The sequence below is a fragment of the Diabrotica virgifera genome, chromosome 5, assembly GCF_917563875.1.
Source record: "Diabrotica virgifera virgifera chromosome 5, PGI_DIABVI_V3a".
NCBI lineage: Eukaryota > Metazoa > Arthropoda > Insecta > Coleoptera > Chrysomelidae > Diabrotica > Diabrotica virgifera.
In genome coordinates, this window is record NC_065447.1 from 173,522,245 (window position 1) to 173,810,602 (window position 288,358).

Here is a 288,358-nt window from a genome sequence, read left to right on the forward strand (position 1 = left end):
CAAATTTTTAAGATACTCAACTGAATTTTTTTAATTCTAAACGCGGCCTACTGCGAATTCAAAAACACGATAAATTACCGATATTTTGCTTTGAGTTAGAGATATCGGAAAAAGTTATTTGAGCAAGTTGTTCCAAATATTATTATAAACCCACATACCAAATTTCATAACAAAATTCGCACTTTTAGATTTTTCATTATATTTAGTCAGGACCCTAAAATTCGTTGTCCCGAGACGCACCCAACCACCCAACGGAGCTGAGAAGCTACACTGCCTCCCTTGGTATATCTCCGGGCAACGTGTGATGGCGCCGTAGATGCCACTGTTAGGAGACCGGGTCTCCTTAAACGCCTGCTGCGCTGCACGGAGCATTAGCAACGGAGAAAGCTGGGCTTCTCGGCTCCGTTCGTGCATCTCGGGATAACCCAGGGTCCTGCCTACAATAATATGTAATAAAACTGAGACGCGATCATGCGTTCTAATGCTAATGCTCCGTACGTATGGATAATTAGTGATAATATGGAATTTACACGTTGTATAATAGTCAGAGTAATTGTTGTTTTCGCGATTCATGATAAACAAAACAGTACAGAGTGTGTAAAAAATTTATGGGGAGGCTGAGCCTCCCTTGCCTCCTCTGACGAGCCGCCACTGTTGTTTAACCTGATCATAGATGAAACAATAAAAAAATTAAGAACTAAAAAAAATCCACAAGGAGTAAGTTTTCCTGTAGTTGGCTGTATATCATATAATACAAAAAACTACGAAAATCCTTTATAAAAGGTATATATTTAGTATATAAGGTATACATGTAGGTATATGTGTAGGATTATGGAGGTGGGTTGTATATAGAAGAAAATTTAGATAATGTGGATGTGTGTGGATGATGATATCAGTAATTTATATGTATGTTATGGATAGATGAAAGTGGTTTGATGTATGAAGATGAAAAGAAGATTATTGTGGATTGTACCAAATCAATTATAAGTGTGAATGTGAGCATGTGAAGAAAGCAGTAAAAGGGGTGGAAAGTGATATTATAAATGTGTTAAGAAACAGTTGTGGGTGGAGTGGTTGGAAGTCCCGATTGAACGAAAGTGACCCCTACTGTGACCTCTTTTAAAACTTACACAAATTCCAACAGCTACCAATAAGTTAAATAAATTCGATAACTTTAAATCAATACAAAATTGCTTTTCTAAAACCTGGGTCTATTGACAATAGGGTTTGATATTATTGATTTTAGTTTTCGATTAATTTTTGTGTAATGTTGTTTGCCTACCACCTCCATCGACAACATACGTGAATACATTTTATAACTACAACCAGTGGCGGCTCGTCAGAGGGGGCAAGAGAGGCTTAGCCTCCCCATAAATTTTTTACATACGCTACACTGTTTTGTTTATCATGAATCGCGAAAACAACAAGCACTCTCACTATTATACAACGTGTAAATTCCATATTATCACTAAATATCCATACGCACGGAGCATTAGCATTAGAACGAATGGTCGCGTCTCAGTTTTATTATTATTATAGGCAGGACCCTGGGTTATCCCGAGATGCATGAACGGAGCCGAGAAGCGGAGCAGCCTCCGTAGCTGATGTACCGCGCAGCGCATTTAAGGAGACCCACGGTGCCATCACACGCTTCCCAAAGATATACCAAGGGAGGCAAAGTAGCTTCTCGGCTCCGTTGCGTGGTTGCGTGCATCTCGGGACAAGGAATTTTAGGACCCTGACTAAAAATAATGAAAAATCTAGAAGTGCGAATTTTGTTATGAAATTTGGTATGTGGGTTAGAATAATATTTGGAACAATTTGTTCAAATAACTTTTTCCGACATCTGTAACTCAAAGCAAAATATCGGTAATTTTTCGTGTTTTTGAATTCGCAGAAGGCCGCGTTTAGAATTAAAAAAATTCAGTTGAGTATCTTAAAAAATGTGAAGCTTCATCCTGTATGGACTGCAAAACTTCAAATCTGTGTTTATTTTGATATGCATAGGTATCTATTTACAAATAGATGGAATTGTTAACAAATAAACGACACAAAGTTTGGTATTAAACTTTTACAATTAGACTAACTATTTTTAAAATGATATGATATCATGAAATTATGAATTATGATGATATTATGGAATGTAAATAAAAAATGGTAAAAAAATGGGGCCTTAAATTACATTTTTTGGCGCATTTTTTTGCTAGTGCAAATTTGTCTAGATATTTTACAATTAGGTAGGTATAGCCTCCCCTATTGTAAAAATCACGAGCCGCCACTGACTACAACATCTAGTTTATTTTATTTTAATTGATTATTTATCACAGTGGAGTGATTGTTGTTTCTTTTCTTAATTTAACAAGCTTTACATCATAGTCTTCAAAACTGAAAGGTTAATTTTTCAACTTCCTGTGGAACTGTCACTTCTGTCATGTCGTCGTTCAAGAGTCGCCATATCATCGTCACTTGCCACCATACAGTCAACATGTGAACAAGTCGATTTAGAGCATAGATGGTACCTAGAGTATATTACATGGAATATTTTGAACATCCACTTTGATCCATTCACATATTTCATCTATGTTTCCTTGACGGATCACTTTGAAAGGATTTTTACCCATATATTTGTATAATATTGTATTTTGGTGGTTAGCATGTTAGATCACGTGAGTATAAACTACAACTTTTCTTAAAACCGTAGTCAAAATTTTAAAAACGTTGCATTATATTCATTTATTGTTATAGGTTATAGTTATAGGTATATAGGTATAGTTATAGTTATAGGTTATATTCATTTTAGGTCAGCACTGATGATGGTTAGTTATCCAATAGAAAACTAGTTCTGTGATATAGCCCTTTTTAGTGATTTTTAAATATGTTCCTTTTATAAAGGATTTTAGTTGTTTTATAACTAAAGAAACCAAATGGGAGAAAAACAACTTAAAATAATCTGCTATGCGGACGATGCAATACTAATTTCTCAAAGCGAAGATGATTTACAACATATAGGCATGGTTATAACAGCAAATCCAATTAGATGTAAATTATAACCGGAGGTTCAGATAATAGAACAAGTGATAGGGTTTAATATCTAGTAACCACATCATCGAGCAAATGCAGTTCGTGAGTTACATTACTGAAAACTCTTAAAATTAGAAAAATTTCATAGCTAGGGCTTGTTCTTAGAGCAAGCAAAACATTCGCGATTTGACAGGAATACACAATGCCGAACAGCTATTCAGATTACTTGAAGACCGTGAACAACTTGCCAGTGTAATTGCTAACGTAAGGGGGACCTAATATGGCACCGAAAGAATATATTATATATATTTTCTTATAGCACAGAAATGAATGGATATTTTCTAACAGATATTCGTCATTGCCTCAAATCGACTTAATGGATGTAGAAATTTCTAAAAATGAATAGGCGAAAGAATAAAGTATATTGTAAAAAGCACAAAACCTCCCAAATTTGTTCAGGTGGATGCATCTCAATAAAACTTATTCCATTTGATTCGCAAGAGCCTTAGGAAACTTAGTGAATTAAAGTGATGTTGAAATAAAAGAGAACGGCCTCCACAGTTGGTAACAGTTGATTAGGCTACCTACGCAGCTGTGCTCCGAATTTGTAAATAAAATAAATTATTTGTGGACTGTATTTCTTTGTTATAACTAACACGTCTGTACTGGTCGAAATCAACAAATATACTGATTAACAAATCGAATTGCCGCTAATAAAACCATGTTTGCACTTAGGCAGAGCTATCTTAGCGAATTGCAAAAATATTTTGCAGCGAACATGCCGCCCCTCTTGAAAGCACAGTCTTTTAAAATAACTAAGTTCCTATTATGCAATAACAATACAATGCAACAGTGTAACCTAAAACCAAATGATATTCTAAAACAAAAGATAAGTTCGCTTTAAAACTATGTCTAATTATCCATAAGTAACACACAAATTTTTGCCACCGCACGTTTTATAAAGTGACCCCAACTTGTTTTGAGAGTTACTACTCGCCCAATACTTTCTTTTCCAGGATTTCTAAAGGTCATTTGAAGGGTGGTACACCATTTTGCTCTAAAATTACGATTCGTCCGGTTTAATCTGGTCAGCTGAAGAACGCCATTTATTTCTTTCTTGCAAATTAGCCAGATAACCTTGTAAAAGGATTCTAGACAGCAAGAAGAAGTAACTCATCACTTCAAAATGCATTTTGGAACATGTAGTTTTATTGGCAATTTTCATGTCGTCATGACTTTTTAGTTCAAAAAGATTCCTAAGGCTCTTACGAATCGAATGCAACAAGTTTTATTGAGACGCATCGAATTGCAAAAATTTGATAAGTTTTTTGCTTCATTGCTTCTCCTGTGACTAATCAGAACGTTACAATTGTTATATGCGTTGGGCAAAAAAGTTGCAAAATATTTTTTCCGAACACCGTATAGTGCGCTATAATTGTATCGGAGTATTTCTAAACCAGAAGCGACGAACGCCAAACAAACGACGTCGAACGCCAAACAAGAGAATGGCGCCATTCTCCGGGGTGTCATCTCGATGCCGTCTTGATGGCCGCACAACAAAGCACCACGACGTATATACAAACCCGCCTCTATAAGTCTTTCAATGAAGTACCTCTACGAACTAGAATGTTGTGACCAGTGAAGGTTTTTCCGATTCTGGTATCATTTTATATTGGTGAATCTACAGAAATATGTAGTTGAATTTTTCATAAGATGACAATTTCTGAATTTCTATTGAATCTTCTTTAGATATACGATATACGATATACTGACTAGGCAAAAGTAAGAAAAAAGGAAAACTATATTTTACTGAATAAAGATAGTCATTTTCATTGACAATGTATAGTTAAAATTTACTGAGGGGACCGTCATTTTATCGCAAATGTACAAAAGGCTAGACGCAGCTAAGAGTATGAGAATAGAATCCCCAGAAAATTGCTAAATGCAAGAATGCAGGGAAAAAGACCTGTTGAAAGACCTAAAAAGAGATGGAAAGACGAAGTCGATGAGGATGCCAGGAAATTCCTGGGAACGCGTTCATGGAAAAGAACAGCGGTAAATCGAAATGATTGGAGAAGCTTGTTGAAGAAGGCCAAGGCTCGATTTGGGCTGTAGTGCCATTGGATGGATGGATGGAGCTAAGAGTAAGGTTGGCTGGGTGCTACGTTTTCTCGACTCTGTTTTATGGAATGGAAGCTGGGACCTTGAATGCGGCATCAATGAAAAAACTGGAATAATTCGTGCTGTGGGTGTGCAGAAGAATTCTGAAAATATTGTTGATAAAACACGTCACATACAAGTTCTGAGAAATATGAATAAAGAAATGGAAATCTTAAATACCATCAAAACAAGAAAACTAGAATATCTCGGACATATTACGGTTTGCAGTAAAATAAACAGTACTGAAATGTGTATGGTTCAAATTTGTATATGTCATGCGCGGAAACGTACTTAGTGGTAGTGATGAGCAAAACAAGAACAAGACCAAGACCAGGCTAGTCTTGGTCTTGGTCTTGTTCTTGCAAGCTTGGTCTTGGTCTTGTTCTTGCAAGCTTGGTCTTGGTCTTGGTCTTGCAGCTAAACGGCAGTCTTGGTCTTGGTCTTGGTCTTGCACTAGCCGGTCTTGTTCTTGGTCTTGGTCTTGCTGCAAGAGTCTTGCTGTTCTTGCTTTTTTGGTAGTAATAATTTGAACCAAACAATTTCGAATAAAATGTACATTGAAATAAATAAAGATGTGAAGAATGAAACTATATTTTTTGCTTTAAAATTTTAACAGAATGTAGAATGTAGTTTCAAACGGATACCAATTTTAACATTATACATTCACCTAATGACCTAATTATTTCTCTCTATATAAAGAGATTAGAGTATATTTTTATAATGGTAATGTTTATCAGTAGGAAAAACCTGCATTTACAAGCCTTGTTGCAATTGCCGGCCTTCAGTTGTGTCACGTTGTGTTTTGCATGCTGTCGATACCTGCCGCCTGCCTTCAGACCACGTCTTGAGTCTGGATTATTGTTTATTGCCCCTGTATTTTAATAAAATGTTAAAGAAAAAGAGCTTCTTAAAGGTGCCACAAGTGGTCAGGGACCTTCAATTCACGGATTTTACGAAAAGGGATAAACGGTTTATAGTTGTTAACAGAAAATCATCTACTCCTTTCATTCGAACACTGTAGTATTTATCCTACGAGGGTCAAATTTAAGAACATAAATTAATTTTTTTAAGAGAACACAAAAATCACTCTATTTAATCATTATTTAATATAATTAACTTTTTTTATAAACTAACTAAAACATACTTTTTAGTAAATACGTACATATTTACCATACCTATTTATAGACTTAATACTATAACATAATAACTAAACCTAATGGGAAGTTATAAACGCTTAATTCTGTAATTTGTTATCTTGCAGTTCTTTAATTTTATTTAAACTACATTGCTCTCGTAACACGAGTTATTCGCACTTTTTATTTTCACATATTTTTGGATTGAATACCCATTATGACATTTAAAAAGTTGAAAATATTCGGATGTGGGTAGTAAAAACTAGACTTTAAAACACACTGAAATGATGCGCATGCATTTCAAGTGCGGCACAAACTATTTGTAGTGCTGGCCCTTTCTGGGGAAAACCTAGATTCTTCCAAATAGTTTTCAACTATGAAATCAGTAAAATTCTTTACACGTTTGTCATCCGGGATTTTCACAAATAATTCAACTTCCAACTTTCGTTGATTGTAAAAAATTAATCCAAAAAATAATTTTAAAAATTTCCCAGTACCTATCGGATTTTTTGTCATTATATTCAGAAACTGAACCTAAGCTTTGGATTTTGCGATACCAAGCTTGATACATTACAATCGACAACCAGTTATTTTTTATTCTGGCCATAATGCTTTCACAGCATTGTGAATCCCTTTTCAAAATCTATTATGATATTTTTTGTATTCATTTTCAATTTAACGACCTACATTTTTCCTCGATTATGCGAAAAGAATTGAAATAATATCAGTATTTTTATTAGACAAAAAAGCGAAAACTACTGGTACATAAAAACCGTTTTTAATTGCATTTTTTTTAACTGGATTACCCTATCTATAATTACATTTTTTTGTCTTAAAAGTAATTTCAATTGTCCTTGAACTGTCGCCGTTTGAAAACTTGCGTTCTGGACACTTTGAAGGTTGAGAAAATGCAAACCGTTTGACTTAATCAAAACGACTTAAAAATATAACCAAAATATTATGTATTTTAAAAATTCGATATAGTTTAAGGTTTCTTACAATGTCAGTATATATTATTGAACTAAAAAAATAAAGTTAAATAATAAAAACCAATTTTTCTCAAAAAAGTGCAAGAGTCTTGCAGGTTGGTCTTGGTCTTGCGTGGTCTTGCAAGGTTTGGTCTTGGTCTTGGTCTTGTTCTTGCAAGCTTATTCTTGGTCTTTATCTTGCAACCAAAAGGCGGTCTTGGTCTTGGTCTTGGTCTTGCTGCAAGACCAAGACCAAGACCAGTCTCGCTCATCACTACTTAGTGGTTTCCTAACGTAGTTATAACAAAAATCTGAACGTCGTGTTACTGTAACGCCGCGTCCGCATTGGTCAATTTTTCGTGCGTATCAACTGTTCGTCGCAAATATTTGCGTGCTCGAAGTAAATTGTGCTAGTGTGGACGTGTTCGTCGCATAAATCAGACGCAAGAATTTTCGACGCACACAACGCACACGCTCCATCGGTTATCAAGATCAAATGATTTGAACACCGCGTCCTCACTGGTAAAAATTTGCGACGCAAATTCTTGTGAAAAAATGTTTATCGTGGAGTACTATTTTCGGTCATAAGGAAATGGTCGTGAAAATGATTCAAGCTTAAAATCAGTTGCCGATGCATTTAGGCTTAATAAGCAGACAACACGGTTTCTTGGATTCGAACACCCCGACGTAATCGTCGAGCAACCCCTTTACAGTGACATTGTTACTATTTGGTGTGCTGTTTCGGCACATGGCATATTTGGCCCGAATTTCATTGAAGCAAACGATGCAACGCCGTTAACTGCAAATCAGGAGTGTTCAGAGAACGGAATAACACGCCGTTTCTACATGATGTTCAGCGATTTTGTCCTGCGACTCCTGTGAGAAACCTACCACTTAATCAACCATGGTTTCAGTAGGACGGGACAATATGTCACACGATGAGGGAGTCTCTTCAAATGCTGCGCAATCATTTTGGGGATTGCCTTATTTCGCGTGACGGTGATTCTCCATGCCCATCGCATTCAGCAGACCTAACGTCACGTGATGCTTACATATTCCAGAATTACCGTCAGACATTCCGGAATTGCGGATTAAAATTCAAGATTTTTCCGTGCCATTCAAGAGCCTTAGTAGTTCACAGACCTGATTGAAAACCTTCGTGAACGCTACGAAAAACGCCTGAAACTGAACGGAGCGCATCTTGAACATTTGTTTAATAGGTATCGTCGTCATCTAGTTATATTTGCAAGGCTACATCATATCTACTAACTTTATGTAGGTATAAATAAACACTTCAATATACCTTTCAGTACTATTTATTTTGCCGCTTACTGTACATGTGAAGAGTGATACAACTTACTCCAATTGATTATGCAGGGATAGATTCAAGGAAAAAGAAGCATAGGAAGCTGCAGAATATCGTGACTGCGCAACCTGAGAGAATGGTACACAACAAAGCACCACGACGTATACAGGGTGTCCAGAAACTCTCCTGACAAACGAAGACCAGAGATTCCTCAGATAATTTTAAGACAATTTAACTCAATTCACCTAGTCCGAAAATGCTTATTAGGGGAGCTAGAGCTCTTTAAAGATGGAGTCTTGTAATTACTTCTTTTAAAATACCTCCAGAACGCTCCTATTTATAAAAACTATATAAATCGATTCCATCAGCAGTTGCGAATTTCTAGTGCCAGTCTTAGGCGTCCGTTTTGGGTAGGGTATTGGGTTTGGGTAGGTATTTACCGCATAACTTTTTTGTCTTTTTAACTTTTAAACATTTCTGACATTGGATTATTAAATTGTGATATATTATTGTATTAAATATTACTCTTGCTATAAGTCGCAAAGATGCATAGTTTCCTAGAAAAATCGATTTAAAAATTCGAAAAATCGATTCGTTTTTTGAATTTAAAAAAATTGAAAAAAGAAATAAAAATAAGACGGTCTATTTAATCGACTATCGAGTTAACTTAATTGTTCTATAGAGTTTTTTCACTAAGTCAATACTTTTCGAGTTATTTGCGAGTGAATAATTTCATTTTTAACAAAAACGGACATGTTCTTGGACGGTTTTTCGCAAGTAACTCAAAAAGTAAGTATTCTAGCGAAAAAATATTCTTAGTAAAAATATAGCTTATAAAAAACTGAAAAAAATGGTGTACGCGTGAGGTCTGCAGACCCAATAGAAGCAGAGTTGTAGCTAATGAGAAATAGGTTCTTCTTCGTCAAATTCCAAATCGAATATTTCAATGTGAAATAACAAAAAAACAGAGCACCTTTCGGGGAAAATTCATTTCAACTTTTTTAAAGTGTTTAAAAAAAGGTTTATTTTTGTTTTGTAAAAAATTTATTTTTTTTCGCTGAAATACTTACTTTTTGAGATATTTCCGAAAAACCGCCCAAAAACATGTTTTTTCTGTTAAAAATGAACATATTCACTTGAAAATAACTCGAAAAGTATTGACTTAGGGAAAAAACTCTATAGAACAAAAGTTGCTTAGAATTAGTCATTTTATCCAATTCCGGACTTATTTCGAATGTATATTTTTCACCTTCGAGAGGGGGGTATTCCCCTCCATTTTTCTAAAATGGAGGGGATGTAGAATTGTAAACTTTTTCTTATAGGTCTGGATCCCACGTATGAAAAAAAGTTGATTAATAGCAAGCTGAAAATTTGTTAATAGCTTAAGAGTGTCTAGTCGGATAAACTTTGATATATGGGAACACTGTAACAGGGGCAGTTTTAATTGTGGAACAGGTTAAAAATTTGGAACGGACAGACCACGAAAACGGCACATTTATTTTGGCCGACAGAACAGACTTAAACTCTCCGAACAGAGATTAAACTCTCATGCAAAAATCAGACTGCTATTTATCACCTGTCATAATTCCTGTCATTTGACATATTCTACATGTTCCACTTATTAAAACGCCCATTTGGTGATAAATAGCAGTCTGATTTTTGCATGAGAGTTTAATCTCTGTTCTGAGAGTTTAAGTCTGTTCTGTCGGACAAAATACATGTGTGACGTTTTCGTGGTCTGACCGTTCCAAATTTTTAACCTGTTCCACAATTAAAACTTCCCCTGTTCCAGTGTTCCCATATATCAAAGTTTGTCCGACTAGATACCCTTAAGCTATTAACAAATTTTCAGCTTGCTATTAATCAACTTTTTTTTCATACGCGGGATCCAGACCTATTATATAATAATAGAGAATTTCAACAACCTATTCTCAAATTTTCATCCTTCCGGTTATTTTTTTTTTGGGTCAGATTGTTCTTTGATCGGGCTATTATGAGGTATTCTGGTACTAAAAGGGACTCTTAATTTAAGCCGGTAGGGTACACCGTTTTCTAGAAAAATCGATATGAAAATTTTTCGTGTTTTGAATAAAATTTCAAAAAAATATTTAGAAAATCAAAACTGGTATGTTTATTTATTTTCCGGAGATGAATCGATTTCATGAATTGGGAATTTCTAGTACCAATCATAGGCGTCCGTTTTGGGTTGGTCAACGGTTATTTTATCGCATAACTTTTTGTCTTTAATTTTTAAGTAATTTAGACACTATATTATTAAATTATGAGATATTTTAGTACTAAAGTTGCTTAGAATTAGTAATTTTATCCAATTCTGGGCCTAGTTTGAACTTAAATTTTTTCACTCACGAGAAAATATTTTTCACCCTCTATTTCCCAATTTTTGTAAAATGGAGGGGATGTAGAATTGTAAACTTTCTCTTATATAATAATAGACAATTTCAACTACCTATTCTCAAATTTTCATCCTTTCTTTATTTTTTTTTGGGGGCCAGATTGTTCTTTGATCGGGCTATTATGAGGTATTCTAGTACTAAAAGGGACTCTTAATTTAAGCCGGTGGGGTACACCGTTTTCCAGTGGCGGCTCGTGGTAATTTAAGGAGGGTGTTCAATTAAAGAATGTAATTATACGAACGGTGAATACGCGCCGCAGGCGAAAAATTTTTGGGGCCTCGCCAAAAGATGTTCTGTAAAATGAAACCTATCTTTGACCCGATTAGTCAGGATGTCACACACTTTTTTTGTTTTGTGCAGAATATGATACCTACTGAATGATGGCGCTTCTTCGGTGGTGAAGGTGGAGGCAGAAGTTACGAATAATGAAATGGCTTTGTCAAAACTGTTTAAAAATCCGTTTATTTTAACGGCATCCAAAAACCGAGATTGAAATTATAGTTTTATTCTTTGAAAATACTAAACATGGAAAACAAAATAAAGAATGTAGTTTATCACACCCACATAATCACTAGTTTTTCTATATTGTTCAACTTTAAAACAATGTTTAAACTTTTTGTTTCTTATTGCACATTCTTGTACCAAGTTTATCTCCGGCCAAGTTAGTCCATTCTTTTTATAAGAAGTCGATTTTCAAAACTATTTGCATTTTCTTTTATAAACTTCACTGAATAAGGCTCCACCATCCTAAAAAAACTACCTACCAATATTGTATTTAATAAAATCCCACAACAGAAAATGCCAGACTGTGAATCGAAACGCTTCGCCCCGGTCTCTGCGTGTGCAGTGCACAAATGGTCAATGTTTTAAGATAGGAGAATCCCTGGTTCACGGATTTAAGAGCTCTCGTTCTTCTATAGGGTTACTGTATAGTGGCTTGGTTCAATTTGAATTCTGCACTTACCACGTGCATCTAGCGTAGCGGTGTTGTGCAAACAAATTATGTGATTAATAAATACAGTTATATTTTAATGATACTATGATATTTATGAGATTTAAGAAAATATATTTTATTGATATTTATGAGATTTTTAAAAATATGTATTTTAATGAAATTTGATTGGGTGTTCACTGCACAAGTGAACCAATGGAGAAACCGCCCCTGCCGTTTTCTAGAAAAATCGATATGAAAATTTTTCACCCTGTATTTCCAATTTTTTGTAAAATCGAGAGGATGATTTGGGGAAATTATATAATGATAGACAATTTCGACTACCTATTCCCAAATTTTCATCCTTCCTTTATAGGTCTGGACCCCGCGTATGAAAAAAAAGTTGATTAATAGCAAGCTGAAAATTTGTCAATAGCTTAAGGGTGTCTAGTCGGATAAACTTTGATATATGGGAACACTGGAACAGGGGCAGTTTTAATTGTGGAACAGGTTAAAAATTTGGAACGGTCAGACCACGAAAAGGGCACATTTATTTTGTCCGACAGAACAGTCGTAAACTCTCCGAACAGAGATTAAACTCTCATGCAAAAATCAGACTGCTATTTATCACCAAATGGGCGTTTTAATGAGTGGAACATGTCGAACAGCGTTTCCCAACAGGTGGGTCGCGACCCACTAGTGGGTCGCGGGTGGATATCAGATGGGTCGCGGCGTGGCTCTTACAGTGGTAGATAAATAGCGACCAGAATCGGTTTTTTCCCAGGCTCCAGTCCGATCGGTTTTCTCCCACTCGCTCTCTTACTGGTACCCAAACACTCGATTCTTGTTCTCAGTCTGACTCTGGACTCTGGTATTTGTCCTAGTAATAACATAGGACAGTGACTTGATACTCTTTCTAGCGTTGTTTTCGTTTAAAAGTAATGTTTAACTATTTAAGGATGGAAAATTGGCTGAAAAGTGGTTCTTGTGTTAAGAGAAAACTGCAATCTACTAGCGAAGGTCAGCTTAATGTTCCATATACTAGCAATGACGCTAAAGTGCCTCAAGTATTTTCAAATGTTAAGAAAAGAAAATGTTACGAAAATATTGTCCTGAATACCTTCAATACGGATTCACGTTCATAGGTACGGAAGAAGAACCTATACCCCAAAGTACTTCTTTCTTTCGAAACCTTGGCTAACGAGAGTATGAAGCCTTCAAAACCTAATTTCAACCACATTTCAACTAAACATCCAGAAACCTTAAATAAGCCTTTGATGTTTCGTCAAAAAATGACTTCGACTCGGTCGAATATGAAAAATGTGGCGGCGGAGCAAGGTAATAAACAAAATTACCATGGCTTCTTACCAGCTGTCTTTGTTTAGAGCAGAGGTCGGCAACTCGGCGCCCGTGGGCGCCCCTGCGCCCTTCAATAGATTTTAGTGCGCACTTAAACTATTGTTAATTTAGACAAGAAATTCAAAACGTATGTTTTATACGTTTATATTTATATATTTGTTAGTTCAAAAAATAGTTGGCGCCCGCCATGAATTTTTAATTTAGTATTTCACTCTTTACATTAAAAACGTTGCCGACCTCTGGCTTAGAGCATAATATAGCATTCCGCACACATCAGGCGAGAGCCTTATTTTGCTCGGGGCAGAAATAATTTCGTCACTTTGACGAAAAAACAGGTCAACAGATATGTAAAATACCTACTACTAACACTACAGTGAAACATAGAATCGACGAAAATGTCTGTTAACGTAAAGGAGAGTTTAATATCTGCTATGAAGAAACTGATTTTTATTCTTTACAATTAGACGAAAGTACAGATATTGCTGACAAAGTTAAATTGTTATGCTTACAGTCGAAAAAAATGAAAGATCACCCATGAACAATCACATCAATCACTTATTTTGTATTTGCTGTCTTTTTCTATAACAAAAGTTTGTTATTTATAGAAAAAGACAGTAAATACAAAATAAGTGATTGATGTGATCGTTCATGTGTAATCTTTCATTTTTCCGACTGTAGTAAGGTTTAATTTCAATGAGTCAGTTGAAGAAGAAATGTTTTTTTGCCACACACTAAACACCACTACAACTGGCCAAGACATTTTGGATTTCTTGTATAGTTTTATTCGTGAAAATGGAACTAATTGGTCCAAATGTGTTGGGCTTACAACCGATGGAGTTGGAGGATGGGTCGCGAATATGAAAAACATCAGAAGGTGGGTCGCCAGACAAAAAAGGTTGGGAACCACTGATGTAGAATATGTCAAATGACAGGAATTATGATAGGTGATAAATAGCAGTCTGATTTTTGCATGAGAGTTTAATCTCTGTTCAAAGAGTTTAAGTCTATTCTGTCGGACAAAATAAATGTGCCGTTTTCGTGGTCTGACCGTTCCAAATTTTTAACCTGTTCCACAATTAAAACTGCCCCTGTTCCAGTGTTCCCATATATCAAAGTTTATCCGACTAGACACCCTTAAGCTGTTAACAAATTTTCAGCTTGCTATTAATCAACTTTTTTTTCATACGCGGGATCCAGACCTATTATATAATAATAGACAATTTCAACAACCTATTCTCAAATTTTCATCCTTTCGTTTATTTTTTTTTGGGTCAGATTGTTCTTTGATCGGGCTATTATGAGATATTCTGGTACTAAAAGGGACTCTTAATTTAAGCCGGTAGGGTACACCGTTTTCTAGAAAAATCGATATGAAAATTTTTCGTGTTTTGAATAAAATTTCAAAAAAATATTTAGAAAATCAAAACTGGTATGTTTATTTATTTTCCGGAGATGAATCGATTTCATGAATTGGGAATTTCTAGTACCAATCATAGGCGTCCATTTTGGGTTGGTCAACGGTTATTTTATCGCATAACTTTTTGTCTTTAATTTTTAAGTAATTTAGACACTATATTATTAAATTATGAGATATTTTAGTACTAAAGTTGCTTAGAATTAGTAATTTTATCCAATTCTGGGCCTAGTTTGAACGTAAATTTTTTACTCACGAGAAAATTATTCCCCCGGTGAATGAACTGCCGGTTCGACCACGACCGACCACCCCTTACTTCTCACGTGATTAGCTATCTTATGTACTATTTCGTTGTGACGCCTTATTCTCTCCCAGTGAACCGCCGTGCAAGACTGGAGAACGTGAGACAAGGTTTCCACCTTGTCCCTACATGCCCTGCACCATCTTAGATCTGGAGGGTTCGACATTATTCCTGCGACCGGGAGGTTGTTAGTTCTTAATTGGATGGCTTTGACGTAATCCTTCCCGGTCCATCCATTGGGTTTATTATTAATCCAGCACCGACTGGCCGAGTTCTCAGTAGAGGACTCCAGTCCAGCCAGTGTCGGTGCTGCTACTAGTTTTTCCCTCCAGAATTGTTCCGCAGGCATGTTTCCAGCAAGCAGTCTCAGTCTTGCCAGCAGACTCTGAGAGAGATCAGAACGCTCGGCCGCCCCCCGCACACGCTTCGCACCAGACAGGCCGGTGAAGCGACCGCCTAGCTCAACCCGTGCGCGGGTAGGTCGACCGGGGTGTCCCCAGCCCAGGATGGAACGAACCAGAGAATGTCAGTTGGCAGTTACGAGCAACTCCAGTCATTCATACTTTCATCTATCCACGCTGTATCATCCACCCATTCATACTTTCTTTCATTTAACCCCAAACATTCCTTACTTTCATCTATGCACACTTACTCGTCCACCCATTCATTCTGACATTTAGATGGGACAGTCTGTGTAGGTTGGATGTAAAGGGTCCTCCCCCCTCTGACTGCCCGCCACGACACAAACACATTTTTTAAATAAATAAATATAGTGGTCATCCCGTCTGCAGACGCCTCTCCTTCTCTTCCTTGTGTTTCATTGTCTTGGTGACAAAAGCAATGACAAGGTCGAAGTCTCTCTTGCTATTAATGGCTTTGTCCATTAGCTCGTGTGGCTCACCTAGAGGGGATCCCAGACCCAGCTGCAGCTCGGCACGCCCCGCATGGTACGCAGGGCACACGAACACGACATGCCGCGCGTCATCAACCACCCCACACTCGGGACACAGATCGTCAGCGGTCTTCCCTATACGGTGGGTATATTTTCTGAATGATCCATGCCCGTCAAAAACTGTGTGAAGTAGTAGTTGACGCGCCGATGCCGACACCCGCACCACCTCACCACATCCGGGATCAAGGATCTCGTCCAGACCGCCTTCTCGACTTCGGCTGCCCATTTCCTCTGCCACAACTCTCTACTTCTCTTTCTTTCTAATGGTCCTGAACCTATTGCCCCGTTGCCCCGTTGGTACATTCGGACTCTCTCTCCAGCCAGGATGTGCACCGACACAGAACCAGCCACCACCTGTAACGCAATGGTTGATACGGTTCTGTACGCGCTGCACACCCTGATCAGAGGTTTCCTTTGTGCCCTGAGAAGCATGTCTTTATATTTTTTCATCCGGAGGACCTCGTACCATACCGGGGCCCCGTATAATACTATCGATAGAATGGATTGTAACATAACTGTTCTTTTCTGTGATCCTGGGCCCCCTATGTTTGGCATTAACTTGTTTAGTACCGAGGTCCTTTTTTCAGCCTTTCGACATGCTTCCTGAACGTGTTGTCTGAATGCTAGTCTATCGTCTAACGTGATGCCTAAGTATTTCACGGTCTTTTGGGGTCTTATTTCGGAGCCATTGTACTCGAATATTATGTTGTTTCTGTATCTCGGTCCCCTCAAGATTATCGCTTCAGTTTTCTCTACTGCAAGTTTTAAATCGTTTTCTTCTATCCATTCCGCGGTTCTCTTTATTGCTTGGTTTACTTTTTCTATTCTTGATTGCCTCTGGAGGCAGCCCGTCGGAGCCGGGAGCATTCCCCGTCTTCATCTCCTGACCAGCGGTTTTAATTTCATCTTCCGTGAACTCCTCTACCATTGTTGGAAAAATCTTGACAAAGTTTTGGACTGTCTTCGTGGGGAAGAGGAATTCAGCTGATTCCATCCGCTGGTCCTCGTCAAGTTTATATGGGGCCATTATTTTCAAGGACTTCATGGTAATTTTATATGCGTCGCCCCATATATCCTCATCTAAAGCTTTAATCAGGGTCTGCCACTTTTCTTTTTTACTTTGTTTTATTGTTTTGTTTAATTTTTTCTTCTGTTCTTTGTATATTTCATTGAGCTCGAGGTTGCCCTGGCTTCTCGTGTAATTCCTTCGAGCTCTGAGGCATTTCTCCCGTAGATCTTCAATTTCATCCGTCCACCAGTAGGGAGTTTTTTGGTTGTTTTTCCTTTTCACGGTGGCCAACTTTACTGCGCTCTCGAGTACTCCTCTCAGTTGGCCAAGGTCAGAAATCTCTTCCTCATTTATTTTTCTGACCTCCGATAGGTACGTATTTGTGTTAAAATATGTTTTAGTGTGTCCTATAGGCCGCCTTATTCCCCCTTTAACCTTTATTTCATATTTGATGTATCGATGGTAGGTAAATAACTGATCGTCGAGAACATCCCAATCGTGGACTCTTCTTGATAGCCCCTCGCTTGCAATAGTAACGTCAATATGTGTTTGACTGGCCCCCATAATAGTCTTTCAGGACTATTATACTTGAATCTTTCCACTGAGCACTATGTTCATTGTCCCACGCGTGTTGACATATTTGCAGTGCCGGATTAACCAATAGTAAATGAAAGTAGGCAGTTGCCTAGGGGCCTCGCAGGGTCCAAAACGAAAAAATAATCATTATAATTAAATAAAAACTATAAATCATATTATGTTAAAAATTCAAATAATGCACAATACCATAAAAGTGATGGTGGACATATAAAACTACAAATTAGTGCACACTTTTTGCACATGGAAAGTCTATGTTGTGAGAATAAGTCGCTAATGAGTGCCGTTTGGTAGACGTAATAGTACTACCTGTCAGTCTGCACGGTTTCTTAGTAAAGTAGAAAGAGCAAGAGGCACCAATGAAAATCAAATGACACAAATGACAAGAGGGAACAATTCCGCATTCCGCACATTCGCTTAATTTAGTTGAAGTAAGTGCTACTGAAAGTTTCGTTTGAGCAATATCATATTTTGAGTTTGTTCAGTCCGTGTTTAACTTATTTTCAGCCTTTACCCACCGTTGGGAAGTTATGCTCAAATGCTTAAATGAAACTCCACTAAGCGATCCCATTCGCCACGATCTAGTCCTTAAAATAACAAGCTGTAGTAATTAGTGATTACCAGATTGTTAATAAAGAACTTTATTGAATAAGCAAGGTTATAAACATTGTTGTTGTTCCACATCGAACATCGAACCCCCCTCCCGTCCAAGGGCGATGCCATGCCCCGTGACCGCTGACAACCGTCCATAGACACTGTTGCCAGATGTCATCTTAACATTACAACATCTCCCTTTTTCCAAAAATATAGAAACATATAAAACTAAAAATATAATACTTAATTTAAGTGCAATAGTCCTTCAGATAGGCAGGTTTTCTAATAGTTCGTCCAAACTTATTTGTAGGAGGAGATCCTGTTTCATTATTGCTAGGTTGAACAGTCTTAGCAATATTATTGTGAATGTTACTAACAGGCAAACTTGGCCTGGGTATACCTTCTAAAAGAGGAACATCACACTTAGGATTAACTACAACATCATTGTGCGATTTTCTTAACTGAAAAGTGTTTCTTCTCAAAAACCGACCATCAGACTTTTGTATTACATAAGACCTAGGAACCTGACAAGGTTGAACAATTTTGGCAGGCGACCATAACTTAGATCTACCGTCTTGAACTAAGACATTGTTGCCTGTTTCAAATTTTTTTCTAGAAATTGCAGTCTGATCATAACTTAGTTTAGAATTAGCTTTAGACGCTAGTATTTGCTTACTGACATTTGTACAAAGTTTAGGCTTTAGAAGCTTTGTGTTACATGGTAATTTATCGCGCAACACACGTGACATTAGCATTTGGGAAGGTGAATAATTCATAAGCGAGTAAAGCCAAGTTTACATCTTCATTATTTTCAGCACATTTCTTCATCAGTCTCTTGGCTATACCCACTCCCTTTTCCGCTAACCCATTGGATTTAGGATACATTGGACTTGATGTTATTATATTTATCCCCCACTCCTTAGCAAATACCTTAAGCCTATAACTACTAAATGGCATATTGTCAGATATCATAACAGATGGTATTCCGAACAGTGAAAAAATTTCTTTTAAAACACTAATTACACTTTCTGAAGTTTTGTTTCGTAATTCCTTTATTTCTAGCCATCTGCTATAATAATCTACTAGGACTAAATAGTCTTTATTGCCAAATTGAAATAAATCAACCCCTACTTTATTGAAGGGCAGGTCTGGGACTTGATGGGGTATTAAAGGTTCCTTTGAATTTGATATGTTAAATTTTTCACAAATGGAACAACTTTGTACCACCTTAACAATATCATTACTCATGCCCGGCCAATATAGTACAGATCGTGCTCTATTTTTAGATTTGTTAATGCCATAATGGCCAGTGTGTATGATGTCTAGCATTTCCCTTCTTAAGCTTTTTGGGACTATTACTTTTAAACCTAAATAAAGAATACCATGTTGGACCGTAATGTTATCTCTTAGTTTATATAGGTTTTTAAGTTCATGACTCTCTATATTTGTATTATTTTTAGGAAAACCAACACTGTACCAGTCTAGAAATGTTTTAAGATTTTTGTCCTTGGCTGTTTCTAACTTTATTTGAGCTAAGCGATTATCACTAATGTGTGAGTCAACACTCATACAGTGGACTACTTCTAACAAGGTTTTATCTTCACAAGCTGTGTTTTTTAAAAAATTTCTTGAGAGAAAATCTGCCATAAACATTTTTGGCCCCGGAACATATTCAAAAGTCAAGTCATATTTTAATAATTTTAATAGCATTCTTTGCAACCTAGAACTTACCTTATTTATGTCCTTTTTTGCAATCGAAATTAGGGGCTTGTGATCAGTTTGTATAGTTACTTTATAACCATAAATGAATTGATGGTATTTTTCAACACCAGAACAAACTGCATACAACTCCTTTTCAATAGGAGCCCATCTTACCTGAGCATCTGTAAGACTTTTAGAATAAAAAGATACTGGTTGCCCCTCTTGTAAGAGGCAAGCACCCACCCCTTCTTTAGAACTGTCCGTTTGTAAAATTATGGGCTGGTCCTTGTTAAATATTTTTAAAGTAGGCGCTTTACTTAATTTATTTTTTAATTCTAGAAAAGCTTTGTCTTGCTTGTTACCCCAATTCCACATATTTTCTTTTTTAATAAGCTCTCGAAGAGGAGCTGTACTTTCAGTAAAATGTGGTATGAATTTGCTTAAATAATTGCACATTCCCAGAAAAGATTGCAAAGTTTTTACATTTTTGGGTGTTTCTAATTTTAATATACTTTCTACATGATCAGGATCACATTTAATCCCAAATTCAGAAATTATGACTCCTAAAAATTTTACTTGGTTTACCCTGTATTGCAATTTATTTTTATTAAATTTAACATTATGCTTTTTAGCTCTATCAATGACATTTTTAAAAATTATATCATGTTCCTGTATACTATTTGCTGCAATTATTAGGTCATCAAAATAAATTTCAATCCCATTTATGTCCCCAAAAATATTAAAGTTCAAATTCTGCATTACCTCAGGAGCTGATGACAACCCGAAAGGCATTCGTAAATATCTGTAAACACCATGAGGTGTACTAAAGCAACACATTTTACTGCTATCTTCATCTAACACTACTTGAAGAAACCCATCCTTCATGTCCAGGACTGAAAAGTATTTTTTTCCTGCCAATCTACTAAAAATTTCCTCCGCAGAGGGTATTAAACACCTCTCCCTTATGATGCCCTGATTCAGATACTGTGGATCAAGGCATAACCTTAAACTACCATTAGGTTTCTCCACAATAACTAAATTATGGCACCACTCAATAGGTCCCTGCACTTTTTGTATAATGCTCTCCTTTTCTAATTTGTCAAGAGCCTTTTTTAATTTAGGTTTTATAGACTCAGGAATTCTTCTCTGAGGCTTAACTACTAGCTCTGTTCCTTCTTTTAACTTTATACTATAGCTACCTATGTTACCTAGTCCCTCAAATACTACTTTATCTTTAGCAAAAAGGTTTTCTAGCTTTTCTTTGCTTGTGAATATGGTATCTACCCTTTTTATCAAGTTTAAACTAACACAATCCCTTAGGCCCAAAATAGGTACAGTGTTGTTTTGTTGAACTATAATGAATTTAATTTCTGTTTTCTTATCTTTAACATTACAGTCCAAAACTGCTGTCCCAAGAGGTCTTATTTTGTTGCCATCATACACTACTAGAACAGTATCAGTATCTACTAAAGTGGTTTGACTTTCATCAATTTTTAAAAAATATTTATGTGGCAAAATAGAAACCTCACTGCCGGTATCTAGCTTAAAAGGTATGTCAACATCATGCACACTTACCCTCTCTATCCAGCATTTATCTTCATGTTTTTCTACAGAATCTACTTCTATACAGTCAATTTGTAAGTAGTCACCTATATCACTACCACTATCACTTTCCACTTCCCGAAGTTCATGCACTTTCCTCTGACCAAATTTGCAGACATTAGCAAAATGATTTTGCTTTTTGCACACAACACATATCTTCCCATAAGCTGGGCATTCTCTGGGCTTATGCATCCTGCCACAAAATTGACATTTCTTCTGTACTGCTACTGCTTGACTTTTATTTCTTAACTTGTTTTCTCTCCTGAAGTCCTTCTTCATTCCTGCATCTATTGCTTTCTCATTATTAAGTGCTTTTAACTGTTTCTTACTCATTTCTGCAGCCCTGCAATATTCTACTGCTATTTTTAAATCCAAATTTGGTGTTCTTAATAGTCTTTCTTGCAGCTCATTATTTTTAATTCCAATTACAATCTTGTCCTTCAACAGGCTGTTTTCAAGAGTACCAAAATTGCACGGCTTTACCAAAGTTTTAATATCCGTGAGAAAATGTTCAAAGTCTTCATTATCTCCTTGTAGCCTGTTGAAGAACTTGTATCTGTCATAAGTTTCATTTTTAACAGGAGCGCAGTGATTCTCAAAGGCTTGAATTACTTCTTTATATATTTTTTTCTTATCATCCTCTAGTTCGAAAGTTTCAAATACAACCTGCGCCTCCTCTCCCGCTATGTTTAAAAATATAGCTATTTTTGTCTCGTCATCTTTCTTTTCGTATCCCGATGCCTTCATGTAATACTTGAAACTATTATGGAACTGTTCAAAGTTTTTTGCTATGTCCTCATCGAATTTTAGGTTATTTGGTGGTTTAAAAGAAGCCATAATACCTTACTTATTTTCACTACTACTAGTTAGTTGCTAAAAGTTATTTGCTAAAAATGTTCTTGTTCTTTTATTTTACACGTGGCCTTTTTTCTTTAAAGCTTAACCTCAAAGTGGTTTTTATTTTTCCTGTGTTCACAAAAACACTATTCTTTCCTCTTTATGTTTCTGATGTTTTTCACCTGACACCATGTATTAATTAGTGATTACCAGATTGTTAATAAAGAACTTTATTGAATAAGCAAGGTTATAAACATTGTTGTTGTTCCACATCGAACATCGAACCCCCCTCCCGTCCAAGGGCGATGCCATGCCCCGTGACCACTGACAACCGTCCATAGACACTGTTGCCAGATGTCATCTTAACATTACAACACAAGCGGCACTAGATGGAGTGCAAGGGTTGATGCAACAAAAAAAAAAAGAAACATTCATAATGATGGGCAACAATTTTAGAACGCATCAACGTTGTCAGTAAACCATTGCAGATACAAGAAATTGAACTTCAAACTGCAGTTAAGCTTCTAAATTCACGTTTGGGGTTCTTAAAATTCCAAAGAGATAATTTTGTTTACTACGAACAGAAGACCTGCGATCTACAATACTCTAAATATTCCAATGAAAGTAAACGAAAGCCAACAAGAAAACTACATTTTGATTCTAATGAAGTTTTTCTACAGGGTGGAGAAAAGTTAAAGGTTAAAATGTATCTACCAATTTTAGATAAGCTAATTTACTGAGCTGAGTCGTCGGTTGACAGCGTACGAGTCAGTGAACTCAGTATTTGGTGTTTTATGTGATTTTCCAAAACTGAGTGATACTCAAATAAAGGAGTGTGTGCTTCAAAACTACATGAAAACTATCCTGATAATATCGAACCTCAAACTGAAGATGAACTAATGCAGTTCAAATATTTTATAGCCAAGCTTCAAGACTTACTTACTTACAGGGAAAACAATGTATTCCTGCTTCACAGTCATTTTGGGTTATTTATGAAAAAAACTCAAATCGACGTTTCCAAATGTGTCACTAGCTTTTAAGATTTATTGAGAGGCCAACGATAATTTTCAAAGATGACAATTATTAAAAACTGTCATCGTTCTTCTTCTTCTTTTTTGTTTTTGGTTTCGCTGCAAGGCGATTACCAGCACGATTTATAAGCGATCTTGACGTAGTCTGGCTCTAAGCCATACCAAAATCGCCGACTATGTTCTTGTAAGGAAGCTTTTGATGAGGTGTGATGATTATAATTAAATGAGATTAATTGGGTCAGGTTAAGTATGATTAAAAATTAAAACATAAATTAAATGACAAATAGCAACATAATATAACACGGATACATATAAACAGTTGAGCCTTGCAATTTGTAAGCTTATTTTGTTAATTGCTAGAAAACGCATTGCAGTTTATAAGCTTATTTGGTTAATTGCAAGAAAACGCATAATTATATTGACTGATTCTTCCGTTACGCAACTTAGAATATTGTATATAGAGAGCGGTGTTTTGAAGTTCATGGAAATAAATTTTGTGTATATATCAAAATTAGGAATCACATTTATCGGGCATTCAAAAAAGATGTGGTTTAGATCCTCGAGACGACCACATTCACAAAAAGGATTATCTTTTATATTCATTTTATACAGATGTTGTTTTGTTAAACAATGGCCTGTGCGCATTCTAATGATGGTGGTAGTGTGTCTTCTATTTCTATATGGAAAATTTGAATACCAAGGTTTTGTAGGAAAGAAGTCTTGAATTGTTTTGTATTGCGAAGTCTTCTTCTGGACTAAAGATTTCCATTTTTCTTGGTACTCTTTTGTAATTTTTCCTCTGATGACTGATAGGGCATCCTGGGAATTCAGTTGTACTTCCTTGGGTACATTCAGGTCTCTTCCTATTTTTGCCAGTATGTCAGCTTGGGTGTTACCAAATATATTAGAGTGTCCAGGTATCCAGGAAAGGAGAATTTTGGTACCATTCTCATTGGCTGAAGATATAAGTTTCTTTGTTTTTAGGGCCCTTATATCTGCTGAAGCAGATATGTTACATGTTTTAATATTGGTTATTGCATTGAGCGAATCAGAAAATATTATAGCTTTCTTTAGATGTTTTGTAGTTGCGACTTCCACCGCTTGATGTATTGCTATACTCTCTGCTTTGCTTATGCTTAGAGCTCCAGGAAGTCTTGAGGAGAAATTATATTCAATACTCGGGATGCATATCCCAAAACCTACCCTTTCTTTGTTTTTTGAGGCATCAGTATATATAAAGGTATGGTCTTTTCCATATTGTTCAGTAGTCATAAGGAATTTTTCTTTAATCATCGGGTCATATTTTTTGATATTACAATTTAGAATTGGAAGTGGATTCATTAGTGTATCATAGTCTAATTCATAGCATGGAAAATTTGGGCTTTTGTATATTTTTTTAAAATATGGAAAAAAATATTCTAATGCCGAAACCAAGTATGGTACATTATGCCTTGTATAAAAATTAGGTTTGTTTATAAGTCTTTTACGTATTTCAATTAGGAGTAATATTATGGGATGATTCTCAATAATGATGATTTTACTTAAAAATTTAGAGGCTAACAATAATCTTCTATGTTCTAGGTCCATTTGGGCAGACTCTGCCAAGATTGCCAAATTTGGTGTAGACTTCATGCACCCCAAACATATCTTAAGTCCCTCAAAAAATACTGCATTGAGTTTGTTGTTGCATTTTTGTGATATTGGGTTGAATAGGAAGGAACCATAATCGAGATGAGATCTGATCAAGGCATTAAAAACCATTAGGAGTGTTCGTGGGTCAGCTCCCCACCAGACTCTACATATTGCACGTAGGATGTTAATATTTTTCTTTGCCTTGAGTATAATATTGTCAACATGTAAGTCCCATGATAGATGCTTATGAAAAATTATGCCTAGAAATTTCACTTCATTTTTTAGAGGAATGGCTGTGTTGTTGATTTTGATTTCTGTTAGATTATCTCTTCGCCTACCCTTTGTGAACCATACAGCTTCACATTTGTCTTTGGATAAGGACAAGTCATGTTCTGCAAGCCAGTGTAATGTGTTTTCCAATTCTTTGTTTATTTTACTTACCATGCTTTGGATATCATATCCCTTAATATACAAAACCAAGTCGTCTGCATATCCACATATTTTAACTTCATTATTGCTAATACAAAACAATTCTGCTATATAAATATTAAACAAAATGGTACTTAAGGGAGAACCTTGAGGTAGCCCCTTAGTTGCCATGAAAGGTCCCAAAAAGTCACCATCATTAGATCTTGAATATAAAAGTCTGTTCTGTAAAATTTTGAACACAATATTATTTATTGCAGATGGAATATTTCGAAGTTTTAGTTTACTATAAAGTTTGTATATATTGACATTATCATATGCTGCTTTGATATCAAGAAAGATGGCCAAAACCGATTGAGAGGATTCAAAGGCTTCCACAATTGTGGAATGAAGGAGGGTCAAGTTGTCAGCAGTGCCTCTTCCTTTTCTAAAACCTGTCTGATGGTTGGTGAATGAACAGTTATGTTCTAAGGACCAATCTAGGCGATTCTTGATTAATATTTCTAATGTTTTAAGCACACATGAGGATAAAACTATTGGTCTGAAACTACTGGCCAAGAGTGGATTTTTGTGTGGCTTTAAGATATTTATAACATTATGGTTTTTCCAATCTTCAGGAAGGTTGTCACCATTTAGACAATTATTGTAGATATTCAACAGAAAATGTTTAGCTTGTAGTGGTAGATGTTTTATCATAAGGTAAGGAATGTCGTCCATACCTGGTGCCGAATTTTTTTTATTATTTACAGCATTGTTAAGTTCCCAGATTGTAAAAGGGGAAACTTGCTCGTTTATATCGTCAAGCTCAAAATTTGGATCAATAAAAACTGCAGACATGTTCTGTAGAATTTCTGTTTTAATGTTATCTGCTGGGTTATGAAATGTCTGGCCGTAATTTTTGTTATTTGAGAATTTTTTAACTTTATTCCAGACATAGGTAGTGTTAGATTCCTTATTTAATGATTCACAGAAGTTTATGAATTTATTTCTTTTTTTAATTCTGAGGTTTCGTTTAGTTTGGGCGATTATACGTTTAGCGTTTATATAGTTCTCTAAGGAAACAGATTGTTTAAAGTTTTGAATTGCCTGTTTGCGGCTTTTAATCCAAAGTGAACATTCTTCATCCCACCACGGATTTGAAGGTTTACCCTGTGTTCTACAGTTTTTATAGGGAATTGAGTTATCTGCTACTTGATTAACTACCTCCAAAAACTCATTGTAATTAGAGTTTACCGGTAAATCAAGCATTCCTGTTATCATCCCAGTGTGGAATGTATACCAGTCTGCTCTTTTAATATTTCTCATTTTGTATGTTTGTGTATAGATGCTATCATTTTTGTTAAACTCACAGTTGTTTATTATGACAAAGGTGGGGAAATGGTTGCTATTTCCACAATCTTGTATGACACCCCAAGTAGAACATAGAGCCATATTATTACTTGCTATGGCTAGATCTACAGCGCTAAGATTATTATTAGGAGGTTGAAACAATGTTGCTGACCCATCATTTAGGATAATTAATTCTTTATCAAAAATAAAATCATAAATATTTTTTCCTCCCTTATTGGTAGGACATTTATCCCATAGGGGATGGTGAGAGTTTAGATCACCTAGTATAATTAAGTTTTCTGTAGGTATGTTTTCTATTGTTGAGCTCAAGAAAGGAAGAGTTATGGCATTATTTGTATTGGAGTAAATGTTTATTATGTATAAGTTACCAATTTTTGTTGTTATGTATTGGATTTGGTCTGAGTTGTATTTCTGAATTGTAGAAAAAATAATAGATTTCTTGATACAAGTAGCTACTCCACCATATCCGTCATCTCTGTCCTGTCTGACAACATTATAATACTTCAAAGAAAAATTAAAATCTTGTTTAAGCCAAGTTTCATTAATAGCAATTATGTCAGGGTCTTCTTTGAAAATTAAGTTCGTTATGTTTTCCCTGTTTGATTTAATACTTCTAATATTCCACTGAATAATTTTTAATTTCTTTTTTGAATTCATGATTATGTGATTTGATATATGTTTAATTAATTAAAATCAGAATCAGATTTATCCTCTTGGTCCATATAGGACTCTACGTTTAATCGGGAAAATAAATGGTTTTTAAGTAAATTTAAGTTTTCTGATGATGTATTACTAATAAAATTTAGGCATGAGTTTAAAAAGTCATTTGAAGAAAAGGTATCAATATTTTGAAAGTTTTGCGATGCACTGGATTGCCAGGCTTGATTGGAGTTTTGTGATAAATTAGCTGAGGTTCTTGATTTGAAAGGTTCTGAACGAGAAAATGAGCTAGTGGGGGAAGAGGTTGGCTTTTCTGGTCTTAATTGCTGTGTATATATACTCTTTTCATTTGGTTGCTTATCTTGACGTTTTTGCACGACTCTCCGTTTGTTGTCGGAGTTCAGAACCACCTGTTGAAAGGAACGTTTTACTGTAGATGATCTAAAATTGTTTGTTCTTCGTTGCGATGGTTCTATGGTGTTAGAATTATTTGTACTGGTACTTGGAGTATTTTCTAATGGCCTGCTGTTATTTTTAAAATTTGGAAAATCTCTCGGGTTATAAATAAATTTATTATTTGAGATGTATGATTTTGGAATGGCTTCACTTGCCTCAAAAAATGTCAAATTTTCATACGCCATCAGTTCTTTAATATTCTTTTGCCTTGTATATTCTGGGCAGCTCTTGTCAATAGATTTGTGAGAGTCCTTACAGTAAAAACATTTTGTCATGCATACGTCTTCATGTTTGTTTTCCCCGCAATTAAAACATCTTTCTTTCCCTTTACAGTTTGTTTTTGTGTGGCCAAATCTAAGACAGTTATAGCACTGTGTCACTGGGGCAATATATGTGTCCACTAGTCTTGGTATGCCATAAAAAAACACAGTTTTGGGCATAAGAACGCCTCGAAATGTAAATAGTGTCGTACCTGTGGGTTCATAAGAAGTTACTCCATCTTTAATTACTCTTCTATTTAATCTTTTTATATGTAAAATTTCAATGTCATTTCCTGTATCGCAACACCGAAGAAGTTCTTTTTCATCAATATCTGTATCAATTTGTCTGACGATACCTTTGCAGGTTACGAAGTTAAAAGGTATATATATCTTGTATCCCTGATTTAGAAGTTGAGTGTTCTTAAGTAGCATGTTAGCCGAGTGAAAATTGGCAAATTCAACTGAAACTCTATTGAGCCCTTTACTATCTATTTTTTTAACGTCATTAAGTTTGAGGTTGAATATATCTCGAGCTATTTTAATTGTATTGAATGTGCCAATTTTTATATTCGGTATATTTGTAGATTCAAGATATACTACAAAAGGTCCATAATCTTTTTCGGAGTATGTATTAACCTTTTTTTCTTCCTGAGAATTATTGTCGGAAGTCTGATTTTGATTTTTTTCGGAAATATTAATCATTGCAATTTTAGCCGGAGAAGAAGTATCAGGATAAGGGGGACTGAGCCCCCCTTTTCCTCACTCATTGTAAGAAAAAACCAGTCAATGAAGTATTAATAACTAGAAAGCAAAAAGAAATAAAAAGAGCAAGCAAAATAGCATAAAAGAAAGCCGCTTGAAAAAAAAATATAAGCAAAAATGCTCAACTTACCTATATGCAAACACTTAAGCAACAACACCGGCGGTTGTTAGCTAGGTTAAGACCCTAAACTAGTGGCAAACTTTAACTGCTGCAAAACAGAAACTGTTCACACCTCGAAAGCGTAATGTCTAGTTTAGAAATATTAAATTTTTGGAAAATATTTCTTAAATTTAAAATACGCGGTCTGACGAACTGTCATCGTTCGATAATGGCTCAAAATAGACTAATATTTCTCTCAACTACTATGGCTTAGACCTTAGACTCTAAATTCTGTTGTACTTGATTTAAAATATCTTGGGATATTTTTTGTTTTAAATTAAGCAGCATATATATAAATAAACAGTTTCTTGACTAATTCTTTGTTCTGTTTCTTCAAGCAACACGTTTTACAAAATTAAACAAAAATGAAACCTAAACTTAAGGTCTACAAAATGTCCACTAATAGGTAAATCTATAGACCAGGGCCCATCTGTAAAAATATTAGTACATTTGGACGTTGAGAGGTGACTCAAATTTTTTTTGCAGAAATTGCTTGAAAATAAATCAAATAATAATATTTGAGTTATCCTCCCTCTCAAAAAGGTCCGGAACATTGTTTAAATAATCAAAATGTCAAAAACTTTAGGAAAAATTCGATTTTTTTCTTGGTTTTTGGATTATAACTTTAAAAGTATTCATTTTCGAGAAAAGTTGTACTGACATAAAAGTTGCGTAATTAAATTTCCTACAATATAGAAATGGTTAAAAATTTAAAAAATAGTCACCCTTGTTGCAAAATAGCAATAATTGCGAAAAAACCATACAAAAACAAGTATTCGCATTTTACGTTTTTCAACCATTTATGCTACACTTAGGACCTTCATATTTCACCCAGAAAAACCTTATGATACAGTAAAACAATACTGTAAATTACATTAAGATCGGTTTAACAGATTTTGCAAAATAAATTTTGCAATCCAGCTTTCGCAATAAAAATTCATTTTTTCAAAATGTTACAGGACTGAAAATAAAGCAGATAGCAAGTTGAATTTTTTTTGCCTATAGAAGTGTACTTTACCTTTCATTTTCAATTTTGCAAAATTAAAATCGATTAACACCACGGCGTCAGGAATTTTTTTAAATAAATATTAATTATTGGTGCTACGCGCAGGACAGCGGATAGTTTGCTCTGATTGGGCATTCCAATGACCTTTGATAATGATTGATACTTTTTAATTTTTATTACATTTAGATATAAATAAATAAATTTGTTTATTGCAAAATAAAAACACATACTCTATCCTTTGAAATAACACTTTTATTAGCAAAAACTTTCTTTGTTCATATATTTTAACTTAGAGAATAAAAGTTTATTATTTTTAAACATATGCAATTGTTTAAACAATATTGTTTAAACAATAATAAAATTAGTTTGATTTTTGTGGAATTAAAATATTAAAATACAACAAAATATAGAGTAAGAAAATAATATAGTAGATAAAGATTGGAAGAAATTTTGGTGGAAATCAACTTGTGTGAATCGAACACCGCTGTCCTGCGCGTAGCACCAAAAATTAATGTTTATTTAAAAAATTTCCTGACGCCGTGGTAATTAATCGATTTTAATTTTGCAAATTGCAAATAAAAGATACAGTACACTTCTATAAGCAAAAAAAATTTCAACTTGCTACCTGCTTTATTTTCAGTCCTGTAACATTTAGAAAAAATGAATTTTTTTTGCGAATTCTGGATTGCAAAATTTATTTTGGAAAATCTATTGAACCGATCTTAATTAAATTTGCAGTATTGTTTTAATGTATCATAAAGTTTTTCTGAGTGAAATATGAAGGTCCTAAGTGTAGCATAAATGGTTTAAAAACGTAAAATGAGAATACTTGTTTTTGTATGGTTTTTTCGCAATTATTGCTATTTTGCAACTAGGGTGACTATTTTTTAAATTTGTAACCAATTCTATATTGTAGGAAATTTAATTACGCAACTTTTATGTCAGTACAACTTTTTTCGGAAATGAAAACTTTTAAAGTTATAATCAAAAAACGAAGAAAAAAATCGAATTTTTCCTTCATTTTTTGACATTTTGATTATTTAAACAATGTTCCGCACCTTTTTGAGAGGGAGGATAACTCAAATATTATTATTTGATTTATTTTCAAGCAATTTCTGCAAAAAAATTTGAGTCACCTCTCAACGTCCATCTCAAAACAGATGCGCCCTGGACTACTAACGAATGCCGCTCGGTGATGGAGGGTTTATCCGATGTTTTGGAGGGAATAGGCGGAGGTTTCTTAAGGGGTCACATAGCCTGGGTTGCCTAGGGGCCTCAAGATTATTAATCCGGGACTGCATATCTGAGATCTATCAAATTCTCTATTTTTAATATGATGTCACTTATTCTAACGCTTAATGCTCTTGATGTTTCACCTGAATAAAATTGTTCACATTCACAAGGTATTTTATGAATATAATTCTTTGTTCTTTCTTGTTCATCGTAGTTAATCCCAATGTGTATGTTGTTTTGAATATTGTTGAAATGTTGGATTTATTTCCTGTGGCTTTAAGTTTCTCGGATAGTCTTTTATATATGATATTGATATTAACAAAACAATTACCAAAGTAATAAGAAAAGATAGACGCCAACATCAAGAACACACAATAGAAAAAGTAATTGAAATAAGCGGGCATATAAAGTGTTTATGACCATCTCTAGGAAAAATAAAAAATGTTTAAAGTAAAAAATGAAGAAGGAAAGAAATCAATGATAAAGAAAGATGATCCCGAGAGTTGAAGAATATCACAGATATCTGTATAAATCTAAGATAAGAACACCAAGAAAACGTACAACAAAAACTTACAACCAAAATTCGGAACGTAAATTCTAAGCGCTGCAGCCCGAAATTAGCATAAGTGAGATAAAAAATGCCCTTCGAGAAATGAAGAACAATAAAACACTTTTAATTGAAATTTTTTTTCTCAAATTACAGATAATGCGATAACTCTTTTATTGTTATTGATTAATTAATTAATATCTAATAATAAAAGAATTATCACATTATTTCTAATAAATGAAAAGGACGTTGTTGAAAAGTACAATAATTAATGTACGATAAAAAGTTCTTTCTAAAAAACTTTGCATGGTCTAAACTCTAAGATGCAACCATCAAATCCTATCAAATTTTTTCAATTTTATATGAGATATATGTAAAAAATATGAGTTTCGGTCAAAAGTAAAGTGCCTTTCTAGATCACAATATATTTCAATTAGAAGGATGTAATTGCATATAGAAACATAGTTTTTAATGCTGAACAACTGTTCATAATAACTTTTCAATATTGTGAAAACTAAATGTGTACTTTGCTCTTGACCGAAATTCATATTTTTTGACAACCTCGTATAAGATTCATAAAATTTGATATTTGAGGGTTGCATTCTGAGTTCTAGACAATGCAGAACTTTTTATGAAGAATGACTTTTTCTCGTAAAATTAATAATAGAACCGTTTCCCATATGGTTCCTAGTTATGTAGACACCTTGTATAAAATTTGTTTGAAAACTTTGAAATGACAAAATATTGTTGTTTATTTACTTAAATGTATATTTTTAATTTAATATGCTTCATTAATGTTGCATAAAATTTAAGGGGAAAGGCGCAAAATGTCGCCTGTCAACATTTTCAATGTGTTTTAAATGTATTCATTTTTTCGAATCCTGAAAAAACTAATAAGTATTTTTAAAAAATTTAAACACAAAATGAAAGATAACGTTATTGCCGAGGGCCGACAGTCCCTTAAACTAAATAAAAAGTTTCTTTTGAATTAAATATTTACAATTATTAAAAATCACACTAAATTTTCCCTTTTATTTTCACCCCTGTAACTTATTAAAATAAACATTATAGAAGTTTTCAAGGACTTTCGGCCTCAGTAATAATGTATGTAGTCTTTCATTCTGGGTTTAAATTTTTCAAAAATATTTATTAATTTTATACAGGGTGAGTGGGGAGGAACGCACCAAACTTTAAGACTGTATAAGATAAATAAAAATATTCAAAAATAACTCATAATATGCTGTTATTCGATTTTCATTTGTTTCCGAGATACGGGGTGTTAAAATTTTTCTTACAAATTGACGATTTATTTATTGCTCTAAAACCGGTTGACGTGTGCAAATGCAATTTGGTGGGTTTTAAGACATAGTTATTGCGCATGTTTTGACATGCAATTAAAAATTTTATATTCACCATTGGCGCGCGTATGGGTAATAGTCTGAAATTTTTTAAAGATAAAAATGGTACGCCACTGGAATATTTCAAATTAAAAATCTTCCTTGAATTCCTCGTTCAATTTGTGACAAAAAATCTATTTTCCCTTTTTTCATGCGACGCTTCGTTTTCATGCAATAAATCAAACATCTTAACGCTTACAAAGTTTTCGACGAAGTTTCATCTACAAATCTACATGAATGTGTAGAAACTTATTTCGAATACTTTGTAAGCGTTAAGATATTTTATTTTTGCATGGAAACGAAGCGTCGTATGAACAAATATGAAGATAGATTGTTTCTCAGAAATTGAATAGGGAATTAAAAAATAATTTTTAATTTGAAATATCTCAGTGGCGTACTATTTTTTTGACTAATACCCAAAAATTTCAGACTATTACCCGTACGGGCGCCAATGGTGAATATAAAATTCTTAATTGTGTGTCAAAACATGTGCACCAACTATGTCTTAAAACCCACCAAATTTCATTTGCACACCTCAACCGGTTTTAGAGCAATAAATAAATCGTCAGTTTGTAAGAAAATTTTTAACACCCCGTATCTCGGAAACAAATGAAAATCGAATAACATATGAGTTATTCTTCATTATTTTTATGTATATTCTTAACCCTTAACTGGTCCGGCGTCGTCTGACAGACGATTCAATAATTTTGATTATTTTTTGTTGGAAATTGGCACCGCCCACAGGCAAGTCGTTCTATCTAATCCTTAAACTATTGGAGCTTGACAAGTGGGTGTATTTGAGACAAGTTTATCTCAGTTCCTAAAAAGTTATCGCAACAGTTAGGTTGAGAGTAGTTTCTCAAGGCCCCGTCTCACCATCAAATAATTGACAGTTATTTGATCAAACTTGACAGTCAAACTTGACTAGTGACACAAACTATACATACTAACTGTCACTTTGTGTCACTAACTGTCAAGTTTGATCAAATAACTGTCAATTATTTGATGGTGAGACGGGGCCTTCAGATACGACGCCGGACCGTTGGTGTCACTTTTTTGTGTTCATACTTGGAGTTCAAGAAGAACAAGAGGATGTTCTTATTTTAGAAAAACGCAAGATTTGCAGTTTATGACCTTGTAGAAAGCGCAGGCTGACAAAATACCTGTGCTTGCGTTGCAAAAAGCCTGTTTGTTTGGGATGTACAAAACCACTACCTATGTAAAAATTGCATATAAAATAGGTAAAGTTTGACTGATGCTGGAAACAAACATTTTTGATCGATTTTTATTTTACCTAGTTTTTGGTTTAGTGTGCAGTTTGAACATCTATCCTAGCAATACATTTTGTTTTTCATGTTGTTTTTTATATTTTTTTATTTACTTTACAAAACTATGTACTTTTTCACAAATATTTGTGCGGATTTCAGTTTTATTTTAATATTTTTTTCTTAACCCAAGTAACGCCCAAATTTAATACGTTCACTCTTATATAAACATATCAAGGTATGTTTGTAACATTTATTTATATAAAAAAATTATTTTTGAGTGTTGTTTGGCTTTCTTGAAAACAGTAGTTTCGCAGACGACGCCGGACCAGTTACGCTACTGCTACAGTACCGGACCAGTTAAGGGTTAAAGTTTGGTGCGTTCCTTCCCACTCACCCTGTATAGTAGATTGAAAGGGCGCTAAGATATGTCCCTCACGCGGGCGCAAATCAGCCTTGCGGGGGCCCTGACAACAAGTCTCATCATGAACAGAACGACCGCCCGACCGACCGCTTGGCACCACGGAAATAAGTATGCCGCCCTCGCCCCGGCGGTCGTATTCGACCGCTGACATATTTTTCCAAAAATCTGGATGACTAATAAACAAAATTGGTAAAACATTAGTAATGCAAGTATTTCAGTTGGTTGGCAGATGAACTTTTTTCAACTTGGCACCAGGGACTTTTTTAAACATTTTTTTGTGGCAATCAACCTGTTAAAGTACTCAGAAATATCTATCAAATGAGCTCCCGAAGATGTTGACAGCATTAAAATTTATGGTCCAATATTTTTTTTCTAAAATTATGGTCCAAAAATTTTTCTTATGAAGATTTAAAGTTTATTATAAAGAAAAGGAAAATATAAGTATACTATACCAAAAATGTCCCTTTTTGAATAGGTAAACTGTCGTCATCTATGACTCACTATCAAAAATATGGGTTGATATTTAGTATTTAGCAAGAAAGTTTTCTACAAAATAGTTCTAACTGTGTCGCTCGCCATGTTTAGGCCTTACATTTAAAAAATTTAAAAAACATTTTAGAAAACTTTTAAAAAATATTTAAATAATTTTTTAAAGTTGAAGAGTTTCTAAGAAAAAAAAAAGTAAAAAATCCCTTTTTGAATAGGTAAACTAGCGTCACCTATGACTGACCGTCAGAAAGGTGTTGAGATTTACTATTCAGTAAGAAAGTTTTCTACAAAATGGTTCTGACGGTATCAATCACCATGGCCTTACATTTTAAAAATTCATTGCTAAAAAATTAGCAAGGATCATTATTTAAAATATTTACTAAAATCACAGCGATGATTGGAAAGTAGGATTTAAATATTCTAAGAGAAGGTTAGGCATTGAGATAAAAAGATTTTCTTCATCTAAAATCAAATCTAAAAACTACACCAATTTTGCCATCTATGAGAAAATTTTAAAATCTGTTGAAAATGTGTCCTAACTTTAACCAAACTGAAAGATAAGAAGTGTTAAATTTGGACAATATGTAGTGCTAAGTCAACATTTGAAAAAGATATTTTAAAAATTCAGACACAAAGAAAATGCTATTTCATATTTTATTTTATAGCTTATTTAAAATTAAATAACTAAAATGCAGGTAGGAGGCTGAAAGTTTGGTTTCTTCTGTGGTAGATGGCAGTACAGGAAAATAATAAAAGTCTAATGGAAAAATTTAGACACACTGAAAAAATAATTTCGTACTTATTACAGTTAATAACTGTTTTATTAGTCTCATAGTAGCAAAATAAATATTGAAATATATTTTTTATTATGGTGAGAAGTCCATAATCATAAATCTAATCTGTTTTTATAGCTACCTTTAGCTCATCTGCCATCTATGAATTAACTTGAAAACAAAATTTCTATGTAGGGATTTTGGATATCGCAAGTGATTGTTGGATATTTTAAAAATTGTTGAGAATTTCAACATTATAATTATTTATTATTATTTCGTGCTTTAACTAGGTCGTTAAATATTTATTTTATCTATAATAGGTGCATATAGCAGCCATCTAATAATTACTTTTGAGAATTGTTTAAACTTTAGGTTGTATTTTAATTCTTTTTAAAATGCACGAATCTATCAGCCTATCAGCTTTTGCAAAACCGTATAATACAATTAATAAAAACACAAGATTAAACAAAATATTTATTTTTAATAATCTTTACAAAGATATTCCGTATATATCTCAAGTAGGTCTTCTTATCAGTAAAAGAACTAGTAAAATATAATATGAATGTTAAAGAGTGATGATAAGAGGATACAGGTTTAACCTTTCTATATATTTGACGAAAGTCAAAGCTGGAAGGTCAGTCAGTGACTTGGTAGACTTCAGTTCAGTGGGTAAGGTTCTAGGAAAGAAAATTCAAACATGAAGGCTATTGTCAGGACCGGAAGGGTAAGCATGATTTTCTTTGATAATTTACTCTATGTTTTCAATGGGTATTTCAAAAGTTATTTAATGATTGTGTAAAATATAGCCAAAAGAAACTTTTATCCATAAAAGTAATATCTACATACTTTGTTGAGTCACACTTATATTCTTATATATTAATTGACCTTTTATTTCCGCATTTTCATTGGCCGAATGCCCGAATATAGGAAGTACCTAAGTAACTCAAATGGTAAATACATTATGGTCAGGCGCGGATACAGAGGGGGTCAAGGGGTTCATGGACCCCCCTATTTTATTTAGTCAATATAAGTATTCTTTTTATTATTTATTATTTTTTTCTGTCAACCAGAGTTCAATTCTTTTGATTCCATAGGTATCTGAGATGACTGAATTTTATCCTTAGAGTAAGTGTGAATCGTATGGCTAAATCTGGACAATAAAATATTTGCGGTACGTCTGACCCCCCTATTATGAATTTCTAGATCCGCGCCTGATTATGGTAATATGTTTTCGTCGTTACTAAAAGAAGAAAATTGCTGAATTTTTTCTGTTGTCCTGACTTAGTGAATCTAGTGACGTCGCTATCGATTTATCATGTTCTCTTCTTCTTCAGGCCAGACTCGTTTGTCTCTGGCACTTGTGTTGTGCATAAGACCTTTGTATCAGACCTTGTTTTCTTTTCGTTAAATTCTAATATAAGGTGCTGTGGCCTCAACGAATGCCAACATTTTTCTTATTGGTAGTTTTAGGATCTCTTTCTGGTTCAAACCTATGTTGACCAGTGAATTCCTGCATTACATCACTTAGCACACTGCAATGGCATAGTATGTGTATGGCAGTATCTTCTTCCATTTTGCACTTTCTGTACCATATGGTTTATTCACCTTGCCTAGTTTTTGTATAGGTGATTTCTTAAACAGCAATGTCCAGTCATCATTTAACATTTAATTCAATGACCGTTTTAATCTCTCGTTTATTGAGGTTCATCAAACTGTTCCAGAGTTTTCATCAATATTCTTGATTATTTTTTTATTCTGGATTTGCTCTTGAGTGGCACTCCATTTCGTTTGATGATTCTTTATCAGCCATTTCTGAACCTTATTGTTTTTCGTAGCATCTTTAGTAATGCCGCAGAAAGGTTCTAAGCCTTCAAAAGTTTATCTCGAGCCTTGTTTAACTAACATATCTGCTCGTTCGTTCCCATGCACCCCTTCATGACCAGGCACCCATATTCATGACACTTCATTGTCTTCTGCCAGGTTGTTGAGGAGATCTTTACAGAGTCTCGCCTCTCATCTTAAATTTAGAGAAAGCTGTTCCACGTGGAACACATCGGTCGTTTCGTCAAATGTAACAGAGTAATAATTTGCAATTTGAACCTGATTCATTATGTGTTCAATTATTTCTTCACCACAACATGTTATTAATTGATTTTGACTGGTGGTACTAATGTATGTTGCTCGGGAAGATGCTGTGGATAGGTGTTGTTTCAGAGACTAATCTTCTGATGCGATTTTAAACCTTAACACTTCCCCTCATTGCTAGGTCCAGCATCTTCGTCCAGAAGCAGAAGGTCATCATCACGATGACTTCTTCGAGGAATATTTTGTCGACCTAAGAACACTATTGGTCGTAGTCTTTCTCTTTTTTCTTGTATTTGTTTAGATCCCTGAGAATCTATCTGGTTAATGACTGACTTTTGCGGGTTGCGATAACTTTGTAGAAAATCTAGCCCAACCTGAAGGCACTCCTTGTAATATAATGTTTTTTATGGGTTTGTATGGCTCCGTCTTTGCCACTGGCGAAGCGTCCATGTAACCATTGTTACCATTGGTAACAGTTAAAATTTGTAAATAAATATTTTATGACTACTATGAAATAATTCCATTTATATTTTTTAAAAATAGAAATATTTGTTAATAGTATCTACCTAATTCAGTAAAATAGCCAACTAGATGCACGAAAATATCAGCGAGTTTATGTATAATCGGTTGCACGTTATTATAATACGCCCTTACCACAGTATAAAGAGGTTCCATATTTATTATACTGTGCCCTTACCGTGCGCCGCGCCGTTTACCACTTCTGTGAGTGGCAACGATAGTAGGATCTTTGACTGGATCGTCTCTGAAAATTTTGCGGGGACGATGGCTCTGAAGGCCGCGTCCCACCATCAAATAATTTGATCAAACTTGACAGTTAGTGAGACAAAGTGACAGTTAATGACGTCACATCCTGAGTGTTCATTGTGGATAATAATGAAAAATTTTAATTTTAAATAAAGTACAAACAAGTTAGACAACACAATACAAAAAATTTGATCAAACTAGACTGATAGTGAGAGCACAGATTTTTAGAATTTCAAAAAAACTGCAATTGTGACGTCACTTTGGCGTACTTCCGCAGTTTGCTCAAACTGTTTGATCAAATTATTTGATGGTGAAGGCCGCGTCCCACCATCAAATAAGTTGATCAAATTGGTTTGAGCAAACTGAAAGTGACAGTTAGTGACGTCACATCCTGAGTGTTCATTGTGGATAATAATGAAAAATTTTAATTTTAAATAAAGTACAAACAAGTTAGACAACTCAATACAAAAAATTTGATCAAACTAGACTGATAGTGACAGCACAGATTTTTAGAATTTCAAAAAAACTGCAATTGTGACGTCACTTTGACGTACTTCCGCAGTTTGCTCAAATTATTTGATGGTGAGACGCGGCCTTGAGACGCAATCTTAAAACCGCGTATTGGTGTTACCAAATTTTAATTTGGTGACGCTAGGTAGGGCCAGTGTCTATCGGGACAGAAAATACCGACCGTAAGAATATCAGACTTAATAAATGCAATTTTAATTATTATTATAATTATAGGTAATAATTATAATTCCATTTATGAAGTCTGTTATTCTTAGGGCCGGTATTTTCTCGATTAAACTCCGGTTAGTTAACCGTGCCGGCCCTTTGGATTCGATTATTGCATAATATGCATTATTAATTATTAGTTTATAACTTGTAACTGTACTTGCTTATTATACAGATAATATATCTATACCTTTTTATCCTATATAAATCATATTAATCGATTTTAATTACTTGTCGAAATATATTAATTAACAACAACATTATTATAATATGACATATAATAATATTGATTATAGTATTTTTACTACAAAAGCGATATTACGTAGGTCAAAATTTTTGACGTAAGAGAACTGTCAAAACATTAGAATGTGACTTTTCATTATTGCCATGTTTATTATAAACATGGAAATGATGAAAAGTCACATTCTAATGTTTTGACAGTTCTCTTACGTCAAAAATTTTGACCTACGTAATAACGCTTTTGTAGTAAAAATACTATATACAGTACATTGTAGTGTATAATCAATAAAATAAAAATTATTTAATATTTTAGGCTAAAAATGACAAATGAATGTACTGATTAGTATACTAATTATACAATTTGGGTTTTTTAATAAAGTATAAAGGTGATATAATACATATTTTACCTAAAAACAACAAATATGTTTTTAGTTTGTAGATACTTTATATAATTTCTTAAATTTTTAATTTTTAATTTTATTTCATCTATTTTTATAATAGACCTGGATCCCGCGTACCAAAAAAAAGTTGATTAATAGCAAGCTGAAAATTCACGGTGTCTAGTCGAACAAACTTTGATGTATGGGAACACTGTATATATAAAAATATTTATAAAATACATTATATATATAGATAATATATAATATATCTGGTATATATTCAATATCTGGTTTTGGTAACACTTTAGAAAAAGTCACGCGTCGCCACTGGTCTTTGCCCATGAGTTTGGCGAAAGATATTAAAGGTTTCGTGACAAGTCTTTGGGCTGTCATCCCTTTATTGTGACCATATTTTTTATTAGAAAAATAAAACGCAATACTTGCAAAACAATGCCTTTATGTGCGAAAGTACCAAACAACCCGTTTTTTCTAAGTGATGGTGACCCAAGTAACGCTTCGCATTTCTTTTTTAATCTTCTTGTGTACAGAATAGGGAAATTGATACGATTTTGATGGCTGCCAAGGTCGTTCTACCAATGGGCACTTTGTGAAATTATCAACATTTTAATTTACAAAACATCCTATGTCGGTCTTAAAAGCTTCCGTTACTGCTTTTGTTGAATTCTAGTCCAGAAGACATATATTTATCCTCTGTCTTGTACATATATATGTATTTGAAACTAACAACATTTGAACTGCAAATATTTAAATTTATATTTTTTTAAATTCTCGGAGGGGACCATGGCCCCCTCCCTGGATCCGCCCTTGATAGAAATGGCTATTATGCTATACGTGTTGCCTACATCTGGCGAGGATATTAGTATTAGGTCCCTTTATTTTAATGCATTTTAAAAAACTTTCAAAAAGTATGCTTTTATTTTTATGGTCCATCTCTTTGCTAAACGAATATGTCAAAGTCTGTAGTGTATAATAATCAAAAGGTTCTCCTACTGCTCATTGTCTGATATGATTAATCTTCACATCTACGTAAAATCATGCTCAAAAATCAAGGAAGCTCTGAAATCATTTTGAAAACATTTTACTTTTTTGTAGGATCATCATAATTATCATGTTTTTATGTAAGCTCTTTGGATATTTTGGATAACTTTGATCGGTTTTTTATCTACCATTCTTTATTATGATCTATAGTTATCACACATGCAGTGATCTTAGATCACAATTCATTTTTATCACAAAATGTTTTACAATGTAGTTATCAACAATGAGTACTTACATAATTTATCAAATGTTCCGGTGCTTCATTCACGTTCTTCTATGATGATAATTTTAAACATATACAAACAAGCTGATATTTATACGTGTATTATATAAATGATGTGAATCATCAAGCATGTCTTGGAGATAAATCTGACATCGTAACGTGACTCCAAATAGCATGATTTTTATTTGACTGCGTAGACGGGCGTTTCGTGATATTCTAATTTTAATATAAATATGTAAATATTAATACAATATTTTAATTTAATTGCTTTAACAATTTTCAAATTAGCTTTTATATCTTGATATATGAACCAGCAACTACGTTAGACTTAACTATTCGTATATCGCTATTACCACTATTACGCCAAAATATAATACGAAAAATCGAAAATTAAACGTACCTACCTACGGGAGAATTTGATTTTTATCCCAAACATGTTGAAAAATTTAATCAAACCGGTGACGTCGTTACCGAGAGGCTTTTATTTACAAGTAAGTAGTACGCGAATAAATGCTTGGATTGGAGATTGATTAAACTGATTGATATCTATTTATTTTATTTCCTTTTTTAACTTACATCGATAGGCATACTCTTTTTCTGTCGATAACTTAAATTCCAATGACATAGTCGATGACATTTATTTTGGCCTTGCTTTGACCACTTTGACCTTTTCTTTCTACTGGAGTACTGGGTCAGTCAGGTGGTACATAATTAAGAATTTTTGCAGAATTTGTGCCGGCTCTCACGTGTAAAAGTAACTGATTTCCATCGTTTTCCTTTCTAAGATTCTTCAAGTGTATCAGTAATAATCTCCTAAGGTAAGACACTTTGCATTTTTTAACACTTGTAGACTTTTTACCATGGATTTTTTACTCTGGTTTTTATTGAATAAAAAGTCTCTTATAGGTGCGCAGGTTCCGGTTGAGATAGTTTTTGATAGTTTTATTAGATGATTATACAATTATGTAATCGGTTCACTCCTTTTTAAATTACAACTATCATTACAGTTGAATCCCTTGGGTGTAGTTCAGCATTTTTTACAATTAATTGGTTGTTACCTTTAACCATAAGGATACAAAATGACTATAATATTGAAATGCAATGAGAAGTTATTTAAAGACTGATGGTTAAGTTTTATAAAAACATATAACATTCAAACCTCGATTCAAACTATAGGTTAGGATCCAGTAAGTCAAAGAAGAACCATGAAGTGAGCACTACTTTGAGATAAATAGGACACAAAAGGTGATTTCGTTTATTGCTAGAACAGTGTCAGGGTGGCCACTCACTATAAGGTACACCTTAACAGTTAGTACCTGATAGTGTGTGGCGGCAATATTTAACTATACTAAAATCACAATAAAGACGCACTATAGAGCATTTCACGTTAAGAATAGAACATTGCAGAGATAGCCCCATGTATTTCTTATGGATGATGGAAGCACACCAATGCCACGCCGTACTGATTGGAATGAATCGTATAATGGCAGTCGAGTAGCCACCCATGCCCAAGAGGTATGGCAACACTGATCTCCATGAACGTAACATTCTATTCTTAACGTGAAACAAAGTATAGAAATAAACAAAAGCAAGACACATTGAATGTTACGAGGAGCACTCCCGAATCATGATTTACTATGTATAAACTTTGTAAATCATGATTTGGGAGTGCTCCTTCTAACATTCAACGTGGCGTGGTTTGTTTATTTCTAGTGCATCTTTATTGTGATATGTAGTATAGTCTCTCAGGCGACCTGAAGAGCTTATTCCTGCCACGTACTATCAGATACACCTGCCAGATCTAACTATTCAGGTGTATCTGATAGTGTGTGGTAGACCTAATAAACTGTTAATTAACAGATTCATGGAAACGACTTCATATGCAGTCAGTCATGTCCCTTGTAAGTGTCTGAATATGCAGTTGTGTCATCTCTAATGTGTCAACCACACAGTGAACAAACAGTTCTGTACAGCCCAGTCAAAAAATATTTTATTACACTGTTCTCAGGTAAAACCAACAAAGCTAAAGCAAGTTACAATAAAAAGAAAATTATCATTTTCATATAAAAATATAAGATAAAAAAATATTAGAAGTAAAAACTCAAGAAATTAGTAATGAGCTAGTTCTCCAGGTTTTTTCTTAAATCACAGAACTGCTGGTTTCATGAATGAAGTCTCAAGTCTGCATCTGAAAATAACAAAATATTGTTAGAATAAAGTACAATAATATTCTATTTTTTATATTTGCCATTGTTTTCTACACCTTTTTATCTTATGCTATGAATATTTCATTTTTTATTCAATTCTAGAACAGCAAAACATTTACTATACAGTGATGAGTCTGCTAATAACCAGCAAAATAACTCGAAAAGATGGAAAACATAACACGTTGTGAAATAAAAAGAGATGAAACTAGTAGAGTATCGATAGAAACCTATAAATTTATATTACATTACATAGTTTCTCGCCTTTAGATGTCTGATAGAAGAATTTTATAGAATTCTCCTGTACAGTGACAATTGTCATATTCTTCCGGTATCTCTAAATTTATAGGTTCCTATGAATAATTTTACACCTCTACTAGTTCCATCTCTTTTTATTTCACATGTTATGTTTTCCATCTTGTGCGTTATTTTGCCAGTTATTAGTGTGCTCATCACTGTATAGGCTTAGTATACTAGGTATATACTGAATAAAGCAATAAAACTACTTCTAGTTTTTATGTGAGATATCATCATAACTCATAACCCAATTATAGAAATACAAATTCGTCTAGGAATAGAGTAGAGGCCTACAATCTAGCTAAATTACTGCTATAGATAATTATTGTATTATCCTTATCAACCCTGAAATGTTATTAGTGGAAAAATGGAGATAATTGTAAATGATTATCAATTGAATGCTATTCTGAAACAATGTTGTAATGGCCAATAGTCTCGTGTGGGTTTTCCAAGGAACAATGTTCTATCCTATCACCTCACAGCCATGCAAAACGTGGTTATACTACAGAGTTTGCAGCCTAAATCTCCACAAAACACCTTAATTGTATGAAGGGGTCCCTTGATTGCTACAGGTCCAATAACAAAAGTTGCTTTGATTCTGAGCTGATTTATGCTTATTTTTCCCAGTATGTCAGCTCTACTTACTATCCGACAAGCCAGTGCTGGCGCGTGACCTTGAGTGAAAATACACAGCGTCAAATGCAGAATACGAGAAGGTCAGCCGCCACCTTTCGCTTGTCGCTCTGTACTTGAGCATAAATCTCCAGTATACATTTTGCTGTATGCTTGACTGGGTATACCGTGACTGGCTTCCCCGTGGCAGTTATGCTGTGTTTAGATCCAGTTCTTTTTTTTTTCAGTTGTGTACAGTGATTTTTGGCACTCATAAGGCGGGCTCTGTACCAGAGTATCTTGTAGCTGATCCTCTTTTGTCTTTCATTGGCATGCATGTGTAAATAGATTGATCAATTTAATTCAAAGTTAATTTCTCTTGCATAATGCAAGATTTAGAAGAGGATCCAGAATGTGATATTTCTTGTTGAAAATTGTACCTTCAGTTTTCATGTTACAACTTCTAATAATTATTTCCTGAAGAATGATAAACAGGATAATTGCAAGAAGATCAGCTTGTATTCCTCTACTTCAACCTCTTCTGACTTAGGCTCCCTCCATGTAACTTGGTTCATAGTGTTAGTCAAGGTCAACTTTTCCCATCTTTGTGTAGTTAATATTGAGGTATTATTCAAAGAAACATTCTAATATTTGTGGATTGATAATAAAATGTCTTGCGTGATCGATAATAATTATGATAATAAAATGTTGTGTCTCATTTTACAGGAGAGACAAAAACTGAATTTCTGCGTACTCTAACCTTACAACATAACACTAAATTTATAGTTCTACAAGCAAACTAAGAGAGTCATTAATATTCAGCTCAGCTTTGTTCTGAAGCTATTTTCTTGTGGCATTTTTGCAATTAAGTAGTTTTAATGGGAAATAAGCCACAATTTTACTAAAAAAATGATTTTATTAACGTTTCGAAGTCCCAAATCGGGTTTAGTTGTCAAAATACAAAAAATATTAATGAATTAAACAAAAATGTTGTTGCTTAGTAAAAAAATTCTTCTAATAATTTATTTAATCTGACTCATTTATATAGGCAATTCAGACATATATTATACATTTTAAAGTAGAAGACTTTAAAATGATATTGCCAATATTTATGAATTGCGTTCCTGGGACGACCTTACTGAAGTTTTTAGTATGGTTACCCATACTAAAAGATGAAGTCAATAGAAAGAAAATACCAGGATTACTAAGTCAATAACATATTGAGTTAGTACATATTTTATATTTCAGTATTGTTTATATATCTATGTATTATTAATATTATTTATAATTTAAAATATCATTATGTACTGCAAGCGCCAGTTAACTTGGCGAGACGCATTGCACAGTGGCTTATGGGATGATCATCAGTCTCAGTGTCGTTGTGCGTATTTGCTGTCGCCACATTAACTGGCGCTTGCATACATACTAATTCTTCCTGGTTTTCCCTCGTGATTTACTATGGAATCTCTAGCGCGAGAATTTTACTGTCACCATTACATGTGGTTGTCTTTTTAAAGACAGATCACATGTTATGATTTTTTTGTGACGGATATTCTTGAGTTGGGGTTGGAATGGAATGAACTATCTTTCAGTAAAGTCGTCCCAGTAACGCAACTCATAAATATTGGCAATATGATTTTAAAGTCTTCTATTTTAAAATGTATAATATATGTCTGAATTGCCGATATAAATGAGTCAGATTAAATAAATTATTAGAAGAATTTTTTTACTAAGCAACATTTTTGTTTAATTAATTAATATTTTTTGTATTTTGACGACACCCGATTTGGGCGTAGAAACGTTAATAAAATCATTTTTTTAGTAAAATTGTGGCTTATTTTCCATCAAAACTAGTTAATTCAGCTCAGCGGGGTACTATTGAGCTAAATTAACGGAGACGAGTACGATATAGACCAGGTCAAAAGATGGAACAGCGATTCCGAAGATTTTAGAGAGAATAATATGGCAGAAACTACAAAGAATAAAACTGGAACAAGAACAGTGAGTGAAAGATCACCAAACGGAGACACGGAACTACACACACCGGCAAAATTAGCTGCCGAACACCTTAAAAATGGGACATGTTTGATGTCTTGAATATCCTAAACCACTGGTCCGATTTTAGTGAATCTTTTAGTATGTTAAAGCCTTATTATTTAAGAATATCGTTGTAATAATATTGTTGCTAGACAGGTAAATATCATTTTATACCGGGTGTACCAAACATACTGTGTTTTTTTCTTAAAGTTTAAAACAGCCTGTGGAATATTCTAACATAATATGCATATCTTACATATTATGTAAAATATTAAAATCAATACTCGATTGTAGACTCAGTCTTTCTTAACGTTTTCCTTTTTGATTCATTTACTTATGTAAGATAATAAAAAATTTATGTGCGTTAACAACTATCCATGTTTTTCATCAATAAATCCTCATAGTAGGGGAGGAAAGTATACTAGATTTGCAGTTACTCGAGCGTTATGGGGACCTATTGGATTGTGAAGAGTATGTGCTAAAATCAGAAGAAGGTTAAGTTAAGTTTTCCATAAAGTGGGGGACTTTTCATTTTTTAATTTAATTTTCCATTTTAAACAATTATGTTTCTCCTATTATAGCGCTATCTATCCATAGTTCGAAAAAAGGTGTCGAATAAAAGTTGCTTATTTTTACGTAAAGAATCCAAATCTGAAATAAGAATTGGGGGCTCCTATTTAAGATTTTAAATTAAATCCCCCATCCCACCTCCACTCGTGACACCCCACGAAGAGGGGGGGGGTTAATTAAAAATTTTAAATACAAACCCTGCGATATTTCGCGAAATGAACATCAGATCGTAAAACTGCAAAATACACCTATTCAATAGTTTTCAAAAATTTACCGAATGGCACCAAACACGACCCCCACGGAGGTGGGGTAGGGGGTTACTTTAAAATCTTAAATAGGAGCCCCAATTTTTATTGCAGATTTGGATCCTTGACGTAAAAACAAGCAAATTTATTCGCAACATTTTTTCCAATTATGGATAAATATAGCCTATATTTCTTATAATCGGAAAAAGGATTGGTGGAAATGGAAAATTAAATTAAAAAATGGAGAGTCCCACACTTTATGGAAAACTAAACTTAACTTTTTTTGGTTTTAACACCCACTCTTCACAATCCAATAGGTCCCCATAACGCTCGAGTAACTGCAAATTTAGCATACTTTATTCCCCCACTATGAGGATTTATTGATACAAAGCATGGCTAGTTGTTAAAGCGCGTAACTTTTTTATTTTCCAATATAAGCAAATGAATCAAAAAAGAAAATGTTAAGAAAGCCTAAGTCTACAATCGAGTTTTAATTTTAATATTTTATACGTGCTAGAATGCCACAGGGTGTTCCGAACTTTAAGAAAAAACACAGTATGGTTGTAACACCCGGTATAAAATGACATTTACCTGTCTAGCAACAATATTATTACACCGATATTCTTAACTAATAAGGCTATAACATACTAAAATAATCACTCAAATCGGACAACAGGATTAGGAGATTCGAGACATCAAACATGTCCCATTTTTAAGGTGTTCGGCTAATTTTGCCGGTGTGTGTAGATACAAGAGTAAAAATATGTAAAGTAAACGAAACTCAAACATTAAAAAACTAGAATTGGAACAGAAACACATTATGACGACAACAGCACGAAAAATGGACAAGGCAATGATACAATACAAAAGGACATGAGAACAAGCAAGATTAGCAAAAAGAAAAAAAGTAGGAAGGGTAATACAAAAAAGAAAAAAAGAGGTGGTGTTATAAGAATAGCTTCATGGAGTATAAGAACATTACTTAGAGCAGGAAAACTGGAAGAAATAACATTAGTTCTGATACAGTACAAGATAGAAATAGCAGCATTGCAGGAAATTATATGGAAAGGGAAAGGACAAATAGATCAAAAGAATGGTACCTTCATATACTCAGGGGAAGAAAAACAAGGACAACATGGGGTAGGATTCATAGTAACTGGAAATATGAGAGAATAATGGAAGTCAGACTAATAAACAAAAGAATAGCCTACCTAAGGATTGAAGCTAAACCGACAAACATATCCCTACTAACTGTTTATGCACCGACAGAAAATGCGAAAAAGGAGGAAAAATATAATTTCTACGACACTATGGAAGAAGAACTAGAAAAAATACCAAAAGAAGATGTGAGATTAATATTGGGCGATTTTAATGCACAAATAGGAAAGGAGGATTAGATACAGCAAATAGCAGGCAAACATACAATACATGAGAAAACGAATGACAACGGGCACAGAATATGCAACATGGCGACAGGAAATAATATGTCTATTCAGCGCTGAGCTGAATATTAATGACTCTCTTAGTTTGCTTGCTGAACTTTACATATTTTTGATTCTTAGAACATTTAGATCGTTACATATAAATTTCTCATTTATATTTTAGGTTAGAGTATGCAGAAAGTAAATTTAAATCTCTTGTAAAATTGTTCGTAAAATGAGATACAAGGTTTTCATACTAAGCAGTCCATATAACCATACAGCAGTTAACACGTTGACGGATAGTTTGTCAAATGTATAAGCTACATCAATGGAAATTAGACGTCTATTGGGACCGTGCAAGTTCGGCAAAGCGACCCCTATTTCTACGCTCTGTACTATTATTCGCACTTTTAATTATATTGGCCAATTATATTAGTCCTGGTTACTGGATAATTGTCAAGGCCATAGTCCAAAAAAAAATAATAAGAAGAAAAAATAAGATTCAGGTTATGTTATGAAAACATCAACAATTGTATGTAGTAAATTAAAGTTATTAAAATGCAGTACTGCAAGCAAAATACATTTAATTAAATTTACCTTTATATAATAATTGCATATCATATCAATATTGTGGAGCAATATATAATTTTTCTGCTTCATTGACAGAAGGTATGAAATATACGTCAATTTGACAATTTCAATTGACAATATGAATTATTTAAGATAGTTGCAATATTTCTCCGCGACTCGCGCAGGGTCGTTTCTCGTTTCCCTTTCCAAGTACTTGCACACCGCGAATAGAGTCAATGTGTTAAATCACTATATACCGAAATTACATTCTTTTGGAAAGTGTGTCTTTTATTTACTTTGGGATCTGGAATTAACTACAATTAATTATTGAATCTCCTCCCTTTTAAAATTTTGGCCTCCAGATTTTGATTTCAAAATTTCAATTATTTTTGTAATTGATTTCAGATCTGCAGGTCTAAGAGTTAAAATAAAGAATTTCTTTGGTTAATTTTGAATTGTGGTTAATGCCCTATCAAGTAATTTTAATATTGAATAATTATTGAATTAATTGATAAAACACTTGTAGTCAATTTTATCACTGCAAAATGCAAATACTCATGAGTCTGACCTTGATAATGTATCCAAAAATGTGACGTTTTTGTTTTATTAGTCATTCAACTTCTTAACTGTATTAAAATAAAATCTCATTTTTCAAATATGTAATGACTTATTTTAAGTGCACACAATATTCAGTGCAAATTGGACTAAATGAAATTAGCACTATGGCAGCATTACAGATGCCTAAATTAAGTCTATTATCAGTTATTGATAAAATTAACAACTTGAAGCACAAATAAAAACAACAATATTTGTAGAACATTTTTTAAAAAGAATCAAGTAAGAAAATTTTAAATGAATTGAAAAAACAACAATAATTGTAGAACATTTTTTAAAAAGAAACAAGAAAATTTTAAATGTGAGTCTAGACGATTGCTAACTTCAATGATCGGTAAAGCTCTATCAGATGTAGTGAGTGCGTACTTAAAGATAACATACAAACAAATGAGATTTAATCTGATCAGCAATTATTTAAATCTAATTTTTTGTATTAAAAGGGGCATACACTTGATGATTTAATTGTCCCATGATGGTCAATATCGTCGGTATACTGCGAAAACCAGGTAAATGACAAATTTTAAAATATTGAGTTAGGTATACCAAAATTCTCAGCTTTTTACGCTCTACATACAGGTAAAACCCAGTAAATGATACGACTTACCATTCAGCAGATAATTTGTGTGATAAACAAATAAGTTACACATAACCAACTTTTCATTTTCAAGTAAAACAATATATCGTTACTTACTTTCACAAAATTAAAGTTCTGTTGCATGTAAAACCAAGTAAGCGCACATATATTATTTTGCCGGACAACAATATATTTCTACTGCTGTATGCCATATTCAGTAAAAAGGTAATAAATGTCTTTAATACATTTTACATGTATATTTTATTAAAATTTCTCATTCATATCGACTGGTAAAATCGATAATATCGACTGTTTCTTTGAATGGTCAAGAGGTACAGGTATGTGAGAAGTTTTTTTGTAAGACACTTTGTATATCAGCGTCGTTAATGCAAGATGTCGTAAGAAAAATTGATATTCTATGTTGTTATGCAGATACGGGCAAGAGGCAAGCATATTATACTGCCAGATAAAACAAGCAATGAAAAACGCAAAATTGTGAAGGCTCATATTGAGTCTTTTCTAACCATGGTCCCACATTATATCCGCCAAAGTTCGAAGCGTAGGTATTCGGACAAAAAGTTGAGTATAAGGAAAATGTATCAACTTTATGTAAATGATTGTCAGCTGAAGAAACCGGAAGGTATTAGCGAAATTACATACCGAAGAATATTTTCTAACGACTATAATTTAAGCTTTTTTGTCCTAAATAAGATCAATGCTTAGTTTGTAATAATAGTACATTGTTTACCGGGTAGGAAAAGCTTAACATTCCTGGACGACTGTGAAGATTGCTAAGTCGAGGCGCAAGCCGAGACTTAGCAACACAGAGTCCAGGAATGTGGCTTTTCCTACGAGGTAAACATACTATTTTTCCGCAAATCGTTTAAAATTCGACAGATATTGATTGATTTAAAAAAAACGCGATAATTTTATTCCCAAATAAATGGGGCTTTGAAATTCCTAATAAAATTACTTGGGTTACTATGGAAACGTATTGAGGTTGAATTTTGTGTTTTCTATCATTTATGTAGAACACTAACAACTGTACGGAAATATCATTTCCTTACAGTAAGGAAATGACATTTCCTTACAGTAAGGAAGTCCCGACTTTTTCTTCAAGAAATTTTGACAGGAATGTCAAAATTTCCTGGCGATTTGCGGAAAATAATATTTATTAGCCCTATCATATTATGTATGACATGGCTAATCCACCTAAGAAACCGGATTTAGAAAACAGTTACAGACAACATCAGAAAAAAAAAGAAGTATGGAATCTCGAAAAACGAAATGATAAGAAAAGCTCTAATCAACAACGGAATTTTGTTTCAATCACTTTCGATCTACAGGCTATACTACAGATTCCAGATTAACTGGACAATTCATATATTCTTCCCGAAAATTATGGGTCAACAATTTGTGTGTAAATGAAGCCGCATTACCAAATGTAGCTTACCGTTTTGCCTGGTCAGAAATTAACGGTAGACGAGGAAGTTCTGAAATAGAAAGCATTACACTCAACTACTTATCAAAATGTGTCCCAGAATATGTAAGCAAGTGAAATAAGTGTATTTTCTTATACCTGTGGAGGACAGTATCGTGACATAAATTTTTAGAGTGCGACAATCTTGTATGGAAGTTGACCCTATACATAGCAGTCATCTAAACCGCTAGAAATCAGATCTCTCTATGGTATGGCAGATTACTTGTCTGTTTTTGCAAAATGCAAGGGAAACTAAAAAGTCAAGGTCAGTGATCAAAAAGTATGTATACGCTCTGAGCTTCGCTGGTGTCGCTCCTAGCGGATTACTAATTCAACTTTCACTGGTAATTTTTAAATTTATTATTTAATTGTTATCGCTTAATATTTACAACACAAAAAAGTAATTAAATTGTAATCGATTTTTTTAAGATTTTGCTAATCATTTTGACGTTCTATTGATAAAATATGAATTTCTTACTTCGGATACTTTCACAATTATCGTGTAGATGGCGCTAAGATTAATAGATTAATTTACAATTACATATTACGGAACATTAAAAAAACTTAAATTCAGTATTTAAAAAGGAAGTATATTTAAGGTAAAAATATATACCACAGCTTTGACCAACTAATATTTTTTATAATTAATGTTTTTAATTTTAATTTTAAATTAATCACTTTGACATTTATGTCAAATTTCCGGTAAACGTTTACAGACTTGTCACTACTGGCGCTCGCGAATTTGTAAATATCCCCTCTACGTACGAGCTCACAGCGTATAGAACCATACAAGTGTAAACATTTTAAATACGTACTACGACTTTTATGATTTAAAAAAATTGTCACACACTCTAATTAAAAACCGAACAAAAGACCAAAACGCCGAAAAAATAATGTGGTTAAAGATAAAAAGATGAGATTCGTGAAAGAAGAGACAAACAGAATCCATTTCAATTATGACGCGTCACCAAGCTTCATTTCCTTATTGATACTGCACGGCAGTCAACAAGAAAAAAGCAAGCTGAGTTATCAACTAACATAAGCATGCTTATGTTAGTCGATAAAAACTTAAGCAACTTTATGATAGAACTTCGCCAACTAGCATAGCAAAAAACAGAGATTTGTTACAGCTATTTGATACGGGAGTGATACCGGAGGAATATAACAGGTGGTATCGTATTTTACGATGCCAATGGCATCTTGTCAGATTCTGCTTTCAGTGACTAATCTATACGCATAGTAATATTATTTTCTTGTATCTGTAACACGTTCAAAATAAATTTGTTTTTTCTATAAAACTGCCTATCATTTATGTAAATAATATCCATATAACTACAAACAGCTCTGAATAAAATGTTCAGGGAAAACCAGTTAAATGTTATAATTATCGACTAATCTCTTAAAAACATTGCTATTAACTAGTTAAAGCCTCATATTCCGATCACAAAACTACAAAATATTATATTTGGTTTATTATATTTGTTATAAATGTGTTATTTTAAGGGTAACTGATTAATTTAGATTTACAGGTAAAACCAGGTAAGTGACCGCATCTCCATCTTAAATTTAGGTTTAATCAGCTACGTATCTTAACTTCTTCAAACTAATGATAGAATATCATTTCTAATATATGCATCTTTTACTAGAATACCGAATATCAAACACAAGTTGTCCTCTTAATTCAAAATAAAACACTAAACTTCAAAAACGTTTTTTCTCGGTTTCGGTATTTCGGCAGTTACCTGGTTTTCGCAGTATACCGACGATATATTGCTGCACTGCCAAGTGCCAATATATTGCTGAACTTTGAAACATTGCTGCACTGCCCAACGGCGTAACCAGGATGAGTCTAAGTGGGGGGGGGGGGTTACAACTACTGAAGAGTCTCTAGGGGTATGGTGTTAATCGTATAGAGCTTAAAGTTCATTCCAATGGGGGGGGGGGGTTATAGTTATAACTCCCAAACCCACCCACCTCCTGGTTATGCCTATGGCACTGCCAAGCAAAGTATGACCTGGAATGTATGTGTGACCTGCAAGTAATTATTGTTTTATAGAAGTGTATACAGGCAAATTTAATAAAAATGGTAGATAACTCAATGAAAATAAATAATACTTACATAGTAACAAAATTTAAGCAGTGTACTGTACTAACACCTAGACGATAAGCAGGACATGTTGGTAAAGGAGATTAACATTGATATGACCCAAGATAGAATTGTGTGGAGAAATGCAATTAGGGAAGCTGGCCCCGCATAGGGATAAGGCAAAGAGAATGATGATGTACTGTACTAACACCTCAGGCTATAATAATATCTCTCATTTCATGGAAGGCTTCTTATCAAATTCCTTCCAGGTCTAAACTTCTGATAGTATCCTCCAAAGTATTTTCCAGCTTATCAAGCTTGTCTGGATTAATATGACAAGCTCTAATATACCTCCCCTGGCAGTCACAAGCATGCCCAAATTGGGTTTAGGCCTGGATGAATCTGGCCAATACAGCGTGCATTCTCTTGCATAAGAGATTATTCTCTCCAAGAATTGATATAAACTGGACCATACTTTCCTTGAGGATCTTCATACTACACTGATCAATTGTCATGCATTTCCTACAAAATACCTAACTCCATGTGATCTTAAAAGCAGATAACTCCCCATAACGTCATTGATCTATCTCCAAAATGTCTGGGTGTTATTATATCTCATCATCATCATCATTGGCTCAACACAAGTTGGGCCTTTTTTTGAAGCCGTTGCTTCAAATTGTAAAGCACAAATATGATATCTGTGCTCTAATCGACTTAAGCTCTCCATCTTGGCATGCCAGTACCTAGCCACTAAGCTTGACAGCGACCAGGTTGAGCCTTGGTCTTTTCAATTAATCCTCTCCACTTGTTCTTATTTCTAGCTACCATTCTCCAGTTTTTGCTCAGCTTTTATTTTCTAGTCTTAAGTTCTCTCAGATATTTCTGTATTTGTTCCATATTTATACTTTGTGTACGGTCGGTATTTGCCGAGCCTGGTTTGAAATTATTTTTATCTTCTACAAAAAAAATTATGTAATTCGTTTTATAGATGGCGACGTATTCTGCATCAGAAGGCGTGAGTATCTATCTTTTTTCTCTTAAAAGTCTTCCCTACACTACATGTTTTATCTTCTTGGGACTATTGACTACCTGCCAAGTGGTCAATGTAAGGTAATATCTAATTAAATTAGATATTACACATTAAACATCAACACAGAAAGAATAGCAAGAGACAATTCGCCAAATGGAAGAAGATCATTGGGACGACCGAGGAAAAGATGGTCAGACAATGTCAATTAAGGCTAAAAACCGAAGTAAAAAAGGCATTGAGCTTATTTATAAAGCAGGAAGGGGAAGAAGAAGATCGTATTAAATAAAAAAAAGGGTTCAAAACGCTGCTCACTAGGTCAATACATCCAATAACAAAGGCATTGACTAATGTCAGTGGAAAAATTTGAAGAGCTTTAAATACAACTTACAGAAATATCTCGCATATGTGCCATATCCTTTTCCTTAATGAAATAAAACTATATGATTACTTAACTATATTAAATAAACTTTTTAAATAAATATTATTCTTTTGTTGGAAATTTCAATGCACTTGTTTGTTTGTTTAGCGATTACTTAAACATGTGATACTGTTTCAACATACTATAATAGGTCTCATACATGCATATTAGTACTAGATACTGAGAGCAAGATAATAATCATCTCTCATATGAACTACTAAATGTATATGAATGTTTTGGGTGGGTTAAGAAATAGATTTAGGACGATTCTTGCAGAATCTGACATTCAATTATTAAGACGTTATACTTCACTTGTTCTTTGTCTGTCACTGTGTCCGAAAAATCTTGTAATCTATGTATTTTCAGAATAGCTCAGAACTCGATGACAAAACAATGTTCAACAGCTTTTACATGGATGCATTGAGTATTTGATCTTAAGGCATCTTAAATGCAAATAATGCATTGACATTTAGATTGCCGTCATAAAGTACGTTAGTCAACAGCGGATATAGATATAGCATATTATGCTCAGTGGTAGAGCATTCTAATGCAGTCAAAGCCGGGTGTTCCCTATTTGTTTTTTTTTTAGTCTACATTAATTATTAGCATATTAATATTTTATATTTTTATTAAGTTATTATAATTAAAATTCATATTTTATTAAGTTAATTATAATATTATCTATAAGGTGTATCACAATTATCCTTTCGAAACATGTTTCATTAGTTTCTTACCATTTTAAACATTTTCTTTGATTTATATGAGTTTAAAATCGATTACAAAATTCTTTAATGACGTAGAAATTGAAACAACCAAATAGTTTATAGTTTTATATTGTGTCCTATAAATAATAAAACGTGGAAAAGTTTTTTTTGAAAAAGTGTAATTATTTTTTCTTAAATTTCTGCAGTTACCTGCAGCTTTTCCGTTAATTTGTTTATCAAGCATTTTTGTACTTCATGCTTGCTTTGTGAATTTCTTCATTTATAGTAATTTCTGATGTTTGCGTTTCCAACATCATTTGTTGTTCCTCTGTATATAATTTTTTTAGATAGTTGAGCGCCATATTTCTTTTGTAAACCATATATATCATGCTCCAGTTCTTTTATGAAGCGTTTCCAGTAATCGTTTTTAATTCTTTTGCCTCTTCTCATAAGTGATAGTTTTGTTTTTAAATTACTTTTTGCATTCTCTAAGTTATGCGGAAGCACGCTTAGCTTTCACAATTCTGTTTTCTTCTAATCTGTCAATAATTACACTGCTGTGTTAGCAAAACTCGTTCATCTGCTCAGAATAGATTTCAATTGCTGTTTCGGATTTCCTCTACTGGATTTCGCTGCTTTCATTCATAGACTTAATCATATTCTGTTCACTGTTCACTCACTGCCATGGGAAATAATAGTAAATGGGCCTTGCAGTTGTCTATTAATCAGCCTCTAACTTAGAATTAATTTAGATGGAACTGAGAGCTTTTCTTGGTACTTATGTATGTTATTTCTTCTTCATACCGTATAATCTTCTTCAAACCACTTTCTATCTGGCAACATAGCAATCGATCTGCTTTGTACATAATCCGTCTGATCTGAATCCCAGCGGCTCTTCTAGCTATGTATCAATATGATTCAAATATATGGTTCAAAATGATTGTAATGAAAATAATGTAACACTTTTTTGTACAATCTTTTGTAGAGATATTAAAACAACATTTTTGTATTAGGTGAATAAAAACCCACACTTTGATTAATATTGAAAAGGACGAAGACGAAAAATTATGTTATTTTAGGTATTACTATTATTTGTCAGATATACTGACATTTTAATGTAAAGAATATGTCAAAATCGTCCAAATTTTAGTAACATGTAATATTTCTGTAAAATTCTCTTTCAATTATAAGTGGATATGAAGAACAAATTGTAGTGTATCAAATTATAATAATTTTTCAAAGAGCCAAAAGTGGTGTAAAAATTCTGAGGTATAGTATCATGAGATAAACTATGAGGTATTTATAACTTGGTTGCCCTTGTAAAAACCGTAAGTTTTACATTTGTGTGTGTATAATTTGTAAGAAAGTAGAATTTAATTGTCATAACCAAAGCAGACGACCCATGATAATTTCTGTTAGTAGGGCGCATTAAGCAAGCATTATAAATGAAAAAGTTGTACCGAACAAAATTTGATTAATAGCACAGAACTATAAAATCCATATAATAACCAACATAACTTCATATAATGGTGATATTTTGTACGTGCATCTCTACTGTTTGCTGAATACTAATTCTTTCATTAATGCAAATAGTCTATTGCAGGGGTTCTCAATCTGTGGTACATGTACCACTGGTGGTACATTTCATTAGGTGCGGTGGTACACAAAACGCGAAACTACAGCCAAAATCCAGCATATTTGTAGTTAATTAAATTACCTACCTCCATAGATACGTCAGTTAGGTGGTACCAAAAATAATTATAAGCATTTTGGTGGTACATGGCTCAAAAACATTGAAAACCACTGGTCTATTGTATTGTTAGACTACAGGCCCATGTCAAAAATGGATGGGTCATATGAACCACCAGGTGACGTATATAGGACGATATAAGAGCATAAAATAATAAGATTCAGCACTATGCCGTTACTTGTAAGCAGTCCAACTGAGTGCTGGTGAGAATTCAAAAGTGCAGGTAGAGTGGGTACATTTTTGTCATATATTTTTGTACGGCATTTTTACCATCGATAGATCCATGAAAAATATTAAGAAAGCGCCCAGTGCCGTAAAAAAATGGTGAGCCACAAAGTTGGTAAATTTTTTTGATTTTCTGACAATTTCCTGGGTAAATTTGGTCATTTCATTCTGTACGGAATCAATTTCATACTGTTTCAATACAGCTTCTAATCCATTATTCCGCAACGCCGTACAAAAATCATGCGACAAGGGGAAAAAATCGAGGGTTGCAATCCCCTCTCTTTCCGTGGTCCGGGGGGTGATTTGAAAAAGTACGGCTTCGGTTCCAAAACATTATCTAGCACTCAAAAGTACTATTAAAAATAATGCCGTCAAAAAAGTATTGTTCATTTGAATTTATATTAATAATTATGTTAATTTCATGGTATACTTGATTTATAAAGCTAAAAAAATCATTTGACTCTGTACGGCAACTTTTTTTAACATGATATTGTAAAATAAAATTGTTATATAGTATTGCAGTTTAAAAGAAACTTCTAAAAAAAATTATAGAGAAATACAAAAACAGAAATTTTTTAAAATATTGCAAAAGTTTAAATATTCATAGATTAATAAAATATAGCAATTTTCTACATTTATCCTTTGTTTTAAATAGTACTAAGATAAATAAATTAGGAAAAAATGATGGCGTACATTTTAATGCAGACCATATTTATCTTTTAGGCTGATGAAAATGACGCTACCATTTTAAAGGTGTAGTACTTTAGGGTCATTTGATACTGTACGGTATTTTTTTTAAACATATTTTTGAAGAGAACAATTATTGATAATATGATAAAATCATTATAATTATGACGTGTAACTGAAGTTAAAGTTTGTGTAGGTATATCCAAGAATTGAAACTGTAAATCTCAGTATCAACAATTTTGTATACTATTTGGTTTAATATATATGTACTTCAAACATTATTGATAAACATTATTGAAAAATTACTACTAGAAAACGACTACTTAGCACACAGTACAGTATTATAGGCATGTGTAGATGCCTACAAATGCTAAACGTCGTAACAGAACGTTGCTCGTTAAGCGATATAATCTAATGTAAATTATATTTATTTAATATTTTTATTACTTTTTATCAATATGAATTTTCAGATTTGTACGGCGTTAACTTTTTATAAATTATTGCATTAAGTACAAATGAACTATCTAAATGCCGTATAAAAAAATATCGTTATAAATTTCACCTTACATTTCGTTATATGGATTTTTCTTACATTTCCTTCTATGGATTTTTCCTTGAGCTTTTTTATCCCTACAAACCTTTGGACCAACGAAAATGTACGGCATGTAAAAGAATGTTATCTATGCATAAAATACTTTCAAAATAAATTAATTTTATGTTGTTTCAAATCACCCCCCGGACTACGGAAAGAGAGGGGATTGCAACCCTCGATTTTTCCCCTTGTCGCATGATTTTTATACGGCGTTGCGGAATAATGGATTAGAAGTTGTATTGAAACAGTATGAAACTGATGCCGTACAGAATGAAATGACCAAATTTACCCTGGAAATTGTCAGTAAATCAAAAAAATTTACCAACTTTGTGGCTCGCCATTTTTTTACGGCACTGCGCGCTTTCTTATTATTTTTCACGGATCTATCGATGGTAAAAATGCCGTACAAAAATATATGACCAAAATGTACCCACTCTACCTGCACTTTTGAATTCTCACCAGCACTCAGTTGGACTGCTTACAAGTGACGGCATAGTGCTGAATCTTATTATTTTATGCTCTTATATCGTCCTATATACGTCACCTGGTGGTTCATATGACCCATCCATTTTTGACATGGGCCTGTAGTCTATGTCATGCATGCATCTTGTCCATGTAATAAATTTCTACGACTATACCCTTATTCTTTGGTGCTATGCCGCTATTTACCCTTATTCTGAGCTGACCTGCTGAATTATTGTACCCTTCCGGTCTTGCCGACACCAAGCTGCTGCAGTTCGTTAAGCAGCTAAGCAGCCAAGCGCTAAAATCGGCAACGTTTCTTATGAGAATGAGTTGCAATTGCCATTGTAGAACGACGAATATAAGTGAATGAATCGGCGTGAATCAGACGCGTTAGGTGGATAATGGGGAAGCAGTATTGCCATGTATTGAGTGTATATCTAATTTAAAACTAAACAGTATGTATACACTACAGCGAGACACAAGAAACAGGTGCAAAATCTGTTAAAAGCAGGTGTGTGGTTAACATTCAATAATTAGACCAATATGCAACCATCTGTATAAATAATTGAGTTGTGCGTTGTTTAATTACAATGCAATCTATATCGAGGTACATATGTACCTTCTCAATAATTCATGTCACTAAATAGGTAGTATCATCCAAGTTTTTCGTTCCTTTGGATTAATTGAAATACTTAGGGTCGGTTGTTCGAACGCTAATCAAAAATGGAATCAACTGATTATTATCAAATATTTAATTACTGTCACCAACTGTCAATGTCAACTTTGATTGGGTTGCTGTTGTTAAGGGGACTTGATTATAATCAACTTCTTGATTAGCGTTCGAACAACCGGCCCTTAGTCTAAAAAGGTTTATTCCAATTTTGTGTATCGTATTTTGAGTTCTCAGTTACATGGATCTTTTTAAAAGGCCAAATAAAAATATTTTAAAAAGTTATTTAGTTGGTTAGTTCGCATATAACACTATACTTAATGAAATAATTTAATTGAACATTTCATGTTAATATGCTATGTAACAGTGTGGCGTAATTCACATATGGGTTTTGCGCCCCCTGTTCAAATTTGTTGTATAATTATAAAAAAATAGTTACATGTATACCGTTCCAGTAATTTAAAGGTTACCTAAATTGAATAAATATTTTTTCACTAGTAAGCAGGTAACTTTTTCTCTTACCCTCGTATATAGTATCGTACAAGACGATTAAAATCTTTTCTTTCCCATGCATCCAAAAAAATCATTTTGGTTCGTGAAAATTCGTTCAGTTAACATTGACCTACTGACCTATTTTCCGTAGTGGACAATCGTGGTGTCGTCAAATGTCAGGAAAAATCTTTACAAAATAAAGGAAGACGACCTCCAAATTTCAAAAACAAAACAGGAATATATTTTACAAAATATAATACATAATCAGTTGCTTTGTTTTTATTAATATTTTATTAACTAGAAAATTAACCATTTAAATTGTTGTTTAGTTTTTATTAGACTCATTGTAGGTACATCTATTTTTAGACTTCCTACAGTTTTAGTAGGAAATATAAATTCTACATGCACGTGAACAAGAAATAAAATCTACAAACATAACAAGTCTTATCAAAATATGATACACAAAAAAAACTGAGTTTATTTAAATATTATCAACTGCTCGTATATGGATAAATACCTACTAGGTTCTTAACAGAAATAGTTTTTCGCGCAGTTTAGTAACATTTGAACGACATGTTAGAATACAATGGTTAGATATTTTGTAATTTGCTATTTTTGCAATGCACTTACGGATTTCGCGTCGTTATTCCATATATAAATACACAACCATGACACAGACAGCTTTGGAGAGACGACTTTTATTTATAGACATGGAAAATAGACCGCAATCAGGAACAATGATTCGTTTAGTAGGGTTTCCACGAAAAGATCGATATTTGACTGCTTTGGAGGGCATAACAACCTCGGGAGAATAGTGCATGCTCCTCCATTTTAAAATCGGTTTAATGTCGGTGGTGGGGAGAATATTGGTAGGAGGAGTGGGGTTATACAAGGGCAATCCAAGTTCACTTGCTCAGAGTTTTCTCATTTACCTCAGTAGGTGCTCTATTTCAGTTCAGATCAGAAATATGGTGTTCGTTACGAAATTTGACGAGGACGTTCTCAAGAATGTCAATAATTCGGTAATTTTTATACGTAGTTTAACTGTGAAGTGATTGATTTTTTTAATTTTTCTTGCAGATGGCTCAAAATGTTTTGCCATTCCAACTCCAAGCTTTGGAGAAAAAGAACCACTTGGACCATTTGTGTGCCCTTGATATCAATTCCAGAGCCTCGTTTATCCGTCTTTCTGGAATAATATGTACCATTGGTAAGTTTTTACTGTTTTATTTTAAATGTATGTCTATCACTTGGACGACGTCCAGAATTACATAAATGACGTTTGTGCCGGCGCGAGTTTTACGTCAACATTGGGGAAGGCGCCTCGGGAAGCTTCAAAAGTGTGGTTACAAAAATTTACTGCCTTACTGTCTTTGAAATGTTGGTTTTAGCTCTTCTATATAAAACTATTTCCCTAATTCATAATGTATTTGCGTTGATTTTAATTATATGTATTTGTTTATTATCTATACAAGGGGCGATTGAAAAGTTTTCAACTAAGATAGACAATTGACTGCTAAACTTGCATCATCTGTATTAAAAATATGCCTAACTAATTAAACTTATTTTATATGAATAAATATATAAAGAATATTATATTATTAGTTCACCGGTTCTTCATTTCCAGTGTACAATTATTTTGTCTCTTCTTCGTTAATGTATTTAAAGTATTCTCGTTGATGGACTTGGACTTGACTGTTACATGGAAGTTCATTTCATCTAAGAATCTTCTTCTTGATGAACCTATCCATAACAAGTGTTGGCTATCTTTATGGCAATATTTACCTTATGCTTAGGGTTTTACTTACAATCTTTAACCAGGATGTTTTTTTCTTCCTGGACTTCGTTTTCCAAATACTTTACCCTGCACTTTCCAACAATATTTCTCCATTAGAGATCTGTACTACAGCTTGTTCTGTCTTAAAAATTTATTTCTCTTTTCGTTGGTTTGTAAAGTAAAGCTCCTCATTCGTACATTCTATATAAATACTGTTTTTTAATTTACTCATTATTGTGTATAGTTTCTCATATTTTCTTGGGTGTCCCTGGCATTGAGAGTCATCATCATCATCAGCCTCTCTCGATCCACTGCTGGACATAGGCCTCCCTTGTTTGTCTCCAAAGTATTCTATCTTGTGCTTTCTGTATCCAGTTTTTTGTTGTCTTTCGAAAGTCGTCTTGTCATCGTGTTGGTGGTCTTCCAACCTTTCGCTTGGTCTCCATTCAACTAGTTTGTGAATCCATCTTCCGTCCTTCATTCTGGCAACGTGTCCAGCCCATTTCCATTTTAAGTTACAGCTTCTTTCAATGACGTCTATGACTTTGGTCTTAGCTCGTAGATCTTCGTTTCTAATCCTCTCTCGCAGAGTGGCCCCTATCATTGATCGCTCCATTCTTGTCTGCGCTAACAGGACTCTCAATGGATGTTAGCGCAGAGTGCAGACGTTGAGAGTCATGTTTGTTATTTCACAATTTCCGGTATTCATTGATTTTGTTTTATATGTTTTTATATTATGATTTAAAAATTCATTTCTATTCAATTCGTTTCGTTGTTTATAACTATTTTTAGTGTTACAGGCTCGTATCCTATAAATAAAATTACTTTTGTTTTGTTTGTTGATATTTTCATGTTATATTTTTTTACTGCTAGGTAACTTTATTCGCACAGGGTGCCTTGTGCATTCTGACATTGGTTGATCGGATTCCTCCTCTTCGTTACTTTTATTTAACATCTCATCGAAGACACTTTTCATTCGGATATTACATGATCAGCCTCATTTCTGCACTCGATCTCTTATAAGTACTCTTGTTCTGATAACTCTTTTTGTCCTGCTTACTTCCTGGTAGAAAGATATAATTTCACTGCTTCGCAACTTTTCTTTGATATTTTGGATTTTTCTATCATTGTCTTTTACGCCATTGTCTTCTAAGCGCTCTTCATATTTTCTTAAATTCTCTCTTTCTCTGGTAGTCCTGTTTGTTGGCTGCATTATGATTAGATAACATTGATAACATTTCTTCATTTCCCAGGTTGCTGCTACTTGTGCCTTTAATCCGTCTTTTTGCAATTCCAATTGTATATGCAATTCGTATTTTTGTCTTGTGCCTTTATCCTTTCATATCTCGAAGTACCTTTTTTGATGTCTGAGCCCGTTTTTCTCTTTATCCTCTTACAAAATTTATTCTTACTAAGTAGTCACTGCGACAGTCGACCTCTCTCATGCTCCTGACTTTTGTAATATGTTTAAGTATTTGTTCGATTAAGACATGGTCTATCTGGTTAGTTGATTTACCATTGGGAGACGTCTATGTTCCTTTGTGGATCTCCTTTTTCTCCAACTGCGTCCTTCTTATTATTAGACTGTTTTCTAATGTGTATCCTATCAATATTTGCCCATTTCCATTATTTTTTTCATGCGTACTGTTTGACTTATATATACTTTCTTTCCCTATTTTCTATCTTAGAGCATAAATATCGTTACGGACCAATCGACAGATCCTGGAGGCCAGAAATGGGGCAGATACTCAAGAAAGATCATCAGTAAGTAGTGGTCAAAAAGAAATATGTAATTGCAGACCGCTGGCGCTGTCTATAAACCCTGAATACAATGTATCATTACAAAACACCAGCCACAAAAGCCTGTACTCTTTATTGCATTTGGTTTATTATTTGTTCCTTAATATTACTATTATATTACTATTCTATAGTTTTAAATTTGTTTAGGACCCGCTTCAAGGGACCCAGAGATCTTGGTCCAAATGATGGAATCTGGTATGAACTGTGCCCGTTTGAACTTCTCTCACGGTTCTCACGAATATCACGCTGAGACCATCGCCAACATCAGAAAGGCCGTCGAAATGTACAGCAAGAAAATCGGCATGCCCTACCCATTGGCCATTGCCCTAGACACCAAAGGTCCTGAAATTCGTACTGGACTTTTAGAAGGGGTAAGTATATAACTGCATGTTTTTTATACAGTGCTTTTCAGACAAAACTATCCACCTTAAATAATTTTTGAACCACTGATTTTTAGAATAACACGTCAAATGATACCTAAAGGGGGAGGCATTATGCCATATTTAAGCTTGCCGGGAAAGGCACCCTTTCACCCCCCGTATCATCCCTTATTTTTGTGTAAATTACTTCCACCTTTTTTATTTGATATTATAGCTATTAAATAAAATATTTTTTTCAATCCAGTTTTCTTGATTTTGTATTTATTTTTCTCATAAACTAATCACTTTAAGCCACATGTGTTATTAGACAAGGCGAAAATGGCGGGTTCGTTAGAAAAAATATTCTAATGAGATTTTTTTGCATAATCACATTCGTGAGACATCCCAGAATAAGGTTCAAGAAGTCCCCACGTGAAAAGTGGTCCATTTTTTTAACAATTTTTTTTAATCAAATTGCAAAAATCAATAGTTTTGGCCCGTATAAATTTTTGTTATATTTTTTGGACCATTCTGGACAAAAAAGGTCTCTTGTAATTTTTCTCTAAAGTTGATCGTTTTCGAGTTATAAACAATTTAAAATTGAAAAAAAAAACGAAAAATGGCGATTTTCAAGGCTTAATAAATTGGTTAAAAGTTATTATTATGAAAGTCAGAAAGTGACTAAATCAAAGTTTAAAGCCCCCCTACAAGATCCTGAAGAAATTTTTGTCATAATTTTATTACTAAGCTGTTATTTTTAAGTAATCATAATGAGCGCCAGCACGTATTAGGCGGCCGTCTATGGTGAGTGCGAGAGAGATGCCATTCCGGCAGTCCAATGGGGCAGCTTACTCGCACTCACATTTACAGCCGCGTCAATATGCTCTTACGGCTTATTGTTAATAATTAAAAATAACAGCTTAGTAATAAATTAATGACACAAATTTCTTCAGGATCATGTAGGGGAGGCTTTAAACTTTGATTTAGTCACTTTCTGACTTTCATAATAATAATTTTTAACCGAGTTATTAAGTCTTAAAAATGACCATTTTTGCGTTTTTCAAATTTTAAATAGCTTATAACTCGAAAACCATCAACTTAGAGAAAAATTACAAGAGACCTTTTTTGTCCAGAATGGTCTAAAACCTGAAAAAAATTTGTCCAGACCAAAAATAATAATTTTTGCAATTTGATTAAAAAAAATTGTTAAAAAAAATTTGGACCACTTTTCTCGTGGGCGACTTCTTGAACCTTATTCTGGGGTGTATTACAAATGTGATTATGCAAAAAAATCTTATGGGAATATTTTTTCCATCGAACCCGCCGTTTTCGCCTTGTCTATATACATTTTTGAAATCAGTACAAAGAGGAGAATCCAACTATAAAATAAAAAAGGTGGAAATAATTTAAAAATAAATTAAATGATGATACAGGGGGTAAGAGGGTGCCATTCCCGGCAAGCTTGAATGTGGCATAATGCCTCCCCCTTCTAGTAATTATTTGACGTGTTTTTGCGTTTTTTCTAAAAATCAGTGGTTCAAAAGTTGTTTAATTTTAAGGTGGATAGTTTTATCTGAAAAGCACTGTTTAGGTACGAGTGTGTAACTGTTTAAGTAACAATATTTTTCAATGTCTCCATATATTTATAGAAAAAAAAATGAATGTTAAAATTCACTAGATTAACCATAATTTTTTCCTATGCATCATTAATCGATATTTGTAGTGGTTTATTGGAAACGTTTTGTTTAGGCAATTAATTCTCCATTACATCAATGTGATGTAAACATTTGATTGATAAGAACAACTAATATAGAACCTGAAATACATGTCAACCAAGACACAAGTTGCGTACGATAATTACAAGACAATAAGTAAAGAAACACTTGCAGTGTACCTAATGCACTACTTGTAAAGTAATGCACTTGTAAGAGGAAAAAAAATATCACTGGAAACGGTTTTCGAAAGAAATGGAACATAATTTTTATAGTCTGCAAAAGGAAATATGGTGCTTATAATGAGGTCAAAGAACTGAGGTAAAATACTAATATAACCACATAGAACATGATACATTGATTGGCTATCTAGAAAAGCTCTATATAGAGAAAGAACAAATGACGCTAGATCCGGAAACAAATAACCACAAATAAAGAAGTTAATATAAATACACAGAAAGTTCGAAAAACAATTGAAATACTGAAGAACAGAAAAGCTGCAGGTAAAGACAGAATAACAAGCGAACTACTGAAATATTGTGTAGCAAGAATGACAGAACAATTTAACAACAATAATTAAAATTATACAGTACCGGAAGAAAGGGGAATTAGCGAACTAATTCTTCTATTCAAAAAACGAGATAAAAACAGCCAAAAACTACAGAGATATTAACTTATTAAAAACTAACATAAAACTTCTAAGAAATTTAGATTTAAATTTAAACATTTTGACAACTCTCACAGTTTTATTTAAATTCTTTTAATGATTTCGACATGTCATTTGTTTTTTTTTTATTGGAAACAACAGTTAACAAGAGTGGGCGTACCGAAAAAGAGGTAGTACAAAGGATCGTAAAAGAAAAAAGGATTATTGGATGCCTAAACCGAATGCTATGGTCAAAACAACTGTCAAATCAAAGAAAACATCTCGTTCTTTAAAACTATATCTTCATCTTTAAAACTCTAGTACTCTATAGATGCGAAACAGGGCAATTTGCTAAATCACTGGAACTACGCCTACTTGCATTGGAAATGGACTTCCGCAGATCAGCTAGAAAATTAAAGCTTGAAAGAATACAAAGTGACCAAATCAGACATATAATGGGAGTCCAGTAGGGATGGAAAAATCCTACCGGTTTTAACCTAAAACCGGTTTTTTTACTTCGCAATAACCGGTTTTACCGGTTGTTTTTTGTCCCGGTTATAACCGGTTTTTTGTTTTTAAAGTAAAAACCGGTTATTAGGTTTTTACGGTGATTGGGATTAGGTTAGATATTATTTTGGATCCCAATCATAATTATTATTCTTAAGTAATTATTCCAAACAAAACCATAATTCAAATTTTATTTTAAAAATACAGAAGCAAACTGAAAGTGCAAACTCACATCAGCCAGAAACAATTAAGTTTTATTATAATATTTCGTTGAAAAGGTATTTGTAATCATAATATTTACAAAAGAAGTGATCTGGTTTAAGTAGACGCAAACATCATTTATTTTTCACACTTGACTCTTGACATTGAAAGTGGGTGAATGACTTTTTCTGATTAACAAAAATAATGTTCTGACTATGAATATCGAATTACCGATTACGAATACGAATCTCCAAGGATTTCCCTACGTTTTCAAAACGTTGCACCCATACAGGAAGTATTAAATGAGTTAAAATGTACCTATTATACAAATATACAAACGTGTTAAAAGAAATACATGATAATTTTTTTTTGATGGTAGTAAAAATAAAAGATAAATTGCATTATTCAATTTATTTTTAAGTAAAATATTTATGTTGATATTATTTTTTTTTAAATCCCATTTGAAAGAGTCTGGAAAATTTTTTAGAAGTTGAAATGGTTGGGTTAAATTGTATATTATTGCAATATGTATATATTAATCTTACGCTATATTATATTTAATAATAATCAATAAATATATAATAATAATAATAAAATATTAAATAAATATAATAATTAATAGAATAAAATGGTTTTATTAAAAATTATGTTTTATTTATATTGATATTGATGTTCTTTCGATAGTACTAATTTTGATCATATTGATATCGAGTCGAGTGGAGTATCGCAAACTTAAGTGCATTGTAAATGTAACATTGTAACCTATTGGATTAAAAAAACTAAAAACCGGTTTTTTTGGCCGGTTATAACCATGTCAGGTTAAGTAAGCCATGACTGAATTGACAATTGAAGATTACCTATTATCAATCCGGTAATCAATGTAACACTGTAGCAAATAAAGAAATAAAAATAATTTATTAGTAATACATTTTACAAACAAAAACACAACCACTACATGCAACATTTTTGAAACAATTAAAAACTATCTTTTTATGTAAATGCAACAAATAAACAAAGAAAATTAGTAATAAATTTTACAAAAAAACACAAACTCAAAATACAATATTTTGTGAAGACAATTAAACACTACTTTTGTATGTAAATGTAACAATGTAACAAATAAACATAATTTATCAGTAATACATTTGGCAAAAAAACATGTTTGAAAAAATTAGAAGCTATTTTTAATAAAATATTTTTAATATCTAATTATATAAGGTGTTTAAAATTATCTCCTAACACATTTATGTACGCCTAAAAACGATCATTGAATGAGCTACTTACTCTACGGAGCATTTGTAAATTAACACATCGAAATACACTTTGTATTCTATTTTTCATCTCATCCCTTGTTGTTGGAGGTATTTTATAAACTTCATTATTAACGTAACCCCAAAAAAATCAGTCCAGTTTATTAAATTCTGGTGATTTGGGTGGCCACGCTACTGGTCCATTGAAAAATGAAAATATCTCGAAAACTAATAAATTTAGACATAGGGAATGTTATCTAAAAATTAAAGTACGGTAATGGTACTTTTCAATAGTGATATAAAATACAGGGTGTTTTATTTCAAATTACTGAGAAAATAATGTACTTGCGTTTTGTCTCACCCTGTATTTGATATAAAGAAAATTAGCAATATCGACCATTCTTGAAAATTTTGACCATACGTTAAAAAATATGGCATTAATAAACCATTGTTGTTTTGCTTATTTTTATTTATACAGGGAGTTGAACTTGTTACGATTTTCATATAAAATTGGTTATAACTTTGTAAATACCCTGTATAACATAACAAACCTTTATATTTTTGTGATGGAGAAGTTAACAGGATTTCGAATTTAAAATAAAATATAGGGTGTTCCATTTAAAAAAACATAAGTTTGGTCTGCCACTGTGTTATCGAACACCCTGTAACATTCTAACTAATTTTGTAATGTGAAGCTCAAAGGTGGCTAAAATTTTTGTTATTAACTTTTATTGCTATCTATTACTATAGCGGAGCTATTGAGCTTTACCCTACTAATCAATCACCCTGTATAGTAATGTTTATCTTAATTTTCTTAAGACCATTTTATATCTGCGTTGCTTGCTTCTGTTAGGCTTTCTTTTGTAAAAAACTATTCTAATAAGAAATTGGCGGTCTTAACCTTTGCTACCGATTTAACAATATGTATTTACGTTTTAGGGTGGCTCTGCTGAAGTCGAACTAGTCAAAGGACAAACAATCAAATTGACCACAGATAAGGCTTATGAATCCAAAGGCACAAAAGACTGCATATACGTCGACTATGACAATATCCAGAAAGTAGTCAAAGCAGGAAACCGTGTTTACGTTGATGATGGTCTAATTTCTCTAGTAGTAGACAGTATTCAAGGATCTTTCCTCACTTGCACAGTCGAAAATGGTGGTACTCTCGGCAGCCGCAAAGGTAAGAAAACAAACTTAATTCTTGATTTTTTTACGATACAAATTTTTAAAATCCAAAAATACCACCGTATTATTTCTGTCAGCTGGTTTTCAAAAGATATAAGCACATATTTGTTTTTAGTTACGTTTATTATTGCGTGTAAATGTTGGTTTAAATACAACCTACAAAAAAATGAATAAAAAACAAATTAAGTTTAATCTATGAATCAAATATTTACAAAAGTTATTTGCAATATTCCAGGAGTAATCAAACATAAGAAAGTCCTTAAACCATTCGCTCCTGTTACATTTTCGTCAGAAAGGGTACTTTATATTAAAAAAAAATGTTGTGCAGTTAAATGTTGAATATTTGTAATTATTGTGTCTGTATAAAGAGTTTTTAGTATTAGATATCTTTTTTCTACATTTCTTTGATTCAATTTCATCAGTAATTTGATCGTTATGTTTTCTTTGTGCTAAAATTGACACTGCTCTTATAGCTCTTTCGCATTTTGAAAGCGCCCTTAGCATAATTATTTATTTTCTCTGTACCAATTCCGTTTTTTCGTTTAATTTAAGACGAATATATATCCATATCTAAATTGGTAATTTCTTAAAAAATGGTCTCCATCTTTCCACTGATACTAATATTCCAGCTGCCAATGTTCATAGTCCTTTTCGTAGCTGAATTCGATTTCTATTTACATACATACATATAATGTTCTTGAACTCCTAAGTGGAGCATAGAGCTTCAGTGAAAACGCGCCATCGGGTTCTATTTTGCGCTAGGGCCTTCACCTCACTCCAAGACTTTCCTTGACTTCTTATCTCGTCCATGATGGATCTTCTCCAAGTTTGTGCTGGGCGACCTCTTTTTCTTTTTCCTTGGGGATTCCACTCTAGGGCAGTTTTTGCAATACTGGAACTATCTTTTCGGAGTGTGTGACCTATCCACCCCCACTTTCTGGATTTTATTTCATTTTCTACCCTATTTTGTTGGGTCAGGTGTAGCAGATCTTCGTTTCTGATGGTGTTTTTCCAGAAAATACGCACAATTCTTCGTAGACATTTGTTAACAAAGACCTGCAATTTGTCTGTAAGGGATTTTGTCACTTTCCAGGTTTCACATCCATAGAGTAGAACAGATATAACATTTGACTGGAATATTCGGATCTTTGTCCTTGTAGTATATTCCCCAGACCTCCAAACAGGGTTAAGCATGCTGAATGCTTGTTGAGCTTTTCGTATCCTCATACGAATATCGTTTTCTGTACCTCCGCTTTCTGTTATGACACTTCCAAGGTACGTGAAGTCTTCCACATTTTCAATCTGCATGTTGTCAATATTAAATAGCGTGTTGTTCCTTGCGTTTATTCTCATGTATTTGGTTTTACTAATACTGATTTTTAAACCTATTTTATTGGCCTCAGTGGATAGTGTTTCCAATTGGTCGGCCACATCCTGGAACCTTTGTCCTAACAGGCAGATATCGTCGGCGTATTGCAGATCACTTAGGCGTGTGGTTAACGTTCATCGTATCCCTTTTGTGTCGAAGTCTAGTTTGGAGAGAACATAGTCTAGAGCTATGTTAAACAGAAACGGAGAAAGCACACATCCCTGTCTGACTCCAGTAAGTACGTCAAATTCGTCACTGTTGATCCCATTGTGTGTCACGCTGCACGTCGCCTCAGTGTACAGTGACTTTATAATCGAAATTATTTTATGTGGAATGTTTCTTAGCTCTAAAATTTTCCATATAGCAGCATGAGATAGGCTGTCAAAGGCACGTTCGAAATCAACAAAAACCATGTATAGAGGTGTGTTCCATTCAACCGATTGTTCCATTATTACCCTCACAGTATTAATGTGATCTATGCAGGAAGATTCTGGTCTAAAATCTGCTTGATTTGCTCGAAATTCAACCTTGTTTGTTAATCTTTTATGTACGATGGTCGTAAAAATTTTATTTATGACGGTAAGCAAGGTTATTCCTCTCCAATTTTTGCACAGTGTGAGGTTGGCCTTTTTTGGAAGCTTAATAATGTTACCTTTTTTCCAGCCCGCTGAAATGCGGTTTGTTTCCCACACCTCTCGGACTATGGGGAGCAAAAGTTCAGCGGTTAGATGCGGGTCAGTTTTAAGTAGTTCGGCAGCAATGTTATCGTTTCCCGGGGACCTGTTATTTCTCAAAGATTTGATAGCTGTTATTATCTCCGTTTTAGAAGGGGACTCGCAAGATATATGCAAGTCTATATTCTGATGGTGTTCTATTTGGCTCGTCCGAAATTCGGAAGTAATCTTTAGGCTTTTTGACTTCTTTTACAAGTGGCAGGAGACCAACCTTAACTCCCTACCAGGAGAGCCAGATAATTTGAATTTAAGGATTTCTTCCTTTAGGTTTGCTGTCTTACGGGACTGAAGACCAATCTTCCCTTTTACGTTCATTTGTCTTTCAGATAAAATATGTTATTTTCGTAATTGAATCGCAATCGTGGTTTTTGATAGAGATGTCGCTTCTCTAAGACTTCTCATGTTTCCAGGCTTATAACTGACTGCATCGGTTATAGATCTACTCAGTTTATCTCACAGTCAATGTAGGCAGAGTTTGGTTGAGAGCACATATCGCACCCCGACTTATTAGTTTGCAAACTTTTCAGTGGAGCAAAAACAAGATTTTATGTGAACTCTTCATTTTTTTTCTCTGCAACTTACTTATAAGTTAACCAAATTCTGCACTCATATTGATTATGTGAGTAGTTATCTAATGCTAGTATTTATTTTTAGTTATTGACATTGCTTTACCCTGAAATTCACCCTTAAAATATGATACGGCTCTATTGCTAAGGCACCCATATTCAAAATTCGAAACTTAGGACGCATGAACCTGCCATATCACAGGTTATGGCACTAGACAAGTTTTACTTTCGAGTAGTTTTTGGGCTAACAAAAATGCATTATCACATTTGAGGGCAATATTTAAAAATGAACGGTACTTATCACACATCCGCTCTCGACCACAGCGTAACGCAAACTGTCTTATGGCGTGCTTGCTAATGCTGAGAGAGCTTTTGGAATAGTTATAACGACACAGGATTCTAAGATAACTAAATTATAGGACATTATTCCACAATGAAGGCAACGCCTAAAGGAATATGTTAGACCAAAAATAGATTTTCCATTTTTTTGGGGGTTATGGCGCTATTGAAGTCGGATGCGATATGTAACAAAACAACAACTGTTTGATTATACCGGGTGGTAAATCGTAAAACTGGTCATAGGAAACTCAATGTAAAATTCTAAACTGTTGAATTCCTGTTTCCCTAATTATTTTACATCAAAAGTCATGAGAGAATATTTGTAGAGGATTGAAATCTGTATTAAAATCAAAAGTTAAAATTGGTCTACGATTTAAACGCATTCCAAAATTTTGAAAAATATAATACATTTGCCACAACAGGTATCTGTGTACAAGTTAGGTCACACGTTACTATTTAACTGACAGTGCTCACACCATTGACTGAATAAAAAATCTTTATTATTAATACTTTCTCTGCAACTGATTGTATCTTATCAACTGTATTGCTTTTAAACAATAAATGATAAAATAAAAATATTGACAGTTCAAAAATCTGAAAATAATAACTTCATTGTGACACATTATTGCACCGTGTGTGGCCTAATTTTGGGCTGAAAAACTGAAAAATGTATTACATTTTTACAAAATTTTGGAATAATATGTTTAATTCGTAGAACAATTTTAACAGTTCTTTTCAATACAGATTCCAATCCTCTACAAATAGTTTCTAATGTCTTTTGATGTAAAATAATTAGGGAATCAGGAATTCAACAGTTTAGAATTTTACATTGAGTTTTCTATGGCCCGTTTTCCAATTTACCACCCGGTAGAAGCCATTATTTTAATGACTTTTTTTTTAAACACACTTGCAAGAATGAACTTTAAACTGAGTTAGGGATTGAAACGCAGATATCGGTAGACATAAAAAGTAAATCATTAATTACCAGTTATACTGGTATTGTCTACGATTTACATAATTCGTTTGTTTTTCTGGTACCTTTCCAAAAACTCTTTATTGTATAAACACATTAAAAGCGGTATTTTTTGAAACCATTAAGGTAATTGAGGGAATTTAAGATGTTTCTAATAGTTTCTTACCTAGAAGCATTAGCCTAATAAAAAAACTGCGATAAAATGTTTGCATACAATTTTTTCCTGTCTGGGAATAAGTGTTCGATGGAAAAATTATTAGAATAAATATTTAATTAAATTATACATTTTATACTTTATACTTTTACTTTTCCTAAATTTGACAAAATCTCAGTATCGATCCATATCTCAGTATTCACTGATTGAACCTTCTGTTTCAAATATATATTCGTTTAACAATTATGTAGTACCTCGAAGATATATAACAACATTAATCAGAATGAAGTTTGGACATGCATGTTTCCCTCTACATCTAGCAAGAATTAAAGTTTTTGATTCAAATCTTTGTACTGAATGTCAGAAGCTGGCTGATTTGAATCACACTTTCTTTGAGTGCACAAAATACATTCCACACAGCTATAATTTAATCGAAGATTTAATAAAATGTAATGGTTTTCCACCTTTCAATATATCCTATCTATTGTCTCTGAACAGCAAAAATATATATGATTGTTTAATGAAATTTATCTGTGAAACTAAAATTAACGTCTAAATTTATTAATCCTTATAATTTCATATATTATGTACATATGGAAAAAGAAGAAGAAGATGTATAATGGAAAAATGTGGTGAGCAACTTGGATAGTCCATAGCGGCCAGCTGCAGCTTTTGAACTGAGTAGAGAGCTGTGGAAGAGTTTGGAGCTATGGAACTCTAAGGACCTCATTGCCTTCTTTATGTATGAGTAGAAAACAAAAAAGTTGTGACTGGCTAATTGACACTCAGGTTTATGCCATAAAAAAAATTGACAAACCTACAGAAGTTATTTGAATAATTCATAAAAAAGTTTCCAGTGTTAAGAAATGAAAATCCGTGAAGAAAGATTGTCAAAATAACGTTCTAGAAATTTGGGCACGGATAATTGGCAAATTCTTAAAATATTTTGAAAGTTTAAATTATCTCAAAAACAAAGGCGAAAAAAGCGATACCTTTGTACTGTTTTCTTCTTGTTGCGAGAGCTGTTTGTGTGTGGTAAGAATGTTTCAAAACTTCAAGAACCCTGGAAATACGTATGCCCGAAAAAAAAAAACGAAGGCTAAAAACATTAACTATTTTAATTCCTCCTATCTAACTAATCAGCCCTAAACATCCATCCTTGGATATAAGCTTCCTCTTCCTTCTTGGGCAATCTTCTCTTCTCTCTATCTTGGATAATTTGCATCCATTTTGACCCGGCGTGTTTCTTCAGGTCATCTGACCATCGCATTTGTGGCCTTCCCCTTTTTCGTTTGTGGTTCCACGGTCTTCAATGTATAATCGTCTTACTCCATCTTTCGTCCTTCTGCCTTAAAGTGTGTCCGGCGAACTTTCATTTAAACATTTACTACTTGGGTTGAGACATATTTCACTTTTGTTTTGTTACGGATCCATTCTTTTCTTTTCCTGTCTAATAGTTTAATGTTGAGCATTTGTCTTTCCATGGATCTTTCTATCTTTGCTATTTTTTCCATATTTTCCTTTGTAAACATCCGTGTCTGATAGCCATATATAGGACAGCGGGTATACATTGATTGAAGACTCTTGTTTTTAGACATTGGGAGTATTTTCTGTTCTTTAGAATTAGACCAGGGCGCATCTGTAAAAATATTAGTACATTTGGACGTTGAGAGGTGACTCAAATTTTTTTGCAGAAATTGCTTGAAAATAAATCAAATAATAATATTTGAGTTATCCTCCCTCTCAAAAAGGTCCGGAACATTGTTTAAATAATCAAAATGTCAAAAAATTAAGGAAAAATTCGATTTTTTTCTTGGTTTTTTGATTATAACTTTAAAAGTATTCATTTTCGAGAAAAGTTGTACTGACATAAAAGTTGCGTAATTAAATTTGCTACAATATAGAATTAGTTAAAAATTTAAAAAATAGTCACCCTTGTTGCAAAATAGCAATAATTGTGAAAAAAACATACAAAAACAAGTATTCGCATTTTACGTTTTTCAACCATTTATGCTACACTTAGGACCTTCATATATATATACAATAGCGCTAAAGGCCTTAGAGGCCCATGGCTTGAAAAGTTTGTTTTTTTCTTTCTTCATTTTCACGTTTCTTTATGTGCTGAGCTCTTCTCTGGCTTGATGTGATTTTCCTCCATTCCTTCCTGTCACTCATTTTTCTTTTTTGGCCCTCTAGCCCCATTCTTTCCAAATCTTTTTCGACGTCTTGCTTCCATCTATTTTTCGGCCTTCCTCTTCTCTTTCTTGAAGTTATAGTGTAGTTTAGTACCTTTTTTGGAGTCCTCGTGTTTGGCATCCTTTCAATGTGACCTCGCCATCTAAGTCTCTGAGCCTTTATCACTCCTATTATATTAGGTTGGTTGTATAATTGCTTTAACTCATCATTTGATCTTCTTATCCATAAACCGTCCCTTATTTTTCCTCCATATATCTTCCTTAGTATTTTCCTTTCCCAGATCTCCAGTAAATTTTGTTCATTTTTTGTCATTGTCCATGTCTCACTGCAGTATGTTACTATTGGCTGTATAGTTGTTTTGTATAGCTGTACTTTTGCCCTTCTTGATAGAAACTTGCTTTTCAACATTACATTAAGCGCATGTACACTTCTATTGCCTGCCATTATTCTAGCTTGTATTTCTTCTTTAATGATAGGTTTACGTGATATTATTGCCCCTAAATCTTTCTACCATTTCGAATTCGTATGATGTTCCTTCTTCTACTTCTACTTTAAACTTTTGACCATTCCTAAACTGACCATCTGTCCACTCCATACATTTTGTTTTAGTTGAATTTATATATAGTCCCATTTTCTTCGCTGCTTTTACTATTCTCTGTACCATCTCCTGTAGCTCTTTTTTTCCTCTTGCCAGTAACACCACATCATCCGCAAACGCCAAAACTTGGTGTCTTCTTTGATATATGAGTCCTTCTCTATTGATTTTTGCTTCTCGCATTATTTTTTCTAGGCATAAGTTGAAGAGTAAAGATGACAGAGGATCGCCCTGTCTTAATCCTTCGTTTACTATAAATTTTTCTGATGATTGATTGTTTATTTTGACTCTGTTTTCTGTATTCTTCAGAGTGAGATGTATCATGTTACGTAGCTTTCTGCTAACTCCCAATTCCTCAAGCGCCTCTTTTAATTTCTTCCTCTTTATTCTATCGTATGCTTGTTGGAAGTCGATGAATAGTGCTATCGTTGGTAGGTTGTGTTCATAGCTTTCTGCTTGTAATTCTCTGATTACGAATACTTGGTCCGTTGTGCTTCTCCCTCTTCTAAAGCCGCACTGATATTCGCCTATTATATTTTCAGCTTCTTTTTCAAGTTTGTCTTTTATTGATTTTCCTAGGATTTTGTATACGGTATTTAATAAAGCTATTCCTCTGTAATTACTGCATTCTGTTTTGTCGCCTTTTTTATGTAATGGGCAGATAATTGCTTCCTTCCAGTCCTCTGGTATTCGTTCTTTTAACCATATATCTTTTATGATTTTGTGTATCCAATCATTCAGCAATTTTCCACCATATTTCATCATCTCTGCTGTTATGTTATCGCTTCCAGGGCATTTGTTGATTTTAAGATTTCTAATTATTTCCTCGATTTGTTCTTTGCTCGGTGGATTATCTTCTATGTCTTCTAACTGTTCATTTTCTGTCTCTGCTTCTATGGATTCATTTTGGTTTGGCTTATTCTTGCCATTTAGTAATTTGTCAAAATACTCTTTCCATCTCTCTACTATTTCTGCTTCGCCGCTTATATTATCTCCAGCTTTGTTTTTAACGAATATGGGTTTTTGCTGGTATCCTCTTTTCTCGTTACTGGCACCTTGATACAGGTTTTTTATTTCTTTATTTCTGTAGTTCTCTTCTATTTCTTTTAGCTTATTATCTCTTCTCTGTTTTCTCTTCTTTTCTCTCAACAACCTCTTTACTTTTTGTCTTTGTTCTATATATCTATCATGCGTCTCTGTTGTTTCTTTCTTGATCATTTCCATCCTTAATGATTGTCTTAGTTCTATTTCTTTTTGGCACTCTATGTCGAACCACTCCTTCCTCTTTTTAATCTCTTGTTTATTACATTCTTTTGCTGCTTTGTTCATTACTTGCTTTATGATTTCCCAGTTGTTCTCCGTTTGTTCTTCTATTTGTATCTTTTTTAGTCACCTTTCCATTGTTTCTCTGTATGTTTCTTGCTCTTTTTTTGTTGCAAACCGAATTGGTTTATTTATACATTTCTTTTCTTTTATTTTGTTTTTGTTTTCAGGTATCAGTTGCTTCATTTTGATACCCACCATGTAATGGTCGGAGTCGGCATCTGGTCCTCTGTATGTTCTAATCTTCTTTATACATTGCTGCTCTTCTTTTTCGATCAGCACGTGATCTATTTGGTTTTTGGTCTTTCTATCTGGCGATATCCATGTTTCCTTGTGTATTTCTTTTCTTTCGAAATATGTGCTCATTATGATCATATTTTTTTCTCTTGCAAAATCTATGAGGAACTGTCCGTTTTCATTAGTTTCATTGTGTTTACTATGTTTTCCTATTGTCGGTCTAAATACTTCTTCCTTCCCTATTTTGGCATTTGCGTCGCCTAAAATAATTTTCATGTCGTATCTGGGTATACTTTCGATTGTTCTATTTAGTTCACTGTAAAAAGATTCTTTGACATCATTATCTTTTTCTTCAGATGGTGCGTGAATATTTATGAGAGTGATTTTTTGGTATTTTCCCTTGATCCTGATACTACATATTCGATCTGATATTGGTTTGAATTCTACTATTGCTTCCTTTAGTTCTTTTCGTAGCATAAAACCTGTGCCTAGTGTTCTATTCTTTCCGCCGCTATTAAAAAACACTGTATCTTCTATTTCTAATATATCATTTCCCAGCTGTTTCGTCTCCTGCAAGGCTACTATGTCAAATTGGAACTTTTCGATTTCTCTCGCTAGATGTTTAAGTTTACCTTCTCTATATGTGCCTCTTACATTCCATGTTCCTAAAAGTAAGTGTTCTTTTCGACATGTTCTCTTGTGTTTTTGTCCGGTTTTCATTTTTTTTTCTCTTTTGTCCTTTTTTTGAATTATCGTTATCCTTTTTCTGTACTTGTGTCGTCATCGTTATTCCCATGGTACAATTGTCTGCTAGTTTTTTGATGTTGTTTTGATCATTTTTCCTTCTTTGTCGTTCCACTTCCATTCGTTGTTGTTTACCCATATTTTTTTTTACTCCAATCTTGACTTCATTTCCTTTGTTTCTTTCTTCCTGAGCAATGTTTCTAATTGTTTTCTGTATTTCTCGTTCTCTTATGGTTGCATCTTCGTTAATATATACCTTCAGCCCTCTTATTTCTTTTAACTTATACTTTTTTTCCATTATTTTTCTTTTTTCTTCCTGGTTTTCTAATTCAATGAGGCATGTTTTTTCTCCTAGCTTGTGAGCATTCCTTATTTTAACCTCTACTCCTAAGTGTTGTTTGATGAAATTGTTAGTTGTTTCTTTTAACCCTGCTTGTTCATATGTGTCTATCCTTAGACCGTTCATGACTACGTTATTTATTCGTCGGTGTTTTTCCATAACTTCCATGTGGTTTGTTATTTCTCTGAGTTCCTCCTTGATTTCTATATTCTCTTGTTTTAGTTCCGCATTTGCTTTTCTCAGCGCTCTGTTTTCTATAATGAGCTTTTCTATTGCTTCCTTGCTTTCTTTTTGATTTCTTTTTATTTCCTTAATGTCATCGTTGAGGTGGCTCATCATTATTAATAATTGATCAATTTTTGTTTCTTCATTTCTTTTCTCTTGATTTTTTGTTGGTATTCTCGAGAACTTTTTGCTCTTTCTAAAAATATCATCTTCCTCATTATCCATATATCTGTCCTTCCTTTTTGACCCTCCTTCTGACTGTGTGTCATCACTGTCTAAAGTTTCCAGATACCTTTCCATTTTCCGGCGCCAAACACTGTCTTCCACCTCAAAAGTGCAGAGAAGACAGCGTTTACCGTATTTATTTTGTATATTTATTATCGGTTGTTATTTTCTGTGGTTACCTGGAAAATCTACTCACAACGGCAACGTCGCAATTTCATCGGCCAGAGTTTCGTGTCTACGTTTTGTTGTTAAACAGGCTTAACAATTTTACCGATCTTACTTTTTGTATGTCCTTGGTTCTATTTTGATGTTATTTCACCGATTTTAATGTTTTTAATTATCACTAACCTTAACTTAATGTCTTATATTGTTCACTGGATCTTCATATTTCACCCTAAAAAACTTTATGATACAGTAAAACAATACTGTAAAGTTCATTAAGATCGGTTCAATACATTTTGCAAAATAAATTTTGAAATCCAGCTTTCGTAAAAAAAATTAATTTTTTCAAAATGTTACAGGACTGAAAATAAAGTAGATAGCAAGTTGAAAATTTTTTTGCGTATAGAAGTGTACCGTACCTTTCATTTGCAATTTTGCAAAATTGAAATCGATTAACACCACGGCGTCAGGAATTTTTTTAAATAAACATTAATTATTGGTGCTACGCGCAGGACAGCGGATAGTTTGCTCTGATTGGGCATTCCAATGACCTTTGATAATGATTGATACATTTTAATTTTTATTACATTTCGATATAAATAAATAAATTTGTTTATTGCAAAATAAAAACACATACTCTATCCTTTGAAATAACACTTTTATTAACAAAAACTTTCTTTGTTCATATGTTTTAACTTAAATAATAAAAGTTTATTATTTTTAAACATATGCAATTGTTTAAACAATATTTCACAAACAATAATAAAATTAGTTTGATTTTTGTGGAATTAAAATATTAAAATAGAACAAAATATAGAGTAAGAAAATAATATATTAGGTAAAGATTGGAAGAAATTTTGGTGCAAATCAACTTGTGTGAATAGAACACCTCTGTCCTGCGCGTAGTACCAAAAATTATTGTTTATTTCAAAAAATTTCTGACGCCGTGGTAATTAATCGATTTTAATTTTGAAAATTGAAAATGAAAGATACAGTACACTTCTATAAGCAAAAAAAAATTCAACTTGCTATCTGCTTTATTTTCAGTCCTGTAACATTTTGAAAAAATGAATTTTTTTTGCGAAAGCTGGATTGCAAAATTTATTTTGCAAAATCTATTGAACCGATCTTAATGAAATTTACAGTATTGTTTTACTGTATCATAAAGTTTTTCTGGGTGAAACAAGAAGGTCCTAAGTGTAGTATAAATGGTTGAAAAACGTAAAATGCGAATACTTGTTTTTGTATGTTTTTTTCGCAATTTTTGCTATTTTGCAACTATGATGACTATTTTTTAAATTTTTAACCAATTCTATATTGTAGGAAATTTAATTACGCAACTTTTATGTTAGTACAACTTTTCTCGGAAATGAACACTTTTAAAGTTATAATCAAAAAACGAAGAAAAAAATCGAATTTTTCCTTCAATTTTTGACATTTTGATTATTTAAACAATGTTCCGGACCTTTTTGAGAGGGAGGATAACTCAAATATTATTATTTGATTTATTTTCAAGCAATTTCTGCAAAAAAATTTGAGTCACCTCTCAACGTCCATCTCAAAACAGATGCGCCCTGGACTAAATATAAAACAGTTTTCCGAATGATGCCCAGGCCAATCTTATTCTTCTCTTTATTTCGTCGGTCTGATTTTCTTTATTTAATTTAATGATTTGTCCTAGATATATTATGTAGAATTGTAAATATTTTATCTTAAATTTTAATTCTCCTGTATATAATTTGTCTTAATTATAAATAAGAGTCTGACACATATGGACCTACGTCGGCCCAGATGGGTGGAACGGATTGGGATTAGTACGGTAGCCGCAGCTGTTGCGAACTACTTTTAACTTTGAATCTTTAAGACATAAGTAAGAATAACAGTCGCCACTCTGTGAACTAATTTTTATTACTAATAGGGAGTGAAATTGATTGCAGTAGAATTTTAATAGTTTCGGATTTAAGCATGAAGAGGGGAAGAAAGGAGACGGTTTTGGTTAGTGTGGGAATCAAGGCAGTTTGTCGATTTTGAGATTCGAATGAAAGAGGCTGTATTTGGCGATAATTGAAAGGACGCGAAGTTTAAGACGTATGTATATATCGACAAGCCGGTCATATATTAAGTAGATAAACGCGATTATTTCAAAGACATTTTCTTTTGTGAGAACTCGTAAAATTTTAGTCGCAATTACACAAACACTTTTACATTTCGTCATTTTAATAGTATCTATAATTTAGTTGGCTATTTTATTAATTAAAACTGTTAAACATCACACGGACTTTTATTACAATTGTCTTTAGCGAAACCTACATATATATACTCTTTTGCTTGTTCTGTTATTATTTGTGCCACTGTAATTATTAGTTCTTCTTGTTGATTGGTCATAGTTTTTGTCTTAATTGAGTACTGAATTCAATGTAAAGTATTAAAAACTACTGTTAAAACAAAAACAATAAATGATTTAACTATTTTACTAATGCAAAAACTAGTTTGACACTGTCATGATATAATAATGCACTGTAGACAATTGAATGTTTTCCGTAATGTCGGATTTCATAGTTTAGTTTATAGATTGACTTCACCGAATTAGTGCGTCAGATGCGTGGCACTTTGTAATACCTTTATCTCAGTTTTAAATGTTTCACTAAATAAACATTTCGATACACAAGGTTTGGTCCCAGTTTAATTCTAAAGAATTAGTTAATTCACTCCCGAATTTTGACGGTTCCAATTTTGCAATCCATTCGTGAGACAAATTTTGGAATGCGCGACAATACCGACCAATCACGGCAAACGTAAAATGCCGTTAACTGTCATTCATTTGCACGAAGGACTAAAATTTTTTATGCGCCGTCACGAAAATGGAACATAGAGAACAAAGTATTTTAGATCAGTGACCCTACTGATTCTTTAGCATTATACTGTGGTTTGTTACAGAATCTCTCATTACACATTAACGGAAAAATAAAAAAATGTTCAATAAAAGTTAAATTTTAAAATTGGAAGCCAAATTCTTTCTTATTACATTTTGATACTTTTTTAGGTTGCAATCTTCCCGGAGTTCCTGTAGACTTACCAGCCGTCTCAGAAAAGGATAAATCAGATTTGAGATTTGGTGTAGAACAAAAAGTAGACATCGTTTTCGCCTCTTTCATCCGTGATGGCGGCGCTTTGACTGAAATCAGAAACATTCTAGGGGAAGAAGGAAAAAGAATTATTATAATTTCGAAGATTGAAAACCAACAAGGTATGTAACAGGCAAAATTATTGTGGAATATTGTTGACCACTAATATTATTGGTCTAGCATAGGCTACTAACTCATAGCATGAGTTAAAATTTTGTCCATTTCCTTTTATGTAAACTTACGTGCATAGAAATCGGCCCACGTAAAAATTTGGTCATTTTTGATGTCTCATATTTCCTAAACCCGTTGGCCGATTTAAGTGATTTTTAGAATATGTTATAGCCTGATTCTTTAAAAATACCACTGTAATAATATTGTTGCTAAACAGGTAAATTTTCATTGTATACCGGGTGTACCAATCAAACTGTGTTTTTTCTCAAAGTTCGCATCACCCTGTGGAATATTCTAGCATTTATAAAATACTGAAATTAAAACCCAACTATAGCCTCAGATTTTCTTAACATTTTGTTTTTTGATTCATTCGTTTATGTTGGATAGTAAAAAAGTTAGGTACTTTAGCAACTAGACATGTTCTTCATCAATAAGTCTTCTGTTTCTAAATAAGTGCGACAAACTTTAAGGGATAATTCTGTGTGAAAAAATAATGACAGTTGGCTTTATAAACGTATGTCCGCAAATGTTTCGTTGCCGAGATACGCGATGTTGAATTTTTTCTTACAAACTGACGATTTATTTATTGCTTTAAAACCAGTTGAGATATGCAAGTGAAATTTCGTAGGTTTTAAGAGATAGTTATTGACCATTCCAGGTCACGTGACTTTCGACACCGTTGCTGAGGGGCAAAAATTGTGTTTTTGGTGTTATTTTTGCTATTTTCTCGTTTTATTATAAAAAATCTGTGGTTTTAACTACAAAAATTTCAAATATTGGATATAGGACACCCTCGTAGGGGATGCAAAAACCCGGTATAATCAGAAAATCAGTTTTCTTGGCCCATATCGTCATTCTGTTTACAGTGTATTGTGATTATAGCGATTTAAAACATTTCGGTCTTTAAATGTGGCTGGTATTATAAAAAAACTTACTTTATCTCTTTAACCTTTACTGGAACACTTTCAAACTGAAAAAACGCTGGTATTTTAATCATATTCTTATTAAACACTGGTTTTCTACACTTAACCTAGTTTGTTTACAATATTTTGCCCATCAGTCGCTGTCAAATGACGTCACCCTGGAATGGTCTATTGCTGATTTTTTGACATAAAATTAAGAATTTTATATTCACCATTAGCGTGCATACGGGTAATATGATCGGTCATATTACACGTATGCGCGCTCATGGTGAATAGTAAATTCTTAATTGTATGTCAAAAAATGTGCAATAACTACGTCTTAAAACCCACAAAATTTCATTGGCATATCTCTCAATCGGTTTTAAAAGCAATAAAATAAATCGTCAGTTTGTAAGAAAAAATTCAACATACCTTATCTCGGAGACGAAACATTTGCGGACATATGTTTATCAAGCCAACTGGCATTATTTTTTCACACAGAATTATCCCTTAAAATTTGTCGCACTTATATAGAAACAGAAGACTTATTGATGAAGAACATGTCTAGTTTCTAAAGTACCTAACTTTTTTACTATCCAACATAAACGAATGAATCAAAAAACAAAATGTTAAGAAAATCTGAGGCTATAGTTGGGTTTTAATTTCAGTATTTTATAAATGCTAGAATATTCCACAGGGTGATGCGAACTTTGAGAAAAAAACACAGTTTGATTGGTACACCCGGTATACAATGAAAATTTTTTACAGTGGTATTTTTAAAGAATCAGTCTATAACATACTCAAAAAATCACTTAAATCGGCCAACAGATTTAGAAAATATGAGACATCAAAATGACCAAATTTTTAAGTGGGCAGATTTCTATGCACGTAAGTTTATTTAATATGACCTCGTGCCTTCTAACATATTAGTTAAATTTTCTAGATTGTTCAACTTGCCATAACATTTCCATCTCTGGTATTAAGGGGCCATTTACTTTTTATATTACAAAAAATCTATTTTTGTTTTTTACGTAAAAACATTATTTAGTATCATATAAAGTCCTAAAATTATACAACAATTATACAGTACTATATACAACTGTACGTAATTTAGATGTACAGGGTTATTCACTATATTTTGACCCACTGTAAACTGCTTTATTTACAGAATTAGAAAAAAATGTAACATACAAAAGTTATTCGATTTTTTAATTATGATTTTTTGACATATATATCATACTAATGACGTCATCTATCTGGGCGTGATGACGTAATCGACTATTATTTTAAATGAGAATAGGGGTCGTGTGCTAGCTCATTTGAAAGGTTATTCCATTCTCTATTCAGTAATATAAACATTAAGATAATTATTATCAATTATTATACAGGGTGTCCAAAAAATTTTTTTTAATTAAATTAATTGACACAAAAAGAAAAATGTATATAATTTATTTCATTCAAAATACATTCTACTACTGTCAGAAAACAGAACTAAATGTTTATTGAACAAATAAACATTACTTTTCACTTAAATTCAATGTTCAAGCTGCCATTCATCTGCCTCTTGGCAGTTTGGACATTAAATTTAAGCAAAAAGCAATGTTTATTTGTGCAATAAACTTTTATTTGTTTTCTAACAGCAGTAGAAGATATTTTGAATTAAATGAATTACATACATTCTTCTTTTTGTGTCAATTAATTTAATTAGAACATTTTGTTGGACACCCTGTATAAATAATTATCTTAATGTTTATATTACTGCATAGAGAATTGAAAAACCTTTCAAATGAGCTAGCACACGACCCCTATCCTCATTTAAAAAAATAGTCGATTACGTCATCACGCCCAGATGGATGACGTCACTAGTATGATATATATGTCAAAAAATCACAATTTAAAAATCGAATAACTTTTGTATTTCACATTTTTCTCTAGTTCTGAAAATAAAGCAGTTTGCAGGGGGTCAAAATATAGTGAATAACCCTGTACATATTGTGCATATGTATTTCAGGTTTTTGCAATTCTAATGGAATTTATCTGTAAGGATACCGTGTTTTATAGCATATTCTCTGGCTAACTCGGATTTTCGATAATCCGGATCGGCTACGATCCCAATTAATCCGACTTATCGAGGTTTCACTGTACACCAATCTAAGTAAACCAATTTTTTATACTTAATATATATGACCACTGAATAAACCTCTAAAAACCCCTCTTTATTAGTAAATGGGTAAATTCACACCCCTCCCCCCCCCCCGACGTTTTTTTAACTTTTTATAAAATCGCGTATAAAGGCTACAAACATAAAAAAAAGTATAAAACATATAAAAAAGAACTTTTTAAAGAATTATTTATTAGTGTTAAATATCACGAATTGAATCCCGTTGGAATTAGAAAAAATTACAGAAATGCAGAAAAGTGTGTCCCAAATTAAAATGCACTTTTTGGAAGACGCCCTCTGCAGTGGTGACAATTAAAAGGACCAAAAAGATTTTTTTTTGTATAACTTGAAATGCTTTTAACCATATATAAAAAAAGTGTAGCGATAAATAATATACTAGTTTTTTCTTTAATAGTTATTTATGATAAGTGTTAAAAGTACAGTTTTAAGGCATGCATGTGAAGATTTGCAGAATGGGCGAAGCGAATTCACATGAGTGCATTAAAAATGTACTTTTAACACGTATATCATACAATATTTTTTCTACAAACGTGTTATTTAATAAATATTGTTTCAAATTGCGCAAATTGTACTATTAATATTAATGTTAATAAATGAAAAATATAAATATTTTGACGTTTGCTTTCAAAATTTGACATTTCACTTTTAACTGCAGTGCCTTAAAAATTTTAAAGCACCCAGAGGTTTAAAGTGACATTTTTAAGGATCCCATGGAGTGCTAAAAATTGCATTTTTAACACGTTTGTAGAAAAAAATATTTAAACATTTTTTTTTCAATTTAGAAAAATAGACACGAGTTATATATCGTTATTTTGTTTTTAGGTATGACCAATTTGGACGAAATTATTGAAGCTTCCGACGGTATCATGGTAGCTCGTGGAGATCTTGGTATCGAAATCCCAACCGAAAAAGTATTCATCGCTCAAAAGGCCATGATTGCCCGATGCAACAAGGCCGGCAAACCCGTCATCTGCGCCACCCAGATGTTGGAATCTATGACCAAAAAACCAAGACCTACTCGTGCCGAGAGCTCAGACGTTGCTAATGCCGTTATCGACGGTGCTGACTGTGTGATGTTGTCAGGAGAGACCGCCAAAGGAGACTATCCTTTGGACTGTGTCCGAACCATGGCTAATATCTGCAAGGAAGCTGAAGCTGCTATCTGGAGCGGCGAATTCTTCGGTGACTTGACCTCAATGGTATGTAAAATTTTGATAGTCTATTAAAAAAACTAAAACTGTTCTTTCTATCACGTATATCTGATAAGGGATCGGTGGTTACAGCCTGTTGAATATCCTTACCTTCGACTTACTTTGTCACAAATAACAAGTCAAAATTTTAAACGCGTTTTTCTCATAACTGTTTTTTAAAGGCAGTGGAGATTGAAAAAAAACCTATCTACATTACCAAATACCTCAGGAACGAACGGGGTTTGTAAAGGGTAAAGGTACAAGGGAACAAATCCTGAACCCGAGACAACTCATTGAAAGGTCTAGAGAATTTCAAGTACCTATGATTATATTCTTCGTTGACTACCAAAAGGCATTTGATTGTGTAAGGTGGATAAATCTGTGGTCAATTTTAATAGAAATGGGCGCACCAATGCACCTGGTGACACTTACTAAAAATCTGTACGAGTCCCATATAGCGACAGTACGACTAGATCAGAAGTTCTCAAACCAATTCAAGACCGAGAGAGGTGTTAGACAAGGATGCGTGTTGTCACCTGACTTATTTAACATTTATGGTGAACATGTCATGAGGATGGTTTTAGAAGGATGGGCCGGTGGAGTAACAGTAGCTGGTAGGAAAATCTCCAATTTAAGGGCACCCAAAGTCCCATTTAGCGACAATGTTAACATTATGTCACATAGCTCTGCAACCAAAGCACTTAGAGACCTAATTTTTGTTTTATTTTGAAACTACATGCAGTGTTTAGTCCCTCGTAGATTTTTGTAAAGTTAGAGTGAAAGAAACATTTATTTTAAATTTTTTTTAAAATACTCTTACAAAAAAAACCCAAAAAAGTTGGATTTTGTTTTTATTTTACTTGTTTTTATACATTTTTTAATACAACTTTACGCGGGACTAGACATTATCTATCTACAACCACTGTAAAAATTTAGACCTTATATCATCTAAGAATCCAGAGATATCTGACATCAAAAGTTAAAAACCTAGTATTCGGGAAATCGCACAAACATAAAACACTCTAATAGGTTATAAAGCTACTGGTACACGGTAAGTTGAGTGCAGACGTTCAGAAAATACATAGTTTCGTAACCATGGATATTTTGTACTATAATGTGTTATATATCGTTGAAAAGAGAAGATTTCAGAGAATAATTTTCAATCATAACGCAAAAAACTTAAAAAAAATAAATTTTCAGACTTTGGGTGCCCTTAAGATTTGCTGATGACACTACACTTACAGCAGCAAATGAGCAAGAAATGTTTGATCTTCTGCGAAGAGTTGACTACGACAGCAATAAAGTTGGTCTGAAAATCAATAAAGCTAAGACAAAAATAATGGTGGTCGACAGATTCGACACTATTCAACTGACTAACATGTTACAGAAATACCAGATAGTAAACACCTTTGTCTATCTCGGGTCTAGTATAACTAACGATGGTAACTGTGAAGCAGAAGTTCGGAGACGTATTGGTATGGCAAAAAATGCGATGAGTCGCCTAACTAAAGTTTGGAAAGATAGATCTATCTCTCAAAATATCAAGATGAGACTGGTGAATGCCCTTGTATTCTTAATATTTCTATATGGAGCAGAGACTTGGACTCTTCGCGCATGCGAGCGCCAAAAAATTGATGTCGTTAAGATGTGGTGCTGGAGAAGAATGCTGCGCATGCCTTGGACAGCTCATAGGACAAACGTTTCCATTCTAAACCAACTCAATATTAAAAAAAGGCTGTCCACAATATGTCTGCAACGAATTCTGTAATTCTTTGGTCACGTGGTTCGCAGAGGTGACGAAAGTTTGGAGAGATTAATTGTTTCTGGAAACGTTCCGGGGAGAAGATCAAGAGGACGATCACCAACTAGGTGGTCTGACCAAATAAATAATTCAGCTGGAAACTCATTCTGCGAAGCTCTTAGAGCAGCTAAAGATAGAGACCAATGGAGAAACATTGTTACAGTCGGAAAAATGAAAGAATACCCATGAACGAACATATAAAACACGCTGTATTTTCCTGTCACCGTGTCACAAAGAAAATTGTCCAGTGCAAGTACATGTAACAATAATTATTACACGTACTTGCGCTGGCCAATTTTTTGTGTGACACGGTGACAGGAAAATACAGCGTGTTTTATATGTTCGTTCATGGGTATTCTTTAATTTTTCCTACTGTAGGAATATTGGAAGAAATCACGATCCTCAGTAATGGGGAAAAGACAAGAGAGAGAGAGAGAGAGAGAGAGAGAGAGAGAGAGAGAGAGGAGATTCTAACTAAAAAACTACCCGACCAATCCACCTGAAATTTTGCATAGATTTTCTTTAGACATTTCGTGAGGTGATGCTGTCGAGATATATTTGTTTTTATGCTCATTTTTAGCAATAATGAATATTTTGATTTTCACCCCTTTATTACAGAGAATTTCATATTTTTGACTTCCGAGTGATACTAATAACTCGAAAATTGTTGTTTCTCGACAGCGTTACCTCGAGAAACTATAATCTTTATATAAATCTTTTTGAATCTTTACATAACCAGTGACGAGTTTGTCTACCGCAAAACGCAAAATCCATTTTTTTAGGTGTCTGTAAAAATTTGCCGAAAAATATACTGTTGGCATATTTTTCAATATTTTCCTTGAGTTTTTTTAATATTCATTGAATTGTGCTTAATATTCTTATTTAATTTAAAAATATAATAATTATTGTACCATAGTCTCAAAAAAATCACAAAAATATTCTTGAAATGTTGATTTCAAACCATACCCCTCCCCCGTACGTCCCATCGGTCGGTGATTCGATTCTTGCGTTTGGAAGGCATATCGCGAAATAAAAAGGCGCTTGGATGCTGTGTACGGTGACACTTCTTTTTCATTTGGAACAGTCAAAGATTGGTTTAACGAGTTTCAACGTGATTGCACGTCGGTTTTTGGTCAACCACTCCCAGATGTCCTGAAAACAGCCACCAGATGTCCAGAAAAAATTAACGATCTCGTATTGACAGACTTCTGATTGAAAATCGTGCTCTTCCATCATGATAACGTACTTGCTTATACCTCCGCCGGCGTCAGTGTTACACCATCCACCTTATTTTACAGATTTGGCCCCGTGCGACTTACTGTTGTTTCCCAACTTCAAAAATTATTTCGCCTCATTTTGCCGTATCGCAAAAAACGTACTTTTCAGACGGGTTAGGAGTTAAAGATTAGATCGCTGGGTCAAGATATCAAGGATATCGAGCTAAACGGAGAATATATTGGGAAATAAATCGCCACTTTTCCGAAATGTTCGTATTTATGTATTTTGTAGGCTAAGTATTTATCAGACAATATCCCCCTCCCCCTACCTCAATTTAAGATGAATTGGCATATTAGTTTTTTAGGTATGGTTAATAAGGTATTTTATATTCCAATCATTATTCTTCTCGTTGTCACTTTGTTCTTCTATTGGCGCTACAACTCAAATTGAGCGTTGACTTTGGTAAATTCTGCCACCAATATTATGTCCATTCGCCTCATAGTAAGTTCTGATATTCACCAAAGTTTACAGGTCCGATGCCAGTTAACTCTCCCATATGTTCCGTGACCTCTTTTCGGCCAACAATTAAAATAAATATCCCCTTAATGTCCCAACTGTTCACTGGATAGAAGTGTATGTTAAGAGACTTCTGCTCACTTAAGACACTTCTGCTCACTTCTGTTCTTTTTCGTTGCCCTATGAACTTTTAGAAGCAGCAGTGTCTAATTATTTTAACAGCTAATGAGGTCTTCTACTTACTTTTTTTCATTCTTACTTTGTTTGGACTCCTTTATTATGTACTGATTACATCCAAATATCTCTTTTGTTTTGTTAATTATTGTACTCATGTTTTGATTCCTATCAAACTTTTAGCAACACTATCAATACAACATAACAGTTTCATAAAATACATAAACTCATACAGATATTTATTATTTATAAAATAATAAATATCTGTGACAAATGTATGATTTACTATCAAATAATAATAATCATAAATTTATGGCTTAGAATATTTATTTCAAATATATTTTTTAATTATAATATTGTAATTACACTTCATTCCAGCTATATCAGTTTGCCCCTAAAAAAATAATTATTTAGTTTTTAGTTTCTTTAAATCGTAAATTATTAGTTTAATATAGGGAATGTTTTTTTTTAGATTCCTGTTCCATTAGATATGGCACAAGCTATCGCTATTTCCGCTGTCGAATCTGCCAATAAAACAATGGCAGCTGCCATAGTTGTAATAACTACATCAGGAAAATCAGCTCATCTGATAGCCAAATTCAAGCCCAGATGCCCTATCATCGCTGTTACGCGTATTCCACAAACTGCACGTCAATGCCAAATGTACAGAGCCATCCTACCTTTGATCTACGAAGGTGAGTTACCTAGTTCACAGTATCAGAATCTAATAGGTTGTGTGATCAAGTGTTGACAAAAATTGTCCTAAAGTTTGGTGTAATGTATTTTTTGCGCGGAAGAATGTAATAATAACTTTTAGAAGTCGTTTAACGTATAATAGATGTTTGAACAAGAAAATTTTAAGAAAGTCTATCAGTCCAGTTACATTCTCGAATATGCTTTTAATAGTTGGTAGTGTTTAATGTTGTTGAAGCTATATCCATCAAATTTGCTGTCATTTATTTATTTATTTTTGCCAAGCCACCATGGATGCATATAACGTACAACTGCAAGTGATAAAATTGTTATTATAATGGGTGTTCTCTTCGAGCGAAGCTCAGCACTCTTCGCAAATTTTACGGTGGCTATAATCCTCCTACCGAGAGGAATATTTGCATTCTGGTGAAAAATTTGAGTCCATTGGTTCAGTAAACAATCAACCAACATTCGTACGTCGACGAACTGCAAGGTCTGTTGAAAACATCGCCGCTGTCCGTGAGAATGTGCAGGAGACTCGTGAGGCAGTCTCCTCTCCTACTCCTAGATGTAACGCACGTTGCGCGTTGGTCATGTTAAACGTGACCGTCTCTGCTGAATACCAAAAGTATCCTGCTTCCAAATGCGTTTAAATTTTTCAAAAATACTTATTAGTTTTCTCAGGATTCGAAAAAAATGAATCCCATTAAAATAGCATTGGAGCCGAAACTTTGTGCCCATCCCCTTAAGAACGGAACGTTGCGCTTATTGGGACCGTGCAAGTTCGTAAGAGCGGCATCTGGTTTCATAGCTCAGCAACATTTTTAGCACTTTTAATTATATTGGCTAATTATATTAGTCCTGGTTACTGGATAATTGTCAAGGCCATATCCCAAAAAAAGCATAGATATATAATACTCTAGATTGCGCCTTACGATCCTAAAATGGGTGACGGTTGCGACAGAGATAAATGAGCCTATTTGGTCGGTAGTCTCTTTCTAATTCAAGGGGAGTATCGACGACGTCACTATCCTACTCTGTCGTCGAGTATTTTAGATGGTTTGACAGTTCGAGCGGATGGCGACGAGAACTGGTCATTTGTCTTCGGACGTGGATAATCCTGGTTCGAATCCCATACCAATCTTTACTTTTTTATTTTTTATTTAATCAATATTGCGTTTATTAGATATTATTACATCTCTAAAGTAAATCTATGCAAAGAAATATATAACAAATAAGAAAAACTGTAGGTACCTATAGATTTTTAAAAATATAAAAGCCAATGTTATTTTTTTAATATGTAAGTTAATTGTAGAATAGTATAAAGTAATTGTTAAAAATATTCGTAAAAAATTACCAATAATTAATATCAACATAATGTACCATCGATTTATTAATTGAATCGGTCATTTCAAAAACAACATGAGTCACATATTCCTAATTTTACAGAAGAGCAAAGAAAACTAACTATATAGTCGAAAGATGGATGAAATGGATGACATCAAAATTCAGAGTTATATTGTAGTTTTGTTCCTAATGTTTTTACCGGACTGGTGTCGTTTTTGCACACAACGTTTATCTTAAAGGAGTCTATTCCTCTCAAAAAGTTAGTTTCTGAAAATTGTGGACTTTGCTGTTTTTGAAATGACCGATTCAATTATAAGTAATTAGACATTATTTTTATTTATGAAACTATTGTTACAATTTTTTAAAAAAGTAGAAGCAAAACAAACATTCACATCATTCGAATAAGGACGAATTTATATTAATAACAAATGACTTTTATTGTACTATGCAGTTCACAAATTATGTATTCCAATATTAACTTACTATACATACATTTATTATATGCTAGATTTACTTAGGTCCTTTTTTCAGATGTAAAAATATCTAATAAACGCAATATTGATTAAATAAAAATAAAAAAAGTAAAGTTGGTATGGGATTCGAACCACGATTATCCACGTCCGAAGGCCAAAGACCATTTCCCGTCACCACCCGCTCCAACTGTCAACACATATTACTCGATAAAGTGGGATATTCACGTCGTCGATATTCCCCTTAAATTAAAAAGAGACTACCGACCAAATAGGCTCATTTATCTCTGTCGCAACCGTCACCCATTTTAAGATCGCAGGGCGCAATCTAGAGTATTATATATCTATGAAAAAAAGTAAGATTAAGGTTATGTTATTAAAAGGTAAACATTTTACTGCAAGCAAAATTCCGTTAATTCACTTTAATAATTGCATATCATATCGATATTGTGGAGCAACATATAATTTTTACAATTTATAACACATCATTTCCAAAATCCCATTTTCTTCAATGACAGTAGGTATAAAATATACGTCAATTTGACAATTTCATTTCACTATATGAATTATTTAAGAAATATATGTTAAGAAAGTTGTAAGATTTGTCCGCTATACGCGCACGAACGTTTCTCGTATCCCCTCCAAGTACTTGCACACAGCGAATAGAGATCAGTGTTGCCAAACCTCTCGGGCATGGGTGGCTACTTGACTGCCGATATACGATTCATTCTAATTAGTACGGCGTGGCATCAGCGCGCTTCTGTCGTCCATAAGATATACATTGGCCTATCTAAGCAAAGTTCCGTTCTTAACGTGAAACGCTGTATAACAGTTCGGATTAGAGTTGTACAAAAATGAAACTCCGCGTTGTTTTTCCTAGCTGGCGGATACTAAAAATGGCATTACGCGTTTTAGAATCGCATCTTTAAAATAAACAAGCAAATAATAAAGCCTTACTTCATGTTACATCTAATTATACATTTAGACCAGGACGGATCTGTTTTGAGGTGGATGTGAGAGGTGGCATTTGGATTTTTGCAGATAAAGCTGGGTGACAACTTCAATAATTATAATTGACTTACGCTTCTTCTCAAATATTCCCGGAACATTAATAAAAAAATTTAAATATTTAAAAATTTCGAAAAATATCGACTTTTTTCTACTTTCATTGCTTATAACTTTAAAACTATTTATTTTGGAACAAAGTCGTAGGGAAAGAAAATAAAGATAATTGAATTTTATATAATACACGACTGGTTTAAAATGTCTTAAATTATTACCCTTTCTGCAAAATAGCAACAAATAGAAAATAAGGGGGCAAAAAAGACTGTTTTTATTCAATGTTTTTCAACCACTTTGGTTGCACTTAGAACCTGTATAATTCGCTTAAAAAATTCTTACAACATACTTAAACCGTCCACCAAATTTCATTAAAATCGACCTAATAGATTTTGCATAATAATTTTGCAATCTAAATTTTTTTATAAAAGTTCAAATTTTTTAAAATCTTTCTGTACAAAAAGTAGACCATTTAGAAGTTTGCTAATTTTTTTACATATAAAGAGGTTCTCTACCTATCTAATACACTTTACAGAATTAAAATGGGATTATTTAAGCGTCCTCAGCACTGTTTTAAAGTTATAAACAATGTTTTGGCTTATAAACAAATACAGTGAGGACATTTGAGTTGGAATAAATTCATTTTCTTGAGAATGAGCGACTCTGGAAATAAATTCCGAAACAGATCGATTTTTATTTTTAAATTATAATTTTTTGGCATAAATATCATACTAGTGACGTCATCCATCTGGGTGTGATGACGTACTCTAAATATTGGAATTAATTTAATTCAAAAAAAAATTTTTTAATTCAAACTTTGTATAAATAATTATGTTAATGTTTATATTAGTGAATACAAAATTGAATAGCCTTTCGATTGAGCTATCACATGGCACCTTTTCTCATTTAAAAAAAATCATCGATTACGTTATCACTCCCAGATGGATGACGTCACTAGTATGATATATATACCAAAAAATTAGAATTTTAAAATAAAAATCGACCTGTTTCGGGATTTACCTCCAGAGACGCTTATTCTCGAGAAAATGAATTTATGCCAACTTAAACGTCCTCACTGTACAGTGGAACCCCTATAACCCGGAAGTTCGGCTAACCCGGACCGATTTTCATCAGACAAATATTTTAACAATAAAAATGTATGTCTGTAATATAATATTTGAGAGATAATCAATGGGTATTTGTGTAATTTGAACTATACGATAGTAAAAATGACTCATGGCACAGGACGGCAGAGCGACGTTCATTCTCTCGGATTATCGGAAACAGGCACCTGTTATTCCTTTATTTATTTCAAACTGTCTTAGTATTGTTTAAAAAAGACCAAAAGGCTATTTAAAAAAATCTTTTTTAAACAATGGTCTTAGTCTCCACTGTTCTTAAATAACATAACGTCGTTCCGATTGTGACCGTATTGTGTGTATACTAAATTTACAATTAAGATGCAGTAGAAATGAACAGACCAAGACACGTTAAATGCTACTAGAAGCACTCCCCAATCTTAATTTAAAATCTATGAACTTTGGAAATCATGATACGGGATTTACAATGTATATACATTGTAAACTATGATTCGGGATTGCTCCTAGTAGCATTTAACGTGTCTTGGTTTGTTTATTTATTTTCTTTCTACTGCATCTTGATTGTAAATTTAGTATAGTATAGTCGTATTTCAATTATAACGGAATTGATCTGTAAGTATACCGTATTTTATTAATTTTTACCATATTCTATGGCTAACCCAGATTTTAGATAACCCGGATCGGCCGTGGTCCCGATTAATCCGAGTTATCGAGGTTCTACTGTATTTGTTTATAAGCCAAAAAATTGTTTATAACCTTAAAACAGTGCTGAGGCCGCTTAAATAATCCGATTTTAATTCTGTAAAGTGTATTAGATAGGTAGCCACCTCTTTATATGTAAAAAATAGCAAACTTCTAAATGGTCTACTTTTTCTTCAGAAAGTTTTTAAAAAATTTTAATTTTTTAAAAAAAAATTAGATAAAATTATTCTGCAAAATCTATCAGGTCGATTTTAATGAAATTTGGTGAACGATTTAAGTATGTTGTAATAATTTTCTAAGCGAATTACGAAAGTTCTAAGTGCAACCAAAGTGGTTGAAAACCATTGAATAAAAACAGGCTTATTTTGCCCCCTTATTTTGTATTTATTGCTATTTTGCAGAAAGGTATTTAAGGCATTTTTAACCAGTCGTTTATTATACAAAATTTAATTATCTTTATTTTATTTCGCTACGACTTTGTTCCAAAATTAATCCTTTTAAAGTTATAAGCAAAGAAAGTAGAAAAAATCGATGTTTTTCGAAATTTTTAAATATTTTAATTTTTTTATTAATGTTCCGGGCATATTTGAGAAGGAGCATAAGTCAATTATTATTGTTGAAGTTGTCACCTAACTTTATCTGCAAAAATCCGAATGCCACCTCGCACATCCAAAAATAGACGTTTTTTCACAGATTCCTCCTGGTCTAATTTTGCGTAGTAGTATTTATTCATTGCTTTTCACTTTTGTATTATATTTAATAAAACAATTGTTTTAGCTGAACGTAAAGAAGACTGGCTCCAAGACGTAGACGCCAGATTACACTATGGTATCACATTCGGCAAATCCCGAGGATTCGTTAGAACCGGAGATCCAGTCGTCGTAGTAACAGGATGGAAACAAGGATCTGGTTACACCAACACCCTCAGAATTATCTACGCATCCGATGAAGTAGAGGGCATATGTCTTGGCTCATGCGCAAAGTAAACGTCTAGAAGTTAATTCAATATCAGTGTTATCTCAGAAAGTCTAAATATTTTTTGAAAAGTTACCGGCCAACAACTTCTACAACATCAGTCAGAATTCCTTAATTACGTATATTTTAATTTATTTTTAGTCGCCTTAGTACTAGTTCACATCATTAAATGAATTTTTCTAGATGAAACACCAACACACATTACTAACAGGTGTCTAAATTACAAAACAATTTTTTTTAGCAATTTGTTGTTTTTTTTTTTCTACAAACTTCAGGTCTGGCTATTTATTTTGTGATTGTTATTTATAAATGTATTATACGTGTTATGAAATAAACAGACTTCAAAATTATATCCAAATAAAGTAGTATTAAACTGTTAAAAAAATTCGTGTTTTTATGTACACTCCTTAAAATATTTGAAATTTGATGTTTGTGCTTCCAAATCAGAAGATTTCTTATGCCCAGTTGTACTAACAGACTGTAAAACAACTGATTTGCTAACCACGAATTCGACGATTTAAATCAATGATCAATGGTTATTTTTCAAACTAGTTGCACGATTCTATAAAACTATGGGTTTACAAACCGACGATATATAAGTGGCAACATCGTATTAGCACAGAATAACTAACCATACAGAAGCGAAACTCAGGCCGAAAACGGTAACATAAATTTCATGCTCATGCGTCACGTAACTGGTGCAACCTCACTTTTGTGACTGACAGTGACAGTTGTTGTTAGTTAAGATATAAATATGATTTATTTTATATTTTATTTATTTTTCTAGTTAAATTTTATATTTCTTATTTAATTAATAACTATTTGTCAAAAATATTACATCATTTGGAATGGTCTCTTCCTTAGAACACCAAGGTCTATTCTGTAACTGGTGCACAAGGTCAAATATTTCGGTCCCAACAAAATCAATGGAAACGACAGTCAGATTCGCTTCTGTGTGGTTAGTTATTCTGTGGTATTAGTACAGATTATTTCATTCAATTCCGAGGGTGCTCTCTCAAAGAAAGTTTTTGTATGGTTTGCATGTTATGAAATTGAATTGTCAATTGAGCCAACATTGTTTTCTTGCTTATTGTTTTCACCCAATTTTGAAAAAATGTGAAAACTTTGAATTATCCACGTCCGTCTGTCTGTGATCACAACTCCTCCGTCAATATACCAGCTAGAATGACAAATGAGGTGTCAAATGAAAGCTTATAATCCAAGGATGGTACTAAAGGTGAGAAATTTTACCTAGGCTGTCTGATCGTCGGTCTGTCCGACCGCGAATATAACTCGTACGTCATTGTACCAGGTAGAATGACAAATGAGATGTCAAATGAAAGCTTATAATCCAAGGATAGTAATAAAGGTGAGAAATTTTAACTAGACTGTCTGACCGCGAATATAACTTCTCCGTCCTTATACCAGGTAGAATGACAAATGAGGTGTCAAATGAAAGCTTATACTCCAAGGATGCTACTATAGGTGAAAAATTTGATCTAGGCTGTCTGTCCGATCGCCAATATAACTCCTACGTCATTGTATCAGGTAGAATGACAAATGAGGTGTCAAATGAAAGCTTATAATCCAAGGATGGTAATAAAGATGAGAAATTTGACCTAGGCTGTCTGTCCGTCCGACTGAGAATGTAACTCCTCCGTCATTTTGCCAGGTAGAATGACAAATTAGGTGCCAAATGAAAGCTTATAATCCAAGGATGGTACTAAAGGTGAGAAATTTGATCTAGGCTGTCTGTCTGTCCGACCGCGAATATAACTCATACGTCATTATACCAGGTAGAATGACAAATGAAATGTCGAATGAAAGCTTATAATCCAAGGATAGTAATAAAGGTGAGAAATTTTAACTAGGCTTTCGGTCTGTCTTACCGCGAATATAACTCCTCCGTCCTTATACCAGGTAGAATGACAAATGAGGTGTCAAATGAAAGCTTATACACCAAGGATGCTACTATAGGTGAAAAATTTGATCTAGGCTGTCTGTCCGATCGCCAATATAACTCCTACGTCATTGTATCAGGTAGAATGACAAATGAGGTGTCAAATGAAAGCTTATAATCCAAGGATGGTAATAAAGATGAGAAATTTGACCTAGGCTGTCTGTCCGTCCGACTGAGAATATAACTCCTCCGTCATTTTACCAGGTAGAATGACAAATGAGATGTCAAATGAAAGCTTATAATCCAAGGATGGTACTAAAGGTGAGAAATTTGACCTAGGCTGTCTGTCCGTCCGACTGCGAATATAAGTCCTCCGCTATAACAGGCAGAATGACAAGAAAGTTGAGAAACTTGACATAGGACTTCCGGTTTTAGAAATGCGACCAGAAGTACTGTTTTAGAGTCACCGGAATAATACAAGTGATATATTATTCGACGCGACTTCGCAAGAAGATAACAAATATATACTTCCGGTTTCATGACTGAAATTAAAGATGAGAAATTTGACATCGGACTTCCGGTTTTATAGTTGCAACCGTATGAACTGTTTTAAAGTCACCGAAATAGTATAAGCGATATATCATTCGACGTGCCTTGGCAAGATGAGAACAAATGTAAAATTTTGGTTTTTATATCATTTCCGGTTAAAAAATTCTAACCAGAAGTGCAGAAATATTACATGTAACACATCAATCGAAGCGTATTGAAAAGTTGAGTTTGAATCTTTAGTTTCGGTTTTGAACTCATTTTTGTTTAAACAATGATGACCCAAAGTTTAGTAAGAATGACTCAAAATTAGTAAAATCGTTTATCAATCGGCGCAAAGTTACACGAACGTTCAAATATCGACTTCCATTTCTACTTTCGATTACTTTGGGTGAAAACCTAGGACTTACGAAGTCCAATTACTTGTTCGGTATCTAAAAATAATTAAAAATGCATTTCTAGTCATTCATATAAATAATGGTAAATATACCATGCTTTTAAATCAACTTATGTTTTTAAATCATATATTAGAATGATACTTTAAAAACCAAACTAGAACACTATAATAAGTGTAAAAGTGAGGTTAAAAGCAGTCGATTATTCAAGTAACCGCAGAAAATAGGCTGGTTAATTTTGACAATTCAAAAACTGTCAGATCCAATTGAGTAATGGTTGGTGCAACACATTTTAAAATAAACGGGCAATCCAAATTGAAAAATCAATCATTTATTTGTTGGTGCAACTGAACAGTAATTTAATTTTTAATTTAATTGGTCCAATAATATTTTAACAAGGTTTGCATGGTACAGAAGTCTTCCACAAACCTTCCAAACTGGAGGAAACGCTTGAAACAAAAATCCAATGTCAAACTTTAAAAATTCGATAATGAGAGATCTGCAAATAAAATTAGGCAATGAAATAACAAAACCAATCATTACAACAAAAGGCCTCAAACAGGGATGTGGTCTATCACCTACACTTCTTAATATATGCTTAAATCAGGCTTTGAAACGATGTCGAAAATGTGGAACAATGGCCATACCAGTACAAGAGAATATATTACATTCACTACTTTTCGCCGATGACAGGTCACTTTTGCACAAGACTGAGAGGACATGGAAGGTATGGTAAGGAAATTGGAGGAAGATTGTGAGCTATGGGGACTCAAGATGAATATGTGTAAGATTGAATGCTTATGTATGATCTGTACTAGGAAATTGGATCCGAGGTTGCAGATTTGAATTTTGAAGAGACTATTAAGAGTTGTAAGACTTAAATATTTAGAGTCCATGATAAGTCGAGGTGGTACTTGTAGAAAAAATATAGAAATGAGAATCTTCTTTAATCATCATAACTATTCGGATTTTAGAGACGGCTGCTCTGAAAAGTTCATTTGTAGCGAAAATGTAGCACCTAGCCAATCTAACTCTTATCTCCATTAGAGTTAGGGAAATGAGAATAGCATGGGGAAGACAAGCCACGAAAGCACTCCATGGAGTGATATGGAACAACACTGTAACCAAAGAAGTCAAAGATTCTTTCAGAGCCTAGGTCTCTTTTTTACTTATACAAACTAGTATTGCAAAATGAAGCCGCTTGTCCATAGAAACCACAATAAGTTAAATAAAAATATAAACGATGCGGTATGTCTGATACATTATTTATTACTAATTTTGTCGTTATCATTTTCAGTGACAGATTTTGATATTATTTAAACTTTTAGCTTTGGTTATATATTTCATTATAATTTTTATTTTCAAACATAATTGTTAGAACGAATAAATGTTGCTCTCTTATATTTACAAATTGTCGTTATACTGCATTAGTCTGGCTGTAGTATATGGAAACTTATTTGATCATGTTCGAGATTACTTTTTAACTTTATTACCGTTCTATATGTATCTTTAAATTAGTAGGGGAGAGTTGGACAAAACGGGATACCATTCTTGTTTATTTTTATTACGGAAAAAATGTTAAAGAAATTATCATATTATTATTTTTTATAGGTATAACATTTATTAAAGCACACAAAAAACATATTTTTAGCTATTTTTAATGACTGGAAAATAGTAAAAAAATATTTATTATAGTCCTGCACATCCCGTTTTAGCATACCACGGTTGGATAAAACGGGATAGGTTCACAATATTTAATTTTTTGCATAAAATTATCTAAAAAGTATATTTAAGTAGATATAAGACTGCAAAGCAAAATTTGCCTTTGAAAAAAACAATATCTTCAGTAGTGAGAAACTTAAAAATAGGCCTTTTTTATGTTTTATTGCAAAATGGGAAATAAGACCTTTTATTTAGGACTATAGGTACGTATATCAGAACAAAAGTCACATAAAAATATGTTGTTCTTTTTTGCAGTATGAGAACACGCTTTATTGCTATTTAAAAAATTAATAGGCTAACAAATAAATAGGTGGATAAAACGGGACATAAAAAACTGTATCCCATTTTATCCAACTTATATTAAGTGTCCCGTTTTGTCAAACTGACATTTTTCAAAACAAAAATTGCTCCTGCCTAAACGTGAAAGTAAAATTAGATAGACTACACATGAGAATATTCGTTAATGAGTGCTTAATTAAATGTAATAGTCACCGGAATTATATGTTTAGATATGTAGGCAATATAATGTAGAAAACAACGCACTTAAAAGTACAAAGTACCAAAAAAATAGAGTACAACAATTCTAAACACAACAACTGTTCATAAAATAATGTCATCGAGGTAAAACGAACTGAGAATGTTAAAATGACGACTGAGTTTTCGTCTTTGTCCGATTGATAGCAGCACTAGTGGGGTCTCTAGGCTAGGTATCCCGTTTTATCCGACTATCCCGTTTTATCCAACTTTCCCCTAATAGTCGATATGATGTTCAAGGTGTTTAATGTTTAGTCCATCAATCTCCTCAATAGTGAAAAAAGATCAAAAAATCACTTCAATAAAATAACTTTATAAAATACGTCCACCGGGACAATAGCCATTCCTTAGAATTACATTGAGAGTACATGCCGACGTACGTTTCACTTAATGTTTTAATTTAACTTGTTTGCAAATCAATCATTACGTTTGTGCAAAGATTGAATTTTTACGTACATTTTACGTCAAAGTGACGTTAACTACCAGTGGCGGACCCAAAATAAGTTGATTAAAGTTTCAAAATCAAAATACACTAAGCATCAAAATTAACGCACCACCTTAAAAATGGGACATTTTTGATGTCTTGTATTTCCTAAAGCTGTTGTCCGAATTGAGTGATTTTTTTTGTATATTATAGCTTTATTCTTTAAGAATATCGGTGTAATAATATTATTGCTAAACAGGTAAGTGTCATTGTATACCAGGTGTAACAATGATAGTGTGTTTTTTTCTCAAAGTTTGGAACACCCTGTGGAATATTCTAGGGTATATAAAATATGGAAATTAAAACTACACTGTAGCCTTAGGCTTTCTTAACATTTTGCTTTTTGATTCGTTTGCTTATTTGGGATCATAAAAAAGTTAGGTACTTTAACAACTAGTCATGTTATTCATCAATATAGGGTGTTTCTAAGTGCGACAAACTTTAAGGGGTAATTCTGCATGAAAAAAAAAATAATGACCGTTTGTTTTATAAACACATGCAGGGCCCCCGTAACCGGGCGTGCAACGCGTGCGATGCACGCGGGCGCAACCCCGAAAGGGCGCCAAACCGAAGGTTTGGTGAATAAGAAATATTTATTTTAAACGAGATCATTTTTTAAACAATCTTAATTTTAATTTTTTCGTGGACTCCTAGAGAAATTTCAAAAATCAAATTATTACTACTATTATTGTATTTTTAAAAACAATATAATATCCGAATGTTTGTTTTTCAGTATTAATGTTTTCTAAAGCAACAAATAATATTTAAGGTGTGGTGCATAGTTCCAAATATAATTCAATAATATTATGGACTGTACCCCAGACTCAACTCGTACAAAGCAAATAAGCCTAATTTTGCATTATGTTAAATTAAAAGATAATTCTAAAAAAAAGTTCAAATACAAGAGAGTTTTTCTCTAAGAAAAACTCTCTAAGAGAGTTTTTAGCTTCTCTAATAATATTTGACACTACAGGGGAAGGGTTATTTAATGTTGTAGTTGAACTATTACAAAATTTAAATACAAAAGACATGAGACTAATGAGAGGTCAAGGGTATGATAATGGTGCTAATATGCATGTATGATAAGGGTAGGATAATCCTCGAGCTTTTTTGTTCCACGCATTGCACATAGCATTAGTATATCTAATGAATGATGCTGCTAAAGTGTCAAATAAAAATAGTAAACTGGTTTAATATAGTACAAGAATTTCACGTATTTTTCTCTTCCTCCATAAAAATATGGGATATTATAAAATTACATGTTCCTGACTTAAAACTAAAACCCTAAGTGATACAAGATGGGCGAGTAGGATAGACGTTATAATGCCATATAAATTTCATTTAATTAAAATTTGTGAGAATGTCATAAATATAGCCGATAATGATACCTTCAACATAGCAAGTAGACAGTATTATAATAACTGATCAAGTCCTAATTTCGTTAAATAGTTCCTAAATTTGATAATGTTTGGTTATGATCATTTTTTGGTTTTTTAGTGATATTATTACATTAAGTGACGATGATATTTTAAAAAAACTGCCTTGCTCTTCAACAAAAGCTAACTGATCCAATAATAACGTTAAATAGTAGATTTGATGTGATGTTTAGTTATAATCTTTTTTTGGTTTTTTAGTGATATGATTACATTAAGTGACGATGACATTTAAAAAAAACTGTCTTGCTCTTCAACAAAAGCTAACTGATGCATTAAAAACTGTACTTACTACTAAAAATTATGAAGAATCAATATATTGGAAAATATCTAACTACATCTCTTCCAAATATCACTTTTTTATTAAGAATCCTCCTCACTTTAACTGTCTGTTCCTTTTGCATCTGGTGGTGAGAGATCATTTTCAAAATTAAAGTGATTAAAAATTACCTTAGTTCTACTGTGGCAGATGAAAGATTATCTGGTTTGGCAATATAGCTAGATAGCAAGAGCTCGTCAATAAAACTGACTTTTAAAATTGACTGAAAATAATATAAAAGAATTTTTTGCAGTCAAATCTAAAAAATCATAAATTTAAAATTTAGATTTAAGCTGTCTTTCTCTAAATTTAAGCGCGTAACTTAAAATTTCGGAGCAATGTTTTTAAATGTACTCATTTTTTCGAATCTTGAGAAAACTAATAAATATTTTTGAAAAATTTAAACGCAGAATGAAAGATTATATGATTACCAAAAGGCCGACAGTCCATTAGAATAAACAAAAAGCATTTTTTTGGATGAGATATTTAAACATCCCTATAACTTATTAAAATTAACACTATAGAAGTTTCCAGGGACTTTCGGCCCTCGGTAATAATGTAATCGTTCATTCTGCGTTTAAATTTTTCAAAAATACTTACGTACATAATAGTTTTCTCAGGATTTGAAAAAAATAAATACATTTAAAAAGCATTGGCTCGGAACTTTGCGCCTACGCTCTTAACTAATATATTAATGTTTTACTTGTTTTTTTGCCATCATCAGCAAATCAGTTACAAGAAAAATAAAATTTGAGTTCTCGCAATATTTGTTGTTTTATTACAAGTAAAAAATAAAAAAATATAGATGAGTTTCATAAGTGGTTATAATATGTAGTAGATTTAAGGGCGCTAAAATATACGCCGCACGCGGGCGCCGCTCAGCCTTGCGGGGGCCCTGAACACATGTCCACAAAATGCTTCGTTTCCGAGATACGGGATGTTGAATTTTTTCTTACAAACTGACGATTTATGTATTGCTCTAAAACCGGTTGAGATATGCAAATGAAATTTAGTAGGTTTTAAGAGATAGTTATTGCGCATTTTTTGACATACAATTAAGAATTTTATATTTATCATTGGCGTGCATACGGGATGTATCTAAAATATTTATACCCGTATGCACGCCAATGGTGAATATTAAATTCTTAATTGTATGTCAAAAAATGCGTAATAACTAGCTCTTAAAACCTACCAAATTTCATTTGCATAGCTCAACCAGTTTTAGAGGAACAAATAAATCGTCAGTTTGTAAGAAAAAATTCAACATCCCGTATCTCGGAAACAAACATTTGCGGATATATATGTTTATAAAGCAAACGGTCACTATTTTTTCATGCAGAATTACCCCTTAAAGTTTTTTCGCACTTATTTAGAAACACCCTGTATTGATGAATAACATTGCTATTAGTTGTTAAAGCAAATAACTTTTTTATTATCCAACATAACCGAATGAATCAAAAACCAAAATATTAAGAAAGCCTAAGGCTACAGTTGAGTTTTAATTTCAATATTTTATATACGCTAGAATATTCCACAGGGTGTTCCAAACTTTGAGGCAAAAACACACTATCATTGTTACACCTGGTATACAATGATACTTACCTGTTTAGCAATAATATTATTATGGTTTGTTCAACAGTAAATGGTTTGAATTCAATTAGTGCGGTCGTAAATATTATTAAATTTATCTGACCTGGCCCATTGTTAAGACCCACCCGGAGCGATAAGCCACCGAGGTAGACAGAGTTGGTCTTTTGCAATTAACACTGACTAGACGGTACTCCCATAATAAAGCCTAAAATAAATTTTACCTGAAACCGGGCCTTTTATACTATTATCGGTTAATCCGGGCTGTTTATAGTGGTAACTAATTGAACTTAACCATTTACTGTTTAACATACCATACATCGATATTCTTGAAGAATTAAGCTATAATATACTAAAAAAATCTCTCAAATCCAAATCGGACAACAGGTTTAGGACATATGAGACATCAAAAATTTCCCATTTTTAAGGTGGTGCGTTAGTTTTGATGCTTAGTCTAGAATAAATCTATTTTACAAAATGGAAATTATAGAAAGAAGTTTTTTGAGTAAAATGGACTATGTTCTTAATTACGAAAATAAGGAAGTCTGGGTTAAAAATATCCATTTCATTTTAAATATATTGTATATTAAAGAATGATAAACAGTAACACAACTACTATTTGGTGGAGGCCCCATTATTGTCAATACTACTTTGCAAGCTTCTGTTCATAGCACCAATCTTCTCGTGTTATATACAAGCTGTGCCCATGCCTGCTCAAGTTCTTCCCAAAGTTCAATTCTATTCCGTGGCGTAAGTTTCCTTTCATTTAATATCTTTGTTAACTCTGCCCACATATTTTCGATAAGGTTAAGGTCTGGACTCAATGAAGGCCGCGGAAGAACATTAACCTGAGATTCTTCCAACTATTCTCGAACAATTCTACTCGTATGCACTGGGCAATTGTCCTGTTGGAAGATGTTATTGGGAAATCTTCGGATCACTGATGGCAAGATTATGTTCTCAAGAATATGTTTGTAATATAATCCTGTTAATTTTTCTTCTAGATGAGAACAAACGCCCGGGCCTTCAGCTCTTATCCATCGCCATACTCTGACCGAGAATCCTCCACTATTTCTTAAATTATGAGTATACCGTTCATCAAACGATTCTCGATCCATGATTTCTCGGCCTGTAAACTCTTATTCGACCATTGCTGTATGATTGAAACACTCTTATTTCATTGAAAAATACAACGGTAAAAAGTTGTCTTCGCGGTTTATGAATTCATTACAAAATGTATCTGGTCTCTTCTTGTGCTCTTAGTCAAAACAAGTGGTGCATTAGGCGGTACTGTAGACTAGCGGGAAGCTTCATTTTGTGTTTTCTCTATTATTAAAATGCAAATATTTTTAAAATCGAATAGAGTAAATTTGTTAATTATTATTTTTATCTGCGGCACTTTTAACTGGCATTAAAAGCAAATTTTGATATGCCCAAAAACACATTGAAAATGTACCAGAAAAAATGTACCATGGATATGGGATAGATCTAGGATACTCGTACATTTATGCAGTGAACCGTCCAAATATGGAATAAAAACAAAAGTGAATTACCTACCGTAAGTTTAAACAATATTGATAAAAAAGAAGCCTGTTTTCTTCATTTATTATCTATATTAATATAGCTAAACATTATTCAAATATAGAATGATTTATTCTATTTTATTCACTAATTTTTCAATGAATTCTACTAATGCTGGAACCTAAAAAATACATCTGAATTAAAGCGACATTTAAGTTAGATATTCAAAATGATATTTTAATCGAAAAAAAATCTAAATTATATACCTAATTACTGAAAAACTATATGACATATTCGTACCATCCAAATAAAACGTTATAATATACAGTGATGAGCGCGCTAATAACCGACAAAATAACGCAAAAGATGGAAAACATTAAATTTTGAGATAAAATGAAATAAAACTAGCAGAGGTGTTAAATTTAGCGATAGGAACCTATAAACTGACATTATATTGATTGTTTCCCACCTTTACACGTATCAGAGGAGTATGTCAACTATAACTGTCACTGTGACAGTGGTAGTTGCCAAACTCGTCCGATAGGTGGGAAACACTCAATATAATGTCAATTTATAGGTTACTATCGCTAAATTTAACAGCTACTAGGTTCATCACTTTTTATCTCACAACTTAATATGTTTTCCATCTTTTGCGTTATTTTGCTGGTTATTAGTGCGCTCATCACTGTATAATATGTAAAGTATTTAAAGCAGATAAAAAAGTACAATATAATCGATCCGCTGAACTTGGTAAAATTTTGATAGAATCATTGTCGAAAACATACAACATAAAATTCCTGTCTTACATTATTAATAGGTGATGCATACTTCTTTAATTTAAAAAGAAGAATTATCATGATGAGTGTGAGTATACTATACTAAAGTAGAGCAGGAAAATATAGGAAAATTTCTTCTGGGAATACGAATTGAAGGAGAAGATATGTTGGCATCTTTTTATGTAAAAAACTAACTACACTTTGTGAGCAAAAAAATTGACTCAAAAGTAAAATAAGTTATATTTTCTGACTACGCTGTTTGACAAGTGTCTATCCACATATATATGCAAAATTAGAAGTAAAATATTAGTCCTGTCGCAAGTGGGGGTACTAACGTCCTCCTTAATTCAGATGGACTTAACCAAGTTTTTTTATGTATTTTGACCCGTAGAACACGATTTTTTTGGGTAACAGTTGATCCGGATGCCGATAAGATTGTTATAAACAAAGAACTTAAGGAATCACATAACAGTGATGTTTCGCAAAACAAAACATTTTTTTGTATTTTTTGGGTCATTCTAAGCAATTTTTTTTTAACAAGTTTTTTCGTAGGATGCATAGTTTTCGACATAAACGCGGTTGAACTTTCAAAAAATCGAAAGATTGCAATTTTTGACCCCGAATAACTTTTGATTGAAAAATAAAATAGCAATTCTGCTTACCGTATTTGAAAGTTCATGTCAAATTCTATCGGTTTTGATTATTTTCATTGCCAAAAATTAATTTCTTTATTGTTAAACAAAGCTATAAACATGCTATAAAAGTGCTTAAATGATGTTTTCAATGTATTTCTCATTTGAAATAGAACGAGTAGGCACGCGTACAGACAATTTCTACGTAGATTAAGTACATTTAAACGCATGCATTGGGCACGGGAAACACTATGTGTTTATGGCTTTGTTTAATAATAATAAAATTAATTTTCAGCAATTCAAATAATCAAAACTGATAGAACTTGACTTGAACTTTCAAATTCAGTAAGCAGAATTGCTATTTTATTTTTTAATCAAGTTAGTCGGATTCAAAAATTGCACATTTTTGATTTTTTGAAAGTTCAACCGCGTTTATCTCAAAAACTGTATATCCTACGAAAAAACTTGTAAGAACATTTTTTGTTGAGAATCACCCAAAAAATACAAAAAAAATGTTTTGTTTTGCGAAAAATCGCTGTTATGTAATTCCTCAAGTTCTTCGTTTATAACAATCTTATCGATATCCGGATCAACTGTTACCCAAAAAAATTCGTGTTCTACGGGTCAAAATACATAAAAAAACTTGGGTAAGTCCATCTGAATTAAAGAGGCCGTTGTACCCCTGTGGCGACAGGACTATATTTAGCCCAATAAATTACCGTTTTGGAGTGTAATTTTCAGGGGAAACTCCAAATTGCATGAAAATTTGGATTTTGGTTCGACTTACCATCCACTTCAAAGTTGAATTTGTGCCGTTGGTTGCTTTTACTTGGAGGGTGAGAGTCACCCCTTCTCGGGGGGTGAAAAACGCGTGTCGAAAATATGTCTGGAAATGCATAAATTTACATATTATAAGCAACTTTCGTTCTATAAAGTTTTTTACATAAGTCAGTACTTTTCGAGTTATTCGCGATTTAATACTTTTCGCGAGTCAATACTTTTCGACAAAAAAACTACGTTTTCAGACTGTTCTTTGGAAATAACTCAAAAAGTAAATATTTTATCGAAAAAAACATTCTTAGCAAAAGTGGAGCTTATAAAAAAAACGAAAAAAATGGTGTATCAGTAAAGTCTATAAATTGAGTAAAAGCAAAGTTGTAGCTCATGAAAAATACGTTCTTATTCGTCTAATTCAAAATCGAATAATTCAACGCGAAATCACCAAGAAATTAAGCCCTTTTCGGAAAAGTTTATTAATATTTTTAAAGTATCTAAAAAAAGCTTTATATTTGTTTTTTACAAAAGTTTCTAGCATCAAAAATAAGCGAGTTACACTGAAAAAACAAGTTGACCACTTCTCTTCTGTAAGAAAAATCGTGAAAATCTCCCCCTATTAAGCACCCTAAATAAAATTAATCGTTACCGCTTTACCATTTATTTTAGCTGTATATGTATTGTTTATACGATCTGTAAGTTTGATTGGTTTGAAGTGCTTATTTTCGAAAAAAAATTGGTTTTAAAGTAAAATTATTTTTTTCAAAATAACTTCAAAAGTATTAGTGATAAGAAAAATCTTAAAGAGTAAAAAAATGTAGGTTTTGTTATTACAAATATGCTAGTTTCATTTTGTTTTTCCGTAAGACAAAAATTGGTTAAGATATGGCTACTAAAAATTTACATACACTCGTGATTAGTGAACCGTTAAAGCTTTTTCAACTATAACCCTTTCAAAAATAAGCACTTTAAACCGGTGAGACTGACCGATCATATAAAAAATAGATAAGTAAGTAAATTGTTTGTGAATCGGTAGCGATTAATTTTATTTGGGGAGCTAAATACGGGGAGATTTTCATGATTTTTTTATCAAGAAAAAAGAGGGCTAACTTTATTTTGAGCGTAACTCGCTTATTCTTAATGCTATAAACTTTTATAAACAAAATAAAGCTTTTTATAAACACTTTTAGAAACTTTGAATGGGTTTTCCCGAAAAGTGCTTAATTTTTCGGTAATTTTACCTTGAAATATTCGACTTTTAATTAGACGAATATTTTTCATGAGCTACAACTTTGTTTTTACTCGATTGATAGACTTTACCGATACACCATTTTTTTCGTTTTTTTTATAAGCTACACTTTTGCTACGAATATTTTTTTGATTAAATATTTACTTTTTGTGTTACTTGCGAAAAACCGTCTGAAAACGTAGTTTTTTTGTCGAAAAATAAACACTTTCAATCACAAATGACTCGAAAAGTATTGACTTACATAAAAAACTCTATAGAACAAAAGTTGCTTAAAATCAGTCAATTTATCTATTTCCAGTCTTATCTTGAACGTATGTTTTTTCACCTCCGAGAAGGGGTGATTGTCACCCCCCAAGTAAAAGCAACCAACGGCACATTTTCAACTTTGAAATGAAGGGTAAGTAGAACCTAAATCCAAATTTTCATGCAATTCGGAGTTGCCCCTGAAAATTACACGGTATCGCCGTATTTTCCGTTCATTTACTGGGCTATTTGTAAACAGAAGTAATTTGTATTGTAATGACACCAGTATTTATAAAGTTATTAACTAAAGAACATCCCAAAGATAACTTATGCCCGGTTGTAATACCAACAGACCTTACACTTAAGTCGAGAAGAATATATTACAATAAGAATACCATAATAGAGTAAAATAGATATAATCTATAATAAGGTAAGAATCTAAAATTATGGTGCAACGTAAGTGATACTCAACGAATCTATAAGTAGAGCTTAGCTAAGCTGGAGCTTAAGATCTGTTGGTGCAACAAGGCATTAATATTGTATATGTACCTATGTGAGAAAACATGAATGAAAGTCATTATGTAATGAATATAGAAGTAAATTAATATAAAAAATCAAAATTAATACTGAGTATTTCGTCCTCTGCGTTGTAGTATACTTTCCAGCAATTCCAACCGAGATCTAAAGAACCTTTTTTAAAGTTTCTGACTCATTCCTGAAGAATCGCTTCCCATTGAAATCCCAATCCATTTAATGCAGTTTTTAGCTTTGCCAAACCCTGTCCTTGAGCTCATCCCGTTGGTACTCGATGGGATTCATATCCGGAATCAATGAGGGCCAGGTTGCGATATTGATGTTATTGATGCAGGTAATCTTTCGTAATCCGCGCTGTGTGACATCCAGCGTTATCATTCATTAGCATGAAGCCGTCGCAAGGAACAACATGGTCTTGAAGAATATCCGTAATTTAACAATGCGCTGTCAAGCCCCGTCCGCAACCACCATCGGGCTCCAACACAATCTCCTAAAGATATACCACCCCAAAACATACCCGAACCACCTCCACAGATCACTGTTTTCACATAGTAGCATTGGGCAATTGGTTTTCCGGGCCTCCGATAGACTCATCGTCTTCTGTAATGGCTTTACATATATGTAAAGCCACATTTGACTCCCCTCAGAGAATAAAACTACTCGATTGGCCAAGGTCCTTATTGACGTGTTCCGGACAAACTGATTTCCACCCACTTCCAATTTGTCAAAATTTAACACCGTAGCAAAAAATAATTATTTACTTTTACTATGACCTGTTTTTAAACTAGAAGGAGTAATTCAAATTTATCGCGCCATAATGACTGTTTGTAATTGGCTCAACTGCAAGAAAGTTTACTACACTAAATTATGAAATTTTGACACTATCAACATCGACATTTATGACATTTTGACACTATTGGCATTTCATAGGTTAATTAAGTTATATCGGCAATTTTTTCTGTTTTCTGCGTTAACCCTTTAATTTTCAGATTTTTAGTTTGCGTTTATACAGTGAGGAAGTTTGCATAATTGACATTCCTCTTATACCGGAAGGTGTCGAGGTGTCTTCTTTACACGTCATTCTCTGTGAATTTACGCCACTTTTTTTCGGTCCCTAACAGGTCGATTTTAATTTTTAAATTATGATTTTTTGGCATATATTATATCATACTGGTGACGTCATCCATCTGGCCGTGATGACGTAATCGATGATTTTTTTAAATGTAGGGCTCGTGTGATAGCTGATTTGAAAGGTTATTTATTCTGTAATATAAACGTTAACATATTTATTTGTACAGGGTGTCCAAAAAAATTTCTGTGAATGAAATTAATTGAGACAAAAAGAAAAATGTATGTAATTCATTTAATTCAAAATACATTTTAGTACTGCTGTTACAAAAAAGAAAGAATTGTTTATTTGACAAATAAATATTGTTGTTCGCTTAAATTCAATGTTAAACTACCACCCACCTGTCTCTGGAGTTTGAACATTGAATTTAAGCGAAAAGCCATGTTTATTTGTGAAATAAACATTTTTACCTGTATTCTGACAGCAGTAAAATGTATTCTGAATTAAATAAATTCCTTACATTCATCTTTCTGTGTCAATTAATTTAAACGAAAAAGAAATTTTGGACACGCTATATAAATAATTGTGTTAATGTTTATATTACTTAATAGAGAATTGAATGCCCTTTCAAATGAGGTAGCACACGACTTCTATTCTCATTTAAAAAAATCATCGATAACTTCACTAGTATGATATAGGTAGAGGAGAGTTGGATAAAACGGGATAGTCGGATAAAACGGGATACCTAGCCTAGAAACCCAAATAGTGCTGCTATCAATCGGACAACGACGAAAACTTGTTCTCAGTCGTCATTTTAACATGCTCAGTTCATTTTACCTCAATGAGACTATTTGATGAAAAGTTGTTGTGTTTAGAATTGTTTGACTCTATTTTTTTGGTACTTTGTACTTTTAAGTGCGTTGTTTTCTACATTATATTTCCTACATATATAAACATATAACTCCGGTGACTATTACACTTAATTAAGCACTCATTAACGAATATTCTCATGTGTAGTCTATCTAATTTTACTTTCACGTTTAGGCAGGAGTCATTTTTGTTTTGAAAAATGTCTGAGTTGGACAAAACGGGACACTTATAAGTTGGATAAAATGGGATATAGTTTGTTATGTCCCGTTTTATCCACCTATTTAATTGTTGGCCTATTAGTTTTTTAAATAGCCATAAAGCGTGTTCTCACACTGCAGAAAAGAATAACATATTTTTATGTGACTTTTGTTCTGATATATAGGTACGTATGTACCTAGTCCTAAATAAAAGGTCTTATTTCCCATTTTGCAATAAAACATAAAAAGGCCTATTTTTGAGTTTCTCACTACTGATGATATTGTTTTTTCGAAGGTAAATTTTGCTTTGCAGTCTTATGTCTACTTAATTATACTTTTTAGATAATTTTATGCAAAAATTAAATATTGTGAACCTATCCCGTTTTATCCAACCGTGTTATGCTAAAACGGGATGTGTAGGACTTTCATAAATATTTTTTTGAAGTTATACTTCTTTAGGCGCGATTAAGGGTGAAATTTTATTAATCTGCGCGCATGCACACACAGGCAGTATGGAGTTCGTTACTAAAAATGTTTTAATTTATGTATGTATCAGTCCAGAAAAGGTGTGGAAAGGATATATTAGTGTTTTTAAATATATTTTTCTATAAACGTGTTAAAACTGCAATTTATAGCACTCCATAGGAGAGAAAAAATGCTACTTTAAAGCACCAGTGCTTTAAAAATTTTAAGGCACTACAGTTAAAAGTGAATTGTCAAATTGTGAAACGTCAAAATATTTATATTTCATTTATTAACATTAATATTAATAATACAACTTGCGCAATTTAAAAAAGGTGGTTTAAAAGGTTTTTCTAAATTTAATTTAAACTGTATTATTGCATTTTTAACACGTTTGTAGAAAAAACTGTTAAAATTTGTTAGAATATACAAAAATAAAAGTAGATGTTATTCTATAGTTGTTCTGATTTACGTATTGACAGTATAGGCAGTTTTGATGTAATGTCAAGAAAAATATAAAAATGGAATGTCAGTCAAGTTCAAGTAAAAGTTTTTGTAGGTATTGTCCTGTAATTGAGAATGAATAAATTATAATTGTTGATATATAAGACGTTTGTAGAAAAAATATTGTATGATATAGGTGTTAAAAAGTACATTTTAAGGCACTCATGTGAATTGCAGAATGAGCGAAGCGAATCTTTCACATACGTGCCTTAAAATTGTGCTTTTAACATTTATATCATAAATAACTATTATTATAATTTTTGTGTATTTGGACTTGTCTACCTCGGAAATGCGTTGAACGCATTTCAAACAGAGAAGTCTTAAACAGAGTAGGTCAAGGCGAAGGTGACTTAATGAAGATGATAAAAAAGAGAAAACTTGAATATCTGGGGCATATAATGAGAGGTAGCAGATACAGGATGCTGCAGTTAATACTCAATGGAAAGATCGACGGAAAAAGAGGAATTGGTCGAAAGAAATATTCATGGCTCCGAAACCTTCGTCAATGGACTGGCTTATCAGCAGATCAATTGTTACATGCCGCACAAGATCGAGAACGATATCGGCAAATTGTTATGGAAGCTACCCACGCCTAAAAATTTGGGCACGGTACTTAAAGAAGAAGACCTCGGAAATAAGATAATAAGTAATATTTAAAGTATTTTATAATTCACTTCGTATGTTTGTCACTATGTCTGAGAAATCTTGTAGCCCGTATAAACAAAAGAGTATAGCTCAGTGGTAGAGCGTTGGGCTGGAGATCAAGAGGTCCCCGGTTCAAATCTTGGTGTTTTCTAATCTTTTTTTAATTTTTGGTATTGTTTTAATAAAAATTTTTGGAAAGTAAAAATTAATTTAATCTTTAAATAAAATACAAATAAACTGTCTGAAAGTATATTTATTTAATTGAAATCATATTTAGAAGTATAACTTCTTACGTGCATACACAGTACACACACATTAATTTTTTACTATTTTCCAGTTACATATTAAAAATAGCTAAAAATATGTTTTTTGTGTGCTTCAATAAATGTTATACCTATAAAAAAGAATAATATGATAATTTCTTTAACATTTTTTCCGTAATAAAAATTAACAAGAATGGTATCCCGTTTTGTCCAACTCCCCCTACATGACAAAAAAAATCATAATTCAAAAATAAAAATCGACCTGTTTGAGAAAATGAATTTATTCCAACCTAAACGTCCTCACTGTATATAAAAAACAGTTATTTTTAGAGAACTATTTAGCGGCGTAAGGGTTGGCGTAGCGCAGCCGGTAGTATGCTTGCCTCGAGTGCTGGTAGACCGGAGTTCAAATCCCATCGCCGGCAAGAACAACTAGATATTTTTAAAAATGTCTATAGGCCCCTGGTCGACTCAGCCTGAATAAAATGAGTACCTTGGGTAAAACCTGGGGTTATAATAGGCGGTTGAAGCGTATCACTGGCCCTGTTACCTTCCTTGTATGCCGTAGGCCCCAGATATAGCAGACTACCCTGCTGTACTCCCAAAGCCACGTAAGCGGTATAAAACGGGAGACTATTGTTATAAGCGGTGTATTAGTATAATATAATATTTATGACATCAACCAAAAAAAGAATATGACTCTGGTGATCTCTAGTGACATTATTGGCTGTGAATATGTCTTTAGATTTTACTCCTCCTAGTTCAAAAACGGGGTATAGACAGTTGGGACTGGGATCAGTGAACCGATTATACAGGGTGTCCCGAAAAGATTGGTCATAAATTATACCACAGATTCTGGGGTCAAAAATAAACTGATTGAACCTCACTTACCTATCTACAATAGTGCACACAAAAAAAGTTACAGCCCTTTGAAGTTACAAAATGAAAATCGACTTTTTTTCATTTATCGAAAACTCTTAGAGATTTTTTATTGAAAATGGACATGTGGCATTCTTATGGCAGCAACATCTTATAAAAAAATTAAAGTGAAATTTGTGCACCCCATAAAAATTTTATGGGGGTTTTGTTTCTTTAAACCCGCCAAACTTTTGTGTACGTTCCAATTAAATTATTATTGTGGCATCATTAGTTAAACACAATGTTTTTAAAACTTTTTTGCCCCTTAGTACTTTTTCGATAAGCCAGTGTTTATCGACATATTTTGAATATTTATCGAATCCACCACATATTTGTATATGGTTAAGTACGATTATAGAGACCTGTTAATAATCTGAAAAATTATTTATAATTTGCATTTTTAGGTATATTTTGAAAAAGAAGCCACATCTCGATAAAAGGTGACTTGTCAAAAAAAGACTGAGAGGCAAAAAATTTTAAAAACACTGTATTTAACTACTGGTAAGTACCACAATAATAGTTTAATTGGAACGTACACAAACGTTTGAGGGCTTTAAAAGAACAAAACCCCCATAATTTTTTTATGTAAATATATTAAAAAAGAAGCCGCATCTCGATAAAAACTGGATTATCGAAAAAATACTAAGAGGCAAAAAAGTTTTAATAACGTTGTGTTTAACTAATGGTATCACAATAATGAATTAATTGGAACGTACACAAAAGTTTGGGGGGGTTTAAGGGAACAAAACCCCCATAAAATTTTTATGGGCTGGACAAAATTTACTATAATTTTGTTTTAAGATGTTCCTGCCACAAGAATAATACATGTCCATTTTCAATAAAAAATCTCTAATAGTTTTCGATATATTGAAAAAAAATCGATTTTCATTTTGTAACTTTAAAGGGTTGTAACTTTTTTTATGAGCACATTTGTACTAAGGTAAGTTAGGTTCAATCGAACTATTTTTGACCCCAGAATGTGTGGTATAATTTATGACCAATCTTTTCGGGACACCCTGTATTATAACATTTAAGCTTTTGAAAGTACTTATTTTTCACTTTACCGTCTTTTTTCCTTCATATGTTTCTTCCTTCCTTGTCTCATAATGAAAGTACTTAATCAAAGGATACACCTCAACGTCGTTATCGTTGCATAGTTCAGTATTGACAGTACAATCTACCTGAGTAAAACATATATCAGGATTTTTTCTAAAATGTTCAGCAACGTCTTGATATTTTGGTTTGGTTTTTCTACAATGAGGACAGTCTAAAATGGAAAATTTCTAATAAAGTTTTAAATACAAAGGAGAGATGTATAAAAATACAATAAAACAGGTACAGTAGAGAATATTATATTCTTGACAAAGAGGCGCCCCTTTCACTGCACAAGTACTTTCCTATTATCGTTTTCAGGATATGGATTTTAATATAGAGAGTGAGCAGACAAAATCTAGACAAAGTCGTCTTCATCAACATTTTAGAAAAAAGTAGAATCTGTTGATTTTTATTTTAAGGGGATATTTGTTTTGATATTTTTAACTCGGTCATCTTCACATTCAAAAATATAATACCAAAGCTTTTAAATATCATTATTTTTTATTCTATCGACGCATCTAGTAAGTTTTTGGGCCCTTTATACAATAGTGTAAATTTTAACATTTCGTCTGATTTTAAATGTCAAATTTAGTTGCTTTTTTTTTAACCGTATGTTATGAATCTAATAAGTTAATTATTGGTTTATTTAACATTTTCCATTCAACACAATGGAAATTCCAGATTTCTGGAACAATCTACCCGCTTGTACAGGTGAAATGGATGGATACCATATATTTTTAGTCACCTGGTAGCCTCGAAAAACTGTTTACCGCTTGTGATCTAATCTCTCTAGTATGGTTGTCTGTTTCAGTATCCCAGATTTAATTTATGATCTTACTATGTCCTGATTTTGTAACGATCCAAAAAACCTGCAAGTTTTAATTCAGCTATCTCAAATTCATCCTGTATAAGGTTTCAGTATCTTCTTCTTTGTGTGCCGTGCTTGTTTTCAAGCGTTGGCTATCGTCATCGTCGTATTAACAAGCTTATAATGAAATGTTTCTCGTCGGCAGCTAAATGAAACAAATCCTCGACCGTTCGACCTGTCCATTGTCTAATGTCACGCAGCCACAGGCACGCAGCCAAGGTAGGGGTCCATGGGGTCCGGACCCCTCCCAACCCTACCTCGGCTTCTGTTCCGAGGCAGCAAGTTTATCCATAAGTTATTATTAATATTTTTGAAAAGGTGAACGTAATTATTATTATTTTTTACTAGGATTATTTCTATTTTTCAGTGTACGGATCAACTTATATCCAATTTAAAAATCCGATTTAGCAAAAACGAAAATATTCTATTAGCAAAAATTGAAGAAAAAAATCTTCTGTGTAAAAGGTAGATATATTTATTTGAAAACCCCAATAAAGGGCTAAGTTAAAAAACAGAACGTTTTCGCTCTAAAGAGAGCATCATCAGTGTTCTAAGCCTAAAATAAGTATAACCATAACTAGTGAAGACAAAAGTAAAAAAAAAAAATTTTGACCAAGATAAAAAATTAGGTTATACTCACAAGCTCTACATGTTAAATACATGCAATACATTTCCCTTGCAGCAATAAAAGCTGAATATGTATATGTTACGTGTTATGGTGTAACTGTAATACAATATTATCTCTCTAACCAAATACCGAAGTTCTCCACGTAATTAAATATTGTAATAAAGATTTGTCTTCTAAACATTTACAAATTCCTTACAATTTTGGCAACTATACCTGTCACAACGGCCAGTGTAGAACCTATGTTCTCAACAATGAAGCGAGTAAAAACTTTACCCAGAAACAAGATGGGAAACGAAAGACTCAATTTATTGGCTCTTTGTTACGTTCATTGGAACGTCGAAACCCAGATATATAGACATCAAATCATCATCACATATGTCATAGAGCGAATAGCATAGCTGAAGTGGAATTGGGCGGGTCATGTAGCCAGAATGGAGAACGGTGTGGACCCAAAAAATTACAGTGTGGAGACCACGAACAGACAGAAGAAGTAGAGGTAGACCACCTACACGGTGGACAGACAACGTCAAGAGGGTTGCTGGGAATTGGTTGCTGGAAGCCCAAGATCGACAGAACTGGAAGAAATTAGGGGAGACCTATGTTCAACTTTGAATGCAGAAGGCTGGATGATGATGATATATCAAATAGCCCAAAATTATTGGGTAGACCGCTGAATAGAAGACCGACTCTTTTCTACGGAATTCGATATTTCGTTAGTGGTCACTAACACTAGTTATTGGGATTTTAAAAATATTAAAATAGTTTTTACAAATTTTGCATATGGATCTGAAATTTATTTTGAATATTTTTTTCAATACCTTACCGTGTAGTCTAAAATCTCACGATGAGGTTGAAGCGCGTGTTGATGCGAGCTTCAAGTGTTTAAAAATTTAGACGTCGGCAAAGAGAGATATAATATTGTTATGCTCTACTTTTTCTATTTATTTAGATTAATTAGCAAATTCTTAATTTAATTGATTATTCAATTATTCTATTTCTTGCCTATGTAAAAACACAACTAAATTCCAATTAAATTTTCCAATCAATTTTATTCTCAGGGCTATCTTGTATTTGATACAATACCTGTGATCTGTGGCTTCTAGTATTTCTGGTTGCTTACTTCTTCCAGGGTAGAAACAGGGAAATTGAAAACACTCAAAATCATATAAATGTAATCTATTGTTTTTATCAAATAAGCCGTGTACATAAGATTCAAAAAATACTAAAATTTAACTTTGTTGCAACAATCTCTAACTTAATAAATTAAACTCTAACTCTGATATCTCCTTGTTTTGAAAAAATATTTATTTGATTAATTTCTTATTTACTCACACTAAATTGAATGAATTTTACTTTTCTTCTTTTGAATTGATTTCTCAAATTTGAAATGACTAACTGCGTTAAAAAAATTGTTCAGTAAACAAATAAACAATATGGTTTCGATATAAATAAATTTTCTCAATTCCGACAAATGATTTGACTAACCTTTTATTCTTCACTACCTCGTTTTCTGGATTGCGCCGTACTTGATTCTCCCAACACGTACTCTCTGGATGTTGCGAAAAAGTCCCTCTCGTCCAAACTGCTTCCAAGAAAAACACACAGGACTTACTCGAATATCTTGTGCACAAACGGATAATAATCAGCTACTCGTTCTAGACAAAACAAAGGAATCTCCCTCGGACCAGGAAAATTAACTCTTCAACCGGTCGACGATTTGGTTTTAACTTTATTCTGCTCGCAAAGGCCGATCACACCACTCTACACTGATTCTACACTTTATAAAAAATTGGACTGCTCTCTTCCGATGTCAATTACACAGTGTCTTTATTTTTCTCTCCAATCCATACTCTCACATACATTATCCCTTCTCCTGATATTTTCCATCCAATAGACAACAACCTCTCTCCAACCATTTATTTCTTAAGAACCAAATATTCTTCCAACAACTTTTACAATTTGTCAAATTTCAAAGAATATCATAATTAGTTCTTTACTACTTTCTACTTTTACAACTAAAAACTAATACAGTTTGTTTACCACATTAAAATACCTTCCCGGAAGGATCTTAAAACCGTCTTTGTTTTCGACCACGATGTCCACTATCTAATCACCGCATTGTTTGTTCATGTCCTATGCATTTCGTCGAATCACTTATTTGTCGTTTCACTTTTTCCCGAAACACTTGCTTAATAGCAAAATTACATTCTTAACAATTTTGATGATGAAAATACAGGGTGATGAAAAACTATCATTTTATGGTCGTTGATATAAATTTAATTTTTTCTGAATTTCTCTACAAAAAAAAAACAATTCTACAACAATATATATAATAGTAAAAAAGAAAGAGAACGCAGTTACCACCCTACAAGACCGTAAAATTAGTAATATTTACTTTGTGATAAAATGGGTCAAAGCATATGTCCCGAAGAATAAAGACAACCAAAAAAGTTACACCCCCAGTGGTGGCGGTAAAAATATTAGTAGGTTGGTTAATTCTCACAATGATATAGATTAAAACAAAACGTAGTTTGACCATAAAATTACCACGACACTGATCGTACCCTCGGTTGGCCAGTTGACAGATCTTTTCACAGGACAATAAATTTTAGCATTTAGTGTTATCTTAACGGTCATAAATACCAAATTTTGACAGAAATTTCTCTATATCACGTTGCGTTTATTTTTTTTTCACGTTGGGTTGAATCCCGTCTTCAGTGTTTATCTTTTTCTGTTACATTTTTCTATTGCACACAGAATGTAGCGCCACGTTCCGTCAGTTTTCTGCTTTACAGTTTTCTCACCAGGGAAAACATTTTACAGTAGTTTTCTCAAAAAAAAAATTGAGTTGTATTTGGACCCCCCATCAGGAACATTTCCTGGCTACGTGCCTGCGCAGCCAGGACGATTGTTTTCTTCCAACCCAGCGTTTTTCTTTGATTTTGCCCTGAATGATCAACCGGAGTAAGCGATATTTAGGTTCCTCTCATTATATGACCGAAGTAATGAACCTTTCTCATTTTTATGACGTTGATCAATTCTCGCTCTTTGTGCATGGTCTCCAGCACACGTTCGTTGGATATGTGTGCTGCCCATGGGATTCTGAGCATGCAACGGTAACACTACAGCTCGAAGGCTTGTAATTTGTTGAGATTCTTCACATTTGTTGTCCAAGTTTCACATCCATAGAACAAGACGGTCCAGACGTAGCACTTCAACTCTCTTAGACGTGTGGCCAATGAAAGACTTCTACTGCACAATACAGAACGCCAGCTAATAAAGCTTTTTGGTGCAAGTTCTATTCTGGTCGAAATTTCCTCATCACTTTCAACCCTGCAGTCAATCCAGCTACCCAAATATCTAAAGTGTTCCACCCTTTCCAAGATTTTGTTATCTATTTTTAGTACTGAGTCTTCGGTATTAATTTTTCCGACCACCATCCATTTTGTTTTCTTTGCGTTGCTCGTTAAGCCCTTTGCAATGCATTCGTTGTTTACAGCGTTCAACAGGGTTTGAAGGTCTTCCAGAGGTTTTAATATATGACTGTTTATTTATACAGTCTTAATTACACCGACTAACTGCATCTTAGACCAAGACGAAGAACTCCACGGTTTTGTACAGAAGTGAAGGAAAAATGTAAAGAGAAGAAAAAAGTTTACCTAAAATATATGTCAAATAAAACACAAGACGCATACGATAATTATAAAACTATAAGAAACGAAACACATGCAGTCGTAAGAAGAATAAAAAATGATCACTGGGAACGTTTTTCGGAAGAAATGGAACATGATTTTTATGGTCTCCAAAAGGAAATATCGCGCTATATAAGAGGTCAAAGAACGGAGGTAAAGGAACTATTAGAACCAAAACACATAGAAAAGGATACATGGATTGACTATCTAAAAAAGCTCTATGCAGAGGAAGAACAAATGATGGTAGAACCGGAAACACCAGAAATTACCACAAATGAAGATGTTAATATAAGTACACAGGAAGTATGAAAAACACTCGAAAAGCTGAAGAACAGAAAAGCTGCAGGTAAGGATGGAATACCAAACGAATTACTAAAATATTGTGGAGCAGCTATGATGACAGAACAATTAACAACATTAATTAACAAAATCATAAAACACAATAAAACACCGGAAGAATGGAGAACGAGCGAACTAATTCTACTATTCAAAAAAGGAGATAAAAAGCAGCCAGAAAACTACAGACGTATCAACTTATTAAATACTACCCTAAAACTTACAACTAAAATTTTACAAGACCTAATGAATCAGAGGATAAATTTAGCAGATGAACAACAGGGGTTTCGTACTGGAAGATCGTGTACAGATGCAATATTCGTCATAAAACAAATGACTGAGAAATCACTAGAGTATAATCGACCAGCATTTCTATGTCTGATTGACTTGAAGAAAGCATTTGACAGAGTAAGACTCAAAGATGTAATCCATCTTCTGTATAATAGAGAAGTCCCTCTAGATATCATAAAAACTATTGAAAACATCTACCAAAACAACAAAATGGAAGTTAGAATAGATGTAAATTTAATCATGGATTTAATCATCAAAAACGGTAACAAAGGACGAGGATATAGAATGGGAAACAAAGAAGTATAAATACTCTGCTACGCAGATGACGCAATATTGATAGCCCAAGATGAAGATAGTCTGCAAATATTAGTCCACAGATTTAACATAAGAGCAAAAGAATTCAATATGACAATTTCATCTCAGAAAACCAAAACAATAGTAATCAGTAAAGAACCAATCAGATGGAAAATAGAAATTAATGGTTTCAGTATTGAACAAGTAATGGAAGTAAAATACCTTGGAAATACATTGTCAAGTTACGGAGACCTAGACAAAGAAGTGAGAAATCAAGTACAAAAAGCAAATAGATTGGCAGGATACCTTAATAACACTATATGGCGAAACCGACATATTAACACTGAGATGAAGTCAAGAATTTATAAAGCCAGTGTAAGACCAATAATTATATATGCATCAGAAATAAGGCCCGATACACCCACAACACAAAGACTACTGGAAACGACAGAGATGAGAGTACTGAGAAGAATTACAGGAAATACACTGAGAGATCGAAAGAGGAGTGAAGATATCAGAGGAAAATGTAAAGTACAGAGTATAAACGAATGGACACTAAATAGAAAAAGAGAATGGAACAACCACATAACCAGAATGGGGGAGACACGTGTGGTCAAAATAGTAAGAGATAAATCACCAATCGGTAGAAGAAGTATCAGCCGACAGCGCAAAAGATGGAATGACAACCTTCCATAGAGGTATCAATCCGCCAATGAACAATCAGAATTGCTTATAAAGAGGAAGAAGAAGAAGAACTGCATCTTATAACTTAGAAGCGTCGCGTCAATTGGAATAAACATCCAAATGTTTACTCAGCCCAAATTACGTCTAAAAAGCACTTACTTTACTCAGGCCCGGTCCCAGGGGTGGGCGAACTGCGGGCGGTAAATTTAGGGGCGGCAAATTTTAGAGGACTTTTTGAAATCAGCAAAGTATTATATATAGTATAATTTTAGATTATAGACCTGATATTTCTGGGGTGGAACAAATGACTATTGTTGTACGTTTTGTCGATTTAGGTTCCTGTTCACAAAGTGTTAAAATTTCAGAAAATTTTCTTGGATTTGTGCCTGTACTGTAACCCCTGGCTTGGGACCTACAGCAGTTATTTTGCAAAAACTGAATGAACTGGGAATACGTTTGGAAGATATGAGAGGACAAGGGTATTATACTGGGGAAACATGAAAGGGAAGAGCTTGGGAGTTAAAAACAGAATTTTGAAAATGAATCCTAGATCAGTTTTTGTCCCATGTTCTAGCCATTCACTCAACTTAGTGGTGAACGATGCTGCTAAAGCCTCACAGTTTTATGGCTTTACCTCAAAATTTACGACTTTTTCTCAGCATCTATTCGTCGTTGGGCTATAGTGAAAAATAATATTTCTAGCCTAACATTGAAACCTTTGCCCGAAACTAGATGGGAAAGTAGAATTGGTGCAATTACTCCCATCAGATACCAAATTGAAGAAACCTACGATGCTCTTGTAGAAATTACTGTCAATAAAAACAACGATAAAATGGTTGCTCATGGTCATGAGGCAAGCTGTTTGGCAAATCAAAGCCGTGATTTTACTTTTTTTTGCTTTGTGGTAACATGGCATGGCATTTGAGGCGCTCAGAGCAACAGTGGCCTAACCCACAAATTAAGCATTTTTAGATTATTATATCAATAAAAGCAGCAACATTGAATCTTCTTGTTAACGAGGGTCTACACAACCTACCTCTATATTTGGCTAAGTGGCACTACATAATTTGCAGCGCCATCCCATAAGCACAATGTAAATTCGAATGAAAATATTGCATTTATCTCAAAACTTCGTTTTTGGGGTTAGGCCACTGTTGCCCTGAGCGCCTCATTTTACTTCACATCAATGTAGTCAACAAATCACTGCAAAGTGTTGATATGGTGGTGTATCAAGCTGAGAGTTTATTAGAAAAAACCGAAATCTATTTTAAGTCTCTCAGAAGTGATTTAAAATTCTAGGGCTATTGAACAGACGCAAAAGAATCCATCAAGAAAACCATCAAAGTTAGAAATTGAGAACCCGAAAATCGGGGGCATAGTAACAGCAATAAAGAGGAAAGTGAAAAGACAATTTTGCTATGAGGCTGAAGATGAAAATATGGACGTATAAATTATTATATTAACGTTATATTTAAAAATTATAGACACAACCGTTAATACGTTAAGTGATAGATTTCAGCAAATTAAGAGCCAGAGTAAAATGTTTGAGCTTTTGTACGACATAAACCAAATTAAGGATATGACCGATAACTGCTAGTGATTTATCAGATAGATGTTTTAGGCTATGTGTTGCTTTAACTTTTGATGAGTCAAAAGATTTAAATTATGCTAATCTAAAACATGAACTTAAAGTACTTTCCACGATTGTGAAGCCCAAAAGTACACCTGTAGAGACCCTGAAAATGATTAAAGAGTTTGATTTTGATTTTGCACTCAATCTTAGTGTTGCTTTGAGGATTTTATTAACCCTACCAGTGACAGTGGTTTCTGAAGCAAGAAGCTTTTCAAAGCTAAATCTAATAAAAAATTACTAGGATCAACTCAGGAACTTTTGAGTGCTCTAGCGACAATCTCTATTGAACACGAAATAGCTGAGTCACTTGATCTTGGAGAATTATTATTAAAATACTTTTCCCGTGCCAAGGCAAGACGAGTGCTACTTACTTAGCATTTAATTTAGCACAAAGCACATATGAATAAAAATACAATCTTGATTTAAGTTGGCGATTGTTGAAAGAAGGTGGTAAATCAAGGGGGGCGGCGATCGCCGAGCTTGCCCAGGGCGGCAAAATCCCTAGGGCCGGGCCTGGACTTTACTTTATTGTGTCCGGACATTTCATTCATAAAAGTTCGGCACAGTATCGGGCTACCTAGGTTCCATCTTTGTTTTCGAGCCACAAACCTTCGAGGGTACACCGATGAGGCCAGTTTCTGCATGTAAGAAGATGTTTCATATTCTGTGTTTCTCCACAGTCACATCATTTTACCATGTTTGATTTCACTGGAGCGACCACCACCGTTCTTATTTATAGTTTTCTACGTTTTAAAGTCTAGAGACTGGTTTGCCGACTGAACCTGGGGAAGAGGTAAATACTCAGACGGCTCATCCTGCACTGTCCCAAGAAAGCTTTTTTTGGATTTTAGTCGCTTTCGTGGTGTTCGAGCTCTGAATAGGGCATGCCGCTATCTGTTTAATTTTCGCTATGTACTCTGTACAGCCTCTTCGTGTTAAGGGTTATGTAAAACCGCTGCTTTATATACCTAGATTTGAGACTGGCGTTTGTTTCAGGCACCCCGTTACTATCTTGCAAGTCTTATTTAGCAAAGTATTAACTTATTTGGTGTCGGCAGATTTGCTCCGAATATCGGCCTATTCCGAATAGCAGCAAGCAAAGTTAGGATAGCCATGCTGATCGCCAACATCCGAAACGGATAGGCACCGTAAGAAGAACGGAATAATAAGTACTTCGAGCTCTCATATTAGCACTTCGAGGTAGAGCTGTCAAAATCGTCAAAAACATCCCAGAGGACGTACAAAAGCGCTAGGTGCTATGGAGCGGAAGTATAGATGGCACGTCTCACTTGACCCGGAGCCCCGGAAGAGTTTCTGCACTAATTCACCATCCAATGATTCCTCGATGGCCTGCGTAATGTAGACTCCCAGCAGATATTACGATTACGACTAGGGAGAGGACTCTACCAAATATTGAAGGACGCTATTGCCTCAGCCTTGGAGTAGGAAGCCGTGAAAAATGTGTCCCGCTATCAACGCAAAAGTAAGAGGTGTTGCTGAAATGGAAGACGATCTAAATACTCTGCCCTGGGTGTTGGTCACCCAATTTGAGAAATATCTCGGCCCAATAGCTAATTCTTTGAAACAAAAACATGAAAGGTGGTCCAAGCGTTACAATTTTGGATTGGTAGATGACACCATCTTCAACACGATTGCAGACAACGTACAAGATCAGAGCGCAGCAAATCGTCTGGCATGCAATCCCCACAATAGCAGTTTTGAAAAGAACCCAATGCCACGGGGCGCACGTTGGCTGCTCTGATTCAAGCTTCCAGATTTTCAATATCCACAATAAGACGAAACAGCGACAGTTTAGTTGCAGACGAATAATTCATGAGTTCTTTGGAGTTAAAATAAAGAGCACATTTGCTTCACTTGATCTCTGAACCCACAGAAAAACGTTGGTTAAAGAGCGTCTAATGACTGGTTGCACCAATACATCTTAAGCTTAAGACGTGCTTTAAGCTCAGCTTACGAAACATACGCGTTGTACCATGGAGCCTTAGATCAATCTTCACTTTGTCACAATAGATTGCATAGATAAGAATTGAAAATTATGGTGCAACATACGTGAGACTTAAAGCGGCCCTATAAGCTGAGCTTGGCTAAGCTGGAGCTTAAGATTTGTTAATGCAACCAGGCATATAATTCTTTTAAAAATATGGTATTCCAGAAAAATAATTATTATGGAGAAGAGTCGCGTGTGATAGAAACAAATGGAGTACAATAGTTGATCAGACAAAATCTCGCAGAGTTATCGAGATAAAGCAAGTCAAAGGAGAGTGATCAAAAGAGTTTTAAAATGTAATAAATACACTTACATGGTGACATAAACATAACTAAAACATGTTTGTTCGTTTTCAAGAATTTTAGAAAGTTATTTTCGTCTAGTTCTTTAATCTTTTGCTCTGTTTTTTCTTCATCATCTTCTAACTCTGACATAATTGCAATGAGACAGGGTTTTTGTTTTTGATTTATAAAGAGGAAATAAAAAAGTTTTTGTGATATTTTACATTAAAAAGATTTCTTGATATGCGCATGATATTAAAGTAACATTGAATTTTGAAGTCATTATGACAGTGATAGGAGAACACTAAGTAAGTACTGCCACAGGTACTGCTGCTAGCAAGCGATAACTCGATAACTTCTTCTAGAAAATTTTTGTATCTGCACTTTTTTGACCTTTTGCATTTCGACACACAGCCAGCCTATTTGTTAAGAACTCAACAGGTTCTTTTATATAGAATAGAAATATGCTTTATTGTCCATGAAAATTTTACAATTTTATGGACAAAGCTTACATAAAGTCAGAAAATAACAATAACAAAATACAATTTACTGAAATTAGATAAATCGTCAATTGGGACCGTGCAAGTTCGGCAAAGCGACCCCTATTTCTACGCTCTATACTAAAATTCGCACTTTTAATTATATTGGCCAATTATATTAGTCCTGGTTACTGGATAATTGTCAAGGCCATAGTCCAAAAAAATAATAAGAAGAAAAAATAAGATTCAGGTTATGTTATGGAAACGGCAACAATTGTATGTAGTAAATAAAATTAGTTATTAAAATGCAGTACTGCAAGCAAAATAAAATTAATTAAATTTACCTTTATATAATAATTGCATATCATATCAATATTGTGGAGCAATATATAATTTTTCTGCTTCATTGACAGAAGGTATGAAATAGGGCTTTTCATTCACAGTCACAGTCATTTGTTTCGAGCTTCTGTCACATGTCGTATAATCCGTATATATAATCCGTATATATATTAATATTATACACAGATTATACAACTTATGACAGAAGCTCGAAACAAATGACAATCGATACGTCAATTTGACAATTTCAATTGACAATATGAATTATTTAAGATAGTTGCAATATTTCTCCGCGACTCGCGCAGGGTCGTTTCTCGTTTCCCCTTCCAAGTACTTGCACACCGCGAATAGGTATTACAAAATAAAAGATGATGAAAGTAAAACAAAAACAATATATTGCAAAATTTCAAGAGATTTCAAATTGAACATACTACAAAATAAAATAAAATACAACATTAGGAACTAAATAGGTTTAAACTATTGCACATACCACCCAAATATAGATAAAAATACTTTAGTTACTTGTACATAGAGGTACTGTGAAACTCTTCTACTGAATAATATTATAGTCTTTTAGATTGATAGGCTTTTGTCATTTTGCAGAATTTGGGGAAAATGTTGCAGATTCAAGTTGTAAATGGAGATGGTTGTATAGTTTTTTTACGGAATATAAAATATAATATATATTCCTTTACTAACTCACTGGAGGAAATCGGTAAATAGACATCAAACCTTGAATTTCTGGTCGAGTAGTCGTGATTAGGCCTTGCTGACAAAAGACATGTAGGTAGGTATTTACGAACTAAGCAAACAGTTTCTAAAATACCTATATAAAGAAGGAAGTGTTACGATTCCGTGATCTTAGGAATAACTTCTGCAATGTGTTGTTCTTGTGAGGTCAAACAGATAGCTTATTAAAGAAGGGAATCATTAAATCCTTATATGATAGAGCCAAAATTACTTGTTCTAACGAAAATTCATTGTTAGAAGAAGAACAATCGTTAACATCTGTTTTATTAAAAAATGATTATCCATTATCGTTTATAAATAAGGAATTGTCAAGACTGGATCGAATAGAACAGAACAACTTAGAACGGGATCCTATAACATCCACAAGAAATAATACGAGGAAAATATCAATACCATATATAAAAGGACTATCCGAGAAACTTAAAACAATAGGAAATAAATTCAACATTTCAACAACATTCAAAACAACAAACACATTGAGATCTATTCTATCTAAAACTAAACCTAACAGTGAACAAGAAAGAACAAAGAATTGTATTTATAAAATACCTTGTGAGTGCGAACAATTTTATTTAGGTGAAACATCAAGACCATTAAATGTTAGAATAAGTGAACATCAGTCTTATATTAAAAATAGAGAATTTGATAGATCTCAAATATGTCAACATGCACGGGATAATGAACATAGAGTTCAGTGGAGAGATTCAAGTATAGTCCTGAAAGAATCAGATAGTAAAAAGAGAAAAATCAAAGAAGCGGCTCTAATTATGCTAAATGTAACCAATTGTGTCGCAAATTCCTCGGTAGAATGCAGTAAGATGTGGTTACCCATACTGAAAGAGGAAGTCATTAGAAAGAAAATACCACGATTAGTAAGTCAATAACGTATCTAGTTAGTACAAATTTTATATTTTAGTATTACTTATTATATATCTATGTATTATTAATATTATTTATAATTTAAACATATTAAAGTCAGAATTTGGTATTAGTTTTTTAAAAGTAAATTAAATGTAAGACCAAATACTTACGATGTCGGGATAGTATCACGAGGTTTTTCCTGGTTTTCCCTCGTAATTTACTATGGAATCTCTAACGCGAGAATTTTACTGTCATCGTTGCATTTGTTTGTCTTTTTAAAGACAGATTACATGCTATGATTTTTTGTGACGGATATTCTTGAGTTGGGATTGATTTGATGTATTCGAATGAACTATCTTTTAGTAAAGTCGTCCCAGGAACGCAACTCATAAATATTGGCGATACCATTTTAAAGTCTTCTACTTTAAAATGTATAATATACGTCTGAATTGCCAATATAAATGAGTCAGATTAAATAAATTATTAGAAGATTTTTTTTACTTATCAACAACATTTTTGTTTATTTTAGTAGTATTTTGTATTTTGACAACGAAACCCGATTTGGGCTTCGAAACGTTAATAAAATCATTTTTTTGGTAAAATTGTGTGGCTTATTTCCCATTAAAAATAATTAAAGATAGCTTATTGCTCTTTTTTGTAATTTAAAAATAAGATCAAATTGGACAGCTGTACTCGAACCTCAAAAAAGGAAGACCATATTGAAGATGAGACTCGAACAAAGAAAAATATGTTATTTTAGAAGATGCTTAATTGATTTCCTTCGAAATAGATCTTATTGCATAGCAAGCTGAGGCAAGTTTCTTACTTAACAAATCGCCATGAAGAGACCATCTGAGGTTGCCGTCTAAAAAGATACCAAGAAATTTTACAGAATCGACGCTACTGATCTGGCTGTTATTAAAAAGCAAGGGTTGAAGAGCTCTTTTGTTATAGGCACTTTTAAGAGCTCTTTTTGCACGAGGATAATGCTACCGTCTTATCCTCGTTAAAAGAGAGTAAATTAGTGTTACACCAGGTTTTTATTGTAAGTAGATCAAAATTAATATAGTTGCAATAGTTGAGCTGCCCCAAGTGATACTGGTATCATCAGCAAACAAAACATTTTTCCATCGATTTTTAAATTAGTGATGTCATTTATAAAGATACGGAAAAGTAAAGGACCCAATACTGAACTTTGTGTGACTCCACATACAATGTTTTTGAGACTAGTCAGTATCATTTGCCAGTTGTTTCCTTTTTATCCAAGTTTTAAAATCATTTCGTCTGTCCGATTATGTGCTAATTCTTAAACGCAAAGTCCCATTGGCTTGAAATTTAGTACAGACGTTCTTTTTGATGGAAGGAAGAACCTTATTTAATATTTAAAATCAATAGAAATGTACTACGTTTAAACGTAAGTAGTCTTGATTCTTGATACATACGTGTATACTACTAGTAGTGACATAGAGTCTTGATATATACTAGTAGTTCCTTTCGAACATAAATGCGCGGGTGTAAAATTTGGGGTTGAAGGGCACCGAATTATAAATCTGTTGGTTTCATCATTCAACCTGGATCTATCCACTGCTGAATATAGGTCTTCCTTAGTCATTTACATGTATTTCTATTTTGTGGTGTTTGCATCCAATTTTTGTCGATCCGTATTATGTCATCAGACGATCAGACCTTCTCGTTGGCGGACGACCTCTACTCCGATATGCTTCTTGTATTGGTCTCCAGTGTATTATGCTATATATGAACAGAAGGTTCATTACTCGCCATTCAGGATCAGGTTATACTAACCAAAACTTACCTGAAATATATGGTAAAAGACCCTCAGGTCCAAAACGACAAATGCCGATATGAATGTCAAGCCAAAGAAACCATTCAACATCTTACCGACACTGCCAGGTATTTGCTGTTACTGAATATGACGAACGGCATGACTCGGTAGAAAAGATCATCCGAGAGATAGCTGTCAGATTGGGACTTCTCCAAACCGACCATCTCCCATATTATCAATACGTTTCTGAGAGTATGCTTGAGAATCACAACTACAAACTACTGGGACCGCACTGTGCTCACAAACCAAACACCGTGGCACATAATAGACCAGATCTCGTATTAATTAGTTAACACGTTGACGGACAGAACGTCTAATTTCCATTGATATAATGTGACCCAACGTCTATATAGACCTTGCATTGATGTGAGATCTGGAAATTCAACTACGAAGACAATGAAGAATGCAAAGTTCCCAGACAATTCGCGGTGTGCAAGTACTTGGAAAGGGAAACGAGAAACGACCGTGCGCGAGTCGCGGAGAAATATTGCAACTATCTTAAATAACTCATATTGTCAATTGAAATTGTCAAATTGACGTATATTTCATACCTTCTGTCATTGACGCAGAAAAATTATATATTGCTCCACAATATTGATATGATATGCAATTATTATATAAAGGTAAATTTAATTAATTGTATTTTGCTTGCAGTACTGCATTTTAATAACTGATTTTATTTACTACATACAATTGTTTACGTTTGCTAAACATAACCTGCATCTTATTTTTTCTTCTTATTATTTTTTTGGGCTATGGTCTTGACAATTATCCAGCAACCAGGAGTAATATAATTGGCCAATATAATTAAAAGTGCGAATAAAAGTACAGAGCGTAGAAATAGAGGTCGCTTTGCCGAACTTGCACGGTCCCAATACCTATTATTCTCACTACTACTGGAGTGATTCCTAAGAACCTCCTAAAAATCATAAAAAAGCTGGGTTTGAATGAACATATCTCTATAAGACCGTGCAGAAAGCTGGTACTACTCTCGACGGCCAGATGTGTACGAACATTTTTGGGAGATACTCCAGCATACCAAGTCACCTAGGCCTGGTTAACACGGAAAGAGTCCCACTAGAGCTCAATCCTTTTGATACCGTAGGTATCTGGGATGAATTTTCCCCTTGAGTGAGAGCCGTATGGCTAAATCTGGAAGGATAATAATAATTAGCGCGTCGAGCCTAGTAGGTTCATGACTTGATTGACCATTCTCCTCCATCCGTTCTTATCCATTGCTTTCATCCTCCAATTTGTGACGTTGAGTCCTTTTAGATCATGACCTCTGACCTCTTTTCTGCCGTCCTGTACTAGACAGTAGAATTTTCGGTAATCTACCTTCTGGCATCCTCCGTATGTGTCCTAGCCATCTTAGTCGTTGTGTTCTTATTACTCCTAGTGTACTGAGTAGAGATGGTACAGAATAGCATTTTTCGGTAATAGGTTGGAACTGAACCTATTCCAGAGACCTAATGTGAGTTTCTGATTCCGACGTGAAAAGACGATATATCGATAGTCTTAGCTTGTTCCTAGTTGTGCCACTATTGTCTTGCGCTGCATCAAATTCAAACGACCAAACTAGTGGGTACCTATAATTTTGTATTTTTAATCTAGAGGATGTATTTAATTTGCTTTTTAAATATACATGTATTTCTTACCATGTTTTCCTACAATTCGTAAATCTATATATGTAACAACTATTAAAACAAATTTTTCTTACGTGTAATTATGAGTTTTTAATTTACCTAACGTCGTGGTTTATTCAGAATTCGTTTATGCAAATGGAAAATGAAGACACTAAGCTATTACAGAAGATAGGATCGATTAGGATTATAGTCATAAATAAAAGTCAAAGTCAGAGTCAAAATTTGAACAGTTTTAAATGACAACAATACCCGCCATTTAGAAATCTGTTACAGCCGTATGGACCTGAAATTCTTTTGAACCCATCACATTAAACAGATGCGAGATGCTGGAATCGAAACAGACGCCGCCGATGCGTTTCTTTATGGTACCTATTCCGAGAGATCAGTTCAAGTTCCATTTCAAATCTCTTGCCCGGTTGTTCCGGAAAGTGTACTCAACTACGGCCGGCGCTGGAGTTGAAACCGATGCCGTCAAAGTTTTATCACTTGTAATACGTGGAATAGAACGTGACCGATGCGTTCCCTACGGTGGCTCTTTCGATGTCTAAATGGCTGTGCTAAAACCTATTCCGAGCGAGAATCCAATTTAGAGTTCATTGTAAATTGCGGTCGATGCGGCGCCGTTGGAATCTAAACCGATGCCGTCGACTTTTTGTCACTGCTGCGTGGAATAGACGATTGGAACCTATTCCGAGGTACCTGCTCCAGTTCCACCATGCCATCTCTAATACTGAGTTCCCTATATAACTCTCTCAGACCTTCATTTGTCCTGATCCAAACGCCGTTCTCCATTTTTCCTCCAAATATTTTCCTTACTAATTTACTATAGTTACTGGAATACAGGGGAAATAAAACACAGGTTCGATTTTTATTATTTTCATTAAATTAGTCACCTTTAAATATCAGATCTGTAGTGTAATGAGCATGAGTATTTTTGAGCTTGATTCGAGATACCTACAATCACTATTTACAACTCCTCCTTTGGATTGTTCATATATTTCAACAAGAAAGTTTTTATATCATCAGCAGTCCTTTTTCCGTTATAATCAGCAACAAATTTTCCGTTTTTAAACAATTTCAACGTCGGGAACCCGGATATGTGGTATTCTTCGGCGATTGATGGATTTTCGGCACAATCAATCATCGCAAGGCAAGATTTGTGCCCTTCGTCGCTAAGTTGATGGGCTGCTACGCTATACTCCGGTTTCATCTTCTTGCAGTATCCACACCAAGGAGCGTAGAACATCACTAGAACCACTTTGTCAGCAATTTGATTCTGGAATGTTTTGTCTGTTAATTTCACTACGGCAGGATCCATTATCCATTCGGCAGGTTCAGCAGGAGGAGGAGCAGGAACATTTACTACTTTGTCGGGTTCTCTCATGAAGTCTATAAAATCTGGAGCCTAAAACAAATACATAGTAGATTGGTAAATGGCATTCACAACAAACTTGGGAGAAATATATCAAGGACATATTTGCAGATAGTAGGGAAGGAAGATAGCAGGGACCATCTTCACCTCATAATACAGGGCAAGCTCGCCGAAAGAAGAGACCCAGGCCGAAAAAGAACATCCTGGCTCCGAAATCTCAGGGAGTGGTATCAAGAGACCACCGTTAATCTATTTAGAGCTGCCCTAAACAAAGTTATTCAATATGATCGTCAACATTCGATAAATCGGTTCGATAATCGGACAGGGTACTGAAAGAAGAAGAAGGGAAGAAATAAATGAAACGTTATCAACTAATGAAAATCTAGAATATCTAATATCAGAGGTGAAACAGGCAATTAAAAACTCAAAAAGTGATAAAGCACCAGAACCTGATGAAATTTCAGTAGAAATATTAAAAATCCTGAATGATGAAAATATAGTGTCTAACTAAATTATTTAATAAAATATACCACGACGGTCAAATCCCATAAATGGTTAAAATTTATCTTTTTACCCTTATCCAAGAAAAATAATCATAAATCTAGCGATTAATTAGCCTTATGAGCCACACTTTAAAAATATTACTCTAAGTTATTCAACAGCGTATACAGTGTGTCGCATTTAAGAAGAAGAAATCCCCTATATTTCGGCTATCAAAATAAATATAGATTTGAAATTTTGCACAGTCATACAGGTTGATGGATCACATTATTAAAGATAGTCAACTGAAGTTTAAATTTTAAACCCTTCATCTTAAATCTTAAAAACTCTTCATCTTAAATGCGACACACTGTATATAAAAAATATGTGAAGAGCAATTAGACAACACACAGTTTGGATATAGAGGTGAAATGGAAACAAGAGAGGCATTGTGCGCAATGACGGTACTATTACAAAAATGCAAAGAATATAATAAAAACGTATTCATATGTTATATGATTATAGATATCCGGTAGATTACAGATTGCAGAAAGCGTTTGACAAAATTCAACATGGTAAACTCATACATACATTGAAACATATACCTACATTCCAAGGATATGGATTTAATAAAAAATCTATACTACAATCAAACAGCGGTCGTACGGGCACGGGTGGAAGATAGTGAGACAAACCAAGTAGAAATTCAAAGAGGAGTCAGACAGGGATGCCTGCTGTCGCCACAATTATTTAATGTGTACTCCCAATTAATATTTCAGGAGGCATCAATTTTTCTGGAAATCATTAACAGAGAAAGCAAAAAAATAAGACTATCAATGAATACAAATAAAACCAAATACATTGTGATCTCGAAAACCCCTGTTGACAACATACATCTGACACTGAAGGGTAAACCGTTAGAGAGAGTCGACAAGTATAAATACCTCAGAGCAATTATTATAAACTCGCAGTTAGATCAAGATGCAGAGATGAAGGTCCGAACACAAATAGCTCGAAACGGATTTATAAAATACAAGTCACTGTTTACAAATAAGAAATTTAGTATGGCTATCAGATTGAGGTAAGTCGCATGTTATGTTTGGTCGCAGCTTCTATATGGGGTAGAAGCTTGGATTCTGAAGGCTCAATCAGTAAAAAAATTGGAGGCATTCGAAATGTGGCTATTTTCTTGGACTGTAAAAGTCTCAAACGGAGAAGTGTTAAAACGAATTGCACATGGCAGAGAGCTTATGAACACAATTAAAATAAGAAAAACATCGGATCTGGGCCACTTACTTCGAAACGATAAATACTCTCTGCTACACGCTACACGTAATTATGCAAGGAAGAGTAGAGGAAGAAAAAGCTTGCGAATAAAGCAGAAATGTTGAACAGATAATATTTCACATTGCAAAAGATAGGGAAGCGTTTAAAGAAGTGATCGCCAACCTTCGTTAGAAGACTGCAAAATAAGAAGAAGAAACGGCATTCTAAGAAATGTGAAAGCCCAAAACTTTATGGAGTCTACCTTCATTACAAGGCGACGATAAACGAATTAAAAAACAAGGAATTATGAGCTCTTATATGAAAATATGTAACGTTGGTATCTCTTCATAAAAATTTCTCGCTAGGGGTAGTTTAATATTTAAGCATTGTACACACGAAATTTCCTATAAAAATCTAAAACGAGAATATAATATGTAGTACCAAAATGACATTTTTAGAAAAATAAGTTGTATTGCCAGATACGTACGAACAGTAGCTTTGTTATTAAATACTTATACTTTAAAACTAAATATGCATTGCTTGCTGATTAGAGGTAGAGATAAGACGTACACATTATAATATCTGTGTATACGGTCTAGGTCTAGGTTTTATATAAGTGATATGTATAAGAGTGTGTTACAAATTCCATAAAGATTCTTACAAAATAGGTACACGAAAAAAGTTATTAATAAATACTTATACAGAGTGTCAATTTGAAAAGGTACGTTCCTCTATAACTCTATACTTTGGTTCCTATAGAAAATCTATGTATGTGGTATTTTTAAAACGGTAGTTGAATTTGACCTTTAAAATGAGGTATCACTCAACTCCCATTAAAGATTTTGGGTTGATGTAATTTAGTTGAAAACTGGTCAACAAAATGTCCCCGTCACAAATATGACGTGTTTTCGTATATTTTTAAATTTTCTATAGGGACCAAATTATAGAGGGTGATAACTCGGGCATGTGATGCGGAGCGAGAAGTATGGCATCCTGCGACTCATAAAGCAAGGAAAGATAGATGCCAGAAGCATCGGAAGAAGACGAATTTCATGGCTGAAGAACTTAAGAGAATGATTTGGATGCAGCTCAAAACAACTATTTAGAGCTACTGCCTCAACAATTCAAATAGCTATGATGATTGCCAACCTCCGTAACGGAGATGGCACCTGAAGAAGATATATCTATCTAATCCGCCCTAAACATCCATCCTGGGATATAGGCCTCCTCTTCCTTCTTCCATGCCTCTCTTGGGTAATTTGAATCCATTTTGACGAAGTGAGCTTCCCCTTTTTCGTTTGTGGTTCCACGGTCTCCAATGTATATTCCTCTTAGTCCATCTTTCATCATTCTGCCGTAGGGTGTGTCCGGCGAACTTCCATTTAAGCTTTACTACTTGGGTTCAGACATCATTCACTTTTGTTTTGTTACGGATCCATTCGTTTCTTTTCCTGTCTGATAGTTTAATGTTCAGCATTTGTCTTTCCATGGATCTTTCTGTCTTTGCTATTTTTCCATATTTTCTTTGGTGCCACCGTCTATAATTTGGTCCCTATAGAAAATTTAAAAATAAGCAAAAACACATAAAATTTGTTTGTGAGGGGGACATTTTATAAACCAATTTCCAACTAAATTACATCAACCCTCTAGAGGGGGCGGCTACAACTCCCAAAATCTTTAATGGAAATGGAGGTGGAGCACCTCATTTTAAAGGTCGTTCAACTACTTTTTCAAAAATACCACATACCTTATATTATTTTCAGTACGTTTGGAAAAATCTTGAGACTCAATACCCCAAAAAATTTTGGATTTCTGAACTCAATACTTAATATCTTTACGGTTTTACTTCATTTTTTCAAAAATACTAAAAAATGTACTCAAAATACTCCAATACTCTAAAAAATTCAATTTGGGCAATTCTGAACTTGATACTTAATATCTTTACGGTTTTACTTGATGTTTCCAAAAGCACTGAAAAGAAATATAATGTATGGTATTTTTGAAAAGGTACGATCTTTAAAATGAGGTATCACTCAACCCCCCTTTCCATTAAAGATTTTGGGGATTGTGTCCGCCCCCGCTAGAGGGTTGATGTAATTTAGTTGACAACTAGTCTACAAAATGTCCCCCTCACAAATAAATTGGACGTGTTTTTGCATATTTTTAGATTTTCTATGCGGACCAAATTACTTAGAAAGGGTGGTATCTTTTCAAATTGACACACTGTAAAACGTTAATAACATACAGTGCGATGAACTCAAAATGATTTGTTAATACAATTGCTCGTAACAGTTGAAACACCCGCTGCAAATTTCAATTTTCTCACGAACATTTTGCGGGAGTTATATCAGCACTAGACAGAGTCCCACAATATTTATAGTGCAGTAACTGAAGGTGGATATGAGCTATTACCTCCGATTTCGATAAACCTCCATCGATTTGCATGAAAATCGGTGAGTGGTTAGAGGATATCTCAAGGAACAAAGGTGACGTATTGCCAACTTGCGCTTTTACCCTGGGGGTGGATGCCACCCCTTATCGGGGGTGAACTTTTTTTATTAAAAATAACTACACAAATCGATAGATGGACAAATTCGAAGCAAAATTTGTTATGTCAGGTTATTTAAATAAATCAATACTTAGTTAATAAAGATCAAAAATTTAAATTTTTCGTGAGAAAAATGCATGGTGTAAACCGGTTTTTCATAAATAACTCAAAAACTATAAGTTTGTACAAAAAAGTTATTCTTACCAATATTGAAGACCATAAAAAATCGAATAAATTTCTTACTAGAAAAACCTTTACTGGTAATTCTAAGTAAGTTATAGATAAATGAATGAATATTTTTTTCGGCGAGTGCCCAAATATAAGAATTCAAGCTTAAATAAGGGGAAAATGATGAATTTTAACATATTCTTATTAAACATTTACAAAGCACAAAGAAATATTTATCAAATGAGCTTCCGAAGAAGTTCGTAGCATTAAAATTTATGTTCCAAAAATTGTTATTGTTTTGTTTAGAATAACTCCGGAAATTTTTTTGATATCAGGTTCATCTAAAAACCATTTGATATTAATCCATATTAAATTTAATCTATTAAACCTCTTACTTTTTTAAATATAAAAGGTTAAATTGTCCCGGTTACATGGTTCTCACGGTAAAATTTAAGTTTTAAACGCTATCTCGGTAATTTTTTATCCTATAGAATTAGTAAAAAAAGCAAAATATTTGGTAAAGATAAACCTAAAATTTGGTTCTATATCATTTTTAAGTATATTAAGTATTTTTGAGTATTTAATGAAATGAAAAATCAAGAGATACCAGCAAAATTAATCAGATTAACAAAAATGACCATGGATGGAGCTCGAGCCAAAGTAACAACAGAAGAAGGTAGCACAAAATCAATTGCAATAGAAACAGGAGTGCGACAAGGCGACTCCCTGTCAACCACATTATTCAACATAGCACTAGAAGGAACAGTCAAGGCCAGCAAAATTAAAGGAACTATAGCCCACTCCTCAACACAAATAGTTGCATATGCAGATGATTTAGTTCTTATGGGAAGAGACAAGGAAAGATTAAAAGAAGCAGTAACAATCCTGGCAAAAGAAGCACGGAAAAGAGGTCTAGAAATTAACGAAGGAAAAACAAAATATCTACTCTGCTCTAGAAGAGAAGATAACAGGATGAGAGAAATCAAAATAGAAAACTACACTTTTGAAAGAGTCCAACAATTTAAATATTTGGGAGTAATAGTGAATGGCCAAAACAAGAGAAGTGAAGAAGTAACGGAACGAATACTAACAGGCAACAAAACATACTGGAGATATCATAGGCTTATGAAGGACAAGAACTTATCCAGAAATACAAAACTGAAAATATACAGAGTTGCAATCAGACCAGTAGTTACGTACGCAGCTGAGACAATGTGCCTCACGGAAAAAGATGAAGAAAAATTGAGAATATTCGAAAGGAAAATCCTCAGACGCATCATGGGCCCGATAAGAATGGACAACGGAGAAATGAGAAGAAGAATGAACCATGAGCTAAGAGACATAATGAAGGGAGAAGATATAGTTAGATTTATTAAATCACAGAGGCTGAGATGGCTGGGACACATATAAAGAAGGAAAAACGACCGACTGATTAAGAAGATCACCAGATGAAAACCGGCAACTGAAAGACCAAGAGGAAGACCCAGAGAGAGATGGGAGGACCAGGTCATGAGAGATATCAAAATTCTGGAAGTGAGAAACTGGAGGGAACTATGCACATATCGAAATGAGTGGAAGAAAATAGTAACGAAAGCCAAGTCATACAACAAACTTTGACAACATACAAGTGGAATGCGGAGTGATTCACCGCAATAAGCGAATCTGAGAGCTCTAAGTAAGAGCGGCAAACATTCCACCTGGAATGAAAAGCCCTGATGATGATGATGAAGTATTTTTGGAGTTATTATCAAAAGAAAATGAAAGTTACGAAAATTTTTAAATATTCTGATTTTTTTAAATTACATTTTTTGTTTTTCAAACATGCACTATAAACCGGTCAAAATTTTTGGGATCATTATTTAAGCTAACATAAAGAAAGTATTACAGGAATTACCATAAATTTTAATTTTTGTGGAAATGGCGTACGTTTTATTTTTCACGTTTTCCTAAAAAAATCAAAAGGGTTCTCTTATTTTTGATGCTATCAACTTCTTCTGGAGCTCATTTAATAGGAATTCCTGAGGACTGATAAGTATCTATAAGTGATATTTTATAAAATGCATCGTTTTTTCGTTATTTATGCTTGAATATTTGGATTTGAGTACTCTCCGAAAAAAGTATACATTCAATTACCCATAACTTACTCCCAATCAACATTAAATGGCTTTTCAAGTAGAGTGTATTTAGTTTTTTATTATCTTTAATTTTGATAATAACTTTTTTGTAAAAGCTTATCGTTTTTGAATTATTTGTGAAAACCCCTCTCAAACATGCATTTATTCACGAAACACTAAAATATTTTATCTTTAATAACACAAAAAGTATTGATTTATTATAATTACATAACAAATTTTGCTTTGAATTTATCCCTCTATCGATTTATGTTGATATTTTTAATATAATAATTTTCATCTCCGAGAAGGGGTGGCATCCACCCCCAGGCTAAAAGCGCAAGTTAGCACCATGTCGCCTTTGTTCCTTGAGGTATCCTCTAACCACTCACCAATTTTCATAAAAATCGATGGAGGTTCAACGAAATCGGAGGTGAAAACCTTCAGTGACTGCACTATTAGGCCAAAAGACGAAAAGACATTTAGAGTTATCGGGGATAGATAAATTAATAACAGTAAATACACAAAAAAACCTTACCGTTCTTCCACCTTTATAGTCTTTCATCTCCTTCTTGTAGTAACTGAAGTATTTAAACGTGGGATAACCTGTCACGTCGTTTGCACTACAGACTGATGGGTATACAGTACAATCAACAGCAGTAAATTCGACTCTGGGATCATCCTTGAACTCTGTAGCGGCTTGAGTATATTCCGGTTTGGCTTTTTTACAATGTCCACACCCTAGAAAATAGATAAATGTATTAATTTGTGACTAAAGATCATTAACAGCGCAATGATAGAGCGTTGAAGGAAAGTCGTATAGATTATCGGTATTCCAAACTAATTGCGAACATATACAATATAGCCCAGTAAATGAACGGGAAATGCGGCGATACCGTGTAATTTTCAGGAGCAACTCCGAATTGCATGAAAGTTTGGATTTAGGTTCTACTTACCCTCCACTTCAAAGTTGAAATTGTGACGTTGGTTGCTTTTACCTTTGGGGTGACAGTCACCCCTTCTCGGGGGTGAAAAAACATACGTTCAAGATAAGACCAGAAATGGATAAATTGACTGATTTTAAGCAACTTTTTTTCTATCGAGTTTTTTACGTAAGTCAATACTTTTCGAGTTATTTGCCATTGAAAATGTTGATTTTTCGACAAAAAAACTACGTTTTCAGACGGTTTTTCGCAAATAACTCAGAAAGTAAATATTTTTTCGAAAAAATATTCTTAGCAAAAGTGTAGCTTATAAAAAACAAAAAAAAATGGTGTATCAGTAAAGTCTATCAATCAAGTAAAAACAAAGTTGTAACTCATGAAAAATACGTTCTTGTTCGTCTAATTCCAAATCGAATATTTCAAGGTGAAATCACCGAAAAATTAAGCACTTTTCGGGAAAAACCCATTTAAACTTTTTAAAGTGTTTATAAAAAGCTTTATTTTAATTGTTAACAAAAGTTTTTAGCATTAAAAATAAGCGGGTTACGCTCAAAATAAAGTTGGCCCTCTTTTTTTTTGTAAAAATCATGAAAATCTCCCCGTGTTTAGCTCCCTAAATGAAATTACTCGTTACCGCTTTACAAACAATTTACTTACCTATCTATTTTTTATATGATCTGTCAGTATCACCGGTTTAAACTGTTTATTTGTGAAAGGGTTATAGTTGAAAAAGCTTGAATGCGTCACTAATCACGAGTGTATGCAAATTTTGAACAGCCATATCTTAACCAATTTTTGTCTTACTGAGAAACAACATGAAGGTAGCATATTTATAATAGCAAAACCTATATTTTTACTGTTTTAGATTTTTCTTATTACTAATACTTTTTAAGTTATTTTGAAAAAAGGAAATTTTTCAAAAATTTTTAGAAAATCTGTTTTACTATAAAACCAAATATTTTTTCAAAAATAAGTACTTCAAACCAATCAAACTTACAGATCATATAAACAATACACATACAGTTAAAATAAATGGTAAAGCGGTAACGATTAAATTTATTTAGGGTGCTAAATAGAGGGAGGTTTTCACGATTTTTTTTACCAAAAAAAGGGGCCAACTTTTCTTTTCAGTGTAACTAGTTTATTTTTGATGCTGGAAACTTTTGTAAAAAACAAATAGTAAGTTCTGAAGCTATTTCCTTGTGGCATTTTTATGATTAACTATTTAGTGGGAAATAAGCCACAATTAAATTGAAAAAATAATTTTATTAACGTTTCGAAGCCCAAATCGGGTTTCGTTGTCAAAATACAAAATACTATTTTGTATTTTGACATTTGTATTACAAAATAGTATTTTGTATTTTGACAATGAAACCCGATTTGGGCTTCGAAACGTTAATAAAATTATTTTTTCAATTTAATTGTGGCTTATTTCCCACTAAACAGTTAATCGCAAATAGTAAGCTTTTTTTAGATACTTTAAAAATGTTAATAAGGTTTTCCCGAAAAGTGCTTCATTCTTTGGTGATTTCGCGTTGAATTATTCGATTTGGAATTAGACGAAGAAGAACGTATTTTTCATGAGCTACAACTTTGCTTCTACTCAAGTTGTAGACTTTACTGGTACACCATTTTTTTCGTTTTTCTATAAGCTACACTTTTGCTAAAAATATTTTTTTCGATAAAATATGTACTTTTTGAGTTTTTTGCGAAAAACGGTCTGAAAACGAAGTTTTTTTTGTCGAAAAATCAACATTTTAAATCGCGAATAACTCGAAAAGTATTGACTTACGTAAAAAACTTTATAGATTAAAAGGTGCTTAAAATCAGTCAATTTATCCATTTCCGGTCTTATCTTGAACGTACGTTTTTTCACCCCCGAGAAGGGGTGACTGTCATCCCCCAAGTAAAAGCAACCAACGGCACAATTTCAACTTTGAAGTGGAGGGTAAGTAGAACCTAAATCCAAATTTTCATGCAATTCGGAGTTGCCCCTGGAAATTACACTCCAAAACGGTCATTTATTGGGCTAATAATGCACCCACCACCGTAATACTACATAAAGATACAAAATGCATACAAATCACAAGAAGAATTAAACAAGAAGATACGGTATCTCACAGACTCTTTACGGCAGTACTGGAACATGCTTTGAAACAATTGGAGTGGACGCCAAAGGAATCAACGTCGACGGCGATATGTTGTCACACAAGAAATTGGAACTAGGCTTACTGAGTTAGATGCTGCCTGTAAGCAAGTTGGTTTTAGCATAAGTTTTGGAAAGATACAAAACATGACAAATCTGGTACCAAGCGAAAATCCAAAAGTGACTTCATCGATATAGCATTGGTTCATCGACGTTAATACTTCTAGGTCATGAAATCCAAATTGCCAGGGATAATCAAACTGCCGAACTTCAAAAACTATTCTTAAAGAAATTAACTTTAGCCGTATAGCGATACGCTGCATTTATCATTTTTTTAATGGCTAATTTTAAATATTAACTTTCTTTTCTAAACGAAAATGATATGGATAATTTAAAATTCACATGTGTTTCGTTCCTAAAATACAAAACCAAATTGTATAAAATTAATGTTTTTTTCTGGGAAACAAATTCCCCATTAAATAGTTACCTTATCAGACCTTAATAAATCACTTTTGAAATGCATTCGAAGACGCTTCTATTCCAGCCTCTTTATGTCAATAAATTAGTCTTTAACTTAAAACCACAGACATGTGTTTTCAGTCAGTCGATCCACAACAACGAGTCGAAACACAACCCTCGCTGGGCCAAACAATAGCAACCTTCTTACGAGATATAAACGAAGCACGCTTGTTTACCCAAAAATAAATAATATTACTGTTCGTTGTTTTTACACTTATTTTAATTTAAGTTAATTGATTCCGTCAACACTGTAGCGGTCATGCTACTAATCCTTTAAATTAATCCCATTTACTGCCCCTTTATGAATTTCATCTTAGAGACGCCTATGGGAATGCCGACATTCCCATATCAGTTGCCTGCATTCGCAACGAAGCGAGAAGAAGGCACCGCGCATGAGTTGATCGGATCGAGAACATCGATCATCGAACATCGAGAAATCGATTTTGGTCGATTGGAACCTCAGTTTTGTCAGCAAACTCGTCAAGGTAACACGCCGTATTATTTATAAGTGGCGGAGTTTGAAGCTAAATCTCAAAATGGAACATAACTAAAAGGATATCCAAACATCAGCCAATACCATGTGCCAAAAATAGTATATGAAAATTAAATATATCTGGGGACCTATTCACATAAAAGGAATTATAATACAGCTGGCGTGTTACTTGCTCAAGTGAGTATATTGATATATTTCTCCTTATTTCTTCATTATAAAATCAAATTCACCATCCTAGATATCTCGTTCGTTATCTGTAGATATTAATTTCGGTTAAGAAATAATTTAAATTTCACATTATAATTTATATTATGGTAATGATATTCATTTCCATTTGCAAAGAAACAGTCAAGGCCATAGGTTTTTAGTGTTAAAGTTAAATTCCAATTTCTCATTAGGCTTTTTCCTCTACGTTTTTTTTGAGGTAATAATATAAAAAAGTTTTAACGAATATCAGACATGTCATGCGCATGTCCCTGCCATGTCTGATTTGATGATTTGAATTAGTTTCAATTTGACATGACATATGCATACCTAACCTGAGTTTTTTTGTTTTGGTTTCCAGTACAGTGACCCTGTGCTGTCTACACATAGTGTTATAAATAATGTAATTAAATTGATGAAATTTCTTTTAGATTCCACTACTTAGTTATTTAGTCACGTAACGTGACTCTATCACGTTTAGTATGTACCTGATTACATCAAGGATTTTCCGGTAGGACTTAACCCACCACAGCAGCCAAATAGCTTTGTTGTGCCAAGAGGATTTTCCTGAGGACTGTAAGATCTTCCTAAGGACTTTTTATAAAGGACTATTTGCCCCTTTTAACAACCGGCTGTTGTAAAAGCTAAGTTTTTACCTTTCTTTTATATACTTTTGGTTCATATAATTTTAGTACAGTGTAAACTTTTCGTATGCATACGATCAGGAAGAGTACATATTTTCGTGATAGATAGGGTTTTAGGTCGTTGTTTTTTCTTTGGTTCAATATAATTAATAGTTTGTTTAAATAAATAAAATCAGGTCTTTTTTAATGATAATTATAAATAATTGGAGCTCAAAATTTGATAGGGAATCAGGGGGTAAAATTTTGTCGCGGATTTTAAATAGGGAATATGTCTAGTAGGTTTTTTTTGCAAATAGGATATAACGAGTGCTGACCAACTCAATATATAATTAGTATTTTTGCTAGATGAGATACTTAATTTTTGGCAACCGTAGCGTTCTTGTTGTGTACCCATCTCACATCTCACTCTAGCCTAGTTCAATGTAGGGAATATTACTAACTTTTAGTTGTAAGGACCTTGTGCAACTCTAACGGACTTTTGATTTTGATTTTCTATTAATACCTTTACTTAGCGCAGTGTGTAGTGGTTAATTGCATGTTAGTGGCTTTTTGGGTCCTGTTTGACCGTTACACCACCACTACCACTGTTATTGTTTTTAGAGAGTTATATGTAACTTGTAATATATATAACATATTTATTGTTAATATATTTGTTTTTAGAAAGGTTGATGTTTTATTTCAGTCTGTATTACCAGTAAATAATATAGCAAGACAAGGTTAGTATTTAGTATTTTGTATTTCAGGTGGTCGTAACCAGTGTCATTTAGTTCCTGTTGTTCGTTACTTCAAAAATCTCGAGCTGTTCAAATTCTGGGCCCAAAACTTACGTTTTCTCTTTTTTTGACTTCAGTTAAGTATAGTGAGCTTTCAAATATTGTGCCCCAGAGGTTGAGCTGTCCGAGTTGGCGCCCATTTTCTTCTCACTTTATCGTCTCCTTTATCTTGATCTATCTCCAGTGGTCATACCTAGTTGTATTAAGTTTTTGTATTAACAGGTCTCATTTTCTCCCTAGTTGCTATCATTTCATTATCAAACCTTTTTTTTTATATCTCTAAAGCCAATATTCGGTGTATAGAAGCTAGCCATGATTTTTTTTTTCATGAAAGCCAATATTCATGTAGTAAGATCAGAGGAAGACAGAGTGCCAAAGACAGTGTTCTTCGAGAGACCAGACGGTAGAAGATCAGTGGGCCGTCCCAGAAAAAGATGGAAGGATGATGTTGAAACCGATCTATCTAGGATTGGGATACAACAATGGCAAATCGAAGCGCAAGATCGCAGACGATGGAGGGCCATAGTGGATGCGGCGAAGACTCACCCAGAGTTGTAAAGCCAGTCAAGAAGAAGAAGAAGAAGCTAGCCCGAATACCCACTTGAGATTTAGTGTCTCTCTGCCCATTTAAGTTGTCCTTCTGAGCTAAGCCCCTCTTCTTTTTGTCTTAAATCTTTTCTCATTTATTTTCCCCTTATTTCGTCAGTTCTTTTCTTCAAAATCTCTATACCCAGAGTATAGAGGTTTCAACACACCCAACGGAACAGCCGTAACGGGCCGCACACGGAGCTCTATCAGACATCTTCAAGAGCAACATGCCAAATTATTTGAAAAAAAAAAGACGTTCGACCAATGTGTACTTCAGGTCATGACTTACGGCGCCGACACAGTTTCGTTAACCAAAATCAGAATGGCCCAAAGAAGAATGAAACGGTCGTTACCTGGACTGACTCTCACAGACAGGGTTAGAAACGAGGAGATAGGAATTAGACGAGCCATTTGGCCAGAATGAATATGGGTGGTGGACCCAAAAAATTATAGTGTGAAGACCACGAACAGAGAGAAACAGCAAAGATGGGGCACCTACTGCTCATTCATAGTAGACTCGATACACCAGTGTATTACTGTACAGTCTAAGTAGCAGATCTTACTGCTATGTATAAAATCTAAATGGGCCTTTTGTTTTCTGGCCAAGCTTTGAACTATCGATCCACTAGACCCCTCGCAGTGAAGTGAATATGATTCGTTCGCCTCGCTCACTTAAGTACATGACGTGATATGTTTATAACAGTAATTACAGTCGGAAAAATGAAAGAATACCCATGAACGAACATATAAAACACGCTGTATTTTCCTGTCACCGTGTCATAAAGAAAATTGTCTAGTGCAAGTACATGTAACAATAATTATTACATGTACTTGCACTCGCCAATTTTTTGTGTGACACGGTGACAGGAAAATACAGCGTGTTTTATATGTTCGTTCATGGGTATTCTTTCATTTTTCCTACTGTATATATCTACAAAGTGGCAACTACCATCTTGTGTTTTATTGCGTCATTTTAGAAATATAAACTTACAGGGAGCATAAAACATGACCAAGGAATGTTTCTTCTTCTTTAGGAATGGTTTAAATGTCTCTTCGGTCAAATGAACTACCTCACTTTCTTCATCAGCCCACGGTTTTTCTGGAGGGGGTGGTGGTGGAGGTTCTTTAGGATCTTTCATGAAGTCTATAATCTTAGCAGCGTCCCTAACGTTGATGTCGAACTTCTGTTCTCCGAATGAGAAGTAAATAACGGTGGGATAGCCTTTGACGGAGTACCTGGAGGCCAGTGTGGGTTCTTTGGTGGCGTCTACTGCAGCTAACATGCCAGGAATCTACAAGAAATTTATTTTATAATAGCATGTAAAATTTTTTTAATATATCACTTTAATAATTTGATGCCTGCTATGCTAAAATATATTACACTTTAGGTTTTTGTGGTGGACCAAGGTTCGCCGTAATGTACTTGGTAATTAAATTTGATTTGTCAGAATAACTATAGGTCTAGATCCCGCGTATGAAAAAAAGTTGATTAATAGCAAGCTGAAAATTTTTTAATAGCTTAAGGGTGTCTTGTCGGACAAACTTTGATGTATGGGAACACTGGAACAGGGGAAGTTTTAATTGTGGAACAGGTTAAAAATTTGGAACGTCAGACTACGAAGACGTCCCATGTATTTTGTCGAACAGAACTTAAAATTCATTTGTTACCCTCTAATTAAATTGTCCTGCAAAAATCAGACTGCTATTTATCACCAACTGGGCATTTTAATATGTGGAACACGTAGAACATGTCAAATGACAGGAATTATGACAGGTGACAAATAGCAGTCTGATTTTTGCATGAGAGTTTAATGAAAGGGTAACAAATCAATTGGAAGTTCTGTCCGACAAAATACATGAGACGTTTTCGTGGTCTGACGTTCCAAATTTTTAAACTGTTCCACAATTAAAACTTCCCCTGTTCCAGTGTTCCCGTACATCAAAGTTTGTCTGTCTAGACACCGTTAAACTATTAACAAATTTTCAGCTTGCTATTAATCAACTTTTTTTTTGGTACGCGGGATCCAGGCCTATAGAGATTCTTTAATACTGAGATTTTTCATGAATTCCATTTATTTTGATCTTTTCTGTATGATGTGATACCTGATAGGGTGCACCGAAGTTTTCGTGAAAATATTTTTCTTCTTCAATTGAAATTCTGGAGTCAAGATTAAAAACTTGGCTGAGAAGGTATTCGATTATTTCTGGTTTATCTTTATCATTCCTGGCTTATAGTCTAAGAGATTTCTACGAACTTTGAACTCTATGATGCACCAAAAAATAGAAGAACAACTTGGTGACACACTGTTCGGGTTCCGCAATTACCTTAGAACTAGAGAAGCACTTTTTAGTATTCAGGTTATGGTACAGAGATGTCGAACATTCGGTTTATACGTGTTCTATTGACTTTGAGAAAGCCTTTGATTGAGTAAAACATACTGAAATTATTGCTATTCTTCAGAAGGTAGGTATCGATGATAAAGATGAACGCATTATTAAAAATCTTTACTGGCATCAACCTGTAAATAGCAGGATTGGCCGAGATACTTCTGAAAAGCTTCAAATAAGAAGAGGAGTAAGGCAGGGCTGCATTTTGTCCCACTAACATTTAACATATATTCTGAGTTCGTTTTCAATAAAGCAGCGGATAATGCTTAATGTAGTATCAAAATGAATGGCGTCAATATTTTTGAGATACGCGGATGACACAGTGTTCTCTCTCTTGTCGTTTCTCCATTTCTTCCAATATTCCTAACTAGACAAGGCTAAAACGGCGGGTTCGTTGAAAAAATATTCCCATGAAATTTTTGGCATAATCACATTCGTGAGACATCCCAGAATAAGGTTTAAGAAGTCGCCCACGTGAAAAGTGGTCCAATTTTTTTTAATCAAATTGCAAAAATCAATATTTTTGGCCCGTAAAAATTTTTATTAGATTTTTTGGACCATTCTGAACAAAAAAGGTATCTTGTAATTCTTCCCTAGAGTTGATCGTTTTCGAGTTATAAACAATTTAAAATTGAAAAAAAAAAAAACGAAAAATGGCGATTTTCAAGGCTTAATAAATTGGTTAAAAGTTACTATTATGAAAGTCAGAAAGTGACTAAATCAAAGTTTAAAGCCCCCCCTACAAGATCCTGAAGAAAATTTTGTCATAATCCGTCTTTTTGTCACCGTCTATGGTGAGTGCGAGAGAGATGCTATTCCGGCAATCCAATGGGGCTTCTTACTCGCACTCACATTTACAGCCGCGTCAATACGCTCTTACGGCTTATTGGTAATAATTAAAAATAACAGCTTAGTAATAAATTAAAGACACAAATTTCTTCAGGATCATGTAGGGGGGCTTTAAACTTTGATTTAGTCGCTTTCTGACTTTCATAATAATAATTTTTAACCGAGATATTAAGTCTTAAAAATTGCCATTTTTCGTTTTTTACAATTTTAAATTGCTTATAACTCGAAAACCATCAACTTCAGAGAAAAATTACAAGAGACCTTTTTTGTCCAGAATGGCCCAAAAAACCTACAAAAAAATTGTCCGGGACAAAAATATTGATTTTTGCAATTTGTTTAAAAAAAAATTGTTAAAAAAAATTTGGTCCACTTTTCACGAGGGCCACTTCTTGAACCTTATTCTGGGATTTTAACTATTTATAATGGGAAATAAGCCACAATATTATTAAAAAATGATTTTTATTAACGTTTCGACGCCCAAATCGGGTGCCGTTGTCAAAATACAAAATACTATTAACATAAACAAAAATGTTGTTGCTTAGTAAACAAATTCTTCTAATAATTTATTTAATTTGACTCATTTATATCGGCAATTCAGATACATAATATGATACATTTTAAAGTAGAAGATTTTAAAATGATATTGCCAATATTTATGAGTTGCGTTCCTGGATCGCAATTCAAAAATCAGTGGAGAGATTCAAGTATAGTCCTGAAAGAAACAGATAGTAAAAAGAGAAAAATCAAAGAAGCGGCTCTAATTATGCTACACGAAACCAATTGTGTCGCAAATTCCTCGGTGGAATGCAGTAGGATGTGGATACCCATACTGAAAGAGGAAGTCAATAGAAAGAAAATACCACAATTAGTAAGTCAATATTCAAGTTAGTACATATTTTATATTTTAGTATTACTTATATATCCATGTATTATTGATATTATTTATAATTTAAACAAAATTATAGTAAAGTCAGAATTTGGTATTAATTTTGAGAGTAAATTAAATGTAAGACCAAATACTTACGATGTCGGGATAGTATCACGAGGTTTTTCCTGGTTTTCCCTCGTTATTTACTATGAGATCTCTAACGCGAGAATTTTAATGTCACCGTTGCATGTGGTTGTCTTTTTAAAGACAGATCACATGCTATGATTTTTTTGTGACGGATATTCTTGAGTTGGGGTTGATTTCATGTAATCGAATGAACTATCTTTCAGTAAAGTCGTCCCAGGAACGCAACTCATAAATATTGGCAATATCATTTTAAAATCTTCTACTTCAAAATGTATCATATTATGTATCTGAATTGCCGATATAAATGAGTCAAATTAAATAAATTATTAGAAGAATTTTTTTACTAAGCAACAACATTTTTGTTTATGTTAATAGTATTTTGTATTTTGACAACGGCACCCAATTTGGGCGTCGAAACGTTAATAAAAATCATTTTTTAATAATATTGTGGCTTATTTCCCATTATAAATAGTTAAAATTGTAAAAATGCCACAAGAAAATAGCTTCAGAACAACATTATTCTGGGATGTCTCACGAATGTAATTATGCAAAAAAATCTCATGGGAATATTTTTCCCAACGAACCCGCCGTTTTCGTCCTGTCTAAACAATGTTTCTCCATTGGTCTCTATCTTCAACTGCTCTAAGAGCTTCGCATAATGAGTTTCCAGCTGAATTCTTTATTTGGTCGGACCATCTAGTTGGTGATCGTCCTCTAGATCAGGGGTCTCCAAACTTTCCAGCCTTAGGGCCATACTGATTACTCCTGTAAGTTCCGAGGGCCAAGATGGCAACACTGCATATTATTAATTTTCCTGTATTTAATTTTTTCCCGTAAATTTTTTTTTTTTTTTTTTTTATTAACTCCATTGAGTACAACAATCTGCCCATTGGGCATTAAGCATTTGTTATGGTAAAAAATATAGACATGTAGAGAGTTACTCCAGTGAGTAACCTCTTTACAATTCTAAAACTAAAATTTTATCAGTCTGAATACACTTTTGATTACGTTCAGTTGGTTAAGTCGGACGGCAGTTGCCGTTTTAGTCTACGCACTTCAAAGACGTCCCGCACATTTAATTGTCTGGCAAACGCATTAGGATGCACTAACACTCGTTCAAAGTATTTAACACTAAAACGTTGTATGGCTTCTTTCACGGATTCTAGGGGGATGTCGTGTTGAATCACCTCGTTGGATACATAGTATGGCGCATTGACTATGGAACGCAGCACCTTGTTTTGAAATCTCTGTAAGATGTTTGTATTGGAGACGCTAGCAGTGCCCCATAGCTGTATCCCATAAGTCCATATGGGCTTGAGGATGGACTTGTAGAGTAAAATTTTGTTATCCAGAGATAGTTTGGAATTGCGTCCAATGAGCCAATACATATTTCTCAATTTAAGTCCAAGCTGTTTTCGTTTTGTAAAAATATGTTTTTTCCAAGTAAGGCGGCGGTCCAAGTGCATGCCAAGATATTTGGCGTCCTCGGATTGAGGAATTAGACAATTATCAATATATACAGGGGGGCATGTTTCTCTGCGTAGCGTGAATGTTACATGTAATGATTTAGTTCCATTAGATTTGATGCGCCATACTTTCATCCATTGCTGAATTCTATTTAGGTTTGATTGAAGATTCCTTGATGCTGTTGTTGGATCTGTGTGGGATGCCAGGATAGCAGTGTCGTCTGCATACGTTGCAACTGTAGTTGTACTAGATGTTGGAATGTCCGCTGTGTATAAAAGATACAGAATTGGGCCGAGAACGCTGCCTTGTGGGATGCCTGAGTGAATGGGATATATCTTGGTGTGCTCGGTACCGTGCTTCACAAGGAAGTGTCTATTTTCTATGTAGGATTTTAAGAGCTGGAAGTGAGGATAGGGTAGGAGCTTCTTTAATTTTATTTGTAGCCCTATGTGCCATACCTTGTCAAAAGCCTGAGATATGTCAAGGAAAGCAGCAGAACAGTATCTTTTGGAGTTAAAATCCTTGTTTATTTGGTTGACTAGCCTATGCACTTGTTCTATGGTTCCGTGTTTGTCTCGGAAACCGAATTGGTGTTCTGGAATTATTTTATTTTCGTCTATTATCGTTTTCAACCTTTTTACGTACATTTTTTCAAAGACTTTGCTAATCATAGGCAAAAGGCTTATAGGCCGGTATGAAGATGCATTTTCCGGTCTTTTTCCTGGTTAAAGGATCATTAGGATTTGTGCCACTTTCCATGAACTAGGGAAGTACTTTAGACGCAGAATTGCATTAAATATAAAGGTGACTAGTTTTATGCACTTATCCGAGACTTCTTTTAGAATCTTGCCAGAGATTAGGTCAAATCCAGGGGCTTTTTTGATGTTGATTTCATCTATTATTGTTTGTTTTACTTGGTTGACTGTAAATTTCGTGTGGGGCAGATCCATTTGAAACGGTGCTGTTAGGAATCTGGTTAGTTCTGTTTCTTCCTCTGTAGATACTGTAGAAGGGTATGGCGTAAATACTTTTTGAAGGTGCTTGCCAAAAAGATCAGCTTTTTCTTTGTCGTTTCTAGCCCAGGTGTTTGCCTCATCTTTGATTGGTGGGTTATGCTGTTGGGGCCGTTTGAGCTTTTTCGTGGCTTTCCAGAGTGAATAATCTGTAGCTTCAGTTGGTGTTAAATTTTCTAAATATTCTTGTATTCCATGGTTTTCTTCTTCATGGATTAATTCCTTTAATTCCTTTGTTGCTTTGTTAAGTTTTTTCTTATTTTCTGCCGTTCTTGACTGTTGCCAATTTTTACGTAATTGTCGTTTTTCTAAAATTTTTTGTTTAATTGTGGGAGACACATTATTTCTGTTTTGAGATGGTTCGTAGCTGGGAGTCGCGTACCATGCAGCAATTTGTATGCTTTCTGTTAGTTTATCTACAGCTGATTCAAGTTCGAGTTCATTTTTCAAGGACAGATTTAGTGAGATCAGGCTGTCTAGTTTTTCTCTAAATTGGGACCAGTTAGTCTTGGTGTTATGCAAAGTTGGTTGATGTTCTTTGTTTAAGATTTTTTCGGAGATTGTTATTATAAAGGGTGAGTGGTCTGATGATAAATCAAAGCATGATTCAGCTTTACATTTTTTGGTATCGATGCCTTTTGTGATGCAGAAGTCAACGACATCAGGTATTTTGTTTAAATCAGACGGCCAATAAGTTGGTTCGCCAGTAGAAATTTGTTGCAGGTTATTTTCTACCATTGCTTTAGCTAATTCTCTGCCTCTTGGAGTTGTTAGTCTAGAACCCCACATCGGATGTTTTGAATTATAATCTCCACCTGCAATGAATTTGTTCCCTAGAGTGTTAAAATATTTTAGGAAATGTTCTTTTTTAACGACATGTTTAGGTGGGCAGTATAAGGCAGATATTGTTATTGGGCCGTGTGCTTCCTCAATTGTTAAGCTGGTTGCTTGCAGGTAGTCTTTGTTATATTTTTCCATTTCGGAGTGTTTAATAGAATCACGTATAATCATGGCGCTTCCACCGTGAGCTCTACCGTCTGGGTGATTTGTATAATACAACTTGTAGTTGGGAATCCGCATGTGGTGTTTTTCTGTAAAGTGTGTCTCAGAAATTAATAATATATCAATATTTTGATTAAGTATGAATGTTTTGAGTTCTTTAACCCGTTGATAAAGGCCATTTGCGTTCCAGACTACTATTTTATATTTAAGTTGTGAAGCCATTAAGCAATCTTATTGATGGCAGTAGTAAGCAAATTGAGTATTGTACCCATTTGCTCCATGAGTTTTTGCATCATTTCTTCCAGCTTGGCTAAGTTGTTATTAGGTTGGTTAGGTCCTGGTATTGTTTGGTTGTTATAGCTACACTGTGGTTGATTTTTGTTGACTATTTGAGCATAGGTTAAATCAGGTTGTATTTGTAGAGTATTATTTGTTTGGATATGCGGTTGCATGATTCTTTTCTCTCTTAGTGTAGGATATAGCTTCTGCTGTAGTTGAATGTGAACTTGGCATCCTCTATCGTTAGCCGGGTGGTCACCGTTACAATTGACACATTTTACTTTGTCATCACGTGATTTCCGAGGACAATCTTTTGTTTCGTGATTGCCTGTACATTTTACGCATCTGTGTACTTTGCGGCAGTATGTTTTGGTGTGTCCGTAGTCTTGGCATCTTGTACACTGGGGGATTGTTCTTTTCGTACGAGGAGGTTCGCATTTGATGATATTGTTTCCTAATTTTTCTATTTTATAAACCTCTTTGTTGTTTTCCTTCGATACGATATCAATGAAAAACATTGGCAAGGGGGTTTTTGATACATAATGTTTTATATTGTGAATGTTCACTGCTTCGTGGCCTTGTGCTGCTAGATTTGCCTTTATGTCATCAGTATCTGTACCATGATGCAGTCCTTTTATGACAAACCTGAATGTTTTCTCGCTTTTTGGCCTAAAAGTATGGTATTGAGTATTCCTTTTATCAAGTTCAGTGATCAATTTTTTAAAATGTTCGGCCTCAACGACTTGAACTTTTACTGTTTCATAACTAATGGTTTTAATAGTGTATTTATCTCCTGTGGTTTGTTTCAGTAGATCATGAATGTGTTGGACAACACCTACATTATATATGGTTATCGGTGGGGGCTTGGGTACATGTTTTGTATTGTTTTCTTGATCTTTTGCTTCGTCTTGGCTTTCTTCGTTTTCTTCTGTAAGCATACTATACGAGTTTTTTGTTTCTAGTGGCTTTTGCAGCCAATAATCACTTAATTTTGTTTGTTTCCTGGATATTTCCACTTCGGGACTTCTTATTCTTTTTTTATTTGTTACTTTCTCCCATTTATCTTCAGATTCAGAGTTAGGAGCTGCTTGTTCATTCATGTGTTGGACTACCTGTGGATTTTGTGGATTTTGATATACTAAGTGTTGGGGGAGAGGTAAAGGATTTGGTTGTGAAAGATATTGTGGGAAAATTGGTTGCATTTGAGTAGATGAGCCTGGCATTTGCTGATATATGGCCTGTTGATTTTGATCATGGTAACCCGTTTGGGGCTGTGACATTGACGTAGGAAAAAAATATTGTTGATAAGACATATTATTGTTATTCACCTGATATCCGGATTGATGAGTTGGCACATCATTTCATTTGATATCCCTTTTTAACTCCACTCCACTGGTATGAAATTGTTGGATATTTTCTTCAGTTATTATCACTAATTGCCTTATGATAACTAGCTCGATTCCAAAACACTTATTTACTTTTAAAATGTATTAATTTTGAGAGTAAATTAAATGTAAGACCAAATACTTACGATGTCGGGATAGTATCACGAGGTTTTTCCTGGTTTTCCCTCGTTATTTACTATGAGATCTCTAACGCGAGAATTTTAATGTCACCGTTGCATGTGGTTGTCTTTTTAAAGACAGATCACATGCTATGATTTTTTTGTGACGGATATTCTTGAGTTGGGGTTGATTTCATGTAATCGAATGAACTATCTTTCAGTAAAGTCGTCCCAGGAACGCAACTCATAAATATTGGCAATATCATTTTAAAATCTTCTACTTCAAAATGTATCATATTATGTATCTGAATTGCCGATATAAATGAGTCAAATTAAATAAATTATTAGAAGAATTTTTTTACTAAGCAACAACATTTTTGTTTATGTTAATAGTATTTTGTATTTTGACAACGGCACCCAATTTGGGCGTCGAAACGTTAATAAAAATCATTTTTTAATAATATTGTGGCTTATTTCCCATTATAAATAGTTAAAATTGTAAAAATGCCACAAGAAAATAGCTTCAGAACAACATTATTCTGGGATGTCTCACGAATGTAATTATGCAAAAAAATCTCATGGGAATATTTTTCCCAACGAACCCGCCGTTTTCGTCCTGTCTAAACAATGTTTCTCCATTGGTCTCTATCTTCAACTGCTCTAAGAGCTTCGCAGAATGAGTTTCCAGCTGAATTCTTTATTTGGTCGGACCATCTAGTTGGTGATCGTCCTCTAGATCAGGGGTCTCCAAACTTTCCAGCCTTAGGGCCATACTGATTACTCCTGTAAGTTCCGAGGGCCAAGATGGCAACACTGCATATTATTAATTTTCCTGTATTTAATTTTTTCCCGTAAAATAACGAATAATTTAATTTTTTGTAAGTGTGGTAAGCTGTCAACATTATTAAGTATGTCAAATATTCACCTATTTTTGATATATTTTAATTTAATACAAGGTAGACATAAACAAACAAAATATTTCCACCAGTGGAAATCTCCAATCTCTCCCGAGATTGTCCACTAATAACATAATTATTCTTTCTACTATTTTTCAACGCCATCGTTAGAAATTGTCACAAACACACCAAAAACACAGCAAAACCATTAGTCTTACATTGTATCATTCATCAACAGTCTTTGTGCGGAAAATGTTTGGATATGTCTGACGTTCTGAAACCAGTCATATCAACTGTTAATTTCATCAGATCTTTTGGGCTGAATCACCGACAATTCCGACAATTTATTGCAGAGATTGAAGAAACAGACTTACCTTATCATACTGCCGTACGCTGGCTTAGTTGTGGGAAAGTCCTTCAGCGCTTTTTTGAACTTCGAGCAGTGATCGAAATTTTTTTGAATGAAAAGCACCGCCCTCTTACTGAATTACAAAACAACGCATGGCTATGGAAGTTAGCATTCTATGTTGATTTGACAAAACATGTGAACGAACTGAATTTGAGATTGCAAGGAGAAAACCAGCATCTTCCTGATTTATACACTAATATCAAATCATTCCGGATGAAATTGATACTGTTTCAATCACAACTACGAAGTAAATGAAGTACACAAAAAATGTATACAGATCTAAATTAACTGACGAGCATCTTAAATCTCTTTTAATAATTGGTACAAGTAAAATTAGTCCACAACTACAAACTATTGTCAGTGGAAAATCTCAATTACATACATCTCATTAGCATTTCATATGTCATGTTTGTTATAAGGTATGTGTTGTTCATTACTTACAATGTATAAAATGTTAGTTGGATTCATTTCAATAATTTGTTAGTTATTATATGCTGAAGTTAAATTTACTGCATAAATTATACATGTCTTTACTCATTACCATTCTGTGTTTCTTTATCCAACTTATCACAAACATTTTATTTGCTATAAAAAATATTAAGGAGTTTTCAAGTATGTCTCCGCGGGCCGGATGTGGCCCTCGGGCCGTAGTTTGGAGACCCCTGCTCTAGATCGTCTCCCCGGAATGTTTCCAGAAACAATTAATCTCTCCAAACTGTCGTCACCTCGGCGAAGCACGTGACCACAGAATTGCAGTATTCGTTGCACACAGCCTTTTTTAATCTTGAGTTGGTTTAGAATGGAAACGTTTGTCCTATGAGCTGTCCAAGGTATTCGCAGTATTCTTCTCCAGCACCACATCTCAAAGCCATCAATTTTTTGGCGCTCGCATGCGCGAAGAGTCCAAGTCTCTGCTCCGTACAGAAATATTGAGAATTCAAGGGCATTTACCAGTCTCATCTTGATATTTTGAGAGATAATCTGTCTTTCCAAACTTTAGTTAGGCGACTCATCGCATTTTTTGCCATACCAATACGTCTCCGAACTTCTGCTTCACAGTTACCATCGTTAGTTATACTAGACCCGAGATAGACAAAGGTGTTTACTATCTGGTATTCCTGTAACATGTTAGTCAGTTGAATAGTGTCGAATCTGTCGACCACCATGATTTTTGTCTTAGCTTTATTGATTTTCAGGCCAACTTTATTAATTTCGTACTCAACTCTTCGCAGGAGATCAAACATTTCTTGCTCATTTGCTGCTATAAGTGTAGTGTCATCAGAAAATCTTAAATTGGAGATTTTCCTACCAACTACTGTTACTCCACCGGCCCATCCTTCTAAAACCATCCTCATGACATGTTCACCATAAATGTTAAATAAGTCAAGTGACAACATGCATCCTTGTCTAACACCTCTCTCGGTCTTGAATTGGTTTGAGAACTTATGATCTAGTCGTACTGTCGCTACATTGGACTGGTACAGATTTTTAATAAGTGGTGTCACCAGGTGCATTGGTGCGCCCATTTCTATTAAAATTGACCACAGATTTATCCAGTTTACACAATCAAATGCCTTTTGGTAGTCAACGAAGCATATAATCATAAGTACTTGAAATTCTCTAGACTTTTCAATGAGTTGTCTCATGTTCAGGATTTGTTTCCTTGTACCTTAACCTTTTACAAACCCCGCTTGTTCCTGAGGTATTTGATAATGTAGATAGGTGTTTAATCTGTTTTTGATGATGCCACGGTGTTACTTGCAAGCAATTATGAAGAACTTCAACATCTGATTAAGAGGATTACCACAACGTGTGATGAATATTAACTCAAGTTAAACATAGCAACGACAAAGGTGATGGTTGTCAGTAAAACGCCAATACAAACAGAAGTGGTAACAGCTTATGGTGAAGAACTGAGACATGAGCAAAGAGATTAGAATACATATGGAAAAGGCCAGACCTGCATTCTTTGAGATGAAGAAACTGTTATGTGGAAACAATATTACTTTAAGTCTGAAAATTCTTTTAGTGAGATGTTATGTGTTCTCTACCCCTTTGTATGGTGTGGAAGGTTGGACTGTAACAGATACACTTCTCAAAGATCTCGAAGCTTTTGAAATCTGAGTGTATCGGAGAATCCTACGAATAAGTTGGGTGGATAGAGTTCGTAATGAAGTTGTTTTGTATCGGATGGGAAAAGTTACGGAAGTTGTCAGAACAGTTAAAAATCGCAAGCTTAAATATTTACTCACAGAGAGATATAATATACTCACATTTAATAATACAAGGCAAGGTAGACGGAAGAAAAGGGCCAGGCCGAAGAACAACGTCATGGCTTAGAAACCCGACAAATGGTTTAACAGATCCTCTGCATCCCCTTTCCGAGCTGCCGTAAACAAAATTACTATAGCCAATTCGACAGCCAACGCTCGATAATCGAGCACGGCAAACGAAGATGAAGAAGAATAACTAGGAATTGACTTAGTAATTTAACTCTCCAGGAAGGTACTCTGAATATAACCATAATCTACAGTAAAGCCAAGTAGTGTTGCCCAAATGCAAGACCAAGACGAGACTTAGACAGTCTTGGTCTTGCGCCAATACACCTGGTCTTGGTCTTGCACTCTCGGTCTTGGTCTTGCAGCAAGAGTCTTGCAAGTCTCGCTGTTACCCATTAGCCTATTGCTATTTATTTATCAAGCGTTACTTTAGATCTTAGAATAACGTACATTTCACAGATTCTAAAAGTGCCGATGGGGGATGGCGTCTATTCGCAGTATTATAGTCGGTGTAAGAGAGAGAAAGTGTTCGAAATCATGAAATAGCAAATGTTATATTATTCGTTGTTTCATTATTTCGAATACGTTATCTCTTTACACAGACTATAACACTACGCATAGACGCCATCCCCCACCGGCACCTTTAGAATTAGAATCTGTACACTGTAACAGAATGGGTACATTTTAATCTTGGATTAACATAGCCATAGTATTGACCAATAAAATTAATAAATGTCTAGTCTAAACTGACATTGGGTAAGGTGTGAACCCACGATCTAAGCGATCCGTGTCTATTCTCTAACTAACTGAGCTATCCATGGCCCACAGGAATCAGTCTGTTCTAATAAACGTTTGCATTTAATAAGCTTACATGTGCTAAAACATGGTTAAAATACAAAAAAACCAAATTAATGACATAAAGTTGACTGTATTTAAAAAAATCATTATCTGTCTACAAGTACATAATACAATTCTTTATACTCGTTACTGTTACTATCCAAATTATCCAATACCCTAAGTACGATATTGTTACTTTCCCTAGTCCAATATGCTACCAACTCTGCCTGGGGGTTGTGAGCGCGAAGACTGAGTAGATTGAGTAGCTCAGAAGTCACGTTCACACTCACAGCCGGTCCCAAGCCCGGAAAAAAGAGGAGGGTTGATGGGCCAGGTTAGCATCCTACCCATTATAAAAGAAAACAAGGCTCAAAGAACCGATATAAAGCCTCGGAACTCGACGGAACCTAAGATGACGAACCACGCAAAGAAAAGGAAAACGAGAAGGAAAAAGAGGCCAACAATCAGATTAGCAACATGGAACATAACTTCGTTCAACAACAAAGACCAAGAGATAATCGAAGAACTGATAAACAAAAACATAGACATTTGGGCAATCCAAGAAACCAAGAAGAAAGGTAAAGGTCAAAGAGACTATAACCAATATATTTTAGCATATAGTGGAGTGAAGAAAGAAGAACGAGCACGAGCAGGCGTAGGTATACTTGTCCATAAAAAATTTAAAGACAACATAAGTAACTGCCGTTACGTCTCCGAAAGAATAATACATATGAACATCACAATGGACTACCAAAAATTAAATGTTATATCTATCTATAGCCCCGAGGACTGCAAACCTAAGAAGGAACGAGAGGCATTCTACGAACAGTTGCAAACCATCCTGGACGATATACCTCATGAAGAACACTTAATTCTTATGGGGGATTTTAATGCACGAATCGGAAATGAAATAGTTCCAGGAGTAAAACAAAGATTCAATGAAAACCATGTCAACTCAAATGGAGAACTCATGGCTAATCTCTGTGCTTTTAACGAACTGCGAATCAATAATACATTTTTCGACCATAAGCTTCAGTATAAATATACGTTTGAAAACTCCAGGGGGCACAAATCTATGATTGACTTTATAGTCACTAATAGAAAAATCCACCCAGAGCAGATTCTAGATATTCGAACTTTAAACTCGGCAGACGCAGGGAGTGAACACAAATTAGTCCTAGCAAAAATAAGAATGAAACTAACACCAAAACATTTTCCACAGGAAATCACCGAGGAAAAATTCAATGTAGAATCACTGTGGAACGATTCTACCAAAGAAATGTACCAAAGGAGGCTAGCACAGAAGATACAGCTGAAGCAGATAGACGACATCGAAGATATAAACGCGAGCTGGGAGAAAATTAAAAACAATATTGAAGAGGCAGCAACAGAAGCTCTAGGAAAACGCAAAGTCATACTGAACAAAAGAAACAACAACAATACACCATGGTTCAGAAAAGAAATAAAAGACAAATGTAAAGAGAAGAGAGACGCCTACATGAAGTATAAAACATCAAACACTCCAGAATCCAGAGACACCTATAGAAGAATACGAAATGAAACAAAGCAATTGGTACGAAGAACAAAAAATGAACACTGGGAACAGTTTACAAAAAGGATGGAAAGCGACTTCTACGGAACACAAAAACAAATATGGAGATTCATAAGAAACCAACGGAAAGAAATGGCAGAATTGAAGGAATACAATAACATACCAGCAAACGAATGGGAAAGATACTTGACGGAACTGTTTAAAGGAAAGGAAAATCATAATCAAAATAATAACCTACCTGAATTAAGACACGAAATTGAAATCAGTTTTCAGGAAGTAGGGGTAGCCATAAATTCACTCAAAAATAGGAAGTCACCAGGACCAGACGGAATAACCAACGAGCTTCTAAAATACGGAGGAGAAAGTATAACCCTAGAGATGACAAAACTTATACAAAAACTAATATTGCACTGCAAGATACCAGACGCATGGAGAAACAGCATAATGATACCAATGTTCAAAAAAGGAGACAAAGAAGACCCCAACAATTATAGAGGTATAAATCTACTAAACACCGCACTTAAGCTAACCACAAAAGTCCTAACCAACAAAATCAATAAACTAACAACTTTATCAGATGAACAACAAGGATTCAGATCCGGAAGATCCTGCGTAGACGCCGTATTTGTACTGAGACAAATCACAGAAAAGGCCATTGAGTACAATAAACCAGCATATCTATGTTTTATAGACCTGACAAAGGCTTTCGATCGCATCCAAGTCGAAGACGTCTTACATTTACTGTATGGAAGAAACATACCAATCAATATTATACAAACCATCGAAAACATCTACTTTCATAATCGAATACAGGCAAAGATAAATGGAAAACTAACGCAGTTTATACCAGTACAAAGTGGAGTCAGACAAGGTGACTCATTAAGCCCACTGCTCTTTAATATAATAATGGACGAAATAATAGAAGCAGTACGTAAAGGTCGTGGTTACAGAATGGGGAATAAAGAAATCAAAGTATTGTGTTATGCAGACGACGCCGCATTAATCGCCGAGACAGAAGACGATCTCCAAAGATTAACACACATCTTTAATACAACAGCCAAGAAATACAATATGATAATATCAGCAGAAAAAACCAAATGTATGACAACATCTAAATACCCACTACGATGTAAAATCGAAATTGATGGGAAAATAATAAAGCAGGAAGCAAGGTTTAGATATCTGGGAATTGATATAACCAGTTACGGAGATGTTGAAGAGGAAGTACGACAACAAAGCTTAAAAGCAAGTAAAGCGGCGGGATCTCTTAATGACACAATCTGGAAGAACAAACACTTAAGACAAGACACAAAAGCAAGAATCTATAAAGCAGCAATTAGACCTATATTAACATACACGGCGGAGACAAGGCCTGACACATCTAAAACGAGACGACTACTAGAAACAACAGAGATGAAAATACTCCGACGAATATCAGGGAAAAGTCTGTTGGATAGGGAGAGGAGCGAAAACATAAGAAGATCATGCAATATAGAAGACATAAATGGATGGGTGACAAAACGGAAACAGGAGTGGAACGAACACATTAGTAGAATGGCAGAGGATAGGATAGTACGAATAGCACGAGATAAGTCACCAAATGGACGAAGAAGTATTGGCAGACCAAGAAAAAGGTGGTGCGATAACCTAAACAATTTAGGAGGATAATATTGAAGAAGAAACAGGCTTTAAAGCCTACATACAAGAAGGAAGAAGAAGAAGACAATAAGCTACCGTTACTTCGTTACTTTAAATATTTCGGTATCTTGTTTAGAAGGTAGACGGAATTATCTGTTAATTTGTCTCGTTAGTTTTGAACATCATTAATACTACAATTATTAAAGTAATTTAAAAAAGCATGAATATAGACACTTCACCTTGTATCATTCAAGTGTCAATGAAATTTAAACTGTTAATTTTTGTTTGTAGTCTGCTGTGCGATTAAAAATAATGATGAGTTTAAATTCCTATATCAAAGATAAGCATACCGAAAACTGAAAAGGTAACATAATCTGTCTCGTGATTAACAACGCGACATGTGTCGGTGTCATAAACGCCGAAAGAATGGCATATCAAAGAAAGAAACTTATTGTTCATTATGTTAAAATATAATAGAAATAAACTGTTGTTTGATAGTTATTAGTCGAAAATAGCCCCGCATTTTCAGCAATTTTCGGTTTGTTTAACCGATATCGCAAGCTCAGTACAAACAATGTTTAGTCTAATAACTTAGGCCGATAAAAGTTGTAATATATGTATTATTTTATCAGCTAAGCTAAGATGGCATATTTTTAAAATGTTGTGGCAGCTATTATCAAAATCTGGACAATTAATTTCAGAGCGAAGAAATCGTCTGCTGGGAAAGCATGTTCAAAATGTTTTATTTTTACATTGTACTTGTGACCTCTGAGTACGTATCAAATGTGGCAAATGTTCTTTTAATAGATTCTATTTTGATTCGCTATGTATGCTTATGGTATTGTTCGTAATGCGCATAAGTCCAATTTTACAAATTTTTTGCGTCTCATAGAGTCTCTATGCATCTAAGCATATACCCGAAATATTATACTACCTAAATGACACTGCAAGACGCAAGAGTCTCGCAGGGTTAGTCTTGTTCTTGCTCAAATCTTACAGGGTCAGTCTTGGTCTTGTTAAAATTAGGCGGTCTTGGTCTTAGTCTTGCGAAAATACAAGAACAAGAACAAGACTGCAAGACCAAGACCGATTTTGGGCAACACTAAAGCCAATGGATCAGAGAAATACTTACTCCTTCGTTCTTCATCTGAGCAGCTGCAGCCTCATATTCCGGTTTCATTTTTTTGCAATGACCACACCAAGGCGCATAGAACATTATCAACACTGACGATTCGTCCTTTAACACTGGATCAAAACTACTCGCGGTCAAATGAACTACATCGTTGTCGACATCGGACCATTCCGCTTCTTTGATTTTGACCGGAGGCGCTGATGGATTGCGCATGAATGACACTATCGCTGCCTTCTTGTTTTCCCCTTCGTAAGGAAACTTTAGATGGCCGTTCCTAAAAAAATATGTATCGTTATAATCGGATTGCTATTCAGATCATAATATTAAGCATACACTTCACAAAAAGGCAGACATGATGGCGTCTGATAGTTACAGAGTGAGTTTTATGTATAGAAACACTCAATTATCTCGGAAACGGCTTGCACGATTTTTATAAATTTTGGTGGGTAGGGGTTTTCTAATGCGGCCGATATTCTAGTGATAATTACATTATTGCCAGATCTTCCATTAATCTGGAAATCTAATGAACTTTCTTATATCAAATGGAACACCCTGTATATTTTTTGCGTTTTGAAGTCCTTAAGAAATACTCATAATTTTTCATGTTATATTCCCCATACCTAAATGCCATAGTTTCGGAGTTATTGCTACGTTTATTAAAAAAAAAATTCAAACAAATTATAAAAAGCAGAATTTTTGGCCAGTGTAGATTTTATTTTACATTCTTTGGATCATTGGGAACAAAAAAGGTCTTTTGTAATTTTTCTCTAAAGTTAATTGTTTTCGAGTTATAACCAATTTAAAACTGAAAAAAAAAATCGGATAATGACGATTTTCAAGGTTCAAAAACGCAAATAAAAAATATTATTTTTGAAACTGAGGAGTACTCAAATTCAAGCTAAACCCTTCTTATAGGGGTTTGCTATAAAATTTTTTGGCAGGTTTTATTCTAAAACTTTGATTTTTAATAATTGTTGTTGTTTGTTTGGGTTTATATGACTGCGGACACTAAATCCATTCGCCAATTTAATAATTGTTAATAAAGCGCATTATTCCCAGAGACAAACAATTTTATATCTATGTAAAATATTTGTAAAGAAAATTATTTTTTTTTAATGAATCATTTTCTCCAAGTCACCTACACTAGTGGTCACAACATTTACTCATTGTAACTTGTTTTACAGGTTGTAAATAAATTGGGAGGTTAAATAAAAAAAAAATGAAGCGCATTGAGAGGACGGGCGATCGGGGCTGCATTAACAACAAAAGAATACAATATTTTAGAATGAAAATATCACAAGGAAAAAATTCCTGTACTTGCTGTATACCATAAATCACAAAAAATAAAAACCTTATCTTGTAAAAGGTATATTTAAAATCCCTAAAAAGGGCTGTATCACAACAAAACGTTTTCGGAATCAATATTCGATCATCAGTGTTATCATAGGTTTACATGCTTTAAGCCACCAAAATGTACGGGTGAAAACCCTTAAATTGATATTAAACAGTTGGTTAAATTGATATTAAACAGTTCTACCTACAATTTCCCAACCAATATGGTTGATGTCATGTGATGCCATGGGTTAATCTGGAAATATTTTTAACATCCTTTAAAATCAGTTAATATAATGTAACCCCAACTGTTTAATATCAATTTAAGGGTTTTTACTCGTACATTTTGGTGGCTTAAAGCATGTAAACCTGTGATAACACTGATGATGGAATATTGATTCCGAAAACGTTTTGATGTGATACAGCCCTTTTTAGGGATTTTAAATATACCTTTTACAAGATAAGGTTTTTATTTTATTTTAGAATGAGACAAGCTCAAATTACTTATCGGTTACTGATAAAATAAGGCTTGAACTTGAATTCGCGTACTTCGCAGTTTCAAAAATAATATTTTTTATTTGTGTTTTTGAACCTTGAAAATCGTCATTATTCGATTTTTTTTTCAGTTTTAAATTGTTTGTAACTCGAAAACGATTAACTTTAGAGAAAAATTACAAAATAACTATTTTGTTTCCAATGGTCCAAAGAACGTAAAATAATGTCTACCCGGGCCGAAAAAATTGATTTTTATTTGTTTAAATTTTTTTTTAAATAAATGTAGCAATAACTCCAAAATTATGGCCTTTAGGCATAGGGAATATAACATGAAAAATAATCAGTATTTCTTAAGGACTTCAACAGGCAAAAAATATACAGGGTGTTTTATTTAAAATAAGAAAGTTAATTAGATTTTCAGAAAAACGGAAGATCTGACAGCAATGTAATTATCACTATAATATCGGCCGCATTAGAAAACCCCTACCCACCAAAATTTATAAAAATCGTGCAAGCCGTTTCCGAGAAAATTGAGCGTTTCCATACATAAAACTCACTCTGTATACAGGCATCCCTCTTCTCAACATTGCCATAGCCACCTTTACTTAACAAGCCATGAAGTTGAAACTTGGCAACATCTAATGGTAGACCGGTTAAGTCTGTCAGTTCTCATTTGTTTGTATACAATATTCACATATTTACAGAGAAACTGAAAATTTTTACAATATTTCGTGTTACAAAATATAAAGAGCTTTAAAAGGTATGTTATTCAGATGATTCTAGTTCAAACAGCTTGTTTTTGCAGTAAAGGAGAGACAACTGGAGCAGATTACTATGATTATTTGCAAAGGGATGGTTTGTGCTTAGCAACGGATTCAGTAAAATTTATTTATTATCACCTTTGTTCAACATTTGAATGTATTATTAATATTCCTAATCTTAAAAGCAAAATAATTATTGTCACCTGATGTTATTATAACATTTGGTAATGCAAAGTTTACAACAGCATGAAGGATTTCACTTAAATTTTGAATTTTAGTGTGAATGTGGGGAAAATGCCTTTAAAGTTTATTCTGCTGTTATAAAAATTATGTGTAATATTGTTTTAAATAATTATACAAAAATAGCAGCCATCAAAGTAATGAATCTTCAAAAAATTATAAAAAGAAAAATAACGATAAGGGCGATAACAAAAAAGAAAGTTATCTACTTTAAACCATAACAATGCACATCAAACATTGTGAGCAATTGTTTTTATAGTTATTTCTAGCGATATTTTGGATATCATTTGAAATAAGATATTATTTATTTAAAAGAAAGTATTTTACACATATTTCTTGTCTCTTTTTTTGTATAATAAACGTTACTTACAAGGAATTACTTTTAATTTGATTTTGTAAAAGCTTCTAATTAATATATTTTCCTGTTCGACTCAAAAAATACTATAAATTTTACTTGAATTTGTACTTTAAAATTGTAGTTTCGAAAGCGGTAGTCCGAAAGTCAGAATACCGACGTCATCAATTGCGACGTTGCCTTTTTCTCTTCATGGCTTGTAAAGTAAAGGTGGCTGTGACATTCCATATAAAGTACTGTCCCACGTATTGTGCAAAAGAATGCTTCCTTATGACGAACGAACAGTGAGAGGATATCAGTCTGACTGCCGACCTAATAAATCAACAACGGGCTAAATCTTTACCGCAAGGCATATTCTTGAAAGAACCCTAGAGTTAGGCATCGACATCACCAAATATTGGTGGATTACAAAGCCGCATACGACTCAATTAATAGATATAAACTTCTGGCTATGGTGGAAGTCCAATTCTTCTTCTTGATGTGCCTATCCGTGACGAATGTTGGCGATCATCATGGCAATCTTCACTTTATCTGCAGCAACGCGGAAAAGCTGCACAGATGTTGTGTTGAACCAGGTTCTGAGGTTCTTTAACCAGGATGTTCTTCTTCTTCCTGGACCTCGCTTTCCAAATATTTTTCCTTACAGGATGGCTTGTAGGAGGGCATATTTGGATTAATTTCGCATAATGTGTCCAAACTATTCCAACTTTCGAGATTTAATGGTGGTCATTACCTCTCGGTTCTTCCCCATTCTTCTAAGGACCTCCTCATTTGTGACCCTATCAGTCCATGGGATTTTAAGAACTCTCCGATATAGCCACATCTCAAATGCTTCCAACTTTCAGCACATATCCTCGTTCAAGGTGCATGATTCAACACCATAAAAAAGGACAGAGAAGACGTAACATCTCAACATTCTTACTTTTATACCAAGAGAAAGGTTGTGGCTCTAGATAAAAGCGCCCTCGAGATAAATATTTTTTTTAATTAAATTTATTGACATAAAAAACAGAATGTGTGTAATTTATTTAATTCAAAATACGTTTTACTGCTATCAGAAAACAGGAAAAATGTTTATTTGACAAATAAATATTGTTTTTTGCTTAAATTTAATATAAAAGCAGCCACCCACCTGCCTCTTGACAGTTTGAACATTTAATTTAAGTGAAAAGCAATAATTATTTTTCAAATAAACATTTTTTTCTGTTTTCTGAGAGCAGTAAAATGTATTTTGAATTAAATAAGTTACATACATTCTTCGTTTTATGTCAATACATTTAATTCAAATTTTTTTTTTTTGACACCCTGTATAAATAATTGTGTTAATGTTTATATTACTGAATATATAATTGAATTACCTTTGAAATGAGCTATCACACGACCCCTATTCTCATTTCAAAAAAAATCATCGATGACGTCATCACGCCCAGGTGGGTGACGTCACTAGTATGACATATATGCTAAAAAGTCGTAATTTAAAAATAAAAATTGACCTGTTTCGGGATTTTTTTTCCAAAATCGTCCATTTCCGAGAAAATGAATTTATTCCAACCTTTACGTGCTCACTGTATAAGAAAATACAAAAACAACAGAAAACAAAATTTATTTGACAAAAAAAAATGAAATTTTCTTAACAGCAAATACTGGATGTGGTGAGCATATCTGAAAAAGATGAGGCCTTAGATTCAGAATCTATTTCTATCATTAGCTCATCCTGGTCATCTACATCCTACATTCTGCATTTCAATGTACTGATGAGAAGTTGTGGGATTTTGTTTTTCACTAGTCGACGCTCAGTCATTGATTGGTCTACGTCTAACAATTTTAAATTGTGAGCAATAAAAGTTACCTTATCAGCCCGTTCACCAGTAAGCCGGTTTCTTTTAGAGGAGTGGATAAAACCATAAGTACTGAAACTTCTTTCAGTCGATGCACTGGATGAAGGCATGCTTACCGTCATTGGACGAACCTAATACCTGTTGGCTGAAAAGCAGTTGATGAATGTTTCTGTTGATCCTTTTCAAATAATTGTCTCGCTCCCACCGGACACTTAACACATTTTACTAAATGTTTTGTCATTCTTGTTGCATTTTTCAAGTATTGACTATCACAAAATTTGCAAAAGTACTTGTTTTACCTTGTACACTTTTAATTTTACAGTAATTGCATATATTCCTTTTAAAGCGAGCATCACACTCTCACGAAGTTACTTCGGGAAAGTTCACCGAAGTCCGAAGTACCTGTCACTACACACTCATTCTTCTTCGCGAGGAACACATTCACGCCGGGCGATAAGGACTTCGGTTCCTATGACTTAGTCTTAAAAACCGCCATAGAATGCAAGTAGGCCGAGGCGCAGCAAAGTCGCATGAACAACCTGTCTACACTCTCGTACTCGCTGAACTTTGATCGACTTTTTCGATCGTTTTTTAGTAAATTATGCTTTACTTCGATCCATTCTAAAGATTTGCACGTTAATACAGCACCAAAACAATAAATACTGACACTGTAAACACCCTAGCTAGTGGTTCATGGGATTCCCAGCCCCGGCTACTCAGATTTTCGGGGATTTGATCTAAAATCGCGTGAAAGCGAAAAAGCATTTCATGAGCGGAGCGGCAAGTAGGTGTTTGAGCTTCAAGAATAATAATGTTTGGGATGCAAAAAATATACTAGGTCAATTGGCAAAAACAATATAGAAAATTCTCGAAAATAATTTTCTGCCCGAGAATATTCTCGCTGAGAATTTTCTGGCCGAGAATATTTTCGAGAATATTCTCTTCTTACATCACTAAACAGGGTGCATGAAACCAATGCCACTCTCAAATATATATAAAGCAGCGGGTTTTGCAGTACTCTCAACACGCAGAGGCGTTGCAGAGCACATAGAGACAATTAAACAGATCGTAGACGAGCGGCATGCCCTATACCAGGAGCATGACTAAAATCCAGGAGAAACTTCCCTGCAACAGTGGAAGATGAACCGCCTGAGTATTTTTCTCTTCCCCACGTTCAATGGACTACACTTTAAAACGCGGAAAACTATGAATATGATAAGAACGGGAGTCGCTCCAGTAAAATCAAACATGTTAAAATAGGGGAAAATAGACCAAGATGATGCGAATTGTGACTGTGAAGAAACACAGAATATGGAACATCTTTTTACTTGCAGAAACTGTCCTCATCGGTGTACCCTCGAAGATTTGTGGCTCGCCAACAAAGATGGAATCGAAGTAGCCCAATACTGGGCTGAACTTCTATAAATGAAACGTCCGGACACGAAAAAGTAAAGTAAGTTGTAACGTTTCAATCAGCCGATTGAACGCTACACCAAGCTCCGCTTGGTATTTGTCCCTCGGACTATATATTTCTATAAGCGACCCTACTATCGTCAAATCAATTAGTACATCTCTTCGAAGGTATTTAATCCGATACAAATTTGTACTTGCTCTTTTGCCATTGCCACGTAAATCAGGCACAATATTGGCATAAATTATCGTGTTTGTGTGGAGGCCGTTAAACAATGGGTAAGTTTGATTATCTAGTTTTAGCCTAAGTTTTTCACTGATTTCTTTTGCACAGCAGATACCTACTTTCTCCTTGAAATAAAGCTTAAAAACTTTTATAATTTTATTTCTTTTTCTCTGGTATATAATATATTACTTTATTTCCTATACATAGTTATAATATTTTATTGATAGAATTCTTTCCGTTTCTTTTTATTTTTAATAATACCACGCCGTGGTCAGAGATTTTGCTGAGATCGTGTTTCTTTCAATGCTCAGTTTTATTTCTGATCGGGCTTTTCTTTTGGGAGAAAACTGATACTTGTTTGAATTTTTCTAGCCCCTACCTCGGGAAGAAGACTTTAATCAAGCACTACCTGGAAAAGAAAACACACTACCTTGAAGAGCGGAACTGGCTTACAACCGTATCCTGAGGCATCAGTAGAATGAATTAGACAAGACAGCTCTACAGAGACAAGACAGCCCAACAAGGGAGCCCTAGACTTCCCATAACTGCCGGCGACGACAAATTCTGCAGGGATTGGGGACCTCCTTTAGGAACTGTGACGGAAAGACTTAAAGCTGAGTAAATTTTTATCTTTATAACTTTTGTACCGATTACCAGCAGGGTCTCGGTCACGGGCTCAGAAAATTAACTTGGTTTTCTGTGTACAATAAAATGATTTTTGTTAAGTTTTTTTTTATATCTGAATAAATAGTATATTTAAAATGATTAGGTAGACTTTTTGTTTCCTGTACCTTTCTGGGATGGGTGTGAAGGAAGAATGAACAGGGAACGAGCCCAGGGCTGAGCAGTCGGGCACAACACCATTCTGATGGATGTAACGGTGGACGTTTTTCTTTTGAATATCCTAAGGGATGTTCGAGGAATTCCTCCCCTCGTTTCTCCCAGCAGTGTGATGTTGCTTAATGCCCTGGTCTTGTTATGATCAGGATGTTACAAAGTTATAATAAATGTCGGGTTTAGTACAAGTGATTACATACGGGGTGGAAGGCACTTATGGAATAAAATTAATTCTGCCCTTGTTTTAAAAAATTATAAAAAACGCTGAGACCCGTCGATTTTTAAATATAAATAGACGCTTTTTAAACGTATATTTAAATGTACAGGGTGATTCACGCAAGCCTAGCGTAGTCCATAAGCTTTATTTTAAATGGAACACCCTGTATATTTTTATATTTTTAAAAGCTGTTTAACAACCTGATTTCAACGAACTATATCATGTTGGGTATGTTATGCATAATACAGGGTGAATTTTGAAATCATAAAGTGTGGAAACCACCTAGGGAATAAAATTGTTTGTGCTCTTATTTTAGAAAATTATAAAAAAACGATGAGACACGTCCACATTTAAATTCAAATGTGCACTTTTTAAATATAAATCTAAATGTACTGGGTGATTCACGCAAGTCTAATCTATTCATAATCTTAATTTTTAATGGAATATCCTATTTATTTTATGTTCTAAAATACTCCTTATCAACCTGATCTCAACGAACTATACTATGTATTATAAATAATACATGGTAAAATTTTTAAATTAATAATTTATTACGTTCCACTTAATTGCACTTTTTTAAATTAGTTAAATACTGCCATGAACCGTTCTAAACAAGGTAACAATATATTAGATTCTGTCACCTTTTTTGTTTTGAACAGGTAAAATCTACCTACATATAGGTACCAATAATTAAACTAAATCGGTAAATAGTTTGACGAACATGTTACATTGAAGTAGTAAACTATTAAAAACTAATATCTTGAACAAGTAAAAATGAAGTATTTAACTGAGACTCACCGAATTGAGATTTTAATGATGATCGGTTACGGGGATAATTGCAGAAGTCAAGTTGAAGTATCAAACTTATTTAATCAGAAGTACCCTCAGTTGCAAGTATTTCGCAAAGTACTGTGTCTAAACTTCATGCACAATTCAGAGAACTTGGACATATCAGACCACTAAAAAGAAAACCGCACTTCGTTGAAGATGATGTGAAAGTGGATATTTTGTTAAGTGTCGTAGAAAATCCAACATCAACTTCCCGTCAAATTGCTCGCCAAAATAATGTGAGTCATGCTGTCCTAAAGTGTCTCCATGAAGAAGAACTTCATCTATATAAATTGACATTTGTGCAGTAGCTAACAGATGATGATCCAGATGGTAGAATGGATTTTTGCGAAACAATGATGAATAAACTAAACAGAAATGAGGTAGCTCTTGATAGAGTTCTTTTTCTGATGAATCGACATTCACATTAAATGGAGAAGTAAACCGACAAAGCTGTAGATACTGGTCAGCGGAGAATCCTCATTGGATACGTGAGACACATAGTCAGTATCCCCAAAAGGTGAACGTTTAGGCAGGTATCTTAGGCTGGTACCATATTATTGGTCCTATATTTGTAGAAGGAAATTTTACAGCTGAAAAATATTTAAATATGATTAGAGACGAAGTTGTTTCTATGTTGGCCAACTTATATCCTAACGCAAGAGATCCGAACCTACCGAATGAAAATGTCTGGTTTCAGCAGGACTGGGCACCACCCCATTATGCTTTAATGGTAAGAAATTACTTGAACGAAATCTTCCACAATAAATGGATTTGACGATGAGGTACTATTGAGTGGCCAGCTAGATCGCCAGACATTACGCCCTTGGATTTTTTTCTGTGGGGATATCTCAAGAGCAAAGTATATGCAACACAGCCTACTAGCATTGATGACCTCAAAGAAAGGATAACTGCAGAAATACGGAATATTTCACCTTAAACTTTAAACAATGTTCGTAACGAGTTTTATATGAGACTGTGTTATTGCCAACAACATTTTGAGCATTTATTTTAATGTCCTAAATAAAATTATAAATAATTTCAAATTTTCAAGTTGTATATACCCTGGAACCCTATAATATACCCTGTATCATATACCTCGTTAAAATAAAGTTGTCAACGAGCTTCTAAAAACAAAAATATACGGGGTGTTTCATTAAAACTAAAGATAATGGACTATGCTAGGTTTGTATATTCAAATTTGTGTTTATAAAGCGCCCATTTGAATTTAAAAGTTCACTTATCCTAGCGTTTTTTATAATTTTTTAAAATAAGGACAAAAACAATTTTATTCCCATACTTTATAATTTCAAAATTTCACCCTGTATTATTCATAATACACCCTGTATGATATAGTTAGTTGAAATCAGGCTATTACGCAGCTTTTAAAAATATAAAAATATACAGGGTGTTCCATTAAAAATAAAGCTTATGTATTACACTAGGCTTGCGTGAATCACCCTTTACATTTAAATATATGTTTAAAAAGCGTCTATTTATATTTAAAAATCGACAGGTCTCAGCGTTTTTTATAATTTTTTAAAACAAGGGCAGAATTAATTTTATTCCATAAGTGCCTTCCACACTGTATACTACAATTATATATTTATATTTCCAATACTTACTCAAAGAAAAGCAGTGTGGGAAACCCAGTGATATTGTAATGTGTTCTTACAATTGTATTCTCGGGTCTATTAACATCGATAGCTGCTAGAACAGCGTCATCTTTCAATTCTTTTGCGGCTTCTGCATAATCGGGTTTTAGTGTCTTGCAGAATCCACACCATGGTGCATAGAACATTACCATTAGTGGCCTCAGCTCTTTTTTTAATAGTTTCGCCAGTGTCTGAAAAAAGTTCATGATATGAGATGGAGTGACAAATCGGTGACTGATTTGAAAGTTCTGACGGTTTAGTAACAGGTATTTGTTGTTGCTTGTTTGGATTATTACTCTAAATCCATTCGCCATAGTAACAGGTAATAACTAAATATAAATTTATGTTTATACAAAACTGGTTTTGTGTGACCAATGAGATCAAAACATTAATTATAGGCTATTGATTATGTTCAAAATAAGAGAGCTAAAAGGAACTACAACGTTAACGGGATTTTATTGTCTCATATAGTCAATGGACCTCTAAATCTGAAAAAACCGCGAAGTGCTACCATTTAAATGGTGCGTTTTTGAGAAAGGGGTGAATTAGTCCCTAGGCACAGGGTGAATTAGGGTGAGTGCTATGCACTTTTGGGGCAAAGACGTCTACAGAAAAATTTTTCCAGATTAAATTTACTATCGAAATATTACATTTTAAAGTCAAAAATATTTTTATGTACAAAAATATATTCAAAAGAAAAGCGAAAAAACAACACGAAAGAAAGCAATTTTGTTTTTTGCCTCATAACTTTTTTCCACGGGGATATAGGTATAGACATTGCTTCAGCAAAAAATAACTTACATTCTTTCTCTTTAAAATGACGTTCAGTAGAGGTCTCTACGAGTTATATTTTCCGAAATAGGATTTTTAAAATTTCGCCGCTCACAACATTTTTGGGCCATTTTCCCCATTATTTCGCAAACATTGTTCTGTAACTTTTTTTTACGCATTTCTAGGTATATGCAATGGTACATTTAGTAGAAAGAGGAGTCAATTACCTTTAAAATGGTCTATTGTATAAGGTTGCTTGACTATTTTGAAGCAAGTTATGCTTTTTCAAGGTTTTATACTTTTAATGATTTTTGATATTTTTTATGATTATTTTTTAAATTTCTTATTATGACTTTTTTCTTGTACATTTAGGTATATACATTGTATAACAGAAAACAGCATATTTTCTTTACTTTAAAATTGTGTATTCCAAAAACATTTAGGAATATTTTTAAAGAAGATATCTGTAGGATACCCAAGCGTATCCGTAATTTGAAAAAAATTTTCAATTTTTTATTTTTTTTTTCAATTACAAGAATATAATTGTATATTATAACATAATTTTTAATTCCAAATAATTTTTCTTAATAACACTTGATATTGTGAAATATAAAGGTATTCTTTTTCTCATGATCATCTTTCAGTGCGTCACAGTTTTTCGATTTCTCTCTAACGCATTAAATTGTATGTGACAGAAAAAAAGGCACGTCTGTGAATACTTTGGTAATTATTATAGTTCGGTGACTATTCTAGTTGTCGATAGATGGCGCCATAATCAAAAAAGAATTATTTATTAAATAAAATAATAATATTATCAATATAATCTGTACAATTTATAAGACTATACAAATGAAAGAAAATACCATTTTATAAATGCAATAGACACAATTGATTTGGTTTTATTCCAAATTGAAAATAAAATTTGACAACTGTCAGATTTAATTAAAATGTCACGTTAGAATAAATGTCATAAATGTGTATTATCACGGACTTACCTTTTTTTCTATAATTTGTGACGCACTGAAAAATGTTCATGAAAAGGAGAATACTTTACTCCTAAGCAACATTCATATTTTTTAACATACCTCGTACACTATTGATAAAATTTTATATCTGATGATTGCATTTTAGGTTTCAGACTAGGCAGAGCATTTTATAAAGAATAACTTTTTTTCATAAAATTAATACTAAAAAAGTTTTCCATATGGTTCCAACTTAGTGGGACCTATTGCATGTGTATATGTCACATTTTTAAAAAGCATATCTTGTTTAAAAATAGTCCTAGAATTTTTTACAGTACACCATTTTAAAGTAAAGAAAATGAGCTTTCTTTTTTATTAGACAATGTATATATACCCAGATATACAATAAAAAAGTTATAATGAGAAATTTAAAAATAATCGTAAAATATATCAAAAATCATTAAAAGTATAAAATTTTGAAAAACCATATCTTGCTTAAGTATAGCCATACGGCCTTCTACGATACAACATTTTAAAGGTAATTGACTTCTCTTTCTACTAAATGTACCACTGCGTATACCTAAAAAGGCGTAGAAAAAAGTTACAGAACAATGTTTGCGAAGTACCAAGGAAAATATCCCAAAATCGCTGTGAGTGGCGAAATTTGAAAAATCATATTTTGGAAATTGTAAATCACAGGGACTTCTACCAAACGCCATTTTAAAGAGGAAGGATGGAAGTTCTTTTTCTGTGAAGCAATGCCTATACCTATATCCCCGTGGAAAAAAGTTATGGGGCAAAAAACAAAATTGTTATCTTTCATGTTTTTTTCGTCCTTTTCTTTTGGATATATTTTTGTAAAAAACATGTTTTTGACTTTAAAATGTGATATTTCGATAGTAAATTTAACCTGGAAAATTTTTTCTGTATACGTGTTTGCACTAAATGTGCATATAACTTACCCTAACTCTTTTTTAAAAACGCACCCCTTTAAATGGTAGCACTCCACGGTTTTTTCATATTTAGAGGTCCATTGACTATATGAAACAATAAAACCCTGTTAACGTTGTAGTTCCTTTCTAAAATACATAATCAACAGCCTATTAAGGCGTTATTTAAGAGCGTAGTCGCAAAATTTCGCTCCAATGCTTTTTAAATGAATTAATTTTTTTCAAACCCTGAGAAAGTTAATAAGTATTTTTGAAAAATTTAAACTCGGAATGAAAGAACCAATTAGCATTAAAATTTTTACAAATGAAAATATTTTTAAAATTACAAGTAAACAAAAATATTATAAAATAAAAATTTGTTTTAACTTCTTATTGTTAGATTTAATCTAACGAGCGACTGCTTACGTGACAGAAGAGGGAGCGACTGCTTACGTGACAGAAGAGGGAGCGACTGCTCCCGGGTTAAAGGGCATTTAAAATAGTGGACATGCTAAATAGTGGTAATCTGTGAAGTTTTTTAAAGATTTGAAACAACATGCGTTTTTAAAAGATAGGTACATACTGTCAGGGCCCCCGTAAGAGCTACTGACGCCTGTGTGCAAAAAAGGATTTTGGCACCCCTTAAGGCATTTTGGTTCATGTTTATTTATTTACTTTTTTGAAGGTAGGTAGGTACTTCAGGTAGGTTCTTGAAATAAGGCAAAAAACTGAACTTTAGAACTCATAATAAGTTTTAATGAGTTTTCCCCGAAAAGTGCTTCATTTTTTGGTTATTTCACGTTGAAATATTAGATTTGGAATTTGACGAATAAGAACGTATTTTTCATGAGCTTCAATTTTGCTTTTACTAGGTCTATAGACTTCATGAATATAAAATTTTTTGTTTTTTTATGCGCTACATTTTTGATAACAATATTTTTTTCGATAAAATAATTAGTTTTTGAGTAATTTGGGAAAATCCGTCTAAAAACGTGTTTTTTTTTGTAGAAAAATAAATATTTTCACTCGCAAATAACTCGAAAAGTGTTGATTTAGTTGGAAAACTCTATAGAACAAAAGTTGCTTAGAATAAGTCAGTTTATCCATTTCCGGACTTATTTTAGACCTATATTTTTTCACCCCCGAGAAGGGGTATCTTTCACTCCCCTTCACTTTAAGTGAAGGGAAGTAGAACCTAAATCCAAATTTTCTTGCAATTCTGTGGTGATCAGGAAAATTACACGGTATCGACGGTATTTCACGTTCAGTTACTGGGGTATAGGTACAATAGAAAAATAAAAAAATTGTAATAGCAATATTTTCCGAGACTTTGCTGTTGTTAATTACATCACTAAAATTTATATTATCAAAAATTTCTTGTTCCAATTGATAATTTTGCTAGCCCAGGCCATCTTTCTTGAAGCATTGCCCTTAAATGATTTTTAATGATTTTTAACTTCCAGAAAAAAATCGCTCGCCAAAAGCTACAGATATAGGCAATGTCAAAAGAATCCTTAGTGAAATGCTTACTACGTTTGAAAGGGTGGAGATTAAATTGTTTTCAAAGTAATCAAAACAACTTTAACGCTTTAATTTCATTAAACAAATAATGATTTGACTCGATATCCTTATTATCCTGATTAGTCATTCTTCAAGAACAAAACAACGTTTTAAAAAATCGCTGTCACCTAATTTAAATATGTTTCGTGTGCATTTATACCTGATCCTATTTAATGTCTCAACTTTTGTTAAATAAATTTTTCTTGCAATTTTTTTTCAATTTTTGACCCTGGGTTTTGGCGCCCCTAAAGGATGGCGCCCGTGTGCATAGCACACTTTGCACATATGGTCGCGGAGGCCCTGCATACTGTATTAGTATTTGCAAACAACATGCTATCATGATTATTGTAAAAAAATTCAATATTGGTCATTATTTAATGATAATAAAACATAAAATAAAGATTGACTATTTTCTTAATGTAAATAATAATATCTGGTACAACTATTCTCCTTCTTTTGACTTGATAACCCTAAGTGGATATTTGCCTATCTGGTCATTTCCTTTCATTCACATCTAACTTATGCTCTTCTCATAGATGGCCTTACATTCTTGGTTCTCGAGGCATCCTACATGTCATAAAAATATTTATTATCCAAAAATAAAACACTTACATTTGCATCTGGAATATGCACTACTCCAGTAGCAGAAACATCTTCTTCCCATGGTATGTCTCCAGTTGGATCTCTCATAAAATTGGTCATAGAACTGACAGTCAATTTCCTATCATAATCCTTATGAAAATCACCATCTTTATAGTGTTTTATAACATATGGATCATCTTGTGAGATTTTAAGTTTTTTGCACATCTTTTTGGCATCTCTATAAAAATTAAAAAGTATGAAAATACAATATAACAGTGTAAGATTTTATACATACGCTTGAGTCCACGATTCTTTACCCGTGCGTCATTAATACCTGGCGAGATAAAACACATACTTTTTATCTAGCATCATTCTCTTCCACGCATGAAACTCATGACAAACCAGCTACCGCATGTTATTAAGTAGAAACACATGTTATTTTTATGAAAGCTCTAGAATCAGTTCATTGAAAAGAGATAGGTACAAAAAAAGACGATTGGAGATGTATTCAGATTTTAAGTATTACAATTTGTGACGTTTCTGGTTTGTTTACTTTTGTGTCTGTCAGTCTGTTGAATTTTTTGCTGTTTTTTTGTCGAATTTTTGCATTTTGAAGTTTTTTATATTATACAAACAGTTGTTTTCACAATTTTTATATTGTCGGTATACTGTAAAAACTGACCAAGTCAAATTTTGTCAGTTTTGAGTTAACTTGACTAAGTCACTAAGAACCGTTGTTAGTTTTACCAGAAAAATTGACCAAGTCGTTTAAAGGTAATACAACCATCAAACGAAACTCGTCTATAATGACTATGTGCATAAAACAATTTTTTTTACATACAAAACTGACTAAGTCAACTTAGTCACTTTTGGCTGTCAGTTGACTTGTCAGTTGACTTGTCCGTTTATTGCGTATCGTTAGTTTATGATTCAGAACTACTTAGACTTTAAAAAGAGTACGATATTTTATACTTTAACACGCTTTAACAGTAATATTTATAAAGTATATTGCAAATACCACCCTCAGATGTGTCACAACTATAATATTCTTTTAAATTGTGTGTCTACAACTTTACAATCTATGAAGCGGCACCTCCAAATAATGCGCAATGTTATAATTGGACAGAGATTAATGGTCAACGTGGAAGCTCTGAAATTGGAATAGCATTGATCAAGTGGATAAAAACTCTGCAATCACATGATCAAAAGGCACCACTGAGATCAGTTTATATTCTGACTTATCAGAGATTTTCATATTCGTTCATTGCCGCATTAATTTGTATGTTGTTGTAACACACACATTAATATTTTCCAGCATAATTTTATGGAAAAAGGACATTCGTATACATGGAGGTAAACTCAATGCACAGTGCCATATAGTTAAATTTTAAAATACAACCTGTCATCGGAGCTGTAGCCACTTCCTGTCACTTGCTATTGCGTTTAGTGAATGTCCTATGTACTTATTTCGTATACTTTAAATGATGACGCACGGGTAAAGAACCCTGGACTTGGTAATCGCCTTGCAGCGAGACCAAAAACAAAAAGAAGAAGAAGAAGAAACCTGGACTCAACTGTATATGTTTATACGTTAACATGTATATAAATCTTTATTTTTGAAGTTATACTTCTTTAGGCGCGATTGAGAGTAAAATTTTTCATAAATCTGCGCGCATGCGCACACAGACAGTATGACATTTAGTTGCTAATCTTTCAAATTATGTATCAGCGCAAATAAGCCATTAAAATATTATATTAGTGTTTTTTAGTAAATGTATTATTTATTATAATTTTGTGTCTTTGGATTTGTCTTCCTTGGGCGTAAAATAATAAAACATCTATTTTCATATTTCACTTGTCACCGTGATGTGTAATTATGTATATCTGAAACGTCAGTAACATGCGCCTTGATGGCCTGGTTGGTAGAGCATTGGACCAGAGATCGAGAAATCGCGAGATTGCGAGTTCAAATCCCGGACGATTCATACTTTTTTCTTTTTTAATATTTGGCATTGTTAATTTTTTGTATTGTAACTGTTAAGTATATTTATTTCGTTGAAATTATATAATAGAAGTATAACTTCTTACGTGCATACAAAGTACACACACATTCTTTTTTTTTTGTTGATTTTTCCAGTCTGTCCTTTTTACAAGTTTCTCTGCAGTTCATCCTATAATCAAATCACACTTAAGAACAGTCTTAATCAGCCCTATTCTGTAACTTTTAACAAATCGATCAGAAATGACAAGTTGAATTGTAATTACTCGAAATCGGAATGTTTGATATGTATCGCATCGTTTTCGTACTTGGATTGGCATTCCGTAACTCACATCATAATCAGTGTAAATCTAAAAACGCCAACCTCTATTTGACACGCTCAGGAAAAGGTGGCAACACTGCACTGCAAAGTGAAATAAGTGTTCTGTGCGAAGAATTCATCAAAAAAGTAGAAATTTTGGTTTGTTTTGATTAAGTTTGACAAATTCAACACAAGAATTAAAAATGGCAAGTGGAAAATGGAACACCGATTGGGAACATGAACACCAAAGAAAAAAACATGTCCTAAGCATTTAAATTACATAGTAGACTTTATCTCTGAACATAAAATATGATTAAACGGAAAAAGTAAGTTTTTTCTCTAAGAAGAGTTTTGGTTTTCCATTTGAAACACACTAGATACGTTCAAATCTACACATTCTACTAGTAAATTAATTAGAGTAGCAATTCTTAAAATGTTTAAGCGCCAAGACCAATTACGATGTCGAAATGTAATCTTGACAGCTTATGTTGTTGAAATCAGTTCCTACCCAACGAGTTACAGAATACCAATTCCTACAAATTCCGATCCGACTTGTTGACCTATATTCGATTTGATTCATTTCTATTTGATTTGTAGTTACAGAATAGTCCTGAAAATCAGTCCTTAACTTTTTATGGGTCTTCCATCCAATTGAATTCATCAGTCTAAAATTGCATTATAATATTTTACAAAACAAAAAAGATGCTGTTCAAGACGTAACTGTAGTAACTGAAAATCAATTTTCAACCAGAATAACCATAGAATGGTTAGAGGTAGAGCAAAGATAGTCTTGGTCGTAAAGAAGGAAAGAAGAAATATCAAACAAGGAGTAAAAATGTCACATTTATTGAGACTACTAATTAGTGTTGGAAAATTCTCGAGAATGAAAAATCAGAGAACATTCTCGATATGGAGAATTTTCTGAGAATGAACCCTACGACTAGTGTTGCCCAAAATCGGTCTTGGTCTTGCAGTCTTGGTCTTGTTCTTGCATTTTCGCAAGACCAAGACCAAGACCGCTTTATTTTAGCAAGACCAAGACTGACCGTGCAAGACTTGAGCAAGAACAAGACTAAGCCTGCAAGACTCTTGCGTCTTGCAGTTAGGATTGAGTGTCGTTTTAGGGAATATAGTAGTTCGGGTATATGCTTAGAGACTATGAGACGCAAAAAAAGGTAAACAAAATTTGGAAAATTGGACTTATGCGCATTATGAACAATACAATAAACATACATAGCGAATCAAAATATACATTAACCCTCGTAAGGCGGTGCGGGGTGCAGCTGCACCCCAGACCTCGTTTTTCTTACCTATCTTTTTTAATAAATTTTTTTGATTTTTGTCCATTTTTTTATTCGCATGAAATTCAATTCTAAACACATTACACCCATTGCAGCATCTAAAAAGTTTTACGTTTACGTGATTTTTTAGAAAAATGGTGTTCCACTTGGAGCTAACAGAGCTACGGGACAAGGTCGGTGTTACTTATGTCAGAGAAAAAAGACCGAAAGTCCCGAAATAACTGTATTTTGTGTAAAAACTTTGTGTTGGTCACTCTGTGAAAAATTTCATGTGTTTATCTTGCAACGAGAATAATTTTTTTTAAGAAGAAATGGGTACTTTGTCTGTAAAATTATGTTTCATACTATAATAAACAAGTCCTAATTATCTTTCTAATCAATTTTCCCGACGTTCAAATATAAAAAATGGATATACAGATGGGGTGCAAATGCACCCCGCACCGTTGTTTACGTAAGAATCTAAGCACCGCTTTACGAGTACGAGTGTTAAAAGAACACTTGACATATTTATTTGACACGTACTCGGAGGTCATAATAAATTTGTACAATGTAAAAATAAAATATTTTATAATACATTCTTTCTTATATAGCAGACGACGCCTTCGCTCTGAAATTCATTGAAATTGTCTAGATTTTGAGAATAGGTCCTTTCATAAAATAATCTTGTGTTTTGACACCGACAGTAATAAATATCCTTTTGAAACTTGTCATGATGTCACCAAAGCTGATATAATACAACACCCACTTGATTGTTTTTCCTTATCAGTTTAAAGACTAAAGACTATCGTAGATATATAAACTTTTTGCAGAGTGTGCAATTATATCAATGGGTCAAACAAAATACCATTCTAGACAAATGTTCTTTAATACAGTCAAGTTTATGCCATTTATTGGATTTTTTGTGTTTTAACCATGTTTTTAGCACATGTAAGGTTATTAAATGCAAATGTTTATTAAGAAACAGACTGACTCCCGTGGGACATCGTAGATAGCTCAGTTAGTGAGAGTACCTATAGGCAGGGATAGTTTAGATCGTGGGTTCAAACCCCACCCGATGTGAGTTGTTTATACATTTATTAATTTGGTTGGTTTTGTAACTAAAGGAACAGAATCATGAAAATTGGAACAAAGGGGTTTTACAGAGTGATCTATTTAATGAAAATATTTTCATCTATTTCCTACTTCCGGTTATACCGGAAGTTGCTTATAACTTCATTTTTTTGAATGTGGTACCCTGTATATTTTTACTTACATTTTTAAATTCTCCTCGATGTCCTCGTTGTTAAAATGTTTAGTAATGTTATAAAATAAGGTAGTTTAAAAGAGAATTAAATTTTTTTCTTAATTTCGCCGCAATATTCACACCCTGTAGAATTGTAGTAGTGTGACATCCAAAAGTATATTTAATTGTTAGTATACCCCATTCCACGAATATAGGTACGACTCTCTTGGATTATCGCGACAACGAATATTTTACTGTGCAAAATATGAAGGACCAAAGAAAATTGCAAATTATATTGTTGTTTATTGGAGTAATTATTAGAGCAAAATACTTTCGTACTTCTTATGTTGCATACTAAAATATTCGTCGTCGCGATTATCCAAAACAGTCTTATATTCGTGGAATACACCATATAGCTAAATTTTTACTTTTAGAATACAGGGTTGGTCGAAACTCGGAATGAGTATTTTCTGAGTTTGCTTAAATGGAGCACCCTGTATTTTAGTACTGTAATGATATAATATGGTACTTTTTTATTTCTTAATAATTTCCTATACCTAACTGCTTTAGTTTGTGAGTTATTGGTGATTCAAGCCAAATATTATTTGCAACAAAAAATATGTGAAATTTTATTAGGTTGGCCGTGAACATAAAATGTTCGCAAATAATTCAATAACAAATAATTTTTCGGAAATAGATACATATTAATCTAGAGTCTAGAGTCGTACAAGTCTAGACTGATCCTAAAAATTACCAATAATTGTTGAGCTATCAAAATACCTACGTAGTTAAGATTGTTAGTGCGATTAACAATTAAGCACAAATTAAGGCAGTTAGGTATCGAGAATGCTTAATAAATAAAAAAGTACCATAAAATATCATTTCATTACAATACTAAAATACAGGGCGTTCCATTTAAGAAAACTCAGAAAATATTCATTCCGAGTTTCGACCAACCCTGAATATCAAATTCAACATTTAGCTACACTAATAATTTTTAACAATAGTAGACTATATTAAAAATCATTTGAACATAAATAAAGTTTTTGATGTCAAATAACCAATTCTACAGGGTGTGAAAACTGCTACAAAATTAATAAGAAAACGTAATTATCTTTTAAACTACCATATATGATATTACAAAACCTCATATTTCAGAAAGAAGACATGGAAGAGAATTCAGAAATGTAAAAATATACAGGGTGTCCCATTAAAAAAAAGAAGTTATAGGCAACTTCCGGTATAACTGGAAGTAGGAAATAGATAAAATATTTTCATTAAATAGATCACTCTTCAAAACACTCCATTCCAATTTTCATGATTCTGTTGTCTTTAGTTCTGGAGATATTTTTAATAGGAAAGTTTATCTGCCTCACCCTGTTTGTTAAGTCAAGCTGAAAATGTACCTATACTGTTACGTTGTTCTAAGATCTAAAGTAACGTTTAATAAATAGTAATATGCTAGTGGGCAACTGCGAGACTTGCAAGACTCTTGCTGCAAGACAAAGACCAAGACCAAGACCGGGAGTGCAATACCAAGACCACGACCAGGTGTATTGGTGCAAGACCAAGACCAAGACTTTTTAAGTCTCGTCTTGGTCTTGCATTTGGGCAACACTACCTACGACACACTTAGGGATATTGTTGAAGATGAAATAGGGTATTAAAAATCATGAAATTATATACAAAATTATGAGATTAAACAACAGTGTTCTTTATATATAAACAAAATACAAAAACAACAGAGAACACAAAATTTATTCGATAAAAAAATGAAAGTTTCTTCTAACAACAAATAATGCAAGTACTGGATGTGGCGATTTAATCAGAAAAACATGAGGTCTCAGGTTCAGAATCTATTTCTATCATTAGCTCATCCTGGTCATCTACATTCTGCATTTCAATGTACCGATGAGAAGTTGTGGGATTTTATTTTTCATGAGTCGTCAGCTTAGTCATGGATTGGTCTAAGTCTAAAGGGGCATTTAGACGGGCTAGTTTTTGAAGCAATAATATGTTGCCGAAAATATATATTTGGTATGTTTCTGGCAACATTACAGCCATCTAATGAAAATATCGCCGTTTGGCTGAGCCATGTGGCCGAAATTTTACTGGTATTTGAACACTATTATTGCAGTGCCTGATGCGTTGCCGATAAAGTCGAACTGCTGTGGAAAATTTTGCATGTTGCTCTGTATTTCTTCTTTATTTCCTGTACTCTGTTGAAATTTAATTTGGTTTTGTCAAAACATACAAAGAAAAGATGAATACGTGGTCAAATGAAATCACAACAAGGTTTATTAATGAAGTACATTTACGTCCAGAGTTGTGGAACTTGGCATACTTCTGGAGCTATGAGACAAATGGAAGAGTAGTGCACCCTGAATAAATACATTAAACTAAAACTGTCAGTATATAGGTATAAATAACAATTGCTAATCTTGTTGAGATTGGTATTGCGTTTCTCATGTTTGATATTTCTTCTCTATTCTTGGCCCTATCATTATTTATTAATAGTTCGAAATCACTTTTTGACATTCTTGTAAAATTCTTAAACAAATAATTGTCTAGCATTATTTCCATAGTTAAATTACTCATTGTTTCGCGTTTACTTAGAAAAGCCGTATCCACATTTTCCGTTTTTCATTTTTATGTATGTTTAGCACGATTAAGGACGCAGCAACTCTCAAGAGAATATTCTGGCTGAGAATATTCTCCAGAATATTCTCTTCTTACATCAGTACTACTAATACAGGGGCATACCAGGAAGAAATAGAGAATAACATACAGAAAGATAAAACCAATATTGAACAGGTTAATTCAATCTTGGTGGATACTCTAAAAAAGGTAAAGAAGTCATGTCATGTCAAGCAAACGGAGAAAAACGATAAACTCACAGAAAACACAAAAAATGTAACGTAAAAAAAAAGAGGGAAATAAATGAGAGCACACAACGAACATAGTAGAGGTAAGGAATTAAAACAAAACTATTTTAAAATTTAAAATTTAACACTAAAGAAACAACTCTGGTACTAAGGCAAAACCCGATATGTCAAAAATTATCGATTTTTCGTTTTTAATGCCAATATGTACCGGGTGTCCCAATAAGAATGGCTCTTGGCCATATCTCAGGAACCGTTTATAGAACAGCTTTGAGAAAAAAGTATTTATAACAAAAGTTGCCTCCGGAAAAGCCTGGAAATTATTTTCATAATTGTAGGTCCACCGCTAGAGGGCGTAATTGAATATCAAAAATTAAAAAATTAAAATTTTACAAAATTTACCTAATGAAAGGGCACTGGAAATCCAATCATCGTATTCTTTATAAAATTCTGTGCATATTTGATTTCACAATTTTAAGTCTACCTCTGCAATTAAGAGGTGGGGGTGAGTGGGAACCTTCTTATGAAAAAATGGATGTAAGTCCGGTTCTGCTAAATCGAATTTTGCATACTTGGTCTTGTTGAAAACAGCTCTTTTTCGTCAATGTAAGTGTCTTATTTTCGAAATAGCCTAATAAGTAATATGCAAGCTAGGAGGCGTTATTTAATTATTTTTAGAAATCTAGTTTTCTTTGACAAATATTAAATACAAGTATGCATTTTTAATCCTGTAGTACAAAATTAGACCAAATTAGCAACATAATACCGAAAACCGCATGTCGATACCTTTTTTCTATCTTGAGATATCTTAAGAAATGTGTAAATTTTAAACATAACTGTGATTGTCACCGGTAAACGAGGTTAAGGAAAAGTAGTGTGCTATGGAAAGAACAAATAAACATTATCCAGATATAAACGTATATCATTAATTAAAACAACACTATAAAATATAACAAAGGAATAAAAGCAACTACTTACTTAGGCTTAGTGACTGTATAAATGTTCAAATTGTTGCCCATCATTTTCGATGCAAGCATTATTTACTCTTTCAAGAGTAGATTGAATAGCAACAGATTTAACAGTTTTAGACTTTTATTTATGGGGACGGATTAAATACCTTATTTTTGCCGCTAGGCCCACTATGCGAGAAAACATGATCTAGAATCTAGAAAATACGAAACGCCATTCAAAGCATTGCGAAAGCAGAAATTGAGACTGCTGTTCAATCTACTCTTGAAAGAGTAAATGCTTGTATCGAAAATGATGGGCAACAATTTGAACATTTAGGTCGTCAATAAGTAAATAGTTGCTTTTATTTCTTTGTTATATTTTATAGTGTTGTTTGTCTTATTGCTGTTTTAATTAATTATATACGTTTACATCTGGAAAATGCTTCTTTGTTTTTCCATAGCACACTACTTTTCTTCAACTTCGTTTACCAGTGACGTTAACAGCTGTTTAAAATTTACACGTTTCTTAAGATATCTCGAGATAGAAAAAAGGTACCTATCGACATACGGTTTTCGGTATTATGTTGCTAATTTGTCCTAATTTTGTAATACATGATTCAAAATGCATATTAGTATTTAATATTCTCCAAAGAAAAGTAGATTTCCGAAAATAATTAAATAACGCCTACTAGCTGGCATATTACTTATTAGGCTATTTCGAAAATAAGACTTTTACATTGACGAAAAAGAGCTGTTTTCAACAAGACCAAGTATGCAAAATTCGATTTAGCAGAACCGGACTTACAGCCATTTTTTCATAAGAAGGTTCCCACTCACCCCCACCTCTTATTTGCAAAGGTAGACTTAAAATTGTGAAATCAAATATGCACAGAATTTTATGAAGAATACGATGATTGGATTTCCAGTGCCCTTTCATGAGGTAAATTTTGTAAAATTTTGATTTTATAATTTTTGATATTCAATTACGCCCTCTAGCGGTGGACCTACAATTATGAAAATAATTTCCAGACTTTTCCCGACGCAACTTTTGTTATAAATATTTTTTTCTCAAAGCTGTACTATAAATGGTTCCTGAGATCCATGGCCGAGAGCCATTCTTATAGGGACACCCGGTACATTGAGCGATGAAAAATATGATGACAAAACCATGGCTAAACGCATCCATGTAACCAATAGATGATAAAATTAGATTCCGATATGTCCACTATTACAACAACGGCGCGAACTTTTAAACTCATCTGCTTCAAAATCACGTTTTTTGATATATCGGGTTTTGCCTTAGCACCACAGAACTAATACCATAGAACAAAACAAACGCTAGAAGTTCTAAACCAAAAGTTGAAGACAGAAACGAGGAATATTTATAAGTTAAGAAATCAACATGGTCATGCTATATATTATGCACAATAAATCCTGAAAATCATCTACGAGTACTGTAGAACATTATATTAGTCGAGATAATCATATTCCAGAGGTAGAAATCCCAACAATACAAAATCTCGAGGATCAGACAAACTTCCAGATACAACCGAAAAGGAAATTAAATCAGCAATAAAAGGTATGAAGAACAACAAAACACCTGAAAAACATGGCATTGTAAGTAAAATGATAAAACTAGGAGGCAAATGTCTCATAGAAGCTTTAAAAACTCTTTATAATGCCTGCCCCATTACACCAGAAAAATGTAATAGTGGCATTATCATAATATTGGATAAAAAAGGAAGACATAACTAAAATTGGAAACTACAAGCCTGTCAGTTTGTTCTCTATCTTTGAGATAAGCTAGATTTTCACCAAGCACTAGAGTAAGCCAGATTTAAGAGTGGCTTTGTATCTAATGACCACCAACAAGCAATACAATGTTGAATATATCCCTTAAAGACAGAATTTCAAAGCAAATATGAGAAAAACTGGTGTTACAGACACAGTTAAAATAATTACAATGCTCAAATGAAACGGCAGGACATGTTGCCAGAGTCAGAAATGGACCAAGAATGTTTTAAATTGAAGACCTAGACAAGATGCTTATAGTAATCAAGAACCTTCTAGAACAGCGGTTCTCAATCTTTTTGAGTCATGTACCATTTAAAGTTTCTTTTATTATATTTCTATATTTTTAGATTGTATAATCAAGGCTTACTATGTACTACTATTTTAAGTTTTTGTGTGTTTTGTGTACCACCGCAAATAATGATATGTACCACCAGTGGTACATGTACCACAGATTGAGAACCGCTGTTCTAGAACAAGGTGGTCAGACAACATCAAGTGCATCCAGCACAACTGGATTCAAAGTGCTTAAGATCAGATGAAATGGAATTATTTATGGGAGTTCTAAGTTCAGCAGTGGACTCAAAATGGTTAATGATGATGATACATTTCAAGGACATGACTCATTACTTTTCTTCTTCTTCTTCAGGTTCCTTCCCCTATCGGAGGTTGGAAATCATCATTGCTATTTTAATTTTATTGGCCACACTTCTGAATAATTCTAATGAGCTGCAACTGAACCACTCTCTCAAATTTCTTAGCCAGGATATTTTGCGTCGTTCTGGGTTTCTCTTCCCTTGCATAATTAACCTAAGTAATACGTACTTCTCGCCCCTCATTATATGACCCAGATATTGAATCTTTCTAATTTTAACAGTTTTTATGACTTCACATTCTTTCTTCATTCTTTGTAACACCTCTATATTAGTTACTTTTTCAGTCCACGATATTCTGTGGATTCTCCTGTAGCACCACATCTCAAAGGAGTTTAATTTTTTGATTTCAGACTGTTTTATTGTCCACTCTTCCATGCCATATAGTAAAGTAGAAAAAACATAACAACGTAGCATTCTTGTGCGGATCTCTAGATTAAGGTTACGGTTGCAAAGTAAGTTCTTTTATTTATTTATTTATTTATTTACGGCATCCATTTACAAGTTTTACACACAACAAGACTTTTACAAGTTATACCTCAACAATAATAAATTATTAAAATAATAAACACATCAGAATAATACAAACAAACATATTGCAAGAACAATACAGAACTACAACAAACTTATTGTAAGATACCCCTTAGTTGTTTTTTGAACAAACCAATTTTGGAGTCAAAAATATCCATTTGTCTTGGCAGGCTATTAGCACTCCGAACCAATCATGTAGTCGGTTCATTTATACCAAAATTAGTGTGGTGAAATGGCACTGAAAAGATTTCTGATTGTCTGTTGCTTCTACTAGGAACTTTAAGACTAAAAAGTGATATCAATTGAGGACAATCTATGAAAGCATTAATAACTTTGTGTAGGAAGCATAAATCTAACAATGTCCTCCTTGACTCAAGTGTTGGTAAATTTAGACTATCTCTTACCCACTGATAGTCATATTCCTCTCTCCTGTATCCACTCTTATAAGCTGCTACCCTCAAAAATTTATTTTGGACTCTTTCAATATGTTCAATGTAACAGTTGTATGATGGGGACCATACAACTGATCCAAACTCTAGAATAGGCCTAACGAGACCACAATAAAGTTTTCTAAATGTGAACAAAGACAGGTCTACAGATGTGCGTTGGATAAATCCCAGTACTTTCATCGCCCTGTTTGTTGCTTGATTGATGTGGCATGAGAATGACAGTTTGGTGTCTAACCAGATTCCCAAATCTGATACTTCATTTTTAGAGGCTAATGGCAAGTTATTAATATAATAAACGAATGTAATTGGATTTCTTTTCCTCGAGAACGTCATTTTATGACATTTGTTTATATTAAGTGACATTCTGTTTAAACTGCACCAATCATAAAAAGATTTAAGATCTTCCTGTAGTATAACAGCATCATCCCAGGATTGAATTTTTCTAAATCTAAAGTTCTTCAATTTTATGAATGTGTTTCTTGCCATTTCTATTCTACATCTGATTTCTTTTGTTTGATCTCCATCTTCGGTTAGCCACGTTCCTAAATATTTATATGTTGTTACTCTTTCGATCGTTGTATTATTGATGATCAGGTTATCTACATTTTGTAGTTTTTTTGAGAATATCATTGATTTCGTTTTCTTGAGATTCATTTGCAGTCCGTACCTTTCACATGCATTGTATACATGTTGTATTATGTACTGTAAATCTTCCATGTCACTTGCAAATATGACCGTATCATCCGCATATCTATTATTATTAATTCTATTTCCGTTGACCAAAATACCGTCCACAATATCCAATAAAGCTTCTTGAAATACCACTTCACTGTAGACGTTGAATAAGAGTGGTGAAAGTATGCACCCTTGTCGAACTCCTCTAAGTATACTTACTTCCTCTGTCAGTTCTCCTTCGACTCTTACTCTTCCTTTCTGATTTTGATACAGATTCGATATAATTTTTAGATCTCTACTACCTATGTTTTTGGTCTTAAGAATACTTAAAAGCTTTTCATGTTGAACTCTGTCAAAAGCTTTTTTAAAGTCTATGAAGCAAGCATATATGTCCTGATTCATATCCAGACATCGTTGTGTCAGAACACTGACTCCGAATAATGCTTCTCTAGTTCCTAGAACCTTTCTAAAACCCATCTGTGAATCACTTATTTCTTGTTCTAATTTCACGTGGGTTCTGTTATGTATGATTTTAAGGAAGGTTTTCAATGTGTGGCTCATTAATGCAATTGTCCGATAGTCATTGCAATCTTTAGCATTTGTGATTTTTGGAATCGTTACAAAAGTTGCGAGAAGCAATTCTGATCAAGAAGCAAGATCACAAACAAGTCTGGCTAATTGGCTCTGCCAAAGCCATTTTTCAAAAAAAAAAAAAATTCTTTGTGTATGTGATGTGTCCCGTCTTGTATATGGAGTTAAGAAGGTCTACCAAGACATCAATATTATCTTCATCAATTATCTTCAATAGTTCAATTGGTATTTCATCGGGTCCTGGAGCTTTTCTACCTTTTGTGTGTTTTATGGCATAAATAACTTCCTCTTTCATTATTTCTGGTCCCGTGGGTTCTCCGTCAACTTCTAATTGTTCTACTTTTTGGTCATAAAATAGGTGTTCAATGTATTCTTTCCATCTACGTAATTTGTCTTGCGTTTCAGTTATAGTGGTACCATCTGCATTTGTTAATATCTCGATTGGTTTGTTACAATTTCCTGAAATCATTTCTTTAACCTTCTTATGGCTGTTGAAAGTGTCATACCTTGCCTCACATTCCTCAATTTCTTGACATTTAATGGGCATCCATGTTTCCTTAGCTTGTTTTATTTTCTGTTTTATTTGTTTATTAATTTCATGATATTTAATTTTATCTTTGTTTTTATGTATTCTTCTTTCATCCATATTTTCTAGAATTTCTTGTGTCATTCATTCTTGTTTGGCAGCTTTTGTAAATGTTAATGTTTTCTGTCCCAGAGTCTCTATTGCGTTCTTTATATTCTTCCATTTTGTTTCAATATCTGTAGTGTTCTTATTTTGTTGTTTTATTTTTTGGATACTCTGATTTATTTTATTTCGAGTTTCTTGGAATGTATTTGGTTCTCTTAGTTTATCAATGTATATTTGTGGTCTAGAACTTTTCATTAATGGTTTTCTCAATCTTACATTTATCTTACAATCATTACTTTTCTACATTTTATTAATTATATAAATCACTTCATTAAATTAATGTAAGTATGTATTGGTAATACAGTGGAACCCCGATAAGTCGGCCTCCGATAACCCGGAAGTCCGGCTAACCCGGAAGTCCGGCTAACCCGGATCGATTTTCATCAGATAAAATAAAAATGTTTTCACTTTGACTGAGTTTTTTTACCAAGAAATAAACAATAATGTATACAACTGTATGTAATTTAGATGTACTGGACATAAGTATTTAATTTTTTTGGCAATTATAATTAAGTTTATCTGTAAGAGTACCGTATTTTATTAATTTTTACCATATTCTCCGGCTAACCCGGATTTTCGATAACCCGGATCGGCCGCGGTCCCGATTAATCCGACTTATCGAGGTTCCACTGTATTGCCATTCTTTTGATCAAAGAAACTTGTTTTGTAAATGGTGGAAATCATGTTCATGCATGGGGATACAGCTACACAACGATTCAACACTATACACACTACATTTTTCTGGCAATCAGGTGGAAATTGCCCAGGATAAACATGATCTAATATGACAAACCAGCTGTTTCGAGAATACAAAAATGGGAAAATATGTCAATATAGGGAAAACCAAATATATTATGTCTATAGAAGGAGAGAAAACTGAGTTACAACTAGTGGATGATATGGTTATCCAGCCAGGCTCTGATTATGTATACCTTCGAACAAGAATCCAACAAAGTACAGTACAGTACAGAATTCGAAATAGAGTAAAGAATTATGAAAGGAAAGAAAGTAATAGGAGCTCTGAACTCATTACTTTGGTCAAAATCATACCTAAAGAAAAGAAAGCAGCTAAATAATAGCATCTTCTAAAGCGTGGTACTGTATGGATGTGAAACCTGGCAACTGAATAAATGAACAGGACAGAAGCGCTGGCACTGGAAATGGACTTCTGGCAAAGATCAGCCTGCATCTCTAGAGTCCAGATCTAGAGTCTCACAGATAACAAATGAACAAGTATGAGATATTATGAATAGGAAAACAAACATTACAGAAGAAATCCAGGAAAAACAACTTTGTTGGTATGGCCATGTACCTACAAAGAATAGAGGAACATTGACACCCGAATCTGATCATGAAAATTGCAACCTCCGGAAAGAATGAAAAGGGGCAGACCGAAAACTACCTGAATAAGTGGATTCCAAAAAGCAATGTCTGAGAGAGATCTACGACCAGGAGAATGGACAGATCAACAAGGCTGGATAATAGCAACGAATATATACTCTCCTAGAAGAAGCATTTAAATGTAACAGATTGTCACATTTATTTGTCACTTCAAAATTGTCGTTGATACTCGTGTAGAGAGGACTCGCAAACTCCGAAGTCGTTGTCAGGTCACATGGCTTCTACTCAGTGGGAACACAAATCCTTTGCTGAAATGTTACAGGGAAGTACTCTTTTATTACATCTATATTCTTTGATAATAGCAACCAGATGGCACAGGGTGCTATAAACCTGTATTATACCATATATTATATGGACGGCTTCATGCATAACTCAACCAAGCGCCATTTCTTTAATATCGAGATAACAGCGGATTCTGGTGACACATAGCTAAAACTATCTTGGAAAAAATCCCTGTTATTGTCACGTTAATGGTTACTAAGAAAAACAAAATTAAACCAAGCGACATTAATCCACTTACCATTAAGCGACCATTAAGCAACCAAGAAACGAAAAACTTTGAAGCCATTTATCTCAAAACTATGTTTTGGGGCTTGGTCGAGTTATGCATAACGCCGTCCATATAGATACTTGTTGCTTTTATGATTCCAATAATTATAGTTCATTTTGGGGCATTATTAATGCGCCTATATCTATAACCGTATTTTACGAGTAGCTGTAGGAAATATGGAAACTTGCACTGGTATTATACTACCTATTTACTGTTAATAGTGAATGTTACTAAATTAATAATTCATACCCTGTACAATCAATGAGAGCCATTGTTCCTTCTCCTTTAATATTTTCTGTAACGTCTTTGAAAACTTTGATAACATTTTGGGACTGTTTGTAGTTATTATAGAAACAAATTAAGACATTGGTTTTAGTCCTGAGTAATTTTTTAAAGTCTTTAATGTCAGCTATATTTTCTATTATTAATTTTTTGTTGTTTCTGGAAGAACATCTTGCTATGTGGCAACTAATAATCTGAAAAGGGAAAGTTTTAGAGCATTACACTTACCGGTATGATAAAAATGGTACTTACAATGATACAAATTACAAAAAACAGACTTCTCATGACACTAAATTTAGGCACATTTATAATACATATAAAAATGGAATTTATTCTATTTAATTAAATAAGAAAGCATTTAATTTGAGTTCATTACACCCACATATTTACAATAACTATGTGGCAAAATTTAAGTTTACATTAGACAAAAAAATAAACAGGTTATAAAATTTTGACAAATTGTTGACATTTGTTGACAGTGAGTGAGCCAGAGAACAAAAATAACAATTGTTTTATGTTCTGTGGTGAAACTCCTTCCCAGGTAGGCATTTTTTCAACATTCAATCAATTTAAAATTATAAAAGTTTTGATTGTCCAACTTTTGCACCATTGTAATTTTTATATTTTATTAAAAAGATATGTACCTAACTAATATTTTTCATGTGTTGATTATTAGTTCAAACATAAACATGTAACGGGATAGGGCAATATTGCACATCATAATAATATTGTACATAATATAGTCTGTTCGCTAAACTCAGACGCAACTTTCTAGATATTTTAGTCGGTAATTTTGCCAATTTTAATAAAATTGGCAAAAAATATTTACTAAATAGTTAATAATCACTAAATAGTTAGTAATTTCGCCAATTTTTGCAAAATTGGCAAAAAACAAAAAAATTATCGACTAAAATATGTAGCCAGTTGCGTCTGAGTTTAGCGAACAGACTATATATATATAAAGCTGATCTAATAAAATTATAAAGTTTCGCTTTCGATTTGGCTTTCCTGAAAAATATTTTATATATTATTTTATAAAAACGTATTCCTAATAGATAAATTTATTAGTCACTGGAATCGTTTCGGGAACTCAACCTATATTCCAAGCTTATTCCTCTATTAAGTTGATTACATTGTAATAATATAAACGAATATTACACGAATACTACAGACTCAATTACTCTTCGCTGTAAATCAATTTAAAACCACTAGAGCACTCGGACATACTGCTCTACATGATACGAGTATCAAAAGGCAAAAAGTAAAAGAGAACACTAACCTAATTTCCAGTTCAGTGTATCGGTGTGTATTCTCATTTTCATTACCCTAAGCCCTAAGGTGTCCGGTGTAATGTCTTTAGTTCGTTGCATGCACAATTTTCCTCCATTGTTTCTTATTCTTTGCTTGGTTTCTTGCTTGCTCTTTGCTGATTCCCCTTGTCTCTATTAATGAGGATACAATATTGTCCCATACCTTTATTAGCCTACTCCTTGGTCTCTAATTTCTTAATTTGTCTTCTTGTTTCCCATACTTGTTTAATTGGTCTTTCTTGATTCATTACAACCATGTGTGCATACCATCTCAGTGGGGCCTCTTCAGTTTTATTAATAATTGGTTGGAACTTACCAAATACTCTCTATTTCAAATATCTATTTGCACTCTCAAGCATTTTACTCTGGGCTAATTAGCAAAATACAAGGAAAAGTTATTTACCAGCAATTTTTATGCTGGAATCGAATCTTATGATTGTATATTATATATTAATAATATAGGTATGCAAAGTCCGCAGATAGTGTGCTACTTTTCTTATAAACAAAATGGCTACCGAAAATCGTTTTTTTTTTCAATTTTTGCCATATAACTCCAAAGATTTTAACTTTACACCAAAAACACCCAAACAAAGTTCACCGCAATTAAATTCTGCATAGATACGTGTTTCTCCCGATTTACTTCGACGAAAATTTTCCAAGGAAAATGCGGGTTTTTCCAACAAAATCTTTAATTTTCAACTAAAATTTTAGATAAGTAATTATTTATCAATAATTAAATAACTTGGTAGTATAAAAGCACTTTTCGTATAGATTATAATTCCAGAAGTCGATGGAAATTGAATTAACAGTTTAGCAACAATTGAATTGTTATTTAAAAATTTACGGTCGCTATAATAACCACAATAATTATAATATATAAGAATAACAATGATTTTTGTATAAAAAGACACTACCTATTTAATGTACTTTACAGAATTGAAATTGGACTATTTAAGCGGCCTCAGGAATTTTTAAAGTTACAAACATTTTTTTGGCTTATAAACAAATAGAATATCTTGGCAAATATTAAATTAAATTAAATCATGAAAACGGTATTGAAAAAAAAAAGCGGCAGGAGGCTTCTTCTAAAAGAAAAAACGTTTAATTGTGGTGACTGGTTCCTGAGATACAACCGGTCGATCAAAGTTGACCGGCATTTACGGCAAAGATTTAAACAATAGCATCATACTTTTTGAAGCATCACCTTTTTATTTCGGTCCTCTTTCTCCACACCAATTTTCATATCTTTAAAATACTCATAACATATATTATTATAATAAAAACTATCGACATTACGGGTGAAAATTGACAAAAATAGCAAAATTTAAATTAAAAATTAAATTGTAGAAAATTGAATCTCAAAATTCTAAATCGGTATACGTTAAAAAAATGCATTTTCTCAGCTTCTCATGGAGCAATTTAGTCCGTTCCTTAACGGTAAAATATTGCAAAATCTCTAAATTTTAAAGAACCGCTTGGATTGACATGAAATTTGGCATACACATTACACATAGCTAACAAGTCAAAGAAAAAAAGTGATATTGTGCCGATATGTGCTTTTGCCCTGGGGGTGGTTTTCACAAGAATCTACAGGTCGAGCAAGTCTCGTAAATTTCACGATTGCGAGCCACGCTTCACGCAACCGTGTTTGCGTACTTGTGTTTCGAGTTGCGTGGTCGTGCGGAGTTATATTTACCAATTCGCGCAATCGTACTTGACATGTGTCAGGTGAGGTGTTTGAAAATTTGTGCATAGAAGAGTGAATTTGTGTAACTTGATTCTGTGGTGTGAAGGTGGTTAAACTTTTGTTTTATTTTTTTTTCGCAGAAAATTTTTAGAGGAAGTAATTGTATGATGAAGATAACACAGAAAATACAAGAGGGCAGCATACTTTGCAAAACAACTGTTACAATTTGAAATCAACAAGTTGTTGTCTTGCAGGTAAAAAAAGTGACTTTTTAAAAAAATTATATCTTGGAAACTAAAAATTATTTTTATTTATAATTGAAACATGTAAAAGTATAGTACTTTCAAAAAAATTTCAGCCAAAAATATTCATTTTTGTAGAGTTGACTGCAATTTTTCGACAACAGCCCTTTTTTGCGATGAGCAGCATAACAAGTCCAGTCTCATCTGAAATCAAAGTTTCTTGTAGTTTATACCTCTGGCTAGTGAATGAACAAAGGATTTTTTATTAGATGAGGTCATTTTTGTTTTATAAAAAAAAAACTACTTAATGAGAAAAATTGGGGTCAAAAATGTGTTTAAACTTATGTAAAATCTTCAAATTTCATTTTTTTTAATTCCTTCGTTCATATTCTAGCCAGAGGTATAAACTACAAGAAACTTTTTGATTTAAGATGAGACTGGACTTAGTTATGCTGCCAATGCAAAAAAAAACTTAAACTCTACAAAAATGAATATTTTTGGCTGAAACTTTTTTTGAGACTACCTTAAGTACTATACTTTTACATGTTCCAATTATAAATAAAAATAAATTTTTGTTTTCGAGATATAATTTTTTTAAAAAGTCACTTTTTTTACCCACAAGACCTATGTAACCCCTTAAAAAAATGTTTCGAAGAATATGTTTGATGGCCAAGATGCATACATATATTTAGAAGGAAAGTTCCTGATTTCTGTAGTATAATACATAATACCAAAGAGGAAGTAGCCCTAAGCGCCGGACTCCACTTGCGATTTGTAGTTGTGAAGATTGAACACATTCTTTCAAATAGAAGTCAATCCTGATTATTTAGTCACAAATGGATTGACTTGTATTTGAAACAATGTGTTCAATCTTCCTGATTACAAATCGCAAGTGGAGTGCGGCAGTAATAACACCAAAATATTCCATATAGGTCCATAGAAGGTACACAGACATTGAAAAATTCCTGGAATATCCCCGAAAACATGTTCCCTGAACATCCCAGGAAAATCCTGTGTCAGCATTTTAAACATTACCTGAATGTCTTATGGAACATTCCATGAATGTCCACGAATGTTCTCTGGACATTCAAAATATATTTTGTAGACATTCCCTGGATATACCAGAAATACAGTGATGAGCGCTCTAATAACCGGCAAAATAGCACAAAAGATGTATTAAGTAGTGAGATAAAAAGACATGAAACTAGTCGAGCTGGGAAATTTAGCGATATTAACTTATACATTTAGATTGTATTGATTGTGTACCACCTTCAGACGTATCAGACGAGTTTGGAAACTACCACTGTCACAGTGACAGTTTTAGTTGACATACTCCTCCGATATGTGTAAAGGTGGGATCAATATAACGTAAATTTAAAGGTTAATTTCGCTAAATTTCCCAGCTCGACTAGTTTCATTTCTTTTTATCTCACAACTAAATATGTTGCCCATATTTTGCCGGTTATTAGGGCACTCATCACTGTACATCCTTGCTGATGTGACAATACCTCCTATCTGTTTTTTCATGAGTTTTGTATGAGAGATAGATGGAAAAACATGTTTTAAGGTCACCTCCTGTGTTCATATGTAAGTTTTGACTTGTTTTGTAGTTCATAGATAGTTTAATTTACTACAAGTCAAAAAATATATGAAAACAGGAGGTGACCCTAAGACAAGTTTTTAGTCTCTCTTACAAAACTCATGAAAAAACAGATAGGATGTATTATTACATCAATGACGATATGTGGCCATACCAAATAATACATCCTTGATAAATATAAACATTTTTATTGAACAAAATCTTTTCATACATTTTTTTAATGCAATTTACTGATATTCCTAAATATTTCAAAAAAATGTGTCACATTTGCTTTGTAAACCTTTCTTTTGCCTTTCGTAGCCACATATTCCGTTTCCTTCCTGGTTTTTTGTAGACCACTTCTCTCAGCTGATTCTAAAAAAAAAAAATAAAATAAATGGTAATTTTTCTATCCTTTACAATTAACAATCAGAAGAAATATTATTTACAGATAATGATATGCATAATAATAATAGGTTTGTTCTAGCATCAGTTTCAAACAGTTTGAAATCATCAGCGAATAGTGGACCAGCGCGAGTAGAGGGGATCGCACTGGTGACTGTATTATGTTCTTTTACTGACCAACTGTTTGCTGACGGTTTTTGACTAGTTTGACTGTTTGCTAGAATAAACCTAATAATAATGAATATTTTGTATTTTGACAATGACATCTGATGTGGAAGTCAAAACATTAATAAAATTATTTTTTCAAGTTAACTTTCACATGCGCGTCTTAAAATTGTACTTTTAATACTTATATCATAAATAACTATTAAAACTATCTTAAGAGGAAACAGTATCGATCAACAGGTAGCGAAAATGTGTTCCAAGATTGCGGCTGTAATTTTGAATATTTTTTCGAGATATTTGGCACACATATTCTTAATATAATAAAGAATGGCGGTACAGAGCCCAATTTGAAAAATATATTAATATGTGGAAATTACTTTGTAATTAAATACAATATAAAAAAACGAGCTTGTACCGCCATTAAGAAGAACAAAAAAATACACTTTCTTCAAATACAACTTTTTTATCCGATTTTGTGTTATTTTGGAACTACTAAAATTTTTTATTTCATTAGTAGTTCCAAAATTACACAAAATCTAGGCATCGGATAAAAAAGTTTATTTGAAGAAAGTGTATTTTTTTGTTCTTCTTAATGGCGGTACAGGCTCGTTTTTTAAATATTGTATAATTACAGAGTAATTTCCACATATTAATATATTTTTCAAATTGGGCTCTGTACCGCAATTCTTTATTATTTTACGAATACGTGTGCCAAATACCTCGAAAAAATATTCAAAATTACAGTGGCAATCTTGGAAAACGTTTTGGCTACCTGTTGATCGCTACTGTATTAACTTAAAACATTGTAATTTGCTAAACCAGTATATTTTACTCTACTACTACTCTACTAGCTACCTCATTTCCCACTGTTTCTAAAGACTTGTTTACATGGGTAGAGTTTTGAGGAGAGTAGAGTAGCGGTAGTACTCTACCAAAAATGGCTTGATACCAATCACATGAGGAGAGTACAAGTATAGTACTGATGCTAGTATAGTGAAACCGATTTTTGTATTTTTAAACACTCTTGATTATAAGTGCACCTTAAATTCTTAATTTTTTGCTTAAGCTCGTTTACTCCAAAGCCCCCTTTGCCATTCTTTCGACGATTTCATCCTCCGCAGCTTGCTGCAAACTTTTATTTCTGTAGTATACACTACCTAAATTCCATAAACACTGGTATTCGCCGTATTATAGCTCTACAAGTTTTAAAGTTTCATCTTCGGTGAACTTCATTTTCACTATTTACACAAAACACAATTCCAGCCAGAATGACAGCGCCCCCATGTACTCTCCTACCTACTCTATTCTGCCATAATTGAGCGTGTTCCATGGGTAGAGTGTGCAGCCGAGTAGACATTTTGGCAGTAGTGGTGGTCATAGAGTAGTTACTTTGCCATAGGTTGCTAGTCACTCTACTTTAACTCCAACTATACACTCTACCAGCTATTCTACTGTGCTGAGCATTTTTACAGGTAGAGTTACTCTACTCTATCAAGTACTTGCATCATTACTCTACCCGTGTAAACAAGTCTTAAATCTACTGAATGAAAATCTACTTAATCTTAATCTACTCTTAATGAAAAATGTCTAAAATCATTTACCCACCTAGTATTATTGTAGAATTTAAGACAGTCCAGTGCCTTATAAATAATTTCAATACGAATATTTTTTCCTTTAATTCTCCTTTGATGCCACTCCATTTTAGATTTTGGGGAACTTATTTCATTGTGTTTATAGCCCATATTTATTGAAGGAACCCAATCTGGAGATTGTTATTATCGATTAAGTCGGCTGGTTTTCCTATTTTCCTATAAGATTAAAATGTTAACATCTTCAAAAATCGTTACTGTTGTAATTGTAACTTACCAGATATAAAATGATTACAGCAGACAGGACAGGAAAATTTTCATTTCGCTAGTAAAACCTGTACATTGTATTGCATTTAACCATTGTTGTCTCTCAGATACCTTATTTAGTTCAGTTTAAAAGTGAACTTTACCTTGACTTTATCACAATTACTTTGCATTTCATAATTCAAAACACAACACCAATGAAGCATATTATCTTTCTAAATTAATACTTCCAGAGAAAATGTTAAATTAATCTTTGTACAACACAAAATTACAAAGAAATACAACTAAAATTATCTAAAACTCATGAAGAACAGATAGAATAAGATTTATCTTTTACAGCCAGTAGCCATATTGAGAATAGTATCATGCCCCGCTAACTCTAATAAAAAACATGTAATCGTATTTATTTTCCTTCCGTTTAGTCAGAGGCGCTGATGTCGGCATTGTGATTGGTGGAACATGACTTTTGACAAATCCTGCGCTATCTGTGAATCTGTAATCTGTGTTCGTGTTCGTTCGTTCGTTGTCGTTCACTTATTTTATATGGTCGGTTATGTGATGTGTTTGGTTTGGTGTTTGTGTTTAGTTTGTGTCACCATAAAAAGCTGATATTCAGTCGTGTTTTTTGATATTTTTGTTATTTCATAATCGAGTACCTTTTTAAAGGTAAGTTTTTCTGATTGTAGGTACTGTTTATCCAACAGTTTTAAAATATACATTTTATTTCGCGTTTTGTTGTTGGGTCTAATGGCCGATCAGCTGTTGTGTGCAGCCGATAAATTCAACAAGTAAACATATATTTAATCGAAATTAAATACTCATATTTCTATGTAAAATGTCACATTATTGTATAAATAAATAATTAAGAAACAAAATTTGTATGTGTTTTACCTTTATTGTCCACTTGAATAAAATAATATTAAATATTGGAAGTACCGTATGGAGGCTATGGTGTACCTAGCGTGGAGGCTAGATAACGCTACCCTTCCTATCCAATCAACAGCAAGAACGTTTAAAATTTCACACCTATCATGTCGAAGCTACAGACCACTTATGTGGAGGCCAGATTTGTAGTATCCTTCCAATTTTCCAGGTGCTGAAATACGTGACATATTTTTTGAAGGGTAAGATCGCATTCTACCAAATCACACAACACTTTTTTCTATGAATAGTATAGTATACCTACATCCTACATACTTATTATTATGAATCAGTAGAAACGATTATATTTAAATTTGGTAAATATAACTCCGCACGACCACGCAACTCGAAACACAAGTACGCAAACACGGTTGCGTGAAGCGTGGCTCGCAATCGTGAAATTTACGAGACTTGCTCGACCTGTAGATTCTTGTGTGGTTTTCACCCCCTCTTGGGGGTGAAAAACATTCGTCCAAAGAAAGTCAGGAAATGAATAAACTGGCTAATTTTAAGTAACTTTTCTTCTATAGAGTTTTCTCACTAAGTCAATACTTTTCGAGTTATTTGACAGTGAATATGTTAATTTTTTCAACAACATAACCACGCTTTTAGAAGGTTTTTCATAAATAACTCAAATAGTAAGTATTTTGTCGAAAAAACATTTTCAGCAAAAATATAGCCTGTAAAAAATTAAAAAAAAAAGTGTATATATCACGTCTCTACACCTAGTAGAAGCAGAGTTATAGCTAATGAAAAATAGGTTCATATTCGTCAAATTCCAAATGGAATACTTTAACGTGAAATAACCAAAAATTAAGCACATTTCGGGGAAAATTCATTACAACTTATTTAAAGTGTTTAAAAAAAGCTTCATTTTTGTTTTATAAAAAAAATTTCTAACATCAAAATTAAACAAGTTACGCTCAAAATAAAGTTAGTCCCTTTTGGTTTTGGTAAAAAAATCGAGAAAATCACCCCCTAATTAGTACTTATCTTAAATGAACTTAATCGTTACGACTTCACAAGTTTATTGACTCGTGTATATATTGTTTATATGATCTGTATACGTTTCATCGGTTCGAAGTCCTTATTATTGAAAGGGCTGTAGTTAAAAGGGTTTGAACGAGTCACTGATCACGAATGTATGCAAATTTAGAAACACCAAATCTTAATCAATTTTTGTCTAACAGAAAAACAAAAAAATACGTGATATTCAGAAAAGCAAATCTGACTTTTTCTGTTTTTCGAAATTTTTCTCTAACAATTTTTAAGTTATTTAAAAAAAAAGCATATTTTTCAAAATTTAAATTTTTAAAAATTTTACTTTGAAACCAAATTGTTTTAAAAATAAGAACTTTGACTCGATCAAACTTACAGATCATATAAACACAACATAAGTAAAATAATTTGTGAAGCGGTAACGATTAATTTCATTTAAGTTGCTAATTAGGGGGTGGTCTTCCCGATTTTTTTGCAAAAACAAAAGGGACCCACTTTATTTTGAGCGTAACTTGCTTAAATTTAATGCTAGAAACTTTTTGTAAAAACAAAAATAAAGCTTTTTTTAAACACTTTAAAAAAGTTATAATAGGTTTTCCCCAAAAAATGCTTAATTTTTTGGATATTTCACGTCGAAATATTCTATTTGAAATTTGGTGAATATGAATCTATTTTTCATTGGCTATAACTCTGGTTCTACGAGATCCATAGACCTAACGCGTACACCATTATTTTTACTTTTTTATATGCTATATTTTTGCTAAGAACGTTTCTTCGACAAAATACTTACTTTTTGAGTTATTTGACAAATAACTCGAAAAGTGTTGACTTGGCGAAAAAGCTCTATAGAACAAAAGTTACTTAAAATTAGTAAGTTTACCCATTTCCGGACTTATTTAGGACATATATTTTTTCACCCCCAAGAGGGGGTGAAAGTCAACCCCAGGGCAAAAGCACACATCGGCACATTATCACTTTTTTTCTTTGACATGTAAGCTATACGTATGCCAAAATTCATGTCAAAACAAGCGGTTCTTTAAAATTTAGAGCAAAAACCGTGAAAGAATGGACTAATTTGCTTCATTCTTTTTTTGTTCCCAAGTAACTCGAGTAGAGCCATCTAAATAACGCATTATTAAATGTCAAACTTGCTTTTGTTTTGTTATAATAGATTAATTTATTTATAAGAAAAGAAAACTACATATTTTTTCCAGTTGTAGACTTTTTTTAGATAAACTTCCCACATAACAATGATGTTCGCATCATGTTCTAAGCATATCCTACCAACATTCGTCGGAGTATATTCTTTTTAGTATATGTGTAGTACAAGCATAGCATCTACCTTAAAAAACATTCTAAATTTCATGTTCTTTGTATATACTTCAAAGTATATTCTCGTACCGAATATACTAAGTATATTCGTGTACGTAGGATCTCGGAATATTCGTAAAAGTTTATTCTTAGAATATACCTTTATCGAATATTCTTAACACATACTTATAAGTACATTCTTAACACATACTTATAAGTAGATACTTTTAAAATATCTTAAAAATAATTTTTATGTATAGGAAGTATAATATTAGCCTTACATATTATCAACTTCGTTATTTTTTAGAATACATAATTAATAAAATTTATGTATGTAGGTAGTATTGGACGAATTTCATTTCAAAATTTTTGTAGGGTAAAAAAGTTTAAACATTAATTGTATTAACGTTTACATAGATACTATTAAAAATTCGTTTTCATAATTAAAATGACTTTACCATTTCGAGTTTATCATGAATCATTAGTATTTTTACATCCTTGGAATTTGAATTTAGGTACATTCAATTCAATAGACCATTTCGCAGAACCAAAACGTGCCAAACTGCACAACCAAAGCAACCAAAGGATTTGGCGTTGCCAACCGTCGAGTAAGCTTTTTCCGTCAACTTACCTTAAAAATTCCCACTTTTATAAAAAAAACTTCCCTCCTGTTTACAAAATCTGAGAAGATATGTTGAATTATTTTCAAATATTTTGATTTTTTCTTAATATTTTACAATTTGGACTGGAACAATAATTCCCTTTTGAGTTAACTTTTTCCCTTTATCACCGTTTATGTTGAAAATTCCCGCAAAAAGGGAAATTTCTCTCCGTTTGGCAACACTGACCACCGATTTTGTTATTCCACAATACATTCATACCCCCCCCCCCATATTCTGACCCCATTTCTATTCTTACCTGAATGGATCAGGGATAGGAAAAAACCGTAAAATATGAAAAAGAAAACAGGCATTATTTCATTATTTGTATCATCGCAGAATGATGGATCTATACTATGCAGTGTTAAGGATGAAGGCGAATGATGTAGTACTAGGACTAAAGAACATACATAATCTGTTTATTTTGTTTGCGGTGCTTCAAAATACATATATACCTAATCTATTTTGATAACTCAATATTACTTAAATAGGTAAGTACATATAAGTATTATATAAATTTTAGTTACTTATTATGCATAGTTTAGTTTAGCTAAATATTATATAATGATTTATATAAATAACTAAAATTTATAAATATGTACTTACTTTTTAAGTAATATTGTAGAATGTAGGTACTAACTACATTCTCATTTGCAATTAAAATATGTAAATAGATATTTGGTAGAACCAGTAGAACCTAAGATGAGATTAGGTGATGCTGAAAACATACTTCTAAGCAATATAGCACTTGATAGCACTTTCTTAGAATATTCTTAAAAATATAATATTCTTCCCATACAAAGATGTGCGGTAGTACGTTCTTAGTATATAAATAGAAGGTTTATAGCACTTTCTTGGAATATTCTAAAAAGTACCTTCTTGGTATAAACTAAAAAGATGTGCGGTAGTATGTTCTAAGTATACACATAGAAGGTTTATAGCATGTCCTTGGAATGTTCTAAAAAGAACATTCTTGGTATATACTGAAAAGAAGTGCGGTAGTACATTCTAAGTATATACATAGAACGTTTAAGTACTGTAATGTAGTATATACTCAGTATCTGCTCTGCACATTCGCAATGGTAATTACGCACATTCTCAGTATATACTTTTTCTGAAAAGTATGTTCTATGAATCTACTAAGAACATGAAATTGTTATGTGGGTTACTACAAGTGTACCTTTTAGGTACCTTTTAACGTTAAAAACACAAATATTCTCATTTGAAAGCTGCATAATTATTTAAACAATCTTTATTTAAACAAATTAAAAAAATTTGTTATAATAAATAAATTAATTTATTATAACAAAACAAAAGCAAGTTTGACATTTAATAATGCGCTAGTTAGATGGCTCTACTCGAGTTACTTGGGAACAAAAAAAGAATGAACAAAAAAAATGAAGCAAAAATTGCTCCATGGGAAGCCGAGAAAATGCATTTTTTTGAACTTTGAGATTGCATTTTCTACTACCTAATTTTTGATTGGAATTTTGCTACTTTTGGCAATTTTCACTCGTAATATCGATAGTTTTTATTGTAATAATATATATTATGAGTATTTTAAAGATACTAAAATTGGTGTGGAGAAAGAGGACCGAAATAAAAAGGTGAAAGTTCGAAAATTATGATCTTATTGTTTATATCTTTGCCGTAAATGCCGGTCAACTTTGATCAGTTATATCTCAGGAACCACTCATGTCAATTAAACGTTTTTTCTTTTAAAAGAAGCGTCCTGCCGCACTTTTTCCAATACCGTTTTCTTAATTTTATGTAATTTAATATTTCTCGAGATATTTTATTTGTTTAACAGCCAAAAAATTGTTTATAATTTTAAAATATTCCTGAGACCGCTAAAATAGTCCAATTTCAATTCTGTAAAGTACATTAGATAGGTACAGTGGCTTTTTATACAATAATCATAGTTATTCTTATGTATTATAATTATTGTTGTTATTATAGCGACCGTAAAATTTAAATTAACAATTCAATTGTTGCTAAACTGTTTATTCAATTTCCATCGGCTTCTGGAATTATAATCTATACGAAAAGAGCTTTTATACTACCAAGTTATTTAATTATTGATAAACAATTACTTATCTAAAATTTTAGTTGAAAATTAAGGATTTTGTTGGAAAAACCCGCATTTTCCGGAGAAAACTTTCGTCGAACTAAATCAGGAAAAACCTAGTTATAAAAAAAGTTAATATCTTTGGAGTTATAGAGCAAAAATTGAAAAAAAACACGATTTTCGGGCGCCATTTTGTTTATAAAAAAGTAGCACACTATCTGCGGACTTTGCATACCTATATTATTAATATAATCATAAGATTCGATTCCAGTAATAAAATTGCTGGTAAATAACTTTTCCCAAAAATGGCCTATTCTCCGATAATCTGCCCAGACTATTTGTAAGTTTCGACTTTTCCAAGTGTATTTTCGTTAATTTTGATCTTTGATTGTTTTTTATTTTTTCCGCAGACAAATATCTATTTGCACTCTCAAGCATTTGTAAGTTTCGACTTTATCAAGTGTATTTTCGTTAATTTTGATCTTTGATTGTTTTATATTTTTTCCGCATACCATTACTTTCGTATTCTTAACATTGATCCTCAATTTTCGTTTCATTAGTGCAGTGTTCCATACTTTTAAATTTCGATTGAGTGCTTCTTCCTTTATTGCACTCTGAGATCCATACTGCTTCTAGATTTCTATGTCTGGCATATAATTTCCGTGTTTCTGCTCTAGTTTCTTTAATTATATCATCCAAAAATATGTGAAACAGGACGTAAACCCTCATTTATTCTTTAGTCGATTAACTCTTTCCATATTATCGGTTCTGAGCCTGTTCCTTGTAGGTATGTCTGTTTTAATACACTCATAATGACATCCCCGAGTTTGATATTCAAACCTATCTTTTTTAAACATATTATGTCTATCACCTTCCTTGGAGTACTATCAAATGCATTTATTAAGTCAATAAAGGCTTGGTATATCCATAGATTTATAATACTCTAGATTGCGCCTTACGATCTTAAAATGGGTGACGGTTGCGACAGAGATAAATGAGCCTATTTGGTCGGTAGTCTCTTTCTAATTCAAGGGGAGTATCGACGACGTCACTATCCTACTCTGTCGTCGAGTATTTTTAGATGGTTTGACAGTTCGAGCGGATGGCGACGAGAACTAGTCGTTTGTCTTCGGACGTGGATAATCCTGGTTCGAATCCCATACCAATCTTTACTTTTTTTATTTTTAATTTAATCAATATTGCGTTTATTAGATATTATTACATCTCTAAAATAAATATATGCAAAGAAATATATAACAAATAAGAAAAACTGTGTAGGTATCTATATATTTTTAAAAATATAAAAGCCAATGTTATTTTTTTTAATAAGTTAATGGTAGAATAGTATAAATTAATTAAAAATATTCGTAAAAAATTACCAATAATTAATATCAACATAATGTACCATCGATTTATTAATTGAATCGGTCATTTCAAAAACAACACGAGTCACATATTCCTAATTTTACAGAAGAGCAAAGAAAACTTAACTATATAGTCGAAAGATGGATGAAATGGATGACATCAAAATTCAGAGTTATATTGTAGTTTTGTTCCTAATGTTTTTACTGGACTGGTGTCGTTTTTGCACACAACGTTTATCTTAAAGGAGTCTATTCCTCTCAAAAAGTTATTTTCTCAAAATTGTGGACTTTGCTGTTTTTGAAATGACCGCGATTCAATTATAAGTAATTAGACATTATTTTTATTTATTAAACTATTGTTACAATTTTTTAAAAAAGTAGAAGCAAAACAAATATTATTCACATCATTCGAATAAGGACGAATTTATATTAATAACGAATGACTTTTAATTTACTATGCAGTTCACAAATTATGTATTCCAATATTAACTTACTATACATAGGTACATTTATTATCTGCTAGATTTCCTTAGGTCCATTTTTCAGATGTAAAAATATCTAATAAACACAATATTGATTAAATAAAAATAAAAAAGGTAAAGTTGGTATGGGATTCGAACCACGATTATCCACGTCCGAAGACCTAAGACCATTTCTCGTTACCACCCGCTCCAACTGTCAACACATATTACTCGATAAAGTGGGATAGTCACGTCGTCGATATTCTCCTTAAATTAAAAAGAGACTACCGACCAAATAGGCTCATTTATCTCTGTCGCAACCGTCACCCATTTTAAGATCGCAGGGCGCAATCTAGAGTATTATATATCTATGGGTATATCTGTATCTCTTAAATCGGAATATTCCTATAACCGGTACTCTAATAAGCGGGTTCCATGGTAATATAAACGAACTGTACAAACTCTTACTCTTCGCTGTGAATAAATTTTAATCTAATTTCCAGTTCAGTGTATTAGTGTGTTTTCTCATTTTCGTCTGGGATGGATTTTGTGTATATTCTTCTTCTTCTTCGTTTGGCATCATAACCCTGAATGGATTTGCATGTCGGGCTATGTCCTTCTGTAGTAGTAGGCCATGGTAAAGAAGAAGAGGCGTGACTTGGCACAATGAAGTTAGACATAGGTTAGAGGGTTAGAACATAAAACATGTCGTAACGTAAAGATTGTAAATCTTACTTTTATTAAATATAATATTTAATAAATACATGTTTTTGGGTTTAAAAACATGTTATTCTTTTGACTTAATTAAAGAAACACAGAGTGTGAATGTTGATGAGGAACATACTAATAAGGAACAATTATTACTAGAATATAAAGATGCATTTGAGGGAATGGTCACATTCACAGGTTTTTGTAAAATACAATTAATAAATGATAGTATTCCAGTAGCTAGACCAGCTAGAAGAGTACCATTTACCATAAAAAATAAGCTAAAAGAGAAATTAAGTGAATTAGAAAGTAGAAATATTATATCCAAAGTAACAGAAGCATGTGAATAGGTTAATAATATAGTTATAGTTGAGAAGCCAGATGGTTCACTGCGTCTGTGCCTAGACCCTCAAGAGCTTAATAAATGTATTGTTAGGGAATATTTTGAAATACCTAGTTTAGAGGAAATAAGTTCGAAACTGCCAGGAAAAAAATATTTTTCAGTATTAGACTTTAAAGATGGCTTTTATCAAGTTAAGTTAGATGAAAAATCTAGTTCCTTAACAACATTTGCAACTCCATTTGGGTGTTACAAATTTCTTAGATTACCATTCGGTCTAAATCTGGCCCCAGAATTTTTTCAAAAATTAAATTGTAAAAATTTTGGTGACATTGAAAATGTTATAATATATTTTGATGATCTATTATTGCATCTGATTCCATGGAGGAGCATGACAAAACACTTAAAAAAGTGTTTGATAGAGCTAGGGAAAAGGGTGTAAAGTTTAAGAAATCAAAATTTCAGTTTAGACAACTGACAGTGAAGTATATGGGACACATTTTTAGCGAAGATGGTATGAAAATAGATAATGAAAGATTGAGGGCTATAAATGAGCTAAAAAATCCGTCAAACAAGAAAGAGCTTCAAAAACTGCTGGGTGTGGTAAATTATGTACGAAAATTTGTTCTGAAATTGGGTGAGATTGCAAGCCCACTGTATCAGTTACTGAAAAAGAATGTTATTTTTCAGTGGCTTGGAGTTCACAGTAAAGCACTGGAAATGATAAAACAGGAACTTGCTAAAAATATATCTCTAAAGAATTTTGATTCTAGTAAAGATATTGTAATTCAAACAGATGCGTCCCAGTTTGGTTTGGGATGTTGTCTAATGCAAGATGGAAGGCCTGTTGCTTATGCTTCTAGAGGTTTAACAGGTACTGAGGAAAATTATGCTGTTATAGAGAAAGAGTTATTAGCTGTAGTATTTGCATGTCAAAAGTTTCACAATTATATTTATGGTCGCTCTGTAAAATTCATAACAGATCACAAACCTAATGTAAGTATCATGAGTAAGCAAATAAGTCAAATTAGTTCTCCTAGGTTGCAACGGCTAAAACTGAAGCTACTGAGGTATAATATACAAATTCAGTATGTACCTGGTAAATATTTACATATTGCTGATTATTTATCTAGAAACGTAAGTGATGAAAGGGCGGAGAATGATGCCGATATGAATGAAATGGTGCATTCATTAGAAAAGCATTTAAGAATGAGTGATACTAGAAATATTCAGTTTAAAGCAGAAACAGTAAAAGATAATGTACTGAGTAAAGTCATTGAGTGTTGTCTGAGAGGGTGGAAAAATACAAAGTATGAAGGAGAGATGAAAGTTTTTCACAAGTTAAGAACTGAGTTGTTTGTTAACACGTTAACTGCCGGTCCATTCTGGGTAGGCTTCCACCAGGAGCCGCTTACTGTTTTTGATACAAAGACGTTTATTTATTAGTTTCTGGAAAAGTCCGAATAAAGTAAGTATTTTTAAACTAAATGCACATATATACAAGAGGGGTTGGTGGTGAACGCGCCAGAGCGTCAGTGGCGCTCGACTCTAGTATTTGTATACATACGCCGTTCGACGCGCTGGTGCGTTTTGTAAATAATATTGATAAAAATCAGTAGGAACATTTATTTACTAATACAAAACAAAACAAGAAATACAAAATAACATAAATTATAAGTAAATAAAACAACATTAAACTTTGTGGGATATTTGACAGCAATCCAGACAAAATCCAGGGGTATCGGGACAGGCTTTGCATTCGTAAATTGTATCTTTACGAATATTTTGTTGACTGCAAGTTTTACAGCGTTTTCTCATAACTTTTCCCTTTACATCCTTTACCTCTCGTTTTGTTACTGAATGATCTTTTGGAACAAGTTTGGCTTCAGAATTAATAACTTTTGAAAGGGATCTAACGAGTTGTAAACGAAATTCGTAAAGACCAATCTTTTTTCCAGAGTACTTGTTGTATAGTATGTGGGCATTTATAGCCATCATCTGTATAACATGTATAAATATTTTTGTTGGCCATCGTACAGTTTTTCGTTGACTCGGATAATAGGCAAGCATCTGGTCTTGCCGGTCAATACCAGACATATTTTTATTATATCTGATAATAGGCTCTGGTTTTATTACATGTTGACCTCTTCTTGTTGTAACTTCTTGTAAAGTGTTTTGACATTCTGTTGTTATATAGTAAACGTCCCTTTTATCCTTCCATTTGCCAACTAATACCCCTTTTCGGCAACGGGCAATTGTTGCACCTTTAGCAAGTTTTTCTTGCCTTACTTCTGCCGGATTATTTTTACGGTCAATTCTAAGAGTTCCTGTGCAGTAAGTGGAAAATTCAAGTAAATTTTTAGCTAAATCAAAGCTGTTGTAAAAATTGTCCATGTAAACGCAATGGCCTACATTTAGTTTCCCTTCTAAAAGGTGCAAAACCACTTTATTAACATGTCCTTTTCCACCTGAATCGTCAAACATTCCAGAATAAACTAAAAATTTTAAAATTAGACCATTTGGTTCGGTCAACATATACAACTTAATCCCATATTTATGTTTTTTGTTTTTTAAGTATTGTCTAAAATTAAGTCGTCCTCTGTGTAATACCATTGACTCATCTAAGCTCAAATTACGATCAGGATAATAAACTTCTTCCATTCTCTTATTGAAAAAGTTTATCATCGGTCTAATTTTATAAATTCTGTCTTCAGGTACTTGTTCTCCCTCTTCTGGATTATTATTAAAATGCAAACATCGCATTATGACCATAAATCTGTTCCGGCCCATAAAAGTGGAAAAAATTGCATTAGCAAAAAGAGGATCTTTCTTTTTCCAATAATCCTCAATCCTAGGCAACGAAATATGACCCATGTGTAGAACTAATCCTAAAAAGACTAGCAGTTCTTCGGAAGTCAAAATTTTCCAATCGAAAATCCTAGAATGTGTCGCCCCTGCATTAGATAAGAAAATGTGCTCGGCATACCTGTTTGTCTCATCACATACTTGCTGCAAACATTCATCTGTAAGTAGCATCCGAAAAAAGTCAACTGGATTATTATCGGAAACTTCTACTAGTAACTCTTGGTGTTTTAAAAAAGGAAAATTTTTCATACCATCAAAATTTTCTTTCCATTTATCGCTTTCATCAACATCATCGAGTAGATTAGGCTACAATTAAATAATATGTTTTAATAAAAAGTTAATATTTGCATTTAATTTTGTAACATACCGTATCTTCCGTATCCTCAATAAGTGCTGTAGGTAAAGTATTTTCAATTTCATCCTCAGATTCTGGTAAATATTCACTGTCTGAATCAAGAAAGTCACTAAATTCTTCATCGCTTGTTTCTAATAATCTCAAAAGTTCTTCCTCTGTTAATTTTTTTTTCATATCTAATTTTATTTTTTTATTTGAATTTGAGCCACTTTGTAAAATATCGTCAGTGTTATTCATTTTTGCACTTCCGTATGCTTACCCTATGCCATTCAAATATAAAATAACCAAAGGAGATGTAAAAGAACTCAAATAACATTTAGGGGAAACACCGAAATTATCCGGGTATTACCAAGCTTTACGATTAGCGACTCTAGAAAATAGGGGAAATACCGAAATCTGGGAATGTTTAATTTTTACACGGTTAGTAATCCGATAAATTAATAAGCATTTGCAGAATTATATGTGCTATTACTGATATTTACACTTAATACAAAGCCAACAGATATACACATCCTATCGGGACAAAAAGTCGTAAATCGAAAAACCAAGAACAAAATTAGAGAATTGATACCTCTAGTTACCTGCCTTTAAAATATAAAAAGCCCTGTTGTAGCGCCAGTGAAATAATCCAAGATAATAATCGATGAAAGTCTGAACGCGCGAGAGCGTCGTCGGCACCTAGCTAAAGTCATGTATCGACGCGCCAGCGCGTTATTGGCATTGAACGTGTTAATGATAATCTTTTATTTTTCAATGATGGAATTGTTGTACCTAAAGTTTTGCGAAAAGAGATGCTTCAAATTGTACATGATACATTTTGGTATAAATCGTTCAAGAGATCGAGCAAAAGATGTCTTATTTTGGCCAGGGATGAGTGTGGATATTGCGAATGAGATACGAGTTGCAAAATTTGTGAAAAGTATAGATATGCAAATAGTAAAGAGCCATTAATATCTCATGACGTCCCGGAATTGCCATTTCAAAAATTGGGTGCTGATATTATGGAACATGGTGGCAAAGCTTATTTGGTTGTTGCTGATTATTTAACGAAGTGGCTAGAAATAATCCCTATAAGAGGTAAACAATCGTCTGATGTTATAAATGCACTCAAGCAGATATTTGCAACACATGGTATACCAGATGTAATTATAGCTGATAATATGCCTTTTGGGTCATACGAATGCAAAAAGTTTGCAGATAAATTTGAGTTTAAATTTCAAACTAGTAGCCCCCATTACCCTCGATCGAATGGTTTGGCTGAGAGGTTTGTACAGATATCTAAAAATATTATTAAAAAATCAGATGACATGTGGGTTGCTCTAATGAACTATCGTAATACTCCTATTGGACCAAGGGTCCAATCGTAATACTCCTAAGGGGTCACCAGCTCAACTTTTATTTGGCAGAAAACTTAAAACTAAATTACCATTTGTTGAAAAGCAGAATGATAATATCAAAGAAGTTAGGTCAAAATTAGAAGAAAGAAATAATATTTATAAGGAATATTATGATAGGCAGACAAGAAATAGGCCCGAATATAAGCAAGGTGAAAATGTGGTGTACAAGGACAATAATCCATGGAGTCCGGCTGTTATTGTAAATAAACATGAGACTCCAAGGTCTTATTTAATTGATAATGGTAAAAACATCTTAAGAAGAAACAGCTATCACTTGCGTAAGTCAAAAATTGATCCTGATATTAGGCAAACTCAGAATTTAAGTGATGACAATAATGATACACCTAGTTGCAGTAAAGCTCAGAGTTCTGGCAGTTCAGAGTGTGATACTGATGTGAGCATGAGACCATCACGTACTATCATACAGCCTGCCAAGTATTCTGATTATATTTTATATTAGTATAGTTTACTCTGATTGTATTTTGTATTAGCATAGTTTTTTGTTTGATTAAAGTTTTGTAAAAAAAAAGAGAAAAAGGGGAGATGTAGTAATAGGCCATGGTAAAGAAGAAGAGGCGTGACTTGGCACAATGAAGTTAGACATAGGTTAGAGGGTTAGAACATATAACATGTCGTAACGTAAAGATTGTAAATCTTACTTTTATTAAATATAATATTTAATAAATACCTGAGCATTATTATTACACCTTCCATTCAGATCTCTTTTGTGTCCTTCTCCATTATCTTATATTAATGGTTTTTAGATCGTTTTCCTCATCATCCAACCATCTTTGTTCTGGGCGTTTTTTCGTTTTCCTATTGGCTTCCGCTGTAATATTTATTTGCTGTTTTTGCATCTCCTGGTCTTTTGACATGTGTGTCTGGACATATCCCAGCCGTGACTGTTTATATATATATATATATATATATATATATATATATATATATATATATATATATATATATATATACAAACAACTAGTTTATTAGGGTTGCAGTCAGAAGGTTGGCCAGGATGTTAAAGAAGCACTCTTTTGACTTTTTGTCTAGCTTTCGGAATGGTTTTATTCCTTTTTCAAGACTCTGTAATATAGATAAAAAGAAGTATGTAAATTTTTATAAAATATCACAATTCGTCAGTTCAACTTACTAGTCGTTGAGATTATTTAAAAGCTTTATGACCCTCAACAATACTAACACAAACATAGAATACAGAAAATAATGGACAAAATACATTCTAAAATTTTTGTTAAGGATGGTAAATTTTTATATTTATTCTATGACATCTTTTGATGGTGTGTTTTAACTCTGATACATAGAGAACAGAAAGAAAAAACAATCGGATTAAAATGTAATTAGGTGTTTTTAATATTGTATTTATTTTCAAAAAACCAAGAGGCCCATACTGGGTAATTTTTATTTTTAACTCTGTCTTAATGGTATGCAACCTGTTATGCACACAGATGTATTGTGTAGTGCATATGTATAAGAAATATTTATTTTATTTTTGATGTTTTTCCAGTAAGTAACAATAAATATTGCTCAGTTTATCTATGTCAGACTTTTTATTTATGCAAGACGTACTGGATTTTATCAAACACATTTCCAAGAAAACACGTTTTGAATGGTTTGTTTCTTTGGCCAAAATACATGAATCTTCGAAATTAAACTCATGTTTCAAAGTTAATGCATGTTCTGTAAGTGCACATGCATTTATTTTATTGGTTTTTATATCACTACGATGTGAGATCACCCTACTGTGGAAATTGCGAGATGTTTCCCCGATGTATACGTTGTTACAATTGGAACACGGTATGGAATAAACAACATTCGAAGACTCTTGTCTTGTGAAGGGATCCTTTGTTTTTGAGTATAACTTAGATACCGTTTTCACGTTCCTAGTTGAAATTTTTAAGCCATTAACATTTTTGAAAATGTTAATTAGCTTAGGTGTCAGAACTGGAATGTAGGGCAAGGAACCAAAAGTTATTTTAGGTGGTATTACTGATGTGTTGTCGCTGTCTGTCAATGTCAATTGTCGGACCTCATTATTATGAAAATTTTGTTTACCAGAAAATTGAGAAGGAAAAGGAGAACCGAAAATGAGTTTATTTAAAAGCCCTATGGGGCTTTAATGCCTTATGGGACTTTATATATATATATATATATATATATATATATATATATATATATATATATATATAACCGGTTCTATAGCGTTCTACGCCTTCCGGTACCCAATCGCCAAGCCTGTCGATCTAGCCAGTCTCTTTCTTGAAGATTTGTTTCTGACATGGCTTTTGTAATTCCTTGTTTCCAGGAGGTCGGTGGCCTTCCTCTTTTCCGTTTTTCTGGCGGTATCCATCTCATTGTAATTTTTGGTAATCTTTCATCTCCCATTCGTTGGACGTGTCCATACCAAGTAAGTTGGTTTCGTTGTACCTCGTCCACTATTGTTTTCTGCTTACCTACTTTTTCTCTGATCTGTTCATTTCGAAAATGGTCCCATCTCGATATTCTGGCAGATCTTCTAAAAAAATCCATTTCAGTAGTAAGCAGCTTATTTTCGGATTTTTTTGTCATTTGCCACACTTCGGAGCCATACGTTAAAATTGGTTTCAGAATAGCGTCGTAAATCCTCATTTTTGTATTTAAATTTATGTTATGTTGCCATAAGACAGGGTTTAGGGCTCTAGTAACCTTTCTAGCCTTCGTCACTCTATCATCTATACTGGATTCCGTTCTTCCACTATTTGTTAATTTAATCCCTAGATATATATATATATATATATATATATATATATATATATATAGGTACTCTGTACAACCCCTGATGTAGTCACTTCCGTCAAGATCTAGGTCCTCTTGTTGTATTTGGTTACCGATGTGTAGATATTGTGTTTTCCTTATGTTTACCTCTAAACCCCATTTCCTGTATTCTTCCATCAATTTTCTTGTCATATATTCTAAGTCTTCCTTATCTTGGGCAACTACCACCTGGTCGTCTGCGTAGTTCAAAGTGTATAATGTTATGTCTCCGATTGGTGTACCCATACCACTGCATTTCTGCTTCCAAAGTCTGAGAGCACCGTCTGCTTTTGACTGTTTGACTGTTTTTGACTTTTCACAAATCTTACAATATCATACCCTCCTCGTCGTTTCTCCTGGATTCTTAATGTGCCGTCTTCCTATATCACCTGGCCATATACTTTTCTCAGTATCTTTCTTTCGAAGATGTTGTGAAAGTCTATATACATATTATAGAGTTCTATGTCGTATTCATAAGCTCTTTCTTGTATCGCTCTTAGTATGAACATATTGTCTGTAGTGGCTCTGTTTGGTCTGAATCCATTTTGATTTTTGTCATTTTGACTTTAACATCTGTGGATGTTGAACAAAGTAATAAAGTATTTTTATTACCTGATGTACCCTAAGAAACCAAGCACCGTTTACATTTTTAGAATATTGTACATATAAAGTTATTCGCTTTCCTGAAAAATATTCTATTAAGCTGTGTCATTTTATTAAAAATTAAAACGTATTCCTATAAACGGATAAATTTATTAAGGAATAAATGAAAATGTTTCGGGATCTCAAATTGGCATTCCTTAACCCGGGATATTCCCATAACCAGTATCCATTGCAATAATACAGGCGGGTTCGACTGTAATATAAACGAACCTTTTAATATTACAAACTCAATTACTCTTTGCCGTGAATAAATTTAAAACCACTCTGTAGAGCGCTGTAGAGCACTCGGACACTGCTCTACATCATACGCGTATCAAAAGGCAAAAAGTAAAAGAGAACACCAACCTAATTTCCAGTTCAGTGTATCGGTGTGTATTCTCATTTTCGTCTGGGGTGGATTTCGTGTACATACGTTTCCATAATACATGAAATGGTGTTGCCGGTTAATGTATCTTACGGGATGAATCTGGTATGCAATCACGAGGAGTTTTGATTTTAATTTCAAAATTCAAATAGCTATTTGTATAACAAGGGAGCAAAGTGCTACTTTTCCTCCCGAGAATGAAATTTACTAGCGGAGGGCAGTAATCATTCAAGGGAGGAAAAGGCACTTTACTCCCATGTTAGACATATGGTTTTTTTACCTTCCCCAAATAACAAGTAATTTTTTCATTTTTAAATAATTTATTTATATAACTAACCAACAAAATTTATTAAAGAACTAAAACTAACAAGTAGGTACTGAATAACTGTCAACTGTCAAATATACCTAAGTCAAATCATTAATGTAAACATTGTTAAATCAAAATAACAATTTACTGTTTTTACCATTCTGCAAAATACAGGGTGTTCTATAAATAAACGTTAAAATGTATAGATACTTACGTAATAGATAATAGAATATTTTATAGGCGTCAATAAGTTATTTCATCAATGACATACCATGACGTCACCTTTACTTTTACTCACTAGGGAGTAAAAGTACCTTTACTCCATAGGGAGGAAAAGTACGACTTAGCTCTCTACAATCAGATCAGGAAAAGTATATTTTCGGTTGAGGTAGGTGGAAAAATACTTTTTCCACCTCTACCTCTTTTTTTACCTCTACCGAAAGTATATTTTTCCTGACCTGCTTGTAGCAAAGTCGTACTTTTCCTCCCCAGGGAGTAAAAGTACTTGTCTTCCCTAGGGAGTATGACAAGATGACAAGACTAGTGAATTAGTATCTTGGCGACCGGAGGTTCAGGGTCCGAATAGGACAAGTCTTATCCGAACACGGAACCCCGGAGGTCGGACTACCACAGCGAGCAGTATTGTCATCCCTACTATACTGCCGTCCTCAAATAAAACGCGGTATGTGCAGCCAACTTAAAACCGAGAAATCGGTTCTCAAAGTTTTTTCTCATCAGGACTCTATATTATTTTTTGACAACTTTTTAACGCAAAACATGTTCTAATGATAGTTAAACATTATTTAAAAATATATTCTTAAAAAAATCATGTTTTTATCAAAGCTGTAAATAAAAAGTCATATACCACGTTTTAATTGAGCTGCGGACATATTACTGGATCAGAAATAGTGCCGTATCTGCATTTTATTTACAAATAGGATTTTTTACAAGGAAGAATAGTTATAAAAAAGAAAAAGAAATAGCTTATAATTGTTTATTATATACGCAAAATACCTACAGGTCATAAATGTTCAAAATACAAATATTCGTAATGTTTAAAAAATGAAAAAATAATTAAGTTAAAACGCGGTAAATTCGCTGTGCTTACATAATTAATACGCGGCAAGTACATAATAATCGCTAGCACATACCGCTTTTTAGTTGAGTACTCTGTAGATACCGCATTTTATTTAAGAAACTATTGAAATTTAGCACATACGGCATATTCCAATTCGTTTATTTTGGTAGTAAATAAAATGATACGGCTTTTAGACATTGCAGAAGCATAAATAAGGTCACAAGAAAACCACATATATAGCAAAAATTCGATTTTCAATTTTTTGGCAGATACCTCGTTTTAATTGAGAACGGCAGTATACAGGGTGAGGCAAATAAAGGGCCTATTAGAAATATCTCGAGAACTAAAGGCAACAGAATCATGAAAATTGGAATAAAGGGGTTTTTGAAGGATGATCTATTAAATGAAAATATTTTCATCTCTTTGCAACTTCCGGTTATACCGGAAGTTGCTTATAACTTCGTTTTTTTAATGGGACACCCTGTATATTTTTACATTTTTGGATTTTTTTCGATGTCTTCTTTCTTAAAATATGAGGTTTTGTAATATTATACAGGGTATTTTAAAAGATAATTACGTTTTTTTATTAATTTCGTAGCAAAATTAACACCCTGTAGAATTGTAGTAGTTTGACATCTAAAACTCTACTTACGTTCAAATGATTTTTAATATACTCTACTATTGTTAAGAATCATTAGTATAGCTAAATTTTTAATTTTAGTATACAGGGTTGGTCGAAACTCGGAATGAGTATTTTCTGAGTTTTCTTAAATGGAACACCCTGTATTTTAGTACTGTAATGAAATGATATTTTATGGTACTTTTTTATTTCTTAAGCATTCCCTATACCTAACTGCTTTAATTTGTGCTTAATTGTTAATCGCACCAACAATCTTAACTACGTAGGTATTTTGATAGCTAAACTATTATTGGCAATTTTAAGGACCACTCTGGATTAATATGTATTTATTTTTGAAAAATTATTTGGGATTGAGTATTTTCACGGCCAACCTAATCAAATTTTACGTATTTTTTGTTGCAATTAATGTTTAGCTTGAATCACCAATAACTCACAAATTAAAGCAGTTAGGTATAGGGAATGCTTAAGAAATAAAAAAGTACTATAAAATATCATTTCACTACAATACAAAAATACAGGATGTTCCATTTAAGAAAACTCAGAAAATACTCATTCCGAGTTTCGACCAACCCTGTATACTAAAATTAAAAATTTAGCTATACTAATGATTCTTAACAATAGTAGAGTATATTAAAAATCATTTGAACGTAAGTAGAGTTTTAGATGTCAAACTACTACAATTCTACAGGGTGTGAATATTGCTACGAAATTAATAAAAAAAACGTAATTATCTTTTAAAATACCCTGTATAATATTACAAAACCTCATATTTTAAGAAAGAAGACATCGAAGAGAATCCAAAAAAGTAAAAATATACAGGGTGTCCCATTAAAAAAAAACGAAATTATAAGCAACTTCCGGTATAACCGGAAGTTGCAAAGAGATGAAAATATTTTCATTTAATAGATCATCCTTCAAAACCCCTTTATTCCAATTTTCATGATTCTGTTGCCTTTAGTTCTCGAGATATTTCTAATAGGCCAGTTATCTGCCTCACCCTATATATAGCGTATACACAGCTGATGTTCCAAGAACACCCTGAACTCTTTAAAGCGTATATGCAGATGACACTGCTATGACGAAACATGGAAACCTGGATGTAGCCGTGAGAAACCTACAGACGGCAATGGATATAGAATATAAAAGTGATGTATTCAATGGAAAATAGCAATAAATCCAAAGAGTACCCAAGCTGTTATCTTCAAAAAGAGAAGGGATAACCAAGAAGAACAACTAATAGTACAAGACAAACCCATCGAATGGAAAAACGAAGCCAAATACTCAGAAGTCACGTTGGATAAAGGCTTAATGTTAAAACCACATGTAAATGCAACAAGTCAAAAGACAAAAGTAGTAAGAACGGCCATCAGCGAACTCATAGGAGGAAAAGGCAAATTAACAACAGAAATAAAGATCAGACTAATAAATAGCAACATATAATCACATGCTCGCATGGGGACACAATGGTTCTTAAACTATATCAGAATCAGAAAGCTAACGAACGTTAAAGTGAAATAAGGTAAGTGCGCCAAATATTGCCATGCTCCTAATATTGCCACTCCCCATAAATTTATTAATTTGTCCCTTGAGTCACAGATGGCCATATAAGCTCAAATATCGAATTAAAACAACCACTCTAAAAACGTTATAGGTGGAACCAGTCCAGTCAGTATTGGTGTTCACGGCAAAGCAGCGTGTATTTTAGGTCTGGATCCCGCGTATGAAAAAAAAGTTGATTAATAGCAAGCTGAAAATTTGTTAATAGCTTAAGGGTGTCTAGTCGAATAAACTTTGATATGTGTGAACACTGGAACAGGGGTAGTTTTAATTGTGGAACAGGTTAAAAATTTGGAACGGTCACAGCACGAAAACGGCACATTTATTTTGTCCGACAGAACAGACTTAAACTCTTCGAACAGAGATTAAACTCTCATGCAAAAATCAGACTGCTATTTATCACCAAATGGGCGTTTTAATGAGTGGAACATGTAGAATATGTCAAATGACAGGAATTATGACAGGTAATAAATAGCAGTCTGATTTTTTCATGAGAGTTTAATCTCTGTTCGGAGAGTTTAAGTCTGTTCTGTCGGACAAAATAAATGTGCCGTTTTCGTGCTGTGACCGTTCCAAATTTTTAACCTGTTCCACAATTAAAACTACCCCTGTTTCAGTGTTCCCATATATCAAAGTTTATTCGACTAGACACCCTTAAGCTATTAACAAATTTTCAGCTTGCTATTAATCAACTTTTTTTTCATACGCGGGATCCAGACCTATTTCATGCGCTTTGTTTATAAAAACGTGGGCAAACTCTAATGATTGTTATAAGCTTGCTAATACCGATTATAGAAGGGTGAGAACGTTATCAGGTAGGTACATTCAAGTACTTTATTAATCCATATTGTGTTTAATTAATATAAACGAGAATAAAACATAAATCGCCATTTTTGTTCAGCAGTAGTAATGATCCTAACATTGCCACATGAGATAGTTCCTAATATTGCCATGGCAATATTTGGAACCTATTGCCATGGCAATATTTGGAACCTAACATGAAAATTTACTTTTTATTAATAAAAGCTTTCTTTTCAACAGAATGCCGAATAGAAAGAGAGCCATGTGGTCTGAGGCGAATCTCGTTGCAGCGTTAGAAGCAATAAGAGCTGGAAGCAGTATAAGCCAATCTTCATTACGATATGAAATACCTCGAACAACACTTGGACTACATTATCGCAGATAAAATTCGGTTAAACGACTTGGAAGGAAAAGTGTTTTAAGTTTTGAACAAGAAAGAGATCTAGTTAGCAGAATTCATAAACTAGCAGAAGTAGTCATTCCAATAACCAGTAAAATAGTAAGAAGAAATGTATTTTCGTATGCAATGATAATGAACATTCCTAATCCTTTTTCTGACACATCTAAATTAGCAGGAAGGAAATGGCTGAAATTATTCTTTGCAAGACATCCCGAGGTGGCTAGAAAGAAGGCTCAGCAAATGAATCCAGCAAGAGCACAGAAAATGAATCCATTTATTGTAAAAAGGATTATTTTAAGAAATTGGAATATTCATTAAATTGGAATTGTTTGATAAACCTGGAAACGTTTACAATATGGACGAGAAAGGTTGCCGTCTAACGATCCATAAACAGCAAACCGTATTGGCCAAGAAAGGTGCTAAACGTATCCACTTGACAGCGCCTGAACATGGTGAAAATGTTAGTATTGTGGGTTGTGGAAATACCCTGGGCAAGCCATCCCACAGTTCATTCTTTTCAAAGGGAAGAAATTGAAGCCTGAATGGAATGATCATCTACCACCAGGATCAACTGTAATGATGACACAGAAAGGGAGCATGACAAATGAGGCGTTTATTTCATGACTAGCACATTTTGCAAAGTATAAGAATACAGGACCCACACTCCTGATATTCGATGGTGCAAAATCGCATCTGAACATAAGTATTGTTGAAGCTGCAAAAAATTATGGTGTTACTTTATTTTGTCTTCCAAGTAACACCACGCATGAACTGCAGCCTATGGATAAAACAGTCTTCAAAAGGTATGAGTCTTTTTGGGATCAGGAGGTTTTAAATTTTTTGATAACTCAACCTGGGAAAAATTTAACCAAAATGCGATTTGGTGAAATATTTAGTAAAGTTTTGTTAAAAGCGATGACACCAGCTAACATCATCTCTGGGTTTAAAGCAACTGGAATATTTCCTTTTAACCCAGACATCATACCTGAATCAGAATTTGCACCCAGTCTTATAACGCATATTGAAGAAGTGTTAGAACCACTAGACGTCGACGATAACAACGTAAATAAGCCATCAACTTCTACAGTTGATGAAAACGGTCCCTGCACAAGTAGAATAAGTAATAAAAAAAATCAACAAAACGTCTTCGGTTATATAGCGAGTCGTTTCATTCTGAATCAGATTTCAGTGTTCATGATAGTACATCTAATGATATAAACAGCGAAGATGAAAATATGGTACCATTCACTCCCGATAAAAGTTTCAGAACCAGACACTTCTTTTAAAGGTATGGGCTTACTAATTTCGCCCCTAATCAAGATAACTGTTACAAAGCGAAAACTAGCAATTAATAGCAAAGCTCAAGAAGTTAAGAAGGATTTATTTTCCACAGCGGTAGAAAAACCACCCAAAGGTAAAAGTAACAAAGAACCTTCCAAACAACAAGAAAAATCAAAAGACAAAAACAAAGAACAAGAAGAAAAGAAAATAAACAAACATAAAAAAGAACAAGACAATCTGAACAAAGAAAATAAAGAAAAGAAAATAAACAAGAATTTAAAAAGTAGTGAATCATGGTTCTGTCATATATAATGAAGACCGCCAGGCTGATATGAGATTATGTCTTGCATGTGGCCAATACGTGCATGAAGAGTGTGTGGGTCTTACCGTTGTCTTACTAAACAGATAAGGATAAATTCATGTCCCAATTGTTCTCAAAAATAGTAAATGTCTCACATTAGTTTTTTAAATGTTAAGGTTCAATATTATTACTTATTTTTATTAACAAAATACCTGTTCCTTTTATTGCCAGTGCTGTGGCAATATTAAGGGTATAGGTTCCAAATATTGCCAGTTGGCAATCGTTTAAAAAAAGAAGAATATATATTTTTTTATTGTTTTATTTTTATAATTGTTTAGAAATTAGACTATAAACATGTTTGTTACTTGTTTAATAAATTTACAGGTTATTTAATAAGTCTTAGCATGGCAATATTTAGCTCACTTACCCACCACTTATATTATATTTTAATAAATAGATATAGTCAAAGGAGTGCTACAGTGCGAATCTTATTACATCTACACTCTAATCTTTATCATAAAAGCAAGACTATAAAATAATACCCGATATACGAACGACACGTTATTTCTGCAGGAATTATTTACGATTACTGCTTCAAAAATGATTTTACGAAAATCAATGCCGATAAAACTAAATCATATTATGATGCTCCAATCCAAAAAGTAATAAATCACCGATATTGGCGACGAGAAAACATGATAGAAGGGACACAAAAAATAATAAAAAAAAGCTTATCGAAATTTCCAGGGTCGCCTTCATTAAAATCAGAAAAATCTTCTGTAACCGAGATATAAACCTCCCCCTACGACTAACATTCTTGAGATGCTACGTTTTTATTACCCTTTCATATAGGGTAGACGCCTAGATGCTCAAACAGGCGTTGGCGTTGATATTTGCCGATATTTTATGTAGATACGATAGGCGGATAGAGTGACAGATATTAGACTTTATGAGTGGGCAAACATAATAGAACTAATCGAAAGAAGAAGGAAAAACGTCATGGACGCGAAATTTGAGAAAATGATTTAAATACATCAGAACTGAGTTCTTAAGATGACCCCAAAAATAAGGTCAAAATAGCCTTAATGATTTCCAAATTTCAGTAGAAGAAGCATAATAAGGAAGAAGAAAATCAAAAATATATCGATGCGGTTTTTTCATCCCGGTGGGCGTGGAATAAAACTTTTATTTGGATTATTATTTTTTAAGTACGCTCTAATTTATCAAACGGAATGGTTTATAATGGAGCCGAGATCCATTGGAGTGTGACGTGGCACACTGCACCAGTTTACCTCGGAAAATAGAAACAGAAAATATATAATAGTGAAAAGAAAAGAGAGCACATTATATTAACAAAATATTTTAAAATCAGTCTTCTTTAACTGACTTTAATAAAAAGTCGTCTTTCTTGGTCTAGGAATATTTAACATTCCGCATATGAATTTCGCACCAAATGACATTCCAAATACTATAATTATTGTTTTATTTTTATTTAATAATACATTAAAAAACATTTTAAAAGCAGTCTTCTTTAACTGATTTAAATAAAATGTCGTCTTTCTTGGTTTACGAATATTTAACATTCCGCATATGAATTTCGCACCAAATAAAATTTCAAATACTATAATTGTTTTATTTTTATTTAATAATACATTAACAAGAATTTTAAAATCAATTCCTTTTTAACTGACTAATAAAAAGTTGTCTTTTTCCGTCTACGAATATTTAACATTCCGTTTATGAATTTCGCACCGAATAACATTCCGTATATGTGTTTGGCACCTCGCCGCCTATTGGTTGAAATATTGTCAAAGTTAACACCATTAGCAATTTTAGCAAATATTTAGCTGAAGATATCAATACAATATTAGTTAAAATTATTTAAAAATACAGGTTTATTCAAGAAATAATCTTACCGAATTACACCCGAGCTCTTAAAATTGCCAATTTGTATTGCCCTCGTGACAATTTGACATTAAATTCAGAACTAAAGTTTATTTTTGTTCATTTTCTTAAATATGATAGTTGTCAAAATTCGAAAACTCGTTGTAATTAAACAGAACAAAATTTCAGAATACATCACAAAGATAAAGGTAGAAAATCTGCAGGACTACACAAGGTATTTATACCAAAAAGAACAACAGAAAAATGTAGGGCAAAAATTAAAGCAAACATCTTTGACTCAGCTTAGAATGCTCTGTGCGAAATAAAGACCCGTGTTGAGCTGCCCCCCCACTTGAAAAAATTAAAAAACAAATAGCTCTGATTTATGAGCTATTTATGAGCTCGATTCTGTTCAGAACCTTCGAGCTGAACACATGTAATTAAGAAGCAATTTGTCTAATTATTATCTTATCATATTGTAATTAGTATAAATCCATCGTTATCAAGAAACCGAAAAAAATAGCCAAAAAAATTTTTAGTGTTTCATGCTAAAATAATTATCCAGTAAGTAATTTCTACATATCTAATTACTACGTTTATCAACATAAATATACCTAAATATAAAGAAAATAGGCCAGTATATTATCAAAATATGTCGGAATGTTTTAAAAATTCCTAGCTATAACTAGTGGAAAACTATGAGTTACCAACACGATAACCAGGAACAATCTACTAGTTTTCCATGCAGTGAAGACATAAATCCATCAATTAGAAGAAACAGCTTAGCACGAACTCCTCCACCTGTAAGAACTCAAAAAGACAGTTCCAATCCACTAGACGAACAGCAGGAAATAGTCAAAACATGCAACAACGATCTACAATCACATTTATCAAATTTTCAAATAGATAAACCGCAAGAACATCCAGATGCAGATGCAGCAAAAAGTGATGGTGAATGGGTAGCAGTCCACCACAATAAACGTCAACGCAATGACGACAGTCCCGATTTGAAAAAAACTAAACAAGCTACACTCAATGATTATTGGCTGAGTAAAACTATTCATACATCTAACAGATACGAGTTACTTGAAGATGATGCATTTCGTGAAGAAGTTGTAACGTTGGAAGACCGAAGAGAGGAACAGCCACCACCCATATTTATACAAAATGTTGAGCGTATCAAACCACTACAGGATTTACTACAGCAGAAAACTCCAGGTAAATATACTTTAAAATGTCTTGCTAACAATCAAATTAAAGTTCAAGCTGATTCATCAAAAACCTACTCAATAATCGTAAAATCTCTATCAGAAAAAAATACTCAGTACCATACATACCAACTAAAACAAAACCGAGGATTCCGAGTTGTTATACGTCATATCCATCCTTCAACAGATCCAGAAGACATTAAAAAGCATTGCTGGAGCACGGGCATACTGCACTGAATATCTCTAATATTAAGCAAAGAGGCACAAAGAAAGATCTGCCACTATTTAATATAGAACTGGCTATTCACAGCAATAATAAAGATATATATGAGATCACGAAATTACTCAACACTATTGTCACAGTTGAGGCACCGCATCCGAAGAGGGAACTACCCCAATGTCAAAGATGTCAACATTTTGGCCACACACACACAATTATTGCCACAGGAGTCCGCGATGCGTAAAATGCGTAGGAGATCACCTATCGTCTAAATGTCCAAAAGAAAAGAATATAAAAGATGTCCAATGTGTAAATTGTCGAGAAAATCATCCTGCAAGCTACAAGGGATGTTCTGTATACAAAGAACTGCAAAAGAAAAAATTTCCATCGCTTCGAGAAAAAAACGCAAGTCAACCACCCCGTGTTGCACATTCGTCAATCACTCAATCAAATATCAGTTATGCGAACATTGCTGCAGGAAAAGATAATAAAAATACAACTAACACAAATGAGACTACTCATGAAATAGAAACAGCAACTCCCCAACATATACAAAACAATTTAGAACTTGTGGTACATAAACTAATGGAAAGAATGGATAAGATGTTTGATCTAATATTGTCTCTGATATCTAAGCTTAACCTTCAACACTAAACTTAAGATGTGCTGTTGGAATGCCAATGGCTTAACTAATCATTTTCACGAAGTAAAAGCTTTTATTTATTCTCATAATCTAGATGTTATGTTTATTTCCGAAGCACACATGACTATTAAGAGTTATTTTAATATTCCCAAATATTCAACCTATGTAACTCAACATCCTTTAGGAAAGGCCCATGGAGGTACGGCAATTATTATAAGAAATAATATTAAGCATCATGAAATAAACAAAATTAGCAGAGTTAACATTCAAGCCACATCAGTGTCGGTAGAAGATTCACAAGGCTCGATTATTTTATCTGCTGTTTACTGTCCACCGAATAAAATAATTAAAGCTGATCATTTTACTGAATACTTTGAGATACTCGGACACCGTTTCATTGCTGCTGGAGATTACAATGCCAAACATCACAAATGGAGCTCCAGAATCATAACCTCACGAGGGCGAGAATTATTAAAAAGTATTAATGTGAATCATTTAACTCCTCTCTCTACTGGACAGCCTACTTATTGGCCCACTGATAGACAAAAAATTCCTGATCTTATTGATTTCGCTATATTAAAAAAGGAATAACACACACCCATATCCAAATTTCTCCTTCTTTTGACCTATCATCGGATCATTCCCCTTTCTTCATAGACCTACTAAGCCAAATTCACAATTGTCCTAAACTTCTAACACTGTGTAATAAAAGAACAAACTGGGATAGGTATAGAGACGAAATAAAATCATACATTAACCTAAACTTTCCTCTTAAAAGTGACAGGGACATATAAAATGCAGTCACTCACTTAACTACAGTTATTCAGCAAGCTGCTTGGTCGTCCACTCCAGAAATTACCTACACACACAACTCCGAGTCGTATCCTGCTCACATAAATACACTTATACTGGAAAAAAGAAAACTAAGAAAGAGGTGGCAGCTCACTAGGCACCCAGAAGATAAAACAAATTTTAATAGAGCTTGCAGATTACTCAAAAGAAACTTGATCCAACATAAAGACAATGGAATCAACAATTATTTAAAGAACCTCTCACCTTCAGATGATACAAATTATTCTCTGTGGAAACTAACAAAAAAACTTAAAGACAACGAACAAATGAATATGCCAATCAAGAAACCAAATGGCACATGCGCTAAAACTGACAAAGATAAAGCTTATACTTTAGCAAATCATTTAAGCGAGGTATTTCAACCGCATCAGAGGGAAGTCTCAGCTGAAGAAGAAGAAGATATTCATGAAGTCATAAACGCACCATATCAAATGGCTCTGCCTATTAAAATTTTCAAGAAATCTGAAGTAGAAGAAGTAATTGATAATCTGGAGAATAAGAAGTCACCTGGGTATGATATAATATCTAGTTTGGTACTGAAAAATCTACCCAACGAAGGTGTAAGCTTAATTACTTATATATTTAATTCAATATTAAAAACAGGTTACTTTCCACTCCAATGGAAAGTAGCTCAAATTGTTCTAATCCCAAAACCTAATAAGGATCACGCGGAAGTATCTTCATATCGTCCAATAAGCTTGTTGCCTATTATATCCAAAGTGTTCGAGCGGCTTTTCCTGAGAAGACTAGAGCCTACATTAGACCGCAACAATGTTTTACCTAATTATCAGTTTGGCTTTAGGAAACAACATTGTACCATCGAGCAAATTCATAGGGTAGTAAAAACTATCAGAAATTCGCTTGAACACAAAAATTACTGAAATGAATTTCGACTCAATTCAAGCTTTCTGCTTAACCCAGGTATAACATACCAAAAGGCACCGCCAGGAAAACATTCCACTTTGCGGTTCAGAAAGCCCATATGAAACGAGTCTTTGTACTCTATGCAGAGTATGGCATTAACAAAAAGAAAAAATTAACAAAAATTACTGTACAGCTGCATTCCTAGATGTCTCACAGACATTCGACAAAGTTTGGCATGTAGGTCTTATCTCCAAGATTAAATCCATATTTCCTTATCCCGTAAGTTCACTATTAAGATCCTATCTGACAGATAGATTTTTTCAAGTCAAAAGAGGAGGGGAAATTACTAACCTGTTTCCAATATGTTCTGGAGTTCCACAAGGAAGCATATTAGGACCAACACTCTACTTAATATACACATCGGATCTTCCAACCACCATTAATACAACATTTGCTACATATGCGGATGACACAGTTATAATATCTTCAAATCCTATAGCAACAGAAGCATCCGAGGTATTGCAAAATCATCTGACTAAACTAGAGAGCTGGCTTAAATTGTGGCGAGTACAAGTCAACAGTTTAAAATCCACACAAATAACATTTACTTTAAAAAAAGGTGTCGCGCCTCCGGTTTCTATAAATAACACTCCACTACCAGTCAATACCGCCGTAAAATACCTGGGAATTCATTTAGATAGTAAACTTAATTGGGGCACCCACATCTGGAAGAAACGTCTTCAACTCGGCCTAATCTACAGGAAAATGTATTGGTACATGAGTAGGAAATCAAATCTTAGCCTGGAGAACAAAATTATGATTTATAAATGTATTTTAAAACCGGTGTGGCTATATGCAGCACAAATATGGGGAACAGCAAGTAATACCAACATTCAAAAACTTCAAAGGTTCCAATCAAAAGTGTTGCGCCAGATCTGCAATGCACCTTGGTATGTTACGAACCAGAGATTGCACCACGACCTACAGCTACCAACAGTTAGCGAAGCAATATCTGCTGTAAATTCTAGATATAAGACCAGACTATCCTGCCATCCAAATCCACTCGCCACGGACCTGCTCAACATTTCTCATGAAAGACGATTAAAAAGACCTGACCCTTTGGACCTCTAGTACATCTGGACATCAGAGCAACAACAGAGTACAGTGTCATAGTGCAGTGAAATAATCATGTTTTAGTTTTAGTGATTTTTTAAACTTCTTTCGTATTTTTATTCATGTTCCTTAGACTTTTAATAATCATATTTTTATTGTCTGAACTGTCCACTATACTAAATTTTATCTATGTATTATGTTCCAAGTAATTGTTATGTCTTATTTTAAAATTATAATGTTATACGTCTTACTGGGTGCTCGCCACTGGGCGGCTTCCATCTATGTTATTTTTCAATAATTATATGTATTGCTTATTGTTTGTGATTAGACAGGTTGCAATAAACGTTGGATGTTAAAAAAAATAAAAATTTATGAGCTCTCATATTCCGCAAATTAAAAATTTTGAGCTAGTTACACTGAGCAGGAATTTAATATTTTAGTGGGGTTTGGTGGCTGACTCAGCCACCCCCCACTACTTAAAAATAGGAATATTGAATCGACTTTTGAGGCAAAATTACGAGCTATTTATGAGCTCTTGAAATGATATAGTTTCAATTTTTGAGCTCATCCCTTTCACCCCCAAACAACCCTTTAATTGATTTAACTTAAGAGAAACATGCTGAAAAAAATTTAAATATATCGTATCGCTGATATAATTTCTATAGCTTATACAGGGTGTTTCATTAATAATTGTCCATATAGTAACTGGAGACACCTTAGCACAAAATACGAAGATTTAACCTAAAACACTTAAATAAAATGTGGTTCCTTACTGAGTTACAGGGTGTTTTATCTAAAAATTTAAAAATTATTTTTGCTCAGTATTTTAAAACTATACGACGTATCCTTTTCATACTTGGCAGAAAGTGCGACTACTAGACACCCTACTAAATAATGATAAACAAACGTTTCTAGCTACTAGCAGAGGCGTACGACAGGGGATGGTGGACGGTTGACCCTTCTCAAATTCTACGCCACTGGAGCAATTACTATTTTAGTGCCATTTTTAGATTCTCCAATACTCTCTACGTAAATAATATACTCTTCATTGGTAACAATAAGGTCATTAGTTTTCGAGATATTTGAAGTTAAATATGAAACGGCACAGTTATTTTGATTAATAAATTTATGATATTATGATTCGTAATGATTAAAATTTAAAAATTATTTGTACCCAGTACTTTAAAACTATTTGGCGTATCCTTATCATACTTGGCAGAAAGTGTAGGTACTGTACACCCTACTAAAATAAGACAAATAAACGTTTCTAGCTACTACCAGAGGCGTACGACAGGGGATAGTGGCTGGTTGACCCTACCCAAATTCTACGCCACTGACAAAATTGCTATTTTAGCGTAATTTTTTGATTTTGCCATACATTTTATGTAAATAATATACCCTTCATTCGTAACAATAAAATTATTAGTTTTCGAGATATTTGAAATTAAAAATGAAGCGACAGAATACATTAATCAAAATAATCGTGTCGTTGCATTTTTAACTTCAAAGATCTTGAACACTAATGACTTTATCGTTACGAATGAAGAGTATATTATTTTCATAGAAAGTATTGGAGAATCCAAAAATTGAACTAAAATAGCAATTTTGCCAGTGGCGTAGAATTTGGAAAGGGTCAACCATTCACTTTCCCCCGTCGTACGCCTCTGGTAATAACCAGAAACGTTTTTTAACATAATTTAGTAGTTTATACAGTACCTATACTTCCTGCCAAGTATAAAAAGGATACGTCGAATAGTTTTAAAATGCTGAGCAAAAATATTTTTTAAATTTTTAGATACCCTGTAACTCAGTAAGGAACCACATTTTATTTACGTGTTTTGGGTTAAATCTTCGTATTTTATGCTAAGGTTTATCCAGTTACTATATGGACAATTATTAATGAAACACCCTGTATATTCTAATAATAAACTCTTAAATCATGCGCATTTCGATTATTGAGCTACAACCCCTTCGCAAGAAAACCACCTTATCATCCAAGCTTAAGAGATAATTGTACTTAAAATGCATTAAATTAATTATTTGGCGACTAAATATCGTTTAGTAATTTATGAGCTCCCAAAATACGCCCCATTAGGTCATTAAATTGCAATTTCTTTTGTATAGTACAGTCACTGAAGGTAAAAATCAACTATTATCTTCAATTTCGGTGAACCTTCATCGATTTTCACGAAAATTGGTGAGTGGTTAGAGGATACGCCAAGAAACAAAGGTAACATAGTGCCACCTTGCGCCTTTACCCTGAGGGTGGATACCACTCCTTCTCGGTGGTGAATATTATTTTATTAAAAATAACTCCACAAATCGATAGAAGGACAAATTATAAGCAGAATTTGTTATATAAAGTTATTAATATAAATAAATAATTTTGAGTTATTTCAAAGATTTTAATTATTCGTGAAAAAAAGGCATATTATTTTAAAGCGGTTTTTCACAAATCACTGAAAAACTGTAAGTTTTTACAAAAAAGTTAATAGAAGTTTAATTCGTATAGTTTACATTCTAAGAATAAACTCTTAAATCACGCCCAATTTGGTTATTGAGCTACAACCCCTTCGCAAGAAAACCACCCTATCTTCCCGGCTTAAGAGATAATTTTACTAAAAATGAATTAAATTAATTATTTGGCGACTACATATCGTTTAATAATTTATGACTCGCAAAATGCACGTATTTCAGTTATTGAATTGCAATTTTCTTTCTATAGTGCAGTGACTGAAGGTAAAAATCAACTATGACCAGTATGATCTTCGATTTCGGTGAACCTCCATTAATTTTCACGAAACTTGGTGGGTGGATAGGGGATACCTTAACAAACAAAAGTAACGTAACATGGTACCAACTTGCAATTTTAGACTGGGGTAGATGTCACCCCTTCCCGGGGGTGAAAATTACTTTATTAAAAATAACCCCACAAATCGATAGAGGGACAAATTCTAAGCAAAATTTGTTATATAATGTTATTAAAATAAATCAATACTTTTTGAGTTATTAAAGATCAAATATTTTAATTTTTGTGAAAAAAATGCATGCTTTAAAGCGTTTTTTCGTAAATAACTCAAAAATGTTTTTACAAAAAAGTTTTCATCACTAAAATTGAAGCTAATAAAAAATATAATAAATTTATTACTTGAAAAACTTGTTAATTTAAAGTAAGTTATAGGTAATTGAATGTATGTATATTTTTTTCCTGTGAGTATTCAAATCTAAGGATCCAAGCTTAAATAATGAGAAAGCGATGAATTTTATAACACTAAATACTTGTCAAAGTACTTAGAAATACCTATCAAATGAGTTCCAGAAGAAGTTGATAGCATCAAAATTTATACTCCAAAAATTTTTCCAAAAAAATTATATTTTTTTTTGGAATAACTGTTTTGGAATGTTTATGACATCAGGCACATCCAACTATGTATTTGAAAGGTAATTTCAAGAGCTATAAAACTGTATTACATTTTTAATTTTTAATACTTTATTTTTTAGGATAATAGGTTAAAGGGATCCAGTTACATTGTTCTCGCAGTAAAATTTAGGCTTAAACCAACGAATATATACTCTAATAGAAAGGTAACGGCTCTGTAACGTTTTAGCATAGGATTTTCCTCTCCAACTGAGTAGGTGCCATGGAGGTGTATAGACCTGACAACGACTACGGAGCTTTCGCGATCTCACCACCGCCCGCATTGCGGCCGCAACATCCCTCGTCAACAAGCCTGCTTATAAACGTGACCATCAGTTTCTTATAAAAGCTTCTTCTAGGAGCTATATATTCTTTGCTTAAACGTTTCTATCTTGGTTATTTTGATTCATACAGAAATCAAAAGACAAGTAAAATCTTTGCTAATAAAAGAACTCAAATTTCGTTATCTATCATTTTTTACGTGTATCGAGTATTTTTGGAGTTATTATCAAAAGAAAATAATTCACGAAAAGTTGAAAAATTTTGATTTTTTTAATATTTTTAATAATAAGTATATATATTATTGTGTTTTCAATTTTATCAATCAAAGGAAAAATAAAAATTAAATTAAATTTTTTTTAAATAACGCGGGCACATAATTTTGATACACCCTGTATATTGAGCTGTAAATATTTATTAGAATTTAGTTTGGATGTAAGTGGATTTCTCTTTTTAATGAGCTTTCTGATGAACCATTAAAGACTCTTGTGAATAATTAAAGTGAAAAGGACGATGTATTTAGGTTTATAATGGAAAAAGATTGTTTACTACGGGAACTATAGAATCCATAGGTAGATGTAATTATCACTTTCTGGGAAAGTAGTTTAAAAAGAAAGTTTGGAATTTTAATATCTTTGTTCAACACGAATAAATGTTGTAGAGTTTCCCCGAAAGTAATTAAGGATGGTCGGAATAATTTTGAAAATGACTGTTTGTTTGTCGAATGGAAAAGTCTATGTTTCTGATTCTTGGCAACTTGGAAGGGGAAAAGTAGTTTGAATGATTGAGAGAGTTTGAAAAAGAAGTCATTATGTTTTTGGCATCGCTGAAGAGCAGTTCGACGTTTTCGTGGATAGATAGTTAGCAAGACCAGTGGCTGTTTGATAGTGGAGAATAGTGTTGAAAAGTGGAACGAGAGACAGATCAAATTGAGACGAAATACCTCTTTGATTCTGTATTATTGTGAGAAGGAGAGCAGAGAATTTTTGGAGTTTTGTTTGAATCGAGTACGTGTCAAAAGAGGCCCGGCTTGTTGGAGAATTGGTGCTGGTATGCTGATAGTTTTGAAGCTGGAGAACGGAGAGGGCTTTGAGGAGTAGCCTTTAGCATAGTCAACGAGGGAGAGCTGTTTTTGGGTCACGAGAAGACATCAGAGTGAGTAAAGAAAAAGGTCAGTCAACTTATGTGAAAGATATTTTTATGTTCGGAAACTAAATTTTGAGTAAAAAGCATATGCATTAAAATTCCAATATTTCTAAAAGTAAATAGGAAGTATAGCTAATCTTGCGAATACATAAATTTGTTTTGTTTAGTTTGTTTTACCAAAGTCATCGGGAACAAACCGATAAATTATTTTTTTTAACTATAATAAATTTAAATAATAAAAATTTCATTCGGACATCTGTGTCCACAGGTTTTAGATTTGATAGATTTTAGAGTATTGATTTTGATAAAATAAAAGACAATTCTGTATGTTTATTTTAATATTTTGCTTTATTTCTTTTCCCTATTTTATCCCGATTAGGATCAACTAAGAGATACTGAACCCACGAGAGAAGATAAGTATAACGTGAAATAATTTGGATTTTTTTTAATATTATAAAAAGGCACCCTGAGATTTTTTATTTATTTTTTATGTATGATTTGCGACAATTAAATAATTAATCAAATAAATAATAATTAATATAAAATTAATAAGAAGCAGATCATAACAACATGGCGAACCAACGTAGGACATTAAAGTATCTCTGGTTGTGAATTTGAAGGGAATAGGAAACGGAAAAACAGGTGAAGGAGAATTTATTTGCCCGTCGGAAAGAGTTTGATGTATTTAAAATTTTTTGAAATATTTGTTTGACTTAATTTTTTTATCTAGGTACAATTTTACATGTTTATTTTATTTTTGATTGATTTGAATTTTGAAATATTTAAAAATTTGTGGGATAAATTGATTATATTTGGGGAGAGAAAAATTTTCGTCTCAACAGCATACAAGGTATTTTCGGATTTCATATTAGGCGGGGATAAAATTTTAACTACATGTCGATAACAACCAGAAGCAAAAGCAAAGAAAACAAAAAACAAGAAGAACATTTCGAACAAGAAGAACATATAGACCAAGAAGACATTTTCGAAACAACAATCATGGCATCAGAAAATCAAGAATTATCAGGAATAGATAAATTATTACAACTAATGCAACTCCAGTCACAAAAACTGGATAAAATGGATGAATCACAACAAAAACTGGATAAAAATCAGGAGGAAACAAAACAAGCAATGGATAAAAATCAGGAAGAAACATAAAAAGAAATGGATGAAACACAACAAAAAATGGATGAAACACAACAAAAATTGGATCAAAAAATGGATGAAACACAACAAAAAATGAAACAAGCAATAGAAGAGAACAACAAGAAAATGGAGGAACGCATAGGAAAGTATGAAATGAAAATTAAAGATCACATGCAAGAACAAGAAATGAGAATGAAGGACCACATAAAAGAACAAGAAATGAAAATTCAAAATAAAATGGAGGAGTTAACAAATTGCCAAAAAAAGGAACTAGAAAATTTGGACAAATAAGTTGGAAAATGCTATTCAAGTAGACAGAGAAGAAGTGGAAAAAAGAATCACAGAAATAGAAAAACAAGTCACCGAAAACAGGACGCAACAGAATGTCGGAGAAAGAAGAGAAACCATTATCCATAGTACAGAGGATGTGAAAATAAGATTTGGCGGGGATGTAAAAAAATTACACCCAGTAATTTTCATAAACAATTTAAAAAAGAAAGTAAAATACATCGGTAACTTCGAAACAGCCAAAGAAACGATAAGGAACCATCTTAAAGATGAGGCGAGTTTATGGTTCGATAGCAAAGAAGAAGAATTGGACAATTGGCATAAATTTGAACAAAAGTTCCTAAGTTATTTCTGGGGAAAAATACAACAGTTAAAAATAAACAAGGAATTGCAAAATGGGAGGTACCATGATAGAATGGGTATTTCAGAGAAAACATATGCGCTACAATTATACAACAATGCAAGACATCTACAATACAATTATTCGTCCGAACAGCTAGTAGAACTGATAGCCAGACATTTTGAAGATACCTTAGAAGATCACATAACGTTACAAAACTACAAAGATATCGACAGTTTGTGCCAATTTTTACAAATACGAAAAGCAAGAATGAGGGAAAGAGAAATAAGAAGATCGCAAGAAAATTATAGACAACGCGAAAATCAAGACTATAGAGATAGAAGACAAAACTTTAGGAGAGATTATACAAGAAGAGAATTTATTCCGAGGAATGAAAACGAAAATAGAGACAATGGAAGAGGAAACTATGAACAAAGAAATCGGCAATGGAACGAAGACAGATACCGAGAAAACCAGAATAGAAATAACACCCGCACAAATCAAGGAGACAGAAATGATAATAGAAGGAATGAACAGGAAAATCGTGGAAACCGATACGGGTCCAACAGACCGAGAGAAAATAGAAGAGCAGTAAACAATACGCAAATAGGCGAATATGAGGATGAGAGACAAAGCGAAGAAGAACAGCAATCGTTTTTTCACGAAGGCGCTCACTAAAAACAAAAGAACAAACAGGAATTTTTTGCCACCCGAAGGAATTTATTAAATTAGCAGGAAATAATGATAAAGGAAGTGGATATAATTTAAAATTTGTAGATGGTTTTATCAATGAGAAACCGATTAAAATTATGATTGATACTGGGTCAGAAATTATTTTGATTAACAGGAAATTAATAGAAGAGCTTGATTTGACGAATTTGATTTACAAAATTCCCAGGGTAAATTTAGTGGGCGCAAATAAACGGACTTTGGCAACAATAAATGAAGGAATACGAATAAAGGTTCGATTGGGGAAGAAATTTTATGCACTACAATGTGTTATAATGCCAAACATGATGCATGATATGATCGTAGGAGTGGATGAATTGTCAGAAAAATATGTGGTGATAGATTTCAAAAATAACACGATGAAAATCACAGATGGAAAAGAAGAAGAACCGAACATTCTGAAAATGGACAAGGAACATGAGAAACGAAAAAAGGAAAATGTAGACAAAAAACAAACGGTGGAAATGAATTTGGCAATGAAGCAAGGACAGGGAAGAAAGAGGAGAAAGCAGCAGAAGATAAGTAAAAACAATGAAGCCTGGGATTCCTCGAAAAAAGAGATGAGCCCAAAAGAAGAAAAAGAAGAAAAAAGATTGATAAAAGAAAATGAATATTGGGATTCCTCGAAAAAAGAGATGAGCCCAGAAGAAGAAAAAGAAGAAAGAAGATTGATAAAAGAAAATGAAGATTGGGATTCCTCGAAAAAAGAGATGAGCCCAGAAGAAGAAAAAGAAGAAAGAAGATTGATAAAAGAATATGAAGCTTGGGATTCCCCAAAAGAAGAGATGAGCCCAGAAGAAGAAAAGGAAGAAAAAAGATTGACACAGGAAAATGAAGTTTAGGATTCCTCAAAAGATGAGATGAGCCCAGAAGAAGAAGAGATCAGAATAGAAAAAAAAGGCGGAAAAGATACAATTGAGACTGCGGCATTTAAAGAGGAAGTATGCAAAATGGAGAAGACAGAATACACAATAAACATGTGTAGAGAATCGGAGGAAAAAGAAAGAAAATTGATATGTGGAGAAGAAAAGGAGAAGGAACTGCGTGTAGCATTGAGGAGATGTGAAAATTTAATAAATGAAGAAAACTGAGTAGCTAAAAAGTATGAAAATTCATTTGAGACTAAAGACAGAAAATTTTCGATCGAAAACTTACCCTATCCCATCTAAGTACAGATACTGGGAAAAGGAAAGCAATTGTTTTTCAGGTGGGACTCAATATTTTGACACAATAGAAAGGTGTTGTTGTCGAGAGAAAATCATATTTTTGTTGCACTTATTAATACTGATTTTATCTCAAAACAAGGCGGGGATGTTATTGTGTTTTCAATTTTATCAATCAAAGGAAAAATAAAAATTAAATTAAATTTTTTTTTAAATAACGCGGGCACATAAATTTGATACACCTTGTATATTGAGCTGTAAATATTTATTAGAATTTAGTTTGGATGTAAGTGGATTTCTCTTTTTAATGAGCTTTCCGATGAACCATTAAAGACTCTTGTGAATAATTAAAGTGAAAAGGACGATGTATTTAGGTTTATAATGGAAAAATATTGTTTACTACGGGAACTATAGAATCCACAGGTAGATGTAATTATCACTTTCTGGGAAAGTGGTTTAAAAAGAAAGTTTGGAATTTTAATATCTTTGTTCAACACGAGTAAATGTTGTAGAGTTTCCCCGAAAGTAATTAAGGATGGTCGGAATAATTTTGAAAACGACTGTTTGTTTGTCGAATGGAAAAGTCTATGTTTCTGATTCTTGGCAACTTGGAAGGGGAAAAGTAGTTTGAATGATTGAGAGAGTTTGAAAAAGAAGCCATTATGTTTTTGGCATCGCTGAAGAGCAGTTCGACGTTTTCGTGGATAGATAGTTAGCAAGACCAGTGGCTGTTTGATAGTGGAGAATAGTGTTGAAAAGTGGAACGAGAGACAGATCAAATTGAGACGAAATACCTCTTTGATTCTGTATTATTGTGAGAAGGAGAGCAGAGAATTTTTGGAATTTTGTTTGAATCGAGTACGTGTCAAAAGAGGCCCGGCTTGTTGGAGAATTGGTGCTGGTATGCTGATAGTTTTGAAGCTGGAGAATGGAGAGGGCTTTGAGGAGTAGCCTTTAACATAGTCAACGAGGGAGAGCTGTTTTTGGGTCACGAGAAGACATCAGAGTGAGTGAAGAAAAAGGTCAGTCAACTTATGTGAAAGATATTTTTATGTTCGGAAACTAAATTTTGAGTAAAAAGCATATGAATTAAAATTCCAATATTTCTAAAAGTAAATAGGAAGTATAGCTAATCTTGCGAATACATAAATTTGTTTTGTTTAGTTTGTTTTACCAAAGTCATCGGGAACAAACCCATAAATTATTTTTTTAACTATAATAAATTTAAATAATAAAAATTTCATTCGGACATCTGTGTCCACAGGTTTTACATTTGATAGATTTTAGAGTATTGATTTTGATAAAATAAAAGACAATTCTGTATGTTTATTTTAATATTTTGCTTTATTTCTTTTCCTTATTTTATCCCGATTAGGATCAACTAAGAGATACTGAACCCACGAGAGAAGATAAGTATAACGTGAGATAATTTGGATTTTTTTTTAATAGTATAAAAAGTCACCCTGAGATTTTTTATTCATTTTTTATGTATGATTTGCGACAATTAAATAATTAATCAAATAAATAATAATTAATATAAAATTAATAAGAAGCAGATCATAACAATATATCTTTTTTAAAAATATGCGTTCTAAATCGGTCAAAATGTTTAAGGTCATTACTTATGCTAAAGTAAAGAAAGTCTTATAGAGGTTGGGGTTACTAAAGATTTTAATTTTTGTGGAAATGGCGTTCTGGCGTTCAGTTAATTTTGTCACTTTTACTAGAAATTTGAAAGGCTCCTATTATTTTCATGTTCACTTGCTTAATTTTGATGATATCAACTTCTGTCGGTGCTCATTTAATAGATATTTCTGAGTACTTTGACAAACATATATTAAGTATATTTTATAAAGTGCATCGTTTTCCTGTTAATTAGGCTAGAATAATTAGATTTGAATAGGTACTCGCCGAAAAAAAATACATTTAATTACCTATAACTCATTTTGAATTAATAATAAAAGGTTTTTCAAGGCTTTAATTTTGGTAATGATAACTTTTATATAAAAACTTACAATTTTTAAGTGATTTACGAAAAACCTCTTTAAAGCATGCATTTTTTACGAAAAATTAAAATTTTTGATCTTTAATAACTCAAAAGGTATTGATTTATTTTAATAACTTTATATAAGAAATTCTGCATATAATTTGTCGTTCTATCGATTTGTGGAGTTATTTTTAATAAAATAATTTTCACCCCCGAGAAGGGGTGGTATCCACCCTCAGGGTGAAGGAGCAAGGTGGTACCATGTCACCTTTGTTTCATGGGGTATCCTCTAACCACTCACCAATTTTCGTGAAAATCGATGAAGGTTCACCGAAATTGAAGGTAATAGTTGATTTTTACCTTCAGTGACTGCACTATACAAAAGAAATTGCAATTTAATGACCTAATGGCGCGTATTTTGGGAGCTCATAAATTATTAAACGATATTTAGTCGCCAAATAATTAATTTAATGCATTTTTTCTACAACCGTGTTAAAAATGCAATTTTTAACACTCCATACGAGCGTTAAAAATGCTACTTTAAGGCACTAGTGCTTTAAAATTTTTATGGCACTGCAGTTCGTATTGACCGTATAGGCAATTTTGATGTAATGTCAAAAAAATATAAAAATGGAATGTCAGTCAAGTTCAAGTAAAAGTTTTTGTAGATATTGTCATGTAATTACGTTTGTAGAAAAAATATTGTATGATATGCGGGTTAAAAAGTACATTTTTAAGGCACTTATCGATGGCTTAGTGTGAAAACCTCGTATCTCATTTTTTTTTTCGAAAATGACATTTTGGTGGTTTTAGTTTGAAAACCTTGTATCTCACGATTTACAACTGTTAGAAAAAATCCAAACACACTAGACTATTTTCTATAGCCGAAAAAAGAAACCACGTATATCAATTGCTCTCTTGATTTAGTGTGAATACCACGTATATTTATAACCAAGACTTTGGTACTTAATTTGGAGTATTTGTTTGGGAGATTCGGCTTGGAGAAATGTTTTTTGTGAACAGTAAAAGGTAGTCCTGCATACAGAAACATTTTATGAACCTTAAATCAAAAGATTTGTACTGTATCAACCTAGTATTTGGAGGTGTGCAATAAGCTATGAAAAATGAAAACCTCGTAAATAATAATAAACACAACCTCATATAAGATGAAAAACACGTATATCAAGATATACGAGGTTATCATAGTTACTTGGGCAAACGTTCTATATACTGCAAGGATATTTACGTGTTTTTCATAGTTGATATTTGTATTTCCAATTTAATAGCAACATTTAACACTTTTAGCTCTAGGCCAATATCAGATATTTGTCTCAATGTGCCCGAATTAAAAATATGTAACGGTAATTTTTGTTTTTAGGTTATATTATGCAGAAAATCAGTTTTTTGCCTCTCCTGTAAAATTGTAATTTAATGAGATACGAGGTTTTCACACTAAGCCATCGTTATGTGAATTACAGAACTCGCTTCGATCATTCTGCAAACTTTCACATGCGTGCCTTAAACGTGTACTTTTAACACTTATATCATAAATAACTATTAAGTACAACTCTCTCTTAATCCTGGAAGATGGGGTGGTTTTCTTTCGAAGGGGTTGTAGCTCAATAATCGAAATTCGCATGATTTAAGAGTTTATTCTTAGAATATATTATAAGCTATAGGAATTATATTCGCGATACGATATACTTTAATTTTTTTCAGCATGTTTCCTGTTCAGTGTAACGAGCTCAAAATTTTTAATTTGCGGAATATGAGAGCTCATAAATAGCTCATAAATCAGCGCTATTTGTTTTTAATTTTTGCAAGTGGAGGGGGGAGGCAGCTCAACAGGGGTGAAATAAAGATAAACATAAGCATATCTCTCCAAAAAGCTAAATATTCCGTATTTCTGTACAAAAGTGAAAGAAAAATGCAAGGAAAAGAAGACATCTTACCTCAAACATGTCAAACAATATACAACAAGCGTACGAAGATTAAAAGGGAATAAGACATAAAATATATATGCACTTGTAAGAAGAATTAAAAACGAGCACTGGCGGTGCTTCTCAAAAGAACTGGAGCATGGTTTTTATAGTTCAAAAAGCGGAGATAAAGAAGTTAATAGACATCAAAAAGCATGCTTGGTTTGAATATCTAAAAAAGTTATATACTGAGAAACAACAAAAATGACGTTGGGACCACAAACACCAGAAATTACTATTAAAAGAAAATTATATAAGCAATCAAAAAGTAGAAAAAACACTAGAAAACTAAAGAATAGAAAAGCTGTATATAAACATAGGATGCCAGCAAGGGAGAAATCACCAAGTGGTAGAAGGAGTATCGGCCGAAAGAGCAAGTGGTGGAGTGACAATCTTCCATAGAGGCAACAACTCGCCAAGGAAAAACAAGTTTCTAATTATTGTTTCTTCTTCTTCTTCTTCTTCTTTTTTGAAGGTAATTGAATTTGTAGTAATTTTAAAATTATCTGAGTTGAAAGCTATGAATAAAACTCTACGAACCATCTTGCTCCACTCATAATAAAACGTGTAAATCCCTCTAAACGGTTTCTACAATCACTTGTTGCATAATATTATGACTCTATATTTCCTCTCGTTCGAAAAACCTGTCCACAGTGTCGAGTTGTCGTAAATCTCTTATTAGAGAATTGAAATGGGCTAATTCAAAAGACCGCTCCCGGAGAGTCTCCTCCGGATCAGTGTGTGGGGTGGTTGTCTCGCCGCCACCGCTCCAGCCCTGCGCAACCCGCATCCTGGACTATCATCTCAAACTCAAATCATACGCACACCACGTCCAGACTGACTGTCGGGAATACGGGAATAGTATTTTTTTATGTTACAATCATTGAAAGAAAACAACTCATCGAAAATATGGAAAAAGCAAGAAAAGAAGGATACCTTGCACAATTATGATACAATTCACTGTGGATAAATGGAGAAAGGTATTCGCTCGACCAACTTCAAAGCTATAACATAAACGAACCGGTAAAAGAAATGTACAGAATAGGAAAAACATTTGGAGAGCACAGTTAATCACAGGAAAACAAAGATAAAGCTAAAATAGTCAATTAAAGATCTTCCACGGGAAGCCCATGTACAATGGATAAACTAGCGAAAATATCAACGATAACCAATACTTTATTATACAACGTTTTATTTCGGATATACCAAACAACGCCATAATACTCTACATAGTGTATAGCTAGCATAATGCGGAGATACCAAACAATGTCAGCTTTCCTAATTAGGAGTAAACTAAGCGACAAAACGATACATTTTAAAGATATATGTGGAAGACTGTGAGCATTCCAGGAAGCTCTTGAGGAATGCGAAAGCGGTATCAAAGTAAATGGTACCTGGGTCAATAATATACGATATGCGGATGACTCGGTTTTAATAGCGAACAATATAGAGGACCTCCAAAAAATTGTTAATAAAATTGGAGAACATAGTAAGAACATTTAATAAATCTTTTAAAGAGGATATGGCCGAAATAAAACGAGAAATTAAAAATGATATTAAGGAAATTCGAGAGGATATAAAGGACATGAAAAAAGAGATACAGAAAAGCAAAGAAGAAATGGGATCTATGGTGGAAGAGATCACCCAAGTAAAGGCGGAATGGGATAAAGAAAAAGAAGCAGTATATAGCAGAATCAAAGAAGCTGAAGACAGAATGGAAAAAATAGAAGACAAAAAATTCGAAACAACTTATTAATAACTGGAATCACCATGGATGCTCAAAATGACAGTATAGGGCTTTTCATCGATTGTCATTTGTTTCGAGCTTCTGTCATATGTTGTATAATCTGTGTATAATATTAATATACACGGACTATACGACATGTGACAGAAGCTCGAAACAAATGACTGTGAATGAAAAGCCCTATACTTGAGGAAGCTATGGAAAAAATGATAGAACAAGAACTGATGCTGAAAACAAAGATAAAGAAGGCCCATAAAATCGGACAAGAAAGATGCGTAGTTGAAATGGCTGAATGGGGGGACAAAGTGAAGATACTAAAAGAGAAAGCAAAGTTAAGGGGGAAAGACATATTCATAGAGGCAGACCTTACAAAAGAATGAACAAAAAATCCAGAAACATATGAGAGCTGTTGCTAGAGAAGAGAAGAAAAAAGGAAATGTGGTGAAAGTGGGTTATCAGAAGATGGATGTGAATGGGAGACAACTAAAATGGGATCACATGCAATAGAAGCTAGTAGAAATGAAGGAGAAAGATAGCAATGCAAAAAACTAACAGCAGGACTGAGAAGGAAAATGAACAGAAAGTTAACATGCATAAAATAGACTTGAACGAAATGCAACGAAAAGAAAACAATGATAAAGAAAATCAAGAAACAGAAGTGGAAGAAGCAGAAGAAGAAGACGACGAAACGGACTCTCGGGTGCAGAGAGCTGATAACTCACTCACCTTAAATCTTAAAATCAAAGAAACTGAAACGAAGCAAACCAAGACCACAAAAACCTTCCATCCCAAAAACCGCTGTAGAATTGGAGCCTGGAATGTCAGGACAATGCTCGAAGCGTCCAGACTGGCTCAAGTAGAAAAAGAAATAACAGAGTTAAATTTACATATATTGGGCTTATCTGAAATACGATGGCCTGGACAAGGAGAGAAGACAACATCAAATGGCAGTGTCTCAGGAAATGACATAACCAATGATAGAAGAAATGGAGTCGGAATACTTGTAAGCAAGGAGGCCAAAAGAGGCCTAATTAAATGGTATCCTGTGTCAGATAGAATAATAGTGGCCCAGTTCAACTCGTTTATAAGGAAGGTAACCATCGTGCAATGCTATGCACCTACAGAAGTAAGTGAAGAAGAGGATAAAGAAAAGTTTTATCAAGAATTAAATGAAGTTATGAGGAAGATAAACAAAGGAGATATTATCATAGTTATGGGGGATCTGAATGCGAAAGTAGGTCAGGATAATAATGGGGCAGAAGCAAGTATGGGAGGGAGTACACGGGCTGGGGGAAAGAAATAAAAATGGAGAAAAACTCATAGAATTTAGTTTAGAAAACAATATGGTAATTGGAGGAACGATATTTCCACATAAAAAGTGTCACAAGAAAACCTGGGTATCACCTGATAAGAAAACAGAAAATCAAATAGACCACCTTCTGATTAGTAACAAATGGAGAAGCAGTCTACTAGATGTAAGGAATAAGCGATCAGCAGATGTAGGGAGTGACCACCACCTACTATTGGGGGAAATAAAAGTAAAAATAAGGGCGAAAAACAGCAATAAACAACTCAACAGACGCAAGAAATACAACATACAACAATTGAATGATAGCGAAACTCATAATGAATGGAGTAATAGAATAAAACTGAATGCAGGAACTATAAACCATATGCAGATAAGTGTAGAAGAGAAATGGGAATCGATTAAACTTGCCGTACATCAAAATGCTCAGGAAATCTTAGGATATCAAGAAGAAGAACGGAAAGAGTGGATAAGTGAAAATACCTGGCAACTTATTAGAAAAAGAAAGGACTTCAAAGCCACATTAAATAAAGCACAAAGAAGTGACGACAAAATTAAAATAGCCCAAGAATATGAAGCTGCAAATAAACAGGTAAAAAAGAGTGCTAGAGGAGACAAGAGAAAATAGGCTGAGGGAATGGCTCGAGCAGCAGAAGAAGCAGCAGCAACAAATAACCAAAGAGAATTATATAGAGACACCAAGCGTTTGGTAAACAGGAACACAAAAATAACAAACCACTAAAATACAAAAAAGGGCAAGTTCTCACAACGACAGAAGAACAGACCCATAGATGGCAAGAGTATTACCAAGAACTCGTAGCAGAGCAAGAAAACGAACCGTTTGCGCAAGAAGACCATGCAGCAGGACCAATTGAAAACTGTTTAAAAATAAATGCAAAGAGCCCAACGAAGAAAGAATTAGGTGAAGCAATCCGTCACCTGAGGAATAACAAAGCAACAGGAATTGACGGTATCCCATCCGAATTGTGGAAAGCTGACATTGAGGGAACAGTGGAGTTACTGGCACCATTGCTGATAGAGACATGGAATGAAGAACACGTACCTACAGAGTGGAATAATGGAATCATAATAAATATCCCAAAAAAAGGTGACGCGCAGCTATGCGAAAACTGGAGAGGAGTAACACTATTGTGTTTTATAAATAAAATACTAGCCTATATTGTACATCAAAGAATTAACGTGGAAATCGATAAAAATCTTCGCAATGAACAAGCGGGTTTTATAAGGGGAAGATTCTGTATTGACCAGATTGCTACATCACGTATCGTCATAGAAGAAATTAAAGAAAAGAATGCAGCACTGATAATGACGTTTGTAGACTTTGCCAAAGCGTTTGATAGTATAAAACACAAAGCTCTTTGGAACATTTTAAGCTACGCAAAAATTCCACCTAAGATCATTAGAATAATACAAATGATGTGTAACCGAACAACATTCCAGGTATTACATAAGGGTCAAATGACGGACAAAATAGAAATAGAGAAGGGGGTAAAGCAAGGCTGTATACTCTCACCTCTACTCTTCAATATATGTCTCAACTACATTTTACAAAAAACCATAGACAGAAAAAATGGAATCCCTTGGAACTACTTAGATGGTAAGAAACTGGCTGATATGGAATATGCAGATGATAATATATGCCTGGTATCCCATACAATAGATGATATGCAGAACATGCTAAGTAAACTGGAGAAAGAGGCGGCAGAAATTGGTCTCCGAATAAATGTCAATAAGACAGTTGAGATGAGAATAGGCCAACTCCGACAGGAAAAATTATATATCAGTAAAGAAGAAGTAAAACAGGTACAAGAATTTTGCTACCTAGGAAGTATACTTGACGTACATGGTGGAATCGAGGCGGACATTAAACATCGACTTAGAAAAGCACAACAAGTATTTGGAACACTCTCAAATATATGGAGGTCAACACAAATTAGTCAAAACACCAAAATAAGACTGTTTAATAGTAATGTTAAAACAGTATTACTGTATGGATGCGAGACCTGGGCAATAACAGACGGAACTGTCAAAAAACTCCAAGTATTTGTAAACAGGTGCCTCCGAAAAATTTTGAAAGTATATTGGCCCAACATCATAACAAATCAAGAACTCTGGAAGAAAACCAAACAAGAGCCAATTGAAATTGCAATTAAAAGGAAAAGATGGAATTGGCTGGGACACACCCTGAGGGAGGAAAACTCAGATATAACAAAGAAAGCTCTAAAATGGACAGTAGCAGGACGAAGAAAGCAAGGACGACCCGCAACGACCTGGAGAAGAACAATTGAAGCTGACTACAAAGGTATGAGAAAGAGCTGAGGAGAAGTAGCAGCTATGGCGAGAGACAGAGTCCAATGGAGAAGCTTCGTGGATACCCTATGCTTCTTTACGGAGTAACAGGAAATAAGTAAGTAAGTAGTAAGAACATGGGACTTAGCATCCCCATAAAAAAGACAAAGTTCCTTATAATCGACCTTCAATTATGTTATGATCAAAATGAAAGACGGGCATATAAAAATCAAGATATAGACCTCGTAAGAAAATTTAAGTATGTAACTGGGAACCTGGCTATGTGAAGGTTGGATATCGGATATGGAAATTAAATGTCGGATAGAAAAGGCCAGAAGCGCATTCATAAAATTCAGAAACGTATTTACGAACTCTGACTTTAACCTGAATATAAGACTAAGATTCACGAAATGCTATATATGGTCGGTGCTCCTATGTGGCATGGAAGGATCGACTTTAAAAATAAACACAATAAAAAAGCTAGAGGCATTTGAGATGTGGATTTATCAACGAATCCTTAAAGTTTCCTGGACCGCACGAATAACAAATGAAGAAATCCTGAGAATTGATACAGAACGACAACTGCTATGCACAATTAACGGATAAAAACGGCATACCTGGGGCACGTAATTAAAAACAAAAGATACCCATTTCTTCTTCTTCTTCTTCTTGTAATAGGACTATGTCCTGTTTCTTCTGTTACAGTCTTTGCTGCGATCCAGAGCTCCAACTCTCGTACCATCGTTTTTTGGGTCTTCCTATGGGTCGCTTGGTGTTGGGCTTCTGTGTCCTCGCCCAATGCGCCATACGTTCAGGGTCCATCCGATCTACGTGGTCTCCCCACATGCGTCGTCGCGCTCTTGTCCATCTCACTACGTCTTGAACGCCTAGCTCTCTCAATGTGTCTTCGTTTCGTATTCTATCCCTGAGTGTGATACCTCTTATGGATCTTAGGGTTTTCATCTCTGTTGTTCTCATTATTTGTTTGGTCTTTGTTGTCTCGGCCCTTGTCTCAGCTGCGTATGTCAGTACGGGTCTAACACATGTCTTATAAATGCGGACTTTGCTTTCGGTGCTCATATATTTATTCCGCCAGATTATATCCCTCAGGAAACCAGATATTCTCGCTGCTTTCGTTGCCTGCTGTTTTGATTCTTGCCACAGATGCCTGTCGCTAGATATTTCCACACCTAAGTATCTGCAATCCATTACCTCTTCGATTATATGGTCGTCTACTACTAATTTACATCTAATTGGGTTCCTGGATATTACCATCGATTGGGTTTTCTCTTTGGATAGTGTCAGGTTATACTTTTCGGCGGTTATTTTGAATTTTTGTAGTATGCGTTGTAAGTCATCTTCGTTTTCGGCCATCAAGATTTCATCATCTGCGTAGCAAAGTATTGTCATGGTTCGGTTACCCATTTTGTATCCCTGATTCATTATGTTAACACTACCTATAACTTCATCCATTATTAAATTAAATAGGTATGGACTGAGGCTGTCCCCTTGTCTAATGCCTGCATTGATTTTGATTTCTTCTGTGAGCCCGTGTGTGGTTTTAATTCGTGTTTTGTTGGATCTATTGAGCTCTTTGATTATGTTTCTATACCTCTGACCCATGTTTTTCTTTTCAAGGATAGTGAGCACGTCCTTTAATCGTACTCTGTCGAATGCTTGCTTCAGATTTACAAAGCATGTGAACATGGGCTTGTCGAATTCTATTGATTTCTCAACTAATTGTCGCATTATGAAAATAGCGTCTATTGTAGATCTGTTTGGGCGAAAACCCTGTTGTTCTTCCGATACACCGGCTTTCTTATATATTTTTTGGGATAGAATTTTTGTCAATAGTTTTGATGTATAATTGAGTAGTGTAATTCCTCGGTAGTTCGTAGGATCTGTCTTTACGCCTTTCTTGTAGATGGGTATTGTTATACTCTCTCTCCATTCCTCTGGTACTGTCATGTTGTTTACAATTTTTTGAAATAATGTTGTTATCTCTTCTATTATTTTTGTACCTCCATATTTAATTAATTCATTTGGTATATTATCCGGACCTGGTGATTTTCTATTTTTTGATCTTTTGATTGCTTCGTTTACTTCTTCTTGGGTGATGTTGTCATTCTCTGTTTCTTCTTGCTGAATGTTTTGTAGGTCATTTCTTTGTACTTCATTATTATCGTCGTTATCGTCTTTGTATAGATTCTCGAAATGAGTTACCCATTCTTCTGGTTTTATTGCGTTAATTTGTAATTCTTCGGTAACCGGCTTCTTCCTGTTCCTCAACATGTTCCATACCTTCCTTTGACCTCCTCGTAAATCATGTTCCATGTCATTTGAGAATTTTTCCCAATATATTTGTTTTAGATCTTTGATTCTGTTAGTTGTTCTATTTCTTTCTGATTTATATCTTTGATACTTTTCTGGGGTCCTATTGTTAATATATCTTACGTATGCATCTTTCTTCTCTTTTGCTAAATCTTTGACTTCCTGTGTGAACCATGGTTTTTGATTTCTGCCGCTGTTTAAGTCAATTGTTCTTTCTCCAATGGCTTCTTTTGCACTACTAGTTATATGAGTTTTTATTTTTTCCCATGCTTCGTTTATATTGTCTGTGATTTCAATAGGGCTAAGATTGATCTTTTCCTCAAGTCTTGTTTTGTCTTTTTTGTCTTTTCTGCATACCCATTTCTGCAAACCATAATTGAAGGAATGATCGAAGGAAGAATAGGATTGGGCAGGAAGAAAATGTCATGGCTCCGTAACGTCAAACAATGGACAGGACTAAGAAGCATAAAAGACCTAATACACACTGCATGCGATAGAGAAAAATGGCCAAACGTGATCGCGAGCACTCATTAGTTGATTGCATAAGAAGAAGAAGGTGGAAGGCTATCGTATGTCAGCATAAAGAATAAGAAATCTAATTTCACATTCACTATTGCATATCCTCCGACTGAATATGCGAAAGTGGAAGACAAAAACGATTTTTACGAGAAAGGCAATGATAGGAAAGGAAGACATAAACAAAGACGTAGCTGGAAAGGAAACTCTCTAGAGAATTTCACGAATACTAATGGGAGAACGCTTTGTAACCAAGCAGAAACATACACATTTATCATGAGCACATAGAGTGATAATCATCTATAAAGGCAACAACTTGCAAGAAACAAAATTTCTTAAATAAAGAAAGAAAAGGAAGAAAAACGAAGATTTTAATTGTTGTTTCTTCGTCCTTTTAAACGAATTAAACTTGTAGTATTTCTAAAATTATCTGAGTTGAAAGCTATGAATAAATCTCTACGAACTATCTTGCTCCACACATAATAAAACGTGTAAATCCCTCTAAACGGTTTCTACAATCACTTGTTGCATAATATTATGACTCTATATTTCCTCTCGTTCGAAAAACCTGTCCACAGTGTCGAGTTGTCGTAAATCTCTTATTAGAGAACTGAAATGGGCTAATTCAAAAGCCCGCTCCCGGAGAGTCTCCTCCGGATCAGTGTGTGGGGTGGTTGTCTCGCCGCCACCGCTCCAGCCCTGCGCAACCCGCATCCTGGACTATCATCTCAAACTCAAATCATACGCACACCACGTCCAGACTGACTGTCGGGAATACGGGAACAGTGGTTTATCGTTCGACTGCTCATTGTTGCTGTAAAAAATCGTTAAATGTTTTTAATTCCAGCAGGCGGTGAATGACAGTGATATTATTCGGAAGTGTTGCGTGCTTTTGTGGTGCTAAAATTAACGATGCTGTTTTTGGTGAGTTGGTTTCTGCAATTCTTGAGTTTTGGGGTTAAACTAGGAGGGACCGTTTAGAGTTTTGGTTTTTTGCTCCGTGAACAGGTGTTTATTCTGTTTGGAAATAACACTCCAACATTATAAAGCTTTTGACCGGGCAAATTTAAATCTTTATCATTTTTCTAAATACTTAGGTAAAATAATAAAATATTAGCCAAAATTTTGAAAATTCTCATAATTGTAACTTTAATGCTATTAATATTTAAATTATACTTTAAAATTAATATTAAATAGCAATTTCAGTGTAACTTTCTTTCATGTTTTTGTCCTAGACCTGCAAAATTATTTTTGTTTAAATCCAGAAATTGTTATAAAACTTATCGGTTTGACACGTAGATTTTTGAGAATTAAGTTTATCTTGTTAGCATGACTTTTTTCTTCTTCCTTTTTGTATGTAGGCTTTAAAGCCTGTTTCTTCTTCAACATTAGCCTCCTAAATTGGTTAAATTATCGCACCATCTTTTTCTTGGTCTGCCAATACTTCTCCGTCTATTTGGTGACTATCTCGTGCTATTCGTACTATCCTATCCTCTGCCATTCTACTAATGTGTTCGCTCCACTCCTGTTTCTGTTTTGTCACCCATCTATTAATGTCTTCGACATTGCATGATCTTCTTATGTTTTCGCTTCTCTCCCTATCCAACAGACTTTTCCCTGATATTCGTCGAAGTATTTTCATCTCCGTTGTTTCTAGTAGTCGTCTCGTTTTAGATGTGTCTGGTCTTTTCTTCGCCGTGTATGTCAATATAGGTCTAATTGCTGCTTTATAGATTCTTGCTTTTGTGTCTTGTCTTAGGTGTTTGTTCTTCCAGATTGTGCCATTAAGAGATCCCGCCGCTTTACTTGATTTTAAGCTTTGTTGTGGTACTTCCTCTTCAACATCTCCGTAACTGGTTATATCTATTCCCAGATACCGAAACCTTGCTTCCTGTTTTATTATTTTCCCGTCAATTTCGATTTTACATCGTAGTGGGTATTTAGATGTTGTCATACATTTGGTTTTGATATTATCATATTATTCTGATATTATCATATTGTATTTCGTGGCTGTTGTATTGAAGATAGGTTGGCTTGTGTATTGTTAGCATGACTATTGACTATATCTCCTTTACTATCAAAATTTATATAACCTTAAATAATCTTTATATAACAAAATTTGTTATATAAAGTTATTAATATAAATCAACACTTTTTGAGTTATTAAAGACCAAAGATTTTATTTTTTTCTTAAAAAAGATGCATGTTTTAAATCGGTTTTTCACGTATAACTCAAAAACTATAAGGTCTTACAAAAAAGTGATTATTACTGAAATTGAAGAATATAAAAAACTGAATACATTTCTTACTTAAAGAACTAAACTAATGTTAGTTCAAAGTGAATTATTGGCAATTGAATGTGTATTTTTTTCGACGAGTACTCAAATCTAAGTATTCAAGCTTAAATAACGGAAAAACGATGCAATATATAAAATATACCTCCTACACATTTGTCAAACTACTTTGGAATACCTATCAAATGAGCTTCAGAACAAGTTAATAGCGTCAAAATTAAGCAAGTTATGATGAAAATAATTGAGCCCTTTCGAATTTTTTAGGAAAAATTGAAAAATAAAACATACGTAATTTCCACAAAAATGAAAATTTATAGTAATCCTTACAAAAACTTCTTTATATTAGCATAAGTAATGATTTCAATGATTTTGACCGGTTTAAAATGGATATTTTTGAAAAAAAGACATAATTTAAAAAAATCATAATTTTGAAAATTATTGTAATTTTCATATTCTTTTGATAATAACTCCAAAAATACTCAATATACGTAAAACATTATATATAACCAAATTTTAATTTTTTCTTTGTTAAATATTTTACCTGTTTTACTATTTTTACAGGGTAAAAAATACCCGAGATAGAAACGTTTAAATCTTAAATTTTGCTGTAAGAACCATGTAAGCGGGGCTATTTAACCTTTTATTTTTAAAAAAGTAAGGAGTTAATAAGATTGAATTCAACGTTCTTAAATAGCCCTTGAAATTACCTTTCAAATGGTTTTTAGATGAACCTGATATCGTAAAAATGAACGGAGTTATGTAAAAAAAACATAACATTTTTTGGAAAAATTTTTAAAAGATCAATTTTGAAAAAAAATTGGAGCATAAATTTTAATGCTATTAACACGTTTGGGAGCTCACTTGATAGACATTTTTAAGTACTTTGACAAATGTTTAATAAGTTTATGTTATAAATTGCATCATTTTCCCGTTATTTCAGCTTGAATACTTAGATTTTTTTACTCGCCGAAAAAAATATATATTCAATTACCTATAACTCACTTTTAGTTAACACTAAAAGGTTTTTCTAGTAAGTCCTTTATTTCATTTTTTATTAGCTTCAATTTTGGTAATAATAACTTTTTTGTAAAAACTTATAGTTTGTGAGTTATTGATGAAAAATCGGTTAAAAACATGAATTTTTCTCAAGAAAAATTAAAATGTTTGATCTTTAATAACTGAAAAAGTTTTGATTTATTTTAATAACTTTATATAACAAATATTGCTTAGAATTTGTCCCTACATCGAATTATGGGGTTATTTGTCCTTCTTAATGGCGGTACAGGCTAGTTTTTTTAATATTGTATTTAGTTATAAAGTAATTTCAACATACTAACATATTTCTCTTCTCTTTTCTGGGCAAAAATACTCATTATTACAACTTGTTATGCAAGGCAAAATACGAGGAAAGCGAAATGTGGGAAGACGAAGAACATCCTGGCTTAAAAACTTACGGGAATGGTTCGAATGCAGTAGTGCAGAGCTATTTAGAGCGGCAGTCAACAGGGTCCGCATTGCTATGATGATTTCCAACCTTCGATAGAAGATGGAACTTAAAGAAGAAGAAGAACATATTTCTCAAATTGGGCTCTGTACCGCCATTCTTTACTATATTACGAATACGTGTATCAAATATCTCGACAAAATAATCAAAAATAAAGCCGCAATCTTGGAACGCGTTTTCTGTTTTGATGACGCGCTACTGTAGCCTCTTCGCCAGGACTAGATTTGAGGATACAATGCTGCTTCGAGAAAAGGATATCTATTATTATTATTATCCATTAAACGTGATGGTAAAAACAGGTTCAAAATATCGACGTACGTTTCACTTTATGTTATGACTTAATTTTTTTGAAAATGAATCGTGATGCATGGGAAAAGTTATAGCGGATGGACTATATACGATATTGCCTGTTTATATATCATGAATATGAGAGGGATTATTCGGAAGCGGAGGAATTGGCCAGCATATGGCAGAATAGCCCTGAATCTAAATTTCATTCAACATGTAAGAAGAAAATAAAAATACACATTTGGAGGAAGGAAATAGTTCTAGAAACAATTTAAAAACTTCAACTTGATATCTGGGATGAATTCAAACAAAAACTCCAATGTATACAGGGTGTAAGAAAGATGCAGGTCATAAATTAAATCACATATTCTGGGAACAAAAATATTTCGATTAATCCTAACTTACCTTAGTACAAATGTGCACATAAAAAAAGTTACAGCCCTTTGAAGTTACAAAGGGAAAATCGATTTTTTCCAATATATTGAAAACCATTAGAGATTTTTTATTGAAAATGGACAGTGGCATTATGGCAGGAACATCTTAAAAAAATTTTAATGAAATTTGTGCACCCCATAAAAATTTTATGGGGGTTTTGTACCATTAAACCCCCCCCCCCAAACTTTTGTGGACGTTCGAATTAAATTATTATTGTGGTACCGTTAGTTAAACACAATGTTTTTAAATCTTTTTTAACTCTTAGTACTTTTTCGAAAAGCCAGTTTTTATCGAGATATTTTAAGTACGGTTAATAGTATGGTATAACTAGACCCAAACCCAGACATCCAAAGTGAAAGTTATCCTCCAACACCAAATTGTTCTATATGGTCCACATAATGTTCAGAAAAAAGTCACACCATTTTGAGCGTCGGGTTTGGGAGGGAGAGGGGGGAGAAATCGGTAAAATCGCAGTTTTTTAAGTTTTTCGTAAATATTTCTAAAACTATAAGATTTAGTATAAACAACCTTCTATACGAAAATGTTCTACATTAAGTTTGAAATAAAAAAGGCCAGATGCATAATCCTTCTAAAATGAACGGTTTTAAAGTTACTGAGGTAGTATAATATAATTGGTCCAAAAAAGGCCTAACCTAAATATCCAACGTAAAAGTTTTCCTCCAACACCAAATTGTTCTATATGGTCCACATATTGTTCACTAAAAAGTTACACCATTTTGAGCGTCCGGTTTGGGGAGGAGATGGGGGAGAAGTCGGTAAATTAGTAGTTTTTTAAGTTTTTCGTCAATATTTCTAAAACTATGCTTTAGCGTAAACAATGTTCTGTACAAAAATGTTCTACATAAAATTTCAAACAAAAACGGTTCGATACATAATTGTTATAAAATCAACAGTTCCAGAGTTACGGAGGGTCAAAAGTGGAGGTATTCGATATTTTTTATATTTATTGGGCAATTTCCTACTGATTTTCTTTAACAGGATTGTATTTTATAAATCAAATTTGCTATTTCAGTGGCCGATGGTATGTTAGTGATAAGCTCTTGAAGAAACGTCAACCTTACCACCCAAAATCATCATCAATTGCATAACAAATATAAAAAGTATCGAAAACCTCCATTTTCACCCTCCGTAATTCTGGAACCGTTGATTTTATAACAATTATGTATAGGACCTTTTTTGTTTTAAATTTTATGTAGAACATTTTTGTATGGAACATTGTTTAGGCTAAAGTATAGTTTTAGAAATATTGACGAAAAACTTAAAAAAAACTACTAATTTACCGACTTCTCCCCCATCTCCCCCCCCCAAACCGGACGCTCAAAATGGTGTTACTTTTTACTGAACCATATGTGGACCATATAGAACAATTTGGTGTAGGAGGAAAACTTTTATTTTGGATGTCTGGGTTAAACCTTTTTTTGGACCAATTATACTATACTACCTCCGTAACTTTGAAACCGTTCATTTTAGAAGGATTATGCATAGGACCTTTTTTATTTCAAATTTAATGTAGAACATTTTTGTATAGATAGAAGGTTCTTCATGCTAAACCGCACAGTTTTAGAAATATTGACGAAAAACGTAAAAAACTACGAATTTATCGATTTCTCCCCCCTCTCCCCTCCAAACCCGACGCTAAAAATGGTGACTTTTTACTTAACATTATGTGGACCATATAGAACAATTTGGTGTTAAAGGATAACTTTCATCTAACAATAACTTTCACTTTGGATGTCTGGGTTATGCCATCTTTTGGATCAATTCTATCATACTGTAAGTACGATTATAGAGACCTGATAATAATATGAAAATTTATTTATAATTTAGGTATATTTTTAACCATATTAGAAAAGATGCCACATCTCGATAAAAGGTGGCCTATCGAAAAAATACCTAGAGGCAAAAAAGTTTTAAAGACCAAATTAATGGTACCAAAATATTAGTTTAATTGGAACGCACACATACATTTGGGGGGTTTAAAGGAATAAAAAACCCATAAAATTTTGTGTACATATTAAATAATATATTAAATAATAAAACATATTAAAAAAGAAACCGTATCTCGATAAAAACTGGCTTATCGAATAAATACTGAGAAGCAAAAAAGTTTTAAAAACATTGAGTTTAACTAATGGTACCACAATAATAATTTAATTGGAACGTACACAAAGTTTGGGGGGAATTAAGGGAAGAAAACCCCATACCATTTTTATGGGTTGTATAAATTTCACTGTTATTTCTTTTTAGAATGTTCCTGCCACATGTCCATTTTCAATAAAAAATCTCTGATAGTTTTCAATATAATGAAAAAAATCGATTTTTATTTTGTAACTTCAAAGGGCTGTAACTTTTTTTTATGTGCACATTTGTACTAAAATAAGTTAGGTTCAATCGATTTACTTTTGGTCCCAGAATATGTGATTTAATTTATGACCTCCATTTTTGTTACACCCTGTATGTACGTAGTCCGAAGAAGTAATATACAATTAACTTTAATGACCGACTGGTCTATTATTTGACAAATAATGACATTATTTTGAAGTCTATTAAGTACGTATAACGCCCAAGGGCGTGTTATTAAAAAATAACGCCCTAAGGCCTATTAAATTTAAATAACGAGTGAAATACTGTCAAGTTGACAAATAAAACTCTAAGTAAAACTATGTTACCACAATTACGTTACGAATATTTCTGGTAAATGTACTTATTTAAAAACTAATTAATTCAAAATTCGTTCAAATTTTTTGCATATAAAGAATAATTTAGTCGGACATTAAACGTTGAAGGCACCACGGGTATTATAATAATAACGCTTTCGGTGAACGTATATACCTCAAGCGTTATTATCCTTATAATACCCTTGGTAACGTAATAACTATATTACTGATGAGCAATATTAATGCGGAGTTACATAGGGCAAAAAGTCAAGCAAATATATGTCAAAAATCATATGGTTGGTTCAGCAGCCAGATCAAAATTGTTTTTACTACTGGGGGATATTAAGCGAACTAAGATTACTAAAAATGACAGTAAGCTGAATCCTACGCTACGGTGTATAAGAATTGAGTTCTGAGGGGACTCTTTCCGTGTTATTGAGCCTTAGGTATTTATGTACTCATAACATTATTATTAATATTTCACTATTCTGACAAAATTTATACAAGTCTGAGGATTTATCTCATTGATAAGAAATATATTGTTGTATCATTGAAATAAAAAAAATAGAGTACAAAAATGAAAAGTCCTTAAAACTTTTCTTTTTTTTTTGCTCTACAGAAATTTTCCAACTTATAAACCCAGCCTCAGCAGACAATTTGTTTTTACAACTTCGAGAAGTTTTAATCAGATTAAAGTTCTGTTTTTAAATTCAACTTAAATTATATTCCAGTCAAGAATTATGTTTTATACATGTCGATGTCGGTTCGTTTTTGTGTAAAAATTTAATTAAATAAAAAGTATAATTAAAAGTATTTTTATGTTTCTCTACATTTATTTATAAAGTTTTTTAAATAGCTTGAATTTTTATGTTTCCCTTAAAAACTTTAAAGTTCTTGTAAACTGGATTTTTGAAAGTTCAGATGACTTCTGCAACAATGGGAGAACGAAAATCAGGAACCTCCTATATTTAGTACATTTTCTCACGGTTTTTGCTGTATATTTAAAAGAACCGCTTGGATTGACATGGTACACCGCGCACATCTTATGGAAAATATAATGTCACTCAAATTGAATAAAATTTATACGAATAGATTCGTTTTAAATTAACGGTCAAATCTTATCATTGCGCCAACTCTGTATTTTCAATAATAAGAGCAGAAATTGATATAAATAAATCTGAAATCAAATGGGTACCTACATAAGTTAGAGAGAGAAAAAATATTTTAAAATACCCAGATTATCGGTACTCCATAAATCAGCGGATTAGTTTCACTAATCCGCTTAGGCCCAGCGGGGTTTAAGCTGTTTTGAATAGCACTTCAGAGCAATAATGATTGTAACTAACACTTTATGGACTCCAAAAATGTGATTTCGATAAACTTTAATTGCAATTTGCGCCGTAATTAATCATAATTAAGAGTTGGCGCAATGATAAGAATTGACCGTTAATTTAAAACGAATCTAATCGTATAAATTTTATTGAAATTGAGTGACATTATATTTTCCATAAGATGTGTGCGATGTCCTTTGGCATACGCATAGTTAACATGTCAAAGAAAAAAAAGTAATATGGGGGTAACTTTCACCCCTTCTCAGCGTTGAAAAAATATACGTCAAAAATAAGTCCGGAAATGGATGAACGACTAATTTTAAGCAACTTTTGCTCTATAGTGTTTTCTCATTAAGTAAATACTTTTCGAGTTATTTGCGAGTGAATATGTTCATTTTTAAACAAAATAACCACGTTTTTAGACGGTTTTTCGTAAATAACTCAAAAAGTAAGTATTAATCAAATAAAATACTCTTAGCAAAAATATAGTTTGTAAAAAAGTGAAAACAATGGTGTATATATGAAGTCTCTAGATTTAGTAGAAGCAGAGTTATAGCTAATGAAAATAAGTTCATATTCGCCAAATTCCAAAAAAAATATTTCGACGTGAAATATCCAAAAAATGAAGCCCTTTTTGGGGAAAACTCATTAACACCTTTTTAAAATGTTTTAAAAAAGCTTTATTTCTGTTTTTATAAAAAAAAGTTTTTAGCATCAAATGTAAGCAAATTACGCCCAAATAAAGTTGGTCCCTTTTGTTTTGGCAAAAAAAAATCGGGAAAATCACCCACTAATTAGCAACTTAAATGAAATTAATCGTTACCGCTTCACAAGTTGCTTTATTTATGTTGTGTTTAGAAGAATAGAATATAAATATGTTTTATTGTCATGAAAAATTTAACAATTTTATAGACAAAGCTATAAAGAATATAAATATGAACAATAACAAATAACAAACACAATTTACTAAAATGATATAAATCGTCAATATAAATAAAATATAATGAAGTGAAACAAAAAACAGTAACAATCTATTGCAAAATAAAAAAAAATTGCAAATTGCATAATCTATCTTAAGAAATTTAATAAGTTAAATTAAGCTGCTGCATATGACACTCAAATCTAGATTAAGATTCTACTTAAATAAGAATACTGTACTTTCTTAGTTATTGGTTAAGAAACTCTGCTATTGAATAATATGGTCTTTCAGATAAATAGGCTTTAGTCATTTTACGGAACTTGGGGAAAGATATTGCAGATTTAAGTTGTAGAGGGAGATGGTTGTAAAGTTTTTTTGCAGAATATAATATAGATTTCTTTACTAACTCACTGGACGGGATCGGTAAATAGATGTCAAAGGTAGAACTTCTGGTGGAATAGTCATGTCTAGGTCTTGCTGGAAAGACGTGTAGATGATTACGAATTAAGCAAACAGTTTCTAAAATATATAAAGAAGGTAGTGTTAGAATCCTGTGATCTTTGAAGTAGCTTCTGCAATGTGTTGTTCTTCTGAGGCCAAACAGATATCTTATTGCTCTTTTTTGTAATTTAAAAATAACATCGGATTGGGCAGCCGTACCAGAACCCCAAAAAGGGAGACCATATTGGATTTTATTGTCAGTAGATCAGAAGTTATAGTAGCATGAAGAGTTGCGATATTTGAGTTGCTCCAAGTGATACTGGTATCATCAGCAAAAAGAAAAACTTTTCCTTCGATTTTTAAGCTAGTGATGATATTAATAAAGATAAGGAAAAGTAGAGGACCCAATACTTAACCTTGTGGTACCCCACATACAACATTTTTGAGACTAGAGTATGTATCATTTTCTCTAACCAGTTGTTTCCTATTATCCAAGTAAGATTGACACCAGTTCGAAGAAATACCTCGAATTCCATAGAAATCTAGTTTTTTTTTTATCAAAATGTCGTGATTTACACAATAAAAAGCTTTGGCATAATCATCAAAAACAGTGGCAGTGTGCAGATTATTGTTTAATGCTTGATAAACCTCATGTAGTACAGAAAACATGGCATCAGATCTGTGGTACATTTATTATTTAAAAAGCCGAACTGATTTTGTGATAAAATATTGTTATCAACGAGAAAGGACATAAGTCGGGCTTTTATGAGTCTCTTAATAATTTTGGAGAGTATCGGTAGTAATGCGATAGGTCTATAATTGCAGGCATTTAATTCTTCACCACCCTTATGAAGAGGAATAATGATGGCCGTCTTTAGGCACTCTGGAAATTTACCTTTCTCAAAAGAATCATTAATTAGAGAGATGAGGACTCCCAACATACTGTCTGGGAGATTTAAGAATATTTTTATGGATAGTCCATCGGTACTACAGGAAGATTTGCTTTTGATACTATTGATTGTTTGGATCAGTTCAGATTTATCAACCGGTCTTATAAAGAATTAATTCGAGACCTTTCCTGAATTAGGGAGATAGAAAATGGTATCTTGTTGTGACACAATAATTGATATTATATTTTTACTCACATTAACAAAGTATGTATTTATTTAGATTTTCTGGGTCTGGAAGGGAAATATTTGAACTGTGTGAGTTTTATTTCGAAGATCGTTGCTATGGACCAAGTTTCTTTTGCAACATTTATATTTTATGATTTGTAAGTTCCATCGATTCAAAGTGCTAATTTTTGAAAAAAAATTGTTTTAAATATAACTTAAAAATTCTTCGAAATAACAAAAATTTCAAATAATAAAAAAAGTCGGGTTTGCTTTTCTGAATATTCTGTATTTTTTTGTTTTTTGTAAGACAAAAATTGGTTAAGGTATGGCTGTTCAAAATGTGCATACACTCGTGATTACTGACTCGTTCAAACCCTCTCAACTACAGCCCTTTCAAAAACAAGGACTTTGAACCGAAGAAACTTACAGATCATGTAAACAATATATACACGAGTAAATCAACTTGTGAAGTGGTAGCGATTAAGTTCATTTGAGATGCTAATTAGGGGGTAATTTTCCCGAGTTTTTTACCATAAAGAAAGAGACCAACTTTATTTTTAGCGTAACTTGTTTACTTTTAATGCTAGAAACTTTTTTTTTATAAAAAATAAAGCTTTTTTTAAACAGTTTAAAACAGTTGTAATGAGTTTTCCCCAAAAAGTGTTTCATTTTTTGGTTATTTCACGTTAAAAATTCGATATGGAATTTGACGAATATGAACCTATTTTTTCTTAACTATAACTCTGCTTCTACTAGGTCTAGAGACCTAATATACAGGGTGTAACAAAAATACAGGTCATAAATTAAATCACATATTCTGGGAACAAAAATAGTTCGAATGAACCTAACTTACCTTAGTACAAATATGCACAGAAAAAAAGTTATAGCCCTTTGAAATTACAAAATGAAAATCGATTTTGTCGAATATTTCGAAAACTATTAGAGATTTTTTATTAAAATGGGATATGTGGCATTCTTATGACAGGAGCATCTTAAAGAAAAATTATAGTGAAATTTGTCTCCCCATAAAAATTTTATGGGGGTTTGGTTCCCTTAAACCCCCCAAACTTTTCTGAACGTTCCAATTAAATTATCATTGTGATACCATTAGTTAAATTCAATATTTTTAAAACTTTTTTGGCTCTTAGTATTTTTTCGATAAGGCAGTTGTTATCTAGTTGCGGCTTCTTTTTTAATATGTTTACATAAAAATTTTATGGGGGTTTTGTTCTTTAAACCCCCCAAATGTTTGTGTACGCTCCAATTAAACTATCACTGCGATACCATTAGTTAAACAAAATGTTTTTAAAACTTTTTTGCTTCTTTGTATTTTTTCGAGAAGGCGCCTTTTATAGAGATATGGCTTCTTTTTTACTACGGTTCAAAATATACCTAAAAATGTAAATCACACATAAATTTTCATATTATTACCAAGTCTCCATAATCGTACTTAACCATATACAAATATGTGGTGCATTTGACAAATATTCAAAATATCTTAATAAAAACTGACTTTTCGAAAAAGTACTAAGAGCCAAAAAAGTTTTAGAAATATTGTGTTTAAGTAATGGTACTACAATAATAATTTAATTGGAACGTACACAAAAGTTCGGGGGGTTTAAAGGAACTAAACCCCCATAAAATTTTTATAGGGTGTCCAAATTTCACTATAATTTTTTCTTAAGATGCTACTGCCATAAGAATGCCATATGTCTATTTTCAATCAAAAATCTTTAATAGTTTTCGATATATTGAAAAAAATCTTCATTTTGTAACTTCAAAGGGTTGTAACTTTTTTTATACGCACATTTGTACTAAGGTAAGTTAGGTTCAATCAAACTATTTTTGGTCCCAGAATATGTGATTAAATTTATGACCTCTATTTTCGTTACACCCTGTATACACAATTTTTTTTCACTTTTTTACAGGCTACAGTAAAGGCTGAAGACGGTGAGTACAGTGGGGAGGAAAGCAGAGCAATACAACTCCATTATCTCGTATCTCGAGCAAGATAAATGAGTTTGAGGTTTGTGGTAGTTGGTTTTCCTCATTTTCGTTTTTCTGTTGGGGTCCATATTAGCACTTTTTTGGGGTTCTTCTGTTCTTCATTCGTTTTGCATGTCCGTACCTATCATACTAGCTGTTTTCTTTCGATATCATCTATGATTGTTCTTTCAATTCCCATTTATTGTCTAGGGCCTCCATATAAGGACTGCAAAGTTCAGTCGAGACCCAACTGCACGAGTGCGGTCGTGTTGCGGTTGGATTCGATTGCAACCCGACTGCATCCAGCTGTCAGGTTGAAGTCTTGTGCGACTGCAATACGACTGCACCTATTTAATCAGTTGCAATATAGATTCGGATGAAAAGAGATTACTTCTAATTTTGTTATTACGTAAACGAATGCAAAGAAAACGTCGTAGAACGGGGGTGCACGCTATATTGCAATCTATAGAGCAGAATGGAATATTTCCATAATATATAGTCATCATCCAAATCAGCTATATTTTGCATTTTTCTTGAAAGCAAGCACAATAATAGTATACTGTATCGTGGTACAACGATGAATGAATGATCTAATCGGAATGCTCGAAAAAAAAGTTGCGGATTGCAGTCGGACTGCAGACTGCTCCATGCGGTTCGTGTGAGATGTGTCCAATTGCTTTTTACTGCCGGCAGCAAGCTAACTGCGTTTTTGCAGTTGGACTACATGAGCGGTCCGTGTATTGCGAAATGATAATTTTGTATTGAAACTGCAGATCGTCCAACGGCGACCGCATGATGCTGCTTGCAGTGACTGCACTTTGTAGTCCGTATATGGAGGCCCTATGTCGTCATTTTTTATGTGTTCTAGTATGGATCGTCTTGCTGACCTCCTCCAAAAATCCATCTCAGGGCTAGTAACGTAGCGTTGTAATTTTTGGTTAATTTCCAGAATTCAGCTCTATAGGTTACAATTGTGTTGTTTTTTTCAACAGCTGGTTTTAATATTTTGTTGGGAGCGGCATATTCGCTGGCCTCATACGCCAGTGCACGTGGATTCGAGCCCTGCCAAAGACAAACCATTTTCATTTCTAATAATGACACGAGACGTCTCACCGTGCCTCGGAGAGCACGTAAAGCCGTCGGTCCCCCTGGGCTAGTGTACATCGACACTAGTTACTTGAAACAGGGTTAGAGATGTAAATGGAGCCGGAACTGTCCGAAAGGATCTCCCCGGCAAAAATGCCATACGATATTATTATTATAATATTGTGTTGTGCATTTGTTTTTTTTTATTGAAGTTATACTTCTTTAGGCGCGATTGGGAGTGGATTTTTATTATTCTGCACGCATGCGCACACAGACAATATGAAGTTTCTTGCTAAATCTTTTAAGTTATGTATGTATCAGCTAAAAAAGGCTGACAAAAAAGTGTGGAAAGAACATATTAGTGTTTTTAGTAAATATATTTATTATAATTTTTGTGTCTTTGGATTTATCTTCCTTGAGAATAAAATAGTAAGTAAGATTTAAAGTATTTTATACTTCACTTCATCTATTTGTCACTATGTATGGAAATCTTGTAATCCGTAAAAACAAAGGGAGTATAGCTCAGTGGTAGAGCGTTCGACTGGAGATCCAGAGGTCTCCGGTTCAAATCCGTGTGTTTTCTATTTTTTTATTTTTGGTATTGTTTTAATAAACGTCTTTGGAAAGTAGTAAGTAAAAATTAGTTTATTCTTTAAATAAAATACAAATAACCTGTTGAAAGTATATTTATTTCGTTGAAATCATATAATAGAAGTGTAACTTCTTACGTGCCTACAAAGTAGGTACACACACATTCTTTTTTTTATTATTATATTTTTTTGTCACATTTCCGAATTCAGGACTTTTCTACCTGTCTTTCCTTTAGCATCGTTTCTTTAATATTTTATTCGTTCTGTCCTGTACTTTTCAGTTTTATTCTCAGATATACTAGTCCAGGGCGCATCTGTTTTGAGATGGACGTTGAGAGGTGACTCAAATTTTTTTGCAGAAATTGCTTGAAAATAACTCAAATACTAATATTTGAGTTATCCTCCCACTCAAAATGGTCCGTAACATTGTTTAAATAATCAAAATGTCAAAATATGAAGGAAAAATTGGATTTTTCTATTGGTTTTTGATTATAACTTTAAAATCATTCATTTATGAGAAAAGTTGTACTAACATAAAAGTTGCGTAATTAAATTTCCTACCATATAGAATTGGTTAAAAATTTAAAAAATAGTCACCCTTGTTGCAAAATAGCAATAATTGCGAAAAAAATCCATACAAAAACAAGTATTCGCATTTTACGTTTTTCAACCATTTATGCTACACTTAAGACCTTCATATTTTTCCCAGAAAAACTCTATGATATAGTAAAACAACACTGTAAATTTCATTAAGATCGGTTTAATATATTTTGCAAAATAAATTTTTCAATCCAGCTTTCGCAAAAAAAATTCATTTTTTTAATGTTGCAGGACTGAAAATAAAGCAGAAAGCAAGTTGAATTTTTTTTCTTATAGAAGTGTACTTACTGTACCTTTCATTTGCAATTTGCAAAATATAAATCGGTTAATTACCACGGCGTCAGGAAATTTTTTAAATAAACATTAATTTTTGGGTGCTACGCGCAGGACAGCGGTGTTCGATTCACACAAGTTGATTTCCACCAAAATTTATTCCAATCTTTACCTAATATATTATTTTCTTACTCCATATTTTTAGTCCTGTCGCCAGGGGGGGTACAACGGCCTCGTTAATTCAGATGGACTTACTCAAGGTTTTTTTATGTATTTTGACCCGTAGAACACGAATTTTTTGGGTAACAGTTGATCCGGATGTCGATAAGATTGTTATAGACCAAGAACTTGAGGAATCAAATAACAGCGATTTTTGGCAAAACAAAACAATATTTTGTATTTTTTGGGCCATTTTAAGTAAAAAATATTTCTACAAGTTTTTTCGTAGGATGCACAGTTTTCGAGATAAACGCGGTTGAACTTTAAAAAAATCGAAAAACTGCAATTTTTGAACCCGAATAACTTTTGATTAAAAAATAAAATAGCAAGTCTGCTTACCGCATTTGAAAGTTTATGTCAAATTATATCGGTTTTGATTATTTGCATTGGTAAAAATTTATTTTTTTATTGTTTAACAAAGCTATAAACACGTAGGGTTTCCCGTGCTTTTACATGCGTTTTAACGCATGTAACGTAGAAATAGTCTTGATTGCACTAGTACCTATTCTACCTACTCATTCGATTTTAAATGAGAAATCATAGAAACATCACTCACGCACTAGTTGTTTGTAGCTTTGTTTAACAATAACACAATAAATTTTTAGCAATGCAAATAATCAAAACCGACATAATTTGACTTGAACTTTCAAAGGCGCTTAGCAGAATTGCTATTTTATTTTTTAATCAAAAGTTATTCGGGTTTAAAAATTGCAGTTTTTCGATTTTTTGAAAGTTCAACCGCGTTTATCTCGAAAACTCTGCATCCTACTAAAAAACTTGTAGAAATATTTTTTGCTTAAAATGACCCAAAAAATACAAAATATTGTTTTGTTTTGCCAAAAATCGCTGTTATTTGATTCCTCAAGTTCTTGGTCTATAACAATCTTATCGACATCCGGATCAACTGTTACCCAAAAAATTCGTTTTCTACGGGTCAAAATACATAAAAAAAACTTGGGTAAGTCCATCTGAATTAACGAGGCCGTTGTACCCCCCCTGGCGACAGGACTATTTGTTGTATTTTAATATTTTAATTCCACAAAAATCAAACTAATTTTATTATTGTTTGTGAAATACTGTTTAAACAATTGAATATGTTTAAAAATAATAAACTTTTAGTCCCTAAGTTAAAATATATGAACAAAGAAAGTTTTTGTTTTAAAAAATGGTCTTTTAATGTAATAAAAATTAAAATGTATCAATCATTATCAAAGGTTATTGGAATGCCCAATCAGAGTAAACTATCCGCTGTCCTGCGCGTAGCACCAATAATTAATGTTTATTTAAAAAAATTCCTGACGCCGTGGTAGTTAATCGATTTTAGTTTTGTAATATGCAAATGAAAAGTACAGTACACTTCTATTAGCAAAAAAAATTTCAACTTGCTATCTGCTTTATTTTCAGTCCTGTAACATTTTGAAAAATGAATTTTTCTTGCGAAAGCTGGATTGCAAAATTTATTTTACAAAATATATTAAATCGGTCTTAGTGAAATTTACAGTATTGTTTTACTGTATCATAAAGTTTTTATGGGTGAAATATGAAGGTCCTAAGTGCAGCATGAATGGATGAAAAACGTAAAATGCGAATACTTGTTTTTGAATGGTTTTTTCGCAATTATTGCTATTTTGCAACAAGGGTGACTATTTTTTAAATTCTTAACCAGTTTTATATTGTAGGAAATTTAATTACGCAACTTTTATGTTAGTACAACTTTTCTCGGAAATAAACACTTTTAAAGTTATAATCAAAAAACGAAGAAAAAAATCGAATTTTTCCTTCATTTTTTGACATTTTGATTATTTAAACAATGTTCCGGACCTTTTTGAGAGGGAGGATAACTCAAATATTATTATTTGAGTTATTTTCAAGCAATTTCTGCAAAAAAAATTGAGTCACCTCTCAACGTCCAAATGTACTAATATTTTTACAGATGCGCCCTGGTCTATACATATTCATTGCAGTTTGCAATTATTTCCTGTTCCAGGTTCAGGTACTCCCTTTCTTCCCTTCCTACGCATAGATATTGTGTTTTTTGGCATTTACCTCCATATTTACAATCCCAAGAAAACGGCAGTTCTCGCCAGTGGCGCACAACCCCCTACACGAGACATCCCAAGAGAACAGTAGTTCTCGTCAGTGGAGCACAACCCCCCTACACGCGACACTATATATAATACACGAAATTTTCGATTTTATAAATCTGTCTGAATTGAAAATTGGGCCAAATTCCACGTTAAAGTTCAGGAAAAGACTCACCCACCCATATTTTATGTCAAACATCCATTTTGGTCCAAGGGTGTGGATTTTACGGCCCTTCCTATTTAGGGTCTGTTTTTCGTTCTCGTTCCCAAAAAAAAATTTCGAAAATTTAAATCTGACCTTTGTGGCTTGTGATAGTACTGATCATTACCTTTCCAACGCACGCCTAATTTTGAAAATCAGTTGTACCATTCAAAAGTTACGAAGCTCAGAAATATGACTCAATTTCTATTTAAAAAAGGGAAAATATTTGTGGATAATATGTATGTATGTATGTATGTATGTATGTATGTATAAGTCCGTCGGCTATAACTTTTCCCATGCGGTACGATTCATTTTCAATCAAATTAAGTCAAAAAATAAATTGAAACGAACGTCGATGTGTATATACATTTTGTATACTGTATACTACAGCGGTTCCCAAACTTATTTTTCCGTGGCCCGGTTATTTTTGTGGTCATCCTTTGTGACCCACTAATTTTTTTGCATATCCTGGCGTACGTATACAAGGAAACATATTTAAATATCTATTATAGGTTTATATACCTATTAATAAAAAATCATTAGCTCAAACAAAAATGTAACAAAACAAAATAATAATATCAAATACTTTATTAATGAGAAGTATGCAGTTGTTTCTGGTTCACTAAAAACTTCACGTTTGGAGAAAAAGATGTTAATTTTATGATCAGGCCGGTTCGACTTCCAAACGGTTCCTATATTTATTTTTGGGGAAAAGCAGTGTTGAACAGTGAAAACCCTGCCTCACACGTACAGGTTGTAACGATAGGAATTAGAAATTTTATCGCTTTTTCTGCTAAAACTGGGTACTTCTGGCGGCAGGACAGCTAAAAATATATCAGTGGAATTTTGTCAAATATATCTTTGAGAACCCTATCACACGATAGTTCAATTACTGACTCAATATAAATCCGCAAGTCCTGTCTTGGATTCTACGTCCACTGTAAATATATTCCTTATCCATGCTTTGTTGCTGTGGATGCGGGAAAATATCCCTTCAGATTTGCCCCCAGTCCTGGCAGGTGTTCATTGAAAGCCGCTGAAATAACATTCTGCAATGAATTCACATTATACACTTTTTGAAGTTCTGTTAGATTTGTAATTTTCTGCTTCCGCGCAACGTGTCCACAAATTAAGCAAATATTTTTTTGTTGCAGCTTTCATCTTCTCTTGCTACATTGCTACCTTGTAATGTCATATTTAAATTGTTGAAGAAGTCAAAAATATAACAAATATAGGCTACCTTGTTTAACCGATTGACATCATGAAAACTGTCTTTAAATTGAAATATTGCATCCCTAGCCGTTGATGGGTGTTGTTCTAAGAATATTGAAATTTCTTCCTTCAATTATTCAATTAATTCAATTAAAGTTTTTTTTAAACATTCCCTTTTGATAGTCACCGCACTTCGCAGTGTAAAAAAAGATGTTCATGTGAAACGGCGAGGCGACCCGGCATTTTGCTTTCGTGGCCCGGTACCGGGTCGCGACCCACCATTTGGGAAACGCTGGTATACTATATACTACACACATCGGCGTACGTTTCACTTTCTGTTTTGAGTTAATTTGATTGAAAATGAATCGTACCGCGCACGCATGGGAAAATTTAAAATAGTGGACGGACTATATGTATGTATGTGGAAAAGTTAAACCGATCTGAATTTTTTTTTCTGTGTTTGAAGAGGGGGTCAGGGCCGATTCAGAACCGGTGTAGTTTGTGACTTTTGACCACCCATAAGCCAGCTATAGGACTTGGTAGGTACAAAACGGCATATTTTTTGGGGGTATATATCTTCGGTTCAAGAAGAGACAGGAAAACCGCAAATACACCATATCATTAGTGTTGAGTTAAGCTTTCAAATACACACCGCTCAATATGGCCGAAAAACTGAAAAACTACACTTAAAAAATTTTGGTTTTTCGACAATTACTCAAAATTTCAATAACTAAGCGTTTGTAGAAGGCCTCTAGGTGCATCTAACGGTGTAAACCTTATATCCGGAAAAATTCAAATTTTTTAAGTTATAGGGTTCATAAGTATGATCAAATCTATTTCCTATGGGAAAAAACGGTTTTTCAAGCTCAATAATTCCTGTAATATCTTCAGTTATCATACTTAACCTCAGATGCATCAGATACTACCTGTCAATACGTTTTAAACTCATGTTTAGTTGTCAAAATCGGTTAAGCCGTTTAAAAGTAATTAAGCTACAAAAGTATAATAAAATTAACCATTATCCCCGAAATTGTTTATGTAGTTGTATTGTAGTGGTTACGACGCTAAATTTGGTCGGGCAACGGTCAATCCGAGTTCACTTACCGGCCATCCCAATATTTTTTTTTAATCTATTTCGAATAGAAAAAAATCTAGTGTACATTCGATGGACACTAGATAATTTTTGGGAGATAATGCGACAAAGGCGACCATTTATAAAGTTTAACGCGTAATCGAGAAACATTATATTTAACTTTATACATTTAATTTATAAATAACTTTGAAAAACTCCTGATACAGGAATAAAAAACCGCTAAATGCCTTAAAAATGAGTGGCGCATACAATATTCCAGCTACAAAAGATCTGATATGAATATTACGTGGCGCGAAAATGTATTTTCATTTTCATGCAAAATAAAATTCTAGTTTTATTTTAAAAGATTTTTTCATTATATTTGCTAAATTTGAAGTAAACGCGCCACAAAAGAGCTTCAAAATTTAAACTGTATCAAAGTTACTATTTTGTGGCGCGTTTTACTTCAAATTTAGCAAATATTATGAAAAAATCTTTTAAAATAAAACAAGAATTTTATTTTGCATCAAAATGAAAATACATTTTTGCGCCAGGTAATATTAATATTTCAGCTCTTTTGTAGCTGGAATATTGTATGCGCCACTCATTTTTACGGCGTTTAGCGGTTTTTTATTCTTGTTTTATATATTCATCTATTAGTTTCCTTGCTGTATATTAATAAATAAAGATAACTCTTATATTCCGTAGGTACTCATAATTTTAACGAATACCGCTTTTTCCAATTTCGAAACTAAATTAAATTAGAACTAAATTAAATTGGTAAAGTGAGCCTTAATATAACTAGCTGCCGTTTTAGGGGTGCAAAACGGGCATTGAGGATAATAATTATTATTAATTATATTTTGGCGTAGATCCTTCGTACGCTCATTATCTCCCGACCCTTTATAAAGCAAGCAAGACATAAAGATTCGGTTAATCTATCGATTTTCGTATTTGATGCAAGTCTCTTATTCGCATCGAATGCTCCCCTTCCACAAATCATTATATTGTCTTTCAATTTTCTTGTACGTGAAACATCCTGAGGGAACGGTCTATCCTTGCTCTTCTTGTCGAACTGTCGTTCGATTTTAAACGCATTAAACACCTGCGTCACACGAGAGGGTGGAAAAATTCTTACATGTAGGCTACAATTTATTAAAATGGGAAATCCCTTTCAGTAAAAACGTGTTGGGTTTTATGCAGATTCGATGAAGGATTTTGGGTGTAATGTGAAAATAACAGTATTAAAATTTTTGGAACAAAATTGGAAATGAGAAAATCACGGAATCAGCGAGTATAAATGTAAATTAAAAAGAAAGCTATAACATTGTCCTGATATATTTGTAATCTGCAGTAGTTCTCAGCAATAAATAATACCCCAGGCTGTGGGTGAAAAAACGTGTTATAATTCAGGAATTTTTGAAACCTATAAGGTGTTGTAAAGGACGATGCCATTAATAACTTCTACTAAAATGTAACCAACAATTTTGTGCGCTTTTTTTATATGACGTTTTTCATTTGTTAAACTTGTAATTTTTAAAGATTTTTAATTTTGCAGCTTAGGATATTCATTTTAGAGAAAAACTTTTAAATAGAAAGTTGTATTAAATTAAAAACCTAAAATTTGAGCTATGGCAAGTTTAATTTCGTTAATTTGTTATTGGAAAACAGCCTGCGAAAAGTCCAAAATGGCCGTTTTTGCAATTTCATTATTTATTGTAAAAATAACTTTTTTTTTATTCTTTAAGGCTTTAAAATGAAGATATAAAAAATGTAAAGCCCGATTGGCGAACTTGTTGCTTAGATATTATAAGTTGTTTATCCCAAGAGGTCAAATGTCGAAGGCTATAACTTTTTGAAAAAAAAAATCGTAGAGAGTTAATCATAGATCCACTCTCTTTCTAAAGACTTATATTTTTATATTCTGATGTAAATAAATGCGTAAAGCATTTTTCAACCTCTTATTTCGGATTTGAAAATAAGGGGGCAAATTTCGTTATTAACATTTAGAACTGAAGCGGGCTCTATACATCCTATGACTTTCTAAATTGCAGATTATTGATGCAGAAGACAAGACGAAGATTTAAAACAAAATAAAAATGTACTATGACCAACTGAAACCGAGATAATTGTTATTGATTTCCTTAATCGTAGTGACTTTATTTATAACAATTAAGAAATTATTTCACAGTCATTCACTAAAGACAGACATATTATCTTAAAAATAAAAATTATTTAAAAAAAATTACATTTAATTATTAAAAATGATTTTTAGAGTGGAGTGAATTATTATTCTAATTTTACAAATTAATACTTTGTTATAGTGCAGTAACTGAAGATTTTCACCTCCGATTTCGTTGAGCCTTAATAGATTTTCATGAAAATTGGTGAGTAGTTAGAGTTAGAGGATACCTCAAGGAACAAAGGTGGCATGATGCCAACTTGCGTTTTTACCCTGGGGGTGGATGCCACCCCTTCCAATGGGTGAAAATTATTTTATTAAAAATAATACCACTAATGAATAGAGGGACAAATTATAAGCAAAATTTGTTATATAAAGTTATTAATATAAATAAATATTTTTTGAGTTATTAAAGATCAAAGATTTCATTTTTTCGTAAAAAATACATGTTTTAAAGCTGTTTTTCACGTATAACTCAAAAACTATAAGCTTGTACAAAAAGTTATTATTACCAAAATTGAGGATAATAAAAAATTTAATACACTCCTCGCTTGAAGAACTAAACTTATGTTAATTCAAAGTGAGTGATAGGTAATTGAATGTATATTTTTTTCGACAAGTACTCAAATCTAAGTATTCAAACTTAAATAACGGAAAAACTATGAATTTTATAAAATATACTTGCTAAATACTTGTCAAAGCACCTACTTGGAAATACCTATCAAATGACCTTCCGAAGAAGTTAATAGCATTAAAATTACGTAAGTTATGATGATAATAAGAAAACCCTTTCGAATTTTTTAGGAAAAAGTGAAAAATAAAACATACGCCATTTCCACAAAAATTATTTATAGTAATCCTTACTATAATTTCTTTATTTTAGTATAAGTAATGATTTCAACAATTTTGACCGGTTTATAGTGCATATTTTTGAAAAAAAGGTATAATTAAAAAAGATCAGAATTTTTAAAATTATCGTAATTTTTATTTTCGTTTGATAAAAACTCCAAAAATACTCAATATACCCAAAAAATGATATACAGCCAAATTTTAGTTTTTTCTGTGCTAAATAGTTTACCAGTTTTACTATTTCTATAGGGTAAAAAATATCCGATATAGAAACGTTTAAAGCTTAAATTTTGCTGCGAGAACCACGTAACCGGGCCATTTTTAACCTTTTATTTTTTTTAAGTAAAGGATTTTAAATATTAAGTTCAACGCGGTTTAATAGCCCTTGGAATTAGCTTTTAAATGATTTTCAGGTGAACCTAATATCGTAAAAATTAAAAGAGTTATTTAAACAACACAATAACATTTTTTGAAAAAATTTTCTAAAGATAAATTTTAAAAAAATTTTGGAGCATAAATTTTAATGCAATTAACTTGTTTGGGGGCTTAGTTGATAGATATTTCTAAGTATTTTGACAAATGTTTAATAAGTTTATATTATAAAATGAATCATTTTCCCGTAATTTAACCTTGAATACTTAGATTTGGGTACTCGCCGAAAAAAATATACATTCCATTACTTATAACCGTTCTTTAACTCACTTTCAGTTAAAACTAAAAGTTTTTTCTAGTAAGCAGTTTATTTTATTTTTTATTAGCTTCAATTTTTGTTATAATAACTTTTTTCTTAAAACTTACAGTTTTTGAGTTATTTATCAAAAATCGATTAAAAATATGCATTTTCTCACGAAAAATTAAAATCTTTGATTTTTAATAACTCAAAAACTTTTGATTTATTTTAATAACTTTATATAACAAATTTTGCTTAGAATTTGTCCCTCTATCGAAGTGTGGGGTTATTTTAAGAAACTAATTTTCACCCCCGAGAAGGGGTGGCATCCACCCCCAGAGTAAAAGCGCAAGTTGGCACCATATCACCTTTGTTTTTTAAGACATCCTCTAACCACTCACCAATTTTCATGCAAGTCGATGTAGGTTCAACGAAATCGGAGGTAATAGGTCATATCCACCTTCAGTGACTGCACTTTATATCAATTTACTGTTTCGGTTGGGAATAAGCTACAAAATTGGCTTATTATGCACACTATAATAGATATGCAAAGGTAGACTGCATCCTCGGGGTAGATCGCATACTTTAGTAGCATAATTTTTTCAATGCTGAAGTTAACAGGGGAAACTTTATAGTGCTAAAAATAAATCAAAAATGGTTGAAAAATTATAAATAATATCTTACAGTATCAACAACCTTAAGAGATCAGCTGGCCATTAAGACGGAAAATGCGTTCCAAGATAACAGCTTAAATTTTGAATATGGGACAGAACTAGAAGTACAGATATACGACGGAGATGCTAGGTGGATAACATTAATAACTGGGTAAGAAACAGAAGAATAGAATGGAATGACCACAAGCCGAATGACAACAAATAGGGTAGTCAGGACGGTGAGAGACGGTTCCCCAATAGGAAGACGATCAGTGGGAAGACCACGAAAACGATGGAACAACAACTTATTAGCGGCATATTGAAAAAACAGAGAGAGTCATGTCTACACAAAAAGAAGAAGAAGAATTTTAAATACTTTGTCGAGTTATTTGGCACACATATACGTAGGTACCTAATACAGTAAAGAATGGCGGTACAGAACCCAATTTGAGAAATACGTTAGTATGTGGAAATTACTCTATAATTAAATAAAATATTACAACAACGAGTCTGTACCGCCATTAAGACGAAAAAAAAATACACTTTCTTTAAATAAACTTTTTTATTCCATGCCAAGATTTTGTGTCACATTGGAACTACTAAAATCGATTATCTATAACACGAAATTTGGCAACTGATTTGGCAACATTTAGCGCGCATATGAGTATATTATTATCACAATATTGTGCCTTCGTCTTTGATAGTGTCACGTACTGCCGACGCACTGTCGTCAAAGGTTCGCAGAACTTTCGAAAGACGATGCGGCTACTATCTCTCGAATTAATATTGACGACACGCTTATGTAGCCTCTTAAGTCAAACCATACATATGTTATTCGACTCATTAAATACTTGAAGTTATAATTTTATTGCGTTTTACAGAATAATAAACACTTCCGAGTAAAATCTAGCTTAATTCTAAAAAAATTTATCAAAATCATAGACATATACCTAATACCTAGACTGTGCGCTGCAATCTAAAACTTTTCCCCCAGTGCGACAGAGAAAAGTGTTTGTAAACAGAGTATGCATCTCTTTCTAATCCTTGACAAGCCTCGACAGCTGGTAGAGCATTTTTCTTTTATCGAGGTGACATTTATTATTGTTCAAAACTGGTTACACAATTTTATATATATGTAGCTTTTTTACAGGCCTTTTAGGCCCAGAGCTTTGTTGTTCTTTTCCATAGCTTTTTGTTATTTGTCAACTTCTTCCAGTCTGTTATTCCTTTTTCTTTTAGGTTTTCTACTACCGCCTCTCTCCATCGCTTTCGTGGTCTTCCTCTCTTTCTTTTATAATTTTGTACCCTCCATGCTATTTTCTTGACCAATGTGTCATTGTTCATTGTTTCTATATGGCCCAGCCACTGCAACCTTCTTCATTTTATTAAGCTATCTATTTGTGTTTGCTATATTTATTATTGCTATATTGCGTTATTGTGGGGGTGAAAACATATATGTCCAAGATAAGTCCCGAAATGGATAAACTGACTAAATTTTAAGCAACTTTTATTCTATTGAGTTTTTTCACCAAATCAACACGTTTCGAGATGTTTTCAAGTGAATATGTTCATTTTTCAACAAAATAACCACGTTTTTAGACGGTTTTTCGCAAATAACTCAAAATGTAAGCATTTTGTCGAAAAAAAAAATGTTCTAGCAAAATATAGCCTATAAAAAGTGAAAAAAGGGTGTATATGTTAGGTCTCTATACCTAGCAAAAGCAGAGTTATAGCTAATGAAAAATAGGTTCATATTCGAAAAATTCCAAATAGAATAATTCAATGTGAAATATCCAAATAATGAGGCATTCTTGAGGAAAACACATTACAACTTTTTTAAAGGGCTTAAAAAAGCTTTATTTCTGTTTTTATAAAAAAAATTCTAGCATCAAATGTAAGCAAGTTACGCTCAAAATAAAGTTGGTCCCTTTTGTTTTGGCAAAAAAACATCAGGAAGATCACCCCCCAATTAGCAACTTAAAAATGAATTTAATCGTTACCTCTTCACAAGTTACTTTACTTATGTTGCGTTTATATGATCTGTAAGTTTCATCGATTCAAAGTGCTTATTTTTGAAGAAATTTGGTTTTAAATTAAAATTTTTAAAAATTTTAATTTTGAAAAAATGATTTTTTTTTTCAAAATAACTTAAAAATTGTTAGAGATACCAAAAATCTTAAACAAATAAAAAAGTCGGCTTTTCCTTTCTGAATATTTTGTATTTTTTTGTTTTTCTGTAAGACAAAAATTGGTTAAGATTCGGTGTTTCTAAATTTGCATACACTCGTGATAAGTGACTCGTTCAAGCCCTTTTAACTACAGCTCTTTCAAAAATAAGGACTTTGAACCGATGAAACTTACAGATCATATGATCAATACATACGCGAGTAAAAAACTTGTGAAGTGGTAACAATTAAGTTCATTTGAAATGCTAATTGAGGGGTGATTTTTCCGATTTCTTATCAAAAAAAGGGACCAACTTTATTTTGAGCGTAACTTGTTTACTTTTGATGCTAAATTTTTTTTAAAGACAAAAATAAGCATTTTTAACACTTTAAACAAGTTTAGATGAGTTTTCCCCAAAAAAGTGCTTCGTTTTTTGGTTATGGCACGTTAAAATATTCGATTCGGAATTTGACAAATATGAACCTATTTTTCGTTAACTATAGCTCTACTTCTACTAGGTATAGTGACCTAATGTTTACACCATGTTTTTCACTTTTTTACGTGCTATATTTTTGATAAGAATTTTTTTTTCGACCAAATACTTACTTTTTGAGTTATTTGCGAAAAACTTTCTGAACACGTGGTTATTTTGTAGAAAAATTAAACATATTCACTCGCAAATAACTCGAAAAGTATTAACTTGGTGAAAAAACTTTATACAACAAAAGTTGCTTAAAATTAGTCATTTTATCCATTTTCGGACTTATTTCAAACATATATTTTCACCCCCAAAAGGGGGTGAAACTCACCCCTAGGGCAAAAGCACACATCGGCATAATATCACTTTTTTCTTTGACTTGTTAGCTATGTGTATGCCAAATTTTATGTCAATCCAAATGGTTTTTTAAAATTTAGAGGTTTTGCAATATTTTACCTTTAAAGAACGTACTACTAATGATTTTTTGTAGTATCATGTTCATGTCATATATTAGCGTTGATAGCGGGTCTTCTTGCCTAAGTCCTGATCTGACTGCATATATAAAAACAATTTGCAATTTTTGAGGTGGATTGTAAGGGGTTTACTACCATTTCCGCAAATATTTTAATTTATTTATGTTCTGTGGGTCTGGTCGTCCACTTCATTTACCGTCATTCACGTTTTTCTCTCTTTAAAATTTCTGTTAAGAGGTATTTCCGTGATAATGGTCGAGATCTGGTTGCTTTTCATTAAACATTCATATCGATTCGTGCAGATTACTTCTAGTTTCACCAACAATTAATATCCCTTTAACTTGTCCCTGAGAGTACGTCTCATTTGGAAAGAATTGTAGTATTCTGATAGTAATATTGTTTTTAAGTTTACTTGAAAAGAGACAAAATTACTGAAATAATAATACTCAAATAAATGTAAACTATATTTTCTAAATTAAATAAGTTTTGGGATTTTCCCATTGATTTTGTTTTAAATAAGTTTTCTTATTAAAACAAAAAATCTCAATTTTAAGCGATAGTGTAGTGTTAAAAGGGCGGAGGTAAATTCCTCACCAACCAGTAAAAACATATAATCCGACAGGTATTTTCCTCACCAAATTTAAGGGTTCCTATTAATCCGGTAGGTATTTTCTTCACCAACTCACTCAGGTAATAAAATAAAAATATAGATTTAATTTAGGAATGTATATTATGAAAGCATCCGAAATCCGAATACAAGACATTAATTTCCTTACATTAAAATAATAATTTATAATATAGATAATATTATGCAAGACGTATAAATTATTATTTCATATTTACTATAATAAGACAGACAATTTAAAAAATCCATTCTAGTCATTTGATTAGACTGATATCTTATTAATAAATTTTCTACATTTTTCAATTTCAGTTTAGCTTGTTTATCTTTGATATGTTTTGCAATATGCAAACTTTAAATTTTAAGATACATTCTACCTGAAATTCTTTAATTTTTTCAAAGGAAATATAATATATGGATGGATGCGTATTACAAAACGATAAATTAAAATTCGAATGAAAAGATTCGCAAGCATTCGTAATACGAATAACACAAGAATTTGTATCTGTCCGCAAATATGGGGAGAATATGGCAGTTTCGTCTATATAAGTTTCAACTAAGTAATCAACATATCTATCTTAAATTTCATTTTCTGGTTTGCATGGCATTAAATCAAACACAAAACAAGCTGATACGTCTTCTGGTTTTATATGTAAGGCCAAAAGTATGTTTGAGCCACTTGCCTCCTGCAGAATCATTTTTATATTCTGATTCAGGAGACCAAAACATAGACATTCCCGCTGATTTCATTGCCTGCTGTTTTGTTTCTTGTCACAGATGCCTGTCGGTAAATATTTCCACACGCAGGTATCTACAATCTATTTTCGATTATATGATCGTTCCCTACTAATTTACATCTAATTGGATTCTTGAGTATTACCATCGATTGGGTTTTCTTTGTTCATAGTGTCAGGTTATTTTTGTTTGGCAGTAAACAGTATAATAAAGAAATATAATGTCCATTAATTAGCCCATGAATAGTAAATAATTGCAAATAATATGTGGTACAGTAAGAAAATGTGCCATCCATATAATAAAATTCAATGTGGCTAAAAGTCTTATATTTGTTTCACAACTAAATACAATTATCCTACTTTTGACACAGTTTATAAAGAGAAAATTTTCCCTATTGGTCTTGGTTATTTTTTGGGCACACCTCTTCACAAATTCTTGAACCTCATCAATATTGGAAGTAAGTCGATCAGGCATCATTTTTCGTCGATAATTATATATTTTTTCTTATGTAACTGACAACAATCGTAGTAATTGTTTCAGACAAATTAGCTGCAAGCGCTTGGCGTATAATTTTTGCTGGTTTTTCAATAATATTCTCTTTGGCTTTACGTTTACAATAGTTAGAAATAATTTTTCGATCTAACTTCTGGCAATCTGGTTCATGATTATGTTGTAGGCTACTTCTAGATATTGTAAAAGTTGCACCAATAGTAAAAAATTTAAGTATTTTCGATGGGAAATAAGCCACAATTTTACCAAAAAAATAAATTTATTAACGTTTCGACGCCCAAGTAATAAATAAAAGCCCATTTATTTATTACTAAATAAACATTTTTGCTTATTTAGTATTATTTTGTATTTTGAAAACGACACCCGACTTGGGCGTCGAAAAGTTAATAAATTTATTTTTTTGGTAAAATTGTGGCTTATTTCCAATCGAAAATACTTAATTATAAAAATGCCACAAGGAAATAGCTTTAGAACAACAGTAAAAAATTTCGCACTACAAGTTGTTTTATCCTCCAGAACACTTCTACACTTTTTAAAACTTTCACTTTATAAAAAATAAAATTTTCAAATACCAATACCGCGTAAGGTTTACCGCAATCA

General features: G+C 33.3%; 3 protein-coding genes and 2 long non-coding RNA genes across 9 annotated transcripts; 1 reads left to right on the forward strand and 4 right to left on the reverse strand.

Annotated features, from left to right (window-relative positions):
* Positions 1-36,654: 36,654 nt before the first annotated feature.
* Positions 36,655-99,030, forward strand: LOC126885211 (pyruvate kinase-like). Of its 3 annotated transcripts, none has more exons than XM_050651664.1 (8): positions 36,655-36,891; positions 62,479-62,608; positions 65,123-65,346; positions 70,590-70,833; positions 84,064-84,267; positions 88,223-88,599; positions 92,772-92,994; positions 98,448-99,030. In XM_050651664.1, exons 1-8 carry the CDS (start codon positions 36,865-36,867, stop codon positions 98,654-98,656), a joined length of 1,638 nt encoding a protein of 545 aa, XP_050507621.1. In that variant the 5' UTR covers positions 36,655-36,864; the 3' UTR covers positions 98,657-99,030. The 3 variants fall into 3 exon arrangements, with proteins under 3 accessions (XP_050507621.1, XP_050507622.1, XP_050507620.1); XM_050651665.1 differs by lacking the exon at positions 36,655-36,891 and adding an exon at positions 42,231-42,472; XM_050651663.1 differs by lacking the exon at positions 36,655-36,891 and adding an exon at positions 62,206-62,420.
* LOC126885213 (uncharacterized) lies at positions 43,628-62,177 on the reverse strand. Its single transcript, XR_007698330.1, has 2 exons — positions 62,029-62,177; positions 43,628-43,842 (listed from the first exon to the last, which is right to left on the reverse strand). It is a non-coding gene; the product is annotated as an uncharacterized LOC126885213 (long non-coding RNA).
* Positions 92,609-130,325, reverse strand: LOC126885212 (protein disulfide-isomerase A5-like). 2 transcript variants are annotated; one of them, XM_050651667.1, is made up of 4 exons: positions 130,065-130,325; positions 119,287-119,489; positions 109,123-109,267; positions 92,609-92,693 (listed from the first exon to the last, which is right to left on the reverse strand). In XM_050651667.1, the coding sequence occupies exons 1-3, from the start codon at positions 130,183-130,185 to the stop codon at positions 109,217-109,219; spliced, it is 375 nt and encodes a 124-aa protein (XP_050507624.1). In that variant the 5' UTR covers positions 130,186-130,325; the 3' UTR covers positions 92,609-92,693; positions 109,123-109,216. The 2 variants fall into 2 exon arrangements, with proteins under 2 accessions (XP_050507624.1, XP_050507623.1); XM_050651666.1 differs by lacking the exon at positions 109,123-109,267.
* Positions 130,326-136,810: 6,485 nt separating this feature from the next.
* LOC126885214 (protein disulfide-isomerase A5-like) lies at positions 136,811-200,199 on the reverse strand. Its single transcript, XM_050651668.1, has 8 exons — positions 199,986-200,199; positions 199,701-199,927; positions 183,495-183,702; positions 178,631-178,851; positions 168,467-168,740; positions 151,198-151,498; positions 144,434-144,636; positions 136,811-137,355 (listed from the first exon to the last, which is right to left on the reverse strand). Exons 1-8 carry the CDS (start codon positions 200,016-200,018, stop codon positions 136,918-136,920), a joined length of 1,905 nt encoding a protein of 634 aa, XP_050507625.1. The 5' UTR covers positions 200,019-200,199; the 3' UTR covers positions 136,811-136,917.
* A 4,545-nt stretch (positions 200,200-204,744) lies between these two features.
* Positions 204,745-207,331, reverse strand: LOC126885215 (uncharacterized). Of its 2 annotated transcripts, XR_007698332.1 has the most exons (3): positions 206,988-207,331; positions 206,727-206,921; positions 204,745-204,926 (listed from the first exon to the last, which is right to left on the reverse strand). It is a non-coding gene; the product is annotated as an uncharacterized LOC126885215 (long non-coding RNA). The 2 variants fall into 2 exon arrangements; XR_007698331.1 differs by having other exon boundaries at positions 206,727-207,331.
* Between the last annotated feature and the right edge of the window lie 81,027 nt (positions 207,332-288,358).

Excerpts from the sequence above, each read along its gene's own strand:
- LOC126885211 (XM_050651663.1), top strand. The coding sequence starts at position 62,217 with ATGCTCCTCCATTTTAAAATCGGTTTAATGTCGGTGGTGGGGAGAATA. Across the intron at positions 84,268-88,222 it reads GAAGATTGAAAACCAACAAG|GTATGACCAATTTGGACGAA; the intron begins GTATGTAACAGG and ends TTTTGTTTTTAG. Across the intron at positions 92,995-98,447 it reads CCTACCTTTGATCTACGAAG|CTGAACGTAAAGAAGACTGG; the intron begins GTGAGTTACCTA and ends CAATTGTTTTAG.
- LOC126885212 (XM_050651666.1), bottom strand. The coding sequence starts at position 130,185 with ATGTCAGAGTTAGAAGATGATGAAGAAAAAACAGAGCAAAAGATTAAA. Across the intron at positions 119,490-130,064 it reads AGTTATGTTTATGTCACCAT|ACTGTCCTCATTGTAGAAAA; the intron begins GTAAGTGTATTT and ends TTTCCATTTTAG. Across the intron at positions 92,694-119,286 it reads CATATGAAGGAAAAAAGACG|GGGCAAACTGATATAGCTGG; the intron begins GTAAAGTGAAAA and ends TTATTTTTTTAG.
- LOC126885214 (XM_050651668.1), bottom strand. The coding sequence starts at position 200,018 with ATGAGAAGTCTGTTTTTTGTAATTTGTATCATT. Across the intron at positions 183,703-199,700 it reads GCTCTCATTGATTGTACAGG|AGATGCCAAAAAGATGTGCA; the intron begins GTATGAATTATT and ends TAATTTTTATAG. Across the intron at positions 168,741-178,630 it reads CCCACACTGCTTTTCTTTGA|GAACGGCCATCTAAAGTTTC; the intron begins GTAAGTATTGGA and ends ATATTTTTTTAG.